Source organism: Chlorocebus sabaeus, chromosome 8 (genome assembly GCF_047675955.1).
Source record: "Chlorocebus sabaeus isolate Y175 chromosome 8, mChlSab1.0.hap1, whole genome shotgun sequence".
NCBI lineage: Eukaryota > Metazoa > Chordata > Mammalia > Primates > Cercopithecidae > Chlorocebus > Chlorocebus sabaeus.
The window spans coordinates 81679408-81967765 of record NC_132911.1 but is presented as its reverse complement, the minus strand read 5'-3'; the positions used below and the strand labels follow the sequence as shown (position 1 = coordinate 81967765).

The 288358-nt window shown below is 35.2% G+C and overlaps 1 long non-coding RNA gene across 1 annotated transcript; it reads right to left on the bottom strand.

The window, feature by feature from the left end:
* Window positions 1-69471: 69471 nt before the first annotated feature.
* Window positions 69472-282175, bottom strand: LOC140712318 (uncharacterized). The gene is made up of 4 exons (XR_012093849.1): window positions 282102-282175; window positions 260219-260265; window positions 79717-79802; window positions 69472-69758 (listed from the first exon to the last, which is right to left on the bottom strand). It is a non-coding gene; the product is annotated as an uncharacterized lncRNA (long non-coding RNA).
* Between the last annotated feature and the right edge of the window lie 6183 nt (window positions 282176-288358).

The following is a 288358-nucleotide window of genomic DNA, read 5'->3' as shown; positions in this document are numbered from 1 at the left end:
GTGAGATAAGACATGTTTAGCTGTATTTCTGATCTTAGCAGGAAAGTTTTAATAGTTTCTCCATTGTGATAATGTTAGCTGTAGTTTCATTGAAGATGAACTTTATCAAATTGAGAAGTTTCCCCTTTGTTCTTAGTTTTCTGAGAGTTTGTTATTTTCTGTCAATAATAAGTGTTAGATATTGTCAAATATGGTTTCTATATGTACTGTTATAATCATGTGATGTTTCTTTTACAGTCTGTTGATATGATGGGTTACATTAATTGATTTTTCAAATATTGAACCAGGTTTGCATACATAGGATACATCTACATTGTTATGGAATATAATTTTTTTATAAATTATTGAAATCTATTTGCCATTATTTTGCTGAGCAATTTTTTATCTATGTTCATGAAAGATATTTGTCGATAGCTTTTAAAATTTTTTTTCTCATTATATCCCTATCTGATTTGGTGCTATATTCTGGGACAGAATATAGAAAATTACAAAAATTTATCCCTCTGTTGTTTAGTACATATCTATTGTTAATCAATGAGATAGAATTAAGAATAAAGGTAATGTAAAAACAGTGTAGAAATTTAAAATACTATTTTTAATATTATAGTTTTGCAGTAGCAGAAATTAAGATTTATTTTCAGGTAAATCACAATGTAATATTTAAAAAGTGTCGTTTAGTTTTAGAACATAAATGTTGATTACCAAGTATAAGAAAGTTAATAATGTGTGTTGTGTTATATATACTGTCAGCAAAGTAAGGGAAATTCACTTCAATTTAGAGCAATATTCAAAGAAAGTTTGAATCTAAGCCCATATTGAAAAATCGTTTTACCTATCATTTTTTAAAAATTAAGTTTCTAGAGATATACTTACTTTTGTTAAATAAATATGTTTTAATAACTGAAAATCATCAGAAGTTTGAATTTCTCCACTGTGAACAATAAAAAACTTTAAAAATTAGTCATTATGGTTGGGCGCAGTGGCTCACGCCTGTAGGAGGCCGAGGTGGGTGGATTGCCTGAGGCAGGAGTTTGAGACCAGTCTGGCCAACATGGTGAAACCCTGTGTCTACTAAAAATACATTAAAAAAAAAAAAAGAAAATTAGCCGGGCGTCGTGGCAGGTGCCTGTAATCCCAGTTACTGGGGATGCTGAGGCAGGGAAATTGTTTGAATCTGGGAGGTGGAGGTTGCAGTGAGCTGAGATTGTGCCACTACACTCCAGCCTGGGTGACAGAGTGAGACTCTGTCAAAAAAAAAAAAAAATTAGTCATCATTTCAAGCTTCCCAAGATTTCTGTTGGCCTTAGTTTTTGAGGCCTGGAGTCAGGTGTGGTCTCTCAGTACTTTTCTGAGTCATTCCAGCTTAGTTCTCAAAAATAGGTTTATTAATTTTCTATTCATTCATTTATCAAAAGCAACAGGTCAGGAATACCAAAATTGTTGAAAAAGTGGACAAACTTTTTTCTTCTTGAATAACTATACCTAGTTCTGTGTTGAAGAAAATGCCCATGGGCCAACTGTTTTGTCAACAGCAAATGTCAATGAGAAATGTGACCATTTATTTTCTAAGCAAATTATTAGAATATGTGGGTATATTGGAAAATTAGAAACCTAAAGATTTTAAGTTCTCAAAAGTTTAGCCTATCTCTGTTTATTTCTTCTCCAATGCCACTGTGAATCCTATAAGGCTACTTGGACTTGACCCTAGAATATGTTCATTATACTTAACCACAATGTATCATTAATAAATTAATTTTATATGTGTATGTGTTATATTCCAGATACTGTGTAAGAGAGTTGTAATTCAGTACTTGTGCACATGGTACTTTCATTTTGATAGGAGACTACAACACATAGATAAATAAAGAAATATATATATAATTTCCAACAGGGATTGTTTTATGGGAAAATAAAGTTTGGTAAGAACAGGAGTACTCTAAGCCATGGGAGTGTTTTTCTGCAACCAATATAAGAAAATTTAAGGGAGAGTTATCTGATAATGTGAAATTGGAGCAGAGACCAGACAAAGTAAGGTTTTGAGCCATAAGTTTTTCTAGGAGAAGAAATTTGTAGGCAAAAATAGGATAAGCCTTGAGCCAAAAGTTACATGGATGTTTCAGAAAGGGTGAGGAAGTCAGAAATGAAGGGATAAGAGAGTAGGTAATAAGTAGGGATAAGAGATAAGGTCATAGAAGTGGAAGGAGAATAGGCAGGGCAGGTAGAACCTTGTGGACTATTGTAAAGTGTTTGAATTGTGCTTTAAGGAAGTTTCAATAACAATTAACAGATCAGGAGCAAGGTGTGAAATGATGTAATTTACAATTCGAGAGGGTAGCTTTGACTGTTGGCTTTAGAATAAATTCCCAGGAAATAGAAGGAAAAAGATCAGTTAGAAGTTATTTCAATAACAAGTGTTAACTGAAATCAGCCTGACTAGTGTGGCAGGACCCAGCGGGCGAGAATTGGAAGATTCAAAAAACAATTGGACATTGGAGCTGACAGGATCTATTGGTGTCTGTGGATGCATTAGATGTGGTGTAGAAAAAAGTGAGATCAATGAATGATTGTGCCAAAATGTTTGACCTGACATATCAATAATTGAAATTTTTACTTACTTTGATGGAGAATACAAATAGGACTGGATGTAAAACCAAAAGTTTGGCTTCGCAGATGTTACATTTGAAATGTTGAGTAGGCAGTTTGGTATCTATGTGTGAAGCTCAGTAAATAGGTCCAGACTGGACACATAGATTTGAAAATCATCAGTGTTCAGATGACATCTAAAATCATGAGCCTGAATAGGATTACCCAATAAGTAAGAGAAAAAAAGGTTTTTGACCAGGATGAAAACCGGGTTTTACAGAGCTTGAAGCTTCAGAAATTTGGTGATTATTTTTTGATAAAATAATAGGCAATTAAAAGAATCAAGTACGAAGTTTTGAAGGGGTCCTATCCATATTGAGAACTTCAAAGCTTGAATTTTGTTAACACTATGGTAAATCTGCTTGTGGTTGGGAAGTTGGGGGATAAGCAGCAGAGTAGATTAAGCAGTTGCCAGCTTCTAAAAGGAAACCAAAAAGTGGTATTCCAGAAGCAAAGTAGTGAAAGTGTTTCAAGGAGGCAAGAGTAGTCCACTGGTTCAAATGATGACGACTCAACAGATAAGATGAACACAAATAATGGACCACCAGATTAGGTAACACTGTGGAACTTGACAAAGAGTAGTGTTGGCTGGTGTAGCAGGAGCAAAATCCTAGTTGGGGTAGATTTAGACACATAAGTGGAGAGTAAATAAGGAGCAGTGAGTTTTCTGCAAAGAAAGGAGATCTATGAAACAGTTCAAAGGGATGGATACATCAAGGGATAAATTTAAGGATCGCTCATATATATGTGGCTTGATTTACTATATAACTAACGTTTAGATTACCTGAAAACAACCTATATTAAATGCAAGAACATGAGGTTAAAAACAAGGACAGACCATTTCTTTTTAATAAGAATATAGCTCTAAATACAACATGACATTTTCCCCAAATTTCTCCTATTTCCTGAAATGCATAAAGCTACGTATGTGTAATGACAGAACAGATCTTTAGTACAAGCCAAATATCTTGTGAGAGAGACTTTCAGCTAAATGTTTTTGTTTTTGTGTTTATTTATTTATTTGTAGAGACAGGATTTTACTACGTTGCCAAGGGTGATCTCACACTTCTGGCCTCAAGCAATCCTCTCACCTCAGATTCCCAAAATACTGAGATTACAGGAATAAGCCACCATGACCAGCTATGCTTTTGTGGTTACTATAAGAAATATATAGTTCTTGTAAACGGTCAACTTTATCGAAGTATAATTTCCATTCAATATAAGTATATATTAATACTTCAATGAGTATTGACAAATATATACATCCATGTGAGCATCATTCTGATCAAGCTACACATTTTCATCACCTTCAAAAATTTCTGGTATCCCTATTCAATCAACTTTGCACAATACTCACTCCAGTCAACCACTCATGATTTCTGTCACCAAAAGATTAGATTTAAATGTTGTAGGACTCTATATAATTGAAATCCTACAGAATGTACTCATGTGTGTGGCTTCTTTGCCACTATGTTGATTTGGGTATTAGAGTTTCACTACTGGTATTGCTGAATAGTATTTTGTTGTATATGTATCCTACAATTTGCCTATTCATTTATCTTCTAATGGACATTTGGATTGAACCAAATTTTTGGAGTTTTCATGGAACTCCTATGAATACCATATAAATTTTCTTGTGAGTATAAATTTTTATTTCTTTGGGTAATTACCTGGAAGAATAATCTGTATGTCATACAATAAATATATGGTTAACTTTATTAACTAACTGCTCAATCGTTTTTGAAGGTAGTCATAATATTTTACCTTCCCATCAGCACTTTATGAGAATGACAGTGATTCCACATCTTCAGATTTGTTAAAGAGGTATCCCATAACAGTTAGCTAGAAATATTCCCAGTCTCTAAATTTGATAAACTGGCCTTTGTGAAATTATACATATTAAGTTGATTTTTTGAAAGGAATTGAGTCAAATGTAAAGGATACTTACCTAATGTTTTCTTGTCATAATCAACTTTGTCAATGAAAACTACCATACTAGAGAGCCTGTTACTGTTCTTGATCTAATTAAGAAGTAATGTACAATGGACTATTGTAAATGCTCTGTAAGATCTTCAAAAAACAAATGTTGTCTGACTATGGAACTTAGCAATGGGTGCTTCAGTGGATCCTCTCAAATGAAAATGTGGTGGTTACAAATACTGTCATGACACCATTAATCATGGATTAAGAAATTATTACTTAATTACATTCAGTAGTAAATACAGGTACAACTATGAGAACATATTTCTTTAGAAACAAAGACACTTTATTGGCAAAGTGTTTATTTGCCAGTAAACTGTGTTCTCATTTTTATAACTAAAATTATTTTCTTACAGAGGAAAGCTTATTTTTGTAACCATAAAAATATATTTTTTTCCATTGAAACTCATTTGTGCTTGGATGTATTTGTATAAATTGCTTCATTTATGAATTACTTTATTTTTTTTCAAGGAAAGTAAAGCAGATGCTGTTGAATACCATGTTACATATCACTCTGGCCCACCTTTGAGTTTATCTGCAGCTACAACTGACAGTTCCCATTCAAGCCAGTTGCTTTCATACTGAGGCCTGTTTGTTTCAATTTTGAGGGTGTTCTTGTTTATCTCTGCAACCACGGGTAATCTTCAATTAAGGAAGGATGTGGGTTGATGGATAACACCCAACTGGTACTGTTCTGAACCATCTTCTATTGATTACTCAGGGGATCCCAGCAGGACTAAGCCACACTTGCTTCCTGTTATGATCTGCTCCTTGACATTGACTTCCAATGTGTGGTTTTCCTCCTTTCCCTGTTCCACTTTTCTTGCTCCTTCACTTGTGCTTCCTGGAATCATCTCCGAAAAAACTGACTTGTCTCAGTGTCTATTTCTGTAAGAAGTCACACAAAGAACCAAAACTTATTAAGTGACAATAAAGGTCTCATTCATTCACTCATTCAGCAAAGACTTATTGCATCCTTACAATCTCCCAGGCATGTTGCTTGTCCTCAGATAGCTAACAATTTACTGGTGATGACTGACATTGAACAAGTGATTATAAGTGTATATAGACTAGTGCTGTAAAGACTAGAACGTCAACTCTGTGAGGGCAGAGCTTTTTTCTGTATAGTTCTACTCCCCCTTCTCCCAGGCATTACTATAATTCCAATGTCAAAAAAATTTCCTGACAAATAGTAGTTACAAAGAAGTGAATGAATGCTAAGGTTTAAACTAGAAACCTTTAGCAATTACAAAGTATCATTACAAGTAAAGGAGAGTGGGAAAGCCATAAAAAATGTAAGTTTAATTTTCTGACTTACTGGGTAGCTACAGGCAGAAAAACACTAGCAAAGAAAAGGAATTCAGTAGATCCTTTGGAGCATCAAGACAAAGGTTGTTGCTTGGACATCTTTTCCTTCTAAATTAAGGGACAACAGGCTACAGACCGTCACAAAGTATCACGTATAATATGCCCCTGCATTGGTTTGCCAGGGCTGCTGTTGCAAAGTATCACAATCTGAGTGGCTCAAACAACTTTTTGTCTCACAGTTTTAGGGAATAAAAGTCAAAGAGTAAGGCGTTGGCAGAGCTGAGTTCTATCTGAGGGCACTAGGGAAAGTTCTGTTCCATGCTCCTTTCCTGACTTCTGGTGTGTGGCTGGCCATATTTGGCATTCCTTGGCTTGTAGATGCATCACTCAGGTCTTCACCTTCATGTTCATATGAAGTTCTCTCTGCATGTATGTCTATCTACAAATGTCCTCTTTTTATAAGAACACAGGTGATATTGAATTTGAGACCCATCCTACTCCAGAATAACCTCATCCTACTTAATTACATCTGCAACAATTGTATTTTCAAACAGGGCCACATTTTATAGTACTGTGGGTTAGAACTTCAACCTATGAATTTATATGGGAATAATTCAACATATAACACAACCTTTTCCTTCAACCTTGGAGCTGAATGGAGAGAGGTCTCTAGAATATAGTATATAGCAGGTGAGACTCACCAATAAAGATGCTATTACTTTAGGTTTTCATGATGACAGGTATGGCTTGAAGGTATCCTTTTCATATTATTACATGTAATAACAATAGATGGTAATTGCCTTTGGATAGGCAAATTCACCAGTAGCTATTGTTTAGTGTAAGACAATCCACATATTAAAGAGAACTACATCAATTTTTTTCTAACTAATCCACTACTCAAAAATCCAGATGTTTGAGTAATATTGAATTTATTAGGCAAGGTTTTTTAATAATTTGCTCAATCTTAGTATTTTTTCTGTTATTATAAATCTAAAATAATTTTATCTTATCTCATGACTATTAAAGTCCACATTTTTTAAACCAAATTATTAGTTTCTCCCTATGTCCTCTGTAATATCTAAATAAAATAAGGTTTTCATTTTAATATATTTTGATCTGTCTTTATTTTATTGCTTCCATAGAATTTTGGAAATACTGTTTATTGAATTGCTTTTCAGTAAAACCTAAGTGGATGCTGGGAAAGAAGTAGAAGGGTCATCAATTATAAACTAAAAATACTGTAATCAATTTTTTGAGATAGTTAAATATTTAATAAATAATAAATTCATATAAAAACAGAGGTAAAATACTATAATATAAATGGGCATAAATAACTGAAATATTTTTGGTAATGATTACAAAATATCTTAGCATATTTAATAATGCCAATCAAAACCAAAATAAGCTCTTTAACATAAATGTTATTATTTAAAGTCAAATGTAAGTATGAAAACTGAATTATAAATTTAATCTCAGATAAGAAGCTAAGTATGCTTATTGTAATATTCTTTTTAAAACAATCTCCTTTTTTTTAGCTGAATAAGCCATACCTCAAAACAGAGATAAAGTAATTAATAAACAAAGATTTTTGGCAGCTGATTACTAGATATATACGCAGTTTGTTTTTGCCTCTGGAGTTTCAGAATATTGTTAAATTATGCTTATCAAAAGAATAAAACAGCTTATCCAACGATGCCTGACAAAACAACAATCCATCATACAGAATTTACTTCAGAAATTACCATGTCTCAGAGCATGATTTCTCTGTGACCTAGAATTAATTGAAGAATTGATGCAAGAATCATCATAAATACAAAAAAGTGACAGAAACTGATCTCTTTGAGGTCAACAGAGTTTTGATGAAGAAGCCTGTGATGTCTTCCAAAGGGCAATAGCCAGACTAAAGGTCTCCCAGTTTTGTTCTCTGTTTGATCTTTTGATCTCTACTCAATGTTTCAATGTCATTACCCAAGAGTAAGAAAGAAAGGTCATTTTTTCCTTTAAATTCTAAGCTCTTTAATTTCAGTATGTTTTTGTTTCTCTTTCTTTTTGTAGTATCAATTTGTCTCACCTGATCCTCAGTAGTCCAAAATCCTTAGACTGGCAATAATGTATAGACAAAGAATTTGCTCTAAAAGAACGAAGTCCAACAGTGTGGTATAGTCATTAAAACATTCATGGACTTTGCAGCCAGGTGAAACTTGCCTCTGTTCCCAATTCTATTTCTATTTCACTAGGTGACTAAATCAATTGCTTAACTTTTCTTCGGTTTTGATCAAAGTAACATGAAATAATACTCGTTCCTTTTTTAACATTTTTTTCTGTGCAATAGTAATCCTCATCAATGTCAGATGTGTGCTTTAGGCTTACCAGGGAAAAGTTCATGATTCTGGTAATTGAAAAAAGAAAAATATTAATATTATTCCTCATATTAGCTTATACATAGGTTTTTTTTATAGTATCCATAGTACTGTTGTTTCATGTTTCATTTGCAAGTAAATATTGCTAAATGAGCATACTGTATGAAGTGAAATGTTGCAAGTTATGTTAACTATGCATCCGTAATGTATTACTTTAACTCCTGTGGTATAGTCAGAAAAGACCATGGACCTCATCTGTTGTCTAATTTCCAATTATGTCACTGCAGGACTGGAATAGATTGATGGCAAAAGGCAAAAATGAGGAAACACTAATGTTAAATGAAAGATTATATTGGTGGGAAACAATAAGTGATTCTCTGCTGAATGATGACAGCTGGAAAGTAGCTCTGAATTGCACCCTTCTCTAAATTGCAAAGGTCAAATACTGTTCATCCCAAACACAGACCACATCTAACACATCCCTGTAACTCTATGATCTTACGATGTAATAATTGTTTGTAGGTTTATTCCCAGTAGAAATTATGCATGTGCAGGCAGACCTATCCCAATAAAATACCTATTTTACCTATTTTATTGTGACAATACAATATTAACTTAGTCTCCTATAGTTTTAAAAAGTCAGCTCTGACTTTATACACACACACACATACACACATACACACACACACACGTTGAGTAGCACGCTTGCATCAATTATATATATTACCTTTTTCATAGATGAATTGTATGGTCAGACATCTTGATAAATGATAAAATGTTTGAATATATATATTTTTCTGTTTCAAGAAGTTTAATTTATAGACCGAGCAGAGTGCCTGATAAAGTGATGAAAAATGATGAAGAAACTAGGGAAACAGATGCCAAAGTAGGACTGGGAACACGTTTTGAAATAGCATGAAATCAATATTTATATAGAATATTTTGAGACATGCTGAAAATGATCAATAAATGTGACTAGGGTCTTCTACCTCACAATCTAAATTGAAAAAAATGTCTGAATTCTTCTAGTAGCCACAGATATCTACCTAAATATTACTTAATATAAAAATCAAAAATACATTGTAGTGCCTTGCACTGAAACATTCAAGAAATGTCTTTTGACTGACCTATGGCATGGATATATGACAAGAAATAATTCTGCCATGGTTTAAGTATGTCCCCCAAAGTGCATGTATTGGAAACTTAATCCCCAATACTACAAGTGTTGGGAGATAGGACTTTAGGAGATGATGTTATTCTTAGAGTGGGTTAGTTATTGCAGAAATGGGTTCCTGATGAGTTCAGCCATCATTCACCCTTCCAACATGCTTTCTTGGCCTTCTGCCTTCCACCATGGAATAACGCAAGAAGGACTTTGCCAAGATGTTAACCCCTTGACTTTGTACTTGCGAGCCTCCAGAGCTATGAACCAAATACATATTTGTTTATCATAAATTACTGAGTCTTATTTTGTTATAGCCATACAAAACGAACTAAGTCAATTCATTGTTCCATAGGCAAAACAAATAACTTTTATAATTGCTTTAGTTATATGTTCAAATTATAATGCCTGAAGTCACATAGCTGCTAAAAGTCATTTTTAAAACTCAATCCTGTTTATTTAGAATACTCTAATTTTTTTAGATAATAGTTTTAACATTATTGATTTGGGATGAGAAAAATAACATTTTCTGTGTGATGGTCTTTTCATGAATTTTTATAGAATCTCCTACCTGAAATTTCTCTTAATATTCTTTTCTCTTTCTCTCTGGGGAACCATTCTTCTATGGACCTACTTCTTCAAGAGAAACAATTACATTTAACAAAAGACAAGGACTAATGCTGTTACTATGTATATCCTTGTGCATTGAAAACTAGAAAATCATAGTAGGTGGATTTATAAACATTATTGCTGTTTTGCACTGTAGGAAACTTGCAATTTGGTCAAGATCCACATTTAATTCCTATCTTTATATTCATATCTCAGTAATATTTTCTCCTTGGCATCTTTAAAAGCTATTGTATACAAAAGAATTCTTTTAATAATCAGTTTGCCTTTAAGCCTTACTATAACTCCCAAATTGCTTTAGATAGATAAAGAGGTAGGTAGTACTATAGATAAATAATAGAAATAATAGCATTGTGCCACATGATTTGTTACTCCACTGCAGATTATATCTTGTAACTTATGAGAAGAAAGTTTCAAATGAGTTTCCAGGGTCATAACCCTATTGTGATGAAAACTATACACACAATTCACAGTGTTCTTACTTTATTTTTGTAACAAAATATTCCATTTTGTGCAATAAAATATTAAGTTATATATCCTATAGTTTTAAAAAGTCAATACTGATTATTGTATATGTATGTTGAGGAGCAGTGTTGCATCAGTAATATATATTACTTTTTTCACAGCTGAATTTTATATTCAGACATCTTGATAAATGATTAAACCTTTGAATATATGTATTTTTCTGTTTCAAGAAGTTCAAAAACACGACCAATAAAATGAAACCTAATAAAAATACTATTATTTAAGCAATATACAACTTTCTGTCGTTCTAAATATAACCGTATATAGTACATATAAAATTATCTATGGTAGTTCCACAAAGTAAGTGAGAGCTACTATTGTGAAAACATCAGTCTCAATTAGTACACAAAATACTTTATAAAAAGTCTAAAATTAATTTGTTCACTGGAAATTATATATATATGTGTGTGTGTATATATATCTATATCTATACATATATAGATATAGTATACAATTTCTTAGCTTATCAAATAATGCCAAAGGAGATATACAGATATATCTCCTTTGTGTGGTAGGCATAAATTCTACAGGTGACTAGAGGGGAAAAGTACAGATTATTTTCTTGATATTTCTTAATGTTTTTAATGTGGTCATATCCTCAAAATCAAGGCTCCTTTCTGTTTTAAAATAGACATTTAAAATTATTCTGTCTCACAACTGGGTAAAATAAGACAAAGAAACTATGTCCAGGTCTTGTTATTTGTTTAAACTGAAATATATTAACATATGGCCACAATATGATTTTTCCCAAAAATGTTCAAAATGGTGTTTAATAATTAGTCACTCTTCATTTATCTGTTTTGTCCTGAATTTGATGATTATTTTAGTGCTAAATGTCTCCTATTATTCTGTGTTCAACGTCTAGGACAAAAATGTGTAGCAACAGTTTGTTTGCCCTCTCAATGATCAAAGTAAAATCATCAGGGGAAGGAGGAATGTAGGATTTCTGAATGGCTAAGAGAGGAAAAATTAATTCTAAATAGAAGTGAATATGTGCTTTTAATGATGACAGAAATAAGGCTAACACCCTCAAAGAAATGGCACTGTGTGTGCATAACAGGTTCTCACTAATTAGAGCTCCACCCATCTCATTTCAATTCAGTCCCTATGGCCAGTTAGTCCGAAACGTCTAAGAATAAGTCTTAAAATAGTGATCAAGAAGTTGCATATAACAAGGTGTAGCAAGTCAGAAGAAATGTGTTTGCACTGTGAGTATCTCAGGGTGGGAGATAGGTGGAGAATTACTGGTTAATCACTGTGTGGGTCCTCGGAACTTTCCTGATTAACCAAATTTGCTGGTATAAGAGGCATGCTTCAGTTTTTTAACTGTGACAGCAGCTGGCAGCATGCTACAAAAGACCTAGGCAGTAATCACCCACTCACTCTGTGAAAGCCAAAAGGAAAACCTCTTCAGATGAAGCCCTGAAGGGTTTCATGCCTCAGAACTGCTAAGATTTTGCAGTTGGAATGATTTTAGAGAAATTTACAAGGAAAACTTCATTATGAATCTCTCATACACCGTCTCCCCTGAGAAGCTTATCACTGTTTGTCAACTGCAACAGAAAGCATAATGCTTTTTTATTAATAGGGTTCTTTTTTTTTCCAAAGGGATTGTTGTAAAATACCATGATTAATTGAAGATTTCTTTTTACTTCTGATTTGCCTGATTGACACAAGTAACCCTTATTAATTTCCCCAGATGCTGAAAGCAGTGGTAGCAAAGAAACACAAGACAATGCATTATTTATTCTGATATTCAGTGGTCATTTTCATCCTTGTCACAAATATTAATTTAATGAGGCCACATTACCATGCTTTTCACGAACTCTGACATGGCCGGGGGTAGGAGTGTTGATAAAACTGATTAAACACTCTAGATGATGCACATTTACTCAAATTCACATTTGGATACTTAACATACTTGCTATTCATTGTGCCATATATAATGTATCTCTTCTTATCAGTTGCATTTAAAAAATGATAAAACAAAATAATTATGCCCAAAAAGTTAGAAAACCTCACCAAATGCATGATATCTTCAACTGCTTGCTATTTAAAGTAATTTGACCATGGCAGATTTAAACTTTTATGGATTTGGTAGGTTTTTGCTTTACTCATTTGTTTAGAGAGCATAATTTTTTAAATCAACATTTCATTTGTAGCATAGTAAGACTCATATCCAAGAATACTGTGTGACACCTTATCAGTTATATTTTGTTAAGTATTGTAGGTTCTACTAAAATATGTTAATTAATCTTTAATAAAATATGATTTATGTCTTTATACATGGCATAAATTCTAGAACTCTTCCCTCTATGAACTCTTATTTTCAGTTAATATATAAGTATATGCACATTCAAAATATTTTAAAAATAAATCTAACTTTACGTATTTCATTAAAGATGATCAGGCTATGGTGAATTTTTGAAGAAAAAATTTATGTGAGTACTGTTTTTTCTTTTCCTCAAATACAAGGTCAAAACATTCACTTCAAACTGCTGAAATCATCAGTGATAAATAATAGTCTTAGAAAATCTGGTATTGTGCTGATTTTAAGGACCTTATGTTTTCAGAAAACTGGAAATATGTCATCCAATATTTTTAATTATCTAACCTCCATGTGACTCTCAGAATTATTTCTCTAAAATACAAACCTAATCATAAGACTCCACTTTTATAATGTATTAATTAAATTATTTAAAAATATTCTTACCAAGATGTGATATTCTAAAAATCTCTTGACATTATATATACAGTTGCCATTTACTATCCTGGCAGATCCCTTTTTGTTTACTTTCTCTGAATCAGTCTGAAAAGGCCACTTCTTACATAACCTCCTCTGTGACTCCTTATCGGACATCCTATGACCTCATCTGTCTGGCTTCAGTGCCCAAAAGAACCCTGAGTGCTACACAGCACTATATGACATCACTGCAATGCAATTACTTGCTGGCAAGTTAACACTGACCCTGAGTTCCTCCAGAACAGGGAGAACTTTGCATCTACACTGTCCATCATAGTGTGTGACACAGAGGGATGTATGGATAACTGAAATGATGACAGCATTATCAACTTATTTATCAATGCCAATAAGAATTGCCTATAAAGGTCACTTCTGTAGGCAGGCCATAAGAAATTGAGTGAAATTTGTCACAGGATCATCTATAACAAACAAATAAAGAGGAGTATTATCAATAGGAAAGCTAGCAGCTGGCTGCTGCTTCATCTAGAAAGCTGCAGTCTGCCATGTCACAGGAAACATGGCTCCAAGCTGCCTTGTGTATTCCAGGTAAGAGACAATCTAGACTGCCAATCAGTGAGGACAGATTGGAGGGAGGGATATTGGGCCAGGGGTCTGGAACTATGAGCTGCACTGGAAAATCCACAGAGCCCTAATGGCTCAGAAGCAGAGGAGAAGTACATGGCCTTCTGCTCCACAGCAGAGTGCTCAGCTCTCTCTTCGGGAATTAAATTAAATCTTACCCTATCTTCAGCTTTACATGTCTGCCTGCCTCACCAGACTTCGTGCACCAAAGAGCCTAGAGCCATCCTTCTTCCTTGTCACTATTTCTATCCTTCCAAGCAGAACCCTTAAGTATAATAAGGGTGCATGTGCTGGTTGAAAAACCCTTAAGTATAACAAGGGTGCATGTGCATGTGCTGGTTGAAGAGTTAACACATGTTGAATGACCTCTAGATGCCAGACACTATTAAGGTGCTTTCTAATTTTGATCCTCACAACCACCATTTGAAGTGGGTACTGCCTTTTCCTTTTTATGTGAAAAGACTGAATATACATGAATTATTTGTGTAAGTTAAATCAGGTGATATTTTTATTTCATGTGTACGTATTTAACTATCTTATGAGACTCCCAGCCATGCTACTTCATGTATGAGCAGGGTTTCAGCTTCCCATCTATGTGCCCTGGTTATTCACAAGTGAGAATAGAAGAATAAGGCTGAAGGTGAAGGCAGCTTCCCATCTATGTTCCCCCATTATTCACAAGTGCCTCCAAGGAAAACCTCCCATTGCGTTCAAACCAGTCTGTGTGCCATGGTCTGCTACAGTGCTTGCTTCTCTTCCTTCCCTGTTACTCATCCATGTACTCCATTGCTGCTACTGCTCATCACAAAATCTGTTGTCTCCAGATGTTTATCAAACTTTCAATTCTTGGGTTAACAGAAGGGTGCTGGGTCCTGCACCTCAAGAGGGAAGGAGAGATGTACTGATTCCTGTAAGATTGAGGACCATGTCTTTCCACCTCCTTTACTTTCACTGGCTAGCTGTGTTTTCTCACTCTGTTGGGGTGGAAATTGAAGGATGGATGGCAGGGAGCATACACAGAAAGGCTTAGAAAGTCAATAAAAGCTTATTCACTCAATAAATACATACCATCTGAAACCCCTACTCAGTTCTAGGCATTTTTCTAAACATTTTGGTGTGTGGGCTTTTAGGAGCTGGCCTCTGCCTTCACTTCCAGCCTTATTCTCTGACTTCAGCCTCATCTATCTCTATGCCTTTGTGCCTCCCATCCCTCCATTCGTCTTCTCACACCTGTCTAATTCTTTCTCTTTTCAAATTCAGCTCAATTTGTTTTTTACTTCTGGAAAGTAAAAACAAAGTTTGTACTTCTGGAACTTTCATAATTCCCTCTCTGTCTAGCTCAAGACTTAAGAAAGATGTTTGGATGACTATCTCTATAAATGGCCCTGTAACCTTGACGGTTTATTTTCCTGACATTATATTAGATAAAAATGAAGTTTTCTATAAGTTTAAGAAATTTACTTAATAATTGACAGGATTTTTGTAATACTGACCCTTACTTATAAGTAAATTGCTGTTCACTTTTTCTTTATACCACATTAGCTTCATATTAAGTTCTAAATGACTATAATTTATTTTCATTTTTTTCCTTCATTAGGAGCAATTCTAATGAAGTCTAAGAAGCCTCCTATCTCATTATCTTACATTTACTCTATAATAACTAGCAACATTAAAAAAAAAAAACTACCTAGAAAACTACAGTCTGTAAATATATCTACTAATGTTCTATATACGGCAATACACGTTTATATGTAACTGACTCTTTTTGTTGGTTTGTTTGTTTGAGACAGGCTTTCACTCTGTTGCTCAGGTTGGAGTGCAGTATCACCAACATGGCTCACTACAACTTTGAACTCCTGGATTAAGTGATTCTCTGCCTTCAGCTTCTGGAGTACCTGGGACTACAGGCATATGGACCACACCTAGTTAATTGTTTAAATTTTTTTTTTTTTTTTTTTTTTTTTTTTTTTTTGTAGAGATGGAGCCTCGCTGTGTTGCCCAGGCTGAACTCAAATTCATGACCTCAAGCAGTCCTCCCTCCTCAGCTCCCCAAATCACTGGGATCACAGGTATGAGCCACTGTGTTTGGCTTTTGACATTTTAATAATGTTATGTAAATGTCCTTGATTTATATGCATTATTTAGGTTTAGTTTTAGTATAAATATTTACTGAGGAATCAATTAAAGGGTTATCTATGGATAGTTCTCATGTGGAAAAATAATGAGAGCAAACATTATATAGAGAGTAGTTACTATGTTCCAGAAACTGCCTTAAATAATTTACATTTATTATTTTTAGTCCACACTCAAACATCCTATAATGTAGGAACTATTGATAGTCCCATTATATAGGAAATACAGTAAAAAGCATGAAGTTTAAGTGACTCGTCCAAAATCACAAGACAAGCAAATGGCCTGGTGAGGAATTGAAAGTAGGCACTATTGGTAGAAAGACAATACTGGTAGAAAGACAATGGTATGTGTGTTGAATTAGATGGAAATTTAACTTGCATTTCTTTAACACTAAAATCAACATTTCTGTGAAATGTTTCATGTGCTCAGTGCTAAAAGGAAATATCATACCTTCAGCTATTCAGAATAAGAGCAGACAAAAATTTTTATAACATGTACTACAGTGTATTTATACTTGCTTTTTGAGGCTTCAAGTGGATTGAATCATCATTAAGTTGTTAAGGGTTATGGAGGCTGACTTAATTTTAGTATCTCCGTATTATTTACCCTATACATTGCTCCTTCTTAATCTCAGAAAATGAAAGAATATAAGGATTTCCATTTTGCCAGGGGCGGTGGGGGGTGGGGGGGGGCCTTCCAAGATGGCCAAATAGGAACAGCTCTGATCTGTAGCTCCCAGCATGATTGACAGAAAAGATGGGTGATTTCTGCATTTCCAACTGAGGTACCTGGTTCGTCTCACTGGGACTGGTTGGACAGTAGGTGTAGCCTGTGGAGGGTGAGCCGAAGCAGGGTGGGGCGTTGCCTTACCTGGGAAGTGCAAGGGGTTGGGGGATTTCCCTTTCCTAGCCGAGAGAAGCTGTAACAGACTGTACCTGGAAAAATGGGACACTCCCACCCAAATACTGTGCTTTTCCCAAGATCTTAGCAACCGGCAGACAAGGTAATTCTTTCCTGCGTCTGGCTAGGCAGCTGCCACGCCCACAGAGCTGTACTCACTGTTAGCACAGCAGTCTGAGATTGATCTGCGAGACAGCAGCCTGTCTGGGGAGGAGAGTCTGCCATTACTGAGGCCTGAGTAGGTAAACAAAGCCACCAGGAAGCTCACACTGGGTGGAGCCCACCACAGCTCAACAAAGCCTACTGCCTCTAGACTCCACCTCTATCAGGGCATAGCTGAACAAAAGGGAGCAGACAACCTCTGCAGACTTAAATGTCCCTGTCTGACAGCTCTGAAGAGAGCAATAGTTTTCCCAGCACAGTGTTTGAGCTCTGAGAACAGACAGACTGCCTCCTCAAGTGGGTCCCTGACCCCTGTGTAGCATAACTAGGTGATACCTCCAAGTAGAGGCCGACTGGCACCTTATACAAGAAGCTGCCCCTCTGGGATGAAGCTTCCAGAGGAAGGATCAGGCAGCAATATTTGCTGTTCTGCAATATTTGCTGTTCTGCAGTCTCCACTGGTGATATGCAGGTAAACAGGGTTTGGGGTGGAACTCCAGCAAACTCCAACAGACCTGCATCTAAGGGACCTGACTTTTAGAAGGAAATGTAACAAACAGAAAAGAATGGCATCAACATCAACAAAAAGTCATCTACACCAAAACCCCATCTGTTGGTCACCCACATCAAAGACCAAAGGTAGATAAAACCACAAAGATGGGGAGAAACCAGAGCAGAAAAGCTGAAAATTCTAAAAATCAGAGCACCTCTTCTCCTCCAAAAGATCACAGCTCTTTGCCAGCAATGGAACAAAGCTGGACGGAGAATGACTTTGCCAAGTTGACAGAAGTAGATTTCAGAAGGTCGGTAATAATAAACTTCTCCGAGCTAAAGGAGGATATTTGATCCCATCACAAGGAAGCTAAAAATCTTGAAAAAAGATTAGGCAAATGGCTAACTAGAATAAACAGTGTAGAGAAGACCTTAAATGACCTGATGGAGCTGAAAACCATGGCACGAGAACTTCATGAAGCATGCACAAACTTCAGTAGCCAATTTGGTCAAGTGGACGAAAGGGTATCAGTGATTGAAGATCAAATTAATGAAATAAAGTGGGAAGACAAGGTTAGAGATAAAAGTATAAAAAGAAGTGAACAAAGCCTCCAAGAAATATGAGACTTTGTGAAAAGACCAAATCTACATTTGGTTGGTGTACCTGAAACTGATAGGGAGAATGGAACCAAGTTGGAAAACACTCTTCAGGATATTATCCAGGAGAATGTCCCCAACATAGCAAGGTAGGCCAACATTCAAATTCAGGAAATGCAGAGAACACTTCTAAGATACTCCTCGAGAAGAGCAACCCCAAGACACATAATTGTCAGATGCCCCAGGGTTGAAATGAAGGGAAAAGTGTTAAGGGCAGTCAGAGAGAAAGATCAGGTTACTCACTAAAGGAAGCCCATTAGACTAACAGCAGGTATCTCAGCAGAAACCCTACAAACCAGAAGAGAGTGGGGGCCAATAATCAATTATTCTTAAAGAAAAGAAATTCCAACCCAAAATTTCATATCCAGCCACACTAAGCTTCATAAGTGAAGGAGAAATAAAATCCTTCACAGACAAACAAATGCTGAGAGATTTTGTCACCACCAGGCCTGCCTTAGAAGAGCTCCTGAAGGAGCACTAAACATGGAAAGAAACAACTGATACCAACCACTGCAGAAACAATCCAAACTGTAAAGACCATCGATGCTAGGAAGAAACTGCATCAATTAACAGGCAAAATAACCAGTGAACATCATAATGACAGGATCAAATTCACATATAACAATATTGACATTAAATGTAAATGTGCTAAATGCCCCAATTAAAAGACACAGACTGGCAAATTGGATAAACAGTCAACACCCATCAGTGTGCTGTATTCGGGAGACCCATCTCAACTGCAAAGACGCACATGGGTTCAAAATAAAGGGATGGAGGAAGATCTAACAAGCAAATGGAGAACAAAAAAAGAACAGGGGTTGCAATCTTAGTCTCTGATAAAACAGACTTTAAACCAACAAAGATAAAAAAAGACAAAGAAGGCCATTACATAATAGTAAAGGGATCAATTCCACAAGAAGACCTAACTATCCTAAATATACATGCACCCAATACAGGAGCACCCAGATTCATAAAGCAAGTCCTTAGAGACGTACAAAGAGACATAGACTCCCACACAATAATAATGGGAGACTTTAACACCCCACTGTCAATATTAGATAGATCTACATGACAGAAGGTTAACAAGGATAGCCAGGACCTGAACTCATCTCTGCAACATGCAGACCTCATAAACATCTACAGAACTCTCCACCCCAAATCAACAGACTATACATTCTTCTTAGCATTGCATTGCACTTATTCTAAAATTGACCACATAATTGGAAGTAAAGCACTCCTCAGCAAATGTAAAAGAACAGAAATCACAACAAACTGTCTCTCAGACCACAGTGCAATCAAATTAGAACTCAGGATTAAGAAACTCACTCAAAACCACACAACTACATGGAAACTGAACACCTTGCTCCTGAATGACTACTGGATAAATAAAGAAATGAAGGCAGACATAAAGATTTTCTTTGAAACCAATGAGAACAAAGAAACAACATATCAGAATCTCTGGGACACATTTAAAGCAATGTGTAGAGGGAAATCTATAGCACTAAATGCCCACAAGAGAAAGCAGGAAAGATCTAAAATTCACATCCTAATATCACAATTAAAAGAATTACAGAAGCAAGAGCAAACAAATTCAAAAGCTAGCAGAAGGCAAGAAATAACTAAGATGAGAGGAGAACTGCAACAGAGACACAAAAAACCCTTCAAAAAATCAATGAATCCAGGAGCTGGTTTTTTGAAAAGATCAACAAAATTAATAGACTGCTAGCAAGACTAATAAAGAAGAAAAGAGAGAAGAATCAAATACACACAATAAAAAAATGATAAAGGGGATATCACCACCAATCTCCAGAAATAAAAACTACCACCAGAGAATACTATAAACACCTCTATGCAAATAAACTTGAAAATCTAGAAGAAATGGATAAATTCCTGGACACATACACCCTTCCAAGACTAAACCAGGAAGAAGTTCAATCTCTGAATAGACCAATAACAGGCTCTGAAATTGAGGCAATAATTAATAGACTACTGACGAATAAAAGCCCAGAACCAGATGGATTCACAGCCAAATTCTACCAGAGGTACAAAGAGGAGCTGGAACTATTCCTTCTGAAACTATTCCACTCAATAGAAAAAGAAGAATCCTCCCTAACTCATTTTATGAGGCCAACATCATTCTGATACCAAAGCCTGACAGAGACACAACAACAACAAAAAGAGAGAATTTTAGATCAATATCCCTGATGAACATCGATGTGAAAATCCTCAGTAAAATACTGGCAAACCAAATCCAGCACATCAAAAAGCTTATCCACCACAATCAAGTTGGCTTCATCCCTGGGATGCAAGGCTGGTTCAACATACACAAATCAATAAATGTAATCCATCACATAAACAGAACCAATGACAAAAACCACATGACTATCTCAATAGATGCACAAAAGGCCTTTGACAAAATTCGACAGCCTTTCATGCTAAAAACTCTCAATAAACTAGGTATTAATGGAACGTATTTCAAAATAATAAGAGCTATTTATGACAAACACACAGTCAATATCATACTGAATGGGCAAAAACTGGAAGCATTCCCTTTGAAAACTGGTGCAAGACAGGGATGCCTTCTCTCACCACTCCTATTCAACATAGTGTTGGAAGTTCTGGCCAGGGCAATCATGCAAAAGAAAACAAAAAAGGATATTCAATTAGGAAATGAGGAAGTCAAATTGTCCCTGTTTGCAGATGACGTGACCGTGTATTTAGAAAACCCTGTCATCTCAGCCCCAAATCTCCTTAAGCTGATAGGCAACTTCAGCAAAGTCTCAGGATACAAAATCAATGTGCAAAAATCACAAGCATTCCCATACGCCATTAACAGACAGTTAGAGAACCAAATCATGCGTGAACTCCCATTCACAATTGTTACAAAGAGAATAAAATACCTAAGAATCCAACTTACAAGGGATGCGAAGGACCTCTTCAATGAGAAATACAAATCACTGCTCAATGAAATAAAAGAGGACACAAACAAATGGAAGAATATTCATTGCTCCTGGATAGGAAGAATCAGTATCATGAAAATGGCCATACTGCCCAAAGTAATTTATAGATTCAATGCCATCCTCATCAAGCTATCAATGACTTTCTTCATAGAATTGGAAAAAATTACTTTAAAGTTCATGTGGAACCAAAAAAGAGCCCACATTGCCAAGACAATCCTAAGCCAAAAGAACAAAGTTGGAGGCATCACTCTACCTGACTCCAAACTATACCACAAGGCTACAGTAACCAAAACAGCATGGTACTGATACCAAAACAGACATATAGACCAATGGAACAAAACTGAGATCTCAGAAATGACACCACACATCTACAACCAACTGATCTTTTACAAACCCAACAACAACAATAAATGGGGAAACGATTCCCTATTTAATAAATGGTGCTGGGAAAACTGGCTAGCCATGTGGAGAAAGCTGAAACTGTATCCCTTCGTTACACCTTATACAAAAATTAATTCAAGATGTATTAAAGACTTATATGTTAGGCCTAAAACCATAAAAACCCTAGGAGTAAACCAACGCAATACCATTCGGGACATAGGCACAGGCAAGGACTTCATGACTAAAACACCAAAAGCAGTGGCAACAAAAGCCAAAATAGACAAATGGGACCTAATTAAACTAAAGAGCTTTTGCACAACAAAAGAAACTACCATCAGAGTGAACAGGCAACCTACAGAATGGGGGAACATTTTTGCAATCTACCCATCTGACAAAGGGCTAATATCCAGAATCTATGAAGAACCCAAACAAATTTACAAGAAAAAAACAACCCCATCAAAAAGTGGGCAAAGGATATGAACAGACACTTCTCAAAAGAAGACATCCATACAGCCAACAGACACATGAAAAAATGCTCATCATCACTGGTCATCAGAGAAATGCAAATCAAAACCACAATGAGATACCATCTCACTCCAGTTAGAATAGCAATCATTAAAAAGTCAGGAAACAACAGATGTTGGAGAGGATGTGGAGAAATAGGAACACTTTTACACTGTTGATGTGAGTATAAATTTGTTCAACCATTATGAAAGACAGTGTGGTGATTCCTTAAGGATCTAGAATGAGAATTCCCATTTGACCCAGCAATCCCATTACTGGGTATATACCCAAAGGATCATGCTACTATAAAGACACATGCAGAACCCAAATGTCCATCAAGGACATCAAGGTCCAAATGTCCATCAAGGATAGACTAGATTAAGAAAATGTGGCACATACACACCATGGAATACTATGCAGTCATAAAAAAGGGTGAGTTCATGTCCTTTGCAGGGACATGGATGAAGCTGGAAACCATCATTCTCAGCAAACTACCCCAAGGACAGAAAACCAAACACCACATGTTCTCACTCAAAGGTGGGAATTGAACAATGAGATCACTTGGACACAGGGCGGGGAACATCACACACCGGGGACTGTTGATGGGTGCAGCAAACCAACATGGCATATGTATACCTATGTATCAAACCTGCACATTGTGCACATGTACCCTAGAACTTAAAGTATAATAATAAAAAAAAGGATTTCTATTTCTAAGCAAGCAGTGCATTTAATGACTTTGAAGTAATTCTTAAGTCTTTCACTATCTTTGAAAATGTGTTGGGTTTCAAGCTTAACAGAAGCTGAAATCCACATATGGCTGAAAAAGTACTATGGCAAATGCACCAGTAAACTATTATTGAATTTCAGTAATTCTATAAGCATATGTTTTTTGATCATTGGTCAAAAAACATTGGTCATACTTTGATCATTGATCAGTGCCCAAACTACTTTTATTTAATTTATTATTATGATTATTGTACTCTAAGTTCTGGGATACATGTGCAGAATGTGCAGGTTTGTTACATAGGTATACAAGTGCCATGGTGGTTTGCTGCACCCCACGTACCCATTATCTACATTAGGTATTTCTCCTAATACTATCCTTCCCCTGTAATCTACATTAGGTATTTCTCCTAATGCTATCCCTCCCTTAGCCCTCAACCCCCAACGGACCCTGGTGTGTGATGTTCCTCTCCCTCTGTCCATGTGTTCTCATTGTTCAGTTCCCACTTATGAGTGAGAACACGAGGTGTTTGGTTTTCTGTTCCTGTGTTAGTTTGCTGAGAATGATGGTTTCCAGCTTTATCCATGTCCCTGCAAAGGACATGAATTCATCATTTTTATAGACCAATGGAACAGAACAGAGGCCTCAGAAATAACACCACACATCTACAACCATCTGATCTTTGACAAACCTGACAAAAACAATGGGGAAAGGATTCCCTATTTAATAAATGGCATTGGGAAAACTGGCTAGCTATATGCAGAAAACTGAAACTGGACCCTTTCCTTACACCTTATACAAAAATTAACTCAAGATGAATTAAAGAATTAAACATAAGACATAAAACCATAAAAATGCTGGGAGAAAACCTAGGCAATACCATAAACATACATTTTAAGGGAAAGATTATATCAACATCAGAGCTGGCTGAAGATTTGAAAGTGTACTGGATGTTAATCATTGGACACTCTTAAAACTGATATTCTTTAAGTGCTTCTTCTACACGTGCCTAGGGACTGAACACAGCTTAGTGTTGGGTAGAGGCTGAGGAATACGCTGCCTGCAGACCCTACTCACAAAACTAAAGGTTTTTAGTTAATGGATTCATCCTTACCAAATGTAGTTTAGCTAATATGCTAATATCTGTTGCTTCTTAAATGTCCCCATGGGTGCTTCACCGCCCACCTAAGTGGCAAATCAAAACTACCCTCTAATTATCAACTATCTAGGTCATTGGATCAATAGATGGATTGATATCTATCTATCTATCTATCTATCTATCTATCTATCTATCTAGAGAGAGAGAGAGGTTTATCTCTATTTATCCATCACCCATAAAATTTCAGTGATGTTTCCTGAAACCTGGCTGACTTTCTGCTTATTCACGGTATGCCTTTGGATTGCTTAAAACCCCACACACAGCTACCCACTGCTACAAAAGCAAAGTTATACTATTTTATCAACACAGTCTCCAAAGCTCTGGATGATCAGACCTTGGCTTACCTCACAGGATTCTTCTCAGACTGCTGTCTCTCTGGTCACCAGACTCCAAAACCTTAAGCTTCTTTCCCGTTTCTTAGATACTGCCAGTACTTTCTCATCTCCTAGCCCTCGAACATGTTCTTACATCTTGTGAAAACTCTTTTCACTACTGTTTAATGTATCAGGTCCCTTCCCATTCCATAGGTAGCAATTCAAATACTACAACTTCAGAGAAACCTCTCCTGTCCATCACACAACAGTTGCTATCACATTATTGGTCTATTTCTTAAGTTATAACTCTGATGTATTTGTTTATTTATTTTCTTGTTGGTTTATTTTCTAACTCTCTTAAGTAGAATCTAAGCTTCATGAGAGAAAGATCTTCTATACCTTATTCATCACTGGCTTTTCAGTACCTAGCACAATGTTTAGCACATAGTAGCTGTTCAGTAAATAGTTGCCGAATAAATGAATGTTGTTCCTGAATTTGCTCCCATTTTGAGAGAGACCATGGCTTCAAGAGAAGAGAAGATTCATACTATGTGACCTATTCTCTTAATAGGTTATTTATTATGGTCACTTATGCTCACAAATACTCAGTTTCTTTGTCTGTAAAACAGAGAAAATAATATCATTTTATTTATATTTATTTCATTGTATTATTCAATAAAGGATTTGGAGTGGCTTTAAAAATTCATGGTATTATTCATTATGTTATAAATACACAAGTAAAAAAGCAAGTTAAAACAAATTAAGAAAGAGGTAATGTGAAAATAAAATGGGAAGATCCCAAATTAAATAGCTACTTAAATAAACACTATTTTCTGTCTAATTTCATTTTAATTTTGACCTTTAAAATAACTCATAAATATAATAAAGTAAATAAAAACTACTTATACCATGATACTTAGAATTTTTTTGTGAGAAGGTAAGAAATATTGAATGAAATAATTTATGTGCAATGACTTTGCAAGCAGTAATCATACATTTACTATTAGTAGTGTTTATGTAAAGTTTAACAACCTTTCTCATAGATTTTATTTTCTCACTTTACATTTCTTATTACACACTATTATATATTGTTTATTCATATTCTATTTTTCATGTACAACTATGTTGTCTCCCTAAAAAGACTGTAAACTTCTTGAGAAAAAGTTCTTTTTTGCCTCCTTGTATACCTTTGCTATGATATTTTTGTTCTTCCTAGCACAATCCTCATGCTGAGCATGTGTAGTTGACACTTGAGCGCTGGCTATCAGCACATTTAAAACTCAAAATGACTAAAAATTACAGAAGGGGCTTTGCAAATTTTAAGATATCAGAGGCAGAATTTCTGGCATAAAAAGGAGAATCCTCCACTTTTCAGAGTTGTCTTCTTTCTCTGGTTTAACGGTATAAACTGACTTCTCTCTCCAGCTTCCTGAGTTATTTAGATAGCACAGCGATGAGCCCTAGCCCCCACACTTGTCCATAGGAGTACTGTCCTGCTGCAAAAAGATATTTTCTGCACTGTCTTCCCCTCTACTTTTGATGATTTCTTGACTCAGAGAAGGATATCATTAACAAAATGAGAATTAAAAATAGAAATACATGTTTATAATATGTTTTACATATAAACGCTGCATATTTTGTCTAACTTATCTAATTTGTATGAAATGAAGGAAAAGCAGTCATGAAGTTTCTCAATATAACATGGTTTTATGAAATATACATATCATGGAGTATATGTGAGTGTATGGAGAGCAATGGCCAAAGACTTAGTTTTGAAGTAATGCTTTCTTAGGTTGTAAATTAATAAATCTTCCATCTTCCTCAGTAAGAGAAGTAGCGTTCTTCTCAATCCAAAAATGAAAAAGGAAATTATGTAAACATAATCAACAAAGCCAGTTCTGTTACATAAAATGTGACTAGAACGTTACATTATTCACCATACAAAATCGTGTGTTTTTCTTTTTTTGCCAATGGCAAACAATTTTCATGCACAAATTTAAATATCTCTATAGAATTTCCATCAATATTTCCCAGAAGAAAATCCTTCTCTATGGATATATTGTGAAGCTGTTAATTAAATATTTATTGAAATGCTTAATATCGTATGCCTGGAAAAAATAAAAAACGTGAACACATTAACATATTATAACAACATAAACAGAACCTTACCAACACTAGCATACATTTTTTATATAAATATTAAAATAGTAAAAAACAGCTTATTTAGAATAATTATGGAAATGTATCTTTAAAGCTAACAACATTAAAATCAACCACTAACCCATATAACATTTATAGCTACATTTAACATGATGTACTTTTTAATACCTTAAAACTTCCTGTTCCTTTACTGGATTACTTTTGGAACAATCTGTTAGTAAAAAAAAAAAAATAAATAAAAATTCAAATTAAACTTTGTATTGAAGACAAATGTACCAACTATGTTGTTACTGTTTTTATTATGAATAACAGAGAGTTTTGATGAGCTTTGAAAGGACACTGTGAAGATTGTTGTTAGGAAATTCTGGCCACTATGAACAAGACATTTAGGCTGAACTGCTTCTTTTTTTTAAAGAAAAAATCCCATCAAATTCTTTCTTTGAAATAATAAGAATTACTTTGTGGTGTGTAGCTATAATTCTTCTGTGAGAGGTCAGAGTAAACATCGGAAAGCAAAATTCATAAAATAATCATTTTTGGTCCATTTCCTTTGGCCTCACACACTGTTTATATAGCGGTGTGAGGGTTTCTGTTACTAGTCTGTCTGCGAAGTTTAGCCCTGCTTACGCAGAGTAGATTTGGGGAATAATAGAATGAGTATTCAACATCTAAGGACTAAAGCAAAATAAACAAAATTTATTTGTAACTATGATAGGGCAAAATATATATCTATCCTCAATAGTACTCCTTTCTATAAAGTAGCAACATTTAACCTTCAAGTGACCTAAAAATTTAGTGTCCAACTGGAGTACTTTTGAAAGTGAAAGAGGTTAGGACAAGAGGATTGAGTCAGAATCTTCTCAGGCCAACTGGAACACATGTTCACCTTATTCAGTAAAGATCTTTGGACTGGTTCATTTCTTTCTCTTTTTTTCTTTCTGGCAGTATCAACACTTTCATGTTCAAACTTTGTTTATATGGCTTATCTTCCTATCCAGCTGTCAATATCAGCCTATTATTTGCATTATACTTACAGAATTCAAGGGTAGATATGTCAATAAATTTATTTTTATGGGTATGTTCAGATAAAGTTCATTTATAGTCAGCAATTATACTGAATGGAGAGCACAGTGATCTTTCTCGAGGTAATTATCATGCTAAGATTATTGCTTGCACAAAAAGGGTCATAAGAGACTTTATGGCAGTAACCTATAAGATCTGAACCTTCTGATCTTTTTATCTCTGGAGAACATAATGTATTTTTTTTTACATTAAGTACTGAAATTACAGTCCATTAAAAATTAAGCATTTAGAATAATTATTCTCAGACGTTTTTAAAGGGTATAAACACTTAGATATATTTCAAGGCTACCTGAATTGTGTATGCAGAAAGTGTGCATGTTTAGTATGGGTACTAGAACTGTAACTAAAACTAATGAAAAAATTTTTACATGGCAGAAGTGATCACATTATCTAACAGTTTCAAAAGTATATATTTCTTTTTGAATTGAATCTCTCAAGCTTCATGCAATTTTATCTTTTGATAATCCTGGTCAGTTCACTATGTTTACAGATAACACATGCAATGCTAGTTATAATAATATATTATTTTATTTAATTTTTATGAATTACCAATTTACTTCACTTAAAATCCATATATATATGTATGTGTGTATATATATGTGTGCGTGTGTGTGTGTAAATACACATACATATAGAGTATTTTGTATAGCAGTTTCAGGTTTGCAGAAAAACTGAGGAGAAAGTACAGTTCTTCTATGCTTTCTTCCCTGTTTCTCTCATTATTCACATCTTGCGTTAGGAGGGTACATTTCTTAGAATTCATGATCTAATATTGATTTATTAGTAACCAGAGTCTATAGTTTACATTAGAGCTCACTTTTTGTGCTGTACATTCTATGGGTTTGACAAGTATCATGACATATATTTACCATTAAACTATCATACAGAATAGTTTCAGTGTCCTCTGTTCCTTTGCCCACACTACTCAGTAAGATCATCAATAACATTTCTCATAAGTTAAACCAGTAGTCCTTCCCTAGCTTGATCTTTCAGCAACATTTGACAATGGATTCCTCACACACTCTGAGGCCACATATTTTCCCTATTTTTTTCTTACTTTTTAATTCTTTATTTCTTAGCTTTTGCAGGTTTCTCTTCTTCTCTGCAATCTCTTAATAGTGGATTGTTCCAAGCCTCATCCTTTGTTCCTATTTACTTCTGTATCTATACTCACCATCTTGGGGATCTCATCCAATCTCATGATTTTAATAGCATGTATATGGATTAACATTCATTAATTCACTAACTTATGACTCTATTCCAGTTTTCTCTCTCATGATCTAGATGTATATATTCAACTGTTCATTTGCTCTTACCTTAGATGTCCAAAAGACATTTTAAATTAAAACAACTAATAATTTTTAAACTTCACTTTGACTCTCCACAAGTTTACCAATTCAGTTGATGGCAAATCGATTCTGCCAATTACTCTGTTCAAAAAGCTGGTCATCATCCTTGACTCCTTAATTTCCATCATATCTTACTTCTAATTCATTGGGAAATCTTATCAGTTCTAACTTTAAGGTATAATCAGAATCCAATCGATTTCTACTTCCTTCATTCCTGTCAGTCTGGTCTGAGTCATCGTGACATGTAAATTATTACAATAACCCCTAAAATGCCCTCCTCCCACCCCTTTTCCATGGTTGTTGCACAACTGTCTGTTATAGGAGTAATAAGAATAATTATTTTCAAACATAAGTCAAATAATGCCACTTTTTCTTCAAAACCCCACTTTTGCTCTCCATTGCCCTCGGAGTAAAAGCTAGAGTCTTTACAATGGCTGTCATTTGCCCTTAATTATCCAGCATCATCACTTCTTCTTCTCCTAAATACTTCCCTCTTGCTCTACTCAAGTCACATTTGCTCCTTGCATTGCCACACCATGCACACACACACCAGCACAACCTTTATATTTGTAGCATTCTCTTCCTGAAATATTCTCACCTCACTTAAGTCTTTGTACAAATTTTGTTTTTCATTCATGTTTCTCCTTTCCTTGGTTTACCTTTTGTGTTATTATTTAATAGCATTCATCAATTGCTGGCATATGATTGTATACTTTTTAAAAATTTTTAACATTTGTGGGTATGTAGTAAAAGTATATTTATAGCATACATGAGATATTTTGATATTTTGCAATGCATAATAATCACATCATGGAAAATCGGGTATCTATCCCCTCAAGCATTTATCTTTTGTGTTACAAACAATCCATTTATACTCTTTTAGTTATTTCAAAATATATAATTAAATTATTTTGATTATATTCACATTATTGTACTACCAAATATGACATATTATATTATCATATGATTTGCTTATGTTTATTGCTAATTGTTTAGAGGTAAGCTTCTTAGATATGAAACTTTGTTTTGATTTGTTCACTGATATATTCAAGCACATTGAACTGTGTCTAGCACATAGTGAACACTTGATAAATATTGGTTAAGTGTATCCTTTGTTGCATCTTTGTTGTTCCTATTTTGTTTTTTCCATGCTTTTGACATTGTTAATGCTGGAGAAGCACCAGAATGTGTTCTATGTAGAGTCCAAGCATGTCATTAGTAAAGGACAGAACCAGTCATTATTGCAATATCATGTGATATATCATCATGCATATTTCACCATAAGACAAATTAAGGTCAATGTTATAAAATGTGGACTATTAACATAAGACAGATATTCAGGGAAAAGAGTGAAAATAAACTGAATTTCTTCTATGTTTTTAAAGTACATTGGAATTATAATGATTTAGTCTTCATTACAAAATAACAGCTCTCATAATATCCTCCATCCCTTCCTGCTTCTCTCTCTTTTTCTCTATTTCTTTCTATGGTTTTTTGTTTCCTTAGGATTTGTAAATGTAACCAATCTCCCAGTGAATACTACATTAGCAGTTGTAAGTAAGAAGAGTATTTATTGGGAAAGGAAGTACTTATTATTTTCCTAAAAATAAATGTATAGGCCTTGTTTTAATTTTAATTTTTATTGTAATACAGAATTTCAACCCCATTACATATTTGGAAAAACATGAAAGATTTTATCCCTTAAAAAATATTTTATACACTGAGAAATAAGTAATTTTCAGGTAGAAAATTTAATTATAATATATATTAAAATGGTATTCTAAGTATCAAAATGCTTGATTTTCAGTCATCTAAGAGATACAGGAAGAAAGTTTTATCTCCACAGGGATATCTGGGGAGCCAGTTGTTTTCATCTTTTAAAAAAAATTAAACCCAATAGATACCTGCCTTCTTATGTGTAGACCTTGGAGGGACCTGTCACTGCCTGTGTCACTGTGACACTGCGCAATACACAGAGCATTTTGAAAATCACTAAATCTAGAATTTCTGATTAAAGTTAATGAAGTTAAAAGCAAGTACTTGTGTTCATGTGTATTGGATACGAAAACGAAACTCTCAGTTTTTGTAATCGCAAACTTTAATTCAATCCCAACATTAATTATAAATTTGGGTTAACAGACAACATACAAATATGTGACTAATAGATGATTTAAGAATTACAATATTACAATAAAAGTGGGGAAGAGATAAAGTGTATTCTTTACCATAAAAATATTTTTAGACAGAAATTTTAGTAATTTTATTACTGACCCCTAGAGGTATTAATTGGCTAAATCTTATTTATTGGTCTTTGCATTGAACATTTCTACTGACACTTCTATGTCTAGATTTCAGCCATTTTGGAATAGTTTTCCTTCTCTCTTCTTTCTTTCAGTAAATGTTAGTTTACCTGTGATACAGAAGTCTGCAAAACAATGAGTTAGACAAGCTTAACAGACTATGCACATGATAAGACAATCTGGCCACTGTGACTGTAAATTAAACAAGCTCACTATCAAATTAAATTGACTGAGAAGACTTTCTGAAAGCAGTAGCATTGAAGCAGAATCTTGAAGGACAAGTTAGATAAAGAAGGGGTGGGCCCTCCTTAGCAGAGGGAAGTAACTTTTGCAAAATTCTGAGAATCATGGCACACTCAAGGAGTTCATTTTGTCAGTTTTGTACTGTGAAGGCACAAGGTGGAGCTGACTGGAAAAGAGTAGTCAATATATGAATTTGAACAGAGAAAAAAGGGCCAGATTAGGAAGTGGCTTTTGTTTCTTTGGTTTTGTTGTTGTGTGTACTCTAACAGAGGTAGTTAGACGTTCAGGGGAACTTGAAATGAGCAGACCCTGGACAGTCACGGAAAAGGCTCCGTGATTCGAATGTCAGCCTCTGTCTTTGTTATCTATTGTTACATAAGATATTACTCCAAAATTTAACAGCTTATGACAATGAGTATGTATTATCTCATACAATTTCTGAGTATTAAGAATCCAAGAGCAGCTTAGTTAGGTATTTCTGGCTCAGTGCCTCTCATGAGTCAGAGCTCAGAAACTTCATCATCCTCTGACAGTCGGATGAAGGCAGGAGGATCCACTTCCAAGAACAGTCACATATGTGGCTTCTGGCTGTAGACTTCCGTTTTTTGAGGACCTCAGTTATTTATCACATGGCTTCTCTCTGCAAAGTTTCTCATGATATGTCAGCTGCTTAGAGCAAACGATTCAAGGGAGAGGGAGAATAATAAAGATGGAAATCATGTCTTTGTAACCTAATCTGGGAAGTGCCCATCATTTCTTCTGTATTTTCTTTGCTCACTCAGTTCAACCCTGTATAATATAGAACACAACTATACAAAATTGTGAATACCAAATGCAGGGGATTGGTGTTGGGGAGCATCTTGGAGACAGGCTACCATGACGCAGAGGGAGAAAATAAAAGCCCACTGAAACACAGATTCAACATTTTGAAAGGTGCTGTGGACTGAATTGCATCCCCCCAAAAGTTCACATTTTGTCACCCTAATTCCTAAAATGACTGTATTTAGAGACAGGCCCTGTGAGGAAGTAATAAAGATTACATAAAGTCATAAGGTTAGGAACCTAATTCAATTGGGATGATGGCCTCATAGAAGAAGGGACGCACCAGGGCTCACTCTCTCCAACATGTGAGGCCACAGTGAGAAGGCAGCCATCTGCAAACCAGGAAGAGAGTCCTCAGCAGACACTGACCATGCTACTGCCTTCATCTTGGACTTCTAGTCCCCATAACTTTGATAAATAAATATCCGTCATTTAAACTACCTTGCCTGTGGTATTTGGTTATAGCAGCCCGAACAGATAAGAGGAAACCAAGAGAGGAGTATAACAGAAGCTAAATAAAAACTACATTTTGAAAAGGAAAAGGTAAACTGATAGAGTCAATTGAGCATTATTTATTGTTGTTTGGGAATTTACTAAGAGTAGGTGAAGAATCCACTTTATTTGGGAAAAAAATAAAATGTTTTTAGATGATATTTAGGTTCTGCTTACTTGAAGTTATGTGTTTTGTCATATGGTGTACTCAATGTTTGATTCCTTAACAAAAATTTGAAATTATTTTAAATTTCTCTTCCCAGCTATTTGGCTTTTTTTTCATTGTGACTTTATGATCTACTAAATTTTTATTTGCTTGTGCATATATACATATATTCTTTTTTTTCTCTGAAACTCTACAGTCATTAAAATAGCTAATTCTTGTCTCATTTATTCTGAGAGAAAAAGGTCTAAACCATAGATCAGTTTAATGAAACATTCTCTTCAGGTGTTAAATTCAATGAATATATTAGTCAGATTTTAATTATAAACAACAGGATACTTTTCAAAAATGAGGTATTGTTAAGCCCATAGACCATTCCAACAACATTTGATTATTTTTAAACTGATATTTTAAAGTAGCCAATTTTAAACATTATAAAGTCTTCAAACAGCCTGGTTGAATATTTTAAAGACTTTGATTTTAATTAGATATTGAGCTGCTTCAGCTTACTGAAAAAAGGTAAAAAGCTTCAAACCATGCCACTCTCCTAAACAGCAGGTGTCAGCTCTAACTGCCTCTGAAAATATTTAATGTATTCAGTTAATCGAATTCCTTAGAGAATGTTATAGTCCTGCTCATTTATCTTATGCAGGCTTTGTATTAGGTTTCTTTCTTATTTACTGTACTTCTTTACATGTTATGAAAAAATTATGTCTTAGGTTTACTGGTTTCCCAGCAAAATCAATTTTAGATTTTCTCAGTCTTGCAATCACAATAAATTAAATATGACTGGCGCCATTCCTTGACATTTAGAATCACAGATCTTCATTTTCAGTATTCTGAGATTACCTTGACAATTTTGGAATATTTGCTTATCTGAATTTTGCATATAGTCTGCCAAATAGCCTAAAGCTCAATAGATGAGTATAAATCAAAACATGGATGTAACTTTTTTTCTAGTGAGTTTATGATGTAGCTTAAGTCAAATCGAAGAAAATGTTAAAAACTACAAAGTTTGTTAGTATACACCTGAATAGTGCAGCAAGTGACAAACTTTTGTATGTTTGCAAATCCAATGAAGTAGATATATTATGAGGTAATTTATTTAAGGAGTGTATTGTACTTATTATCCAAAAAGTATATTGTACTTATTATTATAGCACAATCTCGGATTTGTCTACAAAAATATCTTGTTGTTCAACAGTCATAATACATGAACCGGCTCCAGTCCTTCGATAGAAGGTGACATGATTTTGAGGGGAACATTTGAAATAGTGATGTTTACTTCCCTGTGTGGTGCTTGCCTCTGTGGCTGAAATTGCAGAAATGTAATAAGATCTATTATCTATTATCACTTTATAAAAAGAAATAATCTTTAAATTAGAGTTAAGTGGGGGATACTGAGGAAATTATCATGTTATTATAACTTTAGAAATTTCAGATTAACACCTACGTATGCCAAACACAGAGTGTTATTTTGTTTTAAAAGTTGTCTTCATGTCTATATCTGGTACACTGATGTGTCTGTGTGTGGTTGTGTGTGTGTGTATTGTCCTCGCAGATAAATTACACTTTTGTCTTCATAGAGTATAATTAAAAGTAATGACCACCTGAAGTCATGTAAGTGGGGACTGTTGGTGTATTGAAGGAAGTTGAAACTGAACCTATAGGAAGCTTTTAGGCAGATTAAGTTAACTTCTGAATAAGTAGAGACGATGATCCTCAAAGTGAGGAGTTTTAAAATCCTGTCTGTCCTAATTCTTCTCCACAGAGGGGTACACACAATAATCTGCAATGAAAAAAAAAAATTTTTGAAACTCCAGTCATAATTTTGAGAAAACTTGTTTTCCTTGACCCCACTCCCACTAGGTGTCAGAAAAATTATCCTAAATGGTGAGGATAATATCAGGAAGGCAGGTTACCTTTTCTAAACACCTCCACTGTTTGCCGTCGCTGTTCAAAGTTGCACCAAAATAACTCATTTGAAACCTGTAGGCTTTTGGAATCATGTTCAGAGTAAAACTCTTCCTTTGGTACCCTAAGACTAGTAGCAGCTTCTACCAAGTAACTGCTTTCAGAAGTAGCCCTAGGAAAGGAAAATTTTAGATAAGGGAATGTATACCCTTTTTCTCCATAACGCTTCCTAAAGATAAAACTCTTAGTATCCATAGGATTAGTGTTAGTGTGGTATGTCAGCTTGAATATGTTTTAGTGACAGATTTTTTTTCTGCCTTTCTCCCAACTCCCAGAGTGATTTAAATGCCTCCCAAATCCTCAATATGATCTTCTGAATTAAATCGATTGATATTTGTTTGAATTGTCAGGCATTTATAAAAATCAATTCAGTCAAATTCTGATTGATTTTGGCAGATGTATGGGTGACATCTTTTCTGAATGCAAATATGTGTTTTTAATTATTGTTTTCTGGATGTCCTATCTTATGGTGGAGCCACAGGATTCAAAAAACACTGCTTTTTTGAATTTTTGATATACAAAATATTATTTTATTTCTAAAAATTGAAATAACATATTAATTTAGATAATTCACTTATTTTCACAGTAGCACAAATCTAAGTGGTTATTAAAATTCTTAATTTTTTAAGAAAACTTTTGTTTTTATTATATTTTTACTTTGATCAAATATTTTACATTTTCTATGGAAATTTTATTATTTTTAAATACAGTGGTCAGTGAATATTTATTACACAAAGATAACAGAAAGATATGGAACAGCAGTTTGAATGGTTTCATACATTTTTTTTTATCTTCCCTTTGCTATCCATTTCTACTTCTAACACATTACATTATCACCTCTTCAAAGGACTATTTAATAGTTTAATTGGCCTTCCTCTTTCTCTTCCCTTTTTAAGGCTCTGCGTTTCTTTGGCAACTCCTCTATGCTACTCAGAAATCTCCACTGTTTGCCTAACATCCATAGAATAAAATCTATGCTTCTTTTTCTGTCGATAAATTTTCCAAAAGCTTATCACAATTCATTTTGTAGGTTAAAGTGTTATATTTTTTACATGCTTTTCTTCAATCAAGTACAAGTATCTACGTGTATGTGTGTATGTCAGGGGTGTTTTAATCATCACTGGAAAATATTTTCGCATTTTCCAACCCCACACATAATTTGTATGATTTCAAATGACTGGAATATATTCTTCTCTCTCTTTACCTAATTAAATTCTACTCATTACTTGTGTTAGAGTAATTCCTGCTAGTTGCTGGAATGGGTAAACACTGAATCTCAATGGCTTATGATAAGTAAGATTTCTCTCTCCTGCGGGATCAGGTAGTGCAGGTCGTTCTCTTCCATTCTGTAGCCATACAATATTAAGAAATATATGACTTCCAAAACCACAAAGGCAGGAAAAGGAAATGATGGGGGCAGTCTATTGATACTTACCTGCCTTGACCTCAAAAAGGCACAGATCACTTCCTTGCAGAGTCCTTTGGCATGGTTCAATGGTTTGAACCTAACTGAGAAGGAACGAAGGAAAAGTAGGTGAACAAATGGCATATTTGGTGCACATAGTCTTAGTCAATTTTATAAACACAGATACAATCATGTCTACTGTAAAAGCTTAACCCATTCGGCCAATGTAAAGCAATCTTTTTCTCCTCTGAAATTATATACCATTTCCTATAAAATTGTCCTGCTGGTATTAATAAATAGCCTCACAGCATCTTTTCTGCCATCTTTTTTATCATCGTAATTTTTCCAAAATTTATTTTCTGTTTTTAATTAAATTGTAAGCTCTATGAGGATAGCATCTATATCTATAGTAAATTATCTCCTGAGAGTGTTTAGCAAGATTATATATAGTGAGAGCACAGACTGTAGCTGCTACTTAATTTAGCATTCCAAACCATTTCAGTTAATAGAAAGACATCTAGGAAAACAAGACTTCAGTTGCACCGCAGGCATCTCATGTATAATATAAATTATTAAAACTGATTAATGTTCTGCTGATAATGTTTCTTCAAAAAGAAAAAAAAAAAGGAAACCTTGGCTGAAGGACAAATTCAACTGAATGAGATAAAAATGGGGAGGGGACAGGTCACACAATTTATCATCATTCTTCTGAATCCCTCTGCATTCTCAAGATACCTTTGTGTCCTTCTTAGGTTACTAATACCTGCTGTGACTGATGATAAGAACAATAATTTACAATGATAATTTATGGTTTTCAGAAAAAAATTAATAATTTAACTACTCTGATTATTAAAACCAATGTCAAGAAGGGAAAGATGCTATTGCAAAGCATACTGCTTAAATGAGAAAATGGAGGTTTGAAGTAATTACAGAACATGAAATTATGTAAGTCTAGAATTGGAAAGACCTTAAAGATGTTACAATGTAACGGTTTCATGTACAGTTGAGAAAACTGCAGCCCAAATAGGTTAACTGACTTGTGTGAGGTACTGCAGAGAATGAATGGATATAGCAGAATTAAAGCTCCTCAAGTCCAGTGATATTTAGACTGTGCTATTCTGTCTTTTATTTAATTAAGTGTAACAGAAAATATGCATTGTTTAAGAAAGCTATTTAAAATAGCACCTACCTGAAATGGAGTAAATGTCAAAAGGACTTTATAAGTCATGAGTTTTTAATATGTTTTACTTCTTCCTCATTAAAAGGAGAAATCTTTGGAAAAAAGAGAGCGAGATCTCTCTTGGGCAAGAGTGTTCAGTCTAAGCCTTGAAACGTAATTGTATTTGATTTTAATTGGGTATGCTGCATGTATATGAAGTTACTAACAGACTTAAATTTTACTCAATACACTAACAAAACCAGGAAATACAAAAACTAGAGAATATAAGATCTTAGAGATCTTTTTGAATATAGAATTGATGCAGCCACATTTGGTTTCCAAAATGTTTGGTAGCATTCATTTTAAAACTAGTAAGTGTGCTTTGACTATGAATTATTTTCACCATTATTTTAAAGCTAGAATACTGTTGATAGTATTTAATATTAGCACTCCCTACATCCTAGATTCTGTAAAAAACAAATAAAATGTGCAGTCTATTTTCAAGACACTTTCATTTGCATTTCATTACACTTTTAACCCTCAATTTTTATTCTTTTAGAGGCTATTATAGGGGCTGGTAATCGTACCTTATATATTATAAACAACTCTTAGGTCATCAAAAAGATCATCTGGTCTATTCCTCTGAGTCTAAGCATGACAACCTTAGATCATTCAAAACTATGTTTCCCTCTCTAATTTTTCAAGACACCAGGTGTGAAGATTAAATCAATCAATTTTTTAAAGTATGTTTCCTTGGAGACTGATATGTAAAAGAAATTGAGCTATATCTTATGAAGAGTAAAATAATCAACATTTGGTCTTAAGCTCACAATCAAAGGAAAAACTAAACACACGATACAAGATATAAAATAACATTTTAATAAGGCATTACAGAAGTCATAAAGTGATATCCGATTTATTCTCAAATGCTTGGTTCAGGTAATACATGCTGTTAGAGTTCAGAGAAGAGAGAAATATGCCTTGACATTCAGTAGAAATTCTCTATATAACTAAAGGTAGTTTTATTTGGTTTAGCATTTTGTAGATCAGTAGAACTGGCAAGTTTCAAGTATCTTTTTTCTTTTTCCTCAATTTTTTCAATTTTAGATATTACCTACAACTTCTAAACTTTCGTTCAAACTTTTCATCGAGGTTTCAGTGATTATATATCAAATAATCTGTATTTCTTTACAATTATGCTTTATGTAAATTTCTTTTGACATATCAAACTTTAAAATAATGAAAGATTACTTCTCATGTTTAAACAGCATAGTTGAATCCACGGTGTTACCTTCCTTGTGACTTCCGAATCTTTTTTTTTTTTTTTTTTTTTTTTTTCCACGGAGTCTTGCTCGGTTGCCCAGGCTGGAGTGCAGTGGTGCAATCTTGGCTTACTGCCACCTCTGCCTCCCGGGTTCAAGCGATTCTCCTGCCTCAGCCTCCCAAGTAGCTGGGACTACAGGTGTATGCCATCACGCCCAGCTAATTTTTTGTATTTTTAGTAGAGAGAGGGTTTCATCATGTTAGCCGGGATAGTCTCGATCTCCTAACCTCATGATCTGCCCACCTCAGCCTCCCAAAGTGCTGGGATTACAGGCATGAGCCACCGTGCCCAGCCCCAAATCAGTTTTAACCTTATTTGAACCAAGGTAGGCCTTCCTCATCTCAAATATATGCAATACTTTTTTGAAGTAATATGTGCTCTGACCCCAGAACTATAGCTTCTTTTTTTTTTTTTTGAAAGCGCCGTGATTCAATTCAGCTCAAAAATATTAATATTGTCATTGCAAATAACTCACTTGGCAGGGACAAAAAAGTTCACATGTCAGTGTGATTAGAAAAGAGGGTGAGGCACCAGAGTAAGTGAAAGAGGCATCTGGGAATTAATCAAGATAAGAGTACCGGCACCTCATATTTTACCCAAACAACAGCATAGGGTATATGCAATTTGTATTTTTCCTTGGCCTTGTTACCATTTCACCCTGCCTTATAATTGATAGATCATTCATTTAATCAATCGATTCTATTACTAGACTATAAAATATTAGGGAGAATCCTCTTTTTGGTTCACTTTCTCTTGCAGCTTAGATTTCTGAATATACATATTGCTGAAGCAGAAATAGAAATAAACATATTTGGGTAGGAGGTCAGTAGTAAAGACTACCTTGTCAGAGAAAAGACCATTTTACCTGTAAATTCTTTTCAAGATAAAGCATATACATGTGAAAGAAATTATTTGAGGGAATTTTCTTTCCTGGGGATGAAATGCCTATGTGAGTATTATGCCATTGTGTTACCATGACTGGTGGATGTAAATTGTCTATTCTCTTTCTACTTCTTCAATTCACTGTTAAAATATACAATGATCACTATGTAGTAACATAATCAAACCTTCTCTAGCTGTGTTTCCTAGCTAAATATATTGTTGGTGGGTTTTTGCCATGGCATGAATACATACGGGTGAAAGAGTGAAAAATACCCCTCCCTACCAAAACTTTCCTTCATGCTTATTGCACCTCTCAAAGCGGGATTAGGTATGAAACAGAGAACAAGTGAAATAAAGTCATATAGAGCTGTGAATCACGTGTTTAATACTCACAGATACTGACGTACTTTCTCCCCAGAGAAAATACTACCTATCTTGCAGGTGCTGTGAAGTATATAGACCAACATTTTATAGAAGAGACAACATAAACAAGCAAATATGACAGCAATCTTTAGACAAGATTTTATTCCAACTAAATCATCCTGAATTTTAAAAAAATATGGAACAGGTAAGAGTGTAGACAAATTGGAAGAAATCTAAATCTAGACTACAGTTGATAATATTTAATATGAAACATTCTGAAGCCCGTGCTCTATTATAGGAATACATACCAACGATCATGTGTTTTGCCCTAGCTTTTCAAGTCATTTCATTGAAAATTTTTGTAGAAACCAAACAGGTTATAACAAATCCTTTCCCAGGAACTCAATGGGTAGTTGCTGCTAAGAAACCACGGTAAGAGATGTTGAAGAGAAATTGGAACCTGACTCTTCCATCCCCACCTAAATTGATATTGAACTTTATTCATATCTTCTGTGTATTTCCAACGTGTTATGGATCCACCTATAATAACAGATCATCTATTCATTCAACCAACAGTTAAATAACATTTGTTTAATACCAATCACTGTGCCAAACAGTAAGCTTTCAAAACAAACAAACAAACAAACAAACAAAAAACTGCAGGCCATTGCAAATGTCACCTCTTCTCTTTGTACTTGCATAAAAACAGACTGCAGCTCAGATTCATTTGATCTATAAGTTATGTCTAGGTTACTACCACACGAAGAAGCAATGGTTAAGATGAGAAGTCATGCTATATTTATCACAAAAGTACATAATTACTTAGATAAATACTACATTAAAAATGTAAAAAGAATCATTCCACTTTACTATTAAATGTTCTCATGAAGATTCCTTGGAGTCAGGAGAATGTATGGAAATACCTATGACTTTTGGGAGATTAACAGTTAATAATGGTAACTGGACCAGAGTCTTTTGACATATTATATTTGTCATCAGTCATCAACATCACTCAGCTAAATAGTTGAGCATTGAGGGTATGGATTATATGTGTGTTACATGTGCACAAATGCTATAGAAATATATTTCACATATAATAAGTATGTGTGTGTGTATTCAGACATGGATTTACACATATAATTATTAAGAAAACTATGGGGATATAAGAGTCAAATATCTGCTTTACAAAGTGTAAACATTTTATAATGAATTCCCATATTGCCGAATTTCACATGTGAAGAATATATTTCAAAAGCTTATTGTCAGAACCATAAGCCTTACTGACGTTTCTCTTGGATCAATGAGCTTATGAGTCTTTTCCTTGGGTTTCATTTTAAGAAAGTTTCAATTCTCAGAGAGAAAGTATATGACAATTGGAGTATGGAAGTGTTTTTGTTTTTTGTTTTTTGTTTTTTTGTCACCATGACCACCTTCTTCCAAGAAGATCTAAAGAAAGTTGAGCAAGTATTTTTATTGTCTAGAAATAAATGTCAATGAGCCTTTCAACTTCTTATTCTCACAGAGGATTGCCTTCAGTTACCTAAATAATTCTCAATAATTCCAAGAAAATATTTAATAAGGTAGGAAAAATAAGAAGCCAATTTGCAATCACATTATTTCCTATTAATTTTATTTTGGGGGTTTATTTCCTTTGTTACTTTTACTTGACCCACTCAATAATATGACTCTGTTATAGTGAATGACATAGTTGGATACAGACAAAATTAATCATTTTCAAACTGGATTATCTTCTAAGAAAATGTTTGAAGTTGGAGACATAGACTTAATTACGAATCATCATAATACATACTTTCACACACACACACTGACACTCACATATACAAACACACTAACCTAGTTGTCCATATGCTTCTCTGAGTGATTGTTCCCGACCAAATACACTGAATGACTGTGCTGATTAAATTCTGTGATCTTTTCTCCACATTTAATTCATCTTGTCAGGTATGGAAGACCAATGACTTCATTTCAAAGGAAAAAAAAATTCAAACAAAAACGGGGCTTTGTTCCTTGACCTATAGTTCTGAGAAAAAATAGTACAACACCCAAACACACCCAAGTGGCAAACATTTATAGCTAATTTCTGTGTTACGACAGAGAGTGAGGGATGTTTAAGCTTTAAAATGAGGCTGAGTTTTGGAGTGAAGGCAGTTTTTTCTCCTTTGCCTTGGACAACTGCTGGAAAAAAAAAGGCCTTCCATGTCTCTGTCAGATTCCCACACAGCCTGTGAAGTTTCTCTGAGTCCAGGCGGGTTATCTCACAAACCTGTGCAAAGCTCCAGTGAATAATTTATATCAGACATGAGGCGACAAGTTAAACACGCCCATTTTGTCTAAAATGCTGTGCAGGTATCAAGATGGAGCCAAGCTACAGGGCGAGGGGAGCCTGGCTGATGGGAACCCGAGTATGTCTAGAAGAGAGGATGCTGCTGTAAAGAAAATGAAATGTAATGAGATACTCTTTCATGCATAATTCATAGGTGAAAACATGACTGCATAAAAAGCCATGGATTTTAACAAGGCAAGCCTGCAATCATGCACATTATCTTCCCAGAGGAACTTTATATAATATTGGTCAAAAGGAGAAGATTCTGAATACCAGTACAAAATAAAGCTGACAGGTTTTCAAATGCAGCGGAATTTACGTTAATGCACAATGTCTATAAAAGAAACAATTTCTATTTACACCTGAAAATACTGCATAACCAAAAATTTACTTTAAAATATTTGCTATCTCCTCTTTAAATAGGAAAAAAAAGAAAAGGAGAAGAGATGATTCATATTGATAAACATCGATAAAATGTAAAAGCTGTATTTACTGAATGTCATGGGGTTAAGCTAAACTGGACTTGGCAGACATTTTCACTCTTCTGGCAACAAAAGTTTAGATAGAAATGTAGGCATAGAGGAGGCTTTAAAAATGATAAAATGTTAGCTATTGTCCGTGCAAAATTTAATTTGGTTGTGTTGTAAGAGCAAATATTGTAATTCAGCTTTCAACACCAGTTAAGCGACTAACACATGCCTGATTTCAAATGGTGTTTAATATGTGGAGCTCTTAGTTGAGGGATTAAAGAAGAATGTTGATTAAAGCTTGGCATGTCTTAAGTTTATCACCATCAAACCCTAAAGCCGCCTTAGCTTCTTAGAAAGAATTGGCACGGTGGGGGTGGGGTGATGGTGTTTTTTTGACTGTCCACACTATGGAAATACATAAGACAGCAATGCAAAAGAAAGGGTCAAAGGCATCTGCAAAACGTACGTGCCAGAGAGCTGAGCTTGGCTTGTTGGCTTGACTTACCCTGTGCACTATCAGTATCTGAAAGCAAAGACAAGTATTAATAGTTACATTACATGCAGCTATAGCATTGTGGCTTTGATGCTTGGCTGAAGAAAGCAGTAAGGGGTGAAAATGGTACACATAACTGCCTCAAAGTCACCATCTACCACAGGATTTTTTTAAGATCCAAGTTGAAGAAACAAAGAGAATTGTTATAAAGAACAGCAGTTGGAAGAGGACTAGATGCCAACTAATCTAATCCATTTAAACAAAATTGTGTTATTAATCTCTGTTTGCTCTAACTCAGCTATGTTTTGTATTTTGAAAAAAAAAATAAAAGTAGATTTAGGAAGTTAAGGATTTAATTTCTGAATATGGAATCTCAGTTTTTGCAACAAGATGGTGGAACAAAGCAAAATCATGCTGACAGCTGGTCATAAAGAAAGTTCTTTAGTATCATAAGACTTCCATCTAGGTTTCAGTGATAAGTTCAGAACCTGAGTTTGACCATTTGCATTATGTTTAACTATACATGCTAATTCTATTAGGATATATTCCTGATATTGTTTTGCTTTTAAAATATATGTATAACCCACTGCCCCATACAACCTCTGTGGCATGAGGTTCTGTCTCCGGGACACCCAGAGTTAACCAGCTGGTTAACCCTAACATATTTTAATACTCCACTGCTTTCTTGTTTGCTCTGCAATGTGACTGAAAAAAGACAGTTTGAGGTGACAGTATCTATTCCCTTCTGTGCTAGAAGGTAAGAAGAGGTGATCCCCATTTGTTCACTCTCCCTGACAGATGTGCTTTTCCACCTTTTCTTGCCAGCTTAGCACACTGCTGAGAAGTTTGCTACATTGAAGGATCCATTTCCAAGCACAGAAAGGGTTTGTTTGCTTGTACACCTGTGCTCTAAAGGAAGTTTTCCTATTGCTTATGCCAGTTGGATGACTTGCTGAATTCTTTAGCATATATAAAAATGCAAAGTGCCTGAAATGGGAATCAAATGATAACATTATTAGAATTCCCTCTTGGGGTCAGATGAGACAGATGGTTGCATGAAGAGGGTATGCCTAGATACAACTTCTGTAGTCTGAATTTGTTTCTTATTTGTTTCCCTTTCTGTGAAAGCAATACACATATTAAATATTATACATAACACAAAGCACATTTGAAAGAAAGAGAGGAGCAGAATGAAACATGAATTGTTAAATTTCCGTTGACTGAGATTCATACACAAGCATTGGGAAGCATCATCTTAGGCCTCTGGATTCTATACTCTGAAACTTTTTCCCACCAGAAAACCCCATAAAAACAAGTCATGTGAATAGGAAGATGCAATTCTTGGATCATGTAGATTTTCTTTTCCTATTCAATAAAGTGAAATCAGACATATCATTACCTGTTTACATTCCTTAAAAATCCTTTTATGACACTTAGAACACAGTACCTTTGTGAGATTTGGCATTTCTACCCATCTCTTCTCTTACTTTACTTCAGCCACTCTGCCTTCTAGTGCAGTAGAAAGATAATAGGACCTGGAAGTAAGAGGGAAGTGTTTGGTTTGTTTGTTTGTTTTTAAGGTAAAAATTACACTTCTTCCAAGGAAGTAAAAGATGTAGAGAGACAGTGGGAAAATTAGGGGATTCTTTGTAATGTTGTCTTTGTTATAAGTGACACATGAGGCTCCATGCTTATAAATTTGATAAATTAGAAGACCATGATTTTTCCCAAAGTTGCTGACCATAAGAAACCTACAAAGAGATGTCCAATTGTGAGTCACAGGGCTTCGTCCTCCTGTCTTCTATTCATAATGTATGAGTAACTGGGATGAAAAAAAGTGGAAGGCCCTTTGATCAAATTTGTAGATGACTTGAAGCTAGGAAAGAGAATGAATAGTTGCATGCAGAGTGAGTACTAAAAAACAGAAGGACAAAAGGAAGCATGTGCTTAATTCTTAAGTTCATAATACGTCTGTATTTCTTTCTTTTTTTTTTTTTTGAAGAGCTTCAAAATAGAAATGACTTATTCATGAATTTAATAAATCTAGATTTGAAATGTAGCTGGAAAAGAGTTTGAAATAAGTGCAAGAGAGCACAGGGTGAGAGAATCTTTTATGACCCATTCACAGAAATATTTGAAGGTGTGAAAAGGCAATCACTCTCAGTTTACTTCTATCTAAGGAACTAGGTTTAATAGTCCCATCCCTTTCTACCATGATTCTTTTCAGACTCATATTTTCAATCATTTCCTTATTCTCTCCTTTGATTTAGTTCCAGCCTTGAAGCCAGGAGTATCTAAAATACAAACCACACTGTTTCTACTTTTGGTATTTTTTTTTTCTCCTAGTAAGATCTAACTACTTGCTAGAAAGGAATTAGATGTGTTTGCTCTAAACATGGAAAAGCTGAACTCCTTTGCTACAAATAGAGTCCTGTAGTGAAGTAATATAGAACTATGTGTTTTAAACACTATTCGATTTAAAATGTAAGTTTTCATCAATAAGCTTCTTTTTGTGAAGTTTTCACATCATGTTCACTACATAAGTCTGAAGCTTCTTTTTTTTTTTTTTTTTTTAAACTGTTCCTTCAATCATTATCAATTTATGGGATATTTGAATTAAGATGAACTGGAGAATTGGCATTCGGTTTATTTTAATATTTCAGATGACTAGTTCTTGGAAACCAACTGATATTTATTTAGCTGCTTCCTCAGATCAAGGGCTTTTTACTTTCTTACTCATGTAACAAGAGGCTTAAACATGCTGAATTGTAATTTGTGAGGAAAAGAACAAAGTCATTGTTGATTGTTCAAGGAAGGGTAAGAATTCAAATTTCAAATACACTAAATTAATGGAAATGAGAGACTGCATTCATTTACCATTGCTGTATGGTCCTGCACTCAATGGAAGCCCTCATTTGTAAAAACTGTAGAATTGTTTATTGGATATAAAGTAAGAATATGAGTAGAAATGTATAGCTTATTATGAATATAAATCTCAATCCTCTTTTCCCTTTCCTCTCTAAATTATGTTAATACAATGCAATAAAAAATCAGAATATTTTTCAAAATTCACTTGATAAGATTGTTGTGGATTTAAAAGTGTGTTTCCCATGGTATATGGGTTTGCACAACTTTTCATATACCATACTAAATTTTAGAAGAGGTGCAAAGTTTATATATCCCAAAATTGAAAATATCCTCAACAGTGAATAAAAAATGTGGCTTATCTTTGTAACAAAATAATACTTTTCAATGAAAAGAAACACACCACTTTTAAAAGCAACAACATGGATGAATCTCCAAAAGAAGCTGAGTGAAAGAGGCCAGAAATAAAAGCATATATACTATATGATTTCATTTACATGAATTTCCAGAATATGGCAATATTCATCCATAGACTGAGAAAGCAGATCTGTGTTTGTCTTAGGCCAGGGATAAGAGATGAACAGTGTAGTGAGAAAACTTTTGTAGGTAATGTAAATGTTCTTATCTTGACTATTGTGTCAAGATATGTTGGCAGTTACACAGGTGTGTAAATGTGTCACAAAATGTGCAACTGTATACTCAAAATTGGTGCAATTTATTCTGTGTAAATTATTCTTCAATAAAGTTGGCTTTAAAAAAGAAAGCCAAACAAAACAGCCTCTATACATGGATTTCTGCTCTTATAGTACACCAGAAAAATATTTGGACACTCTTTCTTTAAAAAAACACAAATATATTGCGTGAACTTGCTGATCTCTTTTTCCCAAGTACTGAAGTATCTACAGCTCACAGTTCAACAAGAGCTGAAAACAGGTTGTATTGAAGAAAAGTGAAGTGACTTATATTGAGCTCTGCATAAGGTGCTTTCAATACATGTATATATGGAGTGTTGTGTTTGAGAAATTCTCGTAGAAAACAGATCTGTTGTTGAAAACCTTCAAGATAAGCCATGTGGTGAGAGCATGTCATATGCAAGATGAATATGACAAGATCATTCTACATGAGACAAAGGAAGGAACTTGTTGTTTCCCATGGGAAGCCAATTGGAAGACTGAATGAGAGTGATTGGAGTAAGTAGCTGTGGAAAGTCTGCGTGGTATACGATGGGACTCTTTCACATCGCTAAGTCTACAGCAGAGCCTTTACGTGTCTGGCAGAATTGGTACCTTAGTACAGAGTGACCCAAAATAGAAGACGTGCTAGGAAAGGTACAAGAGTCAGACTAGAAGAGTCCACTCAGTGTAAACCAGCAGATATCCTAGTAGGCCCAGAGGTTTGTCTGTAAAACAGTTCTTTCTACATAAATCTGTAGAACTCATTTCACTTTCTGGGTCACAGCTCTATTCAATTTTTTTAAACAACATGTTTGTGACAAATAAGAAAACAATTTCGATGCAACAAATGAGAAAAAGAAGGCTCTATGAGGTCAGAGTTGAGAAAGGAAAAAGAAGGAAGCACAGAGACTGGTTTTCAGCCTGTTGCAATCCATGCACTCAAAATGTGACTTTATGTTTTTACTGTGGAGTGTGGGTAAGTCCCATAACATCCAATATTTGTATAAATATATATTCCAAAGCCAAAGTTTGTTTGTATAAGACCTTGCTTTAGAAAAAATACATTATGTGAAGCTCCTACTCAAGGTGGTCAGAAATTTGGCACTAAATTTACGTAGAAATTTAAAGAATTACTGTGAAAAGTTTATTTTGTAGATATTAGATTCATTGTGATAAAGTTTTTTAAATTATAGCATTTTTCTCTGTTACTATAATTTTATTAAATTCTTAAATTATCTCTTTCTTCATCTAGGGGAAAATTAAAGCCAATAAGTGGGACCTAGAGTGATCACAAAAAAAATAAGTTATTCTTATAAATAAGAAATTCTTTCTATTACCTCATTAAATATTAGTATTATCTTCCTAGCAAACACAGAGCTACCATGCTACAAATGAAGTTATGCATGCAAATAAAAGGTTAATTCTGACTTTTTCTTCAACTCAAAATATTAAAAAGCTCTATTATTTTTTTCTCGAAGGAACAAAAGCTTTAATTAGTCTACAGTAATTTGTGTAGTGTTTTTTGTTTCTTTTTATATATATATATTTTTATATATATATATATGGATTAGAGTATGCAGTTTGCTAAATGACTTTTAGAAAAAGGTTTCCAATCCCTAGGCTGTGAAACATTGGTGGGTTGTTAAATCAGTTTAGTACCTTGTGATTATCATTTATAGAAAATGAATTAATATAGAAAATACCAGAATTAATCTCACACAAAAACCATAAGTATTGATTTTTGAGGCATATTTTTCAGATATATGTATAAATGCCTGTGTGTACATGTGTACATGTGTGTGTGTCTGTGTGTGTGTGTATATGTGTAAGTTTGAGTACTGGGTTGCAAGATAAAAAGCTTTCCTTTCTATGGGCTGGAAACAGCAAAAAAGTTTCAAACTTTTTTATGACAACGAAGTAGTTTCTCAATAAATATTTGTCAACTGGTTGGCTGATTTAATTTGAGAAATAATGACAAAACTTTGCTCATTGTTTTAGAAAAATTTTCTTAAAGTGCAAATCAGAATGTCTACAAAGAAATAATACTTAAGATGATTTATTTTCAGCCCAGCTTTGTCCTCATTAGGCCTTATGTATTTATTTTTTATTTACTCTGATTAGGAGTGTTCAGATTCTAAGTCTTGAACGGCTTAGAAAATCACCAGAGGGAAAAAAAGGAGCTTATTATGAACCCTGGCCAGCAGTGACATTTAAAAATGGAATCAACAAGAACTATCATGAATGCAATTAAAATACTGGGAGTTTGTGACTAAGGGGGATGCTTTAGTATATCACCATGTGTCATCTGCTGTTTTAAGGGTCAATAGGAGCCCTTGGTGCACTAAAATCTATTAAACCTACTACTGTGAGATTGTTTTTTTCAGTAAGCAAATTAATAGGAGTGGATGATTACCATCTTTATTATAGGTTGGGAAGCTAATATATCTGCTTAAGTGCACTTATTTGAATGGAAAACAGGTATACATAAAGTATGCTGAAAAAAAAAATGACAAAGCCTTTGAACTAAAAAGAAGCTGACCCTATGTTAAAGGTTACATACTTCAAAAACAATATGAAAATGGTTGTGATTCTAATTATTTTGGGAAAATCTGCCTCTATGAGTCATTAATTTTTGTCTTTAAAAATTCGGAAGATATGACATTTAATATGCGAGATGAGTTTTTAGTAAAATATACTATATTGGCTATGTGCCTTTCCTCCCTTAGATATTATAGTGATTATGGAGCCATTATTAAAATTTGTTGTAGTTATTTGACAAAAAGATTCCATAGTATATATAAGTATTAAGATTCCTTAATACTAAGGCACAATTAATATCTTTCAAGTAGAAATTCAGTTTATTTACATACATCCTCCTCCAGCTTCTCATCAAGTGCTTCTCTTGTTTGTTATGTCATAACAGATGCATGAAACACGAAAAAGCAAATGTCAAAACAGATTGTTTGTTATTTGATCAGAAAGATGATTCAGAGAATCAAATGTCCAATGCTTAAACTATGAGGCCTACAAATAAGTATTTCAAAAAAGCTCTCATCTTTTGTTGATTGCCAGACATACCACGGAATCTCTCTTTCTCACCATTCAATCCGCTATTAAGAAATAAAGAATTTCTTGAAAAGAATGCTTTGTCTGACAAAGATGGAAGGTGTACCAAAATAGGCACTTTAACAATAGATTGATTATGCCATAAAAGCATCAAATTGAAAGGTAATAGTCATGACCAAAATCATAATACAACAAAATAATGTTAGTTGATTATATTGAATACTGAGTTGGAGTCAGGTTTTTACAACAACTCCAGCAACTAGTTACAATAGTCATACCTCTTCCTAATTTACAGACATAGAAACTATGACACTTTCTTAATTAAATCACATAAACACACATACTACAAGTGCACTGATATCAGCTAACAACCTTATTTCAAATAAATAACTGGTGAATAAAACAAGTATTTAAGACATAATATGCCTATGCTATCACTGGCAGAAAAATATTAGTTTGGTGAAAAAAGAGATTGACTAATTTGTTGGTTGATTGATTAACCAGTTCTGACAAGCCTATTTACCTTCACATTTAAATCTATTATTAAGAATGATCGAGCTGCTAATAGTTTCAAAATATTGGAAATTAATAAATAATGTTCCTGATAGATACAGTATCTTACTCTGTCAAACCTTTAAACATGACAAACCTTTAAAAAGTGACTATTATCAAACTACATGATATAGTTTGGCTGTGTCCCCACTCACATCTCATTTGTATTCCCACGTGTTGTGGGCGGTACCTGGTGGGAGGTTACTGAATCATGGGGGCAGATCTTTCCCATGCTGTTCTCATGATAGTGTATAAGTCTCACAAGATCTAATGGTTTTTCTTAAAAAGGGTGGTTTCCCTACACAATCTCTCTCTTTGCCTACTGCCATCCATGTAAGACTTGATTTACTCTTCCTTGCATTCCACCATGATTGTGAGACTTCCCCAGCCATCTGGAACTGTAAGTCCATTAAACTTCTTTCTTTTGTAAATTGACCAGTCTCAGGTGTGTCTTTCTCAGAGGCATGAGAACAGACTAATACAGTAAATGGGTAATAGTAGGGTGGTGCGCTACTGAAAAGAGACCTGAAAATATGGAATTGACTTTGGAACTGGGTAACAGGCAGAGATTAGAACACTTTGAAGGACTCAGAAGAAGACAGGAAAATATGGGAAATTTTGGAACTCCCTAGAGACTTATTGAATGGCTTTGACCAAAATGCTGATAATGATATGGACAATGAAATCCAGGCTGAGGGAGTCTCAGATGGAGATGAGGAACTTGTTGGGAACTGGAGTAAAGGTGACTCTTGCTATGTTTTAGCAAAGATACTGGTGGCATTTTATCCCTGCCCTAGAGATATGTACAACTTTGAGCTCGAGAGAGATGATATAAGGTATCTGGCAGAAGACATTTCTAAGCAGCAAAGCATTCAAGATGTGACTTGGGTGCTATTAAAGGCATTCAAGTTTGTTTGTTTGTGTTTTTTTTTTTTTTTTTTTTTTCTGAGACAGAGTCCCTCTCTGTCACCCAGGCTGGAGTGCAGTGATGCAATCTCGGCTCAGTGCAACCTCTGCCTCCCGGGTTCAAGTGATTCTCCTGTCTCAGCCTCCTGAGTAGCTGGGATTACAAGTGCACACTGCCATGCCCAGCTGTTTTTTGTTGTTGTTGTTGTTGTTGTTGTTGTTGTTTTCTTTTTTGTATTTTAGTAGAGACGGGATTTCACTGTGTTGCCCAGGCTGGTCTTGAACTCCTGAGCTCAGGCAATCCACCTTCCTTGGCCTCCCAAAGTGCTAGGATTACAGCCATGAGCTACCATGCCCAGCCACGTTCTGTTTTAAAAGGGAAACAAAGCATAAAACTTTGGAAAATTTGCAGCCTGACAATGCGATAGAAAAGAAAATCCCATTTTCTGAGATGAAATTCTTGCTGGCTGCAGGAATTTGCATAAGTAACAAGGAGGTGAATGTTAATCCCCAAGACAATGGGAAAATATATCTCCAGGGGATGTCAGAGGTCTTCACAGCACCCCCTCATATCACAGGCCTGGAGGCCTAGGATGAAAAAGTGGTTTTGTGGCCCAGGTCCAGAGTCCCCATGCTAAGTGGAGCATAGGGACTTGGTGTCCTGCATCCCAGCTGCTCCAGCCAAAGCTGAAAGGGGACAACATAGAACACAAGCCATGGCTTCAAAGGGTGCAAGCCTGAAGCCTTGGCAGCTTCTACGTGGTGTTGAGCCTTCCAGTGTACAAGAGTCAAGAATTGGCGCGGTGGCTCAAGCCTGTAATCCCAGCACTTTGGGAGGCCGAGGCGGGCGGATCATGAGGTCAGAAGATCGAGACCATCCTGGCTAACACAGTGAAACCCCGTCTCTACTAAAACTACAAAAAAACTAGCCGGGCGAGGTGGCGGGCGCCTGTAGTCCCAGCTACTCAGGAGGCTGAGGCAGGAGAATGGCATGAACCCGGGAGGCGGAGCTTGCAGTGAGCTGAGATCCGGCCACTGCACTCCAGCCTGGGCGACAGAGCGAGACTCCGTCTCAAAAAAAAAAAAAAAAAAAGAATTGGGGTTTGGGAACCACTGTCTGGATTTCAGAGGATGTATGGAAATACCTGGATGCCCATGCAGAAGTTTGCTTCAGGGGCAAAGTCATCATGGAAAACCTCTGTTAGGACAGTGCAAAAGAGAAATGTGGGGTCAGAACCCCCACACAAAGTCCCTACTGGGGCAGTGCCTGGTGAAGCTGTGAGAAGAGGGCCACCATCCTCCAGACCCAAGAATGGTAGATCCACTGAGAGCTTGCACCTGGAAAAGCCACAGACCCTCAACACCAGCCCATGAAAGCAGCCAGGTGGGAGGCTGTACCCTACAAAACCACAGGGGTGGAGCTGCTCAAGATTATGGGATCCCACCTCTTGCATCAGCGTGACCTGGATGTGAGACATGGAATCCAAGGGGAGTATTTTGGAGCTTTAAGATTTGATGGCCCTATTGGATTTCAGACTTGCATGGGGCCTGTAGCCCTTTGTTTTGGCCAGTGTCTCCCATTTGGAACAGCTGTATTTACCCAATGCTTGTACCCCCATTTTATCTAGGAAGTAACTAATTTGCTTTTGATTTTACAGGCTCATAGACTGAAGGGACTTCCCTTGTCTCAGATGAGACTTTGGACTGTGGACTTGAGTTAACACTGAAAGAGTTAAGACTTTGGGGGAATTGTTGGGAAGGCATGATTGGTCTTGAAATATGAAGACATGAGATTTGGGAGGAGCCACGGACAAAATGATATGGCTTGGCTATATCCACACCCAAATCTCATCTTTAATTTCCACATGTTGTAGGAAGGACCTGGTGGGAGGTGATTGAATCATGGGGGCAGGTCTTTCTCCTGATGTTCTCATGATAATGAGTGGGTCTCATGAGATCTGATGGTTTTATAAGGGGAAGTTTCTCTGCACAATTTGTGTCTCTTTGCCTGTTGTTATCCGTGTAAGATGTGACTTCTTCCTCCTTGCCTTCCACCATGATTGTGAGGCTTCCCCAGTCGTGTGAAACTGTAAGTCCATTAAACCTCTTTCTTTAAATATTGCCCAGTCTCAGGTATGTCTTTATCAGTGGCATGAAAACAGACCAATACAGTACAATTTGCTGAAAAGTTTTAAGGGAGTGGTCCTTTTTAACTCCATTATGCCCCTTTTAATTTCCTTCACGTAGCAGAGAATGAGGGCTTCAAAGGGATTCTTGTGAGGATGTCTATGGTAAAATGTCATTTCCAGAAGAGATTCAACAGCTGATGTTGGCAGCCTATTCTGATAAGACTAAATGTTGCAAATCTGAAGTTGATTGGCCATTGTCATATTACCATTGACTTGCACCCCATTCTTACAGTGAACTTAACAGTGAGTGCAAGGAAGGGGAGATTTCCATTTTACAATCAGATAAAAAGATTCACAGATAAATTTGGTTATATAGAACTTGAGGTAGACTAGTGTGTATATATACACACACACATAATCTTTCAGTGAAAGCAACAAGAACAAATACGAGTTTTGACACTCACCAGGTTTGATATTGCTTTATGAAACTCTTACATATTTACTAGAATATGGTACTTTCCTGATGGCAATCTTTGGTGAAATCAGAGTGAAGCATAAACCTTCATTTATTTGTTGTAGGAAGCAGCCTCTTCCTGTAGTGAAAAAAAAAAAAAAAAAATTATGTACTCCAAGTTGCAGCAAGCATTCTAGACCACCATGAGGGAACCTAGTTTGCAGATGAAGTTGCAATACACATGAGGGCAGAAAAAATTCCTAAAAAGTTAGTTTGGATCACCAGTCAATTGCTATGCTTCGACACAGATTAGTTTGAGACTTTGCAGTTGTGTTCAACTAACCTGTTTAATTTGCTCTGGGTTTTCTATTACTTGGAACTAGAAATAGTCTAGCTAATAGTTATTTGTGTATATTTATAAATAGAGTGACTTTATAGACTCTTTCTCAGTGTTGAGATGAAGTTTATTACTCTATCTTATTATTGGCATTCAATATATTATTTCTATAAATGTTCATTAAGATATGAATGGGCTCCAGAAAGAGACCAAGGGTTTACTGCAAGAAACTGTTTGATTTTTCTTTTTCTATCCATAGGGATATTGTGGCTCCCGTATCTGAGTCAAAGGAGGCAAGTGTAATATGCTGATTTAATATAACCAGATGCCACCCTCGAAACAAAACAAAAAAAACAAAAACAAACCAACAAAGGAAAAAAACCCTAAACTAATGTTATAGCAAATAGCAACATTTTTCAGCTAGTCCACAAAACCCCCAAACACAACGACTGCCTTTCTATGCACTTAGAAATATTTTTATTGAAATTAAACTAGTGGAAGCTCAAATAGCCTTTGAGAACTACCTAAATACTGAATATACAATCTGCTAATAGAAAATCCGATGGATCTAGGATCTTGAAGGTTAAAGGGTAAGGATATAGAATTAAAATTTTATAGGTTAATATTTCTTTCATAGGTATCACGGTCTCTCATGTTAATCTGTAGATGGTCATGAATATTTGGTCATTCATAAAATTCAACTTTGTATATATAAAGTGGTTAAAAGAAAAAACTCTGGAGTCTGTCTACCAAGGTTTGAATCCTCGGGCTGCCACTTACTGACCAGGTGACCACAGAAACATTCTAATTTCTCAGTGCCTCCCTTCACTTATTTGTAAAATATGAACTCTATCGCTCCTACCTCTTAGGTTTGCAGTGAGAGGTAATGATAAAACTCATGTAAAACACTGAGGGTGTTTCTTGATACAGAGTAAATGTTAATTTAAAAAACTATTATTATAATACTTGGCTTTCCAGAGAAAAGACATGAACATTATATGCATGCATTGTTTGTTTATTTTGTAATCTACCTAGATTATATATTTAAGATACCAAACCATACATTAAATTCATGTCAATCCTTAAGTATAAAATAGCATATAGTTTATAAGTACACATACATACACACACGTATGTGTAGGGAAACTGTAAAACACATACGCCAATTCTAAAACTTTGGTTACTTTAAAGAAAAAAGCTTGGAGAATATTATAGGTAAGGAGACTTAGCTATTTCTTCTAAAGATCAATAGGAAAAAGCAAGCGAATGAAGCAAGATGTTTATGGGTGAATAATCACACTACATTATATCCTATATGTTTGAACTATTTTTAATAAAATATCAAATATGGACAGAATGCATATATCCTAAAAATTGTTATGAATCTAGACAACATTAGTAACATTTTTTTAGAAAAGTTACTGGCTCAGAACTACAAGTTATGAAATTTTTCCAGAGGACATTTGCATTAAGTACTATTCCTACTGCCTCTAAAATAGATACTAAATATATTGTTCAAAGATATTTTAATCCCTTTAATTCACAGTTTATGAAAACTATATTGGAAAATAACAAAATCAGATAAACTTTCTCAGTGAAATAGAATACTTAAAAGTGCGAGTATGTGTTTTCGTGGTTATGTTTTTACTTTATTAATAATTTCCTTATTAATGCATATAAAGATACATTATCTTACACTGATTATCAATTATTTAGTTTAGATCAGTTTTAATAACCCCTGTGACATTTAATTGCTTGCAGGTGCTGCTTTCTGAGTGGGTTTTAATAATAGTTAGAATAGATATGGAGCACATATGCATATACATGCATTTTTAATGCACTTATACAGACACTCGCATAGTGCTATTAGGTAATGTCTATGATGCGTAAGATATTTAGACAATCATTTCATACCTAGTATGTGCCAAGTGCCAAGAGCTGGGATAGAACCTGAGAAGATAAATAAGATCCTTTGAGAATGATTTATTATCAAATAATCAAAGTATCATGAATTACAAATAATGTGTTATCGCATCTGTGTAAAAAGGGCTGTAGAAGGCAAGAGAAAGGTATGAAATCTCTTGGACCATGATTTATGTGAATACTTTTCTCAAAGCAAGGCTACTACATTCCCTTATTCCCTCTTGGATACCATTCAAACTACCGTCTATGCTATTTACACACACACCAAAGAGAGAGAGAGAGATTCTCTTGGAAAAGAGGTATGTGGTAGGTCTTTGCAGATAGATATTTGTCTAAAGGAAAAGTGTTGCCTCCATTAATATAATAAAAAATAAAGAAGTTTGTGAGATTAGATTCTCTGTTAGAAGGGCAAAATTTGATAGAATAAGAAAGCTTTTAAAATAAAAACACCTTTTATTTTTAGCTGAGACTTTGAGTCTTATTTGCTGTCGCTAAAATAGAGTGAAATTGGTTAGATATTTTCCTTTCTCTTTTCCTTCACATTTGCTAGCCACACCCCCTTCAACCCACAAGAGGATATGTGACTGAAAATGAAAGATGGCCCACAAACTGCAATGGGAACATTGTGGTAATACATATGAAATGGTGAGTAAAAATCTAATCTAGTGACATATGCTATGGGGAAAAGTTCTTCTTTATAGATAAGAAAGTAAATATAGAAATATTTGCTCTAAGACTCAGACTATATACTCTAGTATACAATAGTTTATGAAAATTATATATAAAAGAAGAAATTAATGATATAAAGCAAATAATGATTAATCAAAAAATGTAACTGAGATAAAAGAGTATACGTTAGTTTACCCAGTACTTTTGCTGCTGTATTTACAGGGTAGTGTGTTTTCAATTGATTAATGAGTATTGAAGTGGATATGAAGGATTCTTACAATAATTTTAGGTGAAGGAGACATACAGGCCTTTTTTTCATTCATTCATTCATTCAGTAATTTATTCACTTAGTCAGTTAGCATGTCAGAAAAATTTTGAGAATCTGAAATGAGCATCTTAGTAGCCACATGTGCTTGTTCCTAGATAGGCAGGTAAGAACTAATTATAAATTGTTCCTGACCATATGGAACCAAAAGTTCCACATAAATGCTGCAAAATATGTGTGCTCTAGTAAAAAAAGGTGACTTTTAATTTAGATTTCAGACAAATAACATAGAAAGTCTCCTTGAAAAACAAGTATTTAAAGCTAAGACTAGAAAAATGAATGGGAGTACGAACAGACCAATATATTCACTGAAAATCAACCTTAGGAGCTCCTCCAGGATTGTCTGGCAGTGGTAAATTCCATGTTTCCCAGAAAGGTCTTGCTTGTGGTTGTGGCTTCACCTTCCCACTCTCACAAAATATCGACAGCTTGGTCACCCCAAAAACACAAGGTAAGGGTGATGTGGACTTGTCTGTCCAGTGAAACCTTGGTCTCTTGGGTCATAGAACAACACTGATTTAGCTGAGCAGTGTCACAGATTATTTTGCAGGTGCAAACTCCTCTTTTCATTTGGTCCATATGGGCCTTTATTCCAAAATATAAAGCAAATACCACCCTGCTTTTCTACTTGTGTTGCATTCTCACAACTTCTCAGATACATTATTAGCCAAAATGGTGTACATGCATGCACACGTGCACACACACACAGACACATACATAGTATATACAAAACAATCAATATATTTAATATAAAAAAATTTCCTCCTATTTTAAACCTCATGCAAGAGGTGCCATATATATGTCCCTGTATATAGTTGTTTTTAAATAGGAAAATGTGCTAAAAATCTTGTAAATAATATCAGAAATTTATAGTAATATTTTGATAAAATCTGTTGGAAAAAATGTACAAATATCTAAGGTATCCAGGATTATAAAAGCTGATGCAATGCATGCTATATCATTCAGTACGGAGCTTTCAGACATTAAGTATGACATGCATTTTCAAATAATATGGGCCTTTGTCCAGTCAAGTGTGACAACTTTTCTGAGTAATCCAGTTAGGAATTCTCTGAGCTAAGAATTTTCTTAATTATATTATCAGTGTCAGCAATCATAAAATTACATTGGTTTTTCCACACGCTACAAGTTTTCCAAATCTAGAAAAAGAGAGACAATGTGCACTAAATTAAAATTTGTTTCCACTGATACAAAAAATACACAACTAAAGGCAGTAATAAGTGTTGAAAGGTGACACCAATATGGTATAAATCCAGAGATGGAGAGTTTGCATTAACATTATTTAAGCTACCTCCAAGAACTTTGATTTAATTAAAGACTTTTTAGAATATGTACTTGTAAGAATTTGTAGAATAGAATTATATGTCTCAGAATCCTTTTAATTATACATTCTATTCCGAGATATTTGTATTAACGAAATGTTGGTTCCACGACTTTCTCTATAATGCTCTCAATTTAGTGTCTGATATTTTAAGAATAGAAATCTTTAGATTTTTATAAATTCCTAAAATATAAGACATTACCCTCAATACAACCAATTGTCACAAAATATTACATGGCATCTCCTCCTGAGACATTTAACTCCTCAGGGAAAAACAAATGTCACAAAAATTTTGCCAGTCTCATAATAGTGACAATCCAGTAGGGCTAACTCTCAGCTCCAAATGATTTCTCGCTTCTACTAACATAAAGATTTTCTAATGCCTGTATTTAATAATGTACCTACTATACATTAATATAAAGTTTTAATCTTAAAGCAAATATTAAAAATCAGGTGTACGGCAAATAAAAATGGATCTAGTAAGTGTTTCTGTGGTAGGAGTTGTTGATGTGTAATGAAGCTAACTCTGGCCTAAGCATTATTATTATTATGATGATGTTTTAGTATCTCTAGACTTTAAATTACCTGACAGGGTGTATGCCAATGTACTATTAAAATAAATCCTACTTTTCATTCTATTGTTTCTGTTATACTTACAATTGTCATCTTTTTCAGAATACTTTAATTTAATGGTAACCATAGAGAGCTTCTAACCTTTATGTCTCTGAATATAGATGTTAATGAAAACGAGTTCAGCAGATTTGATTCTGTTTTTTTTTTTTGTTGTTGTTTAGAGCTTACTGAAAGCTATGAATATTTAGTATAACTGACCATTTCAAAAGGAATCCAGCAGAGACTGAATTAGAGACAATCTTCTACTTCTTATTGTGCAGGTGGTCGTTATCACAGCTTTGATTTTCAGTCAGTTTTGATGAGCTGGTATTTTCACAACAATAGAGGGCTCACTTTCAAGTATTTACATTAATTTCTTATGAAACAGAAATGATGACCATCTAAATGACTTAGCTTATCTGATAATGACAACAGAGAAAGGTGAGAAAATTAACTAAGCATACTTTCTAATTATTAAAAAAATGTTCTGTTTTACCTTTGACTTAAAAAACTTCAGAATAAAAATTTATTTTCTAAATCAGAACTACTTGTTAGGGGGGATCCAAGAAAGAGGTATTTCAGTCATTGAGAAAATCTGGATAAAATATATAAATCTCTAAAATGTGAATGAAAGCAGAAATGCTGAAACATTCTGTTTCATGAGTTGTTTTCATTTCCCTTAAATTTACTAAAGGTTGCATTATCTATACATGCAGATTTGCATTCCATATATAAGTTATCTGGCTTTTGCCCCAGAAGGCATGACATTCTGTCCTCCAAATCACTAAGTGGATAAGTCCAATCAAGGGTAATATTTCAGAAAAGCAAGAGGAGAGGAGAAGGTGGAGGAAGACTTCCGTAACATATCCTTTCATAGCTTGTACAAGTCTTTATACTTTTATATTATATATAGGGGATATGCAATCAATAGATTTCATTTAATTTTACCAGTTTCAGTAAAATGACTTAACTTCAACCAATAAAAAAATATATAGTCTTCTGACCTTAGAGCCTATACTTTGAGGACAATTAGAGTTAATATTAATTTCAGAGAAATAGGGCCTCCAAAATACACCATGACCTGAAGTATAGGTCTTTAATGTGTTGCCAAAATAGTAAATAAATTATAAAAAGCAAAACATTCTGCATTTTTCTTATTCTATGAATTATCACAGTATAATAGTTGCAAACATCACCTCAAGTACCAAACAGTTGAAATGCAAATTATGCTTTTAGCAGTTAGTGAATGCATGAATCAGGTGAGTTACTTCATTTCTCTGAGGCTCAGACTGTGAAGTGAAGGATTAAAGCAGTCATGCTCCATAACGAGTCATATTACATAAGGTTTAGTGCATACAAGGACCTATTTTGTGGCAATCGCCAGGGATCTATATCTACAACATCCACAGATTCTAGGAGTGTTGATCGTAAGCAATGCACAACTAAGAAAATACTAAAAAACACATAAAAACCAAGATTCTCTTCCGAGCATATATTAGTGCATTTACCTGAAGATGTAGTGATATCATTAGGTTTTGTGTCCTCACCCATATCTCATCTTGAATTATAATACCATAATTTCCACGTATCAAGGGAGAGACAAGGTAGAGATAGTTGGATCTTAGGTGCAGTTTCCACCATGCTGTTCTCATGATAGTGAGTGAGTTCTCACGAGAACTGATGGTTTTATAAGTGTTTAGTAGTTCCTCCTACATTCATTCTCCTTCCTGGTGCCTTGTGAAGAAGGTGCCTTCTTTCTTCCCCTTCTTCGCTTATGATTGTAAGTTTCCTGAGGCCTCCTGAGCCATGTGGAAATGTGAGCCAATTAAACATTTTTCCTTTATAAATCATCCAGTCTTGGGCAGTTCTTTATAGCAGTATGAAAACTGACTAATACATGTAGTTACCATGTTGGAGATTAAACTTTATAACCTTCTTTTCCTTCTGATATGAACATTCCACATCCACCTGCATCCCTATGACCATGGAAGAAATAACTCACAGGCCATTGGTATTAACTTTTTTCTTTCCCCTAGATTAAATTACTTTGGAAGCAGATAAAGTCTGAGAAGCAAGTACTGAAATCATATCTAAACCATATCATATCTGAATCATTTCCCTCTTCAGTCAAAAACTTATCTCCATTATTCACCTGCAAAAAATAAGCTGTGCAACCAAAAATGAGCCCTATTTACTCTCAAAAACAAAGGTGTCTGCATAGCGAAAGAAATTATCAACAGAGTGAAGAGACAACCTGAAGAATGGAAGAAAACATTTACAAGCTATGCGTCTGACAGGGGACTAATAACCAGAATATACATGGGATTCAAATAACAACAACAAGAACAACAAGAAATAATTCCATTAAAAAGCACACAAAATACACAAATAGGTATTTTTCAAAAGGAGACACACAAATGACTGGCAGATGTGTGAACAAAAGTCTCAGCATCACTAATTATCGGAGAAATACAAAGTAAAACCACAATGTGGTATCATCCTACTACAGTCAAAATGGCTATTACCAAAAAGTTAAAGCACAATAGATGTTGGTGAGGATGTGGAAAAAAAGGGAATACTCATACACTGTTGGTGGGAGTGTAATTAGTACAACCTTTATGGAAAACAGCATAGCAAATTTTCAACAAACTAAAAGTAGATCTACCATTTGATCCAGCAATCCCTGTACTGGGTATCTACCCAAAGGAAAAAAAAAATCAACATATCAGAAAGATAATTGCACACATGTGTTTATTGCAGCAGTATTTGCAATAACAAAGATATGGAATCAACCTAAGTGTCTATCAACGAATGACTGAATAAAGAAAATGTGACATCTATACACCATTGAATACTACTCAGTCATAAAAGATATCATGTCTTTTATAGAAACATGGATGGAACTAGAGGTCATTACCTCAAGTGAAATAAGTCAGACACAGGAAGACAAATATTGCATGCTTTTCTCATAAGTGAGAGCTAAAAATTGGGCATACGTGGATGTAGGGGGTGTAATGATAGACTTGTAAGGTGAGGAGGTTGGAGGAGAATGGATAATGAGAAATTACATATTGAGTACCATGTACATTGTTCAGGTGATGGGTATTGTAAAAGCTCTAACTTGACAACTGTGTAACAAAATTGCATTTATACCCCATACATTTATAAAAATATTTTCAAAAGACAATTGAAAAATATTAAGGCACAACAAAAAACCAGGATATAATCTGCATTTGTGCAGTCCTCAGTTTTCTGAAAATCTAGAATTTTTATTTCACTTTTATTGTAGTTTCAAGTGTACTTGTACAGGTTTGTTATATAGGTAAACTTCATTTTTTGAAGGTTTGATGTGCAGATTATTTCATCATCTTGGTAATCAGCATAGTACCTGATAGGTATTTTCTCAATTCTTACCCTTCTCTCTTCCTCCATCCTTAAGGAGGCTTCTGCATCTGTTGATCCCTTCTTGGTGCCCACAAGTATTCAGTATTTAGTTTCTACTCAGTTAGAACATGTGGTATTTGATTTTCTGTTCCTGTATCAGTTTGCTTAGGATAATGGCCTCTAGCTCCATCCATGTTGCTACAAGTGACATGATCTCGTTCTTTTTCATGGCTGCATAGTATTCCACAGTGTATATGTACCACATTTGTCTTAATCTAGTCTATTGATATTGGGCATTTAGGTTGATTCCATGTTTTTGTTATTGTGAATTGTACTGTGATGAACATCCATGTGTATGTTTCTTTATAGTAGAGCAATTTATATTCCTTTATGTATATAGCCAATCATGGAATTGCTGGGTTGAATGGTAATTCTGTTTTAAGTTCTTTGAGAAATCTTCAAACTGCTTTCCACATGGCTGTATTAATTTACATTCCTACCAGTAGTGTATACTCTTTTTCTTTTTTCCACAACCTTGCAGCATCTGTTATTTTTTGACTTTTTGATAATAGCCATTCTGACTGGTGTGAGATGGTATTCCATTGTGTTTCTGATATGAATTTCTCTAATGATTAGTGATGTTGAGCATTTTCTAATATACTTGTTGTATACTTGTGTATGTCATCTTTTGAAAAGTTTTTGTTCATCTCCTTCACCCACTTTTTAATGGAGTTGTTAGTATTTTTGCTTGTAAATTTAAGATCTTTATAGGTGTTGGATATTAAGTCTGACAGAAGCAGTTTGCAAATATATTCTCCCAATCTGTATATTGTCTGTTTACTCTGTTGATAGTTTCTTTTGCTGTGCAGGAGCTCTTTAATTTAATTATGTCCCACTTGTCAATTTTTGTTTTTATTGCAATTGCTTTTGTCATCTTTGTCATGAAATTTTTGCCGGGTCCTGTGTCCAGAACGGTATTTCCTAGGTTATCTTTCAGGGTTTTTATAGTTTTAGGTTTTACATTTAAGTCTCTAACCTATTTGGGGTTGATTTTTTGTATATGGTTTAAGGAAAGGGTCCAGTTTCAATCTTCTGCTTATGGCTAGCCACTTACCCTGGCACCATTTATTGAATAGGGAGTCTTTTTCCCATTGCTTGTTTTTCATTGACTTTTTCAAAGATTAGATGGTTGTAGTTGTGTGGCTTTATTTCTGAACTCTCAGTTCTATTCAATTTGTCTATGTGTCTGTTTTTGTAGAGTACCATGTTGTTTTAGTTACAGTAACCTTGTAGTATAGTTAGAAGTCAGGCAGTGTAATGCCTCCAGTTTTATTATTTATGCTTAGGTTTGCTTTGACAATTCTGGATCTTTTATGGCTCCATACAAATTTTAAAATAGTTTTTTTTTTTTGTTTTTTGTTTTGTTTTATTTTTGATTCTATGAAGAATGTCATTAGTCATTTGAGACGAATAGCATTCAATCTGTAAACTGCTTTGAACAGTATGGTCATTTTAACAATATTGATTTTTTCCTATCCATGAGCATGGAATGTTTTTTCATTTGTTTGTGTCATCTCTTATTGCTTTGAGAAGTGTTTTGCTATTCTACTTGTAGAGCTTTCACCTCCTTGGTTAGCATATTCCTAGGTATTTTATTCTTTTCGCAATTACCATGAATGGGATTGCATTTTTGATTTGATCTCAGCTTGGATGTTCTTGATGTATAAGAATGCTAGTGATTTTTATACATTGATTTTGTATCCAGAAACTTTTCCGAGGTTATGTGTCAGATAAAGGAGCACTTGGGTAGAGACAATGGGGTTTTCTTGATATAGAATCATGTTATCTGCCAACAGGGATAGTTTGACATTCTCTTGTTCTATTTGATGACTTTTATTTCTTTCTTTTGTCTGATTGCTCTGGCTAGGACTTGTAGAGCTATATTTAATAGGAGTGATGATAAGGTCATCTTTGTCTCACTCTTCAAGTGGATGCTTCCAGCTTTTGCCCGTTCAGTATGATGTTGCCTGGGGCTTTTTTTAAAGATGGCTCTTATTATTTTGAAATATATTTCTTCAATGTCTAGTGCATTAAGGGTTTTAACATGAAGGGATGTTTAATTCAATTGAAAGCCGTTTTTGCCTCTATCGAAATGGTTGTGTGATTTTTGTTTTGAGTTCTTTTTAAGTGATGAATCATATTTAGTGATTTGCTTTTTTATTTTCTTTTATTTATTTACTTATTTTTGAGACGGAATATGACTCTTGCACTGAGGCTGGAGTGTGATGGCATGATCTTGGCTCACTGCAACCTCCTCCTCACAGGTTCAGGTGATTCTGCTGCCTCAGACTCCTGAGTAGCTGGGACTATAGACATGTACCACCATTACCGGGTAATTTTGTATTTTTAGTAGAGACGGGGTTTGCCATCTTGGCCAGGCTGGTCTTGAACTCCTGACCTTAGGTGATCTGCCTGCCTTCCAGTGCTGGGATTACAGGCTTGACCCACCACGCCTGGCCTGATTTGCATATTTTGAAGCAACCTTGCATCCCAGCAATAAAGCCTAGTTACTATGGTAGATTAGCTTTTTCATGTGCTGCTAGATTTGGTTTCCTAGTATTTTGTTGAGTACTTTTTCATCTATGTTCATCAAGGATATTGACCTGAAGGACCTGAAATTTTCCTTTATTATTATTATTATTATTATTATTATTATTTTTTGGTTTTATCTCTGCCAAGTTTTGGTATCAGGATGATACTGGCCTCACAGAATGAGTTAGGGAGGAATCCCTCCTCCTCAATTTTTTGAAATAGTTTCAGTAAAAATGGTAACAGCTCTTCTTTATACAGTTCATAGAACTGGACTGTGAATCTGTTTGATCCTTGGCTTTTTTTAGTTGATAGGCTTTTATTACTAATTTAATTTCAGAACTCATTATTTGTCTGTTCAGGGATTCAATTTCTTCCTCATTCAATCTTGGAGGTTGTATGTTTTGAGGAATGTATTAATTTCTTCTAGGTTTTCTAGCTTGTGTGCATAAAAGTGTTTGTAGTAGTCTCTGAGGTGTTTTTTTTGTTTTTGTTTTTGTTTTTTAAATATTTCTGTGGGGCCAGTGATAAGGTCGCCTTTCTGTTTTCAGACTGTTTTCATTTGGACCTTCTCTCTTTTTTTGTTTATGAGTCTAGCTAGTGATCGATCTATCAATCATATTAACTCTTTCAAATAACCAACTCCTGGATTCACTGAGCTTTTGAATGGATTTTTGCATCTCACTTTCCTTCAGTTCAGCTCTGATTTTTATTATTTCTTATCTTCTGTAATCTTTGGGGGTTGGTTTGCTCTTCTTTTTCTGGTTCTTCTAGTTATGATGTTAAGTTGTTAGTTTGAAATCCTTCTAACTTTTTGATGTGGGTGTAAGATTTTCTTAATTTCTGCCTTAATTTCATTATTTACCCACAAGTCACCCAGGAACAGGTTGTTTAATTTTGGTGTAATTGTATGGTTTTGAGCAATTTTCCCAACATTGATACTGTTTTTATTGTGTTGTGGTCCGAGAGTGCGGTTGGTGTAATATATATATTTTTTTAATCTGCTGAGAATTGTCTTATACCTGATTGTGTGGTTGATTTTAGAGTAGTGCCATGTGCAGATGAGAAGAATATATATTCTATTGTTTCTGGGTGGAGAGTTCTGTGGATGTCTGTTAGGTCTATTTAGTCAAGTCTCAAGTTGAGATTCTTAATATCTTTGTTAGTTTTCTGCCCCGATAATCTGTCTAATACTTTCAGAAAAGCATTGATGTTTCCCAGTGTTATTGTGTGGTTATCTAAGTCTCTTCACAGGTCTCTAAGAACTTGCTTTATGAATCTTGAGTGCTTCTGTGTTGGGTGAATATATATTTAGGATAGTTAGGTATTCTTGTTTAATTGAACCCTTTACCACTTTCTTCTTTGTCTTTTTTGACCTTTGTTGGTAAAAGGTCTGTATTTTTTCTAAAATTCAAATAGCAACCCATGATTTTAAAATCCATAATTTTATATAGAAACTAGGGAGAATTTTTTCCACCTTTACTTATTCCAGATAAGAACCATATACAATTTAAGCTAATTCAATGAATACATTTCATTTTCCTATCTCTTAGATTGGTGTGAGACTTAAGTCCTCCTACTCTCAGAAATTTAGAATCGGTAAGTTCTCTTATTATGGGACCTAAGTGAAGGAGATTGTTGTCCTCACTGCTGATTTTGATTATAAAGAGAGAGCATTTAAGATGAAACTCCATGAGGATCCAGATAATGAATAATGACAATTAGAAAAAAACCTGAACCTTTAGTGATGCCTAAGCCCAGTCCAGTGTTTCATATTTTAAGTTAATTGAACATTATATCCTCTCTCTCTCTCTTTAAAAGACAGATCAAATTTAGGTTTTTGCTAATTGTGACCAAAGTATGCTGACTTATACACAAGACAAAAAGAAGAGGTTGCTTGCTTGGAAATGAAGTATAAGAATGCTCTTATTTTTTAAGTAGTTAAGTATGTTATGAAGTGCATAATAGAAATTAATAATTTTAATTTAAATATAATTGTGCAGACTGCTATAGGTGTGTCAATCTGAAATGTTCTCAATCTGAACTCATGTGAACTAAAGAGACATGCATTCTCCCCTCATAAACCCAATATACAGTAATAGAACAAACATGATGTAATCACTACAGATTGTCCTGTTAAATGCTGGGATAAATGAGTCACACGGAAGCTACTGGTCCACATTAGTTCTAAAATCCAACAGGGAGTATATTAATGTTCTTTCAGTAAGACTCAAAGGCCCAGGAACATGTCTCCGTGACTTGTTGCTCTGCCCACAGGCTCTTGTTACACTCTCTGATTCATGGTTACTTTTTCAAGAGATATATCTCTTGAAATACACGCACCTCAGAGTAATTATAAACAAGGTTTCATCTTTTGGAAACTTTGGTTTCCAAAATATTATTTTCATTTTCTAGTCTCTTTTCCCCATTTAGTTCAAGTTGATGGTGTGTTTGTGCATACACTTTTCTTAAGAAGTCTGTGGTCATCTATGAATCTTATTGGGGTTTACTTCATTAATCAAATGCCACACTCATACATATATTCAAATGAACACTCCCTCTTGTGGGCTTCTACCAAGGCTGCTGAATGACAAAACCTTTAAACCTTTTAGAAGCCATATCTCTGAGTTCTTTGTTCAGGCATGGTCTTGGATCCTTCTGAGATCTTAACAAATATTTTACAGCCACAGTCTTAGCTGTATCTTTACTATACATTCCAAAGAGTACCCTGGATTTGTTTTTTTGTCCCAAAATTATTTCTTAATTTTAGTATATTTGACCATCTTGAAAAATTGGTAAGTTTCAAAGTCAGCAAATTCCAGCTCCTTTATGTATGATAGTTCTACCTTTATCTTTCCACTCGCATCTGATATTTTATTCGAAGCAGTAAGTAGTATTCAGGCAACATACTTAAAACTCTGGCTGGAAACATTTCCTGTGTCAATCAGTTCATTAGGTACATTATCTACTTTTTGCATTACCAGAGGCAGTAGTACTGCTAAGTTTCTGCCACTACATTAAAAGGATTATATTTCTTACAGTTTCCAATAACATTTTATTCACTTCCCCATAAGTCTTCACTGGAAGACTCTTTGATGACCTTGAGGAGAAGCTATTAGTCTCTTCAATGTGCTTTAGGCTTTTTCTATCATCCTCCTAAAATCTCTTGTGATTCCTGCCTTGCCCCTTTCCCAAAGTCTCCAAAGTTTTAAGTGCTGTTTGACAGTAAACACTCTAATGTCAGGTATTAAATTCTGTATTAGTTATCCATTTCAAAACAACAAATTACTCATAAATGTAGTGGCTTAAACAATAAGAAATCTTTATTGTCTCTCACATATATATGTTAGAAATTTGAAAGTAGATAATTGGGGTGATTCTGTCTCAGGGCCTTTCATGAGACTTCAAGATGTTGGCTGGAGTTGCAGTCATCTGAAGGTGTGTTGAGGCTAGAGCATTTGCCTTCAAGATGGCTCTCTCAGATGGCTGGCAAGTTGGTACTGGTATTGGCAGGAAAACTCAGTGTTTTCCTCAGTGAGTCACTCCACAGGATTTTTGAAGTCTGAAATCTGACTACTCCCAGAGAAAAAGGTGTCGGCTGCAAAATTTGTTATGATATAGCCTCAAAAGTCAGACACCATCATTTCAACGAGGTCCTTTTAGGCACAGACATCAGCCCCTTTCTCTGTGGAAGGCACTAGCCAAAAGCACAAATACCTGGAGGTATAGATCGTTGAGGGACTTTGTAGAATCTGGTTCTCAAAGAATGCGTGATAGAAGAACAGGTATTTAACATGCATTTGAGCTGTTATGAGGAATGAAAAGGTCCTGCTACCCCAACAAGAAAGGGAGAAAAAGTATCAAATACCTGTTGTTCACTTTCAGCATTACAATTGATTCATAATGGTGAAAAATATTTGATTTATTATTATCTGTACCAAATTTTCTGGCATTTCAGTTTTTTCATTAAACCTAATTATTCAACTCATTTATAATGTATTTCATTCTTGTTTAAGCTCTCCTATTTTATTTCTTTTCAATTTGTAATCACAAGTGTTTAAGTGAGTAAGTGTTAGCTACACTGAATCCAAGAGAAGAAAGCTAAAGGGTCTCTCTATAAATTCATTATGATATCTTTGAAATCTTATTTAACTCTAAAATTGTATGTTATTTTGATAACAGACATTAAAAAGTTTTTAAGAATTAAGATATAATTTGGAAAATTCTCAGGACTTTTAGACATTTGTTGTAATGTTGTTAAAATAAAAATATGTAACTAAATTATAAAACATGGGTGAAGAAATGAAAGCAATGGTTGGGATTAAAACAGTAGAGAATTTTGAGTAAAAGTTTTTGAAAAAATTACAAAAGAGATCAAGGAAAAATTAAATGTATGGACTAATGGTCACAAACTCAAATACCTACAGGACAGGGCAGGTAACATTTAAAATGAAAAAAAAAAAAAAAAAAGGAAAAATATTCTGAGAATGGAGTTTTGTGGAAGGTTCCTTATCTCTTCTTCTTCTGTGGGTGCTGCCAGGCTGGTCTTCACATCAACAGTGGCTCAGGGCTTCTAGTTCTCAAGGATCCTATGGAGTTGGGGAGAAAAAGGGTGGTATAGGGCAGGTTAAAAACATCACAATGTTCACTCTTCCTACAGAAATTTACTTTTTATTGAATAAACATTCTTTATACTGTTGCCAGCCTTTGGTTAATTTCCAAAGTTTTAAAAAGTTAATGTTGACAATTTTTGCCAGTGTTCTTGCTTGTTTGACGGATGGAAGGGTAGATTTTTTTGGAGGTTCTTATTCTGACATTGCAGAAGTGCTTCCCAAATATCTAATTTTAAAATATATATAATATATGCAGCATAAAGCCACAGAAAAGGCAACAGTTTGTGCCTTCTTATGTAGACAGGTGTAGCTCAGGGCTAGAACATTAAATACAACCTGATAAAAACTACCAATGTGGATAGTCCCTTGCGCAGCCAATCCATACAGATCTGCAGCAACCTCAATTCTTGCCTCCTCAGAAGAAATAATTTGACCGAGGGTACATAAGGCAGAGTGAGAAACTGAGGCAAATTTTAGAGTAGGAGTGAAAGTTTCTTAAAACAGTTTAGGGCAGGAATGAAAGTAAATAAAGCATACTTGGAATAGGCCCAAGCAGGCAAGTTGAGAGAGTCAAGTCTGTGGCTTGACTTTCGACTTGGTGTTTTATAAGTTGGAATGCGTACAGTCTTCTTTCCCCTGATTTTTCCCTTGGGATAGGTTGTCCACATGTGCCCTGGCCTGCCAGTACTTGGGAGAGGCTGCATGCGCAATGTGTTCGCTGGAACTGTGCACATGCTCACTCAAGCTGTTCTTCCCTTACCAGTCAAGTGTTCCTAGAAGGTCATATACCAGTTAAACTTTGCCATTTTGCCCCAGAGTGTACATGCTTGAGCCCACCCTCCAGACTCCTGAGATGTGATCTGGAAGCTGGTAACCACAGATTTCAGATGTTTTCTATGAGGAGGCTACCTTTCCCTGGTGCTGACTGTGACCAATTATTATTTTAGAGACACAGTTTATCAACTGCCTGACCATCACCTGACAGTCACCTGACATTGCTGGTGGGAGAGGGTGGCCCTCTCCTCCCCTACTCGTGTCTTCCTGACTACCTACTCTAACAGTATCACTTTATTATAATAATAAAAATGATATAATATATTTCAGAAGCAGCCAAAAATTGTATTTATTTTATTTTGTATAAGAAGTCAGAACAGGTTGGGTGCAGTGGCTAACACCTGTAATACCAGCACTTTGAGAGGCCAAGGCAGGGGGATCACCTGAGGTCAGGAGTTCGAGACCAGCCTGACCAACATAGAGAAACCCCATCTCTACTGAAAATACAAAATTAGCTGGGTGTGGTGGCTCATGCCTGTAATGCCAGCTACTCAGGAGGGTGAGGCAAGAGAATCACTTGAACTCTGAAGGCAGAGATTGCGGTAAGTCGAGATCGCACCATTGGACTCCAGCCTGGGCAACAAGAGTGAAACTCTGTCTTAAAAAAAAAAAGTCAGAACAATGAATAATTTCAAAAATATTGTCAATTTAAGCAGAAAGTAAAGACTTTGGACTTTCTTATAGGAAAGCTGAATGGTGGGTGCAGAGTAGTGGGTCTCGCATACCCTGAAAATTCACTTTTATAAATCACATAATTTTTTACAAAATACATATTTATGTCCTTAAATCAAAATACATGTTTATAATCTTAAATCATAATTAAAACCAATCCGTTAATTAGTACAGGCTATACCATCTCCTGCTTTCAAACAAGTGCAGAATTTGTTTCTGTATATTTATATATGCATGGGGCACTTGTTTGTCAGCTAATCGAAAAGAGATTATGTTATTTCATGTTAGCTGTGAGGCATTGGGTTAAAAAGAAAGGAAATGAGAAGTATAGACTAAAATGGAAAGGCTTCTGATGTATACTAGGTGTCTTGGAGTGGTAATAAGCACACCATAGAGATGGGAAGTTAGATACAGAAGCTGATGAAACTAGTCAAGAGGATTCAGAAGTCAAAAACATTATTTTTCCACACCTTAGTACTGTCTTATTTGCCCACACATTAGAGGCTCTGTTGAAATCATAATATGACTAGGCTTTTGACGTTGATGATCCCGAGATGGATGACGGCAGCTCCTGGGGCTCCCCAAGTGGCCTTGCTCAGGGATCATGAAGACAAGTAGGAGACAGAGCAGGAGTGGAAGAGCAGAGCAACCAACACATGATAACAGAAAAGAGATTTGCGGAACTCACAGACATTAATAAGCAGAAATTTTTGGGTGGAAACTGTGGCCCTGCTTTAAATGGATGGACATTGTTAAGACCATAAACTGGTGGCCTACATTTAAATTGCATTTTCCTTTTATCCTTTTGACCTTCTTTTAGGTGGTGCACTCCTCCGTCCAACCTTCTGGTTTCCTTAGCACATACTTGGTGATCTGCCTTCATGAGAATGATAAACTAACTCCTCAGTGAATAGATTACATTGGATTGACTTCAGGACACATTGGGGCATGTACTGCAAGTAGACAACTCTTACAAATCTAGATACCTGAATTGCTTCTGCCCAAGTACTCTTGAAGTTCAATTTGTCTGTCAGAAGGGATTTACTATTTATATTTCCAAATATATATGTGTTTCTGAAAGGTCTGTTTACTGTTCTGTCAGGGAAGCATACTGTTAAATGAGTGAATTGTTGATCTAAGCCACTGACCCAGAGGATTCCTTGAAATGTTCTGGCCATTACCCGGCCAGCATCTACTGATTTAGTCAAACATTTTATTCCTTCACAAAAAGCTAGGTTACTATATTCATCTTCTATCCTTAAAAATTTCTGCATGGAATAGGACAACTTAAAGCTTTTCCCTGGGACAATAGTTATCTGTTACATTCAGACACACAAAGAACCCTATGTGGTCTATTTTATTCTATGTTAACTCTAAACTCTTATGTCGAGCTTGTTCATATCCTGCCTTGATTAACTGATGATACCAATGATTTCTGCTACAAGTGCCCTTATAGGGAAGCTGATAACCCTTCATGCTCTCAATGTCAATTTACTCTTCTTAACTCATATGAACAGAGTGTCTGTATATTATAATGTCTGATGTGACATTTTTGAAAAAGAAAGAGGCCATTAACTGATGGAACACTAGAAAAATTGGCACAAAAATCACAGAAACATATTATGCATATTAATTAACACTTTAAGAACTATATGTGCTCATTATTATATGTATGCTTGTATTCAAAATTATGTATACATATGCATATACATATATACAAATACACACATATACGCATATACACACTATATATACACATATTTATAGTATTTCCCAGTTTTCTTGTATTGTATAGACTCTTCTGAAATAATACCTTATGTGTATAACTTTACCATGAAGCTCCACTAATTTGATAGAGGGCAATAAGTAGCAGAATTTTGAGGCTTCTTATATTTCCTTGGTATTACATATCAGCTATATTACATTCTTCCACTGGAAACTTTTGCTGTGACCACTGCTTCTCCTCCTTTTCTATAACATGTTTTTACTCATAATAATCCAGAGACATTAGAAAAAGAATTTAAACTGGATGATACACAGGTATTTCCCATATCCCTTTCAAGCCATAGATTTTACTAGTTACTAAATGAGAAGGAACTGGAAGTTAAGGTTGTAAATCATTTGGTGCTGGTTAAAACTTCTTCATGTTTAAGTTAACTAAGACAGGTTTATATGATGTTCTTCAGATAAAGCACTTTCAATAAATCTTTGTTGCTTTTAAACAAATCTAAAGTTACACAACTCCTTTGGGTATTCCTGAAGAAAAACATTTTAATTAGTTGAGTCTCAAAAGACTTTGGCGTTGCAGGTTCTGGTGCTCACTCAATATGGGGATGAATAGGGATTACCATACAGAGAAATACTTTAAATTATTCTCTTTCCTATGATTATTTTAAAGATATTTTTCCCATAGTTCTATACAAAATTTTTTATACTGGAGCATTTTGAATATTATGTCTGATTAAGAACCATTTTGTTTAAGTCCGCTTTCCATAGACTCCACTATATCCCCTTGAAAGTGGCAACAGTTCATATGTTTTCCAAGAAGTTTTTACATATGATGGCAGGTGATGAAGTACGGTCAAATATTCAGGTAGTGGGGTGAAAAAATTGGGATTTGCACTTGGATTCACTTAAGCGTTTTGACAATCAATACCTTCATCTTCAAAATAATGATGTTGGTTTATTTCAGAGGAAGAAAAGAGATAATGTCTAAGAAAAAAAATCTTCTAACACTGTACAGTTCTCCACAAATTCTAGTTTTTATTATTCATGACTATTGCAGATGATTGGCAAATTTAGGTAAAATGCCCTTGTCCCTAAAACATCGATACCAGAGAGGTTATTGTGGAGCAAAAGGAAGTTGTAGTGTTGTCTCTACTATTTCTGTGTCCAATCTAGTACTGCCATCTGCTCTCAGTGGCCAGAACCTTTCCAAGGTGGATATGCTGATGCTTACTTCTTAGGGCAACAATCAGGGTTGAATGGCTTATCCTCATCCTTTTGTTACAATGTCTCTAGCTCATTTTCCCTTTTTCCATGGATGAGTAACAAGAAATAAAGGTCAGAAATTAGAAAACTCTGAAAGCTAGCCACTTGCAATGGCACATAATTGTGTCATTGACCGCATGTGGATTTCATAGGTTATGATCAAAAATGAAGTTCATTTATTTGAACTAGCTGTTTATTTCTTCTTTGCAGGAAGCATTGAGAAGCTTTCTAGGATATGCCAGTTTGTGTGTGTGTGTGTGTGTGTGTGTATCTGTGTGTGTGTGTGCAGAACGATAAATTATTTTTGGAAAAAAAGGTGAATTATGAGAAAAATGCCTTCATTAGCTTTTCTTATTGCTTTATTTGTTTTGAGAAATACAATGGTCTGAAAACAAGCTTTTTGTAATAGCATTGGCATTAAAAACAATTTCCAAGACTCTATGATCATGTGCAGATTTACATAATAACAAACTCTACTAAAAGTGTTGTAAATTAAATCGATGTTCAAATTAACAATTGAGACGCCCATGGGCTAACTTAAACAAACAAATATCTCTTAATATCTAGTTGAGAAGCCAGAATAGGACATTAGAGAAATTGTCACAATGCTGGGATTTTATCCTGACTGTGCAATATTTTAGTTCCTTCACCTGAAGACTTTGTGGGGAAAGGGCATATTAAAATCCTTAAATCAGGTAACATAGTCTGACAGACCGTGTCACACACTATCACAGGTGCTGATATGTAATAAATATTTGGCTTTTGATCTTCCTTATACCATACTTCTTTTATTTGACTACTTTCCTCCTCTTTTCTCTCAATTGCTTCACTTGATTTCCCATGATAACTTACCTTCCCAGAAAGAAGGGAAAAAAAGAAGTTTACAGACACCAAGTGAGTACATTTTTCAAATATTTAAATAAGTTTTGCTATAGGTGATTCAATATGATTGCTCATTAGAAAAAGCGAATCTTCTAAACTTTAATATTTTAAAAATTGGAAACTAGATTGTATCACGGGATGAAATAAAATGATTGGCTACGATTAGAAATCCATTGTCAGATTGACTTGAAAAGCATTTTTATGTCAACATTTATCATTTTTATTATGGTGAACAAGTGATTTAACCTCATGAAGTCTCAATGTTCTCATCTGGAAAATGAGTACAGTATCAGGCACCTCACATGATTATTATGAAGATAACATGATATTATAAATTGAAAGGTGCTTAAATGGGTTCTTGGCTCACAGATCACAATATATGTACATAGGCGTTTTAGTTATTGTTGTACTTCAAAACCATAGTATCTGAAGTCAGAGAATATGCATTTTTATTATTTCACTAAATTTGGTGACTAGATATTCTTGTAAAATCTTTCTGTTTTATCTAGATCTTTAATTTCTCTAATTTGAAAACACAAATAATAATTACACTAATAACATCAGAAATATATCAGTCAGCATATAATTAAACTATGGTAATGAAATACTCCCAAATTTCAATGGCTTAAGACAATAAAATATTATTTCCTACTCATGTAACATGTCCGTTACCGGCCAGCAGCAAACTCTGCTTCAAGTCACTGCCAACTTTCTTTTGGGACCCAAGATGATAGAGAGGTCACTACCAGAGATACTACTGTTCACCAAGGTGAAAAGATGGAAAAACATGGGAAGGCACACGCTAACTCATAAAATACCTACCTGAAAGTGATTCACATCATTTTATTATTACATTTCATAGAACAAAGTAAGGCATATGGCTGTACTTAACTTTAAATGGGCAGGAATGAACAGTTTATCATGTACCTGGACAGAAGAAGCCCAAACACCAGTATCTGGCTCCAAAATCTACAAAAGTATGTATTTGAATTTAAAAAATCATTTATAGAAAAAGTGTTTTATAAATTGAAAAATATACATAGTGCATATTATTATTACAGTTTGGAAAAAATAAATTTCCTATTTTATGTTTATTTTGTATGTATTTTTAAACCAACATTCTGTAACACTACTTGAGATATATTAATTGAGATTTACTTGAAATAATAATATTTTACTTTGTAAGAAGGTAAATATTTTAGCATTAATTAAGCAATTGGATGGAAACAGAACTCATGGTTGAATTCAAAGGAGCCTCCTCAGATAAAGTCCTCTACAGTACTTTGGTTCCTGTATAGGAATAAGAAAACCCTTCTGAATACTGTGCAAGAGCTTGATGCACTTTTAGTTCCTTCTTGATTAGAATCTGTGAATCTCTGATAATTGCCTTAGAAAACGAGTACCAAATAAAATGTATGTATGCTAACATTATATGTTGCAGAAATATTATGAAGTTGAAAGAAGGTAATATTAGTGTAAGTGAATATGATGTTCCATACTGATTGGGAAGTTATTTTATGGTGAGCTTAGTTCTCCTGACACTCCTCATTCTCTGCTGCCTCTTTTCATACCCTCTGTTTTCCACTAACCTATCAGCTTTTCCCTAATTTTCATACAAGTAGACTAATCTGTGCTCTCTTTATTGGTTGGTGCTCCAGGCCTCATATATTTATGCAATAATACTTGTTATGACTTTTTTTGTGTGAGAAGTGATTAACATACATGGCTATCCTCAGGTAACAAGTACTTAATAAACTCACCATTTAATGATTTTTTTTTTCAATAAACTAGTCATTTTACTAAAAATCAGATGCGAGTCTTTTATGCCTATGCAGTTTTACATGCTCTGTATATTTTAATGTTTATAAATGATGCATTTAAAAAAAATATTTCCAAAACCACAGACTCAAATAGCATTTTAGTAAATATGCGTTAGCACACATATAGCAAATATGTTTTAATATAAAAGACCCTAACATATTAGTTAATGATAGTTAGCAAAGCAAGCATAAGTAAAGCTGTGTATAATCTTGACTTTCTACCTGAACAGATTGAATCTACCACTTGTCTCTCTGACACCCTAAAAAAAATGTTCAGTTTTTTAACTTTGATTTTAAATGGACAGCAACTGTTCTCCCTAGGGAAATATTCTCAGCAGAAAATCCAAGAGTCCTATAGTCAATAATAAAGAAAAAAAAATGTGAAAAATGGGAAAAAGATCTTCTGAATAAATACATAGGTCACGAACAAAATGATATACTTAGAAGCATTTTTATGGTATCTGTACATCCTCTTTTCAAGACTGAATTTATCAGAGAAATATCCAGCAATGTGCGACTTTGTGTGATACTATGGCATTCAAAAGCATACAAATTTTTTGAGTGAGGTTGTAAATGATATAAAATATCTCCTTTTAAATCTGAGCTTATATAGTTATATCAACTCCAGAGTTGTAGCACACATTGAAGTAACTATAAACAATAATGCTTTCAACTAATAATATCTGGAATTGTTGTTTTTTTTTTATCTTGTAATAGGTAAGTTCAGATCACCCCATAACCAGAGTGTAATGAAATTGTCAACATTTTCTTCATTTCTTCTTTTCCTGACAAATGGTGTGAACATATCACCTTTTTCTCTTAATGGAAAACCTAACTGGAATACATCAAAATGCTATTAGGTTTTTCATTTTCTTCTACAATGCAATGCTGGGGAATGCGTGCAGCCTTCATCTGGGCACCACTGTGGAATATTCCTTGTCCCTGATAAAATGACTGCACAGGAAAATCAAGCAGAATTGTTCTCTGACTTGTATTGCTGCTCCTTTGTTACAGTCTCTCCAAGAATGTGTGCAGGGGGATTATCTGTGCTGTAGGAATACACATGGGTTATGTTAACCAAATGTGTTTAAAATTTTACCCAGGTAATTTTAATGTGCAAACAAGTTTAATGAAAAAGTCTTCATGTCCAACACTACTTATGCATATGCTGTATTTTGGAATGAAAGGAAGTGCAGCAACACAGACAGCTTGCCATGCGTTTCAAAAGACGCTTATTGCAATATTATGTAGGAAGAGGGAAAAATAAAATCAAGTGCCCTTACCCCATGGGAAATATCTGTAGACTATTCATTGTTTAATTTATTTGGTCTTGAACTAAACCAATAATAGGATATAAAATAAATCCAAGTGAGTATACATGAGGCATAGGCATAGAAGTCAATATAGAAAAAGAATATTCCTTCCATCCATAAAATGTTACCTATGGATTATAACTATTAAAATAGAAAGTGTCATTTATTCTGTAATGACAATTTAAGAAGAAGAAAACATTAAGTGGCGTTTTTGTTGATCTCATTAGCAATTTGATTTCCTTGCTATAAAATAAAAACAAGAATACTTAAAATGAAGTGTATGTATATTTTCTCTATGACATAAAATTTCTAAAGAAGTAGTTATTTGCCAGAAACATGGGTTTTTTATTAAGTCACACAAATTACAAACGGTCATTTTTTTAGAAAGGAAGTCCAGTATGACGTAAGTAATGTGACAATTGAAGAAACCATATAATTATAGCAAAAAATAGTTTAAAGCTATTTTGAACAGCCTTTGGATTCAGAAAAATAAAAATTTCTCCTTGCTTGCTTGTATCAGTCAGCTTTACATTGTTAATGAATTAAGAAACAATTGAATATTTTTTTCCAGGTGTGTTATTCCTAACAATCTTTCAGCGATACTTCTAGCAATGTCTGAACGGTGGTATCTTGATTCGCTCTGAATGACAGGTCCAGAGAAGCATTTCTCCTAATGCTTGGAAAGAGCAATAAATATTTTCTTGGAGCTCTTGTTATGATTTATTTTTAAAATCTTAACTAGAGTTATGGGAAAGACTTCATAGTGAAACATTTTTGTTTTATTTCACCTCAACTGAAACATATCAGCTATGGAGTGAAACTCATTTCAGGTACAAAAATGATGCTACAATATTCAATAACTGAACTTCCTAGAACAAATGGCTATTAAGGACACAGAATATGGTCCATTCCATCCCCAAATAATTTACTGCTGAATGTGGGATGGACACTGTAAGGCCAGGAAAAACATATTTATGCCTCCCCCCTTCCTCTTTTATGTGTCTGAATAATTTAAAGGCCAAAATCAAATGTTATGCATCACATTTTCCTAAGGGAAGAAACTTACCCTAAACTGAAAATCAGAATTTAATATTTTCCTGATAAATATATACCACCTCCATTAGAGAAATTTGGGGACTACTCAGCTACTGTCTTCAAATTTGCTTTGTTTAAGGTATAATAGTGACTGTAGAGAGATTTGCACTTTTTATTTAGGCTCATCAGTGTAGTGTAGCTGTGATCTCAGATAGAATATTTTCAAACAAAGAAAGACTAAAATGCACCTAGAAAATCAAATGTTGAGGTCATTAGCTATCACCATTTGGTTTTGCTGTAATAACATTCCAGTTGCATACATGGCAATTTACATAGCATTACCCATTATGCCCTGTGCTGCAATTTGGCTTTTGGAGGTTACTGTACCTTGATTTACTCTGTTAGAAGAGAGCATTTTCTAAGCATTGAAGCCATGCTGTTTCAGGGCCCACTGTACTCTGTACTCGCAGATTCTGTGAAAATAACGTGCAATGACATATTGAACTGGAAATCTTGAAATTTTTACCATAAAAAATCTTTAGAAAAAATCTCACAATCTTTTATTTAAAGCAAATCAAAGAAAGGTAAATTGGAAACTGACAACTATAAGTTTCATCTTTTCATGCGTTTTGCAGCTATGACAGATTTCTCTGGCTTCCATTATTTGTGTGGCATGTATTTGTTTTATTTTTAATTATAGATGTGAAGTAGCTGCCTCACTGATTCATTTACTTCAACATTAGCTGCTCACGGTAGATGCTCAATCCACTAGATATCTGTCACAATTTTGGATTGGATACCCATTATCGAGATTGATAGCAGTTATCAAACCTCAAAATACGTGTGTGTTCTCTTTTAAATATTAGCTGTCAGAGTGTGATAAGTTGTGTTGGGTTGTATAGAGCAGGGTTGAACATATGACACAGGGAGGCTTAGTTTTAAAGACGAACACACTTTATAGCTGAAATCCATGACAAAAGAGAAAGGCAGGCAGAATGTCAACATGTGCAGAAGACAAACACCAGGGTTCAGTAACCATTCCAGATAAAGGAAAACAATTTGACCTTCCTACTTTTGTCTTACAAAATGATTTGTTTAACTTTTAACTTTAGAAGTATAACAGGGAGAACGCGCATAAAATAGCTCTTGTTCTGCAATGGAGAATATGGTCTTTATTGTAAGTTCTCGGGGAGGTGGCTCTGCCAAAGAATTATGAAATTCTTGAAATATGTATTACGTGTAATATCATATTTTATGAAAATATGAAAAATCTTTCCATTTTAAAGAGTTAATTGAAATCAGTATGGATCACTTTGGGCACTCATTTTTAAAAGGGCCTTAGTCTGAATATTCTGTTTTGTCCATTTGTAATATCTTAATATTAAACACTATCTATCGGCTTAGAGGAAGTACATGTTGGCATACCAAACTATAGCATATTGATTTTGTCTTGACAACTTTATTTTCTTCTATCTGAAAATGGTCCCTAAAAATTTTGCTTACATAGTTTTCTGGAGAAATTTGCACATTAATGCTCTCTAATTGGCTACTATATAGTCTTTATGCTATCCTGGCAGAAGAGACTGCTCTAATAAGGAAACTCTCGTACAATGTTGCCTCTTTAATGGGTACTTTTAAAGTATGTAATTCTCCCTTTGTCCACTATTTTTTGTAAATACTCTCTTCTTCTGACAGAAGGCTATTGATAATTTTATTACCATTATGTTTTATATCTTTAAAACTTCTTAGTAAAGAGCTCACTTTTAACCAAGTAAATGTAGTCTTTTAATTAAGTGAAAAACTTGAAAAGGAAGCCTATTGCAGAGAGACTCAATTGCTTCCTGCAACCTTTATGAAAAGGGCAGGGTGTTAAAACAAACCTCCCACTTTTATTTTCAAAGGAGAAAAAAAAATCAGTGCTAAAGATAATCTCTCCATTAGTATTGTTAATAGTGTTCAGCTTTCTTGATATGCTTTAGAAGCAGACGGACTTGTCATGAGCATCACATTTGCAAGCACTGTCACAGCTTCTGAAGGCTCTGGAGAAAGGACGGAAGTGTGATAACAGTAACTGCAAGTGGCCTTTGGGGAACAATAGGCTTACCTTAGACTGTGCCTAGCTTTTCAAAAAACAAGTTGCTATATTATACTCCATACTCACGTTAGTGCTCATATAATGCTTGACCCAGCCTCATTTTTTGAAGTACCGTTTCCATTTCTAAACTCCTTTCTCATCCCCTTTGGATCATCTAATTTGATTGTTATAGCATCTACCCTCAGAACAGTGATTGCAGCACGCGTGTCCAATGGTTTCTTGTACAAGGGCTTAGCTACTCAGATTGGTAGATATATGTTTTCCATTTTCTCCAAAATATTTGACATTTTAATTCTGATAAGCCTCCTAGCACTCAGGTGTCATAAATAATTATCTAAGAAAACCCATGGTATTAAGCTAATAGATTTAGATGATCCCAAGATTTTTGGAACAATTGTGCCCTGAAACTCTTGAAGCATTTTGAAAGCACTCGACAAGAACAATGTCAAGCTCATACAGAATCTTGTCTAAACTGAACTTAATTTTTGTTTCTTTTTTCTGTTTTATCACTAATCTGCTCTATGTTGCTGGTGTCATTAAATAAAGCACCTTGTCACGGTAGTTTCTTTATGCAAGCTGGCCAAGGGAATGGGCGAAGTTTGCATGGCTGTATTTTGTTCCAGTAGAGCAGTGGCTGCAGCACAATCAGTCTGAATAAGTAATCAGCTAGGATATTGTTTCAAGATTTATATTTTCCTTAGGTCAAGTAAGTCCCTAACTGACATACTTTTATAGAATTAGGCAAAGCCTAACTGAGTTTGGCATCTAATCTGTTTTAGCCAGTAGTTCATTTTATCCATTGTCTATATCTATTGGGAGTCCAAGCTGCCCATCATATAAACAATGTGTGCTCTGTTTCTTTGTAGAAATGGTACAGATTTTGTTTCAAAGATGAAATACAAAATAAAATATATCATATATTCACATGAGATAAATATACCATGAGAAATGTTCATATAAAATAAATAAACTGCAGAAAAATCTCTAAGAAAGAAAAGTATTCAAAAGCAAGATACACACACACACACACACAATGCTACACATATCACATATATCACCAATTGCAAAAAAAATCAATTGTATTTTTAGGGTGTGTTGGAAAGCACTTTTTAAATTTTTTCTTTTTTTTATTTGCAGAAATATACAATAATCACGAGGAACATGATTTGCCCTATAAGATTTTTAAACTCATAGGATAAAAAAGGTCATTTTATAATGGGGCTTCACTGAGCATGTGTCTATTTAGATCCCCAGGTAGAGCTCCCACAGCAATGTATGCCAGCCAATCGACTGTGAATACTTAACTCAAAAATGGGATTAGGGCATTGCAGTCATGAAATATTATAGAAGACATTACAGGATATAGAAATATAAAAAGTGTCAATCCAATATACTAATTGTTAAAATGTGCTACATATAAAACTCATAATAGAAACTTCTAAAGACAATGTGTATAGATTGTTATTATTTTTTATGTTTGAATGCGTCAAGTAAATTCTCAAAAAGTTTTGTAATTATTTTAAACTTTGAAGAAAACATACTCAAATTATTAGAACTTGTATTTACAATACTATATATCCACCCATGCATATATATACACAAACATGTATATGTGTATGTGTATGTTATGGGCGTGTATATATGTACACTGATATGTACATTCACATACAAATCACTTTAAGGAGTTTTTCCTTCTCTTATTTATTCAAAGATATTTAAAATAAAAGTAATAAGAAATGACAACAAAGTCATTTCTAGCTATGAATAAAAGGAGCATAAAATAAATATAATGGCACTGGGGGCATTAGAAAGTACTGTGACTTTTTAGCCTCAAAGAAATCCAGAGTTGTAATAAGGTTTCATCTGTTGTTATTTTTCTCCCACTGAGCAGACCTCTCCAACGCTCAGCTCTGATGCTCGGGGAAAGTAAAGCACAGCAGTTGAATTTCACCCACTCACACTCTACCTGACTTGTGGATAAAGATAACAGTTGTGGTCCCTGTTGCTTTCAGTTCTTTCCTTGAGATGACTTAATTCATCACAAACAGGATAAGCAATAAAAAATAAGGGTGAAGCCTGTGCTTTAGTATGAACATAAACTGTGTCTTATATATATTCAAATTCATGTCTAGTTGGAAGAAATATTCATGACTAATATTAAACTAAGCCCAGAATTAAGCAAAATGCAACAGACATATATTGAAGTGAGCATTTTATTATGTGACATGTCAGTCAGATTAAAGAAAAGGGTGCATGACACCGACAGGATATTGCATGTATATCAAGCAATCTATTTATATGTGACAGGGAAGGTTTGATTTCTGGAAAGAATGACAACCCAATGAAATAACAGCTCGCCTTCAAAATTACTACAGTATAAATGTACATCTTTTAAAATGGAATTTTAAATTGCAATTAACAAAATGTAGATAAATATGCTTGGGAATGAATAGTGACATAGAGGAAAAAAGAGGTTGGAGAAATCTGTGTAAATGCAAAGGTTTTCAAACCACTATTGCCAGCATCCAGAGGAGGATGCTGGTGGATGATTACACGCCTCTTAACAATGTAACAGCAAAAAATTTTAAACAAGTTATTATTATTTGTTACCCAAGCAGAAGGGTATGGGTGTGGGCAGGAGTTAGATTGCCACTTGGGAAAAACTAGAATATAAAATACAAACTCTGCTATGAGTAATAGCTATTAGGGAAATGATTTTGCTTATGAAAATCAGTGCTATAATCTTTATATCGGCACTTTTTAGAACAAACCTGTAGATTTTGCTCTATAAGAAGTCTGCTTCTGTTCCTCTCATTCCTTTCCTCCCTTCCCTCATTTACCAAAGGATAAGGAATGAAAGAAGATCAACCATAGCACTAATACCTCATAATTACTATGTGTCTTTGATGGAAGTGCCCTGTGCTAGAGGGATAGGTATGGAGTTGGGGCGAAGGAGAAAGAGAGAGAGAGAGAGAGAGAGAGAGAGAGAGACTAAAGCTGAAACCACTGACTTTATTACTAGCAAAGATAAATTGCAGTGAAACAGAAGTTATTTGAGTTCACAATCATTACACTTGGATGCTCTTACCAGGTACTGGGATAAGAAGAAAGAACAATCAGTGGTCAATTGACTCTACTTTTCTTAAATTATAATTTGTATGACTTTTACATGTTCCTAGGATTAGCTGAGCAAACCACTGAGAGACCACCTGACGAGCAGCCTATAAAGTATGTTAAATGAGAAAAGCAGAGGTTGGGTGCAATGCTTGTCAAGATGGGTTCTCTTAGCAGCAGCAGCGGGAAGAGCTATGGCTGAAGCTCCTCTCTTGTATTTCCAGAGGCTTAGGCAATATCCAAGTGGTGCATGTGGGGGAGCTACAGGACTGATGCAATCAGAGCTGGTTTGTTCATCAATAAAGGCAAACTGTATTTTCTCATAACCTTTCCTTCTTTGTTCAAAAGGGACTTCCATTTTAAACTGTAATCTGTGACTTTTGAAACGGACATTAAGGAATCTTGCCGACAAATACTTCAGGCTGATTTTCTTTTTCTCTCCTTCTTGCTGTTTTTAAAAAAGTCGTCATGACAGGATTATGAGCAGGTGAAAGATATCAGATATCTAGTAGACAATGAAGCTCCCACTACCCCAAGGTTTCTGATGGGGTTAAGGTTTTTAGGAAATGTTATACAGAGTTGCACACTAACATTACCGGTCAGTGGACACTGGCCACACAGATTCTAAGATAATGCCGTTTCCATAATACATAGACTAAAATTTGTTTTGAATCTTTTCTACTTTCTATTTTAATTTAGATTTTACTTGATTACCTATAACCACTGAATGTATCACTAATGCCATCTTATTATTGAGTGGACTTTTAACAGTGTAAAAACAATAACAAAAAATTATGACCTAGAAATGATAAAACTCTAATACAAAGTATGGCAAAATAAATTATTTTTATACCTAAGCAGTCATTGTACCATAGTCTTGACAATACCAAGGCAGAAAAATTGAACAATGTTTGATTGGCGATATGCAACTTAGTCTCTCTCTCTCTCTCTTTCTCTCTCTCTCTCTCTCTCTCCCCCCTCATCTTTTCTCCCAAGTCCCTTCCTTGAGAGTGACATTTTTTGGCTGCATTATTGGTGATATTCAGCACATTGGCTAAATATTAGAGAAAAGTCTCATTTCCCAGGAGAGACAGCAAATTTTGACCCCTTTTGATACACTTTCACATTTAAAAATATATCTTTTGTGGACACCTCTTATTTAAGAGACTCAAATAATCTTAACATCTTTGGGAAATGACTGAAAACCTTGATCTTTAAATTATTTATGGAAAATATTGAGGTAAGGGAGAAAGAATAAACAACAGTATTCTTTAGGGCTTAATTATGAATTGGGTCTTGACATTTTCTTTTGGGTTTGCTTACAATTTTCAGTGCCATGTGCCATGGACAAAGTTTCACCACATCTGGCATGTATACCTTCCAAATGGAAAGCAGGAGGTGGTTAGTCATCTGGCAAAGCAATTTTAGTGTACTGCACCTACTATTAATCTCAGGGTAAAGCTTCCCTGAGTAACAGAAAGTGGTTGCTTTTTCTTTGTTTCTTTCTATCACATTAAAAGGTACAGAATACTTGGAGATGAAAGATTATTCTGATTGCCTATTTTACAATGTGTATGTGTGTGTGTGTGTAATATATATGCCTTACATTATACCCCATAAATATATATAAGTATTATTCATCATTTTACAAGTGAAAGCTAAATATATATCCAAAAATACTGATTACAAAAAGTATCAGGTTAGTTTATGTTTTAATAACTTAGTAGTTTGGGAAAGCAAGCAGATGCTTATGAGCACTGTGAGATCATATTTTTAATATGTTTTTTTTGTTGTTTATGGTGATGATATTTTTATCAATTTCATTATATGTACTATTGAGGTAGGAAAATTTAAGCTTTTCCTGAGCTATGGTCCTTTGTCCTCTGGATATATTAAAGTCTGTCTTCTATAGAAGCTGTTATTGTTACAGTTCTGCTTCTATGCCTCTGCAGACGTAAAGAGGCTTTGCTTAGACACCATCTTCTATCTAATAAGAAATGAATGCACCGAGTAGGGTGGGAAATGGTAAATGATTGAATGTTTTGCTTCAGAAGCAACACCAAAAATTCTTACTTAACCAAAGTACATTCTGTTGGTTAAATAATGTGAGTACATAGAGTCATGAGAAAATATTGTTATTTAATAATTAACATAAAGAGAAGAAAGGTATTTTATTGACATGCTAATTTAGTCTCTCTCTCTCTTTCTCTCTGTCTCTGTCTCTCTCTCCTCTGATTCATAACTAGAAAGAAATATGAAAACTCAGCAAGATGTTTTTCTCACATGCTTTAATAAGGTTTGTTTAAAATTTATTTTCTTCACTGACTATACTATTTACCTCACGAGTTGTACTGCTATGAACTGTGTGGTATTTGCAATTATTTTGGAAACATGCAGACAATGAATGACTAGTCTAAGACTTACAGAGAATACTGGAAAAATGTTCATGTTCACCATTGAATAATTAACGCTTAGCTCAATTCTTGATTTATAGACAGTACTTCATAAACTGCTTAATAAATGAATAATTGAATGAGTAACTGAATAAATAGGTGAACAAGAAATTGGAAAAAATAAAAGTAAAAATTTGACATGAACTCATAATAAATGCTGAATGATATTGAAAATTACTACAGGCGTAATTCATTTTATTGTGCTTTGCTATATTGTGCTTTACAGATACTGAGTTTTTTACAAATTGAAGGTTTGTGGCAATCCTGCATTAAGCAGTATATTGGCACTATTTTTCTATGTGCTCAGTTTGTGTTTCTGTGTCACATTGTGGTAATTATAGCAGTACTTCACACTCTATTATTATTATTATATCTCTTATGGTGATTTGTGATCAGTGATTTAATGTCACTAATACGGAAGGGAAGTGCTGGGAAGGGAAGAGCATGGTCTCTTTAAATGATACGGAAAGGGAGAAGGAAAGTGCTGGGTGGAAGAGGGCATGGTCCCTGGCTAGGGCTCCATCCCCACAGACCTGGGCAAGGACAGGCATTTTCTGCTCAAATGTTGCATTTCCCAAGACCACCCTGGCCTTTTGCACCCTTAACCTATGCTTATAAAACCCCCAGAGACCCCAGCAGGCAGCCACAGGTGGCCAGATGTTGAGAGAATCCCATTGGCAGAAGAAGACTCGAGTGGTTGATTGTGGAAAGGACCTGGAGAGGGGCACACCAAGAGCACACTGATGGCACCAGCAGGCTGGCAGGCCATCGACCAGTAGAATGAGGTGGGGTTTTGGCCAGGGCAGTCAAAGGAGAGACTTGGCCACCGATTGGCCCAACTCCAAGGGAAGACCGTCTCCCTTCTGGCTCCATCGGTTGAGAGCTACTTGCACTCAATAAAACCTTTCATTCTTTCTCCAAACCCACGTGTGATCCAATTCTTCCAGTACACCAAAGCAAGAAACCCTGGGGTACAGAAATCCCTCTGTCCTTGTGATAAGAAAGGAGGTCTAATTGAGCTGGTTAACAGAAGCCACCTATAGACAGAAGATGTAGTTAAGATCACTGGTGAAGGTGGTGGCTACACTAAACAATAGAGTTTTAGTGTAGATGAAACAGTCTTATATTGGAAGAAGGTGTCATCCAGGACTTTCCTAGTTAGAGAAGAAAAGTCAAGGCCTGGCTTCAAGGGTACAAAAGAAAAGCTGACTCTCTTGTTAGCAATGAATGCAGCCAAAATCCTGGGTCAATTAAGAATTATGCTCAATCTCAAAGTTGAGAATGGTGGTGCCTGCCTATAATCCCAGCTATTCACAAGGCTGAGGCAGGAGGATTGCTTGAGCTCATGAGTTTAAGAACAGCCTGGGAAACATAGTGAGTAACTCTGTAAAAAGAAATAAATAAATAAATAGGAATTATGTTCCGTCTATGCTGCCTGTGCTGTATACATGGGACAACAAAGCCTGGATGACCAACATCTCTTACAGACTGGTTCAAATCTATTGTTGAGAATTACCTCTCAGGAAAAAAAGATTCCTTTTAAAACATCACTGGTCATTAACAATGCACCTGGCCACCCAAGAACTTTGATGGAGACGTACAAAGAGATAAATGCTGTTACCAGGCCAGCTAACACAACTTCCATTCTAAAGCCCAAGGAATAATTTTGAATTTCTAGTCTTATTATTTAAGAAGTATATTTTGTAAGTCCGCAGTTGCCATAGACAGTGATTCCTCTGATGGATCTGGGGAAGTCAAACAAAAACCCTCTGTAAAGCATTCACCTATCTACATGCCAGTAATAACATTTTTGATTCATGAGTCGAAGTCAAAATAACATTAACAGGAGCCTGGAAGAAGTTGATTTCCACCTCACGGATGACTTTGAAGTGTTCAAGACTCCAGTGGAGGAAGTAACTGCACGTGTGATAGAAAGAGAATCTAGAATTAGAAGTAGTGCCTGGAGATTGGACTACATTGCTAAAATCTCATGATAAAACTTTAATAGATGAGGATTTGCTTCTTATAGATAAGCAAAATAGTAATTTCTTGAGATAAAATCTCTTCCTGGTGAAAATGCTGCAAACATTGTTGAAATTACCACAAAGGATTTAGAATATTCCATAAACTTAATTGATAAAGCAGTGATAGAGTGAGGATTAACTTTAACTCTGAAAGAAGTTCTGCTCTTGGCAAAATGCTATCAAAACAGCATCCCAAGGTATGGAATAATCTTTCATGAAGTAAAGGATCAATTAATTTGGCAAACTTCATTGTTGTCTTACTTTAAGGAACTTCCACAGTCACCCCAGCTTTCAGCAACCACCACCATGATCGGTCATCAAGCATTAATATCAAGGCAAGACCCTCCACCAAAATACTTCTAACTCACTGTAAGCTCTGATGATCGTTAACATTCTTTACCTGTAAAGGATTTTTAAACTTAGGTGTATCCATTTTTAAACATAATTGTATTTAACACTTAATAGACTACAGTATACATATAACTTTTATATGCACTGAGAAAACAACAAACTTGTGTGACTTGCTTTATTTTGACATTCACTTTATTGAGGTGATCTACAACTGAGCCTGCAATATCTTTGAGGTATGCCTGTATTATTATTAGAAACATAAAGCTTATAATCTGACCGTATAAACAGCTTAACTGAAAGAAATTGTTAGGTGTCTACTTTATACTCCAAAGTATATAAGGTTGAGTACAAACAAGAGTGTTCCCCAAAAGTTTTCATCAAGTTTCATTCATTGATGCTCTCCCACAGGCACCCCATGCTTGAGTGTGGTAATGGTGTGTTGTTAACTAACATCCCTGCTTTTGAACATACATTTCTTTCTATGTCTAACTCCTTTTCCAAAGCTAAATGACTCCTTCTTGCTTTTTTTAACACTCAATTTATGCATTGTTTCTTTGTTGGCATTTTTCTTACTCTGCTGAGCCCATGAGAGCTGGTTCACAATTCTGTTAGATAATATCTTAAATCCCACAAGACTAGGTGTATACACTTCTGTTATCATATTTTTAGGGTGATGTTGCAATTGTGGATTCCATTCTGCATCTCTTGCATAAGCCTTTGTTTCACTCATTTATTTAAAGAAACCTGATAAAAATGTGCACTCACTACATGTTTGGTGAATAAATCTGTAAATTCAGACAGGAACATGTGGATAACAGATATAAAATAGTCCTAACCATATGATTATAAGTTTACTTATTTGGGATGAAAGATAACAAGTATGTTAGAAAATGAGCATTAAAAACAAATAAGAATAGGCACTAATAACTCTATTTGAGAAAGGCAGACACATAAAAACCAAAGTGTAGAATTTACCATGAAGATTTGACTTTGAGGCATTTAGCAAATTCATATAAGCAATGAATTTTTAAAACTTAAAACCTTTTGAGCTAGTATCCTAAATAAGTTGCATGTGTTAACATTTACTAATGGCATTCCCTTTCTAAAAACTCTTACAAAGTTAATAAATCCTATTGTTGTATTTGTTTTCAGAAATGATGACCCCTACAATTTATAACTGTTCAAATTAAGTTAAAAGTTGTCTATTATCTAATGTGTAATAGATTTCTAAATGTGTCTAAACACTTAGAAGCATGGCTTATTAGTTATAAAGTTTGATGTATATGTGTTACACCCTAAAAATTACATGATTCATATCTTTTTCTTGAATTAGATATTTTTCCAGGAGATCTAATGTAATGTAAGTATATGATGTTAATATTTCCCCAGAAAATTTGAACTTACCCTAATTTATCTTGCTATTTCTCTATTTTATAATGGTGATGCAGTGGCATATAGCACATATAATAATATCATATTTGAAATAAATTATTTGGTTTAAATGTTCAGTGTTCATTGCTAAAAAATAACTTTCTTTGCTTCCCTAATCCTTTTGACTTGACCTTTTATTATGCTATTAGTATTTCAACCTCATTTTCTTTCTGTTTGTATCTGTTTTATTATCACTTCCTACTGCTGTCTTCAGCCCTTGTAAGTCATTTTTTTTATTTTAGCTATTATTTAAAGCAGTATATGTTTATAGTTTGACTGATTATCATTATTGTTATAAATTATGCAATTACCTGCATTTCTGTCACCTTCTATGCTTTGGTTCTATTTCCATTTTAAGTGCTTCCTTGATGTTTCCTTTGTTTTCTGGATTCTATTTTTTAATGTTTGCCTTCTGTACTGTATTAGAATGTAAAGATCTAATTAGTAGCTTTACCAACTTGCAATTATTTTTAAATATACTCAAAGACATACTAAGATTCCAAAATATCTAAAAAGCAATAACAAACCAAAGCAAAAGGAAATGGCCTGGTTCCATCCCAATGTGTAATATTGCGAACTTTTATGGACTGTTCTCCTATCATCATATTTTGAGAAAGATTGCAGCTCTTTGGACTCTCCACATTAAACTTGTATCTGTTTAAATGTCCACTTGCCATATGGGCAGTTTGACTCTCTTTCCTGCACATTGTTCTGTCTTATTTTGTCCAAACAACCAGAGGCACAAATTCCAGCCAGAAGAACTGTCTGTGACTGGATAAGTCGGCTCTGGTTTATATCATTCTGCAGCTGCCATTCTTTTACGTCTCGTTTCTGTCATGAAGTGTTGCTGATGAGCGTTAAGATGGTTCTCTGTAATAATTGTAATGGTCTCTACAATCAAGACCACTGCTGCTGCTGCTTGTCTATGAGGTTGCAAATACCTGTCTGCAATGAAGTAAGCGCTTTTTGAAAGATGTCATCTATGGAGACTCTATGCTCTCAGTACAGTTGTCCCAGGGTACCATGTGAATAGAACAGGGTGAGTTACTTCATACTGAAAACGAACCTTTTCTTTCTCCTACTAAAGCATTAATTGCATGTTTGGTTATTGTTTCTCACACTTTTGTTCTAATTTATTTTTACGTATTGCTTAGTATTTATAGTTGAGTCTCTGTTCTCTCCATATCTACTAGATCATTTTTTTTTTAATCTGTGTCTTTTTGTGATACCAAATAGAAACTGTCTAAACTTTCCTTCTGCTATCCATAGTAAGGAAAATTCAGAGAAATGCACTTCCTCAGAGTCTCATAGAAAGAGATGTATTTGCTTTATGCTGCAGAATTTTTGCTTAGATATGTTCTTTTACTCCGGTATATTCATGCATAAAGAAGGGGGTTATTCAGAATTGTTGTAAACATCCTACATTGCTCGTAGTAACCATATAGCTATTGGCAGGTTTTTTTCTCAAAATGACACCATATGGTCAAGTAAATATGCATGGTCCTTAGCCAGTATTACCTACAACCTTTTCTCATCTGAGGTGGCATATTCTTTTTCTCAAGCAGTCTTGTATAGGTTAGCATATTTGGTAAAATATGTACCCCCTTTTTTTCAGATTATGTGATTTAAGATTGTTTTTATTCAAATACAATATTTTAAGGATTGTTTTTGCACTTTATTTTATCCATCACATACTTGCTGTATAAATTACACATCCTTCGACAATGTAGAATTTTGATAGATACATACTCTAAAACAATGTGTAAAGATAATATCTGATTGACAAGAAGAAAGGAAGAGAAAGGCATTACTCAAGCTGTTTCTGTAGTTAATTTTAATATGCATCTTTATGAATGTAGACAATTTTATACTAAAATATTCTACAATATGGATAAACCAATATTAGTGGGAACAATCTAAAACTACCCTATATATTAACTGTCACCCTTCGATCTTTCAGGTACATTTGGTTGTGTTTTTTCAAGCAGCTCTACTAATTTTTTTTATTCAAATTTAAGTTCTGGGATATATGTGTAGAACATACAGTTTCGTTACATAGGTATACACATGCCGTGGTGGTTTGCTGCACCTATTAACCCATCATCTACATTAGATATTTCTCCTAATGCTATCCATACCCTATACCCCCCACCCCCTGGCAGGCCCTGGTGTGTAATGTTCCCCTCCCTGTGTCCATATGTTCTCATTGTTCAACTCCCACTTATGAGTGAAAACATGTGGTGTTCGGTTTTCTGTTCCTGTGTGTGTTTGTTGAGGATGATGGTTTCCAGCTTCATCCATGTCCCTGCAAAGGACATGAACTCATTTTTTATGGCTACATGGTATTCCATGGTGTATATGGACCTTAGAGGAAGTCATCCCCCATTTGCTGTATCTTCAATGTGTAGTCTGATTGATTTTTTTTGCTTTTCTTAATATATTTTTAAGATTTTTGATAAGAAATTGGGATAGGAATATGAAATTTTGCTACACAAATATGAAATTGTGTAGTAAATTCAACATGAACTTGGAAGTTACCTAAAAACATTGTAAACATTATTATTAAAAATTTCAAACAAAAATAGAATAATAAATCCTACACCACTATTAACCAGATTCTAGTATTATTAAGATTTGCAACTCTTGCTTCATCTATTCTTGCTCTCTCTTTTTCTGAGCTATTTTAAACAAATTGTAGATTTCATGTTATTTTATTTTTGCAGACTAAGTGTGTATCTTTAAAAATACAATAAAAATATTTCTTATATCATACCAATGCTGCAATTTCCACTTAGCATAATTCAAAATAAATGTTATGAACTAATATCCAGTCCATATTAATATTTATGATATCTATATTTATAGTTGATTAGTTCAAATCATGTAACAATACCAATTTTAAAAAATAATTATAATTTTAAAATGTTTTATAAAAATCAAATCATGATTCAAACAAAGTTCATCCATAACATTGATGTTATGATTTTCTTAAAGTAAAACAGGTCCTGTTCCCCAAATGTTTTCCCTATAGCATTCTTTTCTGATTAATTTATGGCAATAACTGTGTTCCATACCTTGAAAAAACCATCCACATTATGTTTTAACTGTGGTTTCATCATGGTGTCATTTAGCTACTTTCCCTTACCACTTGTATTTCTTACAAAGTTAACTCTCAAGTCTTGACTAGGTTCAGGTTTACTTATCATTACCATTATCATTATTACTATTTGGCTGGGACCAAAAATGCTTTGTATGTGGTGCTATATATTTTGCATTTCTGTCCCTCAGGAGACACGTAATATCTGGTGTTTCTATCTGAGTGATGCTAAACCCAATCAGTTGGTGAATGTAGTAACAATCTGATGCCTCCATTGAAAATTTCTTATTTTTCCCATCATTAACTTATTGTTTCTCAACTTCAAACCCACTTCTCTCTACTCAGTTTTGTGATGCTGGGGCAGAAATTTTGGAAACCACACTTAACTTTTGTCATTTAGCTTTTTTTCAGGTTCTGTTAATAAGGGGGTCTAGAGCAAGAGAGAAAAGGGAAAATGCCTTGACTATTTCTTGTTTGCTTGTTGTTTCTTTTTGTTATCTTCCCTTGCCATGGAAACAGAAGTTGATTCCAGAAGCAACTAGCCCCTCTATCCAGCTTTATTTTTATTTATCTTTTATTTTGGAGACTCTGAGGTACAACTTTGTTGTGTCTGCTCTAAGACAGCAGTACCAGGTAGGCTGCGTCCTCTCTCCAGAAATTTGGGTTTTAATTTCCTAAGAGCCCTTCTCCAAACTTTCGAGTTATTAGTAACCATTTGGTAGTGCCTTCTCCATAGAGTCTGGGTACCACTTCCAAGCTCCCTGGTTCTAAAACCCCTAACCCTTTCTTTTCATTGCCCTTTTATCTGACACTTCCAGTTACTGTCTCTGTGCTACTTCAATGCCTCTTCTTCATCTCCTTTCTCCCATACCTTTTTAACCAATTTATCTTACTGTTTTATTGGATTCACCAACTAGAAACTTTCTGTTTACTAACTACAATCTGCCTGATACAGTTACTTGATAAAATAAATAGTCCTAGAAAACATCCTTAATGACAGAAGACTGATTTGCTTTTGTCGTTTTCATGTCCCTAGCTTTGAATCTGGTACTAAGCTCCTTTTCAGTGAAAAGAGTCATAATACTAATTGATGACCTTGTGAATAACCAACTTATAAGGTTTGGTTGATTGTGGTAAAGTGCTTAATGAAGCAGTCCCTTGCAGGAACAAGTAGTCTTTACACAGTAATTATAAGTACCAGGACTGTTAATGTGGCAGCTGCTTCTACCCGTATTAGAGAGCTTACACAAATGAAAGAACAAGCGTGAGCTTATCTTTAGCACAGTCATGGTCAGAAAACTAGAGAGTTAGCCAGGCATGGTGGCATGCACTTAGAGTCCTAACAACTTGAGAAGCTGAGACAAGAGGATCTCTTAAGCCCAGGACTTCAAGGCTGCAGTGAGCTGTGATCACGCCACTGCACTACAGCCTGGGCAACAGAACAAGAATTTGTCTTAAAAATGAAATGAAATAAAATAATGAATTTTAAAATACCTTTAAAAAAGACAATGACAGAGTTCATTCTGTGTCTTTAAGATAATTTACTAATTCTTTTAGCCACGGGGTTATAAAATTTAGTTGTATACTTTCCTAATTATAAATTGAAATCATGGCCTTCCTAAGTCTCTCAAGTGAGAATTAGGGCATTAGTTGGGAAGGAGCTGTAACCTGAGGGCCAGAATTGGGCTATCTGAATAAACTCAAATGAGGCTGAAGCCTTAACCCCTTGAGCCATTCTGAACATCTCTTGCTAGTGGAATGAGTACAACATTCTGTGTGTGCAGAGAACATTCATCTTTTGCCTGAAAATCCTTTAATGAACACACCTGGGTCAATGGTCTTGCAAGAGCATGTGTACTTGTGGCCACCTCAAACACCTCTCCTGGCCTCTAGAACTATAACTGTAGTCACACATCAGTATATTTCAGGGAGTCAATACCAAGTTTGGTGAAGGAGAAGTAGCTTCAGGAAGAAATGGACACCAAGAGAATTGTGTTGTCTCGCTAAATGATTATCAGCAGAAGACCAATTGATAAATGTATGAGTAAAATCTATGGCTTTTAGACTAAGAAGAAAAATACAATGGAACAAAATCATGAATATTAGGTTACTCACTAGGGGTGTACATTTGTGCATTAGTTTGTACAACTGGAAGTAACTATAATGCTTTGCTTGATTGACTGAAACTTGTATAAAAGTGGCCTATATTTAGTGAAGTTAAATGTCAGAATTACCCTGAAGTAATACAAAGAGAGAATTTTAAAGACTTTGAGAGATATTGATATGGGTATGTATTTATAGTATATCAACATCACGTTTTTTACACGTTACCTATCATATATCTCAAGAAGACACTCCCTTTGCTAAGGCTTTTGAGGGACACATTAATGAGGGGATCACTAGTATTCTTGAAAGTCTTTTGGTTTTACTTTTTGTTTTGTTTTTTTTTTAGATTGGGGATGGTAGTGGAAAATACCACCTGATTCTATTATGATAATGGAATTGCAAATAAACAGAGGGTAAGTGACAACACAACTACAAGAGAGACTTACCATATTGGGTACAAAAATAAATGCTCAGATATTTGCTTTGAATTGATTTTAGAATAATTGTGTTCTGTTAATTAAAATGAGAGGATAAGACAGTCAGTTAGAAAGTAGAATTTAGGAGCAAGTTCAACATATTATTGGCTCAGTAAAACTATGGACATAGTACTTGATTGTCCTCCACAGTCATTACGTATTTATAAATGAGTAAATATATTTGTAATAGACACACTTAGCAACTGGAAGGATGCTCATATTGACTCCCTGTTCTATGTTTGGAATGCAGGGAATATTTTGAGATACAACTTAGTATTTTAATATCTAAGAGTAGAAATTAGTAAGAAGTAATGAAAAAAATTAAGAAAGATCTATAACTATGTAGATATAGATATACTTATATTCCTGACCACTGATGATTAAGATACTTCATGAATTACTATGTAGTTTATCCTAAAAGTTAATAACCCTGATCAGTTAAGGTCCTAGCTTAAGGCAATAAAATATGGAATGGGTAGTGAAAGAAGGAAAATACAAATATCAATGACAGCATTATCAACAGTTATAGAAATGAAAACTATAGCAGTTGAGCACATTGTCTTCAATATTTAGTTCTGGCAGAAGCACTGCGGGCAAGGAAAGGAAATGCACATCCATATCAGACACAATTTTTCCCTGTAATACATACATATTTAACCAATTCCCTATATTAACTTATCTCTGTTGATATAACTAGTATGTTTTCTGTTTTATGGACAGAATTCTATTAACCTTTCACTTAATTTCAAACATTAATAATCCTTGCACTAATCAATATTTATCAGTGATTATTTAATAGTGATTTCCAAGTTAAGTCATGAAAAATTTTGCTCATTGAACTTTTATGACAGATGACTTTCTCATCAACAGCAGTTAATTTGTTCTGTTAATTGATTCTGAAACATAGTAGATAAAGAAAAATCAAGTATGTTTACTTTTTCAATAGCTTATTTTCAGAATAAATAGCTGGTATTCTAGTTAACCTCCAATGAGAAGTGATGATTTTCCCTTTCGTAGAGCATTATTATAAACTCATAGATTTTTTATCTAATCAGTGTGATTACTTAATTGGATTTCTTCCTTTTTTATCTTCAAATTTCCCTGTCATTTGCCAAATGGAAGCATCTTTATCGTGATGGTTAATACTGAGTGTCAATTTGATTTGATTGAGGGATATAAAGTATTAATCCTGGGTGTGTCTGTGTGGGTGTTGCCAAAAGAGATTAACATTTGAGTCAGTGGGCTCCGTAAGGAAGATCCACCCTTAATCTGGTGGGCAAAATTTCTTCAGCTTCCAGTGAATATAAAGCAGGCAGAAAATCACTAATAGGGGAGATGGACCTAGCCTTCCAGCCTACATCTTTCTCCTGTGCTGGATTCTTCCTGCTTTCAAACATGGGACTCCAAGTTCATCAGCTTTGGGACTCAGACTGGCTCCCCTTGCTCCTCAGCTTGCAAGCAGCCTATAGTGGGACTTTGTGGCCATGTAAGTTAATACTTAACATGCTGTTATATATGTGTGTGTGTGTGTGTGTGTGTGTGTATGTGTATACATATAGCTCCTATTAGTTCTCCATGTAAGTTAATACTTAACATGCTGTTATATATGTGTGTGTGTGTGTGTGTGTGTGTGTATGTGTATACATATAGCTCCTATTCTGTTCCTCTAAGAGAACTCTGACTCTAGTACATTCATACTGGTTTCTTTGTGTTTTTGGTATGACCCATTGTTTTTGATACCTCGCTTACTTTTTGAAACTAAATGTTATCAGGGTTCATCTCATATTTCCTTCCACAGATCCAGAAACAGTTATTTATTCAAAGAGCCTTGGTATCTAAATCTCTTAATAGTGAGATATACTGATTAGAAACAACAACCTGAGGCAAACTTATTGCTATTGTATTGTCATTGTTTCTAGGTCTTCTAAGTGGAGAGAATGATGGCATGTATTTTAAAGCATATTCTGTACTGATATTTTTTAGTGTTTAGTTTCTTTGGTTTTATTATTATACATTTTCCTCTGAATTTGCACTTTTTTTTACTTTTATTTTAGGTTTGGGGGTAAACTCATGTCTTGGGGGTTTGTTGTACAGATTATTTTGTCACTCAGGTACTAAGCCTCGTACTCAATAGTTATTTTTTCTGCTCCTTTCCCTCCTCTCTCACTCCATTGTCAAGGAGGCCCTAGTGTCCATTATTCCCTTCTTTGTGTTCATGAATTCTCATCATTTATCTCCCACTTATAAATGAGAACATGAGGCATTTGGTTTTATGTTCCTGTGTTAGTTTGCTAAGGATAATGGCCTCCAGTTCCCTCTATATCCTCACAAAAGACATGATCTCATTCTTGTTTATGGCTATGTAGTATTTTATGGTATATATGTACCACATTTTCTTTGTTAAATTTGTCATTGATCAGCATTTAGGTTGATTCCATGTCTCTGCTATTGTGCATAGTCTTGCAATGAACATTTGCTTGCATGTGTCTTTATGGTAGAATGATTTATATTCCTCTGGGTATATAGCCAGTAATGGGATTACTGGGTCAAGTAGTAGTTCTGTTTTTAGCTCTTTGAGGAACCACCATACTGCTTTTCATAATGGTTGAACTGATTTACACTCTCACCAACAATGTATAAATGCTCCCTTTTCTCTACAACCTCATCAGCCTCTGTTATTTTTTGACTTCTTAATAATAATAATTCTGACTGGTGAAAGATGGTATCTCCTTGTGGTTTTGATTTGCATTTGTCAAATGATCAGTGATATTGAGCATTTTTCACATGCCTGTATGTCTTCTTTTGAAATTGTCTGTTCATATCCTTTGTCTACTTTTTAATGGGGTTGCTTTTTTATTTTAAATTTGTTTATCATGGGTCCTAGATATTAGACCTTTTTTAGATGCATAGTTTGCAAATATTTGCAAATATTTTTCCCATTCTATAGATTGTCTGTTTATTCTGGTGATCTTTTGATGTGCAGAAGCTCTTACATTTAATTACATCCCCCATGGGTCAATTTTTGTTTTTGTTATGATTGCTTTTGGCATTTTTGTCATTAAACTTTTGCCTGTTCCTATGCTCAGGATGGTATTCTCTATATTGTCTTCGGAGATTTTTATAGTTTTGGGTTTTAAATTTAAGCCTTTAATCCATTTTAAGTTAATTTTTGTGTATGGTGTTGGGAAGTGGTCCAGTTTCAATCTTCTGTATATGGCTAGCCAATTATCCCAGCACCATTTGTTGAATGGGGAGTCCTTTCTCCATTGCTAGTTTGTGTCAGCTTTGTTGAAAATCAGATGGCTGTAGGTGGGCAGTCTTATTTCTGGACTCTCTAATCTGTTCCACTGGTCTATGTTTCTTTTTGTACCAGTACCATGCTGTTTTGTTTACTCTAGCCCTGTGGTATAATTTGAAGTTGGGTAGCATGATGCCTCAGCTTTGTTCTTTCTGTTTACTATTGCTTCCTTCAGCTAATAAACAACTTCACCACAGTTTCAGGATACAAAATTAATGTACAAAAAATACTAGCATTTCTACACATCAACAACAGCCAAGCCAAGAGCCAAATCAGGAATGAAACCACATTTACAGTTGCCACAAAAATAATAAAATTCATAGGATAACAGCTAATCACTGAGTTGAAAGATCTCTACAATCAGAATTACTAAACACTGCTCAAAAAAATCAGAGATGACACAAACAAATGGAAAAGCATCCCATGCTCATGAATAGGAAGAATCAATATCATTAAAATGGCCATGCTGCCCAAAGCTATTTATAGGTTCAATGTTATTCCTCTGAAACTACCAATAGCATTCTTCACAGAACTAGAAAAAACTGATTTAAAATTCATATGAAACTAAATCTTCTCAGTTACATTAAAAGCTACTGAAAGTGAACTACTTATTTGCTTTATATGTATTCATACATTCATAAATATGTCATAAATATATGTGTGTATACATGTATATATATATTTGTGTGTGTGTATATATATATACACACCTATGGATGTATGTCTGTGTGTGTATTGACACCAACAATTAGATATCTAAATAAACTTTAGTAATTTTTAGCTCTGTTTTTCCTTAGAATTTATTCCCCTATGGGTATAAATTCAAATGCTGTGTTTTAAAGTACCTTAAAGTAATTGGCATGTTAACAACTCTGTAGGGAATTATTTATTGAAGCTTGTTTTTAATTATTACAGCTGATATTTTAGCAAATTTTACTTTAGATAATATGTAGAATAGTTGAAGCTACATAGCAAGAGGTATATTCATAGAGGTGTTATTTCTACGTGAACACTTTCAATAATTTTTTCCTTTCTCCCTTTGGGAACATATTTTTGTTAGTTTTAATTTGATCTCTTTAGTGTGTCTTTTTGTATCATAAATGTATTTTTTCTGTTTTGTTACCTACAAGATAGCATACAAGATATATGGATATATGTCTTTTTTATATTTTAAACTTAATAACTCCTGGAGTTATTATAGATCACCTGGAGAATGATATAGAGATCATGCCACAACATTTATAACTGTATTGTATTTCAATATGTGGATATAATATGGTTTATTCAATCAGTTTCTTACTGATGGACTTTGTGCAATTTCCAGTCTTTTCTAATTACAAAACAATGCCACACTTAATAACTTTATAAGTAACTCATTTATTATCTTAAGGCACTTCTTAACTCATCATCATGACCCGTAATTGAAGGATACATTACCTGAAAAATTAATTATATTCACTAGGACAGTACTTGGATTGTGTTTTCATTTTCTATTATTATATAACAAGTTATCACAAACGTTGCAGTTTAAAAGAACATCTGTTTATTTTCTAATGGTTTTATAGATCATTAATATAAGCAAGGAGTGTCTGGGTTCCCTGCTTGGAGTGCAACAAGTCTGAGATTAATTTGTCCATGATGCATTCCTTTCTGAATGTCTAGGGCAGAATCTTCTTCCAACGCTATTCAGGTTAGGGGTACAATTCAGGGCACTGGAATTCTAATGTCCTTGTTGCCTATGATCAAGGAGCAACTCTCAGCCTCTAAAATTTGCCCACATTGCTAGGCAGGTCCTTTTATCCGTGTAAGTTAGCAAAGGAGATGTTCCCTTGCATCAAATCCTTGTCATGCTTCAAATATTCTCCAGTCTCGTTTAACAATTCATTTCAGTACCTCTACCACACAAAAGATAATCTCCGTATCTTAAGGTCATCTGATTTAGGAACTTAATTACATTTTCAAAATTCCTTCACAGAAGTACCTAGGTTATTGACTGATTAGATAGCTAGGAAGAGCATTTATATCCAGGGACAGGAATAATGGAGCTTATCGTAAAATTCTCCCTACCACAGACTACTTTAAAGAAGTTTGAGTTGCTAATAACAATTGGATTCATTTCCTGGAAGATATTTTCAAACAGTGTATGTTAGAGATACGGTCAGAAAGGCAAACTTAAAATATGTCAAGGAACGTGAATGAAGAATTTTGATAGAGTCATTGCAGATTGAAGGAGATTCCAGGTAATACTAAAGATGAGAGTTTGGGCTATGGAGTGAAGAAAGAGTAGATTTAAGAAGAAAAATTGTTAGCAATAACAAGAAGCCTAGAGAAGAATTGGTTTTGACCTTTACCAAAACCAAGTTTTGAAGGAGTGGTGGATAGTTCCCACTTTACCTTTTAAAAGATTGATAAAGGGAAACTGGCACTTCTAAATGAACCATTCCAAAAGAGTGACTGGTGTATCTTTCCTTCTGCTTATGTAGACCTCAGTTATATTTTATTATAGGCCTCATGCACCTTTTTGTCTTGAAATCTTATTTTGGTAATCCTGTTCTAGGATGTAATCTCAACTCTGAATTACAGTAACAATTCTACATAAATCTCATTTGTTTTATAAACTTTTGAGTTTTCAAAGGATGGTTAGTATGCAGTGTCAAAGAGAAACATTATATGTATTTTATTTATTTGGTCACGTGAATTTTGCTCCCATACTACAGAAAACATTCTTCTCTTTTTTTATATAAGCCATAGAACATATTAAAAGTTTGCACTCATAGTACATAGTTCGAAATATTTACTAAAAATAGTATTTTTCAAGCTATTGTAAATTTCTCATTTGTTAGTTTCACAATTCCAGTCTCATAGATTTTTTTTATTTTACATAGTGTTTTCAAACATATATTTTTATTTTATAATTACACGGTTTCCCTTATTTTTGTCTGTTGTATAAATTTAGTTATTAAAATAATTTCAGAATCTAAAAGAAATATAAACTAAACAAATTTAACTTATTGTAGTTTATTGTTGTAGAGAAATAAATTCTCTGTTTAGCTCTCATTTTTAGAACTCTGTTCCCGTCATCACAGCAACAGTCTCCAGGCTCAACCTCATCATTTTTTTGTAACCTTTGGGAAGAAGAGTTGCCAACCTAAATAATTAGATTCCTGTGTTTTTAGTGAACTAAGTCACTATAATTTGCAATGACAAGCACCCGTGTTTAATATTCTTCCTGACTTCTTGTTGCCTTTATCAGACAAGACTAGCCAACTAAGCCATGAACATCTCTAGGAAGAGTTATTTTGAAATCTCTGTTCATCACGAGATAAAGTTTGATTGCAAAATTCCTGAGGCCGCTTTCAACTCTAATATGCCGTTATTTTATAGTGACATAATTATCAATATCTCTTAGCACACAGTCCAGTATAAATATATGTTAACTTATGAATAGAGGCAGAGGCACTCATGCAATATATTTATTTTTATTTGCACTCTAATGCTGTGGTAGCATTTTTTTTTTCTGATATTTTCTTTGGTAATCCTCTGGCTACTCCAGTGATATAGAATGTACCTCCAGTTTCAAGAATCGCATCTATCTTGTTCACTATTGTTTATACATTACACAGAACATTCTCTAAATCTGGAAGGCATTTAATGAACATTTTCTTATAAAATTAAGAAGTGAACAAATAAATATCTTATAGAAAATTGGTTTTGCCTGTATTGCAAATGTCAAACACACACTATGGGACCAAAGAAAAATGTGGCTGCATACATGTTCCCAGGTATTGATGCCATTAGCATCAAGTGGCATTTAGAGAAAAACAGGCTACCAAATGTTATCCTACCCTGAAAGTATGAGATAACTTTTTACTCTAAAATATGTGATTGTTTGCAGAGAAACCACAATTAGGAAATCTTCCAAAGAGTTTTGAGATATTATTAAACTTGTTTCATAGTTCCCTTTAAAATGCTTATCTCCAACATATACTGGCATTTTCATTTTCCCATTCAATACATTAAAAGCACAAAAATATCAGCATTTCTTGGAAATTCAGAATCTCATGAAAACCTCAAATCCTGAAAGACAGAAGAGAATAGGTACACCATTCTCTAATTATTCATATCTTCAGGTTTGTAGATACAGCCTCATTTCTTTCAGACTATGAATAAAAGTGTACTTTATTTACAAGCATAACATTTCACAATAAACCGAGAAGACAATTTATACTATAAAGAACAGTGATATGGTTTGGCTGTGTGCCCCCATCCAAATCTCATCTCAAATTGTGATCCCCATGTGTCGAGGGAGGGACCTGGTGGGAGGTGATTGGATCATGGGGGTGGTTTTCCCCATGCTGTTCTCATGATAGTGAGGGAATTTTCATGAGAGCTGATGGCTTGAAAGTGGCAGTTTCCCCTGTACTCTCTCTCTCCTGCAGCCTTGTGAAGAAGGTGCCTGCTTCTCCTTCTGCCATGATTGTAAGTTTCCTAAGGGCTCCCCAGCCCTGTGGAACTGTGAGTCAATTAAACCTCTTTCCTTTATAAATTACCCGGTCTCAGTCATTTCTTTATAGCAGTATGAAAACAGACGAATACAGTCACAGAGTCATGCTTAAAAGGTGTATTTTTTGTTCTAGCTCCACTCTGATTATTACTGTATATTTTAATGCAGTTGATGAAATTGTGGGTAGAAAAATCCCTGGTATAAAATTTCTACCAGGCTCATCATCTGTGAAAGGAAAAGTTCCATTTCTACCTTCACACCAAAGGTAGCTGATGTGCCATTTTCTCTGATATATAATAATATTAATTAATTTTAAGGAAGTTTTGCATTATCAGAAATGAAAAGAGTAATGAGAAATAAAGACTTTTAGAATTACAAACACCTCCTTCCTACCAGGAGCCTGTTTACATATATTCAAGATCAATAGGAAGAACAAGTCAGTGGCATTTAATTATGACTTTATTTTTGTGAATAGAGGGTTAAGATGGAAATAGCAATGTTTAAAATTAGAGACTGTAGCTGAAGGCTATTAGCCAAAATATTTGTGCATGCTTAATGACCCATTTTACAATTTTTAAATGCTGCAGCTATTCACATTTGCCCAAGTTCTGGCATCAAGTCTAAGAGAACTGTTTTGTCTGTGGAAATCTTTCATTTGAACAATGAGCTAAAAAAAGAAAAAAAAATCCATAGGTAGAAAATTTAGCAACCTGCTGAAATTAATTTGGGTAATTTGGAGAAATGTTTATCCATCACAGCAGTTTCAGAGATGTATATTATTATCAATTGGCCTATTCCTATGGTGAACACGAATGAAGAAAAAGAGCTTTCTGAGAGTAAAGTACTTCGCCATGGGGATTAAATTAACTCTTTATGAGTAATAGGTCTTATGTATAAGCAACCTCTTCTATGGTGCTAAGTGGTTTCCTACAGACTAGATGAAAATTTATCAGCCTGCAGCCATAATAACAAAAATAATAATATAATTTCTATTTGCTTCAATTGATTTCTACAACTTACTTTGTCGTGTAATCACAAATCCTAAATATAATGCACACAAACATGCTTGCACATGAAGAACAAGTAATCTTCTAAAATTATAAAAATGTGAATTAAATATTTTACTGGAATTAACATATTTTTCCCATTGCCTATTTATTATCTGATTGCAAGACCAGCATCTTTGCTTTCTTTTTTCAGTTATGGGATAGCTCCGTTTTTAACTCAATCTGTTTTGATGTTATTAAGGAAAAAAATGCTTTCATGTAAAAAGGTTTAGTATTTCTTATTTAAAATTAAAATATTAAGACATAGCAACATAAGTGTATTCAGTTGAGTACATTGTCTATACTAAAGGATAACAATATTTGCATAATTTATTTTGCTTTTTGAAAATTCTTTTTGAGATTTCCGAATTTTAATCTTTTTTTAATTAAATTATTTTTGGTATGTCAGAATTGAGTAGGCTTAATTTACTCGAAGCAGCCCACTTTTTTGTCAAGTTTTGATAATCATAAATCTTTGTCATCTGAAAAGTGTTTCATAGGTTTGAAAATGTGAACAGTTTATATAAATAACATATGGTCCTTCCAATTGGCCTCATCCTTTGCATTCTGAATCTGCCTATTACTTCTGATACCTGTGTACATATTTATATATGTAATATATATATTACAGATGTGTAATACATACATATCTATGTGTGTATACATTGATATACACACATCTATACATATGCACAGATGCATATGTACAAATATTTCTATATGTTTCTTTTGTATGTGTAGATATATCGATAGGATCAATTCATATTGTACTATTATATAATGTTTATGAGATTAAAAATTTATAATGGATATTTTCCTTCATTGCTAAATGCCTGTAGCATAGAATAGACATAGTCAGTATCCTTGAGACAGGGTTTACATTTCACTAAGTCATAAACTACTAAGGCAACCTTGTCATTGCAATAAGACACACCCTTTTGTGTTCTGTATCTCACTGACGCCTCATCACTCCAGTTTAGTGTGTAGGTTGCTAGGGTGGAACAAATTTTTTGAAATTTGGTAGAAAGAGCTGAAGCAATAGCATAGAAAACTAGCAAAAGCTGAAACTATTGTGACTTTGATTGCATAGATATATGTAGCTAGATAGATATATACAAATAGATAAAGATAGATATTATATGCATGTGTATGAATTGTATTGTGAAATTAAGTGCAGCCTGAAAAAATTGCTTTAATTATATAATATGTAAAAAATTTATCATGATTAAAAGCTTCCCCTGCTTTTTAATTTTTACAAAGAAACCCAAAATGCGCTTAATTCTTTGTTGTAATCCCTTGTTGGTCTACTAATTTTTCCCATAAATATCAACATTCAAATGATAAAAAGGAAACTGTCAAACCAGAGAATTTTGGAAATTTGGGGAAAAAATGAGAGTCAAAATCCTTATACTATATTTTTCAATGCTTTCTTTATTGTCAATAGTAACTTAAAAATAGTAGCATTTTGTTATTCATACTAGATTATAAATTATATGAAACATATGTATTTGTTCCACTCTCTTATTCTCTATTGTCACGTCCCAAAAGGAGTGAAAGATGCAGTGTAGCTTTTCCCCATGATTTCCATCCATTTCTCCTGTACATATATCCTTAGTGAGGTGAGAGGAAGAGAAGTTAGAAGAAAGATAATTATATTTGGGAAATTTTTTAAGTATGCAATGGCACACCTTAGTGCAGGGCTAAAAACCAGGGTGAGCAAAAGTTGGGGAAAAGTCAAAAAGGAATTTCAATGAAATTCAATAACAATGAAAAAAAACAAAGTAAATACAAAATGTAGCTCAGGTTAACCGAAATGATTAAAAGTTCTTACAGAAAATTGAATGTTGATTGTATCATTAAATGCTGGTGAAATAAAGCCACTGACAGAATAATCTTGCCATCTCCATTTCAGTTTGAATAAAATATTTCTTTATATTCTTTATAAGTTGACTTTGGCTTTTTTATTCTTTTTTTTTTTTTTTTTTTTTTTTTTTTTGAGACTGAGTCTTGCAGTGTTGCCCAGGCTGGAGTGCAGTGGTACAATCTCGGTTCACTGCAATCTTTGTCTCCCGGGTTCAAGTGATTCTCCTGCCTCATTTTAATGTCATGTTTCTTTAGCCTAAAAAGCTCCTGGAATTTTAAACTCGTCGTCACTCTGGATTAATTCAGGAAAACTCTTGGTAAGCATAAACGTCTACTATGGGGCATGTGCCATAATAGTATGGTGGTAATAATAGTATGGTGATAATATAGGTATATTTGACTTTGCTATTACAATACTTTTAAGATTATTTCCCTGGAGTATTAAACAATGAAATCAAATGTTTGGAGATATGCTATGACAGCAGTGCTCACTGCAAATCTAAAGAAATGAAAATCATTTTTGTAACATCTCAAAAATTCATCTATATCTTTATCTCCTGCTTGTTAGCACCAATGTAATCATTTCTAAATGGTCATAAATTGTCCCCAGGGTATCAAATATAAAAGGTACATAATAAACATGAAATAGTAAAATCTAACAAGCTCTAAATAAACAGCACCACCTCAGGCCAGGGAAGACCCTGCCTTGATCAATTGCTTTAGAGAAACCCTCCATTGTGTCTTGAAGCATCACCTCTCCCTACTAGGACAAAAGTTTAGCAAGCTAATGGGACATGCCTACTTAGTGGCCAGAACCCTCTTCTAGACTACCTGGAATGCTAAAATTCTTTGCAACTTCCAGTAGATAACTAATTTTCCAAGGTTGCAAAGACAAATAGCAGTCTGGACTCTAAATATGGGTCTTGTTTCACAAATTGTGTTCTTAGCTACTTTCTGTACAGAATTAGCAATTAGTGCAATAACATTATTTAGAAAAGTTACATTGCACTGAGATATGCCCTAAATCTAAGAAACTGAAAAAAATGAAGATGTCTTTCTAAATTTCTCAATATTTTAAGTATGTCCATCTTTAAGTACTATTTTCTAGACTCGTATTATACCATGACTCTGAAGCCAAAAAGTTCTGTCAAAATTTAACTGGTAATATAATTCTGACTGATTTGATTTGATGATGGAAAAATTACAAAAGCAATAATTCAGTTTTGTTTTAGCAGGTATCAGGCATTATGCATCAAGCCTTTAAATCTACATTATCTAATGGGAAAAAAATTACACCAGGTTTTTTTTTTTTTTTTTTTTCGTCTAGTGTTTTCAAACATGCCATTTTAAAAAGTCTTTTTATTTTTATCCACGTGATGATGTTTTAATTGGAATATTTTATCCATTTATTCTTTACAATAGTGTAGTCTATTACTGTTTCACATCATTATTCTTGAAAGTCAGTTACTTGGCTGGAAGCTGTGGCTCATGTCTGTAATCCCAGCACTTTGGGAGGCTGAAGTGGATGGATCCCTTCAGTGCAGGAGTTTGAAAAATAGCTGGAAAACGTGGCAAAATCCCATCTCTACAAAAAAGACAGAAATTAGCTGGGCATTGTGGTGTGCACCTGTAGTACCAGCTAACTGGGAGGCTGAGGTGGGAGGATTAGGTGAGACCAGGAGGTAGAGGCTGCAGTGAGCTGTGATCAAGTCAGCTACATGTCTTATTGTTGCTGCTTTAAAAGATGATGCATTTTTATCCCTCTACCTGCTTTTAAAATGTATTCATCCCCCTATTTACTTTCTAAATATATTATTTGGTTTTGTTTTTCAGGTTTACACAAGTTATTGAATATATAGCTTCATATTTTTCATAATGCTTTAAAATTCTTAGCTAATATTTATTTATTTATTTCTGCCTTATTTTCTCCCTGCTTTTCTTCTAAGACTCCAATTACACATGTTTCATATTCTTTCTTATGTATATGTTTTCTTTTTGAGCATCATCCTGGATACTTTAACTCAACTATTTCACAGTTGTCTAATTCTCTTCTCCACTGTGCTACATCTTCTACTAAATCTATCTCAATTTAACAATTTAATTTTATTATTTTAGATAATCCATTGGATTATTTTATATACATTTTAGTTTTTGGTGAAAGTTTTGATCTGTCTACTATTTTATTTTTTGGAGCATATTTATCATAGCTATTTCAAATTTCATAAGTTCTGAATTTTAGCCTGTTTCTATTATCTTGTTTTTGTTGTTGTTTGTATTTGTTTTGTGTATGTATGTGCTAAGTAGTGTGTGTGTGTGTCTGTGTGTGTGTATGTAGGTAGGTGTGTGTGTTTATTCCAGTTTCTTGCTATACCTAGTAATTTTTCATTGAATGCTGCACTTTCTGTATGATAAATAATGGATGTTTTTGATGATGTGATCTTCCTCCATAGGGGATTTATCCTGTCCTCTGATTGGCTGATAGATGTGGGGGAAATTATGTTAATTCATTGGGTAATTAACTGATCAAGGCTGGATTAGAACTTTTATAGTTTCCACTTATCTCTGTTTTACCACAGCTATCAGTATATAGCTCCCCGGGGATTCCAAATGAAAGGTTATGATGCTTACATGTTACCTTCTTTTTTAGCAGGTCCTGAACTACATTTCTATTTCTCTCTTTGAGAGTATGGGATTATATAATATTCAACACTACCCTTTCTGAAGGTTTTATGTAGTTTCTAAAGCTTTTCTTCTCTGCAGTTTGTATATTCATCTAATGCTTAAAAGCAAAATTATCGAATGTCAGATTCACTTATTTGAACATCATTTCTTAACTATTGGTTCATAGGTCTTGATTGCTTTGATAGCCCTAATTCTGTTTTCTTCTTCTCCAGCCCCATATAATTTCCAAACTTTCTGCTTCCTTGACCTTATTTGTGTGTCTCTGTCTCACTTCTTGGCATCCATCATTATACTTATAATTGGAAACTATCTCAAGAGAAAATTGGCATCTGAACTACAGGATCACCTCTTCTCAGATTTGTTACTTTACAAAATATTAACCATCAGGTCCTGATTGCATTGACAGCTCATCAAAATCTTCAAACATATATATATTTTTTTTCTTAAAATACTATGCCTAGATTTTCAAAATAGTCAAGACTGGAGCATTGGTCTATTACAGTGTAATGCAACATATATCAAAGCAAGGGTCCAGAAAAGAGTTTATTAAAGAGAACTATTATTTTCTAATGTTTTAAATATATAGAAGTAACAACAAACTTTTAAAAAACCCTCTGTTTATGTGAACCGTTTACTTAGTTTTATTATAAACATCTCATTACCAACTTCTAAATTACAAAATTCTAACATCTCCCAAACATACAACTATGTTTCTGCTTTCTTCTATCACATTTGATCTCCAGGTCATGGAACAAATGCTCATTTTTTTTTTTTTTTTGAATAAACATGAAAAGGTGACTTTTTTTTTTTTTTTAACTCTATGATTCTATTCTAAGGTTAACTGAGTTATGCCTAAAAACAAAATTACTGTGCACTTCTTGCCTACCTTTTAAAATGTTTCTCCTCTTAAACTTCTGCTGAAATCTTGAAGTCAGAAGTTAGATATTTTGAAGTCAGTCCATTCACTTTAATTCCATCACTGGTTCCTCTATATATTGGCATTGGAACTATGCACATAAAACGTATTTGCCTTTAAAATTTAGATTTTTTTCTGACAAAGATCTTTGACATAGCTATGTATATTTGCTGTATCCCCCCTAATTTAGATAGTAATTTATATGCAGGATTAATAGATTTTTCAATGCAAGACTATTAATAATTTTAAGTACTTTGTAAGTGTCATGTGGAAAAGATTGTACTTTGATGGGATATAAAGAGGAATACAACATATCTTCAAGGGGACACAATCTCATGGCATGACTATATATAAAATACGAAAGAGGGATAATGTGTTAAAATTGTGCTACAATGATTATTTTGTTGACTTCAGAATCATCAGATTTTAATAATACTTTAACACATTATACAGAAACCAGTCTACTGATAAAAAGGAAATCTATTTAAATAGGTATTAATGTTGTTTAATATCAATCAGATCTCAAAACACCAAGTGAATTATAGTTAAAAGCTTCCAATTTTGAGATAAGTTCTTATAGTCAATTTTTATGTTATGTAAGCTTATTTTTCACAAATCAAGTTATAATACACTGCCTGATGAAATTTTCATTGAAACTTTTTTATGAAGCCAACTTAAACTGCTCATTTATTGTTTGATAGCATCACAAATAATAACTTTGTGAACATAAAGGAAAGACAAAATAAAGCATGAGATCAACTCAAAATTACCAACCTGCATCTTTGCTCATTCCAGAGAAAATTATGCTACCTTTATCAATAAGGTCATGCATTCCTTAATGATGAGGATATATTCTGAGAAATGTATCCTCAGGAGATTTCATCCTTGTGCAAATATAGAGTGTACATCAAAAATCTAGATGGTATAGCCTAATGCACACCTAAACTATATGGTATAACTGAGTGCTCCTAGGCTGCAAACCTGTACAGTGTGTTACTGTGCTGAATATTGTAGGCAATTGTAACACAATGGTAAGTGTTTGTGTGTCTTAACATTTCTAAACAGAAAATTTACAGGAAAAAATATTGTATTATAATCTTACAGGACCACTGTCATCTATGTGGTCCATTCTTGAGCAAAAGATGATGCTGCACATGGCTGAACTTGTAAATAGCAACAGAGGTGAAAGTCTCGTGTTTAGGGCCCGAGTTGGGACTGGAATGCTGGGAATCCTGAGCAAACTGAGTCTTCAGGTTTGCAAATGGTAATTCATATTTGTTAATAATAAAATGCCAAGTGGGGGTTAAGTGGTAGATTTTTTGTATATTATGTGCTAGGATAAGGATTTCCATCTTTGCATCCTTCTAATGTTGATATTGGAGCCTATTCAGTCCCCATCTCAGACTTAGCTGAGTTTTAGAGAGGAATCATAGTCTTTTACAAAGGGGTTTGAGAAAACTCTGGGCAGTGACTTCTGAAATCAGCACCAATTTAGGTTTGAGGTTTTTGCTGATCTGACCTTAGTACCGATGCTGATTTCTTTTGTTGACTTTCCGCTCCATTTCTGCATTACAAGAGGCTGGAAGCTTGTGCACTACCTTTTAAAAATGTTTTATTTTATTTTATTTTAAGTTCTGGGACACATGTGCAGGATGTGCAGGTTTGTTACATAGGTAAACGTGTGCCATGGTGGTTTGCTAATGCATGCAGGGCTTAATATCTAGGTGATGGGTTGAAAAGTTTTAAAGCATGTATTATTGTTTTTTACTAATGTGTTCTATATCAGATGCCATTTTTTGATAATTAACTTTCTATGAAAATTCTTTATTTTAATTATTTTCTTCCCACATATAAAAAAAGTTAACTTGAATAAAACAAAGAGACATATACTTAAAAAAACAGGGAACACATTTCTATGTCAAAAGTATCCACAAAATTTGGCTGGATTTATTTTTGTAATTTCACATTGATCAGATTTTAATAATAACATTCTAACACATTATACAGAACTCAGTATACTGATACCATTTCACAAAAAGAAATCTATTTAAATATGTATTAATATTATTTATTATCAATCAGAGCTCAAAATAATAAGTGAAATATTAGTTCATATTGGAACTTACTTCCAATTTTGAGGTAAGTTCTTTTTTTTCAAATTTGTTCTAAAAAAATGGGAGGCATGTGCAGAACATGCAGGTTTGTTACATAGGTATATGTGTGCCTTGGTGGTTTGCTGCACCTATTGACCTGTCCTCTAAGTTCCTTCCCCTCACCCCCCACCCCCAACAGGCCCTGGTGTGTGAAGTTCTCTTCTCTGTGTCATTGTGTTCTCGTTGGTCAACTTCCACGTATGAGTGAGAACATGTGGTATTTGGTTTTCTGTTCCTGTGTTAGTTTGCTGAGAATAATGGCTTCCAGCTTCATCCATGTCCCTGCAAAGAATATAATCTCATTCCTTTTTATGGCTGCATAGTATTTCATGGTTATATGTGCCACATTTTCTTGATCTAGTCTATCATTGATGGGCATTTGTGTTGGTTCTACACCTTTGCTATTGTAAATAGTGCTGCAATAAACATATGTGTGCATGTGTCTTTATAGTAGAATGATTTATATATCCAAACAATATTTCTGGCTCTAGATACTTGAGAAATAGCCACACTTCTTTCACAATGCTTGAATTAATTTATATTACTACCAACAGTATAAAAGTGTTCCTATTTTTCCACAGTCTCACCAGCATGTATTGTTTCCTAACTTTTTAATAATCGCCATTCTAGATGGTGTGAGATGGTATCTCATTGTGGTTTTCATTTGTATTCCTCTGATGATCAGTGATGTTGAGCTTTTTTTCATATGTTTGTTGGCCACATAAATGTCTTTTTTTGAGAAGCATTTGTTCATATACTTTGACCACTTTTCAATGGAGTTGTTTGTTTTTTGCTTGTACATTTTTTTAAGTTCTTTGTAAATTATGGATATTAGGTCTTTGCCAGACTAATATATTGCAAAAATTTTCTCCCACTCTGTAGGTTGTCTGTTCACTCTGATGATAGTTTCTTTAGCTGTGCAGAAGCTCTTAAGTTTGATTAGATCCCATTTTTCGATTTTGGCTTTCGTTGAAATTGCTTTTGGTATTTTTGTCATGAAGTCTTTGCCCATGCCTGTATCCTGAATGGTATTTGCTGAGGTTTTCTTCTAGGGTTTTTATGGTTTGGGTTTTGCATATAAGTCTTTTAATCCATCTTAATCTTCATATAATTTGTAAGAAAGGTTCAGTTTCTGTTTTCTGCATATGGCTAGCCAGTTTTCCTAGCATCATTTACTGAATAGGAGATCCTTTCCCCATTGCTTGTTTTTGTCAGGTTTGGAAAGATCAGAGGGTTGCATATGTGTGGTGTTACTTCTGAGGTTTCTGTCCTACTCCATTGGGCTATATGTCTGTTTTGGTACCAGTATCATGTGGTTTGGTTACTGTAGCCTTGTAGTATAGTTTGAAGTTAGGTAGTGATGCCTCCAGCTTTGTTCTTTTTGGTTAGGATTGTCTTGGCTATACTGGGTCTTCTTTGATTCCATATGAAAGTTAAAATAGTTTTTATAATTCTGTGATGAATCTCAGTGGTAGTTGATGGGAATAGCATTGAATCTATAAATTGTTTTAGGCAGTATGGTCATTTTCACAATATTGATTCTTCCTATACATGAGGATGGAGTGTTTTTCTATTTATTTGCATCCTCTCTTATTTCCTTGAACAGTGGTTTGTACTTCTTCTTGTAGAGGTCCTTAACATCCCTTGTTAGCTGTATTCCTAGGTATTTTATTCTCTTTGTAGCAATTGTGAATGGGAGTTTGTTCATGATTTGGCTCTCTGCTTGTCTATTCTTGGTGTAAAGGAATGCTTCTGATTTTTGCACACTGATTTTTTTATCCTGAGACTTTGCTGAATTTGCTTATCAGTTTAGGAGTTTTGGGGCTGAGATGGTGGGGTTTTCTAAATATAAAATCCTGTCATCTGCAGACAGAGACAATTCGACTTCCTGTTTTCCTGTTTCAATACCCTTTATTTCTTTCTTTTGCATGATTGCCCTGGCTAGAACTTCCAATACAATGTTGAATAGGAGTGGTGAGAGAGAGTATCCTTGTCTTGCACCTGTTTTCAAAGGGAATGCTTTAAGCTTTTGCCCATTCAATATAATTTGGCTATGGGTTTGTCATAAATAGCTCTTATTATTTTAAGATATGTTCCATCCATAACTAGTTTGTTGAGAATTTTTAAGATGAAGGGTTTTTAACATGATTTTGAATTTTATCAAAGGCCTTTTCTTCATCTGTTGAGATAATCATGTGGTTTTTGTTTTGGTTTCGTTTATGTGATAGATTATGTTAATTGATTTGCATATGCTGAACCAGCCTTGCATCCCAGGGATTAAGCCGACTTGATTGTGGTGGCTAAGTTTTTGATGTGCTGCTGGATTTGGTTTGCCAGTATTTTACTGAGGATTTTTGCATCAATGTTCATCAGATATATTGGCCTGAAGTTTTCTTTTTTTGTTGCTGTGTCTCTTCCTGATTTTGTTATCAGGATGATTCTGGCTTCATAAAATGAGTTAGGGAGAAGTCTTTCCTTTTCAATTGTTTGGAATAGTTTCAGAAAGAATGGTACCAGCTCCTCTTTGTATTTCTGGTAGAATTCTGCTGTGAATTCCTCTGGTCCTGGGCTTTTTTTTTTTTTTTTTTTTTTTTTGGTTGGTAGGCTATTAATTGCTGCCTCAATTTCAGAACTTATTATTGGTCTATTCAGAGATTCAACTTCTTCCTGGTTTGGTCTTGGGAGGGTGTATGTGTCCAGGAATTTATTCATTTATTCTAGATTTTTTAGCTTATTTGCATAGAGGTGTTTATAGTATTTTCTGATGATAATTTGTATTTCTAATAAGTTCTTATAGTCAATGTTTACCTTATGTAAGCTCCATTTAGACAAATCACAGTTACAATAAACTACATAATAAAAATGTACATTTTATATATATTATATATAATTTATATATACTTATATAAATTTAGAACTAGTTATCTTCTATAATAATAAACACATCTAAAAATTATGGCATATACCCATAAACAAAAGCAAGTAAAAACTAATCAACTCAATTCTCTGAAGATAATATGTAATGTCATATTATTGTGACAAAAAGTACTGTACAAGGCTTAAATATTTCCCATAGAGTCTATACTCAGAAAATAGTATATAATGTAATAAAGGATAAACACCTTTTGTGTGCCACCAGACACAGGTCACTTGTAAATCCAAGTTTTGAATAGTTTTCAAAAATGAGGGAACAAATGTTCTATTTTCTGATGAAGCATCCCATTTTCTCTACCATGTGTTTGTGTATATGTTGATTGCCATTTAGAAGCAAGTAAAAAATAACATTGCAGGCAATTGAGCACAATTGTGAAGACACATTACTTTCCACTGAACATATTTTAAGTTGTGTGAATTCAAATTTCTTTATACAGAAATTATATTAACTATATAAAGCCATGTCTTGAATACCACCCTAACAGTCTGCATTTTATTAACATGTGAGTAAGTAAATGTTGACTAAGTTAGGGCTCAGGCTTGGAGATTCTCAGTGAAATAAGGACACCAAATGTGTTTTATGTAACAGAACTTCAACCAAACTCCTTGTGTTTTTCGGAGTATTTTAAGGGAGAGAGTCACATAGAGAATAAGCTTTACTTTTTGGTTTTATTATAGATTGAAATTACCCAAGATAGATTCAGTATTCAAAGAATTTCCTGTAACATGAACTTGACTGGAAAAATAATTTTCAATATCCAATTTGGTGAACTGCTGAACTTTGTTAATATTTTTTGCAGTGTTCAATTTAATTTTAATAAATTGCATAGCTCTGGCAACAAAGTGAAGTCTAAAGATTGAAAGCCTGAATAGGTCAAAGGAAAAGTTAGCTTGCCAATGCAAGCCTGTTTAAACACTAACTAAAAAATTAGGCAAGAAAAACAGTTTAAAAAAATATTGAGAGTATCTTTGATCATCAGGTGGTTGAAAAGAAGTAATATGACAAACAGGAAATTACAAAGAATAACTATTTTGACTATAGTGGAAATAGCGACTTAGGCAGTAGCCACATTTCAAACTAAATGCAGAGTATTTTCTTAGAACTTAAAGAAAAAGTATCCAGATGTCTAAACATTCTAGTCAATGCAGCTTTTATTTGGAGTTTGGCAAGACTTCAGAAAACTAGTAGTCAAGTTTAGCTGGACTACTTTTTTCAACATATTTACATAATTTTATACACATTTTAGGCTTTTGCATTACAATTTTTAACAGTGGCCATATTTAATTTTTAGTTTTATGAAAATGTTACATTTGTTTGTATGAATTATTGTATTGTTTCCTATCAAAATGCTTTAAGTATAAACTCCATACTTAACTTGTGAACAATTTCAATGTTGAAGAAAACTTACATAATTATATAATTAAATCTTCTAATAAGTATCTCCATATATTTGCACCATTCTGCTCTCAAATAGGAAAAGCTTCACCCTAACAAAGGAAATTAAAATATTCTGTTATTTACATATTTCACACAAGTGTACGTTTATTTTTAGGATTTCAAAACTGTATAAAGGAAATTTGCTTTTTTCCTTTATTATAGCACAATGGCCATTGTAGTTTAGCATAATTATATGATAAAACTTCCCTTAGAAAGGTTTCATTATGAATATTTTCTAGCAGGTGTTCAATAAGTGAATGTAGGAATAACAACTAAAATAGCAAATAAGTCCTTTATTTGTGTTGTCTAATTAAAATGTAATAGCTTGTTACCTTTTGTGTTAGGTAATTATACCAATTTTTAATTAAAAAAAATAGGCATAGGGAGTTTCAGTACTGTGTCTAAGGTCACAAAGTTATTAAAATTTGAAAGCACTATTCAAACTCACATTAGCCTAATTTTATTTTATTATTATTTTTATGTTTTCACTTCGATATTTTCAGTTTTTAATTTTCTTGGGAGCATAGCAGGTGTATACTTTATGGGGTATGTGAAATATTTTGATAAGGTCTATAATGTGTAATAATCATAGCACGGTAAATGGAGTATCCATTCCCTCCAGCATTTATCCTGTGTTAGAAAGAGTCCATTTATACTATTTTAGTCATTTTTAAATGTACAATTAAATTATTCTTGACTATATTCACTTTGTTGTGCTATCAATTACTATATTTTATTCATTCTTCCTATTTTTTGTAGACATTAACCCTCCTCAATTGCCCTCCACTCCCGCCCATTACCCTTCCCACTCCCGCCCACCACCCTTCCCAGACTCTGATAACTATCATTTTACTCTCTTATCTTCTTGAGTTCAATTGATTTAACTTTTAGCTCCCACAAATAAGTGGGAACATGCAAAGTTTGTCTTTCTGTGCCTGGATTATTTCACTTAATATGATGACCTCTAGTTCCATCCATGTTGTTGCAAATGCAGGATGTGCTTATTTTTTTATAACTGAATAGTACTCCATTGTGTATAGGTACAATATTTTCTTTATCCATTCGTCCATAGATGGACATTTAGGTTGCTTTCAAATCTTAGCTATTGTGAATAGTGCTGCAATAAACCTGGGAGTGCAGATATCTCTTCGATTTGCTGATTTTCTTTCTTTCGGAGATATATGTAGCAGTGGAATTGCTGGATTATATGGTAGCTCTATTTTTAGTTTTTTGAGAAACCTCCAAACTGTTCTCCATAGTGTTTGTACTAATTTACTTTCCCATCAACAGTGTACAAGGGTTCCTTTCTCTACACATTCTCGCCAGCATTTGTTATTGCCTGTTGTTTGGATAAAAGCCATTTTAACTAGGTTAAGACGATATCTCATTATAGTTTCAATTTGCATTTCTCTGATAATCAATGATGGTAGTACCTTTTCATATACCTGTTTGTGATTTGTATGCCATCTTTTGTGAAATGTCTAGTCGTATCTTTTGCCCATTTTTAGTCAAATTCTTAGATATTTTTCTATAGAGTTGTTTGAGATTCTTATATATTCTAGTAATTAATCTCTTGTCAGATGGAGAGAGTGCAAATATTTTCTCCCCTTCTATGGATTGTTTCTTCACATTGCAAATTGTTTCCTTTGCTGTGCAGAAGCTTTTTAACTTGATGTGATCCCATTTGTCCGTTGTGCTTTGTTTGCCCGTGGTTGTGGATTATTACTCAAGAAATCTTTGACCAGTCTAATGGCCTGGAAAGTTTCTCCAATGTTTTATTTTAGTTGTTTTATATTTTGAGGCCTTAGATTAAAGTTTTCAATACATTTTGATTTGGTTTTTGTATATGGCAGGTGATAGGAGTCGAATTTTTATTTTTCTGCATATGGATATACAGTTTTCCCAGAACCCTTTGTTGAGGAGACTCCTTTCCCCAATAGATGTTCTTAGCACCTTTGTTGAAAATGAGCTCGCTGTAGATGTATGGTTTGGTTTCTGGACTCTCTATTCTGTCATATCAGCCTATGTGTCCACTTTTATTCAGTGCCATGCTATTTTTGTTACTGTAACTCTGTAGCAAAATTTGAAGTCAGGTAGCTCTGTAGAAACATTTGAAGTCAGGTAATGTTATTCCACCAGTTTGTGATTTTTGCTCAGGGTAGCTTTGGCTATTCTGGGTCTTTTGTGGTTCTATCTAAATTTTAAAATTGTTTTTTCTACTTCTGTCAAAAAATATCATTGGCATTTTGATAGATTGCATTTAATCTGTAAAATGTTTTGGATACTATGAACATTTTGACAAATGTTGGCTCTTCCAATCCATGAACATGGACAAGCTTTTCATTCTTTTGTATCCTCTTCAATTTCTTTTATCAATATTTTATAGTTTGCATTGTAGAGATATTTTACTTCTTTGGTTAATTTGTAGATATGTAATTTTATTTGTAACTATTGTAAATGGATTTACTTTCTTGACTTTATTTTCAGACTGTTTGCTGTTGACATATAGAAATGCTATTAATTTTTGTACGCTAATGCTGTATCCTGCAACTTTACTGAATTTGTTTATTCAGTTCTAATAGCTTTTTAGTGGAGTCTTTAGGATTTTCCAAATGTAAGATCACATCACTGGCAACCAAAGATAGTTTAACCTCTTACTTTCTTATCTGGATGCCTTTTATTTCTTTCTGTTTCATTGTTCTAGCTAGGACATCCAGTACTATGCTGAATAATAGTGGTGAAAGTAGCCATCCTTGTTGTGTTCCAGGTCTCAAAGGAAAGGCTTTCGGCTTTTCCCCCTTCAGTATGACACTATCTGTGGATTGGCCATACATGGCTTTGTTATGTTTAGGTATGTTCCTTCAATACCCACGTTTTTTGATGGCCTTATTATGAAGGATTGTTGAATTATATCAATTTGTTTTTTACCCTCAGTTGAAGTAATCCTATGGTTTTTGTCCTTCATTCTGTTGATATGATGGATCACATTGATTGATTTCCATATGTCGCACCATCCTAGCATCCCCAGAATAAATCTCAATTGGTCATGATAAATGATCTTTTTAACGTGTTGTTGAATTAGTTTTGCTAGTATATGGTTGAGGATTCTTATGTCAATGTTCATCAAGGGCGTTTGTCCATTTGTTTTTTATCTTTTTTTTTTCTTTCTTATTCTTCGTATGTCTTTATCTTGTTTTGGTGTCAGAGTAATACTGGCCTCATAGAATGAGAAATATTTGGAAGTATGCCCCCCTCCTCTATTTCCTGGAATACCTTGACCCAGACCTGCACTAACAACCCCCAAGCCAACACAATCTTCAGTGTAACCATGCACGATTTCTCCACTGGGGTCCCCATCCTCTACTGCAGCTGTATTGTCTATGCCACTGTGGTGAATATCCACAGGGAGGCAGGCACTCTTGCAACTGCTAGCACTCTAGTTCTTTAAGTGCTTGGTAAAATTCAGCAGTGAAATCATTGGGTCCTGGGCTTATTTTGGGGAGGTTTTATATTACGGCTTTAATCTCATCATAACTTATTGGTCTCTTTAAGTTTTGGATTTCTTTATGGTTCGATAATTGTAGGTTTTATGTGTTGTGAACCCCCAAAATCTGAAACAGTTCTCAGTTAATTTAGAAAGTTTATTTTGACGACTTTGAGGACACACGCCAGTGATACAGCCTGAGGAGGTCCTGATGACATGCACCCAAGGTGGTCAGAGCATAGTTTGGTTTTGTACATTTTAGGGAGACAGGAGACATTAATCAACATATGTAAGATGAACATTGGTTTGGTGTGGAAAGACACGGGGCAACTGGAAGCAGGGAGGGGACTTCCAGGACATAGGTAGATAAGAGACAAATGGTTGCTTTCTTTTGAGTTTCTGATTAGCCTCTCCAAAGGAGGCAGTCAGATATGCATTTATCTCAGTGAGCAGAGGGGTGACTTTGAATAAAATGGGAGACAGGTTTGCCCTAAGCGGTTCCCAACTTGCCTTTTCCCTTTAGCTTAGTGATTTTGGGGGCCTATTTTCCTTTCACAGTTTCTAGAAATTTATCCCTCTCTTCTAGGTTTTTAAATTTATTGGTATATAGCTTCTCATAGTAGCCTTTAATGAGCTTTTGAATGTCTGTGGTACCAGCTGTAATGTTTCCTTTATCATTTCTGATTTCCTTTATTTTGTTATCTTTTTCTTAATTAGTCTAGTATAGGTCTGTCAATTTTGTTTATCTTTAAAAAACAACTTTCCATTTCTTAGATCTTGTGTATTATTTTGTTCATCTCAATTTCATTTATTTCTGCTCATCTTCATTATTTCTTTTCTTGTACTAATTTTGCGTTTGGTTTGCTCTTGTTTTTTTAGTTTTATAAGTTGCATTTTTGGTTTGTTCATTTGAAGTTTTTGTATTTTTTTGATGTAAGCATTTATAGCTTTAATCTTCCCCTTAGTACTGCTTTCACTGTATCCCATAGATTTTGGTATGTTGTGTTTTCATTAACATTTGTTTCAAGAAATTCTTCAAATTCCTTTTTAATTTCTTTATTCACTCACTTGTCATTCAGGAGGATATTGCTTAATTTCCGTGTGTTTGTATTGTTTCCAAAATTCTGCTTGTTATTGATTCTAGTGTTATTCCATTGTGGTCAGAGAAAATTCTTAATATAACTTCATTTTTTAAAATATTTTATGAGCTGTTCTGTAGCTTAACATATGGTCCCTCCTTGAGAATAATCTATATGCTAACAGAAAAACGTGTATTCTGTAGCCATTAGATGAAATGTTCTGTAAATGTCTCTTAGGTCCATATGGTCTATAGTACTGATTAATATTGTTTATTGCTTTTCTCTCTGGATAATATGTCCAATGCTGAAAGTGGGGTGATGAAGTCTCCAGCTATTATTGCACTGGGGCCTATCTCTCTCTTCAGCTCTAACAATAGTTGCTTTATATACCTGTGTACATATATATTTGCTGTAATGTTGTGTACATATATATTTATAATTGTTATACCCTCTTGCTGAATTGACCCATGTATTACTATATCATATTCTTCTTTGTCTCTTTTGATAGTTTTTGTCTTGACATCTATTTTGTCTAAGTATAGATACTAGTGCTCTGTTTTTGGTTTCCATTAGAGTCTTTACATTTAACCACTCTGCTAAACAAATAGGAAAGGATAACAAAATAAAATAAGCAAACAATAGCTACAATGAAACAAAAAGGACCAGAAAACAATTAGATCCTATTTGTTAGCAATAGAATAACAACTGCAAGAAACATTTCTTGGCTAACACTAGAAAAGGACAGGAAATAAGTGGAATAAATATTTCCTGATTGCGGGTAGCTGAGGTTGAATCTAGATGGCAAGTAATCAGGGTTCTTAGTTGTAAGCGACACAAATGGATGACCTATTTAATCAGAGAATAAATGGGTTCAAAGTATATTGTGTGGTTCACAGATGCTTTGGGAATAGTGAAGTACTGGGGAAGAAAATGATTGGGAACAAAGAAGGCTATGAAGACATAATTACATTTCTAGAACTATTTTACTGAGAAATACTCCATTGTCACTACTAGACTCTTGAAGCTGCAGCGTATACAATCAATTACAAAGCCACTGGATGCTAGAATCATGCTCTGGCACTACTTAAACTGGATGTTGCTAGTGCTTTCCTTGCCAGAAAAGAATCTTTACTGTGTTTTGTTTCTTTGCTTCACTGCTCTAATGGAGATGCATTGGATGACACATCTTTCCTGTCATAGCCATGTGGAGTATTTGCAAAGAAGCCTGAAAAAAAAATGTATGTTTGACATATCAGTCAGGGTTCAACCAAAGGAGCAATACAAATAGAAGATATGCGTATATGCGTATGTGTGTGGTTGTGTGTGTGTATGTTTGTGAGAGTGTGTATGTGAGTGAATTGGCTTTCATAATTGTGTTGTGAGTTAAATAAACCCAAAGTTTACAGGCAAGCACCCAGGAAGAGAAGATGCATGGGGGAAAAGAAAGAAATTACAGATCCAGCTATGCCTTGGAGTCTCTTATTTTCACATAGGGAGTATTTCTGTCTTTAAGAGATTTCCCTTTGATTTATTCAGCCCCTAACAAGAATAATCTCCATTTTTATTAGCTCAAAATCGACTGATTTGGAATTTTAATTACATCTAAAATATTCCTTTACATTTCAACTGAAATTTGATGAAAATAGATGTTGTAAATGAGTGCCTTTTCTCTGACATTCTTCAGTTCTCACTAAATAAACTCTTATTTTCTACTCTAGCTAGAAATATACTAGAAAGGGAATTCTTCGGTATGTAATTCAGCCTGCCACATCGATACATCACTAAACCATTATAGTTTAGCTTTTGTATGGCACATACATACTCTTAAACCATACTTAATCTTCAAATGAAGACAATAGCAAAATAATCATTTTGTTTAAGGCAACTACCCTACCTACAACTGAAAACATGTTTATCTTTTCTGAAGAAAAGATACAGTCTTTGAACAAAACATATTCACTCACTTTTCATAGTTTATTTAGACTCTCTGTTTGATATCCTGTAACTTATACTAAAAATATATGTTATATCATTAAAATATGTTATGTTGATTTGTAAGCGGAAGAAGAGGTAGATTTCTTAAAGTTTCCTAATATATATGCAGAGCAAATCAAAACTAAAAAGAATTATAACTATTACATAAACCTTTACTTATGCAACTGGTCACATAACCATAGCCAATATTTACCTTTTTCATTACCCATTTCATATTTCCTTTGGCCTCAGTAAGTACTGCACCTGATCATGGGTCTTTGCCTAGTGAGATGAGTTAAACCTTCATTCTTTGAAGGGTATAAGCCATAGGCCTGACTGAATTGAGTTTCAGTTTTTTTATTTACAAGACAGACTATCACCTATATTCCATATATATTCCTCTTTACACTTCTTGTTTAATAGCAATTCGATTTCCCCTTGATAGTCAGAATCAATCACTACAGATAGTATAATAACTCCTCTTTTTTGCCTATTAATTCAGAGGTGTGAGAAGAGGATGAAGCAAGTGGTAATTTCAACTTCCACTTCAATAGAATTATTGTTTCTCCTGATGAAAATAGTTCTTCCATTTGGACTAAGACCTCTAGATCTGCAGAACATAAAATCAGGGGCACAGAAGTAAATGTTTTTCTATGAGATTATTAGGGATGATGGAGAAGCCACTTTATTTTTACTTCTTCATTACAGGACTAACATGCTGGCTACGAGATAAATAGCACAATATATTGAACACAGATTTAGAGCATATTTCACATCCCAAAGGATATTGCTCCAGTCCTACAAGGTATTATAATCTATATGGCATTATAATTGGGTTTTCTAAAAGCTATTCCACCTTTCTATCTAGCCAGCTGCTTCAGGATTATGGAGAATATGGTAAGAGCACTGAATTCCATGACCATAGGCTTATTTTTAAATTCATTTGCTGTGAAGTGAATTCCTTGGGCATAACCAATACTGCATGGAGTACTGTGATAGTGAATATTGTGTCCTGTTAGCTTTTGGATGAAAGTTTTGGCAGAATCATTAAGAGCAGCAATCACAACACTGTATCCAGAGTAAATGTCTCTTCCATTAAAAAAAAAAAAAAAAAAATGCTTCACCTTCTATCATGAAGGTGTTCCAATGTAATTAACCTTCCACAAAATAGCCGACTGATCATGCTGAGGAATAGTGTTCAATGTTGTTCTATAATGCAAACAAATTAGGTACTCTGCAAGTGACTTCTTCCAGCTCAGCCTTGGTGAGTAAAAGACCATGTTGCTGATCCTATGCCTAACCTTTATTTTTACTACTATGGCTTCTTTGTTCATAAGTCCAATGGACAATAATGGAAGAGGCTTGAGAAAGAGGCTATTTGGTATGTACAAACTAAGTCATCCTATTTCCCTGATTATTTAAATTGTCTTCACTCCTTAGGTCATCTTTTGGTGAGCATTCACATGGTATGCAAATATCTTCACAATCTATACCCATTCAGAGACATCTCTCAACATACATTTTCTCAGGACCTCCTTGTATCAATTTTCCAATTGTGTTCCTACTAATGTCATAACCATCTAGCCAAACCATTGGCCACGACATACAGATTGGCATAGATTTGTACTTGTTTATCTTTATTTTCAAGAAAAAATGAATAACTGGAGAGACTGCTTGAAACTTTGTTCTTTTTGATAATTTTCTTTTATTATTATTTTTCAGAACTGTTTCACAGTGGCATGAAGTATCACTACAACTGCCTACACTCAGGTGGTACATGCACATCATGAAGAATGATCAATTAATCCAATTTAAATTTTTCTTTCTTCAGTATTAGGGAATAGGGAACTACAGTTATTGATGAGAGAGACAAAAGACAGTATTTCAGAAATAGGGGTCACTTCCTCATGCAACTTCCTTATATATTCATGGTTGGAGCCCAATCCTATATATACTGCTTCGTTAGATGATAAAGTTCTTCTATGCCTGCTCAGCCTTATGACATGGTGTGTCAGACAACACCCAGTTCATGATGAGCAGTTCAAATTCCATGGTAACCCTGTTGTCCATGGTCAAGCAATCAGTCTCTCCTAAGACCCTAGTCACAAGCCAAAATCTTGTGACTTTCAAAAGGAGAATAACTATCTACATAGTGTTTATAGTTTTGCTCCAATATTCTAAGGGTCTATGCTGTGATATACCTTTACAGTCCTGCCATAGGTTCCAAAAGTATCTCTACAAGCCCCACAGGAAATCAGGCAATGCCTTCAACACTTCTCTTGAAGTTCTCCTTTATTATGTACCAACTTTGTCACTTACATCTTCTGTTTTCCATATGACTGCAGGAAGCAATTTTCTAAGTTTTCTGTTACTATATAACAATAATATTTCTCCTTCCAATAGTATAGTTTTCAAAATTTTTCTCACTTTCTTTTAAGCCATCATCAGCAGAGTCCTTGAAGTCTAGATTTTTTTACTAGCAGTCAATTTGAAACAATTTACGTTTTTTATCATGCCCCTCAACATTTTTTTAGCCTTTACTCTTAGTTTCTGGTCTGGCATATAAGGAGCTTAGAAGTCACCACTCTGTGCTAAAATCAAGTACAAAGCTAAACAAACTGAAAAATCAATAACTCTTCTTAGATTCATAATAGAAAAGAGGTCATTGGGAAAATTACAGTCTCAAAAATTGGAAAGAAGTAGGTAGAGCCAGAGAATCAAAACTTACTAGAGCAGAAAAACTAATGAACAAAAATCTTTATGAGAAGTATTGCTGGGGTAAGAAAACCTAACTATAATTGACAAATTTCTGGAGGTTTAGTGTAAACAAATCTGAGAGTTAAAAATACCAAGGACTCAGTCACAGGGTAGACATCTACAATTTTATAAAGTTTACTTTTAGGAACTCCATCAGGTCTTCACAGTGAATATTGGAGAAAAATCTCCTTATGTTTCTGGCAGGGGGAGGAAAAAAAGGAACCATTTTAATATACTCCAGAGAATTCTGTTCTTAACAGGATCTGCTTTCAGGAGAAACAATTTTACCAGAGCTTGATCTGCTGAGGTTTCATCAGAGCCTAACGTACCTGAGGGAAGGGAAACATCCAAATACTGACCCATCTAGACATGTTCTCTGATCTCAGAGGGTGATAGGAAATGTGAATCACTGCTGAAGTTCACAGTTCAGGGGTATGTTCTCACCAAGAGATTGATACCTAGTCACAACACTGTAGAACAATTTCTCTCCCCATAAACTTTACTACCACATTACTAAAGGCCTACTTACTACTATTCCTTGTAGACCCACATCATGCCTCCCATTTAACAAAGAATTGAAAGGCATTTTAGTATTTAGTACTAAAAGGCAAAACCAAAACCAAACCAAAACCAAACCAAACTAGCCACAGTTTAAAGAGACTGAGCATCTGAACCAGAGTCATATACGAAAAGAAAGCTAAAATTATCGGATCAGAAATTTGAAAAAGAAAACAAGCAAGCAAACTATGAATAATATGCTAGTGATTTAAAGTAATTGGTTGAGAACAGATGAATAATGTAGGGAGAGAGATGGAAATTCTAAGAAATAATAAAAAAGAAATGCTAGAGATCGTAAATAATACGAAGTGAAGAATTCCTTTGATGAGATTATTAGTAGACTGAACATGGCTGATGATAGAATCTATGAGCTTAAGGATATGACAGTAGAAACTCACAAAACTGAAAAGCAAAGAGAAAATAAAACTGAAAAATAACCCTGACAAAATAGCCCAGAACTGTGGGACAATTGAAAAAGGCACAATATATGTATAAGGGAACACCAAAAGGAGGATAAATAGAGAATAAAGGACACGGGAATGCCAAACAAATAAAATACAAACAAACAAAAAACCCTATACTTAGGTATATCATAGTTGAAAACCAAAACATCCAAGATAAGGAAAAAACTTGAAAGAAGTCAGTGGGGAAGGACCACCTTACATATAGTGGAGCAATAATAGGAATTATACCTGACTTCTCCACAGAAACACGCAATAAAGAAAAGAAAGAAATGAACTATTTAAAATGGTGAGGAAAATAAACAAAACAAAACACCAACGCCGAATTATGTACCCTGCAAAATTTTTCTTCAAAAGTAGAGAAAAAATAAATACTTTCTTGGACAAACAAAAATTGAGGAAGATTGTTGCCAGTAGGCTTACCTTGCAAGGAATGTTAGGAGAATTTTTTTTTAAATATTCCTTTCTATCTCTCTAAAGAACTTCTTCTAACATCCCTTGCAAATTACATCTGCTGACAACAAATGTCCTCAATTTTTGTTCGTTTAAGAGAGTATGCTTCGTTTACTTTTGAAGAGTAATTTTACAGGGTGCAGAATTTGGGGTTGGTGGGTTTTTAAAAGATATTTCTCAACTTCGGCAAAGTGTCAGGATACAAAATCAATGTGCAAAACTCACAAGCATTTCTATACACAAATAAAAGACAAGTAGAGAGCCAAATCATGAGTGAACTCCCATTCACAATTGCTACAAAGAAAATAAAATACCTAGGAATACAACTTACGAGGAATGTGAAGTGCCTCTTCAAGGATAACTACAAACCACTGCTCAAGGAAATAAGAAAGGACACAAATGGAAAAACATTCCATGCTTATGGATAGGAAGAATCAATATTGTGAAAATGGCCACAAGCAAAAAAACAAAGCTAGAGGTAACATGCTACCCGACTTCAAACTATACTACAAAGCTACAGTAACGAAAACAGCATGGTACTGGTACCAAAACAGATACACAGACCAATGGAACACAACAGAGACCTCAGAAATAACACCACACATCTACAACCATCTGATCTTCAAACCTGACAAAAATAAGCAATGGGGAAAGGATGCCATATTTAATAAATGGTGCTGGGAAAACTGACTAGCTATATGCAGAAAACAGAAACTGGACCCCTTCCTTACACTTTATACAAAAATTAAGTCAAGATAGATTAAAGACTTTAATATAAAACCTAAAACTATAAAAAAGCTATAATAAAACCTAGGCAATACCATTCAGAACATAGACATGGGCAAAGACTTCATGACTAAAACACCAAAAGCAATGGTGACTAAAGCGAAAACTGACAGCTTGGGTCTAATTAAAGTTAAGAGCTTCTGCTCTGCAAAATAAACTATCATCGGGGTGAACAAGCAACCTACAGAATGGGAGAAAAATTTTGTAGTCAATCCATCTGACAAATGGCTAATATTCAGAATCTACAAGGAACTTAAATAAATTTACAATTAAAAAAACCATCAAAAAGTAGGCAAAATATATGAACAGACACTTCTCAAAAGAAGACATTTATGCAGGCAACAAACATATGAAAAAAAGCTCATCATCACTGGTCATTAGAGAAATGCAAATCAAAACCACAGTGAGATACTATCTCACACCAGTTAGAATGGTGATCATTAAAAAGTCTGGAAACAACAGATGCTTGTGAGGATGCAGAGAAATAGGAACACTTTTACACTGTTTGTGTGAGTGTAAATTAGTTCAACCATTGTGGAAGACAATGTGGCAATTCCTCAAGAATATAGAACCAGAGATACCCATTTGACCCAGCAGTCCCATTACTGGATATATACCCAAAGGAATATAAATCATTCTACTATAAAGATGCATGCACATGTATGTTTATTGCAGCACTATTTACAATAGCAAAGACTAGGAACCAACCCAAATGCCCATCAATGATAGACTGGATAAAGAAAATGTGGCACATATACACCATGGAATACTATGTAGCCATAAAAAAGAATGAGTTCATGCCCTTTGCAGGGACAAGGATGAAGCTGAAAACCATCATCCTCAGCAAACTAACACAAGAACAGAAAAACAAACACTACACGTTCTCTCTCACTCATAAGTGGGAGCTGAACAATGAGAACACATGGACACAGGGAGGGGAACATTATACACCAGTGTCTGTCAGGTGGTGTGGAAAAGGGGAGGGAGGGAATTACGACAAATACCTAATGCATGTGGACTTTAAAACCTTGATAATGGGCTGATAGGTGCAGCCAACTACCATGGCACGTGTAAACCTATGTAACAAACCTGCACGTTCAACACATATATCCCAGAATTTAAAGTAAAATTTAAAAAGTAATAGTAACCCCGTCTCTACTAAAAATACAAAAAGTTAGCCGGGCGAAGTGGTGGGCGCCTGTAGTCCCAGCTACTCGGAGGCTGAGGCAGGAGAATGGCTTGAACCCGGGAGGCGGAACTTGCAGTGAGCCGAAATCGTGCCACTGCACTCCAGCCTAGGCGACAGAGCGAGACTCCGTCTCAAAAAAATAAAATAAAAAAAAATAATAATAATAATATAATAAAATAAAAAAGAAAATGATGTAAGTCAGAAACGTGGAAGTAGATTAAGAAAGAACATCAGAGAATATGTTAGGGTAAAATAAAAATTTTATTTTATTTATTGTTAATTGAGCTAACAAATAATTTTGTTCAAAATATTAATAGCAACAATATACTTGATTATGTGTTGTCATGTAGGTATTTATATAGTGTGTTATGTGTTTGTATGTTTATGTTTATATATGTTATGTTTATATATGTTTACATGTAAGTGAAATGAATGACAGCACTGGTACAAGGCATAGGTAGGGAAGAATTAAGATTATTGCATTATGATAAGGTATTGTACTACAAATGAAACAGTAGAGTGTAATATGAAAGTCAATTTTGATTAGTTTAAATGCATACTGCAAATGTTAAGGCAACCACTATATACATTACAAAGAAACAAGTATAATTAATATGCTGAGAAAGGAGAGAAAATTGATTCATACAAAATGGTCAATTAAAACCACAAAAGGCAGAAAATATGTGGAAGACAAAAATAGAAACAAATAAGGGCAGCAAATAGAAAACTAAAAAATTTGATAGATATTTTAATATAACTATACCAATAATCACCTTACGTGAAAATAGTCAAAATTCATGAATTAAAATACAGATATTATCAGAGTGGATCAAAAAACAAAACTCACTTGTATGTTGTCTACAAGAAACTTAGTTTAAATTTAAAGGTACATATACATTTAAAGTAAAGAATGGAGAAAGATATACTATGTTAACACTAATCAAAATAAAACAAAATAAGCTATATTAATTTCAGACAGATCAAATTTCAAAGCAAGGAAAGTTATCAGTGATCAAAAGTGGTATTGCATGTTGATAAAGGTACCAATACTTTAAGGAGATATAACAATCCTTGATGTGTATGTGCTTAACAACAGAGTGTCAAACTACTTGAGGAAAATACTGATAAAACAACAAGGAGAAATAGACAAATCCTATTACAGTTGGATACATCAACTCCCCTCTATCAGAAATGGAGATAGCCAGTAGACAGGAGACAAGTAAGGACGTAATTGAACTCAATAGCACCATCAAACCACTGCATGTAATTGACATGTAAATGCTACTTTTTTCAATCACTACAGCCTATACATTCTTTTCAAGCTCACACGCTGCAATAACAAAGATAGATCATATTCAGGATTATAAAACGCACCTTAGCGAACATAAAGAATACAAATTATATAGTGTCTTCTTTCAGACCACAATAAAATTAAACTAGAAATCAATAACAGAAAAAGATTGGGAACATCCTCAAATACTTGGAGATTAATTATATAATTCTAAATAACAAAGGAGTAAAAAAAGAAATCCCAAGAGAAATTTAAAAATAATTTGAACTAAATGAAAATAACAAATACAACTTACAGAATCTGTGAGATAGAGCATAATCAGTGCTTAGAGGAAAATGTAAAAGCATTGAAAACATTTATTAAGGAAAAAAATACTAAAGTCAATCATTTAAGCTTCCACATTGAAAAACTAGTAAAAGAAAATCAAATAAAATCTAAGTGGAAGAAAATACATAATAAAAATTGTAACTGAAATAAATGAAATTGAAAACAGAAAATCAATAGAGAGAAACAATAAAAACCAAAGCTTGTTCTTTGAAAAGAGCAATGAAATTGATAAACTTCTAGCAAGACTAATGAAGTAAAACATACAAAAGACACAAATTGCTAATATAAGAAAAGAAACAGGACACAAGTACAAATTCTATGAATATTACATAATAAAGGAATATTATTAGTAACTATGACAAAAATGTGATAACATAGATGAAATCGATGCATTTCTTGAAAGACACAACCAGCCAAAACTCACACAAGACAAAACAGACAACCTCAACAGACCCATTAAAGAAATTGAGCCAATAATTAAAAACCTTCCAAAACAGAAAGCACCAGGCCCAGATGGGTTCACTGGTAAATTCCACCATTTAAGGAAAAAATTATACCAAATATCTACAATATCCTCCAGAAGATAAAAACAGCGGGAATACTTTCTAATTCATTCTATTAGGCCAGCATTACTCTAATATCAAAACTAGACAAAGGCATTAAAATAAAGGTACAGACCAATATCTCTTAAGAACATAGATGAAAAATCCTCAACAAAATGTTAGCAAATTGAATCTAACAACGTATAAAAATAATTTACACTTTGACCAAGTGGGAATTATCCCAGGTATACTAGGCTGGTTCAACATTTGAAAATTCATTAGTGTAATCAATTATAACAGGCTAAAGAAGGAACCTTACATGAGCGTATTAATAGATGCAGAAAAACCATTTGACAAAATGAACACTGACTTATGATAAAAAAAATTATAAGCAAAGTAGTTATAAAGGCAAATTTTCTTCTTAAAGAACATTTACAAAAATCCTACAGCTAACATTATTCTTAATGGTGAGAAACTCAAAGTTTTGACACTAAGTTCAGGAATAAGACAAGCATATCCTCTCTTACCTGATTTCATGCCAAAGACTTTTATACCAAGGTGAACTTCATCAAAATTAAAACTTCTACTTGGTGGAAAAAAAATGTCAAGAGAATGAGAATACTGGGAGAAAAGATTTGAAAGAGACATAACAGAAAAGGGATTGATATCCAAAATGTACAAATAAGTTTTAAAACTCAAAAGTAAGAAAATGGACAACCTGATTATAAAATAGGCAAAAGACCTCAACAGAAAACTCAACAAAGGATATATACACAAATGGCAAGTAAGCACATAACACAATATTTAATATCATATGTCATTAGGAAATTACAAATTAAATAAACAAAGAGATACCATACACACCTACTAGAATGATGGCAATCCAAATACTGACAACACCAAATGATGGCAAGGGTGTAGACCAAGAGAAATTCTCATTCATTGCTGGTGGACATGCAAAATGGTACAACCAGTTTGGTGGTTTCTTTGGTGGTTCATATATATGAACACTACTATCATACAGGAGTGTATATATAAATGTGTGTGTGTATATACACATATACATTCCTATATGATCCAGCAATTATACCCCTTTAATTCATTACCCAAATAAATTAGAAACTTACATACACATAAAGACCTTTGCACAGATATTTATAGCAGTTATATTCCTAATTGTCTAAACTTGGAAACGGCTAAATGTCCCTTAGTAACAGAATAGATAAAGAAACTGTGGTACATCCAGACAATGAAAGATTATTTAGTGCTAAAATGAGTGAGCTGTCAAGCCATGAAAAGACATGGTATAAAAGCATATTTTTAAATGAAATAAGCCAATCTGCAAAATCCACATGATAAATATTTCCAACTACATTACATTCCGGAAAAGCCAACTATGAGAACAATAATTAAAAAAAAGGTCAGTGGTTGTCAGGGGTTGAAGAGAGAAAAGAGGGATGAATAGGCAGAGCACAGGGATTGTTAGGCCAGTAGAACTATTCTGGATGATACTATTAAAAATAATTCATGTGTGTCATTATACATTTGTCAAAATCCATAGAATGCACAATACCAAGAATGAACCACACGGTAAACTATGGACATTGGGTGACAGTCATATCTCAGTGTAGGTTCACTGATTGTAAAAAAAAAATACTATTGCGATACAGGATATTGAGGTTAATATTAGATCACTTTTGCCATACTTAGGAATAACATTCCATAATCTTTACTGTATTCTATTATGAAGGAATAAATTATAGGTTGAGTTCACATTCAAAGGAGATGATACAAGGGTTGTGAATACCAGAATGTGGGAAGCATAAAGGCCACCTTAAAATCTGGCTGTTGAATGTAGTATTGTCAGTTTTTATTCTGGAAGAGAAGCCCTTTCCTGCAAAATTCTGGAAATTGAAGAATATCTAAAACATAGAATAAAATTAGCTTATATTCCATATAGATTCCTCTAAAAAAAAAAAAAAAGGTCAAATAAAGGGATATCATGCACAGTACAACAAACCTTGCAATGTTAGGCAATGTAGAAATACCTACAGAACTGCTCATGTATTGTCTATGAGTAGCCTGAAGGAAAACACAGCAAAGTGTATTATGATAGTCATGAGATTAGTCAGAGGAGTTTTGAAAAGATACTCTTTAACCTGGGCCTCGATTTAAAAATGACATTAAAATAATGATTTCTGTCTGTGAATGGGTGAATTCAGAATGTTAAGCATGAAAAGCCAAGCTTTTCGTGGTAGGAAAGTCCCTTATGAATTACGCACAACCGTTGAGTGGAAAATTCAAAACTGCCTCTAGCTTGTTAGCAAGTCAGTAAAATTACTTATTTTGTTCTAATTTGAATCATATTATTTTGAATATGTAGCATAGTATATTAATCCATCAGGAGTAAAGTTTATAAAATATTGAATGAGTTAACAATAACTTTGATAGAATGTCAATCTGTGAATTAATCAAATTTGTGTTCAATAAACGTTTGCTAAGTTAAAGAAAGCATTCCCTAAATGGTAAGTGAGGTTTTTTCCAATAATTTTGTAAACTTTGTAGTCACAATAATGGTAAAATTTGTATTAATATTTATTGAATGATGTAATAAAATAACTAATGGAAAAAGTATACAAAATTGAATGTTAGGATTAGAGAAAATAGATTAATATTTCCGACTATTGCCTCCCTATTACTGGTAATTGAAAAGAGTTACTATTTTACTTTCACTTAATTAGAAGTTAAAGATAGGCCCATGCTGTTTTGCATGTCATCAGAGCACTTTTAAATATAATTTTTAAAATCATTATAATTTACATTACAATTTGTAACTGTTGGAGAAATGCTTGTGTGATTGAAGGAAAAACAGATGATTCAAACTCGTTAAGATAGTACCTCATGGCCTGAATGCTATTCCCTACTTTTATTTCTAATGAAAAAAAAATAAGTAAGTATCTTCTTCAATACATAAAAAGAGTACAGGACCCAGCTGAATAATTGTAAAGTAAGTATTATATTGCTTTAATATCAATTGAATAAGAATACTTTCTTAAAGCAAAAGAAATTATGCCAGTTTTATGCCAAAAGCTTTAAAAAGCAAAACTATGCTTCCTAAGAAGTGGTGAGACTTTATTATATTGTCTCGTCTCTGAAGAATATTTGTCTTTTACACGCATTATTTTCTCCTTTAGTTGTTTGCTGGCAGTTATTTGACTTTTCTTTGTTTCAACCTTCTTTGTAGTTCGTAAGGTAATCTGTTATATAAAACCAAAGGGAAACTAAAGGACAACCTGCCATCTTGGGTACAGAAGTGACCTTTTTAGTTAAATCAGGATATCTTGTGTCTTTCAACAACCTTATCTATAGAAGGAGAACATTCAATTTGGAGGATGTGTTAAGGTTTATGTAACACCTAATAACTGATATATAATTAAGAGAAAACACTTTAAAAGTTGTCAGATTCTTGCCATGAACCCCATGCCTGCCATTTTTTTGCAAGCTATTTCTGATGCTTTATGGTTTTCAACTTCGAGCTTTTGTTCTCCCCATTCCTTCATAGTGGACCAAAATATAGTCAGTATCATGATGTTTGGTAAGGTATTCCAATGTTAAGTTCCAGAAATGTTTGCTGTGTCTCACTTAAATCTCTGAAGACTCTATGTGAAGATAAAATTCTATTCCGATAAATTGTACACTTTGTTTTCCATATATATTCACATCACCTCTACCACCACCACTTTCTCCACCAATGTCATCTACTATGAACAGCTTTTGGGTTGTTAAAGAAATACTTATATTTTTGTGGATCTACTTGGGAAGCTATTACTGCATGCTACTTTTCATTATGCTTAAATGTTTGCTAGTCTAATGACATAACTCGGCATAAGTGTAAGTGAGATCATATTTTTCCCCTCTCTTTACTCATGGACCTTTTGGATTTTGTATATCATAGAGAAGAATTCTACCTAAAAAAAAGATAAATTTAAAATAATAGCTAACTTTTCTTGAATGTGCTGCAGTCTGTGAATACAATAATTATTTATTTATTTTTACTATGAACTTATGAGATGGCACTGTAATTATCCCTAGCATAGAACTACAGAAACTGAGGCTTCAAAAAGCCACAAAATTTGTCCAAGATACCCTGGCAAACATTCTATTATATTGAATTCAAGCCAAGGTCTACTAATATTAATCAACCCTAACCACAATACTGTCCTGTTCTGAATTGTTTTCATTTAGAATCTGATGAGATTTAGCATGGGATAAGTGGAGTGTCAGGAGAGAAACACCGCTCTTTTGCTTCCAGGAGTCTCAATGTGAAGTATACTTCTTGCAGAGTAATTCATAGTAGGTCACCAAAAAGTCTACATTGTATGTAAAGGAAAACATAAGCATAGGCCACAGGGACTTAACGTTCTCATGGGATATTTGGGTAATTTTATCAATTCTCCATATTATGAATGCTGTAAAAGTATATTATTTGTTTTAAAAGATTAAATAAAGAATAATAAGAAAGTGTTACATGCCTGCTTCAAATATCTAATGACGATTATGCCTTTAAGATGATAAGTGGAGAAAAACAAAGGTGTGTTGAAATGTGGATGGTGGTCTGTTATCCAATTTTCTGTATTAGTGAGGAGGCTTAGTCTTATTCCCCAGGTTTGGGAGAATATTGTTAAAAATGTGTGCTTCACCTACACCCTCAAACAGCTGAAATCACTACCGTCAAATCAGAACTGCCAAGAATTTGTTGAATGACCTTCAGGCACCCGTAAAGCCCAGCAGACCAACTAAAGTTTCTTGTCAATACATGCAGTCTAAATGAATCATAAAAATAGTTTGTGTGATGGAATACATAGGGTGGTATATGAGGTGCATCATGGGTTACGCATTGCTGAAAATCTCAACCACCGCATCAACTTTTTTCAGTAAGCTACTGTTAAGTAGCTTTTGTTTGGTTAAGAACATGAGTAGAAATGTCTGTTCATATCCTTTGCCCACTTTTTGATGGGGTTGTTTGTTTTTTTCTTGTAAATATGTTTGAGTTCTTTGTAGGTTCTGGATATTAGCCCTTTGTCAGATGAGTAGATTGCAAAAATGTTCTCCCATTCTGTAGGTTGCCTGTTCACTCTGATGGTAGTTTCTTTTGCTGTGCAGAAGCTCTTTACTTTAATGAGATCCCATTTGTCAATTTTGGCTTTTGCTGCCGTTGCTTTGGTGTTTTAGACATGAAGTCTTTGCCCATGCCTATGTCCTGAATGGTACTACCTAGGTTTTCCTCTAGGATTTTTATGGTATTAGGTCTAACATTTAAGTCTCTAATCCATCTTGAATTAATTTTCGTATAAGGAGTAAGAAAAGGATCCAGTTTCAGCTTTCTACTTATGGCTAGCCAATTTTCCCAGCACCATTTATTAAATAGGGAATCCTTTCCCCATTTCTTGTTTCTCTCAGGTTTGTCAAAGATCAGATGGCTGTAGAAATGCTCATCATCACTGGCCATCAGAGAAATGCAAATCAAAACCACAATGAGATACCATCTCACACCAGTTAGAATGGGGATCATTAAAAAGTCAGGAAACAACAGGTGCTGGAGAGGATGTGGAGAAATAGGAACACTTTTACACTGTTGGTGGGATTGTAAACTAGTTCAACCATTATGGAAAACAGTATGGCGATTCCTCAAGGATCTAGAACTAGATGTACCATATGACCCAGCCATCCCATTACTGGGTATATACCCAAAGGATTATAAATCATGCTGCTGTAAAGACACATGCACACGTATATTTATTGCGGCACTATTCACAATAGCAAAGACTTGGAATCAACCCAAATGTCCATCAGTGACAGACTGGATTAAGAAAATGTGGCACATATACACCATGGAATACTATGCAGCCATAAAAAAGGATGAGTTTGTGTCCTTTGTAGGGACATGGATGCAGCTGGAAACCATCATTCTTAGCAAACTATCACAAGAACAGAAAACCAAACACCGCATGTTCTCACTCACAGGTGGGAACTGAACAATGAGATCACTTGGACTCGGGAAGGGGAACATCACACACCGGGGCCTATCATGGGGAGGGGGGAGGGGGGAGGGATTGCACTGGGAGTTATACCTGATGTAAATGACGAGTTGATGGGTGCTGACGAGTTGATGGCTGCAGCACACCAACATGGCACAAGTATACATATGTAACAAACCTGCACGTTATGCACATGTACCCTAGAACTCAAAGTTTAATAAAAAATAAATTTAAAAAAAAAGAATGATAAAAAAAAAAGAACATGAGTAGATTATTTGACAGGTACTGACATCGATAAACTATTTTAACCTGAAGATAGTTAAATTCAAAGTTACTTACTTGATTTGAATTATTCTTAACAATTTCTGTGTGAATTTCATGAGCTTGTAGTCAGTGTTTTTATAATATTTCAGACATCACTTAAAATTTGTTAACTTTATGCTTCAAGGAAAAAAATCAAAAGCCATTTCAGGGTGAAATACATTGAGGTAAACCACATATTGTTAGTGCTTTTTAATCTTGTAAATCCATTCTCTCATTTGATAAACAGGCATTTTTCATACCTACGTTCATATTAATTTGAAACTTTATAATAAAATATACCACAAAACAAGTACAAAGTAAACCAAAGCAATAATTATTTTAGAACATGTTTTTCTAAATTACCTAAACTTCTGGAAATATATATATAATATATATGTATACATATATATAATATATGTTTTATTAATTATGCATATATAATATACATATTATAATTAATAAAACATACACATATATACACACATACATATATACGTATATATATAACTTCTTATGGGACAATCTTTGAGTTTCATGTCTAGTATTGGTTTATCTCTTTCTCCATTTAAGCATTTAGAAGTATTAAAATTTATAAACATTTAAAATCAATTACCTTAACCCTACAGAGAAGTTGAAGGTAGAATGAGGAAAGAGATATGTCACAGGCAGGATGAGAAACTTTAAATATTCCTAAAGTCAGGTGTGGTTGAGATAACTACATTTGAGAAATAGGACAGATAAGTAGCAGCAAGAGGGCACTAGGTTACAGTGAGCAGGAAGCATGTCAACAGTGATGTAGGATGTGTAAAGGAAAGAAACACAAAAATACAGGCCGGGCGCGGTGGCTCACACCTGTAATCTTAGGACTTTGGGAGGCTGAGGTGGGTGGATTGCATGAGCTAAGTTCAAAACCAGCCTGGGGAACACGGTGAAAACCAGTGTCTACTAAAATAGAAAAGAAATTAGCTGAGAATGGCAGCGTGCGCGTGTAGTCCCAGCTACTCAGGAGGCTGAGCCAGCAGAATTGCTTGAACCCAGGAGGCGGAGGTTGCAGTGAGCCGAGATCACGCCACTGCACTCCAGCCTGGGCAACAGAGTGAGACCCTGTCTCTACAAATAAGTAAATAAATAAATAAATAAACACATACACATTCAAAACAACGTGGAACTTGGTGGCTGAAAAGTTGTTTTCAATCACTATAGAGGCAAAATAATAGTATTTGAACATGCATTAAAGCTTGACTAGACAATGTGATAGCAGTATATCCTGGGTTTAATCAATACGCAACTCCCAATTCATGCCCACTGAATGGAGTCATATTTGGAAATAAGGTCTTTGCAGACGTAATCAAATTTTGATGAGATCATACTGCATTATGGTGAGCCCTAAATTCAACATGACTTGTATCTTTATAAGAAGAGGGAAATGTGGACACGGAGACACAGACACAGAGAGAATCATGTCATTTGAAAAGAGAGAGAGACATATATTGACAACAATCACGACAACCTAGGAAAAGAAGGGAAGAAATTTTTCCTAGGGACTTGAAAGAAAGCACATAACCCTTCCAACAGTGATTTTAAACTTCTAGCCCTGAGAACTGTGAGAAAATAAATCTCTGTTACTTTAAGTTATCAAGTTTGTGACCATTTATTACAGCAGCCCTACCAAACTCATACAGCATATGTGAAGATACAGAAAAAAAACCATTAACTTGCCATCTAAAGATGATACAACTTTGACTACTAAAGGCAGAAATTAATTAGTATTTGTTGAGCACTGACCAAGTGGGAACCTAATTCAAATTTCAAAAATTTTATTCCCTTGAAAAGATTTTCACTGTAATAAAACAAAGATTCTCTGGTAAGTTTAGCCTAAATACTTTCTTTTTCTCTTATCTTTAAAAAAATTATTTTAAGTTCAAGGGACATTTGTAGCTTTGTTATATAGTCAAATTTGTGTCATTGGGGGTTTGCTGTGAAGATTATTTTGTCATCCAGTATTAAGCCTAATACCCGTAAGTTATTTTTCCTGATCCTCTTCCTCCTCCCACCCTCTACCCTTAGTACCCAGTGTCTGTTGTTCCCCAATCTGTGCCCCTGTGTTCTCATCATTTAGCTCCCACTTACAAATGAGAAATTGCAGTATTTGTTTTCCTGTTCCTACATTAGTTTGCTAAGGATAATGGTCTCCGGCTCTGTCCATGTCCCTTCATAGGACATGATCTCATTGTTTTTATGGCTGCCTAGTATTCCATGTTGTATATGTACTATATTTTCTTTATTCAGTCTGCCATTAATGGACATTTAGGTTAATTCCATGTCTTTGCTATTGTGAACAGTGCTGCAATGAACTCTGATAAAGGTCTAATATCCAGCACCTATAAGGAACTTAAACAAATTTAAGAGAGTTTTGGTTAGAGCATTTGTATTTCTTTTGCTCTAACTCTGCATTCTCTATAGTAGTACATTTTCAGATTATAATTTGGCTCCTTGTTCATCTCTGTTATAGGAAAGAGATTTCTTTAATCACTTAAATTTTACAGTTTCCATGCAATCATGCCTCACCAAAACCCAGTAATTTGAGAGTCATGATTGTCCAAGATTTGCATAATCACCCCTGAACATTTTAAAAGCAATAAACCTGAAGAGACCTATAGCATGATTGTATGACCTTGATCACCTCCTCTAAATGCCTATAGTCTTGTTTCTAGAACTTGTCCATCACCATATAGGACCCTATGTACAAAAATAATAATGTAAAATTATATCTGTGTTGAAAAATTGTTATAAGTCACTCAGTTACATTTCCACATTAGTGGAACTCAAATGGTTCAAAGGAGCTCTAGAGGTGGTTCTCCAGAAGTGCCTCAGGTGGCTTCACTCCTGCTCCCATTTCAGGTCCAGCTTTTATGATCAACCTGTAGACTAGACTAGATATTCTTCCAATCCAACTTTCTTCAGTGGAATTACTGAAAATGGGAACTACCCTGTTCCTAAAGCCCTACAAGATGAAATTATATACGTTTTAAGGGACAAATTTCATGTCTGGCATATGGGTCACACAGACAGTTTATCAAACTACTCAATGTCATAACCAGAGGCATTCAAACGGTAAATGAGGATGAAAAGTTGGTGACTTTATGCTATATTCAGCTTTCCCCAAGACATCGAAACAAGATTTGATAGCATAATGAGACTCGTACCTCCCTTAATGCTGCTGTTTTCATTTGGCAGGATAATGGTATAATCAAAATTTTACAACCGGCCACTTCTGCTGGTAACTTGACAGAACCTGGCCTAGGAGATCCTTTAGTCCACCTAGAAGGTGACTTTGACAACATCTCTAGTATAACTGTTGCTCACACTCTGCTTTAATTTAATCCAGTCATAGAACTCTAGATAACAAAATTGCTCCATATTATCTATTGGTTAAATAAGGAAATGGCTATGCTATTATTAATAATACATGCTATACCTGGATAAATGTCTCTGAGAAAGTTGAAACCCATATACACAAAAGAAATCAAGTCACATGTTTACAAGTTTTACCCAATTTTCCATGTTCATTTGAATCATTCAGTTGGTTGTCTTCAAGCTTAGGTTTGTGGCTTAAAACTACTGTATGAATTGTCATATTGCTCTTAACTTTAATTTGTAATTTTTTTGTAAATTTTTTACTGGTTACTTGCTAAAATTTCACAGAAATACAACTCTTAACAAAATAATGCTGGCCCACTGCTTTGAGATGATAGCCAACAGTTTATTAAATAGATAAAAACAACAATGAACTCCAGGTCAACTTATTATGAAAGTCACTTTCTCCAAACCTCCCTTGTTGCTTAAATTTGGCTAAAGGGTTTTGATGTTGACTACAAAGTTGCAAATCATTTCCCTCTCCTGTGAAGCTAGACCGAAATGAGACAGACCCATCTCAACATCAAGAAACAATCAACAGCTAACGACAAGATGATTGATCAATGATACTTTTGGGTAAATATCTTGATCAGAAGGAGAAAATGTTAAATTGTCAGAATCAAAATGAAGTCACCTGTGTTAAGCACCCTGACAAATAGAACCAAGGATGGCCGTAATGGGTGGATTCTCATGGGTGAATGCCTAATAACAAGAGCCATCACAAAAGACTGAAAAACTTACAACTTTGCACAAAGCTAGGACAACTTTCCATGCAAAAAAATAATTTTGTGAAAGCCTCTGCCCAGCAACAGTTATCCAGCTTTAGACTCTTGTTATTGATCTTGCATCCAAAGATAATTATCTCAAAACAATCATGTAGTCCTCATTTTTCCTTTAAAATCTTCTGTCTTCTTTTATCTCACTGAATACAACGATAGCTTACTATGACGTATTCCCATTGCAGTGCCTATTCACAAACAAACATCATTTTCTTTTAGACAGTGTTCTCTGTTTGTTATTTAGGTTGACAGATAAAAACCATAACTTTTAAAGAAAAACATAGACTACTCTCATGACTTAAGTGTAAAAAATGTTTTATTGGGCATATCATGTAAATAATCACAAAAAATTGATAATGAATATCATCAAAATTTAAATTTTCTGTTTATCTGATAATTCATTATAGAAATAAATAAGCAGAAAATAGATGTTTTAAAAAATCACAAAGTATATATCTGACAAAAAACATGTATCCAGGATATATAAGGTAGTCTTACAATGTAATAAATAAAACCTATACAATTAGGTAAATAATTGAGTAATTATCTTAAAAAGAAGATATATCAAGAACCAATAAACACATAGAAAAAATGCTCAACAATGTTGGTCATACAATAACATTTAAATTAAAACATGATAATACTACACAGGCAGTAGAATGTCTAAAATTAAAAAGTCTGGCAACTACAAGTATTGGCAAGCATGTGGAAAAAATGGAATTCTCAAATATTTTCAGAACATAAATTGTTACAATTACTTTGGAAAAATGCCAAAATAAATAAATAAATAAATAAATAGACAAACCTCCCTTCTAGCCCTGCAAATGTACTTATAGGCATTAATCCAAGAGAAATGAAAATATGTTCACAAAAAAAACGTGTTCATGAAAGTTCTTAGCAGCTTTATTCAGAAAGCTGAAGACTGGTTTTATCAATAGGAAAATCATTCATCAACTTGATCTAACCCTAAAACATGACGGTAGTCTGCACCACGAAAGTAACAGACTACTAATAATCACACAACACCAATGCAACTCAAAAACATTATACTGAAGGGAAAATAGCCTTACACTATATGGTAGTAAGATATAATTTATAGGAATTCTAGAATACAAACATTTTTAGTTTTATGGGAAAGCTAAGGCAGTGGTTTCTTGTCGGTAGGTGCAGGAATTAACTGGGAAGAAAACCAAAGGAAATTTCATGATTAGAGTAATTCTATGCATTCTGCTAGAGGTTTGGGTTTATTTGTGTATATGCATTCATCAAAACTCTGCAAAACACATACAGGACTTGGATATTTCATTTTATGTAAATTGTACATGAACCCCCCCAAAATATAATATAGCCAATAATATGTATGCAAAATGTTTTGGTGGAAGCATACTGATAATAGAGATGGGAAAATAGTTACACATATAATAAAACAGTGTAATACAATTTAAATGATAAAATTTGTGTGGTCAGTATATGAATACTTACCAAATCTTTCAATTTTGCTATGTTTACATTTTTTTCTTAAAAATGATTAGGATAAAACACATTAGTCAGATAATAAATATTTTATTGTTACAGTAGACTTAATGATGCACCATTTACAGCTCCTCTTCAATGACGGGCTTGTTTTCCACCTTGGCTGGAGGACACTTGCTTGGAGTTGCAACAGCCTTCAGCTCTTCACCGCTTAGGAACTGCCCCAGCTGCTCCTCATTCAAGCGAATAGGAATTGCCCCAGCTGTTCCTCATTCAAGCTAACCCTTCTGTGGTCAATCTCGTGACTGATGGAGGAATATGAAAGCCAAACCGCTTGACAGGTATTTCAAAACCAGTACTTTCTCTCTTTTTCACAGGTATTGTTCTCAAAGATACATCTGTACATTCAAATCTATCTAGAGTCTTTCTCAGAGTCAGATTAATCTTAGAGAACTCAACCGGTGACAGGTAATTAATTGAGTTGATTCTAAATGTTTTATACTTTAAAAATTTACATACGTGTGCATGTGTCCTTATAGCAGCATAATTTATAATCCTTTGGGTATATACCCAGTAATGGGATGGCTGGGTCATATGGTACATCTAGTTCTAGATCCTTGAGGAATCGCCATACTGTTTTCCATAATGGTTGAACTAGTTTACAATCCCACCAACAGTGTAAAAGTGTTCCTATTTCTCCACATCCTCTCCAGCACCTGTTGTTTCCTGACTTTTGAATGATCGCCATTCTAACTGGTGTGAGATGGTATCTCATTGTGGTTTTGATTTGCATTTCTCTGATGGCCAGTGATGATGAGCATTTTTTCATGTGTCTGTTGGCTGTAAAAATTTATTTGCTAGAAAGCGTTCCAAGTTAAAGTTAAGCCAGTCATAGAATGCCACTTCATTTTCTTAGCTCTTTGCAATTCAGGGTTATCTTCCATGTGTACATAATTTTCTTTCAATTCTTTTAAAACTCTTTTTTTAAACTTTATTTTTATTTCCTTAGTAATTTTCATTTCTCAATCCCTCATTAGGTTTTCAGAAAAATTTATTGTCTTGTGTGCATATTATGTTGTCTTTGTTTGGTAATAATTTTGTAACTTTATTTTCTCAAGTTCCTTTTTCTCTAGTGCATTTCCATTGTGATTTTTCTTGAATTTATAATAGGACCTTATTTTTACATCAAGTGTTACTATGCAATGTTCTTTTGATTCGTGGTTGTTTATTGGTGAGTGTCTATCAGTTGTTTTAACTATCTCTATTGCTATTAATTTACATTTTGTTTAATTTTCATAGAAACTTTGTATCAATATCATCTTCCTTTTACACATGTATTAATCTTTAGGACCAGCAACATCAACAGTTATATTTTTAGTTCAAAACATCTCTATTGCCATGCATAGTGTGTTAAGAACTGTTTAAAACCTGATATTTTACCACACTTGCAAATTAGCCATCAAGTCAGCCAAAATTTTAAAGATGTTAGCAGAATACTTTAATAACAAATTTTACTACTCAAAACAAAGCCAGGCAACAAATTCCTCATGGCCACGTCAGTTTCACTGCCTCCCCAAGTCCCTTGGGGGTAACACTGAAGAGTACAGGTGGGTGTTGAGCATCCTGTGGGTTTGTACAACACCTGTGGAACCATACCTTAGGAAAGCCACGTCTTTGAAAACAGGCTTCAAACAAGCCTACCCAACCAGCCCTTAGAGGATGACATTTTTCTCCATCTTCCAAGGTTGCTTGCTATGCAACCTTCTTTAAAACGTCGCGGGGGGGGGGGGGGGGGAGCTATCAGTTGCTTATTTCCAAAAACATAAACAGAAAAATAATAAAAAAAAAAAACTTGGAAAATTGCTTTCCATATAGTGAATTACAGTTTCTTTAATAAATTGTGCTTTTTTGTGGGAGGTGGCTTATTTTCTGATTTTATTATTTTATTTTGTTTCTGTTAGAGCATTAACTTCTGTCACTTCTTTCTAATTTTTTACTTCTAAGTATCTAAAAGGTGCCTCTCTGTTGTAAGTCAGCACTCCCCTCTTAGAAACAACACCATGCAAGACTGGCATATCTGTTTCTATGAACATTCAAGCTTTATCTTTGTTTCTCCATTAAACTATTTTCTGATAGAATCAGTCTCTGATTTATTTCAAGCATTTCCTCACACAGGGCAGAATTCTTGCCTTTGCTAAATATGATTTTACCTCTCTTCAGCTATTGGTAGCACGTCACTGCCCTCTTTCATTTTCTTTGCCTGATTTCTCATGTGGATTCCAGCACTGGCTATAATAGATTCAGAATTTCTATTTCCCTACATACATGGTATTGACATTTTTAGTATTCTTGTTCCATTAAGTTATGAGTGGTTTTATATGCTCTCCATGTTGGATTTAATGGCTTTTGCAGAATGTGTAAAAAGATTAATATTTAGAAGGATTTAATTATCCAATGTGTGAACAGTAGAATTTTGATTGAAACTGGATTAATTTTACAGATTACCTAGAAGAGATTGAATATCTTTACAATATTGGATTTTTGCATCCAGAAACATATTATGGATTTTTCATTTATTCAGTTTTTTTCTACTCTCCTATGAATTTTTGTCTTTTCAAAAGAAAAATATTAAGCCTTATTTAATTTTTTTTGTTAAGGTGTTTTATTATTGTTATTTTTATTATAAATTGTACCCTTTACACTGCTTTAGCACAATTTTTGTAAATATTCTGCAATGTAATTTAATTCTGTGTGTTATTTTTTATTTTTATTTTACTTAAAGTTCTGGGATGCATGTGCAGAATGTGCACGTTTGTTTGTTACATAGGTCTATGTGCGCCACGGTGGTTTGCTGCACCTATCAACCTACCATCTAGGTTCGCTCCCCTCACTCACACCCCCAGCAGTCCCCAGTGTGTGTCATTCCCCTCCCTGTGTCCATGTGTTCTCATTGTTCAACTCCCATGTATGAGTGAGAACATGCAGTGTTTGATTTTCTATTCCTGTGTTAGTTTGCTGAGGGTGATGGCTTCTGGTTTCATCCATCTCCCTGACAAGGACATAATCTCATTCCTTTCTATGCCTGCATAGTATTCCATGTTGTATATGTACCACATTTTCTTTATCCATTCTATCATTGATGGGCATTTGGGTTGGTTCCATGTCTTTGGTATTGTAAATAGTGCTGCAATAAACATACGTGTGCATGTGTCTTTATAGTAGAATGATTTATGTTCCTTTGAGTATATACCCAGTAATGGAATTCCTGGATCAAATGGTATTTCTGCCTCTAGATCCTTGAGAAATCACCACACTGTCTTCCATAAAGGTTGAACTAATTTACATTCCCGCAAACAGTGTAAAAGTGTTCCTATTTCTCCACAGCCTCGCCAATATCTATGTTTCTTGGCTTTTTAATAATCTCCATTCTGCCTGGCGTGAGACAGCATCTCACTGTGGTTTTGATTTTCATTTCTCTAATGATCAGTGATGTTGAGCTTTTTTCATGTTTGTTGGTCACCTAAACATCTTCTTTTGAGACGTGTCTGTTCATATCCTTTGCCCACTTTTTGATGGGGTGAGTTGTTTTCTTCTTGTAAATTTGTCTAAGTTCCTTGTAGATTCTGGATATTAGAACTTTGACAGATGGATAGATTGCAAAAATTTTCTCCCATTCTCTAGGTTGCCTGTTCACTCTGATGATAGTTTCCTTTGCTGTGCAGAAGCTCTTTAGTTTCATTACATCCCATTTGTCAATTTTGGCTTTTGTTGCAATCACTTTTGATGTTTTTCTCATGCAATCTTTGTCCATGCCTGTGTCCTGAATGGTATTGCCTAGGTTTTCTTCTTGGGTTTTTATGGTTTTCGGTTTAACATTTAAGTCTTTAATCTACTTTGGATTAATTTTTGTATAATATGTAAGGAAGGGGTCCAATTTCAGTTTTCTGCATATGGCTAGCCAATTTTCCCAGCACCAGTTATTAAATATGGTATTCTTTTCCCATTGCTTGTTTTTATCAGGTTTGTTGAAGATCAGATGGTTGTGCATGTGTGGTGTAAATACTGAGGTCTCTGTTCTGTTCCATTGGTCTATATGTCTGTTTTGGTACCAGTACCATGCTGTTTTGGTTACTGTAGCCTCGTAATATTGTTTGAAGTCAGGTAGCATGAAGCCTCCAGCTCTGTTCTTTTTGCTTAGGATTGTCTTGGTTATATGGACTCTTTGTTTGGTTCCATATCAAAATAAAGTAGTTTTTTTTTTTTTAATTCTGTGAACAATGTCCATGATATTTTGATGGGAATAACACTGAATCTGTAAATTACTTTGGGCAGTATGGCAAATTTCATGATACTGATTCTTTCCATTCATGAGGATGGAATGTTTTGCTGTATTGCTAGGTATTTTATTCTCTTTGTAGCAATTGTGAATGGGGGTTCATTCATGATTTGACTCTCTGCTTGTCAATTGTTAGTGTATAGAAATGCTTGTGATTTTTGCACATTGATTTTTTATCCTGAGACTTTGCTGAATTTGCTTATCAGCGTCAGGACTTTTGTGACTGAGATGGTGGGGTTTTCTAAATATAGAATTGTATCACCAGCAAACAGACAATTTGACTTGCTCTCTTCCTATTTGAATACCCTTTATTTATTTTTCTTGCCTGATTGCCCTGGCCAGAACTTCCAGTACTATTGGATAGGAGTGGTGAGAGGTGGCCTCCTTGTTTGCTGGTTTTCAAAGGGAATGCTTCCAGTTTTGCCCATTTGATAGGATATTGGCTGTGGGTTTGTCATAAATGGCTCTTACTATTTTGAGATATGTTCCATCAATACCTAGTTTATTGAAAGTTTTTAACACAAAGAGATGTTGAATTTTAAGGAAAGTCCTTTCTGCATCTACTGAGATAATCATGTGGTTTTTGTCATTGGTTCTATTTATGTGATGGATTGCATTTATTGATTTGCTTATGTTGAACCAGCCTTGCATCCCAGGGATGAAGCCAACTTGACTGTGGTAAATAAGCTTTTTTATGTGCTGCTGGATTCAGTTTGCCAGCATTTTATTGAGGATTTTTGCATCAATGTTCATCAGGGATATTGGCCTGAAATTTTCTTTTTTTGTTGTTTCTCTGTCAGGTTTTGGTATCAGGATGATGCTGACCTCATAAAATGAGTTAGAGGGGAGTCCTTCTTTCCAATTGTTTGAATGGTTTCACAAGGAATAGAACCAGCTCCTCCCTGTACTTCTGGTAGTATTTGGCTGTGAATCTGTCTGGTCCTGGGCTTTTTTTTCTTTTTTCTTTTTTTTTTTTTTGATTGGTAGGCTATTAATTACTGCCTCAATTTCAGAACCTGTTATTGGTCTATTCAGGGATTTAATTTCTTCCTGGTTTAGTCTTAGGAGTGTGTATTTGTCCAGGAATTAACCATATTTTCTTGATTTTCTAGTTTATTTGCATAGAGGGTTTTCATGTCTCTATCTCCTTCAGTTCTGCTTTGATCTTGGTTATTTCTTGTCTTCTGCTAGCTTTTTGATTTATTACTCTTGCTTTTCTAGTTATTTTAGTTGTAATGATAGGGTGTCAATTTGAGATCTTTCTAGTTTTCTGATGTGGTCATTTAGTGCTATAAATTTTTCTCTTAATACTCATTTAGCTGTGTCCCAGAGATTCCAGTATGTTGTCTCTTTGTTCTCATTGGTTTCAAAGAACTTCTTGATTTCTACTTTAATTTTATTATTTACCCAGGAGTCATTCAGGAGCAGGTTGTTTAATTTCCATGTAATTGTATGGTGTTGAGTGAGTTTCTTAACCCTGAATTCTTATTTGATTGCATTGTGGTCTAAGAGACTGTTTGCTATGATTTCATTTCTTTTGCATTTGCTGAGGAGTATTTTACTTCCACTTACGTGGTCGATTTTAGAATAAGTGCCATATGGCACTGAGAAGAATGTATACTCTGTTGATTTGGGGTGGAGAGTTCTGTAGATGTCTATTAGGTACACTTGATCCAGAGCTGAGTTTAAGTCCTGAATATCCTTGTTAATTTTAAGTCTCATTGATCTGTCTAATACTGATAGTGGGATATTCAAGTCTCCCACTATTATTGTGTGGGAGTGTAAGTCTCTTTGTAGGTCTCTAATAACTTGTTATATAAATCTGGGTATATCTATATTGGATTCATACATATTTAGGTTAGTTAACTTTTCTTGTTGAATTGATGCCTTTACCATTATGTAATGCCCTTCTTTGTCTTTCTTGATCTTTGTTGGTTTTAAGTCTGTTTTGTCCAAGACTAGAATTGTAATCCCTGCCTTTTTTTTTTTTTTTTTTTTTTTTTGCTTTCTATTTGCTTGGTAAATTTTCTTCCATACCGTTATTTTGAGCCTGTGTGGTTTTGCATGTGAGATGGGTCTCCTGATTACATCTCACCAATGAGACTTGACTCTTTATCCAATTTGCCAATCAGTGTCTTTTAATTGGGGCACTTAGCCCATTTACATTTAAGGTTCATGTTGTTATGTGTGAATTTGATCCTGTCATGATGATACTATCTGGTTATTTTACACACTAGTTGATGCAGTTTCTTCATAGTGTCATTGGTCTTTATATTTTGGTGTGTTTTTGCAGTGACTGGTACTGTTTTTTCCTTTTCATATTTAGTGTTTCCTTCAGGAACTCTTGCAAGGCAGGTCTGGTAGTGGCAAAAATCCATCAGCATTTACTTGTCTTAAAAAGATTTTCTTTCTCCTTTGCTTATGAAGCTTAGTTTGGCTAAATATGAAAATTTGGGTTGAAAATTCTTTTACTTAAGAATGTTGAATATTGGCCCTTACTCTCTTCTGACTTGTAGGGTTCCTGATGGGGATCTGCTGTTAGTCTGATAGGCTTCCCTTTGTAAGTGACCTAACCTTTATTTCTGGATGCCCTTACCATTTTTTTTTCCTTCATTTCATCCTTAAAAAATCTAATAACTATGTGCCTGGCGGTTGATCTTTTCATGGGGTATTTTAGTGGTGTTCTCTGTATTTCCTGAATTTGAATGTTGGCCTGTCTTGCGAGATTGGGGAAGTTCTCTGGGATAATATCCCGAAGTGTGTTTTCCAACTTGATACCATTCTCCCCATTTCTTTCAGGTATTCCAATCAATTGTAGGTTCGGTCTTTTTACATAGTCTCTTATTTCTTGGAGGTTTTGTTCATTCATTTTCATTCTTTTTTTCTCTAATCTTGTCTGCAATCCTTATTTCAGCAAGATGGTCTTCGAAATCCAATATCCTTTCTTCTGCTTGATACATTCGGCTATTGATATTTGTATATGCTTCACGAAGTTCTCATGCGCTGCTTTTCAGCTCCATCATGTCACTTATGTTCCTCTCTAAACTGGTTATCTAGTTAGCAGCTCCTGTAACATTTTATAAAGGTTCTTAGCTTCTTTACATTGGGTTAGAACATGCTCCTTTAGCTCAGTGGAGTTTGTTGTTACCCACCCTCTGAAGGCTACTTCTGTCAGTTCGTCCACCTCATCCTCCATCCAGTTCTGCGTCCTTGCTGGAGAGGTGCTGCTATCATTTGGAGGAGAAGAGGCACTTTGGCCTTTTGGGTTTTCGGCATTTTTTCATTGATTTTTTTTCTCATCTTTATGAGTTTGTTTAGTTTTGATCTTTGAGGCTGCTGACCCTTGGATGACTCTTTTTGTTGCTGCTGCTGTTGTTGCTTTCTGTTTGTTTTTCTTTCAATGGGCCGGTCCCTCTTCTGTAAGGCTGTTGTGGTTTGCCGAAGGTTTACTCCATGCCCTATTCATCTGCTTCGCTCCCACACTTGGAGAGGTCATTTGAGGAGACTGGGGAACAGCAAAGTTGGGTGCCTGTTTCTTCCTTTGGGATCTTTGACCTTGAGTGGCACCGAACTGATGCCAGTATGAACATTCCTGTATAGGGTGTCTGACAACCCCTGTTGGAGGGTCTCACCCAGTTGGATAGTATGGAGCAGGACCCATTTACCAAAGCACTTTGACTGTCCCTTGATGGAGGGGGTGTGCTTTGCTGGGGGAAACCCACTCATTGGGGCTGCCTCGATTCCTCAGAAGTAGCAGGAGGAAAGAATATCTGCTGGTCCATGGAAACTGTGGCCACTTCTCCCCCTAGGGACTCAGGCCCAGGGAGATCAGAGTTCTGTCATGGAGCCTCTGGCTGGAGTTGTTGGAGTTCCTTCAGGGAGGTCCCACCCTGTGAGGAGGGATGGGTCAGGGTCAGGCCTGAAGAGGCACTCTGGCCACAGTCGGCCGCAGCCGGTGTATTGGGCTGTGGGGAATACCTCTTGGGACCAAGCTCTCCAGCCTCCCTGGCTTCCTCAGGGGAAAAGCACAGCCTGGGGCTATAGAGATGGCTGTCACCCTTCCCGGACCCTGGGAGTTTAGTGTGTTTAGGCAGCTAGCAGTCCCAGTGTTGGTTGCTGCCCCTCCCCCAAGGAGCTCAAAAGGCTTAGGCTTAGACAGCAGGCAGTTGCAGCTGTGGTGCTTGCCACCCCTCTCCCTGGGGACTCAGCAGGCTTAAGCAGATTCTAGCTGAGTGGATTCTAGTTGAGAATCTGCACAGTTCCGTGGTTAGGACCCTAGGCCCCAGGGGTGTGGGCTCATAAGTGGGATCTTCCAGTCATGGATTGTACAGTTCTCTGGAGAAAGCAGTTTCACGGTCTGGATAACATGCTCACTTACTGCCTTTTTTGGCTGGGAGGTGGGGGTTCTCCTGCCCCATGTGACTCTCAGGTGGGCAGTCACATCACACTGCTCTTCCTTCCTCTCCATGGGTCATGCCAGCTGCCTAGTCAGTTCTGATGACAGAACCAAGATACCTCAGCATATTGTTATGGTTGTATTTGATGAGAGTCTCTGATTGCCACTACTTCTAGTTGGTCATCTTAAGTCCTCACTCTTGTATATTTATTTAATCAAAGAAAAGTATACTAAATTCTGAGGAGAGTTTTACTAGTTTTAAGTTGCTTTTTTGTTCTTTCTCCCAAGAAAACATGCAACTAATAAAAATGTATTTTCCTCCTTTCTAATTTTTGTAACTCATGTTTTATCTTCTGATTCCTTTAGATAAACCTTTCAAATTCAAAACAGGAATAAATTATAGTTGGGAGATTAGACATCTTTGTTTTAAAATTCATTATAATGGCAATTACTCTCACAACTGTTGTACATGTTTACTAAAGTACATATATGCTTTATAGTGATAGAAAATTATCCTACTTTTGTTTCTATAGTTGCTTCATAAGTGAAGCCTTAATTCAATCAAATAACCTTTTAGCACATATAAAATATTACTATATAGGTAATCATCTACAATTTTGGGACAGAAGAGAAATGGAAATCTTTTCTGAAGCCAATATCGCAGACTAGAAAGGATTCTTAGAGATGTTTATAAATAACTGTATGATAAAAAAATTGAAAAAAACCTAGATAAAACATAAATTTCTTAACACATGGAACCTACCCAGATTGAACCAGGATAAATAGAAATCCTGAACAGACCCATAATCAAGATTGAATCAGTAATAAAAAACCTTTCAACAAAAAAAAAGCCCAGAACAATATGACTATACTGCTGAATTCTACAAAACTTATAAAGAATAATGAACAAAATACTCAACATGTTTCTAAAAATTAAAAAGGAGGGAATATTTTCTAACTAATTCTGTGAAGTCAGCGTTACCTTGCTACCCAAACCAGAGAAGGATACAACAGAAAATAAAAACTATAGGCCAATAACCCTGATCAATATAGACACAAAAATCTTCAACAAAAGACTGTAAACTGAATCCCACAACACATCAAAATGGTAATACACCATGATCAAGTGGGATTTATCTCAGGGATGTAAGAATGTTTTGACAAATGCAAATCAATAAATGTAATACATCACATCAATAGAATAAAGCACAAAAATATGATCTCAATAGACACAGAGAAAACATTTGATAAAATTCAGCATCACTTTATAATAAAAACTCTCAACAAATTAGAAATAGAAGAAATATGTTCAACATAATAAAGTTTGTAATGACAGATTCACAGCTACGTCATACTTCATGAGGAAAAGCCTTTGCTCTAAGAACTCTAACAAGACACAGATGCTCATTTTCACCACTCCTATTCAACATAGTACTGAATTAGTCAGAATAATTAAGCAAGAGAAAGAAAGCCATCCAAATTGGATGAGAGAAGTCAAATTATTCCTCTTTGCATATGACATTATCTTACATATAGTAAAATTCAACAATCTCTTAAAACTGATGAATAATTTAGTGAAGTTGCAGGAGAGAAAATCAACAGATAAAAACCATAATGTTTCTGTTTCCCAATAATAAACTAGATGACAAGTAAGTCAACGTGGCTATCCTTTTTTCAATAGTTATAAAATATATAATAAAATACCTAGTTTTTAAAATCTAACCAAAGTGATAAAATACTGCTACAATGAAAATAATAAAACACTGATGACAAATATTGAGGAGGATACAAATAAATGAAAAGACATCCCATGCTCATGGATCAGAAAAATTAATATTGTTAAAATGACCACACTACCCAAGACAACCTACATATTAAATGCAATCCCTATCATAATATAATGACATTCTTCAAATAAGTAAAAAAAAAAAAAAAAATCTTAACATTTTTATGAACCCACAGAAGATCCCAAATAGCAAAAGCAATACTGGGTAAGAAAGAACAAAGTTGTAGGCATCACACTGCCTGACTTCAAAATATGCTACAAAGCTATCATACCTAACACAGCATAGTACTGGCATAAAGAAACAGTCACTTAGACCAATGGAACTGAATAGAAATTTCAGAAATAAATTCGCATATTTAAGTCAACTGATTTTTGACAAAGGTGCCAAAAGCATCCATTGGGGAAAGGACAGCCTCTTTAATAAGTGGTGCTAGGTAAATTGAATATCCATATGCCAAATAATAAAAACAGATACCTATCTCTTCCCATGTACAAATTTCAACTCAAAATGGATTACATATCTAAACCTAATACTTCAAATTATAAACTTCTAGAAGAAACAATAGGGGAAGTGCTTTGGGACATTGATCTGGGCAAAGGTTTTATAGCTGAGACTTCAAAAGCATAGGCAACAAAAACAAAAATAGACAAATGGGTCTATGTTAGACTACAAAGCTCTGCACAGCAAATGAAGCAATTGTTAGAGTAAAAAGACACCCTGTAAAATGAAAGAAAATATGTGCAAACTTAGTCACCTGACAAGAGAATATTCACAATATACCCAAGAATATTCAGAAGGAATTCAAGCAACTCAATAGCAAATCATATTATTATTAAAAACAGACAAAGGATATTAATAGACATATCTTTAAAAAGCCTACAAATGGACAACAGGTATATGAAAAAAATGAAAACCACAATGAGATATCATTGTACCCCAGCTAGAATGACTATTATCAAAAATAAGACATCCTGTATGGAGATATGGAGAAAAAAAAACCTCTTATACACTATTGATGGAAATGTAAATCAGTATAGGTACTATTGAAAACAGCATGGAGGATTCTCAAAACTAAAAATAGAACTATTATCTGATCTAACATTCTCACTACTGGCTGTTTATCCAAAGGAAAGGAAATCAGTATGTCAAAAGAATAGCTACAATCTCATGTTTGTCACAACAGTGTTCACTATAGCCTAGATATGGAATTAATGTAAGTGTCCATCGACAGATATATGCATAAGGAAAATGTGGTGTATATACAAAATGGAATACGATTCAGTCATAAAAAATAAAATTATGTCATTTGCAGGAACATGGACGGAACTAGATGTCATTATGCTAAGTGCAAGAAGCCAGGCAAAGAAAATGATCCTATGTTCTCACTCATATGTGGGAGCTAAAAAAGTTCATCTCTTGGAGGTAGAAAGTAGAATGATGGTTACCAAATTCTGGGAAAGGTGATGGTCATGGGGTGGTGATGAAGTCAGTTTGATTAAAGGTTAAAAACATACAGTTAGATAGAATAAATACATTTTAATTTTTGATGGTGCAGTAGGGTGACTATATTTAACCGTAGTTTATTGCACATTTTTAAAAAGCCAGATAACTAGAAATGTTGCCCATATATATAAGTGATAAATGTATGAGGTGATGAATATCTTAAACACCCTGATTTGATCATTGCTCATTGTATGCATGTATCAAAATATCACACATACTTCATAAATAGGTACAGTTAGTATGTATTAATTAAGAAACTATAGGGGGGGCCCAGTCTCAGAAAGGCCCTCTAGTTTTTGTTAGTTGTTTTCCTTCATGAGCCCTATTAACTTCTCACAATAAAGATACAAGAAAAATGTTGATAGTTCTGTAAACCAAATACTTATCTGAGATAAGTCTCAATAAATTTAGAGATTTATTTTGCCAAGGTTGAGGATATTGACCCAGGACACAGCCTCAAGAGGTCCTGAGACCATATGCTCAAGGTAATTGGTTTTGTGTGTTTTAGGGCAACATAAGACATCAATCAATATATGTAAGGTTTACACTGGTTCAGTCTGGAAAGGGAGGATGACTCGAAGCAAGAGCTTACACCTTTTATGTGGATTCAAAGATTTCTGATTGTCAATTAGTTGAAAGAGTTAAGTTATATAAATGTCTGGAATAAATAGAAATAAATTTCTGGGTTAAGATAAGGGGTTGTGAAGGCCAAGGCTCTTGTTATGTAGATGAAGTCTGATAAGTGGCCATCCCTAGAGGCAATAGGTAGCAAATGTTTCCTTTTCAGACCTTTAAAAGGTGATAGACTCTAAGCTAATCCCTTCAATCAGAAAAAGTTCTGGAAAGGAAAGAGGATTCTCTATAAAATGTAAATTTACCCCATAGGAGAGAGCTTTCCAAGGACATTTCAAAATATGTAGAAGAAATATATTTGTTAGCCTGAAAGCCCAGCACTTTGGGAGACTGAGGTGGGCAGATTGCTTGAGTTCAGGAGTTCACAACTAGCCTGGGCAACTTGTTGAAACCCCATCTCTACAAAAAAAATGACAAAAAAAAAAAAAAATTAGTCAGGCGTGGTGGTACACACCTGTAGTCCCAGCTACTTGGCGGGGCTGAGGTGGGAGAATTGCCTGAGCCCAGGAGGTCAAGGCTTCAGTGAGCTGTGTTCACACCACTTCACTCCAGCCTGGGTGGAACAGCTCCAGTCTGCAGCTCCCAATGTGAACAATGCAGAAGGTGGGTGATTTCTGCATTTCCAACTAAAGTATTGGGTTCATCTCACTGGAGCTTGCCAGACAAGTAGGTGCAGCCCACAGAGCAGGGTGAGGCATCCCTTCACCAGGGAAGCGCAAGGAGTTGGTGAATTCCCTTTCCTAGCAAAGGGAAGCCGTGACAGATGGCACCTGGAAAATCAGGACACTCCCACCCTAATACTGCACTTTTCCAATGGCCTTAGCAAATGGCACACCAGGAGATTATATCCCGTGCCTGGCTTGGAGGGTTCCATGCCCACGGATCCTCCCTCACAGAAATCTGAGATCAAACTGCAAGGTGGCAGCAAGGCTGCAGGAGGGGTGTCCTCCATTGCTGAGGCTTGAGTAGGTAAACAAAGAGGCTGGGAAGCCCAAACTGGGTGTAGCCCACCACAGCTCAGGGAGGCCTGCCTGCTCTGTAGACTCCACATCTAGGGGCAGGGCATATCTGAACAAAAGGCAGCAGAAAGTTCAACAGACTTAAACGTCCCTGTCTGACAGCTTTGAGGAGAGTAGTGGTTCTCCTGGGATGAAGTGTGAGATCTGAGAACGGACAGACTGCCTTCTCAAATGGGTCACTAACCCCCAAGTAGCCTAACAGCGAGGCACTTCCCAGTAGGGGGGCAACTGACACATCATAAGGCCAGGTGGCCCTCTGAGATGAATCGTCCAGAGGAAGGAGTAAGCAGCAACATTTGCTGTTCTGCAGCCTCTGCTGGTGATACCCAGGCAAACAGGGTCTGGAGTGAACCTCCAGCAAACTCCAACAGACCTGTAGCTGAGGGTACTGACTGTTAGAAGGAAACCTAACAAACAGAAAGGACATTCACACCAAAACCCCATCTGTACATCACCATCATCAAAGACCAAAGGTAGATAAAACCACGAAGATAGGAAGAAACTGGAGCAAAAAAAGCTGAAAAATCTAAAAATCAGAGCACCTCTTCTCCAAAGGAATGCAGCTCATCACCAGCAACAGAACAAAGCTGGACAGAGAATGACTTTGACGAGTCGAGAGAAGAAGGCTTCAGATGATTGGTGATAAAAAACTTCTCCAAGCTAAAGGAGGATGTTTGAACGCATCACAAAGAAGCTAAAAACCTTGAAAAAAGAGTAGACAAATGGCTAACTAGAATAAAAGGTATAGAGAAGTCCTTAAATGACCTGATGGAGCTGAAAACCATGGCACAAGAACTACATGGCACACGCACAAGCTTCAGTAGCAGATTTGATCAAATGCAAGAAAGGGTATCAGTGATTGAAGATCAAATGAATGAAATGAAGTGAGAAGAGAAGTTTAGAGGAAAAAGAGTAAAAAGAAACGAACAAAGCCTCCAAGAAATATGGGACTACATGAAAAGACTAAATCTACATCTGATTGGTGTACCTGAAAGTGACAGGGAGAATGGAACCAAGTTGGAAAACACTCTTCAGGATATCATCCGGGAGAACTTCCCCAATATAGCAAGGCAGGCCAGCGTTCAAATTCAGAAAATACAGAGAATGCCACAAAGATACTCCTCAAGAAGAGCAACTCCAAGACACATAATTGTCAGATTCACTAAGTTGAAACAAAGGAAAAAAAAAAAATGCTAAGGGCAGCCAGAGAGAAAGATCAGGTTACCCACAAAGGGAAGGCCATCAGACTAACAGCAGATCACTTGGCAGAAACTCTACAAGCCAGAAGAGAGTGAGGACCTATATTCAACATCTTTAAAGAAAAGAATTTTCAACCCAGAATTTCATATCCAGTCAAACTAAGCTTCCTAACTGTTGGAGAAATAAAATACTTTACAGACCAACAGATACTGAGAGATTTTGTCACCAACAAGAGCTCCTGAAGCAGACACTTAACATGGAAAGGAACAACAAGTAACAGTCACTGCAAAAACATGCCAAATAAGACCATCAGTACTAGGAAGAAACTGCATCAACTAATGAGCAAAATAACCAGCTAATATCATAAAGATAGGATCAAATTCACACATAACAATATTAACCTCAAATGTAAATGGGCTAAATGCTCCAATTAAAAGACACAGACTGGCAAATTGAATAAAGAGTCAAGATCCATCAGTGTGCTGTATTCAGGAGACCCATCTCACATGCAGAGACACACATATGCTCAAAGTAAAGGGATGGAAGAAGATCTATCAAGCAAATGGAAAACAAAAAAAAAGCAGGGGTTGCAATCCTGGTCTCTGATAAAACAGACTTTAAACCAACAAAGATCAAAGAGACACAGAAGGACATTACATAATGGGAAAGGGATCGATTCAATAAGAAGAGCTAACTATCCTAAATATATATGCACCCAATATAGGAACACCCAGATTCATAAAGCAAGTCCTGAGAGACCTAAAAAGAGACTTAGACTCCCACACAATAATAATGGGAGACTTTAACACCCCACTGTCAACATTAGACAGATCGACAAGACAGAAACTTAACAAAGATATCCAGGAATTGAACTCAACTCTGCACCAAGTCGACATAATAGACATCTACAGAACTCAACACCCCTAAACAACAGAATATGCATTCTTCTCAGCACCACATCACACTTATTCCAAAACTGACCACATAGTTGGAGGTAAAGCACTCCTCAGCAAATGTAAAAGAACAGAAAATATAACAAACTGTCTCACAGACCACATGGCAATCAAACTAGAACTCAGGATTAAGAAACTCACTCAAAACTGCTCAACTACATGGAAACTGAACAACCTGCCCCGAATGACTGCTGGGTAAATAAATAAATGAAGGAAGAAATAAAGATGCTCTTTGAAACCAATAAGAACAAAGATATAACATACCAGAATCTCTGGGACACATTTAAAGCAGTGTGTAAAGGGAAATTTATAGCACTAAAGGCCCACAAGAGAAAGTGGGAGAGACCTATAATTGACACCCTAACACCACAATTAAAAGAACTAGGGAAGCAAGAGCAAACACATTAAAAAGCTAGCAGAAGGCAAGAAATAACTAAGATCAGAGCAGAACTGAAGGAGATAGAGACACAAAAAACCTTTCAAAAAATCAATGAATCCAGGAGCTGTTTTTTTAAAAAGATCAACAAAATTGATAGACCACTAGCAAGACTAATAAAAAAGAAAACAGAGAAGAATGAATTAGATGCAATAAAAAATGATAAAGGGGATGTCACCACTGATCCCACAGAAACAAAAACTACCATCAGAGAATACTATAAACACCTCTATGCAAATAAACTCGAAAATCTACAAGAAATGGATAAATTCCTGTACACAAACATCCTCCCAAGACTAAAACCAGGAAGAAGTTTAATCCCTGAATAGAACAATAACAGGTTCTGAAACTGAAGCAATAATTAGTAGCCTACCAACCAAAAAAAGTCCAGGACCAGACGGATTCACAGCCGAATTATACCAGAAGTACAAAGAGGAGCTGATTACATATCTTCTGAAACTATTCTAATCAATAGAAAAAGAGGTAATCCCCCTAATTCATTTTATGAGGTCAACATCATCCTAATACCAAAGCCTGGCAGAGACACTGCAAAAAAGAAAATTCTAGACCAATATCCCTAATGGACATCGATGCAAAAGTCCTCAATAAAATACTGGCAAATCAACTCCAGCAGCACATCAAAAAGCTTATCCACCATGATCAAGTTGGCTTCATCCGTGGAATGCAAGGCTGGTTCAACATATGCAAATCAATAAACGTAATCCATCATATAAACAGAACCAAAGATAAAAACCACATGATTATTTCAGTAGATACAGAAAAGGCCTTTGACAAAATTCAACAGCCCTTCATGCTAAAAGCTCTCAATAAACGAGGTATTGATGGAGTGTATCTCAAAATAGTAAGAGCTGTTTATGACAAACCCGCAGCCAATATCATACTGAATGGGAAAAACCTGGAAGCATTCCCTTTGAAAACTGGCACAAGACAGGGATGCCCTCTCTCACCACTCCTATTCAACATAGTGTTGGAAGTTCTGGCTATGGCCATCAGGCAAGAGAAAGAAATCAAGGGGATTCAGTTAGGAAAAGAAGAAGTCAAATTGTCCCTGCTTGCAGATGACATGATTGTATATTTAGAAAACCCCATCATCTCAGCCCAAAATCTCCTTAAACTGATAAGCAACTTCAGCAAAGTCTCAGGATACAAAATCAATGTGCAAAAATCACAAGCATTCCTATACACCAATAACAGACAGCCAAATCATGAGTGAACTCCCATTCACAATTGCTACAAAGAGAATAAAATACCTAGGAATCCAACTTACAAGGGATGTGAAGGACCTCTTCAAGGAGAACTACAAACCATTGCTCGATGAAATAAAAAGGGACACAGACAAATAGAAGAACATTGCATGCTCATGGATGGGAAAAATCAGTATCATGAAAATGGGCATACTGCCCAAAGTAATTTAGAGATTCAATGCCATCCTCATCAAGATACCAATGACTTTCTTCACAGAATTGGAAAAAACAACTTTAAAGTTCATATGAAACCAAAAAAGAGCCCGCATTGCCAAGACAATCCTAAGCCAAAAGAACAAAGCTGGAGGCATCACGCTACTTGACTTCAAACTATACTACAAGGCTACAGTAATCAAACAGCATGGAACTGGTACCAAAACAGAGATATAGACCAATGGAACAGAATACAGCCCTTGGAAATAATACCACACATCTACAACCATCTGATCTTTGCAAACCTGACAAAAACAAGAAATGGGGAAAGAATTCCCTATTTAATAAACGTTGCTGGGAAAACTGGCTAGCCATATGTAGAAAGCTGAAACTGGATCCTTTCATTACACATTATACAAAATCAATTCAAGATGGACTAGCTACTTAAATGTTAGACCAAAAACCATAAAAACCCTAGAAGAAAACCTAGGCAATACCATTCAGGCCATAGGCATGGGCATGGACTTCATGAATAAAACACCAAAAGCAATGGCAACAAAAAGCAAAATTGACAAATGGGATCTAATTAAACTAAAGAGCTTCTGCACAGCAAAAGAAACTACCATCAGAGTGAACAGGTAACCTACAGAATGGGAAAAATGTTTTACAATCTACCCATCTGATGAAGGGCTAATATCCAGAATCTATAAGGAACTTAAACAAATTTACAAGAAAAAATCAAATAACCCCATCAAAAAGTGGGCGAAGGATATGAACAGTCACTTCTCAAAACAAGACATTTATGCAGCCAACAGACATGTGAAAAAATGCTCATCATCACTGACCATCAGAGAAATGCAAATTAAAACCACAATGAGATACCATCTCACACCAGTTAGAATGGCGATCATTAAAAAGTCGGGAAACAACAGGTGCTAGAGAGGACGTGGAGAAATAGGAACAGTTTTACACTGTTGGTGGGACTGTAAACTAGTTCAGCCTTTGTGGAAGACAGTGTGGTGATTCCTCAAGGATCTAGAACTAGAAATACCATTTGATCCAATCATCCCATTACTGGGCATATACCCAAAGGATTATAAATCATGCTGCTATAAAGACACATGCACACATATGTTTATTGTGGCACTATTCACAATAGCAAAGACTTGGAACTAACCTAAATTTCCATCAATGACAGACTGGATTAAGAAAATGTGGCACATATACACCATGGAATTCTATGCAACCATAAAAGAGGATGAGTTCTTGTCCTTTATAGGGACATGGATGAAGCTGGAAACCATTATTCTGAGCAAACTATTGCAAGGAGAGAAAACAAAACACCGCATGTTCTCATTCATAGGTGGGAGCTGAACAATAAGAACATATGGACACAGGGTGGGGGCTGCTGGGGGATGGGTGGGGGGAAGGGATAGCATTAGGTGATATACCTAATGTAAATGATGAGTTAATAGGTGCAGCACACCAACATGGCATATGTATACATATGTAACAAACCTGCACATTGTACACGTGTACCCTAGAACTTAAAGTAAAAACAAAACAAAACAAAAAAAGAACAAAAAGAAAATGTAATATGATTAGGCATAATGCGAAAGTGACCAGATGAGTCCCCTGCCTAGGATCATGAGAGAACTCCATAATGAAAAAGTGACATTTGAGATGGCATTTACATGAATAGAAATGTCAGGAATGTGAATATTTGAGAGACTTTCCAATCGGAAAACAAATAAACAAACACCATAAATTTTTTAAAAAGTTGCAAATGTCCTGGAAGACATTCGTATTGTTTGTATTTTTATGAGATACAGGAAATTGTATGTTGGGCAAGGAATATATGTACATATATTTGGTCATGTAAAATTCAGAAGCCAAATATTTTGATACCTGCATTGTAGAAGATTATGAGAAATTTGGGATTGTTTTAATTGCCATCTGTTTTTTTTGAGAGGATGGAATTAATTTACTATTTTATGCTTTAAAAATCTTACTACAATTGCTCTATGTAAAGAGAACTGGAAAACAAGAGTGCAGGTAGAGATATTATTTTGGAGACTACAGTTAGAGTGATCATAGATTACAAAAGGATTACAGTCCCAGACAGTATGAGAACTACCAAAAAAAAAAAAAAAACAGAGAAGAATTCAGGCCTGAGCATATATCAGAAATAATGTGGTCTATGATCCAGTAGTTTCACTTCTGTGCGTATACCCAAAAGAATTGAAAGCAGGATCTTGAAGAGATATTTGTACAACCAATGTTCACAGCAGTCTTACTTACAGTAGCTAAAATGTGGAAGCAGTTCGTGTCTGTTGACAGATGATTGCATAACAAAGTATGAACTATAAATACAATGAAATAGTTTTCAATCTAAAAAGGGAAGCAATTCTAACATATGCAACAACAAGGATAAACATTGAGATCATTATGCTAAGTGGTATAAGCCAGTCACAAGAAGACAAATACTATATAATTCCACTTGCGTGAAATAGAGTAGTCAAAATCATGGAGACAGAAATTAGAATGACGGTTGCCAAAGGCAAAGGTAGAAGAGGAGAGGGGCATGAGAAGTTATTGCTTAATGAAGACAGAGTTTTAGTTTTACAAGATGAAAAGTTACAGAGACGGATAGTGGTGATGGTTGGACAACATTATGGATGTCTTTGATACCACTGAACTGAACACTTGAAACTGTTAAAATGGTAAATATTATGTTGTATGTATATACCCACGGTAAAAAAGTAATTTACAAATGTGTTCAAGGTGTGAATGGTGTAATAATTTACATAAATAGGGAAGACTTTTAAAAAGGAAAATAATTGTTGTGGATAAGAGCAGGAGTAATAAAAAACTTTGTTTTGGCTTAGCCTTGTTAATTTTGAGTGATGACTGTCATACTATCTTGAGGTAGGCGCTCAACAGCTCTTCTTGATTAAATAAATAAATAAATAAAGTGCCTATTAAAATAACAATAATAATAATTTTAAGAAGAAATATATATCAGAGTAACATACTTCGATTTCCTTTAGAGCCTGTTATCTGTCATGTGATAACATACTAGAGTCATGTTGGAATTTTGTATCTTATATCTATAGAGAATCTGTTTTGTCAGTCCTAAGATCTCTGTTTTAATGTTAATGCTGGTCAGTTGTGCCTAAACTTCAAAAGGGTGAGTGTATAATGAGGCATGCCCACATCCTCCTTCTCATCATGGCCTAAATTAATTTTTCAGATTTCTTTGGAATCCCTTTGACCAAGAGTGGAGGTATATTCAATCTTTTGTGGGAGTTTAGAATTTTTTTTCTGGTTTATACTTCAAACATTGGGATTAGGAAGTAACCACGTAAAAACACATACAGAAGATTCTGTTCTTCACAATACCTGGCTTCAAGAGAAACTATTTTCCTAGCATCTATCCAACATGTTTTTTACCAGAGTCTAAGTGACCTGAAGGAAGGGAAATACACAGCTGTACTATACTATGTTTCATGAAGCATTTCAGACACATTCAATAAGTTGAAGGCCTGACTAGATCAAATAGACAAGCCTTCCCCAGAAAGAAGAAATTCTCCAGTGGATTACTTAAGAACCAAATCTGCGCTATCAGCTCTCTTGGGTCTCTGCCTGCCTGCCTGCCTTAAGAATAGAACTGCACCATCAACTCTCCTAAGTCCCCAGCCTACTGGAGCACACTGCAGATTTTCGACTCACCAGTATCCATAATCATGTGAACTGATTCATTATAATATATCTATATATGTACATATACACACGTACATAGAAACATACCTGTTTCTCTAGAGAACCCTAACACAAACTTTTGGTACCAAGAATGTTTCTAGGGGGAAATAAAATTAAGGATGAATTTTCTGGATTGATTCTGAGGTTTCTGGAATTAACTCACTAATGTAAGTTTTGTTTTGTTTTGTTTTGTTTTGAGATGGAGTTTCACTCTTGTCACCCAGGCTGAAGTGCAGTGGCATGATCTCAGCTCACTGCAACCTCAACCTCCTGGATTCAAGTGGTTCTTCTGCCTTAGCCTCCCGAGTAGCTGGGATTACAGGCACGGTTAATGTTTTACATTTTTAGAAGAGATGGGGTTTCACCATGTTGAGCAGGCTGGTCTTGAAATCCTGACCTCAGCTGATCCATTTGTCTTGGCCTCCCAAAGTGCTAGAATTAAAGGCATGAGTTACCACTCCTGGCCTAATCTGATAAGTTTTAAAGATACTACTAATGCTCTATTTCCAGTAGTAAAGAGAACACTTATAGTACATGGCATGGTCTGGCAACAGAGTTATGCAAAACATTGCTATTAGATCCTCCTAATCAAATACTTATGAGAAGCAAAGATCTGAGTGACCACGTATGTGATACTTTCAAACATTTCTGTCAAACTAATGAGTATGATAAGACTGACTGGCTGATTCTAACATCGCTGGACAAAGTGGGGAATAAAATAATGAGCTTAAGGATTTGAATTTCTAGCTCAGCACCATGTAAATGACCTGAAGGCATCTATGTCTACCCTAAATGAGACCCTTATCTCTGATAATGGCAGGGAAGAGACTGCTAAAAACCAAACCCAGAATGTCATTCTGCAGATGATTGACTTATAAAACATACTGAGTTCCCATACTGATAAGGTGTCTACTGTTAAAGTGGGTCATTGATAATGTCATCCTGAAAGATTGAATTGGGAACTATCAAAAGACTCTAATGAAGCTGGGACACTGAGCCTCAAAATTCTAGTGAGTTTTCTTTGCCAGTAGAAGCAGCTTCTCCACCCACATTTGAAAGGATTAATCCTGGACTGCTTGAGGAAACTGTAATGGCCTCTCCTGAGGCAATTGCATTTCAAAAAATTGCTGAATCTTCCTCACACTCACCGCCCACCACCTCATTTTGCTTTTATCCTTGTGACTGAACTCAAGTTCCAGTAGACCCTTAAAAGTGGGGTACAAATTGTAATTTAAAAAAAAAAATACACTACAAAAGAATTACTTGTGTTTTCTTATTTATGCATATAAAAAGTCAGACAATATATGTGGGGATGGATATTATGAGTGTGGAATAATGGTGGAAGGCAAAAAAAGTTGGATCAGGCTGGATTAATTCATCTAGACCCACTAAGCACAGATTCTACATTAAATGTTGTTGCTCAGAGAGTTAAAAAAGACTCCAACAGTTTTTGTGGTTTGTTGGCTAAAACATGGACCAAAAGATGGAACACAGTATGTGAACATGAAATTCCAGACTTGCCTTAGTTTACTATAAAGGAATAGTTCAAAGGTGTTGGAATGTGAGAGTGGATTTTTCATCTAAGATTTACTCACTGAACCTGGGAGGGTCCAGAAGACTCAACTTTTGCCATGACTGTGAGAAATAAATATGGGTGGGAAGCCCCAGAATTTTTGAAGAGCTCTGGGACCAGTCTTTTACAGAGGCCAGACCTTAATGAAAACTGTGGTCACTAAGCTAAATTCAATTAGGTTGTAATTGGGAGTAATTAGATCCTGAGGTGGCAAGGACCAAATGATGGAACCCAACCACCAATAGTGAGCTGGGTGTGATTATAGTAATTAATAGCAGAATCAAAGCAAAAATCAGAGTAGTCTGACTCATGCAGACCTACAGCATTGGCTATTTGATCACAGTATTTCTATAAGTAAAATAGGAAGACTACAAAATTTTTAGTTGATTTGTATAAGCAGAAAAGTTTTAGGTAAAATGAATGAAAGTCTAGCCTAAATCATAAAAACATAAAAAATTACAGCCTCATAGTCAATTCCCAGATTTTAACTAGTTTATAGACCCAGAACCACTTGAATGAAGGGGAAGTTAGGTCCCCTTGAGGAAGGACCCTAACCCACTGACAAAAACTTATACTGTTAATCTTTCTCTTAGCCTTCCCTAAAGGGACCTAGAGCCTTTTACTAGAGTAACTGCTTTGAAGAAAAGGAAATAATCAAACATGTCAGGGAATATTAGACACTAGCTCTGAACTGACACATTTCAGGGGACCCTAAGCATCACTGCAGTCTACCAGTCAACATAGAAGCTCATGGGCATGACATGTTCCATGGAGTTGTAGCTCAGATTTATCTCACAGTGGGTAAAATGGGTCCCTGAGCCTACCCTGTGGTTATTTCCCCAGTGCTGGAATGCATAATTGAAATAGATATACTCAGCAACTGGCAGAATTCCCACACTGGTTCCCTGTCCTGTAGAATGAGGACTATTATGGTGGAAAAGCCATACGGAAGTTATTAGAACTGCCTCTACCTAGAAAAATAGAAGCCCAAAAGCTCTACCACTTTCCTGAAGACACTGCAGAGCTTAGTGCCACCATCAAGGATTTGAAAGACGTTAAATATGCAGGGTGGTTGTTCTCATCACATTCCCATTCAACTCTTCTCTTTGGCCTGAGCAGAGACAGATGGATCTTAAAGAATTACAATGGATTATTGTAAGCTTAACCAGATGGTCACTTCAATTGCAGCTGTCATACTAGATATGGTTTCATTGCTTCAGCAAATTAACACATCCCCTGATACCTAGTATGCAACTATTAATCTGGAAAATATATTTTTTCCTCCATGCCTGTTAAAAAAGATCTCCAGAAGCATTTTTCCTACAGCTGGCAAGTCCAGCAATAGATCTTCAGTGTCCTACTTCAGGGGTATATCAACTCTCTAACCCTATGGCACTGTTTAGTTCACAGTTACCATGATCACTTTTCCCACACCTGAGATACCACACCCTTCCATTACATTGATGACACTATGCTGATTGCATGTAGTGAGCCAGTAGCAGCAACCACTCTAGTCTTATTGATAAGACATTTGTGTCAAGGGGAAGGAAAAAATCTGACAAAAATTGACAGGTCTTCTGCCTCAGTGAAATTACTAGAGACTTGTGATGTGAGACATGTCAAGATATTTCTTCTAAGGTGAAAGATAAGTTGCTGCATGTGACCTCTCCTACAACCAAAAAAGAAACACAATGCCCAGTGGGCCTTTTGGATTTGGGAAGCAACATATTTTTATTAGCTTGTGTTATTTTGGCTTTTTTACCAAGTGATCTAAAGAGGAAATAGTTTTGAGTAGGATCCCACAATAAAAGAAGGCTCTGCAATAGGTCAAGGCTGCTGTGCAAGCTGCTCTGCCACTTGGGTCATATGATCCAGAAGATCCAAGGGAACTTGAGGTGTCAATTGCAGATAGACATGTTGTCTGAACACTTTGGCAAACCCCTATAGGTGAATTACAGTAACAGTACAGGCCTTCAGGATTTTGGAGCAAGGCCCTGCCATCACCTGCAGACAAGTTCTCTCCTTTTAAGAAACAGCTCTTGGCCTGCTGGGTCTCAGTAAAGACTGAATGTTTAACTATGGGTCACCAGGTTATTATACAACCTGAGCTACCCATCACAAATGAAAGTCATCCTACCCATCAAACCATAAAGTTGGACATGCACAGCAGAGCACCCATTACCTAATGCAAGTGGTATATATGAGATCAGTTGATGGAGGCTCTGAAGGCAGAAATACGTTACATGAGGAAGTGGTCCAAATGCCCATGGCCTCCGCTCCCACTGCACTGCCTTCTTTTTACTAGCCTTAACCTATACTCTCATGAGGAGGAACTTCTCACCATCAATTGACAGGGGAACAGAAAAATTGGGCCTGGTTTACATGATTCTGCATGATATACATGCATCATCTGAAAGTGGACAGCTTTAGCACTACAGCTCCTTTATGAGATATCCCTGAGGACGGTGGTGAAGAAAAATTCCACCAGTTGTCAGAACTGTCAGCAATGCACCTGGTCACTCATTTTGCTTGGAAGGAGAAATGTTCAGATGTGTGATTTTGTACTGCTTCATGGTCTGTGGCAAATGGTTTGGCTGGATGGTTAGGAAGTTGGGACAAATATGATTGAAAAATTGATGAGAATAAAGTCTGGGAGTTATGTGGATACATTTCTCCATATGGACAAAAATAGCAAACATATTTGTTTCCCATATGAAAGCTCATGAAAGGACAAACTCTGCCAAGAAGAATTTTGAAAGGTGTCTGGGATTATTGATCCTGACTACCAGTGAGGAAATTGGAGTGCTACTTCATCATGGTAATATGAAAGAGTATGTCTGGAATACAGGAGATCTCCTAGGATACATCTAAGATTTACCATTTCCTGTGAAAACAACTACAGCAACCCAACCCAGACAGAGCTACCGATGGCCCAGACCCTTCATGAATGAAGATTCAGGTCACTTTGCCAGGTAAGAAACCACAACAAGCTGAGGTGTTTGCTAAAGGCAGAGGTAACAAATAATGGTTAAAAAAGGTAGTTATGGATCCCAGCTATGACTAAATGACTACATGACCAGTTATAGAAATGAGGACTGTAATTGTCCTGAGTATATTGTGCAAATATATTTGTTCTTTCTTACATACTTATTATGTAACAGAAGATCTATTGACTTTATATTACAGAATTTAAGTATTGTTAGTTTTACATCATAGTATCTGAATTATAGAATATCAAAAAGTATAAACATAATATAAGGATTTTACATCTTTTTCTGGGAAAGTATTAGTGTATTTTTAGTAGTGCATAGGCTAGCCCTGTCATATTACTTTGTTATTGTCTTTATTTGGAATTAACTGTGGATTTAAGATGTGCATAGGTGCCAATTTGAAAAAAAGGTAGAATTCTAATGGTTAATATTATATGTCAACTTGGAGTGTGATATTGGATGAGATTAATATTTAAATCAATTAACTTTGAATAAGCAGATGTCCTCCATTACTTAGATGGGCCTTATTCAATCAGAGAACAAAAGGAACAGATTCCTCAGGCAAGAGGGCATTCTCTAGCAAATTGCCTGTGTGTGTGTGTGTGTGTGTGTGTGTGTGTACACACACACATCCTATGTGTTTGGTTTTGCTGAAGAACCCTGAATAATAGAGGAACCAAGACCTCTAATCTTGCAGAGTTTTATAGATGGGAAGCACAAAAGGCTCTAGTTGGTCACTGAAAATGATGATAAGTGAGACCTTTTCAATTTTGATGACTTATTTTCCATACCTATATATTCTTCCTAATGGGAATATAGTGACATATAAAGGAACTTAATTTAATTTGTATCCTCATCTTAAAAGATAAAAATCTAATCTCTTACCACTTCTAACCTAATGCTTTAACTGACCTTCGGCAGACCATTTCAACCCTCCATTCAGTACAGCAGGTTCTATATGGTCTGGTATGGAATATGACCACTAGATTCATGGCTGTGAGTCTACAATCATACCTTGCTTGCTGTTAAGTTGTCCATTTCATTTAATGCAAAATGTTCTGATTCTTTTTTATGACTAAATTATAAAAAATATATTTACCAAATCAATAGGTGCATTTCATGTAGCTGAGTTCATTTTAATCTGCTCTACCAAAGATACGACATGTGTTACAGTGGTTAAAATTGAAACTACTACAATGTCAGTTTGTGGTCATTTTCCAGAATTTACCTGGTTTCTGGGATACCAGATTGGTAAATTAAATAGACATCATGGGGACTACTATCCTTGCATCTTTTAGGTCTTTAAGGCTGGCACTAATTTTGCTTACTCCTAGAATGAAACATTGTTTTATATTCCCTCTCTTGTCTGGATGAGGAACAGTTCCAGAGGATTCCACTGCACTTCACAATAATGGTTAATTTTATGTGTCAATTTATCTGGCTTATGGATTTCCAGACATTTGTAAAACAGTATTTGAGTGTGTCTGCGAGAGTGCTGCTGGGTGAGATTAACATTCGTTTCAGCAGTCTGAGTAAAGCAGATTACCCTCTCCAATGTAGGTGGGCCTTGTCCAATCAGTTGAATGCCTAAATAGAACAAAATGGCTGACCCTCTTGCAAGTACAAGAAACTCCTTCAACCTTGACTGTCACTCTGGTCTTGCAGCTTATTGTGATCATTGCCCATCCTCATAGCTTCTAGTGTTTAAGTGTAGCAGCCTGGCTTCCATTGTTTAGGGTGCTATCATTGTTACTGCTATTAGTGAGTCTGTACTACTATCAAGCCCCCTTACAGAGGAGAATTTAGCAAATTTTTCAGTACTACTGGTGGCCCTCTCAATAATGTGTTTCAATGGCTTTGGTAATGGGATATCCTTTGTGCTCTCCATGGTGGGCATTCCTGCCCTACATAGTTCATTCACTTCAGCATGCTTGTATTTCTGAGCCTTTTAATCTTATTTTCTGCAGTCTGACATGCAATTCTGGCATTTTAACTTCAATCAGCTCACCCATTCATTTGTTCACGCTTCAAGGTACTAGTCTAGTGACTTCCCTACATTACATGAATAAATGAAAATTCCAAATGAATAAAGGCTTTCTGATCCAATTTTATCTTCTAGTCCCTTGAATCATGTACTCTTAGAATCTAGTCTCATGTATTTTTCCCCGGCTCTTGCTAGTATGTGTTGGCTAGGTCTAGTCACTTTGAGGGAGTAATTTCTTTTCCTTATTAGACTCAGTATACCCCAACTAAGTTATGCCATGACTTAATCATAGTTGTAAAAATGGAAGGAGAAGAAATCGAGGCAGATTTTGTCTTGCTTAGAGGGGTCTCTTAAGAGTAAGGGATGTACCATATTTTAGACTCAAAGTATTTGTAAAAACCTTTAGCTTCAAAATTTACATTGATATCCAGTTGTCATGTTCATGTCATCTGTCAGGGTCATGTCAGGGTCATGTTTGTTCCCAATCAGGACATTGTTGTAGGCATTACAGACAAGCTGTGGTTGGGAATTGAACTTTCTCTGAAGCTGGAATAGCTTTTGGCCTAATCATCCCCTGCCTTCTCCATTTTTGAAGCATAAGATGACAGTGTCTTTGTAAACTTCTAGGGAGGTCATCTGGCTTTTACACTGGGTTCTCAATTATTTGTTAATAACTGGGAATTTATATTTATCCTTCAATAGGATTTTAGTAATAGTATTCTAATCCTTTTTTTTTTTTTTTTTTTTTGAGACAGAGTCTCACTCTGTCACTCAGGTTGGAGTGCAGTGGTGCAATCTCCACTCACTGCAAGTTCACCTCCCATGTTCACGCCATTCTCCTGCCTCAGCCTCCTGAGTAGCTGGGAGTACAGGTGCACGCCACTCTGCCTGGCTAATTTTTTGTATTTTTAGTAGAGACGGGGTTTCACCATGTTAGCCAGGATGGTCTCAATCTCTTGACTTCATGATCCGCTGGCCTTGGCCTCCCAAAGTGCTGGGATTACAGGCGTGAGCCACCGTGCTTGGCCTAGTCATGTAATCTTTATTATCCTTAGAGTTACTCTTTTCTTCAAACTTTTCCACTGGCTGCTAAATCACAATAGTTAATACATTTGCTTCTTTTTTTCTGTTTCTAGATTTAGGGGATACGAGTGCAGTTTTGTTACGTGGATATATTACTTAGTGGTGAAGTCTGGGCTTTTAGTATCACCATCACCCAAATACTGTATGTTGTACCAAATATGAAATATCTCATCCCTTATCCTCCTCCCACTCTCCCACCATTTTGAGTCTCCGGTGACTATTTTTCCACATTCTATGTCCATGTGTACACATTATTTAGCTTTCACTACAAGTGAAAATGTGATATCTGACTTTCTGTTTCTGAGTTATTTCATTTAAGATAATGGCCTTAGATTCCATCCACGTAGCTAAAAAGACATGATTTTATTCTTTCTTATGGCTAAGTAGTATATATCACATATACAATATATATCACATTTTCTCTATCCAATCATTCACTGATGGGCACTTAGGTTGATTCCATAACTTTGCTGTTGTAAATAGTGCTGCAATAAACATATGAATCCAGGTATCTTTTTAATATAATGATTTCTTTTCTTTTAGGTAGACACCCAGTAGCAGGACTACTGGATGGAATGGCAGTTCTATTTTTAATTCTTTGAGAAATCTCCAAACTGTTTTCCATAGAGCTTGTGCTAATTTACATTCCTGCCAACGGTGTATAAGCATTCACTTTTCTCCACATCCTTACCAACAACTGTTGTGTTTTTGTCTTTTTAACCGTAGTCATTCTGACTGATGTAAGATGATATCTCATTGTGGTTTTAATTTGCATTTCTCTGATGGTTGCGGATGTTGGACATTTTTTATATGCTTGCTGGTCATTTTTGTCTTCTTTAAAAAAATGCCTATGTCCATTGCCCATGTTTTAATGAGTTTTTTTTTTTTTTTGAGTTGTTTGAGTTCTTTGTAAATTCTGTATATTAGTCCTCTGTGAGATGGATAGTTGGCAAATATTTTCTTCCATTCTGCAGGTTGTCTGCTCACTCTGTTGATTATTTCTTTGGCTATGTAGAAGTATTTTGGTTTAAGTCCCATTTGTCTGTATTTATTATTGCAATTTGTGCTTTTGAGGTGTCAGTCATAAATTGTTTGCCTAGATCAAGGTCCAGAAGAGTTTTACCTAGGTTTTCTTTCAGTTTTTTTATAGTTTTAAGTCTTACATTTAACTTTTTAATTCATCTTGAGTTGATTTTTATTTGATTTGAGAGGTACATTTTTATTCTTCTGAATATGGGAATCCAATTTTTCCAGCCGCATTTATTGAAAAGGGTGTTATTTCCCCAATGTATCATCTTGTCAGTTGTGTCAAGGATCAGTTGGCTGTACATATGTGGCTTTCCTTCTGGATTCTTTATTTCTTAGTTATATTCTATTCCATTGACCCAGGTGTCTATTTTCATACCAATACCATGCTGTTTTGTTTGCTATAGCCTTGCTGTGTAATTTGAAGTCAGTTATTGTGATCCCTCCAGGTTTGTCTTTTTTGCTTCAGATTGTTTTGGTAGTTTAAGCTTTTTTTGGTCCCATACAAATTTTAGATTTCGTTTTCTTATTCTATGGTATCTCGGTAGCAATCTATAGATTGCTTCGGGCAATATCGTCATTTTAACAACATTAATTCTTCTGATCCATTAGCATGGTATGTTTTCCCATTTGTTTGTGACATTTACTTTCAATTGTTACTAGTGAGATCTTAAAATATTGGATCAACATCTTGTATCAGAAACTGTCTGTACTACATCTACTGCAAGTTTTTGTGATCCTCATCACCAACTAGGCAGTGTGGGATACAGCTCCAAAATCTCACTATGTCACCTGCTTTCTAGGATCAGTCTTGCTACCAAATATCAGAGGTTGATTTATTCAGAAGCAGACCAGCCGTGGAGGTGAAATTTTATGTGAGGGGTGTTTGTTAGGAGTTGACAACTGTATAAGAAAGAGGTGGGGAGATAAAGAATTAGGTGCAGGGAGGACTCACACCACAACCCCAAACCAGCAAATCTTTACCCCATAGAGAGTTACAAAGCACATATGAAATTGTCCCTCAACTACTGCAGAGGCCGAGCTCTCTTATTCCTACCTAAGTAGACATGGATCGTTCCAGGAATGGAATGCTTTTGTGTAACCTGGCTTTCCATAACTGCAGCAAACAATAAAAATACTGACAAAAGGAAGTTGGGGGTTTTATTGATGACTTGGGTAACAAGTTCTTGCTTGGAAAAAAAAGGTATTTGGTCAGTGCATCTCTGTGTCTACCACAGCGTTCAACTTATATGCCAATGTACATGGTTAGTTAATTTTTGTGTACAAATGTCTTAACCCTCTAATTATATGCTTTCTGGAGATAGGATGTGTATATTCTTTGTGTTACAAGAGTAAATAAAAAAGTACCTGTGGGCCAGGCGCGGTGGCTCAAGCCTGTAATCCCAGCACTTTGGGAGGCCAAGACGGGCAGATCACGAGGTCAGGAGATCGAGACCATCCTGGCTAACACGGTGAAACCCCGTCTCTACTAAAAAAAAATACAAAAAACTAGCTGGATGAGGTGGCGGGCGCCTGCAGTCTCAGCTACTCGGGAGGCTGAGGAAGGAGAATGGCGTGAACCCGGGAGGCGGAGCTTGCAGTGAGCTGAGATCCGGCCACTGAGCTCCAGCCTGGGCGACAGAGTGAGACTCCATCCCCCCCCCCGCCAAAAAAAAAAAATACCTGTGGAATTATTTATGTAGAGTCTGTGTAGATCAAAAATTTGATAAGAGTAAGAATCATTCTCTTCTTTTGTCTATAGGTCAATGTTGAAACTTCACTAAGATGATGCTTGCTAAATAATAAGTAAGCAATAAATTATTGAAATATATAAATGCACAATTAAGTACATAGTAGATATTCATGAAATATTTTAATGAGTTGTTGAATGAATGATTTATTAATGATTCAAAAGCTCACAGCCATTATTTAATTTTCAACAAACAGAATTTAAAAATAAAATAGAATTTAGCACCTAATAAAACTGAAGTCCTTACAAAGTTAAAATTAGTCTATTTTGTTTATCTCTGTTGTTACCCACTGACACAATATTACAGCAGTAAAGGAAGTTATAGTAATGAGCATTAGTGCCCAAATTAATAAAATTCACTTTTTAATTTATGTACTTATATATTTTGGGTTCTAATGAGTCTTTTGAGGTATCATAATGATGATTTATAATACAATTAAAATTGTGTTTGACTAGCAGTTATTATTACCACTTCTCACTACATCTCAATGAAAAACCAAAATGGTTCATAATAACACAAGCTATACTGGAAATCACCCTAACTTTAGAAATGGAAAGAAATCCACACTGATTCTAAAGCAATGCGTGGGAACAAAATGGAAAGAAAATTATACTTTTCTTTGTCTTACAGCATTCTCAGGCTTTCTATAACTCAAGAAATAGATACGATCTAACAAAAAAATAAAGAATTATAATATTTTTTATCTTCCTCTATTGCTTGTACACTGAAAACAATTTTTCTTCAATGTGTTTTAAAGTTTGGGGTCCTCTTACACAAAGACTGCTCTTTTCAGTTGGAATGCAGACATGTAAGCTTCTGTACTTAGTTTGTTTCCTACTATTATTATTTTTCATACATTTTTAGTTGCTTCATACTTGACCTACACTAATCTCAAAGGTGGTTTTATATAAGGATTTTTCTGTTGCCTAATGTTCTGTTTCATGTGAGCAAAGTCTATGTAGGGATTGACAGGAACTCTTAGTTCTTTCCTGGGCTGGGAAAGACAGGATATGTATAAACATTCTTGGTGGGCCATAGGACCTGTAAGTATGCAGTGACCCAATATTCTTATGCAAAGAAGGAAAAGTGGTAAGGGATAAGATAAATAACACACTTTAATTTTTAAAATAATATGGTAATCTCGGTCACATAGCACTGCATTAAAATATTTCTTCATTTCTTTCTTTCAACACTACTTTAGGATTTACATATTACACTTATTTTAGCCTGCCTACTTGGCTTTACAGAGTCTGAAATTAATCACTTTTTGTTCCTTCTTTGAAAAAAATACATATACCTTAGAATATGTCAATTTAACAGGGCTAAAGAATGCATGAACAGCTGGTAATTATTTCTAGTTGTGTCATTGAGGCTATTTCTGGAAGAGATTAGCATTTGAATTGGTAGACTGAGTAAAGAAGACTGCCCTCACCAATTCTGGTGGGCATCATTAATCCAATCCATTGAAGACGTATATATAAGAAAAAGGCAATGGAAGGCAAATTTGCTTCTCATTTGAGCAGGGACGTTTTTCTTCTCTTTCTTCTAGATATCAGAGCTCTTGTTTCTTGGGCTTTGGACTTGGATTGAATTACACCACCCTCTGGATTTCCTGGTTCTCTAACTTGCAGATGACAGATTATGGGACTTCTCAGCCTCCAAAGTCACATGAGCCAAGTCCCATAATAAATTTTCTCATATCTATGTATCTCCTGTCAGTTCTGTTTCACTGGATAACTGTGACTAATACAATACTAGTCAATTTCCTCTCTCTTTCTCTATTCCCTTTTTAAAAATTGTTTAGCTGACACATAATAATTGTACATTTTGGAGAGTACATAGTTATGTTTCAATACATATAATACACAGTTATCAGATCAGGTTAATTAGCATATCCATCATCTCAAACATTTATCATTTCTTTGTGTTGGGAACATTCAATATCTTCCTTCTAGTTATTTGAAACTACATAACATATTATTGTTAACTGTAATCATCCTACAGCACTATAGAAAACTAGAACTTGTTCCTCCTAACTAGATGTAATTTTGTGTCATTTAACACATTTCCTTAATTTCCCCTTTCCCCCTATGGTTCCCAGCTTTCAATATCTTCTGCTTTACTTTTTACTTCAGTTAAATCCATATTTTTTAACTTCTACCTATGAGTGAGAACATGGGATGTTTAGCTTTCTGTTCCTGGCTTATTTCACTTAATATAAAGTACTCTAGTTCTATCTATGCTGCTGTGAATGACAGAATTTCATTCTTTCATATGACTTTATAATATTCAACTGTGTACAACCACATTTTCTTTATCCAATCATCTGCTGTTGGGCATCTAGTTTGATTCCATATCTTGGCTATTGTGAATAGTGCTGCAGTCAACATAGAGGTGTAGATTTCTCTTCGATATACTTTTTCCTTTCCTTTGGATAAATGCCAAGTGGAGGAATTGCTGGATCATATGATAGTTCCATTTGTAGTTTTTTGAGAAACTTTCATACTGTTCTCTAAGCAACTGTTCTAGTTTACATTCACATCAACAGCATACAAAAGTCCTCTTTACGCCACATACTTAACTGTATTTCTTATTATATTTTTGTTAATATCCATACTAACTGTGGAGAGATATTATTTCTTTGTGGTTTTGATTTGCATTTTCCCAATGATTAGTAATATTGAGCAATTTTTCATATATTTGCTGGTCATTTGTATGTCTTCTTTGAAAAATATCTGTTCAAGTTATTTGCACATTTTTTAAATCTTTCCTTTTTTTTCAATGAAGATGTTTGAGTTTCTTCCATATTCTGGACATTAATCTTCGATCGGTTGCCTTTTTACATTGTTGATTGCTTTCTGGGCAGAAACTTTTTAATTTGATAGAAATCCACTTATTTATTATTACTTTTGTTGTCAATCTTTAAGAAAAAACTTCAACTTTTATTTTAGACACAGGGTGTAGATGTGCAGATTGGTCATATGGAAATTGCAATACAGATCCCATCGCCTAGGTTGTGAGCACAGTACCTGATAGGTATTTTTTTTTTAATTTAAATTTATTTATTTTTTTTTTACCATCACCCACCCCTACCTCCACTCTTTTAGTCCACGGTGTCTATTGTTTCCATATTTATGTCCATGGATGCTCAATATTTAGTTCTCTACCCCAGTAATTGAGAATATGTAGTATTTAATTTCCTGTACCTTCATTACTTTGCTTAGGATTACAGCCTCCAGCTCCATCTGTATTTCTGCAATGGCCATACTTTTATTACGTTTTTATGTCTGTGTAGTATTTCATGGTGTACGAACCACATTTTTTATCCAATCTACTCTTGGGCACCTGGGTTGATTCCATGTCTTTGCCATTATGAAGAGCATAACAATGAACATACCTGTGCATGTGTCATTTTGGTAGAATAATTTATTTTCTTTTGAGTATATACATAGTAATCAATCGCTTGGTCAAATGGTAGCTCTGTATTAAGTCCTTTGAGAAATCTCTGGACTGCTTTCCACAGTGACTGTACTAATTTACATTCCTTCCAACAGTGTATAGAGCATTCCCTTTTCTCCACAGCCTCACCAGCATCTGTTGTTTTTTGAATGTTTAATAATAGCCATCTGACTGGTGTGAGATGGTGTCTCATTGTGGCTTTGATTTGTGTTTCTTTGATGATCAGTGATACTGAGCATTTTTTCATGTTTGTTGGCCACTTATATATCTTTTTTTGAAAAGTGTCTGTTCATGTTCTTTGCTAACTTTTTAGGGTGTTGTTTTTTCCTTGTTGATTTGTCTAATGTCTCTATAGGTTCTGGATATTAGGCCTTTGTCAGATACATAGTTTGTGAACATCTTCTCCCATTCTCTGGGTTGTCAGTTTGCTCTGTCGATAGTTTCTTTTGTTGTGTAGAAGTTCTTTAGTTTAATTAGCTCCCACTTGTCTATTTTTGTTATTGTTGCAACTGCTTTTGGGGACTTAACTAAAATTGTTTTTGCCAAGGCCAATGTCTAGAAAAGTATTTTCTAGATTGTCTTACAGGATTTTTGTAGTTTGAGGTCTTACATTTAAATATTTAATCCATCTTGAGCTTATTTTTGAATATGGCGAAATGTAGGGGTCCAGCTTCAATCTTCTGCATATAACTAGCCAGCTGTCCTATCACCATTTATTGAACAGGAACTCCTTTTTCTGTTGCTTTTGTCAGCCTTGTTGAAGATTAGATGGCTGTAGGTATGCATCTTTATTTCTGAGATTTCAATTCCATTCCATTGGTCAATATGCGTGTGTTTGTAACAGTATCAAACTCTTTTGGTGACTATGACTTGTACTATAGTTTGAAGTTGGGTGGTGGTGTTTTTTGCTTAGGATTGCTTTGTTCATTTGGGTTCTTTTGTGGTTCCATATGAATTTTAGAATAGTTTTTATTTTCTCAAATTCTGTGAATAATGACATTGGTGGTTTATAAGAAAAGCATTGAATCTGTAAATGGCTTTGGGAATTATGGCCATTTATTTGATATTGATTCTTCCAATCCATGAGCATGGAATGATTTTCCATTTATTTGTGTCAGCTCTGATTGTCTTCAGTAGTGTTTTGCACTTCTCCTTGTGGAGATAGTTCACCTTCTTGGTTACCTGTATTCCCAGTTATTTCAGTTTCTTTGTGGCTATTGGATCCCAGATATCTGCAGTGAGAGTGACCAGACCTCCGTCCATTCATATACCCCTTCTGCAGGCACCATTCGAGGCAGGGAACAAGTTGTAGCATTTAGGCAACCCCATTCAGGATTCCCACCTTCCTCCTCCTTTTACCTCAATGACTACATCTTTTCTCTATCCATTCCAATGTTTTCTCTCAGAAAATCTGTTCAAATCATAATGTAGTCAAAATCGCAGTCCGTTTCTGTGGGAGTGGTACTTTCCAGCTGTATTTCGTGGCCATCTTGGAAAAAGTCCATGTTGCCAGTATTTTTGAGGTCTTATTCATAAAATCTTTTCCCAGATCAATGCCCTAAAGTATTTTCCTCACGTCTTAGTCTAATAATTTTGTAGCTTCCATTATTACATATAGGCCTTTGATCAATTTTGAGTTGATTTTTATGTACAGGAAAGATATGGGTTTAGATTTATTCGTTTGCATGCTGATATCCACTTTTCTCAGCACCATTTACTAAAGAGACTCTGTTTTCCCCAGTGAGTGTTCTTGGCACCTTTGTCAAAAATCAATGGGATATAGATGCATAGATTGATTTCTGGATCCTCTGTTCTGTTGGTCTGTGTGTTTATTTTTATGTCAGTACCATGCCATTTGTATTACTGTAGCTCTGTAGTAAATTCTGAAGTCAGATGGTGTGATGCCTCCAGCTTTGTTTATTTTCCTCAGTATTGCTTTGGCTATTCAGGGTCTTTTGTGGTTTCATTAAAAATTTAAGTTTTTTCTCTATTACTATGAAGAGTGTCATCAATATTTCAATATTGCACTTAATCAAAAGATTGCCTTGAATAGAATGATCATTTAACACTATTAATTATTCCAATCACTGAGCAGGTCTTTCCCTTTTTTTGTGTGTCCTCTTCAATTTCATACCATGTATTGTAGTTTTCTCTGTAGAGAACTGTCAACTCCTTGGTTAAACTAATTCCTAGGCATTTCATTTATTTTTTTGTAGCTGTTTTAAATGGGGTTGCCTTTTTAATTTCTTTTTCAGTTAGTCTATTGTTTGTGCACAGAAACACTCTTGATATTTGTCTTTCGATTTTTTTATTCTGCACCTTCCTAAATTTGTTTATCAGGTCTAAACAAAGAGTTTTTTGGTAGAGTCTTCAGATTTTTCTATATATATGATGATGTTGTCTGAAACAGGAGAAATGTAACTTTCTATTTTCCAATGTAGATGCCTTTATTTATTTATCTTGCCTAATTGCTCTGGCTAGGACTTCTAGTACTATGTTGAATAAGAGATGAGAATGGACATCTTTGTCTTCTTTCAGTTCTTAGGGTAAAATATTTCAGCTTTTGCCATTTAATATCATGTTAACTGTGGATTTGCCATATATGGCCTGTGTTACATTTTTTCTATACCTAATTTGTTGAGAGTCCTCATCATGAAGGTATATTTAATTTTATCAAATGATTTTTCTGCCTTTCTTGAGATGATCACATGATTTTTGTTATTCATTCTGTTGATAAAGCATATTATGTTTATTGATTTTGTATGTTGAATCATCCTTTCATTCCTGAGATAAATCTCTCTTAATCATGGTGTTTCATCTTTTTGATATATTGTTGGATTTAGTTTGCTAGTATTTTGTTGACAAACTTTGTGTTTACATTTATCAGGAATATTGGCCTGTAGTTTTCATTTTTTGTTGTGTCATTGTCTGATTTTGATATCAGGGTTATGTTGGCCTTTTAGAATAATTTAGAAAGAGCTCCCTTCACTTCCATCTTTGGGAATAGTTTGTGAAGAATTATTATTAAGTGTTCTTTAAATGTTTGGTAGAGTTCAATGGTGAAGCCATCTGGTCCTGGACTTTTTTTAGGTTTTGTTTTGTTTCAGATTCAATATCCTTACTTGTTATTGGTTTTTCAGAAATGTGATTTCTTTGTAGAGCAATCTTGGTAGGTTGTATGTATCCAGGAATTTATTCATTTCCTCTAGTTTTTCAAATTTATTGGTATATAGTTTTTAATAATAATTTCTAATGATTCTTTGTATTTCTGTGGTATTTGTTATTTCAGTTTCTTTGGGTAGATATACGAAGGAGCATGATTACCTGATCATAGGGTAAGAGTATGCTTACTTTTATAAGAAACTTTCAAACTGTCTTCCAATGTGACTGTACCGTTTTGCAATTTCAACAGCAAACAATGAGAGGTTTTGTTGCTTTATATCTTTGCTAGAATTTGACATTATCAGTGTTTTGGATTCTTATCACCCTAGTAGGTGTGTAGTGGTATAGCATTGTTTAATTTGCAATTCTCTAATAGCATATAATATCGAGCAGCATTTTATATGCATATTTATCATGAGTATATGTTCTTTGGTGAGATATTCATTTTTTATCCAATTTTTAATCAGATTGTTTATTTTCTTACTGTTGAATTTTAACAGTTCTTTATGCATTTTGAATAACAATCCTTAATCAGATACAAGTTCTGTAAAGATTTTCTTAGTGTCTGTGGCTTTTCTTCTCATTTCCTTTACAGTGTCTTTCACAGAGCAGAAGTTTTTCATTTTAATGAAGTCCATCTCATCAATTGTTTCATGGATCATGCCTTTGTTGTTGTAGCTAAAATTTACCACCAATCCCAAGATCATTTAGAATGTTTGCTACGTTTTCTTCTAGGAGTCTTGAATGTTTTTCACTTTACATTTAAGTGTATGATTCATTTACAATTAATTTTTGTTGACATGTAAGGTCTCTGTTTAGATTCATTGTTTTGTATGTGGATGACTATTTTTTCCAATACCATTAGTTAAAATAAAAATCTTTACTCCATTGCGTTGGCATTTGCTGTCTTGTCAAAAATAAGTTGACTGTTTTTGTGTTGGTATATTTCCGGACTCTGGATTCTGTCTCATTGCGTATTTGTCTGTTCTTCGGCCCATACCACACTGTCTTGATTACTTTAGCTTTACAGAAATGCCTAAATGTGTATAGTGTCAGTTTTCTGCCTTCATTTTTCTCATTCAATATTGTAAATTAGGATCCTGCCACTTATGTGAAGATTCCACTTCCTATCAGATCAGCAGTGGCATTAGATTCTCTTAGGAACATGTGAACTGTACATGCAAGGTATGTAGGTTGCATGGCCCTTAGGAGTATCGAATGCCTTATGATCTGAGGTAGAGCTGAGGTGATGATTCTAGCACTAGGGAGCAGCTAGAAGTACAGATTTACATTAGCAGAGAGGTTTTGATGGCACAGAGACCATAATAAATTAATTGCTTACAGACTAATATCAAAACCCTATCAGTGATTGGCAAGTGATAGTTAAGCTGTATCTGGTGGCAGGCTTTATAATGCCCAGTGAGTTGATGTACTTCAATTGTACAGATGTATTGGTGGCAGGCTTTAAGTCAGAATTCAACACTTATTTTAGTCTGTGCATGGCCTGCCCATTCTTTAATTTACCACTTCCATCTGTGCCTCTTTATCACACTTTGCACTTATCTCAGTCAATTTTGATAAGCCCACAAGCTAACCCTAGCCAAAATGAGTAAAAAACAAACGTCACTGGAGAGTTCTTTGAAAAGGGAGACAGGCCCAATGATAAGGCAGCAGGATACTCGAAGACTGCAAACAAAAAGAAAACTGCATTTAAAAGAAAATACCGAGAGTTCTACTTAAATTATGAGTTCATTGCAATAGGTTACTCACATTCTCTAAGCCCACTTTGTATACTGTGTGATGACCAGCTATGCAACTAAGCCATGAAAACTTCCAAATTGTTTAGCCATGTGGAAACCAAGCACCCTGCATTAAAAGACAAGCCTTTGAGCAGGGCACGAGGGTTCACACCTGTAATCCCAGCATTTTGGGAATCCAAAGTGGGTGGATCACTTGAGGTCAGGAGTTCAAGATCAGCCTGACCAAAATGGTGAAACTCCATCTCTACTAAAAATACAAATATATATATATATATATGTATGTATGTATGTATGTATATCTGGGTGTGGTGGTACATGCCTATAACCCCAGCTACTGGAGAGGCCGAGGCAGGAGAATAACTTGAATCTGGGAGTTGGGGTTGCAGTGAGCCGAGATCACACCGTTGCACTCCAGCCTGGGTGACAGTGAGACTCCATCTCAAAAAAAAAAAAAAAAAATCTGGAGTGTTTTGAAAGAAAAACATGAATGCAAAGAACAGAAGTAATTAGTGAAGGTCATCATTTCATCCAATGTGTCTGCACTGACAGCATGATTTTTTGTGGCTAACCACATTGCTAAAGCTAAGAATCCCTTTACTATTGGTGAAGAGTTGATCCTGCCTGCTTCTGAGGACATTTGTCATAAACTTTTAGGAGAGGCTGCAGTTCAAAAGGTGGCACATGTCCCTCTTTTGTCTAGCAGCATGACTAGATGATTTGATGAAACAGCAGAGGATATTGAGACACAATTGTTAGAAAGGATTAATGAGTCACCTTGGTGTACAATCCAGGCTGATGAGTCTACTGATGTTGGCAACAAAGCAACAATGCTTGTCTGTGTGTGATATGATGTTTTAGGAGGATGGGCATGAGACTATGTTATGTGTACTTTTGTTGCCAAACGACACCACAGCTGTAGAACTATTCAAGTCTTTGAATGATTACATATCAGGAAAACTAATTTGGTCATTTTGTGTTGGTATATCATGAATGGAGTGGCTGCCATGACTGAATGGCTTTTTGGTTTCAATACTTGGGTCAAAAGGTCACTTCTGAATGTGAGTCTACTCACTGTGGTATCCATATGGAATACTGGCTACCTGGAAAATGCCACATGGGCTTAATGCTGTTCTGCACGATGTGATTAAAATTACCAGCCACATTAAAGTACATGCCCTTAACTCAGGTCTGTTCGTGCAGCTCTGTGAAGAAATGGACACAAGGCACACACATCCTCTTTAGAGACAGAAATAAGGTGGTTTTTAAAGGTAGATCACTGGCTAGAGCTTTTGAGTTACAAGGGCCATTTCAGAGATTTCTTTTAGAAAAACAGTTACCACTGGCAGCCAATTTCAGTGACACAGAATGGGTCACGAAACTGTTTACTTGTGTGACATATTTAACCTGCTCAACAAACTCAATCTGTCACTTCAGAGAACAACTGTGTTCAAGTTGGCAGATAAAGTGGCTGCATTCATTTCCAAACTGGAATCATGGAGGTGACAAGTGAACATTGGGATTTTTGTCATATTTCAAACCTTAGCAGAAATTTTCAAAAAGACTGAGCCAGGGCTTTCTTTCTCCCAGCCAGTGCATGATCATCTATCTTAGCTTTCAAAAGAGTTTCAGCATTATTCCCCAACCACGAAAGACCCCAGAACTAAGAAGGAAAGGATCCATGCTCCATCTGTGAATAAGCCAGGTGAATCGACTTTGTCTGTGCTAGAAAAGAATCAACTGTTTGAGATAGCACATGATAGTGGCCTTAAAAGTATGTTTGCACAAATTCAAGTCTCCATAGGTTCTGAATTAAAATCAAGGCATAAAAGCACCAAAAAGCCTACTTCTACTTGCAACATCCTATCTTTCTGAAGCAGGGTTTCCTGCAGTGACCACAACCAAAATGAGATTACGGAGTACACTGGACGTAAGCAACACACTTCGGGTGTCACTGTCTCCCATCAACCCCATATGGGACTGTCTAGTTGCAGGAAAACAAGCTCAGGGCTCCCAGTGGTTCTACATTATGGTGATTTGTATAATTATTTGACTATGTATTACAATTTAATAATAATAGACATAAGGTGCACAAGAAATATAATCCTCTTGAATCATCCTGAAACCATCCCCCACCAACTCTGGTCTGTGCAAAAATTCTCTTCTACCAAGTGGGTACCTGCTATCAAAAAGGTCAGGGACCACGGTTCTATGCAGTCATTTATCTGCTTTTATACATCCATACATAACTTCAGGCAAAATTTGCTATTTTTTCCCCTGCAGTTTTCAAAGTCGCTTTCACTCTTAAATGGTGCACACCATTCAGAAATGGGGATTGAAGGTGCTTGAGCAACAGTGAAGCACTCATTCCTACGGGGTACAGACACAGTAGAAACTTTCTCAGGTTACTTATGTTAAAAAAAAGAAAAAGAAAAGAAAAGAGACTCGAACAATTACTGTATTTTATGACATATTTAAACTTAAGGCCTTTTTGCTGCATTTTAGCACGTGTGCTCAAGTCTTGGCTTAGGAGAAAATTACAAACATCTGGTTTCAGAGTAACAAGATTTGATAGTTGTTAAGGGTTGTTAGTAAAAAAGAGAAATTCTTCAGCTAGGCATCAATGTATTTTCAAAGACAGTATTGAATGTATTGTTGTAACTTGTCTTAAAGGCTTAACTGGAAAATTAAAAACATAATAGTTCTCTATTATGGATTGTGTAACTAATTATTTAATTAATCTTTTAAGCAAATTTCAGAACAAAAAAAATTTCCTAAAGGAATAGCAATAAAAGAGAAGATCAAGTGGACAATAGAGGAAGAAAAGCAAAACATTGAGGAGTGGGACGAAACACTGGCGTCACAAACAGAAATAAATTGCAGAATCTCTACTGAATAAGCCTCTGGAGATGGCAATTTAATAATAACATGCATTTTTAAATATTTAACACATAAAAACAAACATCAAAAATATTTTTAATAATAAAAGTTAGTTTGTTTCAAGATCTATTATGGCTAATGTGTAATTCTCTTACATAAATTCCTGGTCCTTATATTTTAATTAAGTTTCATTTCTATAATGATAACCTAGCAAAAACACAAATCAACAGGAAATCACGGTATATAGTTCTTGCTTCTTTGGGTGGAGAATATGTATGTATTTTTTATATGGTGTGTGTGTGTGAGAGAGTGTGTGTGTGTTTACTGATAGAAATAGTTTCATAGACTCTAATCACATAAATGTAAGATCACAAATATAAATTCTGAGCTTTATATAATACGAAATGGCATGCATTTCATCTTTTCAGCAGGTGTAAAATTTTAAAGAAAATGTATATAAATATATTTTAAACTGTCTATTGATTTGAATTGTCTGGCCTGAGAGAAAGTTAGATAGATTCAGATTAAATCAAAGCACACAAAGGATACTTTAAAGTAATTCTTTTCACGTTGATATTTCTCGTAATATAAAATGTGGGGAAGAAAATTAGAAACGTAAAGTAAAATCTCATTAAAAATTTCTAAGAATTGTCCTTGCCAGCAAAATTGAAATTCATCTTGTGTATGAAAAACATGCCTTTAAGATCAAGAAACTGGCCGGGCGCGGTGGCTCAAGCCTGTAATCCCAGCACTTTGGGAGGCCAAGACGGGCGGATCACGAGGTCAGGAGATCGAGACCATCCTGGCTAACACAGTGAAACCCTGTCTCTACTAAAAAATACAAAAAAAAAATAGCCGGGCGAGGTGGCGGGCGCCTGTAGTCCCAGCTACTCGGGAGGCTGAGGCAGGAGAATGGCGAAAACCCAGGAGGCGGAGCTTGCAGTGAGCTGAGATCCGGCCACTGCATTCCAGCCTGGGCGACAGAGCAAGACTCCGTCTCAAAAAAAAAAAAAAAAGATCAAGAAACTAAGATGTGCATTATGACAAAAAAATTATATTCAGCAAGTATATTTATTTATAAAAAATACAAAATTATATTTAGTGGTATGTAAATTTCCTTAGAACCTATACCTATTGTCTCTAGTTGTATAATATACAGAGTGATACCAATCTACAGGGAAACAATATCACACTAAGCCAAATAAAAAAGAAAAACCGTGCATTACTGGTCGCTAAGTATTAAAGCTGATGAGATCACTTAGGAGCAGTGCACAACTCAGCTGTATCCTGACTTCCTCTTAAGTCTCAATATCTTGATATAAAAAGTATGTTCAGGCAGAGGGATCAAAATGGCTGACTAGATACAAGAAGTATGTGCCTGCTACCTGGAGAGAAATCATAGTAAAAGTAGATACATTTTGAACAGATCATCTAAAAGAAAATGCAAGGATTCACCAGAGAAAAGGCAGAAAGTACTAGAATCAAGTAAGGAGAGGGTTTGAGGCAGCTTGCCTGGCCAGAGACTGACTGAGAGTCAAGAGAGGCTGGATATGGGAAGCTGTAAGAGAGAAACTCCCAGGGCACCACACTATGAAAATGGCTTTTACAATCTTGGCTATAGGAGAAACCCTCCACCCACTAGGGCCTCAGGCCTTACAAATGGAGGTGCCTAAAGATTGCACAGTGATGTTGCTCCAGAAAGGAACCCATACCAGATCCCATAGGCATCTGACTCTGGATTAGCCTTAGCTGCTAGCCTTAGCTATACATTTTCAGACTGTACATACCAGGGATCCATAGACACAACTACTGCCACTGCACTGCTCCAAAGAGGGAGAGGGTCCCTGAGAGGGTCCTTACCACCCTGCTGTTGAGAATGAAACCTGAGCATTTCCCACAGCTTCCTGCCCAGGTTGCTTTCCTGGGAGGGGTCTAATATGGTTTGGCTCTGTAGACCCACCCAAATCTCATCTTAAATTGTAATCTCCATGTATTGAGGGAGAGACCTGGTAGGAGGTGACTGGATTATGGGAGCAGTTTCCCCCATGCTGTTCTTGTGATAGTGACTGAGTTCTCACAAGATCTGGTTGTTTTTATAAGTGTGTGGCTCTTCCCCTTCACTGTCTATCTCTCTCCTGCCACCTTGGGAAGAAGAAGCCTACTTCCCCTTCACCTTCCACCTCGATTTTAAGTTTCCTGAAGTCTCCCCAGCCATACAGAAATGTGAGTCAATTACACTTCTTTTGTTCATAAATTACTCAGTCTCAGATATTCTTTATAGCAGTGTGAGAACGAATGAATACAGGATCCTGCCCTCTCTGGTCCCAGGCCCAAGGTGCCATTTTGAGAGTTTAACACTGGGCTGCACCTCACCTTTGGGCTGATCTTGGGCTAAAGTAGTTGCAGCCACTGCCTAGCCAGTGAAGGGCAGATAGTTATTCTCTACTTATTTTACTATATTTTATTTTAATTTATTATTATTTTTTCTATTCAACTTTTATTTTAGGTTTAGGGGTACATATGCAGGTTTGTAACATGTGTAAATTGTGTGTTGCAGCCATTTAGTGTAGAGATAATTTTGTCACCCAGGTGGTGAGCATAGTATCTTATAGGTTTTCAAACTTCACCCTCCTGCCACCCTCCACCCTCAAGTAGGTCACAATGTCTATTGTTCCCTTCTTTTGTGCCATGTGAACTCCAAGTGAAACAGACTTGAGAAAAAAATTAAAAAAAAAAAAAATCATTGTATAATGATAAAGGTATTAATTTAGAAAGAGGATATAACAAACCTAAGTAGATATGCAGCCAACATTGAAGAATCTAAATTCATAAAACAAAAATTACTAGACCTAAAAAACAGAGACAAACAGAAACACAGTAATAGTATAGGAGTTAAATACTCAGCACTAGGCAGATCACTGAGGCAAAATTAAACAATAAATATTGGACTTAAATTGGATTTAGACCAAATAGACATAACCAACAATTACAGAACATTCTACCCAACAACTACAGAACATATATTCCAACAACTACAGAACATATATTGTTTCCATCAACACGTGGAACCTTCTCTGAAATAGGCTGAATGTTAGGCCACAAAGTAAATTTTAACAAGTTTTTACAAATCAAAAAATTATATTATGTATCTTCTCAGATTATAAAAGTTAGAAATCAGTACAAGGAAAAGCTTTGGAGGCTATACAAGTACATGTGAATTAAAAAGCATGCTCCTGAATGATCACTGGTTTAAGAACAAAATTCAGACAAAAACTATAAAACATTTTGAAATGAATGAAAATAAAGGATACAACATACTCAAATCTGTAGGATGCAGCAAAAGAGGGAAGTTTATAGCATTAGATATCTCCACCAAAGAATCAAACTGTAACAAATTAATAACATAACATTGGACCTCATGGAACTAGGAAAACAAAATCAAACTGAACCCACAGCAGAAGAAAAAAATAACAGAGATCAGAGCAGAACTAAATTATATAGAGGCCAAAACAAAAATGCAAGAGAGGAAGGACCCACAACTTGCTTCTTTCAAAGGATAAACAAAGTTAATAAACCACCAGTTAGACTAACCAACAAAAGAGAGAAGATTCAAATAAACACAATCAGAAATGAAAAAGGAGACATTTCAAATGATAACACACAAATACAAAAGATGATGAGAGACTATTATAAACAACTTTACACTCATAAACTAGAAATTAAGGAAATTGGTTAAATTCCCAGAAATGTACAACATCCCAAGATTTCACCAAGAAGAAATAAAACTCCTGAACATGCCATTAATGAGAAGTGGGAATTAATTCATAATAAAACTTCTCCTTCAGGACAAAACAGCCAAATCCTACTAAACATTCAAAGAAGAACGAATAGCGATTATTCTAAAACTATTCCAAAAATTAAGGTGGAAATAATTTTTTTTCTAGCTAATTATATGAGGCCAGTATCATCTGATACCAAAACCAGACAAAAAAGGATACAACAACAAAACAAGAAAACTACAGACCAACACCTTTTATGAACATAGATGCAAAGATCCTCAACAAAAATACTAACAGATGAAATCCAGCAGTGTGTTAAAAAGATGAAATACCATGATTAGGTGAGATGTACCCCAGGAATGCAAAGAGAGTTTAACATGCACAATCGATACATCACAACAAGAGACTTAAAAATATAAATAATATGATCCACCCAATAGATGCAGAAAAAACATTCAATGAAATTAAGGATTAAGAAAAGTATCCAAATTGGAAAAGAGGAAGTCAAATCACATTTGATCATGGATAATGTGATCTTATATCTCAAAAACCCAAAAGACTCCACCAAAAAGACTCTTAGATTTGATAAATGAATTAGTGAAGTTTCAGGATACAAAATTAACTTACAGCAATTATTAATGTTTCTATACATTAATAACAATCTAGCCAAAGATCCAAACAAGAAAGCAACCTCATTTACAATAGCTACTTAAAAAATGCCTGGGAATATATTCAACAAAGGAGATGAAAGACCTTTATAAAAATAACTACAAAACACTAATGAAACAAATGGTATATGAAATACAAAAATAGAAAACCTCCCACACTCATGGGTTGGAAGAATTAATATTGTTAAAATGACTATACTGCCCCAAGCATCCTACACATTCAATGCAATCTCTATCAAAATACTAACGCCATTTTTTTACATAATTTGGAAAAATAATCTTAACTTCATATGGAAACAGGAAAGATCCCAAATAGCCAAGGAAATCCTAAGCAAAAGTAATATAACTGGGGTCATCACATTACTTGAGTTTAAATTATATTACAAGTAACTACAAGTAAATTACTACAAATAATCAAAACAGTGTGGTACTAGTATAAAAATAGACACATAGATCAATGAAACAGAATAGAGAACCCACAAATAAAGCCACATATCTATAACCAACTGATCGTTGACAAAGTTGACCGAAGTACAGAATGGAAAAATGACACAACATTCAGTAAGTGATACTGGAAAAATTGGATAGCCAAATGCAGAAGAGTGAAACTAGACCAATATCTTTCACTTAAGTCATATTAATGACTTAAATATAAGACATGAAACTATAAAAATCCTAAAAAGAAAACCAAGGAAAATGTCTTCTAGACATTATGCTAGACAAATAATTTATGATCAAGTCCTCAAAAGCACATGCAACAAAACCAAAAATAGACAAATGGACTTAAACTAAAAAAGTTCTGCACAGAAAAACAGACCATCAACAGAGTAGAGACAATCTACAGAATGGGAAAAAATATTTGCAGGCTATGCATCTAGTATTTAGAATCTGCAAGGAACTCAAATAACTCAACAAAAAAAGAAGCCCATTAAAAAGTGGGCAAATGCCGGGCGCAGTGGCTCAAGTCTGTAATCCCAGCACTTTGGGAGGCTGAGACGGGCGGATCACGAGGTCAGGAGATCGAGACCATCCTGGCTAACACGGTGAAACCCTGTCTCTACTAAAAAATACAAAAAACTAGCCGGGCGAGGTGGCAGATGTCTGTAGTCCCAGCTACTCGGGAGGCTGAGGCAGGAGAATGGCCTGAACCCGGGAGGCAGAGCTTGCAGTGAGCTGAGATCCGGCCACTGCGCTCCAGCCTGGGTGACAGAGCGAGACTCTGTCTCAAAAAAAAAGAAAAAAAAGAAAAGAAAAAGTGGGCAAAATACATGAACATTTTTTAAAGGAAGACATATAAGCAGTTAAGAAACCTGAAAACATGTTCAACATCACGTCATCAAAGTATAAATAAAACCATAATAAGACAGCAATCAGAATGGCTATCATTAAAGTGTTTAACCACAATAGATGTTGGCAAGGATGTAAAGACAAGGGAATACTTATACACTGTTGGTAGGAATATAAATTAGTGCAACTTTTATGAAAAACAATAGGTAGAATTATCAAAGAATTAAAAATCGGACTACTTTTTTTTTTTCTTTTGAGATGGAGTTTTCCTCTTTGTTGCCCAGGCTGGAGTGCAGTGGCATGATCTCTGCTCACTGCAACCTCTGCTTCCTGGGTTCAAGTGATTCTCCTGTCTCAGCCTCCTGAGTAGCTGGGATTACAGGTGTGTGCCACCATGCCTGGCTAATTTATTTTTAGTAGAGATGGGGTTTCATCATGTTGGCCAGGCTGATCTCGAACTCACTACCATTTTAACTAGCAATTCCGCTACTGGCTATTTACCTAAAGAAAAAGAAATCATGTCAAAAAGATACCTGCACTTGCATGTTTACTGCAGCACTACTCACAATAGTAAAAGTATGGAATCAGTGTTAAGTTTCCATCAATAGAGGATTGGTTGAAGAAAATGTATATATACACTATGAAATACTACTCAGCCATAACAAAAAATGAAATCATGTTTTGTTTTTGTTTTTGTTTTTGTTTTGCAGCAACATGGATAGAACTACAAACCATTATTCTAAGTGAAATAACTCAGAAATATAAAGTCAAATACCATATGTTCTCACTTATAAGTGGGAGTTAAATAATGAGTACACATGGACATACAGAGTAGAATAATAGACATTGGAGTATACAAAGTGAGGAAGGTGGGAGGCAGGTGAGAGTTTAAACATAACCTATTGGGTACAAAGTTCACTATTCAGGTCATGAGTGCTAAAAGCCCAGATTTCACCACTACCCCAATATATGCACATAAGAAATCTACACTTGTGCCCTCTACATATGTTAATATTATTTTTTTCTAAATAAAAGTATGTTTACATATCCAAACTTAAAGTTATAATCTGTACATACACCTTAAAGTTTTGTTCTTGATATTTAAAGATAAAAAATTTAAATTTTGGCCAGATGCGTTGTCTCATGCCTGTAATCCTAGCACTTTGGAAGGCTGAGGTGGGCGGATCACTTGAGGTCAGGAGTTTGAGACAAGCCTGGCCGACATGGTGAAACGCCATCTCTACTAAAACCACAAAACATTAGCCAGGTGTAGAGCTGTATGCCTCTAATCCCAGCCAGCCACACGGGAGGTTGAGACAAGAGAATCACTTGAACCCGGGAGGTGGAGATTGCAGGGAGTGGAGATCACCCCACTGCACTCCAGTCTGGGTGACAGAGTGAGCCTCCATCTCAAAATAAATAAATAAATAAGTTTTGACAATTTAGATATTAGTCACATTTTGTACAATCCATGCATTTAAGTGATATAGTTCAATTTTTATTATATTCATAGGGTTGTGCTATTATAAAAGAAATGATTATTTCATGATGCTTGTTAAAGCACTGAGGAAGACTGTATTAAGGAACATAACAATAGATATAAAGACCACTACAATGAATTTCTCACTGTGGGACAGAATGACAGAGCTCAACTGTGACTACAGTGTGGGTAAATGAGGATTTATATAGCCAAGGAGAAAGGTAGGGAATGGTGAATGGAAATTTGCAATAGGATATCTCAGGAGTAAGGGTGATTCTGGCTAAATTCACCTAAAAAGATTCTTGGTGAAGACAGGCCAGGGCAATCAGATATTCCCTGGGGGAAGCTGGAGGATGAAGAGCCTGATCAAATATCTAGGATAATTAGATGTTGAGGATGAAGAGGTCTTTGTTGAATTGACTTAGCTGAGTTCTTTGCTAAAACTGAATTTTATAAGAAAGTAAATAAGTGGACCTAGGGGAAGTCTCAGGAGACTGACTAAGGCGTGCTCAAGCAGAGAATTTTTGTAACTATTATGATCACAGTCATTTGAGAACATTTTCATTAATCTACAAAAAAAAAAAAAAAAAAAACTATATAAGAATCAGCAATTACTCCCCAGATCCCTAACTCACAAGCCCCTTAAGCTACCACTAGTTTACTTTCTGTCTTCATAGATTTGCTAACTCTGGAAATATCGTGCAAATTAAATTATGCAATCTGTGATGTTTTCTGACTGGTTTATTTTATGTACCATCATGTTTTCAAGGCTCACCCATGTTGTAGCATGTATTCATAATTCATTTTTTATTTCAAAATAATATTCCAATGTATGAATATATCACATTTTATTTATTCATTCAGAGGTTGGTGAACATTTTGCTCACTTCCAATCTTTGGCTACTGTAAAAATGGCACCGTAAACTATCATGTGCAAATTTTTATATGGATATGTGTTTTTATTTATTGAGTATATACCTAGAAGTGAAATTTCTGGGTCACATGGTTGTCTCACGTTTAACATTTGATGAACTGCCAAACTGTTTTCTAAAGGAGCTGCACACCTTTACATCCCCACCAGCAATTTATAGGCTTCTATTTTCTCCACGTCTCACCAATGCTTGTTATATCTTCCTTTTTCTGTACCCAGTCAAATGAGGGGGAAATACTATTTCATTGTGTTTTGCATCTTCCTAATTGCTATTGAAATTAAGTGTCATTTCATCTCTTATTGGCTAGAGATGGAGTGGGGACAGTTTCTAACTTTTCTTTGAGGGGTAATGTTGCTGTATAAGTGAGTTACTAGTCAGGAAAGATGGCCTTAGGTCTTTTGGGTTTCCTTCTTCTTGTGTGGAACTTCCGCCTTATGAGTGAGCTGAGGTGAGAGGTACTGGGGCCTAGTATTCTCAGCAGAACTTCTGTCCTATGAGAGGAGGGTGAACTGAGGAAGGGAATCTAAGATTTTTCAGCCTCTCTTGCTTGGATAGCATTCCTGTGAGATAGAGGTGGGGTTTTGATATATGGTGGCAGCTTGTCCCTTCTGGGGAAGATTGTAGCCCTAAACTGGGAATTGGTAGAGAGGAAAACTGTTTTCCATATCACCGATTTGGGAAGAAGGGAAAAGAGTGAGGGGATTATGGCTCAAATGAAAGAAGTTGCTGTTCCTATGAAGATTTGGTAGGTTTCTCTTGAATAATCATCTCCATATTTGGGGTATGTCCTTAGGAACGTTTCAATAAATGTTTGTTTGTTCTTAAAACTATTTTAAACAGTTACAGTTATTTTACTAAAAAGAAGGTCACAGATCTCTTCACACTTCAAGTTATTCTAAACTTGCATTTCTCAGAATATCTTGAATTTTGAAAGTCCTCCTCTGCTTTGAAAAACATGAGATTTCAAATGATTCTTTGAAAATAAATGTATAACTTGAGAAGCAATTGAGTGCAATAAATCCTACAATTTAGTGCAATAAGTCCTTCTCTCAACTGTATCCATATTCTTCTTGAATAAATGAGGTAAAAATTATATAGTGGTAGGGGAAGCCAAGGGTTGACTGGAAATAAGTGATTTTAGAAGTGAAAATATTCCCCAGCATTACCCTGGATACATTTAACATTTGAGTCATAACTTTGATAAAGTTTTTTATTTTTCTCAGAATATATAATTGCTCTTGTAAATTTAATCTATTATGTGTGTTTATTTTACCCTGAAGTTTTCCCATTGTCCTCATTATACTATTTTATGGCATCTTTCTTTCCCAAATAATTCCCATTCTAGAGTCTTTCTTCCTCTTCTTTCAATCCTGACTATTTGATCTCTAAACCTACAATATAGCTGTTAACCAGAAGGTTTTCAGCTTGGTTCCACTGCTTCCTGGATCCAGTGTTTCTTTCTTGATGAATGTCTTCTCTTAGCCAGAAGGCATCCTCAAAATACTTAAGAAAAAAATGGTATCTTTCTATATCCTTGTACCATGGAACATGTCTTCATTTTACCCATATTTTGATTAACACAATAATCAGATTGAAAGTAAATTCCTCAGTAGGCTGATAAGCATATTTCCAGTCTAATTTGGGTATTTTGAACACGGTAATTTTTTTTCCATGTCTAGAATATTTGGAGTTTAAAAAAATCCTTTTTGCAGGATTTGAATTCACTCCTTGCTATAGCACAAGTCTTAGCAGAAGGCCTTCACTGTTGAAGTCATTTTCATTCTACCCATCCTGTTTATAAATTCCTAATTACATAAAATGTACTTCTCTAAACTCCTTCCACCGTCTTCTTAAAGCTTATAATTTCACAATGGTCATGCATTTTCAATTAGTTATTTTGTTTTCTGATATTATTTTTTAAACTTTTTGCTACTTATTGAGCACTGCTCTTGGAAGATTGTCCGATTTCATACAAACCTGCTGTTTCTGAAGTCTATCCCTATGCCTCCTTTACATTTTAGCCTGACTGGTTTCCTGTGTTCAATGTATGGTAGCTGCACAGGTCAACATTCAGACAATTCATGCATATTTAACTTGGCCTCAAATTCTGGGATCAATCACAATCCTCATACTTAACAGTCATTAACAGTACTCACATAAGTAGATTGGTGGCTTACAACCAGGTTGGTTTACTATGTGACCTCATTATGAGCTTGTAGCCAGATGTTAGTAAATAGAAACAGATTTTCATCTGTTATCAAGCTCTTGACTTTATATCTCAATTATTCTAACTCCTATTTTCCCATCTTTAGCACCCTAATCAAAGATCCATTTTATCCTTATGCATTTAGAATTCTCCCATTGCCTAAATGACTACCCTGAAACACTTATCATCTGACAGTCTTTAATATTTATTTCCAGAACACTCAACAGTGTTTTTTTTTTTATTTCCAGAAATACAAACGGTCCCTGACAGACAAACTTACATTTAAATTGGTAAGACCTATATAATTCACATGAGACAATTAAATAACAATTATCCTAAAGGATTGTATTACCTTGTCTATCAGTTCAAAGAAGTTCATTAAAAAAATAGAAGATTTGAACAGGGGCTGCCTCATTGTAGGAGTTAGAATTTGAGTTGGATCTAAATATCTACCATTTATTTTAAAACGTTGTGTCATTGTATTTAGTCATCTTATTTGTAATATTTGCAACTTTATTTCAATATATTAATTTTTGTTATTTTATAGAACAGACTATCAAGCTTTAGAAACAAGTTACCACTCAAATTCACTTGGCTATTATTCACATTGTTTAATTTGGATGCAAATTCAGATCTGTCTTACTGGGCGATCTTACTGGGCGACTCTAACTTTAAGGTTAAAAATAGGGCCAGGCGCGGTGGCTCACACCTGTAATCCTAGCACTTTGGGAGGCCGAGGTGGGCATATCACCTGAGGTCAGGAGTTCAAGACCAGCCTGGCCAATATGGTGAAACCCCATCTCTACTAAAAATTCAAAAGTCAGCCAGGTGTGATGGCACATGCCTGTAATTCCAGCACTCAGGAGGCTGAGGCAGGAGAATTGCTTGAACTCGGGAAGCAGAGGCTACGGTGAGCCAAGATTGCGCCACTGCACTCCAGCCTGGGAGACAGAGTTAGACTCTGTCTCTGGAAAATAAAAAAAAAAAAAAAAGAAAGAAAGAAAGAAAAAAGATAAAGAGTGGCTTTTAGACCATATGTTAAAGCTTCAGTGGAAGAAGCAAAAGAGCACAATGTAAAGGAGCATACATTAAAATATCACGCTGCAGGCAGGTTGTGCTAAGACTGGGCACATTTCAGGATTTGAGGTTAGAGTATTAAGGAAGTGGTAATACTAGGGGACATTCAAAGGCTCTTAGAAGCTCATAGGGCATGGTCGTCTGGCAATGGAATGATAGTAATAGTGGCAGCAGTAACAGCAGTAAAGTTGCAGTAATTTATGATTCTGCTGTGTCTACAAAGTATGCAACTGAGAAAGTACTATCCCTTCAGAACTCACCTCACTTTTAAGTGCCCTAAAACTACTGAGGTAAATGTAATTTTGGGGTTTCTATAACATTGCAGAAGCATTGTGTCAATAAACTCTATTCAATTTTATCACACATATTTTCCTGATTCATGCAATTCCTAAAGCAGAGCACAAAGGCTTTTGTTCTGTTATTTCAGACAAAAGTTTAAAATGCAAAAGCTAGTATGAGAGGTAATGATTGTGAAATCAATGACAGATGTCTTCTTGATGTGAAAAATGCATAAATAGGAACTTAAGTGGAGAGAAGAGATCATTAGTAAGAGGCTAGGGATGTGTACAAAAATGTCAGCCCTACCTTGCATTTGGCCTTATACCAAAGTCTCTTGATTTGTTCTGAGGTAACTTGGGAAATAACTACACACATTTGACCAGATACCTAATGCGGGTACCACTCTTTAAGGGTGAATGTTTTATCTTTTTTGCCCTCACTACACAATTAAATTTTACCATTAGAATTATCAATTTGGTCGCTCTAAAGGAATTATGTTAACTTTCTATTTTAATGATGATAGCGAAAGATTCATTTGACAAATGTTAAGCATGTATTAAAGAGCAAGGTTATTGTAATTACTTCCTTATACTAAATACCTACAAAGAAACAAACGTACTAAATTTGGCCGTTAATTTATAATCTTTTTTTTGTTTGTTTTTTGAAGGAATTAGTGAAGTACTGAACCAGGCATGGTTAAGGACAATATGAGTACTTTATTGTCTCCTATTGTGTCATCCAGTCTTCCATCTGGACACAACGGTGAGGTGATGTTTCTGGAGAAATATGATATCCCTTAATGCTCTGAGTATTTCTTTGCATCTAGTCTAATGTACTGATTGCAGGGAATCCTCAGTCTCTGTGTGCATTCATTATACTTGTCCAGGAGCGATGGCTCACACCTGCAGGCTTTTGCAGGCTGACGCAGGAAGATTGCTTGAGCCTGGGAGTTTGAGGCCTGCCTGGGCACATAGTGAGACCTATGTTTCTGAAGAAACAAACAAACAAAAAAAGAAATAAAAGAGGGATGACCAAGATGGCTGACTAGAAGCAGCTAGTGTGCATGGCTTACGTGGAAAGGAATGAAAGAAGGGAGTAAATACACCTTCAACTGAAACATCCAGGTACTCACACTGGGACTAATCAAGAGAACAACTTGAAGAAAACCCAGACAGGATGAAGGCCTGCCCAGAAGCAACATAGAGCTAGGGGAACCTATCCTGCTCAGAAAAGTGGTGAGTGAATGTGTGACCCTGGGAAACCATGTTTCTCCCATGAATCTTTGCAACTCTTGGGTCAGGAGATCTTTTTGTGAACCCACTCCAACAGGGCTTTCAGTCTGACAGAGCTACATGGAGTTTCTGCAGAGCAGCCGCTCAGGCACACACAGAAACCCTGAAGCCTTAGATACCGGGGCTATCTGGCAAAAGTAACTGTAGCTCCTGCAAAGTGGGAGGCTAGTTGCCTGCCTGTAAATACCCCTAGGAAAGAGGCTGAATTCAGCGGGCTGAGCAGAGACAACCTGCTGGCCCCACTTCCTTAGCACCAGACAGGATAAGATCCATTGGCTTAGAACTCCTGCCCGCCACCAATAGCAACATTGTACCTCCTTAAGAAGGTGCTCCTGGGGTGAGGGGCAGGCCAGGGGCGGGCCACCATCATTGCTGCTCCGGCAGCTTAGCTACTGCAGTCTTCAGGCTTTGGATTGTCTGAACCGACTAGCGATGAAAGGGATCCCCCAGCACACAGCTAGCTGCTCTATCAAAATGTGGCCGGATTGTTGCTTTAAGAGGGTGCTGGATCGCGTTCCTCCTCACTGGGCGGGACCTGCTAACTGGGGTCCGTAGCCACCCCTGCTGGTATTCTCCAGTCAGCAAACATTTGAATTCTCCATGGGATAGCACTCCCAGATGGAGGGGCAAGCCGTCATCTTTGCTCTTTGGGCAACGTAGCCATTTCAGCCTTCAGCCATTGGAGAGTCCAGGCCAACCAGGAGCAGATGGGATCCCTCAGCATAGCATAACAGCTCTACCAAAATATGGACAGGCTGATTCTTTTTTTTTTTCTTTCTTTTTTATTATACTTTAGGTTCTAGGGTACATGTGTACAATGTGCAGGTTTGTTACATATGTATACTTGTGCCATGTTGGTGTGCTGCACCCATCAACTTGTCAGCTCCTATCAACTCATCATTTACATCAGGTATAACTCCCAATGCCATCCCTCCCTCCTCCCCCCTCCCCATAATAGGCCCCAGTGTGTGATGTTCCGCTTTGAGAGTCCAAGTAATCTCATTGTTCAATTCCCACCTATGAGTGAGAACATGCAGTGATTGGTTTTCTGTTCTTGCAATAGTTTGCTGAGAATGATGGTTTCCAGCTGCATCCATGTCCCTACAAAGGACACAAACTCATCCTTTTTTATGGCTGCATAGTATTCCATGGTGTATATGTGCCACATTTTCCTAATCCAATCTGTTACTGATGGACATTTGGGTTGATTCCAAGTCTATGCTATTGTGAATAGTGCCACAATGAACATACATATGCATGTGTCTTTATAGCAGCATGATTTATAATCCTTTGGGTATATACCCAGTAATGGGATGGCTGGGTCATATGGTACTTCTAGTTCTAGATCCTTGAGGAATTGCCATACTGTTTTCCATAATGGTTGAACTAGTTTACAATCCCACCAACAGTGTAAAAGTGTTCCTATTTCTCCACATCCTCTCCAGCACCTGTTGTTTCCTGACTTTTAATGATTGCCATTCTAACTGGTGTGAGATGGTATCTCATTGTGGTTTTGATTTGCATTTCTCTGATAGCCAGTGATGATGAGCATTTTTCCATGTGTCTGTTGGCTGTATGAATGTCTTCTTTTGAGAAATGTCTGTTCATATCCTTTGCCCACTTTTTGATGGGGCTGTTTGTTTTTTTCTCATAAATTTGTTTGAGTTCTTTGTAGGTTCTGGATATTAGCCCTTTGTCAGATGAGTAGATTGCAAAAATGTTCTCCCATTCTGTAGGTTGCTTGTTCACTCTGATGGTAGTTTCTTTTGCTGTGCAGAAGTTCTTTAGTTTAATTAGATCCCATTTGTCAATTTTAGCTTTTGTTGTCATTGTTTTTGGTGTTTTAGACATGAAGTCCTTGCCCATGCCCATGTCTTGAATGGTATTATCTAGGTTTTCTTCTAGGGTTTTTATGGTTTTAGGTCTAACATTTAATTCTCTAATCCATCTTGAATTAATTTTCATATAAGGAGTAAGGAAAGGATCCAGTTTCAGCTTTCTGCTTATGGCTAGCCAATTTTCCCAGCACCATTTATTAAATAAGTAATCCTTTCCCCATTTCTTGTTTTTCTCAGGTCTGTCAAAGATCAGATGGCTGTAGATGTGTGGTATTATTTCTAAGGGCTCTGTTCTGTTCCATTGGTCTATATCTCTGTTTTAGTACCAGTACCATGCTGTTTTGGTTACTGTAGCTTTGTAGTCAGGTGGCGTGATGCCTCCAGCTTTGTTCTTTTGACTTAGGACTGTCTTGGCCATGTGGGCTCTTTTTTGGTTCCATATGAACTTTAAAGCAGGTTTTTCCAATTCTTTGAAGAAAGTCATTGGTAGCTTGATGGGAATGGCATTAAATCTATAAAGTACCTTGGGCAGTATGGCCATTTTCACGATATTGATTCTTCCTATCCATGAGCATGGTATGTTCTTCCATTTGTTTGTGTCCTCTTTTATTTCACTGAGCAGTGGTTTGTAGTTCTCCTTGAAGAGGTCCTTTACAACCCTTGTAAGTTGGATTCCTAGGTATTTTATTCTCTTTGAAGCAATTGTGAATGGAAGTTCATTCATGATTTGGCTCTCTGTTTGTCTATTACTGGTGTATAAGATTGCTTGTGATTTTTGCAAATTAATTTTGTATCCTGAGACTTTGCTGAAGTTGCTTATCAGCTTAAGGAGATTTTGGGCTGAGACAATGGGGTTTTCTAAATATACAATCATGTCGTCTGCAAACAGGGACAATTTGACTTCTTCTTTTCCTAACTGAATTCCCTTGATTTCTTTCTCTTGCCCGATTGCCCTAGCCAGAATTTCCAACACTATGTTGAATAGGAGTGGTGAGAGAGGGCATCCCTGTCTTGTGCCAGTTTTCAGAAGGAATGCTTCCAGTTTTTGCCCATTCAGTATAATATTGGCTGTGGGTTTGTCGTAAATAGTTCTTATTATTTTGAGATAAGTTCCATCAATACCGAATTTACTGAGAATTTTCAGTATGAAGGGCAGTTGAATTTTGTCAAAGGCCTTTTCTGCGTCTATTGAAATAATCATGTGTTTTTTGTCTTTAGTTCTGTTTATATGCTGGATTATGTTTATTGATTTGCATATGTTGAGCCAGCCGTGCATCCCAGGGATGAAGCCCACTTGATCATGGTGGATAAGCTTTTTGATGTGCTGCTGGATTCGGTTTGCCAGTATTTTATTGAGGATTTTTGCATCGATGTTCATCAGGGATATTGGTCTAAATTCTCTTTTTTGTTGTTGTGTCTCTGCCAGGCTTTGGTATCAGGATGATGCTGGCCTCATAAAATGAGTTAGGGAGGATTCCCTCTTTTTCTATTGATTGGAATAGTTTCAGAAGGAATGGTACCAGCTCCTCCTTGTACCTCTGGTAGAATTCAGCTGTGAATCCATCTGGTCCTGGACTTTTTTTCGTTGGTAGGCTATTAATTACTGCCTCAATTTCAGAGCCTGCTATTGGTCTATTCAGAGATTCAACTTCTTCCTGGTTTAGTCTTGGGAGAGTGTAAGTGTCCAGGAAATTATCCATTTCTTCTAGGTTTTCTAGTTTATTTGCATAGAAGTGTTTATAGTATTCTCTGATGGTAATTTGTATTTCTGTGGTGTCAGTGGTGATATCCCCTTTATCATTTTTTATTGCATCTATTTGATTCTTCTCTCTTTTCTTCTTTATTAGTCTTGCTAGCGGTCTATCAATTTTGTTGATCTTTTCAAAAAACCAACTCCTGGATTCATTGATTTTTTGGAGGGTTTTTTGTGTCTCTATCTCCTTCAGTTCTGCTCTGATCTTAGTTATTCCTTGCCTTCTGCTACCTTTTGAATGTGTTTACTCTTGCTTCTCTAGTTCTTTTAATTGTGATGTTAGGGTGTCAATTTTAGATCTTTCCAGCTTTCTCTTGTGGGCATTTAGTGCTATAAATTTCCCTCTACACACTGCTTTAAATGTGTCCCAGAGATTCTGGTATGTTGTATCTTTGTTCTCATTGGTTGCAAAGAGCATCTTTATTTCTGCCTTCATTTTGTTATGTACCCAGTAATCATTCAGGAGCAGGTTGTTCAGTTTCTATGTAGTTTAGCGGTTTTGATTGAGTTTCTTAATCCTGAGTTCTAGTTTGATTGCACTGTGGTCTGAGAGACAGTTTGTTATAATTTGTATTCTTTTACATTTGCTGAGGAGTGCTTTACTTCCAACTATGTGGTCAATTTTGGAATAAGTGCAATATGGTGCTGAGAAGAATGTATATTCTGTTGATTTGGGGTGCAGAGTTCTGTAGATGTCTCTAAGTTCTGCTTGGTGCAGAGTTGAGTTCAATACCTGGATATCCTTGTTAACTTTCTGTCTTGTTGATCTGTTTAATGTTGACAGTGGGGTGTTGAAGTCTCCTATTATTATTGTATGGGAGTCTAAGTCTCTTTGTAAGTCTCTAAGGACTTGCTTTATGAATCTGGGTGCTCCTGTATTGGGTGCATATATATTTAGGATAGTTGGCTCTTCCTGTTGAATTGATCCCTTTACCATTATGTAATGGCCTTCTTTGTCTCTTTTGATCTTTGATGGTTTAAAGTCTGTTTTATCGGAGACTAGGATTGCAATCCCTGCTTTTTTTTGTGCTCCATTTGCTTGGTAGATCTTCCTCCATCCCTTTATTTTGAGCCTGTGTGTGTCTCTGCGTGTGAGATGGGTCTCCTGAATGCAGCAAACTGATGGGTCTTGACTCTTTATCCAATTTACCAGTCTGTGTTTTAATTGGACCATTTAGTCCATTTACATTTAAGATTAATATTGTTATGTGTGAACTTGATCCTGTCATTGTGATATTAGCTAGTTATTTTGTTCATTAGTTGATGCAGTTTCTTTGTACCCTTGATGGTCTTTACATTTTGGCATGTTTTTGCAATGGCTGGTACTGGTTGTTCCTTTCCATGTTGAGTGCTTCCTTCAGGATCTCTTGTAGGGCAGGCCTGGTGGCCTAATCTCTAAGCATTTGCTTGTCTGTAAAGGATTTTATTTCTCCTTCACTGATGAATCTTAGTTTGGCTGGATATGAAATTCTGGGTTGAAAAGTCTTTTCTTTAAGAATGTTGAATATTGGCCCCCACTCTCTTCTGGCTTGGAGAGTTTCTGCCGAGAGATCTGCTGTTAGTCTGATGGACTTCCCTTTGTGAGTAACCCGACCTTTCTCTCTGGCTGCCCTTAACATTTTTTCTTTCATTTCAACTTTGGTGAATCTGACAATTATGTATCTTGGAGTTGCTCTTCTTGAGGAGTATCTTTGTGGCATTCTTTGTATTTCCTGAATTTGAATGTTGGCCTGCCTTACTAAGTTGGGGAATTTCTCCTGGATGATATCCTGAAGAGTGTTTTCCAACTTGGTTCCATTTTCCCCCTCACTTTCAGGCACACCAATCAGATATAGATTTGGTCTTTTCACATAATCCCATATTTCTTGGAGGCTTTGTTCATTTCTTTTTCCTTTTTTTTTCTCTAGACTTCTCTTCTCACTTCATTTCATTCATTTGATCTTAAATCATTGATACTCTTTCTTCCAGTTTATCGAGTCGGTTACTGAAGCTTGTGCATTTGTCACGTATTTCTCATGTCATGGTTTTTATCGCTGTCAGTTTATTTATGGTTTTCTCTGCATTGATTATTCTAGTTATCCATTCTTCCATTCTTTTTTCAAGATTTTTAGTTTCTTTGTGCCGGGTATGTAGTTCCTCCTTTAGCTCTAAGAAGTTTGATCGACTGAAGCCTTCTCCTCCCAACTTATCAAAGTCATTCTCCATCCAGCTTTGATTCATTGCTGGTGATGAGCTGCATTTCTTTGGAGGGGGAGATGTGCTCTGATTTTTTGAATTTCCAGCTTTTCTGCCCTACTTTTTCCCCATATTTGTGGTTTTATCTGCCTTTGGTCTTTGATACTGGTGACATACTGATGGGGTTTTGGTGTGGGTGTCCTTTCTGTTTGTTAGTTTTCCTTCTAACAGTCAGGACCCTCAGCTGTAGGTCTGTTGGAGATTGCTTAAGGTCCACTCCAGACACTGTTTGCCTAGGTATCAGCAGCAAAGGCTGCAGAAGATAGAATATTGCTGAACAGCGAGTGCTGCTGTCTGATTCTTGCTCTGGAAGCTTCATCTCAGGGGTGTACCCCACCGTGTGAGGTGTGAGGTGTTGGTCTGCACCTAGTGGGGGATGTCTCCCAGTTAGGCTGCTCAGGGGTCAGGGACCCACTTGAGCAGGCAGTCTATCTGTTCTCAGATCTCAACCTCCATGCTGGGCGATCCACTGCACTCTTCAAAGTTGTCAGACAGCTGTCAGACTCCACCCAGAGGTGGAGTCTACAGAGACAGGCAGGTCTCCTTGAGCTGCAGTGGGCTCCACCCAGTTTGAGCTTCACAGAGGCTTTGTTTACCTACTTAAGCCTCAGCAATGGCGGGCGCCCCTCCCCCAGCCTGGCTACTGCCTTGCAGTTAGATCTCAGACTCCTGTGCTAGCAATGAGGGAGGCTCCATGGGCGTGGGACCCTCTGGGCCAGGTGTGGGATATAATCTCCAGGTGTGCCGTTTGCTAAGACCCTTGGTAAAGCGCATTAGTAGGGTGTGAGTTACCTGATTTTCCAGGTGTTGTGTGTCTCAGTTTCCCTTGGCTAGGAAAAGGGATTCCCTTCCCCCTTGTGCTTCCCAGGTGAGGTGATGTCTCGCCCTGCTTCAGCTCTAGCTGGTCGGGCTGCACCAGCTGACCAGCACCAATTGTCCGGCACTCCCCAGTGAGATGAAGCCAGTACCTCAGTTGAAAATGCAGAAATTACCCATCCTCTATGTTGCTCGCACTGGGAGCTGGAGGCTGGAGTTGTTCCTATTCTGCCATCTTGCTTGCATCCCCGGCCAGGCTGATTCTTAAAGCAGGTTCCCAATCCTATTTCTCTTTCCTGGGTAGGGCTTCCTCCCCCTCCCTCTGAATGCCCACCCCTCCCTCTGAATTCCAAAAGCTGGATTGGCCAAATTGCCCAAACAGCAAAGATAGTGCCACCCCTGTACCAGTTGACAGAGATTTGAATTATTTCAGTGATGGAGTTCCAAGAGGGAGGGGTGGGCACTATCTTTGCTGTTTGGGCAATTTGGCCAATCTAGCTTTTGGAATTCAGAGTATCTGAGGTAGCCAGGGTCTGAAGTGAACCCCCAGTACAGCACAGCTGCTTTACCAAAATATGGCCCAATGGCTTTTTAAAGTAGGCCCCAAACCTGTTTCTCTTCACTGGGTTAGATCTCCCAACCAGAGTCTCCAGCCACCGCCTACAGGTGCCTTTGATCTGAACAGGCCCATATCTCCCTGGGACAAAGCTCCCAGAGGGAGGGTAAGGTCACCACTTTTTCTGTTTCTCAGCCTTCACTGGAGATACCTCCTGATACTAGAAAATATGAGATAGCCAGGGACTGCAGCAGGTCCCAGCATAATGTAGTAGCCCTACAGAAAAGGGGACAGAACTGTTACGTGGGTGCCCATTCCCATGTCTCCTCACCATGCAGGTCCCCCATGTCTGAGTCTTGAGCCATTCCCCAGTGCCAGAGATACCAAACCTGAAGCAACTTGGCAAGGCCCTGTTCAAAGCCTCCAGGGACAACTAAAAGCCTCTCTGCTATGGCCTCTGCAACAGAACTGCTCTTCCCACCCTCAGGCTAATGAAGGAGTTTTATCTGAAAAGAATCTTATTTCTGATTTACTTAGGAAGCTTAGTTTGACTGCACATGAAGTTCTTGGTTGAAAATTTTTTCTTTAAGATGCTATCCCTATTCACACCTCCAACAAGTTGTACATGACCCGAGGAAAGGAGGCCAGTCTACCTTCCATGGGTCCCACCCAATCTTCCCTGCAATACCACACTACTCATCACCAAACAAGGAACTCCTGTCTTGGGCACACAGCACAGACCCTCCGTCCTGGGCTGATTGCACTTAGTTATTACTGTCCTGTACCTCTCGGGGTTGGAGTCCCCAGGAGGAAAGCAAACAACACTTGACTACAACCACTACAAAGGTCTCTTCCTCTGCTGTCTCCAAGTTGGAGAAGGAACATAAACACTGAGTTTTCCCCAGAGCTGCAGTGGACAGCCCAGGAGTGCCAAGTTATGATCTATAGCCAGCACTCAAAGGGAGAAAAAACTACACTTTCAAAGCATTATGAGGGGAAATGACTACAACTGTGAGGAAACATAAAGGAGCCACACAAGTGAGCAAGAGTCAAACAACTGACCAATAATTCTAAGTGCCACCTACTGGATCACACACCAAAGCTTCAACACCAAAAAATACCTCACTAACATAACCCCCGCTGAAACCAGAGACAAAACATTAGCTTCAAATAAAGACCTCATACAAAGCCTCGAATTGGTAAAGACATCCAGAAAAGAAGTCTGTCAGCTGTACTCAATCTACATTGCAATTAAAGGTACGTGCTCACACAGAAATCAGAAAGAACCAATGTGAGAACTCTAGTAACTCAAATGGCCAGTGTCACATGTCCCCCGAATAATGGCAGCAGTTCTCCAACAAGAGTTCTTCACCAGGTTGAACTGGCTAGAATGACAGAAATAGAATTCAAAATATGAATAAGAGTGAAGATCATTGAGATTCAGGAGGATGGAAAAACACAATCCAAGCAAAATAAAAATCACAATATAGCAACATAGCAGCTAAGGATGAAAAAGCCAGTGTAAAAAAGGGTCTGACAGGGCTGAAAAACACAATACAAGAATTTCACAATGCAATCACAAGTATTGGCAGCAAGGTAGACCATGCCACGCATAGGAAAGCATCTCAGAAAGTGAAGACTGATATAAATGAAATAGAACAGTCAGACAAAAATAAAGAAAAAAAAAAAAAAAAAGGAATGAGCAAAACCTCCAAAAAGTATGTGGTTATATAAAAAGGCAATGTCTATGAATCTTTGGCATCCCTGGAAAGGAGGGAAAGAAAGTGAGCAACGTGGAAAACATATTTCAGGACATAATTCATAAAAATTTCCCCAACTTTGCTAGAGAGGCCAACATTGAAATTCAGGAAATACAGACAACTCTTACAAGATTCTACACAGGAAGATCATTTCCAAGACATGTAACTTTCAGATTTTCCAAGGTCAAAACGAAAGAAAGAATGCTAAGGCAGATAGAAAGGGCAAGTTAGCTACAAAGTTATCCCCATCAGACTAAGAGTGGACCTCTCAGCTAAAACCCTGCAAGCCAGAAGAGATTGGGGGCCTATATTCAACATTCTTAGAAGAAAACATTTTCAACCAAGAATTTCATGTGCAGCAAAACCAAGCTTCCTAAGTAAATCAGAAATAAGATTCTTTTCAGATAAAACAAATATTGATGAAATTCATTACCACCAGACCTGACGTACAAAAGATCCTGAAAGAAGCACTAAATATAGAAAGGAAAGCTAACACAAAATCACACTTAAACACACAAACCAGTGACACTATAAATACTATTCTTGAATGTAAATGGACTAAATGCCCCAGTTAAAAGTCACAGAGTGGCAAACTCAATACTAACATTTAGCCCCAGTTAAAAGGCACAGAGTGGCAAACTGTTTAAAAAACCTAGACCAAAGGAGTATGCTATCTTCAAAAGACCATTTCACATGTAATGACACTCATACACTGAAAATGAGGGGGTGGAGGAAAATCTACCAAGTGAATGGAGAACAGAAAAAAGCAGAGGTTGCAATCCTAATTTCAGGCAAAATAGACTTTAAGCCAACAAAGATAAAAAATGACAAAGAAGAACATTATATAGTGGTAAAGAGTTCAATTCAACAAGAAGACACAATTATCCTAAATATATATACACCCAACACTGGAGTACCCAGATTCATAAAGCAACTTCTTAGAGACTTACAATGAGATGTGAACTCCCACATAATAATAGTGGGAGACTTAAACACTCGACTGACAGTGTTTGACAGATCATCAAAGCAGAAAATTAACAAAGATACTCAAAACCTGAACTTAATATTGTATCAAATAGATCTGATAAACCTCTGCAGAACTCCTACCCCAAAACAAAAGAATACAAGTTTTTCTTATTGCCATGTGGCACATACTCTAAAATTAACCACATAATCAAACACAAAACAACCCTCAGACAATTCAAAACACCGAAGTCATAGGAAAAATACTACTGGATAATAGAACAATAAAAATAGAACTCAAGACTAAGAAAATTTCTCAAAACCACATAATTACATGGAAATTAAACAACATGCTCCTTAATGAGTTTTTGGTAAATAAGAACATTGAAGCAGAAATCCAGAAGTTCTTTAAAACTAATAAGAACAAAAATACAACATATTATAATCTCTGGCACACAGCTAAGCATGTTAAGATGGAAATTCATAGCACTAAGGGCCCACATCAAAAAGTTATAATGATCTCAAATTAACAACCTGATAAAGAATTAGAGAGTCAAGAACAAATCAACTCCAAAGCTAGCACAAGACAGGAAATAATCAAAATCAAAGCTGAACTAAAGGAAATTGAGACACAAAAAACCATTCAAAGCATTAACAAATTCAGGAACTTTATTTTTAGAAAAATTAATAAAATCAATAGGCCACTAGCTAGACAAATAAAGATAGAAGGAGAAAAGATACAAATGCACACAATTAGAAATGGTGAAAGGGATGTTACCAGTGACTCCACAGAAATAAATATAACCATCAGAAACTACTATGAACACCTTTATGTACATAAACTAGAAAACCTAGAAGAGGTGGATAAATTCCTAGACACATACATCCCCTAAAGACTGAGCCAGGAAGAAATTCATTTCCTGAACAGAACAAGGTTGAGCTATAAAATTGAATCAATAATAAAGAGCCTACCAACCAAAAAGAAAAACTATCCTGGAACTAGATGGATTCATCACTGAATTCTACTATATGTACAAAAAATAGCTGCTAACATTCCTACTGAAAATTTTCAAAAAATATGAGGAGGAAAACGTCTGCCCCAACTGATTCTATTAGACCACCCTCATAATGGTCATCTGGAAGTAACTAATTTACCAAAACCTGGCGTGCTTACAACACAAAAAGAGAAAACCTCAAGCCTATATCCTTAATGAATATTGATGCAAAATTCCTCAACATAATACTTCCAAACTGAATTCAGCAGCACATACAGGCAGAGGTTGGAACAGTTTGGAGGGCTCAGAAGAAGACAGAAAGATTTGAGACAGTTTGGAACTTCCTAGAGACTTGTTGAACGACCTTAACCAAAATACTGATAGTGATATGGACAATAAAGTCTAGGCTGAGGTGGTCTCAGATGGACATGAAGAACTTCTTGGCAACAGGCGCAAATATGACTCTTGTTATGCTTTAGAAAGAGATTGGTGGTATTTTGCCTCTGCCCTAGTGACCTGTGAAACTTTGAACTTGAGAAAAATGATTTAGGGTATCTGGTGGTAGAAATTTCTAAGTGACAAAGCATTCCACAATAAACAGAGCATAAAAGTTTGGAAAATTTGAAGCCTGATGATACGACAGGAAAAAAAAAAAAAAAAAAGAAAAGAAAAATTCTGGAGAGAAATTCAAGCCTGCTGCAGAAATTTGCATAAGTAACGAGGAGCTAAATGTTAGTCACCAAGACAATGAGGAAAATGTCTCCAGGGTATGTCAGAGACCTTCAAGACAGCTCCTCCCACCACAGGCCCAGAGGCCTAGGAGGAAAAAATGTTTTCATGGGCTGAGTCCAGGACCCTCCTGCTCTCATTGTCCTCCTGCTCTGGACAATGGTGCCCTGCATCCCAGTTGCTTCAGCTCCATCTGTGGCTAAAAGGGCCAAGTTACAGTTTAGGCCATTGCTTCAGAGGGTGCAAGCCCTAAGCCTTGGCAGCTACCATGTGGTGGTGAGCCTGTGGGTGCAAGTAAGTCAAGAATTGAGTTTTGGAAACCTCCACCAAGATTTCAGAAGATGTATGGTAATACCTGGATGTCCAGGCAGGAGTATGCTGAAGGGGAAGAGCTCTCATGCAGAACGTCTGCTAGGGCAGTGCATAAGGGAAATGTGGAGTTGGAGCCCCCACACAGAGTCCATACTGGGCAACTGCCTAGTGGAGCTGTGAGAACAGGGCCACTATCCTCCAGACCCCAGAATGGTAGATTCACCAACAGCTTGCACTATGTGCCTGGAAAAGGCACACACTCAATACCAGCTTGTGAAAGCAGTCAGGAGGAGAGCTATACCCCCTGCAAAGCCACAGGGGTGGAGCTGCTCAAGGCCTCTACCTCCTGTTGTATCAGCGTGAGCTGGATGTGAGACATAAAGTCAAAGGAGATCATTTTGGAACTTTAAGGTTTAATGACTGCCGTATTGGATTTTGAACTTGCATGGGGCCTGTATCCCCTTTGTTTTGGCTAATTTCTCCCATTTGGAATGGGCGTATTTACCCAATGCCTGTAGCCACAGTGTACCTAGGAAGTAACTAACTTGCTTTCAATTTTACAGTATCATAAGCAGAAGGGATTTGCCATGTCTCAGATGAGACTTTGGACTTGATATTTTGGGTTAATGCTGGAATGAGCTAACACTTTGGGGGACTGTTGGAAAGACATGATTGGTTTTGAAATGTGAGGATGTGCGATTTGGGAGGGGCCAGGGTGGAATGGAATGATGGTTTGGCTGTGTTCCCACCCAAATCTCATCTTGAATTGTACATGGGAACCATGATCCCGATGTGTCATGGGAGGGATATGGTGGGAGGTAATTGAATTATGGAGGCAGTTACCCCTATGCTGCTGTTCTTTTGATAGTGAGTGAGTTCTCACAAGATCTGATGGTTTTATAAGGAGCTTTTCTCCCTTTGCTTGTCATTTCTCTTTCCTGCTGTCATGTGAAAAAGGATGTGTTTGCTTCCTCTTCCACCAAGATTGTAAGTTTCCTGAGGCCTCACCAGCCCTGAAGAACTGTGTGCCAATTAAAACTCTATACTTAATAGATTACCCTATCTTGGGCAGTTCTTTATAGCAGCATGAGAATGAATTAATACAATGCAGAAAAGGCTTTCAGTAAAATTAAATATCTTTAATGTTAAGAAATCTCAATAAACTAGGTATTATAGGAACTTACCTCAAAATAATAAGAGCCATTTATGACAAATCCACAGTCAACAACATACTAAATGGGCAAAACTTGGAAACATTCTCCTTGAAAACCAGCACAAGACAAGGATGCACTCTATCATCACTTTTATTCAATAAAGTATCAAAAGTCTTAGCTGGAGCAATCAGGCAAGTGAAAGTAATAAGGGGAATCTAAATAGAAAGAGAAGAAGTCAAACTATCCCTGATTGCAGACATCATGATTCTATATTTAGAAAACCCGATAGTCGCAGCTCAAAAGCTCCTTCAACCAACAAGCAACTTCAGTTCAGTAAAGCTTCAGGATACAAAATCAATGTATCCTGAAAAATCACCAATGTATCCTGAAAAAATCGCAAGCATTCCTATACACCAAAAACAGCCAAACTGTGAGCCACATCAGGAACACAATCCCATCACAATTGCCACAAAAAGAATAAAATACCTAGAAATACATCTAACCAAGGCAGTGAAAAATCGCTACAAAGAGAATTACAAAACACTCTTCAAAAAAATCAGAAAAGACACACAAAAAGAAGAAAACACCCCATGTTAATGGATATGAAGAATCAGTATCATTAAAATACCCATACTTCCCAAAGTACTTTATGGATTCAAAGCTATTCTTATGAAATTACCAATGACATTCTTCATAGAACTAGAAAAAATATTTTAAAATTCATATGGGACCAAAAAAGAGCCTGCATACACAAGATAATCCTAAGGAAAAAGAACAAAGCTGGATGCATCACTTTAGCCCACTTCAAACTATACTACAGGGCTACAGTATCCAAAACAGCATGGTACTTGTACAAAAACAGGCACATAAACCAATAAAACAGAATAGAGACCCCAGAAATAAAACTGCACATCTATGACCATCTGATCTTTGACAAAGCTGACAAAAACAAGCAATGGGAAAAAATCCATAGTCAATAAATTCTGCTGTGATAACTGGCTAAGCATATGCAGAAGATTAAACCTGGATCTTTTTCTTATACCATATACAAAAATAAACTTGAGATGAATTACAGACTTAAACATAAAACTCAAAATGTAAAAACCCTGGAAGACAATCTAGGCAACACCATCATGGACATAAGAATGGGTAATGATTTCTTGACAAAGACACGAAAAGCAATCACAATAAAAGCAAAAGCTGACAACTGAAATCTAATCTTAAGAGTTTCTGCATAACAAAAGAAACTATCAACAGAGTAAACAGACAAACTACAGAATGGGAGAAAATATTTGCAAACTGTGCATCTGACAAATGTCCAATATATGACATTAACAAGGAACTGAATCAAATTTACAAGAGCAACACAAACAGTCCCATTAAAAAGTGAGGAAAGGACATAAGCAGACACTTCTCAAAAGAAGACATACATATGAAACATATGAAATGTATAAACAAGCATATGAAAGAAAGCTCAATATCACGGAACATTAGAAAAATGCAAATCAAAACCATAATAATATACCATCTCATACCTGTCAGAATGGCTATTGTTAAAAAGTAAAAAAATAACAGATGCTGGTGTGGTTGTGGAGAAAAGGGAACACTTATACACTGTTAGTGGGAGTGTAAGTTAGTTCAACAAGTATGGAAAGCGGTGTGGCAGTTTCTCAAAGAGCTAAAAGCAGAACTACCATCTGATCCAGCAATCCCATTACTGGGTATATACCCAGGAGAATATAAATTATTCTACCATAAAGTCACACGCATGTGAATGTTCATTGCAGCACTATTCACAATAGCAAAGACATGGAATTTACCTAAATGCCCATCAATGACAGATTAGATGAAGAAAATGTGATATATATATACCATGGAATATTATGCAGCCATAAAAAAGAACTAGATTATGTCTTTTGCAGGAACATAGATGGAGCTAGATGCTATTATCCTTAGCAAACTAATGCAGGAGGAGAAAACCAAATGCTACATGTTCTCACTTATAAGTGGGAGCCAAATGATAAGAACTTATTAACATAGGGAAATAACAGACACTGGGGACTCCTTGAGGATGGAGGTTGGAAAGAGGGAGAGGAGCAGAAAGGATAACTATTGGGTACTGGGACTAATACCTGGGTGATGAAATAATCTGTACAACAGACCCCCATGACACTTGTTTACATATATAACATAGCTTCACATATACCCCCGAACCTAAAATAAAAGTTTAAAATCATAGGTTGTAAGTAGAGGTTTTATCAATTTTCTTGCTTAAATATCTATGTTATAAGATGTATTATGTTAATTTCACTTGTTTGTTAATATATTTGTTTTCTTATTATATTGTTGTTGGTCTACTTTCTTCTGTGAAACTCTTCATATCTTGCTGGGTATACTAAGCAATGCCCTGAATGATGTTTACTTGAATTTCTCAGACGTGTGTTGCAGAGACAAAATCTGAAGGATGAGGTGACGTTTTGCTCTGAAACAATGGACAAGTTTAAATATCCTCCATAAAATCGTGATTACCTCAAGTTGTGTTCCTCTACTGTGATATAAACCCTCTGTGTGCATCTTCTCTATCTATCCACATCATCCTTGTGGATTTTCTGGGGCCGAAGAGCTGACACAAACATGAGTCCCTGGTGCTTTCTGTGCTGTGAATAGTAAAGTCTCTTTGTCCCTCTCTTCTTACAAATTCCAAGAAAACAAAAATAAGTAACTTTTTACTTCTAAAATAGGGTAAAATAAAATTCTACACTCTTATACCTATCAGTCCCCTATGGATGTGGGGGATTCTTTTTAATTTGTTTTTCTTTCTACAGTTACTTAAAAATTATCTGGCATGCGGCCGGGCACGGTGGCTCAAGCCTGTAATCCCAGCACTTTGGGAGGCCGAGACGGGTGGATCACGAGGTCAGGAGATCGAGACCATCCTGGCTAACACGGTGAAACCCCGTCTCTACTAAAAAATACAAAAAAAAAAAACTAGCCGGGCGATATGGCGGGCGCTTGTAGTCCCAGCTACTCGGGAGGCTGAGGCAGGAGAATGGCGTAAACCTGGGAGGTGGAGCTTGCAGTGAGCTGAGATTCGGCCACTGCACTCCAGTCTGGGTGACAGAGCAAGACTCCGTCTCAAAAAAAAAAAAAAAAAAAAAAAAAAAATTATCTGGCATGTAAAGATGTTTCAATACTTTTTAAATGATGAATGGGTTTTGTTATTGCAGCACTAACACACAAGTTCTCTAAATTGAAAAATTATTAATCCTTACAAGTTGGAAACTTAAGAAAGTTCATTATCTTCCAATACCATGTTGATAAATTGATATACTGCTGCTCAGCATAATGGTTCTCTCAGTGTCAGTGCAATGATAAAGGAAATTGTAATGACTATTCCAGCCTTTAGTGGAAGAAAGATAACTTACCTGTTTACTAATACCTGGAAAATTGCTAAAAATAAAAGCTCTCAAAATTTATTTCCTTGTTATTTCCTAAATCTCACTATCAATCATACCACCTCTACCATGATCTGTAGTGGAAGGGCAAGATATAACATAATTACTTCATTCTTATGCATGGCTTAATAAAGACAGTTATCTAAAGGAATTTTGCTATTTTGTGTCTTTGCCCATATATACCATAATAGACATTGTGCATTTAAGATGACTTTACTTTCCTAATCATGTCCAGGTAATAGATATGCTTCATATCTATCCTTGATTCTCTAATGATAAGTCATTCTAAGCAGCCAGATCCCCTTCAAGACTGAGGAATTTCAGCTGCATAAAATGTTGACTGTTGAGAGCCAACAGCTGTTTTTCTCCAGAAATTCCACTGACCAAAAGGAACCACCTCAGCCAAAGTAGTGTCCCTTTCCTGGGATAGTAGACCACCAAAACCAGATTAATGCTGGAGTAAGCAATCTGGCCTTGTTGTCTCAACTCAGAACATTTTCAAAGGGCCATCCCAACATCAAAGCTCCACAGAGACTTGGCATTGCAGTTCACATTCTCACTTTGCCTAATCCTATTTGCCTCTTAACTGCAGGTCTCCCTCAGAGTTTGTTTCCAGGAAAGCTAAATTATGACATTTGGTACCAGGACAGGTTGCAAGCAATAGGCACCTAAATAGATTTTTGAGGGAAAGATTGATAGCCCCTGGCAAACTACAGCAATGTTTTTATAAACATTTTCAGTACTTCAGTGGCAAACTGGATAGTATACCAGTGAAAAAGTATGCACTGAATGATTCAGTATTTATTTCCGGCATTTGAAAGTTTCATAAAATATAGACATTATAAGGACACTGGAATCAGATGTTATTGCTGGGTGTCTTCAAGGTACAAACAAAAGTCAGAGAAAGTCTGGTGGTGACTAATTCTATTTAAGGCAGAATGTAAAGGTCAGTGGGCCTCCTCTATAGCATATAAAGAAATTTTCAACTCCTTTAAGCTGAGGGCAGAAAAGCAAAGAAATAAGGGCAGACTTAGTTGGAAGAAATCAGAACTCTAGAAACTTTTGACTTCTTAACCCAGAAACTCTGCTTTAATAAGGTTGAGTATTTTATAACAAGGTCATGGTTGTAATTGGGAATGAGTGGAATTCTAGGATTGTGATGAAAATCTCTGTGATAATATGTTCAGAAATCCAAAACCCCCAATTCCCCTAAACTCTCTGGGACTGAAAAAGTACCCACAATTTTCTGTTAAAGTCTAGTGTCCCTTCCTTTCTCACAGGTAGTGCAAATACATGTGTCCCACAAGACAAAATGTGTCAATTTCAGGACCTACAACCATTTCCCACACTTGTGCAGATTAATAACTAAGGTAAATCACAGCATAAACTTTTTGGGGAAGTGTTGAACCTGCTAAAGGAGGAAAAGGATTATATCCTGAAGAAGTGTCAGGACCTATTTTACATATCCTGGTAGGAGCCAGCAAAGTATATATGATGTATGGGTATCAAATCCTGATGATGCCTAATTATGGGGATGGGATATAGACACAAGGTTTAAAAGGTTGAATTTGTCAATATGAAAACACGCTCACATGATCCAGGATTTAACATCTGTATGCAAGGGTATCAGGTGCCATTGCTTGTAGGATAGTCTCTGGAAGTTTGAAAAACTAGTGGTTCACACCAAATGAAGTAGATAAGCCAACATTGCCACAACAGATGGTGGAAGAAGAGATCAAAAGGCATTGTCATGCTGTGGTGTATAAACAATGCTAGACTGATAAACATACCAGCAACTATAACCTATAGAGGGTCCTGGATGAACTTACATTCACCAGAGGAGTAATGCATGCTCTGTCACAGAGCTTCAAGCATCAATGTAAACCTCAGCAATGACTGTCTTTTTTCAGGGCTAATAGTAAGGTCTAATAGTAAAGGCAGGGCTAATAGCAAGAGATGTCACAGACTAGATTTCTTGAGAGCAATGGAGTTGACAAATGATGAACACAATTAATCAGTGCTTAATTGTCAAAAACAAGGTGGAAAAATTGTGATATGCACAAAGGTTAGAGTGTCAGTTAAAAGATTTTGACTTTGATAGTGCTGTGAAGTGGTTATTAGGATATGGCATCCAAAAGGGCAAAATAAATAGGCAGTCATTGAGGGTATTGCTCAGTACATTCAATCAAATGAAAACAAGGATATAAAAGACTACAATAAAAAATCACAAACACTTGCCCAGTTTCAGAACCTGAGCCTCTTCCCAATTCAGAACCCATTCACTGAATGAGAAGCTGGATGAAAGACTGCCATTCTATAGCATGTATATCCAACAACGATTTCCTCAAGTCTCCCTCAAAGATCATGTACTCAAGTAGCCAAATGCTTGGAGTTTAGGGTAAGTCTCAGCAGGAAAATTACAGCATACACTATAGAACCCTTGAATTTTGGTACAAGGCCCCACCAGCTGCACCAGAAGACTGTATTTCATTTGAAAAATGATTTCTGAAGTGCTACTGGACCCTAGTAAGGATAGATTACCTGAGTGTAATCATGGGACCAGAGCTGCCCATCATGAGCTGGTTTTTGTCACAGCCAGCAAATCACAAGATCACACAGGTCTAGCAATAATAAATTCATCATATGATGAAAGTGATGTCTCTGGAATCAGAGAAGAGCAGGGCAAAGGTGCATTAATAGGCTGCATGAACAGGCAGCCTAGACCTTGATGCGATCCACCATTATTATTACACTGACACCTCTTCCTCAAATCACTCTTATGTTATCATGGGATGTGGTTGCTTATGATCAGATGACAGAAAAAGAAACAGACCAGTCTTTCTGCCTGGTACATTGGCTTAGTTCTCAAGTTGAAGCTAACAATGACTCCTGTTGAACTATGACTCAACTAAATGGTGTTTTGAAAGAGTGGTGAAGAGATAGCCTTCTGATGCACAAATCACATTGCAGGGACCTGGTGTTCCACATTGCATGGAAAGATACATGGCCAGAAATAAGAATGTATAAAAATTAATGGGCAGAAATAAATATCTTGGATAGGGCAAAGAAGTATATGTTTGATGCCCAGGTGATTCACTGGTTTATCACTTGGCATGCCCTTGCTCAATTAATGATAAATTAACAAGTGCAGCAGCTGTTTTCTGACAATGGTGTGATGATCAATGGCTTGTTTTTTCTACCAAATTTCTTATAATTTTCCCCCAAAGACTTACCACGGTGCTGGAAAGCTTTCCCAGATGGGTTAAATTTACACACAAAGCACATGGATCTAAGTGATACATGGGTCAGATGGCAGTGAGTGCTGTTATACACCACTAAGAACCCTCTTCAGGGCCAAGGCACTCATTCTCCCAACCACTGGTAGTGTTGATTGCTCAGAGCTCACAGCTGGGCTTCTCTCTGACTATTAGCCTCAGCTTAAGGAGCTACATCACCAAAGTCATTCATCTTCCTCAGGAGCAGCTTGCATCAAATGATGCAGCAATGCTAGGTAAAGCTCAAGACTTGGGTCTCAAGACTGAGATAGCTTTAAAGTTTCATCCCAAACTTCAGGGCATTTTGTGGCATTGCGTGAAATATCAGTTGCAACCGCATCAGAGTACAATTTCTCCCTTTGACCAATCCTCATTTTCTCATTACTTTAGTGGTGTGGTTGCTAATGGTATTCATCTTAATAAATTTGCATAAAAATCTCCATCTTGGAACCTATTTCTGGTAAACCAACTTCCTCCTGCTTCACTCATATTTTACTTATCCCCAAAGCAAATTCCCCACTTGCCATGAAAAAGTCATGGGTAACTAACTATGACATCACTCAGTACCACTCATAAATGTCTACTATTTGGATAGCTGTCCTCTCATCTATTTCTTGCCTGCACATAATTGTTTATAGCATTTCCTTTTCCTATAGGCTCTTCTTCTCTTTCCTGTCTCCTTATATACTAATTTCACTTTAAAGAATTATTTTAGTCTTAACTCATCATATTGTCCAAGTAATGTATGCTCTCTATATTCTTAAAAATACTTGTACCATGAATACAACCATTAACATATTCTATATTGAATTATTTTTGTTTTGTCTGTGTATTGAGCTATGGAAGAAGTGCTCTGTTGATAAAGAACTTGGGTAATATTTCCAAATTACAATTTACTACATAAATTAATGCAACCCATGAAAGTATAAGTTAAAAATGGCTTTTGGAGTCAGAATATTTGGATTTCAAATTGCAACTCTCTCATTGTAGTGAGCAACTTATTTAACCTCACCAAAACCCAATTTTCTCTCTCATCTGTAAACATAATATTTTTATTAATAAAAAATATATTTTTAAAAACCTTTGTATTCCTAAGCCTGATCTTTGAATAAGATAGGTGTCCATTGCATATTATTGACATAACTTAAATTAGAAGAATAACTTAAATTAGATGAATATTCTCTAATTTGTTTGTTTGTTTGTTTGTTTGAGACAGAATCTTGCTCTGTCACCAGGCTGGAGTGCAGTGGTGTGATCTTGTTTCACTGCCACCACTGCCTCCCATGTTCAAGTGAATCTCCTGCCTCAGCCTCCCAAGTAGCTGGTACTACAGGTGTGCATTGCCATGCCCAGCTAATTTTTGTATTTTTAGTACGTGGTTTCACCATGTTGGCCAGGATGGTCTCGATCTCTTAACCTTGTGATCTGCCCGCCTCGGCCTCTCAAAGTGCTGGGATTACAGGAGTGAGCCACTGTGGCCAGACTAATATTTGTCTAGAAAGACAACAGTCAGAATAGTAACAGCAGATTTCTAAAATGGGTTTGCCCCTGGTGTTTTTTGATAGCAACTGTGTTAGAAATGTAAAGGCTGGAAATACAGGGTTCTCTATACTCTAATCATGGAATTATACTTTCATTATTCGAAACTTATCCTGCTTAATGTTAGCAGGAGATTTTTAAACACAGATACAACCAAATGAGTTCCCTGAAAAAACTATTTGCTCTACTGTATTCCTTCAAAAACCCATCCCAAACATATATCATTTTCCTTAAAAAAATTAAAGTCCACATAGGAACACATCATCTTATTAATTATTAATATTAATGTAGTGCTTACAAAAATCCATGTTTAGTTCTGGGCAATGTTAATAAAATACAACATAAATACCTTGGAAATATTTCAAAAAGGGCATACAAATGATTTAATTTATATGGGAAATTTATATCTTAGGAAATTTATAAATCTGTGCTAATTTAGATAAAAGGTATGCTAATAAGAACTTTTAGGCATATGAAATTTTGAAGAAAATCATGTATTGCTTTTTAAACTCCAAATATAGACATTATAAAATTGTTTAAAACTACAGAAATATTTATACTAAATAATGAAAGTCTCCTTTCATTGTTTTAGTCCTCTCTCCAGAGGTAACCACTATTTACAGTTTGTATATATATTTTATATCTTTATATCTGTGTTTTTCACATATCCATGTTAAAGATATATGATTCATATTTACATGATATGATAAGCATCTTTATTTCCACTGAGAAACTGTTGAAGCAAACAAGTGAAAGCATGTGGAAAAATGTTCTCTAATTAATGAATTATTTCCTAGAATCTCAAATGTGGTTCAAATATGATTTCTAAGAACACTAAGAAGGAAGGCAGGAGTCTAGAAATGAGAACTGTCTTTTCACCTTGGCTTTCACATGCTATTATCATCACTACTCAAACCTGCCAGTTCCTTCTCTTCTTTAATCTTGCCAGTGTTTCATGGAGATAAAGTGTTAATACACATTTTTAAAAAGCTTGAAGATTTGTGTTTTTAAAACAGTTATGTGGTTGAAATCTGTATCATGGTTATGAAAGCACTCTTTACGAGGTCTCATGTTTAAAGTGTGGGTCTCTCAAAGTTCTTTGCATATTCAAATGTGGTATAATTCTGTAGTTCTTTAAAAATAGAAGAAAAGATAAGAAAACAACAACAAAAAACTGTTCTAGTTAGTCCCATTTCTTTTGTCATCCTATTTCTTTCTTGGCCACTGCTGTCAATCAAGTATAATTGTGAAATTGCCTAGTAGATGGATATAAATTGAGACTAGTTTGAAACTCATTTTCTCTTTTAGCCCAGTTGGACAATTTAGCTCCATGCCATTTTTTGGACATACAATGGATAACAACCCTTTATTTAAAGGACATCTGGTCATCAATATAATTTGATTCTCATCTACAGGAGGCTATGTGTGTGTGTCTATGGGTCTATGTGTTCAGATTAATATTGAAGACCTAAAATATGAATGATCATCAGCAGGCAGAGTAAAAGAAGTTTAATGAGAAGATTATAATCAGAAAATGCAGTAATGGGAAACTTGCTTAATGAGGACATTGGTGCCAAACTACATTATTCATAGGGCATTCTGATTAGAGACAAATGCAAAATTCCTTAGTGGAAATCTTCATTTACATTTCAAATAAATACTATTACTCTAACCTTTGGGTAAGAAAATGAGCTTTCATTCTGAATAACTAAAGACTCCCCCAAAGATAATGGTGTACCAAATATATTGTTAAAGAATAAATTGAGTATTGAGTTACATTTTCTTGATTTTAAGAGTCATGTTTCATTGTAGATCCAGTACAAGGCACATTTTTTTATCCCATTAATACATCTACTGAATTCAGGATCTTTGTTCATAAAATAATATATGGCTATAAATAGATTTACACATTTTTTCTCATTTCGTTATATTCTTAAAGCTCCCCCGTTCTCTTTTTAGGAGTAAATCAGCTTAACTGATTGAAGCAAAGTGATAATAAAATGTGGATTACAAATTATTCCTTTCTAAGTGGATTTCTTGACATAAAATGGAGCATTATTCCTAATGAGTGTGTTTATATATCGATAAGTAAGTTTATCATGATCACCTGTAGAAATTTTTTTCCATTATAGAGTCTTTTGGGAATGGGGAATATGAGTTGGGATCACTATCATAAATTGAGAGAGACTCTGAGCTGAGAACCACTGGTAGAGAAGAAATTATCAAAGTAAAACTCCAAGCATTGATTATACTTGTATACAATTGTGTACTGAATAGAAACCATAAACAAATAACACATATTTTAAATGAAGCATAAATTGATGGGTCTGATTTATCAGTCCAATCACTCTGATTGGACATTGATTACCTTACTCTGTGTGAAGAAAAGCTAAGGCCAGGAACTCATTTTTGGATAGAACACAGAGAAACTAACAGACAAAATATCCTTTAAACTTTAAGAACAACAAATAGACTTTGTGAGTTTAGATTTCTTGGTAATTGTTAGCTTGTCAGTAACTAGTGTAAAATTTTATCTAGAAAAAGAAACAAAAAGTCCCAGATACTCAGGAAGCTGAGGCAGTAGGACCGCTTGACCCCAGGAGTTCCAGGCTGCAGTGGGCCATGATTGCATCACTTCATTCCAGCCTGAGTGACAGAGCAAGACCCCGTTCCTTGAAAAAAAAATAATAGTAACAGCAAAAAACAGTAAAGAATTTATAAATAACTACCAATTGTCCGCGATTGGGGGGGAAAAAAAAGAATATGGACTAATAGTCTGGACCTAGGAGACTAAGTGGTTATAAAAGACAGGCATCTGAGGGCAGTTTGAGAAGCATGTCAATGCCACCCTAACCCTTTCAATTGACCCGTAGAGAGAGAAGTTCCAATGCAGGTGAGGTGATACATAGATTAATAGCCACACAAATGCTATATCTTACATAATATCACACTTCACTAAGGATGCACACAATCAAGAGGTACACATAGGCAGCAAGATGTTTGGACCACCCTATGTGACTCTGGATTTTTCTTTCCTGTAAGAGTCTTGTACTCTCTGACTGAGTGTACATTGTGTTGCTATGCAGGTTAGTTCATACCCCAGTTAGGATGAATTTAGGTTATGAAAATCCCTATTTCATACCTCAGAGCTTACATAACATTCTCTAGAGAACCATGCTTCATAAACCAATAGATCATATATTTGTTTATTGTAAGCAATTCTCAACCAAGATGATCTCACAAAAAGCATTCCATGTATTAGGACTCTCAATGCAAATATCATTAGTCTATATACCTGGAGGTCAGCTATCAGCATGGTTACAAGGATACTAGTCCTGTTATCTGCTTCTTTTCTTCCCACAGGAGCACCTCTTCAATTAAAAGAGGAATATTTCACAGGACAATTGTTGTAATTCCTTGTGCTGCAGAATTCAAAGTTCTAGTGAATCAATTTTTCAGTTGAATCATGAAGGGAAGGATATATTAGCATTTTCCACACTTACTGTGCCATTAAGCCTGTTTTACATTCTGTCATGTTACACTTTGTATTGTTACACTTTGAAGCTCAGAAGGACTGTCATATATGTAAGATATTGCAAAGCAGTTGAGATATTCCCCAAATGGTAAGTACTTGGTGCTCTTCTGAGTTTGAAGAGGATAGAATAGTACAAGTTATACAGTATTTTGATTTCTCATAGAAGCTATAGACAGCAGACTCATCTCTTCTGGTTACCTTTGAAGATTTTAATTCTGTGTCTTCTTTTTGGTTGTAAGACTAGATAAATTAAATATACCTTTGGATTGTTGGGTGAATGCCAAATATGTTTATTGCAATCTACATATTTGCATATACGTATTCTTTCTGCCCCACACTCAAAATATGACTGTTTTGTGTCTCGTGTTCTTAAGGTCAGGCTCTCCTTTAACAGCATAATTTGGTTTATTAATATGTTAATGACTGATGCCATTTAGTGTTTACATTTCTCAGATAACAATTTCCAGGACTATAGATAATACAGTAATTTAATAAGATTTTTGTTTCAGAGTGGATAGATCTATTTTATCTAATAGTCTATTTTTCAGTGAATTGTTTAACTACTGATTCTAAATGACTACAAATTGCATTTATCTCTTAGTATACAAATAGTAAATTCATTCTTGACAAAACAAGCTATAAAAATGTGACATTTGTCTTTATCTATGCAAATGTAGTTTTTCTTTTCATAATTATTTATTTTCTCAATCATCCAGCAGATGAGAAAGCTGCTTTCTTGGATTGCAGCTATGTTGAAAATGATGCTTGTATTTCATGCAAATTATATTTTAATACTTCAGAGCAAGATATAAGTGGAATTGAAATGAACATTTATTCTTCCAGTCATTTCCTAGAACACACAATACCCACAGCCATAACTTGATATGAATAATGGTAATATTAATTATCAATGCTGTTGTTTTAATTGAATAGAGAGTATGATGGCATTTATTCAAATGTTCATCAACTGCACATAATAAAATTGTTTGGCAACATGATATAATAAGTGACAGAATTACTATTACTTACTTTGGTACTCATTTTTAGAATACGAATAATACTAAATTGTTTTGGTATTCATGTGGATGTAAAATATTACTCCACAGGAGTCCTATTGTAATTTGCCAGAGCACTAATTAACACTACTGCATTAATATGAAAAGATAAGTTACATACAGAAATGAAACAAGGAAAGCCATAAATGGCTTTATACCATTTACCATCTTGATGGGTATTTGTTTTCATATATGAGAAAATACCTGCCAAGTACAAGTGGTGGCCCAATAAATCAATATATACCTGTGATACTCAATGAGTTATTGGAGAATCTTAAACCTAGTCACACCAGAATTAATGATAATTTCAGGAAGTTTATGTCATCAGAAGGTGCTTGCCTCATAAACATTTAGAGGTCTCTGTTTTATATACCTCAAGGAAATAGCTATCTTGCAACCTTCCATGTATAGGCAAGAGACATCCTCATGACATAAATCACTGTCCTCAAGTGACAACAATTAATTAGGTAAATATTGTCAAGTCACATAACTTATAATGAGATATGCAATTATAACTATATGAAGAAGACATTTTCTAGTTTAGGATATAGGCATTATTGAGCTCAGCATGGTGTTGCAGGGATGCAGAAGATGACTGTGCATTTGACTTCTCCATTTGCTGACTATATAAATTTTGGCAATTTGGTTAACCTCTCTATTATCATGGATATGCTCTGTAAAATACATACATATCACAGACACACACTACACAGAACACACATGGACACACAACATGCCACCTCTCCCCACACATGTATTCTTCTTTTGCAGCTATATTTTCTTGGCTTCTAACACCACCGTTTACTCTTATCTCTATTTTCTTCCTAAAGAGCATGTTTCCATTTTTGACTGTGCATAATTCTACACTGTATTTACTTATATAATGAATGATTTATTTATTTTTATTTCTTAATACAGGACAGATTGCCATAGGAGTGGAATCACTGGGGCAATGATATTTGTACATGTATTATTGTAATAGATGTACGATATGTAACAAACTACACTTTTACCAGCAATGTGTGAGGATACTGTTTTCTAAATTCCTGCTAACATATTATCACACTTTTCCTTTGCCTTCCTAATAGTTATAAAATAATATCTCCTTGTTATTTTAGTTTTTATTACCCTGTCTAACTAGTGAGTTTGAACAGCTCTTCATGTAGTTGTTAAATTTGGGGGTCATAATTGCTTATTCCTATCTTTGATATCTTTCCCTTGAGTTGTCTGGCTTTCTGTTACTATGCTTCTAGGTTCTTTCATACACTATAGAGAACTATACTGGTTTTTCAATTCATTCTAAACCTAGGAATTCATTAGATCCTACTCTGAATTATAATGCTTATAATCATGGAAAGTATTATTTATAATTAATCATTATTATATTATTTTTATACTCTGTAATTTTGTATAAAGTGGCAGCTGTTTGTTTTTTGACATTTAATGATTATTTTTTACTTTAGATTTTGACATGGTGAATTATAATATTAGATGCTTTAATATTTAAACATCATGGTTCAACATTATTTAATAGTCCAATATTATTATATTATTTATTACTCTGTAAACCAAATGGTCTTATATATCATTACTACTGATATAATGTAGAATTATTGCTAATATATTCTATTAATACATATACAAATTGCGTTTTGTAATATTCAAGAAAGAGGTTTAGTTTTAGCACCAGTAATCAAAATTAAGAGTAGTTTATTGTTTATTTTGGAGCTCTTTTTAGCTTGCATTAACTGAACTCTATACTCATCAAACAATGCTGACTTTTCACTCCACTCAGCCTCGGACAACCATTTTGCTCTCTATCTCTATGAATTTCAATGTACTAGTTAACTCACATAAATGAAATTTTACAGTATGTGTCTTTTTTAAAGTGTCTGTTTTATTTAGCATGATGTTCTCAAGGGTCATGTTACAGCATGTCATAGAATGTTCCTCTATATTAAGGATAAATAATGTCCCATTCTATGTTATACTCCATTTTGTTTATTCATTCGCCTGTAGATAGACACTTGTGTTCTGTCTTTTGGCTAATTTGAAAAATGCTGCTCTGAACATGAGTATGCAAATATCTCTTCAAGATCATACTTTCAGTTATTTTTTGCTACATATTCAGAAGCGGAATTGCTGGATATTATGATAAATCTTTTTACTATTTTGAGGTAACACTATACTGTTTATCATAGCAGCTACATGATTTTACATTCCCACCTGTAGTGCACGATAGTTCCGATTTCTCCACATCCTCACCAACACTTGTTATTTTCTGTTTGTTTGTTTTTGGTAAAAGCCATTCTAATGAGTGTGAATTTGTAGTATTTCATTGTGATTTTGATTTGCATAGCCCTAATGACTAGTAAGGTTAAGCTTACAGGTCATTTGAGCATTTGTTTTGGAGAAATGTCTATTCAAATTCTTTGCTCAGTTTTTAAATGGGTTGTTTGCTTTGTTGTTGTTGTTGGGTTGTAGAAGTTCTTTATTTATTCTGCATCTTAACCCCTTGTTAGATATATGATTTTCAATTGTTTTTTCAGTTTTTGGTTGCTTTTTTACTCTGTTGATTTTGTCTTTTGATGCATAGAAGTATTTAATGTTGGTGTTGCCTGATTTATCTATTTTCTTTCTTTTGTTTCTTTTACTCTGTTGTAAAATGCACAAAAATCACTGCCAAATCCAGTGTCATAAAGTATTTCCTCTGTGCTTATTCTAAGTGTTTTACAGATTTACCTCCTACTTTTAGGTCTTTGATCCATTTTGACTTAATTTTTGTAGATTATGTTAGGTAACATTCCAACTTTATTCTTTTGCATGTGGATATCCTGTTTTCCCCCCAAAAATGTTCTTTCCTTGTGAACGATCTTGGGCACTCTTGTTGAAATTCATTTGACCACATATGTGAGAATGTATTTTTAGGCTGACTATTCTATTGCATTGGTATGTATATCTGTCTGTATGACATTATCATACTTTTTATTACTGTAGCATTGTAATTAGATTTGAAATCAGAAAGTCAGTATCCCAGCTTCTTTCTTTCTTTCTTTTTCCTTTTTAAGATTGTTTTGGTTCTTTAATATCCCTTTGGATTCCAAATTAATTTTAGTATGAATTTTTCTATTTTGGAAAAAAATAATGCCATTGAGATTTCAATAGAAATTGCATTGAATCTGTAGCATAGTTTGAATAGTATTGACATCTTAACAATATTAAGTTTTTTAATCCAGGTACATGAGATGTCTTCTTTAATATTTTTTAGCAACGTTTTGTAGTTTTCACTGCATAAGTCTTTCACCTCTGTGGTTAATTTTATTCCTAGGTATTTTATTTTTTTTTATTTTTTTAATTTATTTATTATTATTAAACTTTAAGTTGTAGGGTACATGTGCACAACGTGCAGGCTTGCTACATATGTATACTTGTGCCATGTTGGTGTGCTGCACCCATCAACTCGTCATTTACATCAGGTATAACTCCCAATGCAATCCCTCCCCCTCCCCCCCTCCCCATGATAGGCCCCGGTGTGTGAAGTTCCCCTTCCCGAGTCCAGGTGATCTCATTGTTCAGTTCCCGCCTATGAGTGAGAACATGCAGTGTTTGGTTTTCTGTTCTTGTGATAGTTTGCTAAGAATGATGGTTTCCAGCTGCATCCATGTCCCTACAAAGGACACAAACTCATCCTTTTTTATGGCTGCATAGTATTCCATGGTGTATATGTGCCACATTTTCTTAATCCAATCTGTCACTGATGGACATTTGGGTTGATTCCAAGTCTTTGCTATTGTGAATAGTGCTGCAATAAACATACGTGTGCATGTGTCTTTATAACAGCATAATTTATAATCCTTTGGGTATATACCCAGTAATGGGATGTCTGGGTCATATGGTACATCTAGTTCTAGATCCTTGAGGAATCGCCATACTGTTTTCCATAATGGTTGAATTAGTTTACAATCCCACCAACAGTGTAAAAGTGTTCCTATTTCTCCACATCCTCTCCAGCACCTGTTGTTTCCTGACTTTTTAATGATTGCCATTCTAACTGGTGTGAGATGGTATCTCATTGTGGTTTTGATTTGCATTTCTCTGATGGCCAGTGATGATGAGCATTTTTTCATGTGTCTGTTGGCTGTATGAATGTCTTCTTTTGAGAAATGTCTGTTCATATCCTTTGCCCACTTTTTGATGGGGTTGTTTGTTTTTTTCTTATAAATTTGTTTGAGTTCTTTGTAGGTTCTGGATATTAGCCCTTTGTCAGATGAGTAGATTGCAAAAATTTTCTCCCATTCTGTAGGTTGCCTCTTCACTCTGATGGTAGTTTCTTTTGCTGTGCAGAAGCTCTTTAGTTTGATTAGATCCCATTTGTCAATTTTGGCTTTTGCTGCCGTTGCTTTTGGTGTTTTAGACATGAAGTCTTTGCCCATGCCTATGTCCTGAATGGTACTACCTAGGTTTTCCTCTAGGATTTTTATGGTATTAGGTCTAACATTTAAGTCTCTAATCCATCTTGAATTAATTTTCGTATAAGGAGTAAGGAAAGGATCCAGTTTCAGCTTTCTACTTATGGCTAGCCAATTTTCCCAGCACCATTTATTAAATAGGGAATCCTTTCCCCATTTCTTGTTTCTCTCAGGTTTGTCAAAGATCAGATGGCTGTAGATGTGTGGTATTATTTCTGAGGACTCTGTTCTGTTCCATTGGTCTCAATCTCTGTTTTGGTACCAGTACCATGCTGTTTTGGTTACTGTAGCCTTGTAGTATAGTTTGAAGTCAGGTAGCGTGATGCCTCCAGCTTTGTTCTTTTGACTTAGGATTGTCTTGGAGATGCGGGCTCTTTTTTGGTTCCATATAAACTTTAAAGCAGTTTTTTCCAATTCTGTGAAGAAGCTCATTGGTAGCTTGATGGGGATGGCATTGAATCTATAAATTACCTTGGGCAGTATGGCCATTTTCACGATATTGATTCTTCCTATCCTTGAGCATGGTATGTTCTTCCATTTGTTTGTGTCCGCTTTTATTTCACTGAGCAGTGGTTTGTAGTTCTCCTTGAAGAGGTCCTTTACATCCCTTGTAAGTTGGATTCCTAGGTATTTTATTCTCTTTGAAGCAATTGTAAATGGAAGTTCATTCCTGATTTGGCTGTCTGTTTGACTGTTACTGGTGTATAAGACTGCTTGTGATTTTTGCACATTAATTTTGTATCCTGAGACTTTGCTGAAGTTGCTTATCAGCTTAAGGAGATTTTGGGCTAAGACAATGGGGTTTTCTAAATATACAATCATGTCATCTGCAAACAGGGACAATTTGACTTCTTCTTTTCCTAACTGAATCCCCTTGATTTCTTTCTCTTGCCTGATTGCCCTAGCCAGAACTTCCAACACTATGTTGAATAGGAGTGGTGAGAGAGGGCATCCCTGTCTTGTGCCAGTTTTCAAAGGGAATTTTTCCAGTTTTTGCCCATTCAGTATGATATTGGCTGTGGGTTTGTCATAAATAGCTCTTACTATTTTGAGGTACGTTCCATCAATACCGAATTTCTTGAGCGTTTTTAGCATGAAGGGCTGTTGAATTTTGTCAAAAGCCTTTTCTGCATCTATTGAGATAATGATGTGGTTCTTGCCTTTGGTTCTGTTTATATGCTGGATTATGTTTATTGATTTGTGAATGTTGAACCAGCCTTGCATCCCAGGGATGAAGCCCACTTGATCATGGTGGATAAGCTTTTTGATGTGTTGCTGAATCCGGTTTGCCAGTATTTTATTGAGGATTTTTGCATCGATGTTCATCAGGGATATTGGTCTAAAATTCTCTTTTTTTGTTGTGTCTCTGCCAGGCTTTGGTATCAGGATGATGTTGGCCTCATAAAATGAGTTAGAGAGGATTCCCTCTTTTTCTATTGATTGGAATAGTTTCAGAAGGAATGGTACCAGCTCCTCCTTGTACCTCTGGTAGAATTCAGCTGTGAATCCATCTGGTCCTGGACTTTTTTTGGTTGGTAGGCTATTAATTATTGCCTCAATTTCAGAGCCTGCTATTGGTCTATTCAGGGATTCAACTTCTTCCTGGTTTAGTCTTGGAAGAGTGTAAGTGTCCAGGAAATTATCCATTTCTTCTAGATTTTCTAGTTTATTTGTGTAGAGGTGTTTATAGTATTCTCTGATGGTAGTTTGTATTTCTGTGGGGTCGGTGGTGATATCCCCTTTATCATTTTTAATTGCGTCGATTTGATTCTTCTCTCTTTTCTTCTTTATTAATCTTGCTAGTGGTCTGTCAATTTTGTTGATCTTTTCAAAAAACCAACTCCTGGATTCATTGATTTTTTGGAGGGTTTTTTGTGTCTCTATCTCCTTCAGTTCTGCTCTGATCTTAGTTATTTCTTGCCTTCTGCTAGCTTTCGAATGTGTTTGCTCTTGCTTCTCTAGTTCTTTTAATTGCGATGTTAGAGTGTCAATTTTAGATCTTTCCTGCTTTCTCTTGTGGGCATTTAGTGCTATAAATTTCCCTCTACACACTGCTTTAAATGTGTCCCAGAGATTCTGGTATGTTGTATCTTTGTTCTCATTGGTTTCAAAGAACATCTTTATTTCTGCCTTCATTTCGTTATGTACCCAGTAGTCATTCAGGAGCAGGTTGTTCAGTTTCCATGTAGTTGAGAGGTTTTGATTGAGTTTCTTAGTCCTGAGTTCTAGTTTGATTGCACTGTGGTCTGAAAGACAGTTTGTTATAATTTCTGTTCTTGTACATTTGCTGAGGAGTGCTTTACTTCCAATTACGTGGTCAATTTTGGAGTAAGTACGATGTGGTGCTGAGAAGAATGTATATTCTGTTGATTTGGGGTGGAGAGTTCTATAGATGTCTATTAGGTCTGCTTGCTGCAGAGATGAGTTCAATTCCTGGATATCCTTGTTAACTTTCTGTCTCGTTGATCTGTCTAATGTTGACAGTGGAGTGTTGAAGTCTCCCATTATTATTGTATGGGAGTCTAAGTCTCTTTGTAAGTCTCTAAGGACTTGCTTTATGAATCTGGGTGCTCCTGTATTGGGTGCATATATATTTAGGATAGTTAGCTCTTCCTGTTGAATTGATCCCTTTACCATTATGTAATGGCCTTCTTTGTCTCTTTTGATCTTTGATGGTTTAAAGTCTGTTTTATCAGAGACTAGTATTGCAACCCCCGCTTTTTTGTGTTCTCCATTTGCTTGGTAAATCTTCCTCCATCCCTTTATTTTGAGCCTATGTATGTCTCTGCGTGTGAAATGGGTCTCCTGAATACAGCAGACTGATGGGTCTTGACTCTTTATCCAGTTTGCCAGTCTGTGTCTTTTAATTGGAGCATTTAGTCCATTTACATTTAAGGTTAAGATTGTTATCTGTGAACTTGATCCTGCCATTATGATATTAACTGGTTATTTTGCTCGTTAGTTGATGCAGTTTCTTCCTAGCTTTGATGGTCTTTACATTTTGGCATGTTTTTGCAATGGCTGGTACTGGTTGTTCCTTTCCATGTTTAGTGCTTCCTTCAGGGTCTCTTGTAAGGCAGGCCTAGTGGTGACAAAATCTCTAAGCATTTGCTTATCTGTAAAGGATTTTATTTCTCCTTCACTTATGAAACTTAGTTTGCCTGGATATAAAATTCTGGGTTTAAAATTCTTTTCTTTAAGAATGTTGAATATTGGCCCCCACTCTCTTCTGGCTTGAAGAGTTTCTGCCGAGAGATCTGCTGTTAGTCTGATGGGCTTCCCTTTGTGGGTAACCCGCCCTTTCTCTCTGGCTGCCCTTAAGATTTTTTCCTTCATTTCAACTTTGGTGAATCTGGCAATTATGTGTCTTGGAGTTGCTCTTCTCGAGGAGTATCTTTGTGGCGTTCTCTGTATTTCCTGGATTTGAATGTTGGCCTGCCCTACTAGGTTGGGGAAGTTCTCCTGGATGATATCCTGAGGAGTGTTTTCCAACTTGGTTCCATTTTCCCCCTCACTTTCAGGCACCCCAATCAGATGTAGATTTGGTCTTTTTACATAATCCCATACTTCTTGCAGGCTTTGTTCATTTCTTTTTCTTCTTTTTTCTTTTGGTTTCTCTTCTCGCTTCATTTCATTCATTTGATCCTCAATCGCTGACATTCTTTCTTCCAGTTGATCGAGTCGGTTATTGAAGCTTGTGCATTTGTCACGTATTTCTCGTGTCATGGTTTTCGTCTCTTTCATTTCGTTTATGAGCTTCTCTGCATTAATTACTCTAGCCATCAATTCTTCCACTTTTTTTTCAAGATTTTTAGTTTCTTTGCGCTGGGTACGTAATTCCTCCTTTAGCTCTGAGAAATTTGATGGACTGAAGCCTTCTCCTCTCATCTCGTCGAAGTCATTCTCCGTCCAGCTTTGATCCGTTGCTGGCGATGAGCTGCGCTCCTTTGTCGGGGAAGATGCGCTCTTATTTTTTGAATTTCCAGCTTTTCTGCCCTGCTTTTTCCCCATCTTTGTGGTTTTATCTGCCTCTGGTCTTTGATGATGGTGATGTACTGATGGGGTTTTGGTGTAGGTGTCCTTCCTGTTTGATAGTTTCTTTTTAACAGTCAGGACCCTCAGCTGTAGGTCTGTTGGAGATTGCTTGAGGTCCACTCCAGACCCTGTTTGCCTGGGTATCAGCAGCAGAGGCTGCAGAAGATAGAATATTTCTGAACAGCGAGTGTACCTGTCTGATTCTTGCTTTGGAATCTTCCTCTCAGGGGTGTACTCCACCCTGTGAGGTGTGGGGTGTCAGACTGCCCCTAGTGGGGGATGTCTCCCAGTTAGGCTACTCAGGGGTCAAGGACCCACTTGAGCAGGGAGTCTGTCCCTTCTCAGATCTCAACCTCCGTGTTGGGAGATCCACTGCTCTCTTCAAAGCTGTCAGACAGAGTCGTTTGCATCTGCAGAGCTGCTGCGTTTGTTATTGTTTACTGTGCCCTGTCCCCAGAGGTGGAGTCTACAGAGACAGGCAGGTTTCCTTGAGCTGCTGTGAGCTCCACCCAGTTCGAGCTTCCCAGCAGCTTTGTTTACCTACTTAAGCCTCAGCAATGGCGGGCGCCCCTCCCCCAGCCTCGCTGCTGCCTTGCCGGTAGATCACAGACTGCTGTGCTAGCAATGAGGGAGGCTCCGTGGGTGTGGGACCCTCCCGGCCAGGTGTGGGATATGATCTCCTGTTGTGCCTGTTTGCTTAAAGCGCAGTATTGGGGTGGGAGTTACCCGATTTTCCAGGTGTTGTGTGTCTCAGTTCCCCTGGCTAGGCAAAGGGATTCCCTTCCCCCTTGCACTTCCCAGGTGAGGCAATGCCTAGCCCTGCTTCAGCTCTCGCTGGTCGGGCTGCAGCAGCTGACCAGCACCGATAGTCTGGCACTCCCCAGTGAGATGAACCCAGTACCTCAGTTGAAAATGCAGAAATCACTGGTCTTCTGTGTCGCTCGCGCTGGCAGTTGGAGACTGGAGCTGTTCCTATTCGGCCATCTTGCTCCGCCCCCTCTATTTTATTTTTTTTTATGTAATTATAAATTGATAGTCCTTTTGAATCTCTCATTGTTAATGTATAGAAACATAATAGAATTTTGTGTTGATTTTGTATCCTGTGACTTTGCCGAATTCATTTGTTTATTCTAATATTTTTTGTGTATTTGTGTGTGTGTGTGGGATCATTAGGGTTTTCTACATATAAGATCTGTCATCTGCAAACACAAATAATTTTATTTCTACCTTCCCAATTTAGATACCTTTTATTTATTTCTCTTGTCTAATTGCTCTGATTAGGACTTCTAGTACCATGTTAAATAGAGGTAGAGAAAGCAAAATTCTTTGTCTTGCCCCTGATCTTAGAGGAAAAGATTTTAATCTTTCAACATTGAATATAATGTTTGGAGTTGGTTATAAAGTTATGTTGAATTCAGAAAAATTAGTTTAGAGCTCCCTATATTTCAACAACTTGGAATGGATTCTTTAGAAATGAGGCAAAATTCAACTGCAAAATTTTATAGTTCTGTTTACTTTTTCATTGGTAGGTACTTTATCATATTTTCTTTCTTATGATAATTGGTTTTTTAACATTTTTCACTTCATTTTGGGTAAATTTTGGTATTTATATTGAAGAGGTACTTGGCTGTACCCTCTAGAATTGTAATTATTTTCTATAGAATTGCCTACATTTTCTTAAAAATAATTTGATATTTTATGTATTTTTCACCTAATTCTTAATAGTATGAATTTTAATATTTTATTTTTCTGTTATGAGACTCATATTATGTTTATATGTCTAGATATTTTGCAATGTATTTTTAAAAATTTATATATTAATTTCAGCTTAAAATTAATAAATTTCCACTTTTTATTTTTGGTTTAATATCTTAAGATAAGTTTAAAATTTTGTTCCCATTATTGTTCCTCTTCATAGTGATATATTTCATGGATACAAATCTCTACTGAAGATTGCTTACATAAGCTATATTGTCATATAGGTTTGTTTTAAAATGTTCTACTTTGCATTGATTTTCATATAGTTGATAATATCAGTATTGATTTTTAATATGGTCTAAGATGTATGTAGAAGTGGTAATTTCTTGGTAGTTAAGGCTTGGTGGAGATAAATCACCTTGTTGTTACCAATATCTAAATATACTGGTTTAAGATTAAATATTGATTAAACCATAGATGTTGAATTTGTTGATGTTTTTCTTTGAGCCGATATATGATCAGTACATATATATATATATATATATATATTTTTTTATTTTTTTTTTATTTTTTATTTGTACAAATTTGTGGGGTGTAAGTGACATTTTGTTATTGTGTGTATATAGTGCATAGTGATCCAGTCAGGGCATTTAGGGTATCTATCACCTGAATACAGTACATTTTTGTTAACTATAGTCACCCTACTCTGCTATCAAACATTGAATTTATTCCTTCTTACTGTATGCTTGTACCCTTTAACCCACTTTTGTTCATCCTCCCTGCTCCCACACACACCCTTCCCAGTCTCTGTTATCTGTTTTTCCCATTTTTCCACTCTCTTCCTCCATGTGATCAAATTTTTAGCTCCCACAAATAAGTGAGAACATGTGATATTTGTCTTTTTGTGCTTATTACACTTAAGATAATGATCTCTGGTTCCATCCATGCTGTTGCAAATGAAAGCAGAATTTTGTTTTTTTTTTTTTTTCCTAGGTTGACAGTCTTTTATTTCAGAATTTTTTTTTAAATTAATTTATTATTATTATACTTTAAGTTGTAGGGTACATGTACATAACGTGCAGGTTTGTTACATATGTATACTTGTGCCATGTTGCTGTGCTGCACCCATCAACTCGTCATTTACATCAGGTATAACTCCCAGTGCAATCCCTCCCCCCTCCCCCCTCCCCATGATAGGCCCCGGTGTGTGATGTTCCCCTTCCCGAGTCCAAGTGATCTCATTGTTCAGTTCCCACCTATGAGTGAGAACATGCGGTGTTTGGTTTTCTGTTCTTGTGATAGTTTGCTAAGAATGATGGTTTCCAGCTGCATCCATGTCCCTACAAAGGACACAAACTCATCCTTTTTTATGGCTGCATAGTATTCCATGGTGTATATGTGCCACATTTTCTTAATCCAATCTGTCACTGATGGACATTTGGGTTGATTCCAAGTCTTTGCTATTGTGAATAGTGCTGCAATAAACATACATGTGCATGTGTCTTTATAGCAGCATAATTTATAATCCTTTGGGTATATACCCAGTAATGGGATGGCTGGGTCATATGGTACATCTAGTTCTAGATCCTTGAGGAATCGCCATACTGTTTTCCATAATGGTTGAACTAGTTTACAATCCCACCAACAGTGTAAAAGTGTTCCTATTTCTCCACATCCTCTCCAGCACCTGTTGTTTCCTGACTTTTTAATGATCGCCATTCTAACTGGTGTGAAATGGTATCTCATTGTGGTTTTGATTTGCATTTCTCTGATGGCCAGTGATGATGAGCATTTTTTCATGTGTCTGTTGGCTGTATGAATGTCTTCTTTTGAGAAATGTCTGTTCATATCCTTTGCCCACTTTTTGATGGGGCTGTTTGTTTTTTTCTTATAAATTTGTTTGAGTTCTTTGTAGGTTCTAGATATTAGCCCTTTGTCAGATGAGTAGATTGCAAAAATTTTCTCCCATTCTGTAGGTTGCCTGTTCACTCTGATGGTAGTTTCTTTTGCTGTGCAGAAGCTCTTTAGTTTAATGAGATCCCATTTGTCAATTTTGGCTTTTGCTGCCGTTGCTTTTGGTGTTTTAGACATGAAGTCTTTGCCCATGCCTATGTCCTGAATGGTACTACCTAGGTTTTCCTCTAGGATTTTTATGGTATTAGGTCTAACATTTAAGTCTCTAATCCATCTTGAATTAATTTTCGTATAAGGAGTAAGGAAAGGATCCAGTTTCAGCTTTCTACTTATGGCTAGCCAATTTTCCCAGCACCATTTATTAAATAGGGAATCCTTTCCCCATTTCTTGTTTCTCTCAGGTTTGTCAAAGATCAGATGGCTGTAGATGTGTGGCATTATTTCTGAGGACTCTGTTCTGTTCCATTGGTCTATATCTCTGTTTTGGTACCAGTACCATGCTGTTTTGGTTACTGTAGCCTTGTAGTATAGTTTGAAGTCAGGTAGCGTGATGCCTCCAGCTTTGTTCTTTTGACTTAGGATTGTCTTGGAGATGCGGGCTCTTTTTTGGTTCCATATGAACTTTAAAGCAGTTTTTTCCAATTCTGTGAAGAAGCTCATTGGTAGCCTGATGGGGATGGCATTGAATCTATAAATTACCTTGGGCAGTATGGCCATTTTCACGATATTGATTCTTCCTATCCATGAGCATGGTATGTTCTTCCATTTGTTTGTGTCCTATTTTATTTCACTGAGCAGTGGTTTGTAGTTCTCCTTGAAGAGGTCCTTTACATCCCTTGTAAGTTGGATTCCTAGGTATTTTATTCTCTTTGAAGCAATTGTGAATGGAAGTTCATTCCTGATTTGGCTCTCTGTTTGACTGTCACTGGTGTATAAGAATGCTTGTGATTTTTGCACATTAATTTTGTATCCTGAGACTTTGCTGAAGTTGCTTATCAGCTTAAGGAGATTTTGGGCTGAGACAATGGGGTTTTCTAAATATACAATCATGTCGTCTGCAAACAGGGACAATTTGACTTCTTCTTTTCCTAACTGAATCCCCTTGATTTCTTTCTCTTGCCTGATTGCCCTAGCCAGAACTTCCAACACTATGTTGAATAGGAGTGGTGAGAGAGGGCATCCCTGTCTTGTGCCAGTTTTCAAAGGGAATTTTTCCAGTTTTTGCCCATTCAGTATGATATTGGCTGTGGGTTTGTCATAAATAGCTCTTATTATTTTGAGGTACGTTCCATCAATACCGAATTTCTTGAGCGTTTTTAGCATGAAGGGCTGTTGAATTTTGTCAAAAGCCTTTTCTGCATCTATTGAGATAATGATGTGGTTCTTGTCTTTGGTTCTGTTTATATGCTGGATTATGTTTATTGATTTGCGAATGTTGAACCAGCCTTGCATCCCAGGGATGAAGCCCACTTGATCATGGTGGATAAACTTTTTGATGTGTTGCTGAATCCGGTTTGCCAGTATTTTATTGAGGATTTTTGCATCGATGTTCATCAGGGATATTGGTCTAAAATTCTCTTTTTTTGTTGTGTCTCTGCCAGGCTTTGGTATCAGGATGATGTTGGCCTCATAAAATGAGTTAGGGAGGATTCCCTCTTTTTCTATTGATTGGAATAGTTTCAGAAGGAATGGTACCAGCTCCTCCTTGTACCTCTGGTAGAATTCAGCTGTGAATCCATCTGGTCCTGGACTTTTTTTGGTTGGTAGGCTATTAATTATTGCCTCAATTTCAGAGCCTGCTATTGGTCTATTCAGGGATTCAACTTCTTCCTGGTTTAGTCTTGGAAGAGTGTAAGTGTCCAGGAAATTATCCATTTCTTCTAGATTTTCCAGTTTATTTGCGTAGAGGTGTTTATAGTATTCTCTGATGGTAGTTTGTATTTCTGTGGGGTCGGTGGTGATATCCCCTTTATCATTTTTAATTGCGTCAATTTGATTCTTCTCTCTTTTCTTCTTTATTAGTCTTGCTAGTGGTCTGTCAATTTTGTTGATCTTTTCAAAAAACCAACTCCTGGATTCATTGATTTTTTGGAGGGTTTTTTGTGTCTCTATCTCCTTCAGTTCTGCTCTGATCTTAGTTATTTCTTGCCTTCTGCTAGCTTTCGAATGTGTTTGCTCTTGCTTCTCTAGTTCTTTTAATTGCGATGTTAGAGTGTCAATTTTAGATCTTTCCTGCTTTCTCTTGTGGGCATTTAGTGCTATAAATTTCCCTCTACACACTGCTTTAAATGTGTCCCAGAGATTCTGGTATGTTGTATCTTTGTTCTCATTGGTTTCAAAGAACATCTTTATTTCTGCCTTCATTTCGTTATGTACCCAGTAGTCATTCAGGAGTAGGTTGTTCAGTTTCCATGTAGTTGAGCAGTTTTGATTGAGTTTCTTAGTCCTGAGTTCTAATTTGATTGCACTGTGGTCTGAGAGACAGTTTGTTATAATTTCTGTTCTTGTACATTTGCTGAGGAGTGCTTTACTTCCAATTACGTGGTCAATTTTGGAGTAAGTACGATGTGGTGCTGAGAAGAATGTATATTCTGTAATTTCTCAGAGCTAAAGGAGGAATTATGTACCCAGCGCAAAGAAACTAAAAATCTTGAAAAAAAAGTGGAAGAATTGATGGCTAGAGTAATTAATGCAGAGAAGCTCACAAACGAAATGAAAGAGATGAAAACCATGGCACGAGAAATACGTGACAAATGCACAAGCTTCAGTAACCGACTCGATCAACTGGAAGAAAGAATGTCAGCGATTGAGGATCAAATGAATGAAATGAAGCGAGAAGAGAAACCAAAAGAAAAAAGAAGAAAAAGAAATGAACAAAGCCTGCAAGAAGTATGGGATTATGTAAAAAGACCAAATCTACATCTGATTGGGGTGCCTGAAAGTGAGGGGGAAAATGGAACCAAGTTGGAAGACACTCTTCAGGATATCATCCAGGAGAACTTCCCCAACCTAGTAGGGCAGGCCAACATTCAAATCCAGGAAATACAGAGAACGCCACAAAGATACTCCTCGAGAAGAGCAACTCCAAGACACATAATTGCCAGATTCACCAAAGTTGAAATGAAGGAAAAAATCTTAAGGGCAGCCAGAGAGAAAGGGCGGGTTACCCACAAAGGGAAGCCCATCAGACTAACAGCAGATCTCTCGGCAGAAACTCTTCAAGCCAGAAGAGAGTGGGGGCCAATATTCAACATTCTTAAAGAAAAGAATTTTAAACCCAGAAATTTATATCCAGGCAAACTAAGTTTCATAAGTGAAGGAGAAATAAAATCCTTTACAGATAAGCAAATGCTTAGAGATTTTGTCACCACTAGGCCTGCCTTACAAGAGACCCTGAAGGAAGCACTAAACATGGAAAGGAACAACCGGTACCAGCCATTGCAAAAACATGCCAAAATGTAAAGACCATCAAAGCTAGGAAGAAACTGCATCAACTAACGAGCAAAATAACCAGTTAATATCATAATGGCAGGATCAAGTTCACAGATAACAATCTTAACCTTAAATGTAAATGGACTAAATGCTCCAATTAAAAGACACAGACTGGCAAACTGGATAAAGAGTCAAGACCCATCAGTCTGCTGTATTCAGGAGACCCATCTCACACGCAGAGACATACATAGGCTCAAAATAAAGGGATGGAGGAAGATTACCAAGCAAATGGAGAACAAAAAAAAGCGGGGGTTGCAATACTAGTCTCTGATAAAACAGACTTTAAACCATCAAAGATCAAAAGAGACAAAGAAGGCCATTACATAATGGTAAAGGGATCAATTCAACAGGAAGAGCTAACTATCCTAAATATATATGCACCCAATACAGGAGCACCCAGATTCATAAAGCAAGTCCTTAGAGACTTACAAAGAGACTTAGACTCCCATACAATAATAATGGGAGACTTCAACACTCCACTGTCAACATTAGACAGATCAACGAGACAGAAAGTTAACAAGGATATCCAGGAATTGAACTCATCTCTGCAGCAAGCAGACCTAATAGACATCTATAGAACTCTCCACTATATTTTCTTTTTGGTTGCATTTGCTTCATTTTTTCCTACCCAAGTCTTTATTTCTAACTTACTTTGTGTTATATATTTAGTATCTTTGTTATATGCTTCTTTCTACTTTCTATTGTCACAATAATGTGCCACAAAGAACCACAAAACCCCAGTGTTTTGCAATAGTAATCATTTATTTAAAGCAAACTAATTTTGTGGCAGAATTCAGCTGTACTGACCTATGGCTGGCTGATTTTTAGCTATATTTATTTATCTGTCTGCAGTGAACTGCATATGAATGGGAGTTCTTCAGATTTTCATCAGGTTTCTCTCATTTACATGAAAGTCTGCTATCTGTTAGCTGATCTAGGATGGTCTCTACTGGGACAACTTGTCAACTTAGTTTGCGTCATGTGTCTCATTCTGGAGCTGACTATCCCAAGCATGTTGCTTTAGCCAGGACAGTGGACCAATAGCAATGCAACATGCACCCCTTTCAAGACTTAGCTTCTTACCTCGGTACACTGGTACTTCTAAATCAAATGACAGATCCAAGCAATGAAATGACTCTGCTTCCTTTGTAAAAAGGACTGCATTTATATTAGAAAAGGTGTGGATTCAAGAAGTAGCAAAGAACTTGAATCATTTCTCCAATCTAAAACAAACATAAAAGTTTACTTCTTCTTAACTCAATTTGACAAGCTGTTTCTTTTAATGGAAGAATTAAGCTCATTTTATTTCTTCCAGTTTTTTAGTTTATAACATTTGTTTTTCTCTTTCATATTTTTATTATATTTTCTGATGTGAACACAGCAATATTTGTCCTTTATTTTTCTTTTTATAATGTATAAACTATGCTATATTGTACTATTGTTTTAGTTTTACTCTCCCTGTAATGGTGTTCATAATCAAACACTTGTCTTCAGTTTTATGTGAAAATAAAATACTAATTTCCCCACCAAAACATTCTGATTTTCAAAGCTTAGCCATTCTATCCCTCTATCTTTCTACCCAAATTTTTCTCCTTTTTTTATATTAATTAATTTGGTTTGACACTTTCACTTTTTTCCTCAGTAATTTAAATATATTTTAAATTATTATGGATACATAATTAAATTACTATGAATACATACTAGATATATATTTATGGGGGTACAAGCGATATACATATTTTGAGGGTACATGTGATGTTTTCATATAGGCATATCATGTGTAATAAGGATATCAAAGTAAATGAGGTATCCATCACCTCCAATATTTATCATTTCTTTGTGTGAGAAACATTCCAGTTTCATTTTAGTTATTTTAAAATATACAATAAATTATTGTTGCCTGTAGTTACCCTCTTGTACTGTCAATTAGTAAGATCAAACACTAGATCTTCTTCATTCTATTTCACTGTATTTTTGCACCCAATAACTACCCTCACTTCCCACACATATTACCCTTCCCAGCCTCTGGTAGCCATCATTCTGCTCTCTATCACCATGAGTTTAATTGTTTTAATTTTTAGTTCCCACATAAGAGTTAGAATATGTGAAATTTGTCTTTCTGTTCCTGTCCTAATTCACTTAAAAAAATCCTCCAGTTCCATCCATGTTTCTGGAAATGACAGAATTTAATTCTTTTTTGTGGTTGAATAATATTGCATTGTGTATATGTACCACATTTTCTTTATCCATTCACCCACTGATGGACACTTAGATTGATTGCAGATTTTGACTACTGTTAATAATGCTTCAATAAACATGGGAGTGCAGGTATCTTTACAATATACTGATTTATTTTCTTGTGGGTATATATATAGTAGTAGGATTGCTAGATTATATGATAGTTCTATTTTTAGATTTTTGAGAACCGTACATACTATTCTTAACAGTGGCTGTACTAATTTATAGTCCTACCAACAGTGTACAAGGGTTCTCTTTTCTCCACATGCTCACCAATATTTGCATAGCTTGTCTTTTGGATAAAAACCATTTTAACGTGGGTGATATGATATCTAATTGTAGTTTTGATTTGCATTTCTCTAATGATTAATGATGTTGAGAATTTTTCATGCATCTGTTGGTCATTTATATTTGTTCCTTTGTGAATTGTCTACTCAAATCTTTTGCTCATTTTAAATCAGATTATTGAATTTTTTCCTGTGGAGTTGTTTGAGCATGTAATATATTCCAATTGTCTAGTCTTAAATTTGTTTTCCTATCCTCTGTATTGTCTTTTCACTTTGTTGATTGTTTACTTTGCTGTGCAGAAGTGTTTTTTAAAAAAATTTATGTGATTTCATTTGTCCATTTTTTTCCTTTGGTTGCCTGTGATTTTGAGGTATTACTCAAGGAATCTTTACTGAGATCAAGGTTCTGGAGAGTTATCCTAATATTTCCTCTGGTAGTGTCATAGTTTGAGGTCTTAGATATGTCTCTAATCCATTTTGATTTGATTTTTGTATACAGCGAGAGATAGGGGTCTAGTTTCATTTTTCTGCATATGGATATCCAGTATCTCCAGCACCATCTATTGAACAGACTGTTGTTGTTGTTGTTGTTGTTGTTTTCCTAATGTATGCTCTTGGCATTTTGGTGAAAAATTAGTTCACTTTACATGTGCGGATCTTTTTTTCTGGGATCTCTATTCTGTTCCATTGGTCTACATGTTTGTTTTTATTCCAGTATAATGCTATTTTGGTAACTATAGCTACATAGTATAATTTGAAGTCACATAATATGATTCCTCCAGTTTTGCTATTTTTGTTCAGGATGGCTTTGGCTATCTATCACAGGTATTTTTTGCTTCGAAATAAAATTCAGGATTTTTTAAATTTCTGTAAAAATGTCATTGCTGTTTTAATAGGGACTGCATTAAATCTGTTGATTGTTTTGTGTAGTAGACTACAGAGTGACTGTAAGCCAATAAATTGAAACTCTACGATAAATGGATAGATTTCTAAACAAGTACAACCTACCGAGATTGAACAACAAAGAAATTCTCAACCTGAATAAACCAATAACAAGTAGCCAGATCAATGCCATAATAAAATATCTCCTTTCAAAGAAAACCCCAGGACCTGTGGCTTCACTGCTGAATTTTGCCAAACATTTGAAGAAGAACTAACACTATTTATACTTAAACTATTCCAAAAGAATAGAGGAGGAAGAAATGCTTCCAAACTCATTCTACAAAGCCAGTGTTACCCTAATACCAAGTCCAAAGACACAACAAAAAAGACAACTGCAGGCCCTCTGAACATTGATGCAAAAATCCTCAGCCAATACTAGCAAAACCAATTTAACAGCACATTAAAAAGATCATTTATCATGACCAAGTGGGATATATCTCAGGGATATAAAAACGGTTTAACATACACAAATCAACCAATGCGATACCTCATACGACTACTGAAGGACAAAAACCATATGATCATTTCAATTGATGCTGAAACAGCATTCAGTAAAGTTTAACATACCTTTATGATTAAAAGCTCTTTAAAGAACCAGGTATGAAAGGAACATATCTCAATACAATAAAAGCTATATACAACAGATTCACAGCCAGTATCATAATAAATGAGAAAAAAATGCAAGTCTTTTCTCTAAGTCTGGAACACAACAGGGATGCTCATTTTGACTGCCTTTATTTCACACAGTACTCAGGATGCTAGGTAGGGCAGAACAAGAGAAAGAAATAAAAGACACTCACATTGGAATGGAAACAGTAAAATTATCCTGGTTTGCAGATGATATTTGGAGGAACCTAAAAATTCCACCCAAAGCTATTAGAACTGATAAACAAATTCTGTAAATTTGCAGTATACAAAATTAACATACAAAAATCAGTAGCACTTCTATATGCCAATAGTGAACAATCTAAAAAGTAAATCAAGACAAGTAACCCCATTTACAATAGTTACAAATAAAATAAAATGATTAATAACATACTTAACCAAGGAAGCAAAACACCTCTACAATACAAACTATAAAACTTTGATGAAAGAAATTGAAGAGGTCATTAAAAAATGGAAAGAATTCTATGTTCATGGATTAGAAGAATCAATATTGTTAAAGTGTCCATACTTTCACTTCTGACCCTTAAATTTTTCTTTGCATCTTTGCCTTTCAATTTCAAGAAGTGAATGTAATAACTATTATCTATCTTTTATATTCTATCTTGCTTATTATTATGTTTGGTAGAATAGATAGTTAGTTAGAAAAGCTTAAAAGCAAAAAACAGGCAAACAGCAATGCAAGAACGTATCAAAGTTTTTGTTGCATCCCTCTTTTCCTTCCTTTTCTTATTTATCTTCTGAAATGTTTTTATTTGCTGTCTGTGTAGTCTACTTTAGGGATTATATTTTTCTTAATTTTCTTAATTTTCAATATATTCTCTTATTTAATGTTTATCTCCTTATAGTTGAATGATATAATTTTTGACTTGGTGTCTTCTCTCCTAATAGCCTATAGATATTATCCCACCATCTTCAAGCCTAAAATGTTGCAGATGTAAGGCCAGGCGTGGTGACTCACACCTGTAATCCCAGCACTTTGGGAGCCTGAGGCGGGAGGATCACCTGAGGTCAGGAGTTCGAGATCAATCTGGCCAACATGGTGAAACCCCATCTCTACTAAAAATACAAAAATTAGCCAGGCACAGTGGCTGTAATCCTAGCTACTCGGGAGGCTGAGGCAGAAAAATTGCTTGAACCCGGGAGGCTGATGTTGTAGTGAGCTGAGATGGCACCACTGCACTCCAGCCTGGAGGACAAGAGCAAGACTTTGTCTCAAAAAAAGAAAAAAAAAGTTACAGATGTAACATCTACATAGATCTACTTCTTTTTCTTGAATAAGTCATTTTTATTTTAATTTGAAAGCTTGTGATATTTTATTTCCTTGATTTTGGAATTCAAGAATTTGAGCACTAAATGCCTGAGTGTGTGAAACTTGTGAAACTTGCTAAGAAAATTCAGTCTGAGATTACATTTTTTCTTTAGTTTAGGATAATTTTTTCATTCTTTGCCTCTTTAAACTGAATAAGTCAGATCTCATTATCTTCTTTTCTTTCAATTTTCTACCAAAAATGTTTACTTGAAAATCCCTTTTTTCCAATCCACAGAGTTTTTCTTTCTTTCTTGTGTGTTCTCTACATGAATCTCCTTAAATACTAGAATTATCATTGTTATTTAAGTCTACAGTTGCTCCCTCTATCAGACCAGGTCTACTTTTTGAGAAACTGTCCGTGTGTGTGTGTGTGTGTGTGTGTATGTGTGTGTGTGTGTGTGTGTGTGTATGTGTGTATTTTGTTATTACTCTCTCTGCCTTCTGGACCCCATCCTTTGTTATTTCTTTCGATTAGTTCAGTGAGTCCAGATCAAGCTACTAGAGAACATTAAATAAAGTTTTTATCAAGAATGGGGGAGTCAGGCTGGTAGTATAACAGCAGGTAGTCATTATTCCCCTATATGGATAGTAGAAAGAGGCTTCTGGGTTTCTCTCAGACTGAAGTATAGACAAGACTCAGATCATATATTCAGACCATCTTCAATTCTCTGAGAAGTAATAAGTAACGGGAAGTCTTATTAAGATGATCTATATCAGCCTTTCCTTGGAGGGTCCTATCCTGTCCATTGACCAAAGTCTAACCATAATTTATTCCAGATAGGTCTTTGTTTTAGTGTTCCCTTGCACTGGTGTCCAGAGACTCAGGTGTTTCAGAGTAGATATACTGCAATAATTGTCTTGATTGTTCCCTTTATTTCCTAGCTATTTACCTGTCCCAGTGTCTGCTTGGCTTACAAGAGGAGACTTGCTTGTAGCTGAAATAGGGGAAGGAGAAGCAAGATACTTTTAGGTACCTCCTGGGAATCTCCTTCACTTAAGCTGATCTCCTGCCATACTAATTCCAAAACTTCATGTCCTACAATATAAATAGAACCTAATCAGTATGGCATTCAAATTCTTCCAATTCCTTATTTGCCCCTAACTTTTTTTGGATGTGTCTGTCTATTCTCTCTTCTCTGAGGCTCAATTCTACTGGACAAATCTACATGGTACATTCAAGCTTAGTAAAGTATCTCTTTAACTCTTAAAATATTTAATATATAACATTAGAATAAACAGATGAATGAGGTAATACATAAATACTTAACTCTGTGCTCTTCCTTGCCTGTTTGTGACAGCAAAAAATAATGTATTGCCCTGTTGGAGAGTATAAATCTAAGGCATTCACTTTTACTTCATTTCACCAATTAGAATAGATGTTTATATATGTCAATCATTATGCTTTTATTCTTTTGGTAAATCTGCTTCACAACAATAACAACATATTGGTAATTACTAAATGCTTGTCCACTGATTTACCTTATGAAATAAAGCATAAGAGAATATTTGTGTTACCTATTAGCAAGTAGCATTTAAGAAAAACCCTGAGAATTAACTTATCTTGTTGGCTATGCCTGCCTGCTTTCAAATTCTGGTTCTACTCATTTTGGGTTTCATTATCCCTAAGCATAATCCAATAACATTAATTAATCATGCAGGCAAAATTATCACAAAAGTGCCTAACATAAAACATTTACTCAAAAATATTATTATTATTATTCTATTAGCCAAAAATATAAGCATATTTATTACTCCCCAAAAAGTCATTAAATAAACACAAATATTGAACACCGTTCTTCCCATGCGTTCTATATAAAACATGTATATGAATAAGCAAAAATTACTTAAAGTGCACATATGCATAGATTCAGGAGAAGACTATACCCCATATCCAAGTAATTATCACAATTACTTGACTTTAAAGCCATATTCATACTCATCTTAACTGAAAGAAAATGGCTATTGTGTGATTTGCCTCTAGAGAATAATATACTCTAAAGTGTAATAACAGCTAAAAGCTGTAAAGAGCCATTGATTATTCGAGAGAAGACACAAGTAAGCATGGGTGAATATCATTGTTGGATCATACATAAACACACACATGCAGAAACACATATACATGCACACTCCACCACTAACTGTCATACATCAAAGATGGGTAGTAAAACCATTTTGTGAGTACCATGGCAGCATTAGCAGTGAAATCTTGATTTGAATTTTTTTCAGTACAGCTTTAAAATTCTATTAACTTTCATTTCTAATATCAAATTTTTAAGGAAGAAGAGAAAAGAGCAGCTAAGTATAAAAAAGGTCAAATTGAAGAATTATCTTAAAATGACATTTTTATGATTATAGCCATGTTTAATAACTTCAAATGAAGAATTATCCCCCATTTGATGTTTTTAAGACCAAGACCATATAAAAACGTCATTTTAAAATGATGTTTTTACAATCAAAGCAATCTGTAAAAATGTCAGGTGAACAACTCAATGAATTAAATGTTTCTAAGGATATAAAATAGGTTAAAATGTTCAGTGGAGCATTTCATTGACATTTAATTTTTTAAAAAGAAATATTAATCATAAAAATGTGGGACTTAGTATGTTACTATCTTTAATTTTTCAGTTGTCTGATCTGTGGAAATAACTAATAAGTAAATGTTCTTCTGATCTAACATTAAAATGGTAGATGAAAATGAACCAGCATCAAAATATTGAAATATATGGAGTGTCTTAAAATTAACTTTTCAAGACAGAATTAACTGTTAAAAACAAATTATGTACAAATATGTCATTTTTACTATTTAAAATATTTTGTAATTTGTATATGCTATTTTATACTTAAGAATAAAATATAAAGTTGATATCATCAGATATTTCTCACAGAAAATCAAAGTTCACAAATTCTCAGTATAGCTAAAAATTATATACAGAACATCCTCCTTTTGTGAAATATGGAGATTTGATGAAGATATGCAAATGGGATAAAACTTTCTGGGTATTGGTCCAATATTATTTCAAGTAGCTCTCTATAGCAATTTTCTCTAGTAAAACTTTTGACAGTGTTGGAAATTTCTATATCTGCACCTTCCAGTGTGGTAATCACTAACTGTGGCTACTGAGCATGTGAAGTATGCCTTATATGATAGAGAAATTAAAGTTTAATTTAATTTAATTCTAAGTTGCATTTAAAAATTCACATGCACAGGTATCTGGGACCTAATTTTTAGTATGTTACGTGATTTGCATTGGGATATGGTTCAATTCTAAACTTTCTGATTGTGACTAAACTTTCTGACTAGGTCAGAACAAACTTTTACTACATAAAAATATAGTAAGTGTTGTTTTGTAAGTCACATATAGTTTGATTTAAATGTAGGGCCATTAAAATAAATTGAATGCCTAAACATAGACTGTCAGATTAAGCCTGTACAATACAATGTTTTCAAAGGTAATTCTAATAACATATTCATTTATTTTTAATAAATAAAAAAGAGTATATGGATTTATTTGCAGTGCCATAAACAATAAAAAATCTTAAGCTTATCATAAATAGGCCTAACCAGATATGTTTATAGGCAATTATTTGTGTGCGCATTCACACACACACACACACACGCACACACAAATAATCATGTGGGTATATATACTTATAACAAAGGTTACAATTTAAGCTTTCTCTGAAGCTTTAAAAGTTTGAATTTCAACTTATTAGAAATAATTTGTCATTCAAAATAGTTCTTTATTAGTCCAATATCCATGACATATTTCCATTAAGAATTTCGAAGTAACTAACAATGCTCACTTACGTAAAATGTTTTAGATTTTAGAAAACATTTCTCCTTGCTTTATTGCTTTTAAAACTTATGATAATGCAAAGGGCAGATCTTGCAACTATGTCCTTTTTCTTCACATGAAGATCTCAAGGCCTGAAGAAATTAAGGTATAGATAGATACCACAGAGAAAAAAATCACCACGATCGTGATGATAATGGTAATGCCTGACACTTACAGGACCTTCCAATCTGTAATCACCTCTAATGACCATGCTGTTCCATGAGATTGAGCTATCTTGATTACCACTCCTATTTCATAGGTAAGAGGCATACATACTCTCATCCAAGTCACTTAGTTGAAGCTAAAATCCACGTCTCATGACTCCCTGCCTAGTGGTGCTTCTAATAACTGGATGGACATCATGTGGAGATATACAGTGCTAGAAAATAAAAAAAAAAAAACAGGTTTGGCTGATTGATTGCAAATGAGTTGCAAAGGATTTCTATAAATCAAATATGACTGCAAGATCAATGCTTTGATAAGTGGAAGAGATGAGAGGAGTGTCAGTGATAATGGAAAATTTAGCACAGGGGAGTACTTAGGGAGCATATAAGAATTCTGCCTATGTCATCTTGAATTGTAGTTATGCCAAGTCATCGAGTATTTTATGCCCTGTAAATGCATTGTGATCCTTATTCTGTCCACCTTGCAAAGGCTGGACAATCTTAAAGAACATTGTTTGTGCCATCTTTTGCATGGTTTTGACATTTTCTGCTTTCTCCTCTATCCCATCTGTTCTCTCTTACATTTCTCTTTTATTATGCTTCTCTGATATTGTAGGCCAGCTACATTTCTTTAAGTTTTTACCACCCACCAATAATTGTGTCTGAAGCACTTTACATTCACTATTTAATGTATCCCCTCCAACAACTCTATGAATAAGATTTTATTATATACATTATACAGATCAATAAACTAAGGAATATAAATGACCCTTCCCAGAGACAACTAACTAGTGACTTTTGAAACCAGAATACAAACATAGATATGTCTATCTACAAAGTCCCTCCATGTCCATAAGAATTACGCTCTAAGTAGCATGGTGTTAAGCTGGGAGTAACTCCTTGATTAACCCATATTCTTCCTAGTTTTACACATCCCTAGGATAAACTCAGTAGAAATCTATCAGAATTTAAAAAATGATACCGTTTGATAACAGAGTAGGATGACTATAGCTAACAACATAGTGTATTTCAGCATGGCTAGAAGAAATAATTTGAAATGTTCCCAAAACAAAGAAATGATAAAACACTGGAGGTAATGCACACCCCAAATATACCAACTTGATTATTAGTCAATGTATATAACAAAATATTGCATGTACCCCACATATATGCACAGATATCATATGTTAATAAACATAAAATAGATAATATTGAGGAGTAAATAATGAACAAAATCTCTGCCAGAGACCTGAGGATAGCAGTCAAGTCAGGGTTTTTCAAAGGCATTATATCCACTGCAGAAACTTTACTGAAAATTAGACAAATATTAGATGATCCGTAACTTACAGAGAAGAATGTTTCCTTTCCCTCTCTGACATTTGTACGAGTGCCAATTAAAACTTATACTACTGCCTATGTGTTTCCCACCGTGCACTGCCTAACACACGCAAGGGCATATAACGGGGTAAGATTTGCAGAAAAATGCTCTTTAAGTTTATATATGATGGAAAAAAATTATATTACCTCTTAGTTATGTTGAAGCAGGACTTCTTTTTTGACCTTTAGGATACAAGGAGCCACAATTTCATGGCTAGTTAAGTTGGAATGAACTAAGTGCTGGATGCAAAGCAGCATTTTATAGATAATGTGAAGATTTTCAATTTGTGGAATGTTTATGGAAACAAATGAGTTTGGAGTTTGAGGTAAAAATCAGTAGTGCTACCAAATCTACACATTTATTTTACAAGATGAATATGAATAAGCTTGGGATGTTTTCAATTTCCAATAATTATCAAAATATTCTAAAACAGCTGACATTTACTGAGCAATTAGTGGGCCAGTTAGAGTGCTGTTAATCCACGTATAATATCTCATTTACTGCTCGAATTCTTATTAGGTAATTTCTATTTTTTTCCTCTTTAGTAGATGTGAAAACTGAAGTTTAGCAACTTGAATATTTTCCCAAGTCAAAGAGTTTCTATGTGGTAAAGGAATAAGTAAAGCCGAGATCTACATTGCTCCAAAGCAGCATTTTTTTATGACTGGAAGTTTAGTTTTCTGAATCAGAAGCTACAATGCTTACTCTAACGGATTTCATGGGCAGAATATGTGAGTGTACTAATTTCTACAAGGATAGAAGAAATAACATTCAGTAACAGGGATATGTTTCACTCTATTCTTAGATTTTCCCTATTTGCTTAATGAAAATTAGCATTGTCTACTCATATGTCACAAGCGTATTAGGAAATATAAAGAATTCCTTTTCATTTATCCATTGAACTTCATCAAAATAATTCAAACTGTCAATATATTGAGTTAAAATTGATATGTTTAGAATGACCTAAGCACAGAGACTTATGGTACCAATTTTAATTAGCCTAAACAATATAGAAGAAACACAGTATCTTAAAGAAGTCAACTTTTTTGGAAACTGCACTTTTGGGTCAAGACCAGAGTTCAGGATATGAAATAGTCTAGTCAGATTGTGTTTCAAATTTTCTGTCTGAATTAACACCGAGTATTTATAGATATAGAAAGCTTTATGAAAATAAAGTTTACAGCAACATAATAAAAGTCAGAAAAATTAATATGGTTTAGGTAGTTCTTGACTTGGAAATAACTTCTCAGCAAGATAGAAGAGGATTATTAATAGAGTGTTGTGAAAAATACATTGTGAGCAAATTTTGAGTGGTATTTGCATGACATAGTGAATTATAAAACTATAAATGCAAGGTAAGTGTGTACTAATAGGCTCATTCTTGTTATATTAATACTACTTACCCTAAACACCTTTAAATCATCTAGAAATTTTGAAACTAAAAAAAAAATTTAAGATAATCTGTACTAACATCATAATTTTAAAGATTAAATTATTGAAGCATGAGAGATTAAATAAGAAAGCTGTAGCATATGCTCTCATGGTGAGATTTAAGATGAGAACCTATATCTTCTAGCTCCTGGCCCATCATGCCTTCTTCATGTTATTTTTAAAATTCAGCTAAAATATAATTATGTAAATCTAAAATCAAAATCAGCTATTTGTTAGGAAAAGATATCTTAATTAGAAAGAAAAGTAGAGATTAATCAACAAAACTCTCTATTCTGTCCAATTTTCTTCATAATGACAAGAAATACTACAATTGTAAAGATCTTCAATTGGTTTGGAAAATAAAAAGCATTGCTTTAATTTCAAAATAGCTTGTTTGTGTTTAATTTAAAAAATCTTTGTTGGCTGGATCCATAATTTGTAAAAACTTACTTTGTACATTAATGGGTAAACTGAATAACACAAAAATGTTGGCAATCTTTTTATTAGTGAATCTTGAAGTTTAGGTAATTCCTCGCTGAAATCTACGTGAGAAATCAAATAAATTCTTTGAATTTTAGCAATTAAATGAATGGGTAAATAAGATATGATGGTCCTTCTTTCATTTTCTCTTTGTTTCCTATTCTATAATTCCTTCCACCATTCACTAACTGCCCCCAACCCCAGAAAAGGACATTAAAAGTAGACACAACGGTTCTCTGCTTCCATCCAAGATGGAAGGCAATGAACAGATTTACTCTCCCACCTAAAAAAATTGTAAAGGTATATTATATATACATATATACACATATATATGTATATATACCTTTGCAATTGTTTGTATATATTGATTGTATATTATATACCTTTGCAATATAAATATATAAAATGTGTATTTTATATGTATTTACATTATATATTTAAAAAAATATATATATATATATAGCCATTCCCACAAGTCAGATTGGAAAAAAATAAAATACATATATATACAACCCCAAGACAGTGAATAGCAGCAAGAAAGAACAGTATGTGCTAGAGACAGAAAACAAGTGAAGGAAGTCCTGTGATTTCCTGAGCTTATTGACTTGAGAGAATTTCCAATCTCATCACAGAGGATGGTCCCAAATAGAGCCCAGAAGACAATCACTTAATATCATAGCTGACTGAGAGAGTAATGCCAATTGAGGCCCAAAAGATGACCAGAAAATGTATATAAAAAATCATCTTTGGTGTGATATTTCCATAGGAGGAATTAAGGACATATGACAGATTTCTGGATATACAGAAGATTGATTACATTTGAAAGGCTGTGGACAAACCCAAAGAAAGATCTGACAAGGCTCTAATTGCTCACCTCTGGATGATGTTGAATATATGCCTCCACATGTGCAAAGAATCTCTTGACAAAAGGTGAAAGGATTATTGGCTAAGGAATCTGAACAAATTTCTCTCTATTTACTAAAGTAACTTTCTTCAGTGGCTACACACAACAAAGAATAAAAAATTAACAGAATTAGTCCTAAAAAGTCTAAATAGTTTAGGAACATTTAAACAAAACAAGCAAAACAAAAAATAAAAGGCAGCAGCAATCATGAAAACAGAAAGAACAAACAACAAGAAACAGTTGGGGTGAGGAGTGAATTGTATTCCCAGAATGGAAACACCAAATTATATTAATGCCAATTTATACAAATAATGACAAAATCTTCAAATAAATATAAAGGTATGATTCATACACATTTTTACAAAACAGTCAATTAAAAAAAAATGCATCCCTAAGGAAGCACACATGTTAAACCTACTAAAAAGCTGTATTTTTTAATTCCTGAAACTTGATGTAAAACATTAATATATACATCCAAATAGCTCAATGAATTACAAGTAGAATAAGCATAGAGCTTTACACTTAGGCACATCATAATCAAAATATCAAAAGGTAGAGGCAAATTATCTATCCAGAATTAAACTAGAAAAAAATGACACATCACATGGAAATAATCTTTAATATAAGTAACAGATGACATTGCATTAGTACTGAAAACCAGAAGGCATAGGATTAACTATTCAGTGTTCAAAGAAAAACAAAATCAACCGAAAATTTTACATCCAGAAAACTATTTTTCGAAAAACAAAAAAGACATTTTTAGATTGTTAAAAATTTTCAAAAGTGAGATAATTAATTCTTATAAAGTTCTTCAAAAAATACCAAAAGGAATCCTTCATACTAAAAATAAAGGACACTACACAATAACTCAAATCCACAGAAAGAAATAAAAAGCTTCAGTAGCCTGTAGTCCCAGCACTTTGGGATGCCAAGGCTAGTGGATCACCTGAGGTCAAGAGTTCAAGACCAGCCTGGCCAATATGGTGAAGCTCCGTTTCTACTAAAAAATACAAAAATCAGCTGGGCGTGGTGGCGGGCGCCTGTAATCCCAGCTACTCAGGTAAATACAAAGAGAGTATAAAATATTTATGTTGTAAAAATTTTTTAATTGATTTAAATTATTATAAAAAGGTATGGATAGTCTTATGATGTATAAAGATTTAATCTATTTGCCAAAAGAAAAAAAAATGAGAAGAGATAATCCAATATTACAGTATATTGCAGCAAAGATTTTATATTCTGATGAACTGAAATTTATAGTAATTCAAATTAGGATATTTCAAGCTAAGATGTTAATTGCATTTCCCAAGTAAATGATTATAAAAACAGCTTTAAAATTAGTAAAAAACAAAAACCAAGCAAATGAAAAAATGAATTTAAAATGGAAGATTATAAAAAATATTTTCACACAATAAATCAATAATTAAGGTATAGGAGAAAGTAAAAATGGCATAAATATATAGAAAAATAGCAATATGGCAGGTATACATCATGCATTGTCCACAAGACATTAAATATAAATGGATTAAACACTTCAATCAAAAAGCAGAGATTGAGAGAATGGATTAAAAACAGCATGATAAAATTACATTATCTCTACAAGATACATAGTTTAGATGCAAAGAAACAACCAGATAGAAAGTAAAAGTGGGCAAAACACATACCATGCAAATATTAACCAAAAAAAAAAAAAAAAAAAAAAACAGCTGGACTGGGTATACTGATATCAGAGCCAAAATAGCCTTTAACTGAAACACAAAATTTAGTACATTTTACAATAATAAAAGGGGGAAATAATAAGACACATAAAAAATTATAAATATCCATCTAACTAAAGAACTTCAAAATAAAGAATAATAGACATAATTGACGAACATAACAGTAATAGTTGGAGATTCTAATACTTCACCTTTAATATTAAATAGAACAATAAGCAGGAGATCAACAATTTAATAGACGACTTAAACATTATAAGTCAACCAAATGAACATCTCTGGAACACTTTACTCAAAGTACACATTTTTCTCAAGTACACATGAAAAATTCTCTGGGATAGGCCACATGCTATACATGCTAGGCCAAAAACATTAAAAGAGAGACACAAAGAATTTAAGGTTGAAATCATAAAAAGTATATTCCTGACTGCAATGAAATTAAATTAGAAAGCAGTAATAGAAGAAAATTTGGGAAAATCATAAATACGTATAAGATAAACAATAAATTGCTTTTGATCAATAGGCTAAAGAAGAAATCATAAGTGAAATTAGAAAATAGTTTTTAATGAATGAAAACAAAACACAATGTACCAAAATATATATGCAACGAAAGAAATGCTCAGATGAAAATCCATAAATGTAAGTGCCTAAATTTCAATGAAATAAACATCTCAATTTTGTAATTTAATCTTCAACCTCAAGAAACTATGAAAAAAGTAGACACTAAACACAAAGAAACCAGAAGGCAATAAATAATAAATATGAATTGAAATAATAAAAAAGAGTAGAAATCATAGAGAACACATTTAAAAACTACAAAATTGATTTTTGGATGGAATTAAAATTTTTAAAATTTTCAGCTAGACTGAACCAAAATATGAGAGAATATTCAAATTATTTAAATCAAAAATGAAAGGGAAATAATCACGACTGCTTTTAAAGAAACAAAAAGATAATAAGAGAAGACTGTGAGAAACTCTATGTCATCAAATTTGATAACCTAGATGAAATGGATGTTTCTACAAACCACAGAACTCAACTAGAAACATTAACTGGGAACAGAATCTAAAGAGACCTGTAACACTAGAGATCTTGCATTACTAATCAACACATTTAAAACATTGAAAAGCCCAGCACTCAATGATTTCCACAGAACACTTAAAGAATAATTAATGTGAAATGTTAATAAACTTTTAAAAACTTAAAGAGGATGCAACAAACTCAATTCACTCTAAAAAGCCAGTTTAAAAACACACATTGGAAAAGGTCATCCAAGAATACGTAGATAAACTAAGTGGCTTTACATCTTTTAAATATACTGAATTTGTAAGAAAAAAATAAATCTGCCCACAAAAAGTATCCAGGCCCAGATGACTTAACTGGAGATATCTACAAATAGTATCAATACTACACAAAGTTTTTCAGAAAATAAAGACCAGGGAACACTTCCTAATTAATTCTATGAAACCGCTATAATAATGATACCAAAAGCAGATGAAGACATTGAGAAAAACAAAACAAGAAAGAATTGCAGAGCAATATCCTTCATAAAAATACAACACTTTAACAACACTTACTAAATTAAATCCAACTATATCAACTATATACAAAAGGGATAATATATTATGAACAGAGTTTATCCCAGGATTGCTAGGTTGGTTTAACATTCAAAAACCAATTTGTGTAATTCATCATATTAATAAATAAGAAAGAAAAAAACTATGATTATCATTCTAAATATATGAAAAAAGCCTGTCAAAATTCAACGTTCATTTCTTACAAATACTATGAGTCGATAATACTTCCTCAACCTAATAATTGGCATGTTTCAAAAACCTACATTTAATATTAAAGCCAGATGGAGTACACTATTTTACCACTTCATTTATATTTAACTTTATAGAAAATGCAAATTAATCTATACCATCAGAAAGCAGAGCAGTGGTAGTCAGGAGATGGAATGGAGAGTTTCAGGGATGGGCAAGAGATGAAGGTTACAAAGAGACCCATGGAAACTTTAGAAATAAATCTATATTAGTTGACGTCATTGTGGTTATGGTACAGTGACATAAATATTTCAAAACTTATCAAATTGTACATTTTTTCTTAGTATAGTATATTGTATATTAATTACACCTCAAGAAAAGCATTAACATAGTATGTGCTTTGATTTCATCAGAAATAACTCTCGTAAAGGCAATTTTGCCAAATCTTTGCATAGAAGAAATTCAATCTGATTCAATAGGATCACAAACATTTTCTCTTGGGGAAACAAGAGCTTGAAATATGAACAATTTTTGGAAAGGAGTAAAGTTCAGTGAGGCTTAATTACCTAAATATAAGTTAAAGTTTAAAAAAATGGAATTATATTTTTTTCTTTACTAACAAAAAAAAAGTTTCATCATGAAAATTACTGGTGAATATCTTTATTGTATTTGACAAGTGAATAAAAGTATGTGGCATATACATTCTGTCCATAAAATAATTTAAAATTTTTAAAAATATATTTAGTTTTTTTTAAACTAAATATTTTGCCATCTGTGGCTATGCATACAAAAGTTGCAAGTATATCTTATTTTCTTCCTGAATTCTGTATCATCATATCTTTGCTTCCTTTCTCTTTGAAGGCCAGAAGATGTTGCACATTTCAGACAAGTCAAGCTATAGAAGATTGTTTCTTGAAGGACTGGACCAAATAAAGAATATCTAAAGTTGCACGCCTCATTGTAAAGGAAGTATATTAAACATACACTCTGACAAGATGAACACAGCAAAATTGCACTTACATTGTATAATCACTACACAAAAAGCCAATAATCACTTTGTTCAAAAGAGATAATGCCGCATAATATAAGTAGTAGTTTAAGCAATTATCCAGTAGAACAGTTAATCATCACCCTCAGTTTACAGCCTTTTGTTTCTCACGAATACACATGTCAGATTGTAATTAAATGCACTCACACTGTTCAGGGCAGAATGAGAGTCCTGGGTTGAAATGTGGGAACCAACTGAAAAGCACAAAGAAGACAAGTTTAGACAGTTTTTTAAGTGTATCTGCCTGGCATGGGGTCTTGGTTGACAAATTGGCTATGTAAGGGTGAAACCACAGTGGGTACCTTATTTATAGAAAAAAATAATTTATGCCTATAGAAAAATTATGTTATTCCGTTTATAAATTTTCTAAGCATTGAGTTTCTGAGTGAATTATTTGCCAGATATGTTTTTTTGAAATTAGATTTATAAGAAAAGAAAGATTTTAGTTGCACTGGTTTGTTCAAACTGTTTTATAATAAATGTTTTAGAAATCTAAACAACACATTCAGATCTCCATATCTTCTCTTTCACTTCTAATAAATAATAATATAGGGATCCATTTCGCAGTTACAGTAGCAAAGTATGCTACAGTATAATTTTGCTATTTGATTATTGTGTTTCTATCCCCTGAAACACAATAATCAAATAGCAAAATTATATTCACTTCTGTTGAAATTTGCTTTTTACAACTTCATAATTTGTAGTAGAAAAATCATGATTTATAAATATAGAAAATAAAAATATTCAGAATCAAATGCAATCTATTACCGTAATGAAATGGATGGTGAAGTTTTCATTCTTTCAATATAATCACAGTTTGATGATTACTATGGCTTTGTTCAATAATGTGACATTGACTTCCATGTCCTTAACTCTGACTCAACTTTCCTACTGAGCTCTGGACCCATGTATCTATCAATCTACTAAAACAGTACCCTCAAACTTTAATGTGCATACAAATAACCTGGAGCTCTTTCTAAAAATGCAGATTCTGACTCAGTTGTACAGGTATGGGGGCTGCAAATTTACATTTCTAACAAGCCCATAGGTGATCCTAATACTGTTGGATCACACTTTTGTCCAAGTTCCTAGGTAAACCCCATGTAGGTTTCTGGTAGGCATTTGAAACTCAAAGGATACAAAAAGGTACTCAGCCTTGCTCTTTAAACTCCAAACTTGGTCCTCTTTAGTGTTCTTCATCAAGTTTATTTGGTTCACTATATATTTGGTGATAAGGCTGAAGCGTATCAGGCAGGTCAGATTTCTTCCTATTTTTCAGATGTTGCATCCAACTTGTAAACTGAGTCTCTGATATGACCTCACACACATTTTGTGGTTTCTTTTTTGAAAAAATTTTGAAAATTTATAATAGGCATATATGTTTATGAGGTGCATGAAAGATTTTGATACAGGCATACAATGTGTAATAATCACATCAGGGTAAATGAAGTATCCATCATCTCAAACATTTATTCTTTCTTTGTATTAGAAAAATCTAATTATATTCTCTTAGGGTTTTAAAAATACACAATAAATTATTATTGACTGTAGTTGCCATATTATGCTATCAAAAACTAGATCTTATTTATTTCATTTAACTACACACACACACACACACACACACACACACACACAAACACATTACCCTTCTCAGCCTCTGGTAACCATTGTTCTACTCTCTATCTTCATGAGTTTTAATTTTTAGTTCCCACAAATAAATGAGAACATGCAAAGTTGTCTTTCTGTTCCTAACTTATTTCATTTACAATAATGGCCTCCAGATTCATCCATATTGTTGCAAATGACAGGATTTCATTCTTTTTTTTTTTTTTTTTTTTTTTTTTTTACTGTTGAAGAATGTTCTGCTTTTTATATGTACCACAATTTCTTTATCCATTCCCTGTTGATAGTCACTGAGGTTGATTCCAAATCTTGGCTATTGTGAATACTGCTGCAATAAATATGGAGTGCAGCCATCTCTTTGATATGCTGATTTCTTTTTTTGAATACATGCCTAGTAGTGGCATTGCTGTATCATATGATAACTCTATTTTTAACTTTTTTTAAGGAACCTCTACACTGTTCTCCATAGTGGTTGTACTAATTTACATTCCCACTGACAGTATAGGAGGGTTCCTTTTCTCCACGTCCTTCCTAGCATTTGTTGTCACCTATCCTTTGGATAAAATCCATTTTAAATTTACTATAGTTTTGATGTGCATTTTTCTGGTAATCAATGATACTGAGCACATTTACATATACCTGTTTGACATATGTCTTCTTTTGAAAAATGTCTTTTCAGATTTTTGCCCATTTTTGAATCAGATTATAAGAGTTTTCCCTAAAGAGTTGTTTTAGCTTCTTATATATTCTGGTTGTTAATCCCTTGTCCAATGTACACTTTGCAAACATTTTCTCCCGTTCTTTGGGTTTTCTCCCCACAGAGGAAACTTAAAAATTTCCTCTGTGTGCAAAACTTGTTAACTCGATGTGATCCCATTTGTCCATTTTTGCTTTGTTTGCCTGTGCTTATGGAGTATTACTCAAGAAAAGTTTGTTCACTCCAATACCCTGGAGAGTTTTCTTTCAGAAGTTTCATAGTTTCAAATAATAGATTTAAGTTTTTAATCCATTTTGATTGGATTTTTGTATATGGTGAGGATTAGTGCTTAGTTTTATGCTTCTGCATATAGATATCTATTTTTCCCTAGCACCATTTGTGGAAGAGACTTTTTCCTCAGTGTATGTTCCTGTCACCTTTGTTGAAAATGAGTTCACTGTAGATTATAGCTTTGTTTCTGTTTTCTGTACTCTGTAATATTGGTGTGTGTTTCTGTTTTTACTCCAGTACCGTGCTGTTTTGGTTACTATAGCTCTATGGTAAAAATTGAAGTTAATGTGACTCTTCGAGTTTTGTTATTCTTGCTCAGAATGACTTTGGCTACTACGGGTCTTTTGTGGTTCCATACAAATTTTAAGACTGTTTTTCTATTTCTGTGAAGAATGTCATTGATATTTTGATAGGGACTGCATTCAACCTGTAGAATACTCTAGATAATATAGACACTTTAACCATATTGATTCTTGCAATCCACAAACATGAAAAATCTTACCATTTTTTAGTAGCCTCCTCAATTTCTTTCATCAATATTCTGTAGTACTCATTGTGGAGATCTTTCACTTTTTTGGTAAGTTAATTCCTAAGTATTTAATTTAATTGTAGATGTTGTAAATGAAATTACTTTCTTGATTTCTTTTTCAGATTGTTTGCTGTTGGCATATATAAATGCTACTGATTTTCATATGTTGAATTTGTATCCTACAACTTCAATGAACTTCCTTGTCAGTTCTAAATTTTTCTGGAATATTTGTTTATTCAAATATAATATCGTGTCTCCTGCAAACAAGAATAGCTAGACTCCTTCCTTTCTCTTTGCATTTACTTCATTGTCTTGTCTGATTGCTCTATCTATGACTTCCAGTACTAAATTGAGGAACAGTGGCGAAAGTGGACATCTGGTCATGTTCCACATCTTAGAGGAAAGTTCTTAGAGGAAATGCTTTTTCCCTGTTTAGTATGATGCCAGATGTGGGTATGTTTTATATGGCTTTTCTTATATTGAGGTATATTCCTTCTATGCCAAGTTTTTTAAAGAGATTTATTTTTTAATCAGGAAAGAATGTTGAATTTTACTGAAAGCATTTTAAGCATCAATTGAAATGATATATGATATATGATTCTGTCCTTCGTTCTGTTGGTATGATGTGTGTGATGGTTAATATTAGGTGTCTACTTGTTGGATTGAAGGATGCCTAGATGGATACTAGTGTTGTTTCCAGGAGTGTCTGTGAGGGTGTTGCCGGAGGAGCTTGACATTTGAATCAGTGGACTGGGAGAGGAAGATCCATCCTCATTGTGGTTGGGCACCATCCAATCAGCTGCCAGCACAGCAAAAACAAAGTGGGCAGAAGAAGGTGGGGTAACTTTGCGTGCTGGATCTTCTGACCTCATACAATAAATTTAGAAATATTTCATCTTCCTCTATTTTTGGAATAGTTTTAGTAGGATTGGTATTTGATCTTCTATACATGTTTGGTAACATTCAATATTAAAACTATTGGGTCCCATGTTTTCCTTTGCTGGGAGAGTTTTTCTTATAGCTTTGATCTCATTAGTTGTTATTGGTCTTCTGGCTTTCTGCTTTTTCTTATGCTGAATTCTTCCTCCTAATCCTCCTGCCCTTGGACATCAGACTCAAAGATGTTTGGCCTTTGAACTCTTGTACTTACACCCGTGATTTTGGGGGGTTCTTGGGCTTAGGGGAAGGCTACACTGTCAGGTTCCCCGGTTTTGAGGCTTTTGAGCTTGGACTGAGCCACTACTGGCTTCTTCCTCAGCTTTCAGACAGCCTATCGTGGGACTTCACCTTGTGATCATGTGAGCCAATTCTCTCTAATAATTGCCTTTTCATAGACACATATATCTTATTAATTCTCTCCCTCTGGAGATACCTAACTAATACAATGTATTACACTGATCGATTTGAATATGTTGTATCACCCTGGCGTCCCTGTGATAAATCTCACTTGGTCATGATGAATAATCTCGTTAATGTGTTGAATTCAGTTTGCTAATATTTTGTTGAGGATTTTTGCATCAATGCTTATCAGGGATATTGGCCTATAGTTTTCTTTTTTGTTGTGTCTTTTTCTGGTTTTGGTATGAGAGAAATACTGGCCTTGTACAATACATTTGGCTCTCCTCTTTTATTTTTGGAAAGTTTTAGTAGGATTGGTATTAGTTCTTCTTTAAATGTTTGGTGTAATTCAACGGTGAAGCTTTTGGGTGCTAAGTTTTTCTTTGCTGAGAGAGTATTTATTATTGCTTTGGTATTATTACTTGTTTTTGGTCTGTTCACATTTTGGATTTTTTAACGCTTCAGTCTTGGAAAGGTAAATTTCTGCATGTATTCTAGGCTTCTCAATTTATTGGCATTTATTTGCTCAATGGTAGCCTCTAAGGATTCTTGAATATCTGTGGTATTGGTTTTAATGTCTCTTTTTCCATTTCTGATTTTATTTGGTCTTCTCTCTTTTTTATTTTTCTTAGCTTTGCTAATAGTTTGTCAATTTTATTTATCTTTTCAAAATACCAAATTTTTGTTTCATTGATCTTTTGTATTGATTTCTAGTTTTATTTCATTGTGGTCAGTGAAGATACTAGATATATTTCAATTATTTTTTCAATTTTTTAAGACTTCTTTTATGGCCCAACATATGACTTACCCTTGAGAATAATCCATCTGCTGAGAAGAATGTGTATTCTGTAGCTACTGGATGAAATGTTCTTTAAATATCTATTAGGTCTTTTTGTTCTATAGTGTAGATTAAGTTTAGTGTTTCTTTGTTGATTTTTCTATCTGGATTATCTTTCCAATGCTGTAAGTGGATTGTTGAAGTTCTCAGCTATTATTGATTTGGGTTTTTCTGTCTCTTCAGCTTTATTATATGCTTTATATATCTGGTTGCTCCAGTGTTGGGTGCCTATATGTTTACCATTTTTATATCCTCTGGCTAAATTGATCTCTTTTTCATGATATAATGAACTTGTTTGTCTCTTTTTATAGTGTGTCTTAAAGTCTATTCTACTGATATAAGTATAGCTATTCATTTTTTGTTTTCATTTGTATGAAATATCTTTTTCCAAGCCTTTATTTTAATTAATTTTTTTCTTTTTCTTTTCTTTCTTTCTGTCATTTTTTTTTTTTTTTTTTTTTTTTTTTTTTTTAAGATAGATTCTCTCTCTGTTGCCCAGGCTGGAGTGCAGTAGTGCAATCTCGGCTCACTGCAACCTCCGCCTCCCGGGCTCTAGTGATTCTACTGCCTCAGCCTCCCGAGTAGCTTGGATTAAAGGTGCCTGCCACCATGGCCAGCTAATTTTTTTTGTATTTTTAGTAGTGAGGTGTTTCGCCATGTTTGCCAGGCTGGTCTCAAACTCCTGGCCTCAAGTGATCTGCCCACCTTGGTCTCACAGAGTGCTGGAGTTACAGACGTGAGCCACTGCTCCTGCCTAAACCTTTATTTTCATGCTATATGTGTCTTTTTACATGTGAATTTTTTTTGTACTCAACAGATCACTGTTTTGGTTTTTTGGTTTCTTTTCCATCCAGCCACTATATGCTTTTTGATTGGAGGGTTTCTTCTATTCTATTTATATTCAATATTATTATTGACAAGTAAGGACTTCCTCTTGCCATTTTGTTACTTGTTTTCTGATTGTTTTGTGTGTGTGTGTGTGTGTGTGTGTGTGTGTTTTCCTTCTTTGTTCCTGGCTTCCCTTTAGTAAAGGCAATTTTCACAGGTGATATGTTCTAATTTCTTGCTTTTTTTTTTTTAATTTTTTGTATCTATTCTATGTTTCCAATTTGAGATTACCATGAGGCTTTCAAACACTATCTTATAACCCATTATTTTAAATGATGACAATTTAACCCATTGCATAAATAAACTAACAAACAAGTGTTGAGAAAGCTAATAAAAGCTATACTCTTTAACTCAGTTTTCCCACTTTTCAACATTTTGTTCTACTTGTTTATTATTTTACTGCGTCTTGAAAAGTTATTGTATTTATTATTTTGATTGGCTCATCTTTTAATCTTTTTATCCACAATTTGAGAAGTTTACACAGCACAGTTATAGTGGTATAATTTTTGGTGTTTGTCTGTGTACATGCTAGAACTAGTGAGTTTTGCACGATGATTTCTTATTGCTCATTAACATTCTTTTCTTTCAGATTGAAAACCTCCTTTTACCATTTTTGTATGACATGCCTGTTGTTGATGAAATCCCTCAGCTTGTGTTTTATTTTATCTTATTATATTTTTAACTCATATTTTAGATTAGGTGTTTGTTATATATGTAAACTTGTGTCATGGGAGTTCGTTGTACAGAGTACTTCATTACCCAGGTATTAAGCCCAGTACTCAGTTGTAATTTTTTATCCTCCTCTCCCTTGTCTCACCCTCCACCTTCAAGTAGACACCAGCGTGTGTTGTTTTCTTCTTTGTTTTCATGAGTTCTCATTATTTAGGTCTAACTTATAAGTAACAACATGCAGTATTTGACTTTCTGTTCCTGTATTAATGTGATAAGAATCATAGCCTCCAGCTTCATCCATGTTCCCACAAAAGACATTATCTTGTTCTTTATTATGGCTGCATAGTATTGCATGGTATATATGTACCACATTTTCTTTATCCGATCTGTCATTGATGGACATCTAGGTGGATTCCATGTCTCTGCTATTGTGAACAGTGCTACAGTGAACATTCACATGCATGTCTCTCAGTGGTAGAATAATTTATATTTCTTTGGGTATATATCCAGTAATGGGATTGCTGGGTCTAGTGGTAGTTCTGTTTTTAGCTTTTTAAGAAATTGCCAAACTTCTTTCCACAATGGTTGAATTAACTTTTACTCCCACCAACAGTGTATAAGTATTCTCTTTTCTTCACAAACTTGACAGCATCTGTTATTTTTTGACTTTTTAATAGCCATTCTAACTAGTGTGAAATGGTATCTCATTGTAGTTTTGATTTACATTTTTCAAAAGTTCAATGATGTTGATCTTTATTCAAAAACTTGGTGTTGGGTGCATGTATGTATGTCTTCTTTTGAAAGGTGTCTGTTCATGTCCTTTGCCCACTTTTAATTTTTTTCTTTTCTTTTAAATTAATGTAAGCTGTTTATAAATGCTGGACCTTCAAGATGTTAGACCTTTGTCAGATGCATAGTTTGCAAATATTCTCTCCCATTTTTTTTTCTTTTCATACCGTTGATGGTTTTCTTGTTTTTTTGTTTTGTTTTGTTTTTTGTTGTTGTTGTTGTTTTTGCTATGCAGAGCTCTTAAGTTTAATTAGATCTCATTTGTCAATTTTTGCTTTTGTTGCAATTGCTTCATGTGTCTTTGTCATAAAATCTTTGACCATTCCTATGTTAAGAATGGTATTGCATAGGTTATACTCCAGAATTTTTATAGTTTTGGGTTTTACATTTAGGTCTTTAATCCTGAGTCGATTTTTGTATATGGTATAAAGAAGAGATCCAGTTTCAGTCTTCTCCACAGGGGTAGCCTGTTACCCTAGCACATTTATTGAATATGGATTATTTTCTCCATTGCCCATTTTTGTCAGCTTTATAAAAGATCACACAGTTTTAGGTGCGTGGCCTTATTGCTGGGCTCTTGATTCTGTTCCATTGGTCTATGTGTCTGTTTTTGTACCAGTACCATGTTGTTTTGGTTACAGTAGCCCTGTAGTATAGTTTGAAGTCAGGTAGCATGATGCCTCCACCTTTGTTACTTTGCTTAAGATTGTGGTTTTAATATGCATTTCTCTAATAATCAGTAATACCGAGGGGTTTTTTTTATATACTTGAAGATAGAGTTGGATATAGTTATCCAGTCTCTTTTTTGGTTCCACATGAATTTTAAAATAGTTTTCTCTAGTTCTGTGAATAATGATGTTGGTAGTTTCATAAGAATAGCATTGAATCTGTAAAGCATTTTGGGCATTATATTGATTCTTTCTATCCAAGAACACGGGGTGTTTTTATCAGTTGTTTGTGTCTTTTTTTATTTTTTTGAACACTGTCTTGTAATTACCTTTCTAGAGATATTTCACCTCCCTGGTTAGCTGTATTCCCATGCATTTTTTATTCTTTTTTTGGCAATTGTAAATGGGATTGTGTTCCTGATTTGGCTCCTGGTTTGGTTGTCGTAGGTGTGTAAGAATGCTAGCAATTTTTGTACATTGAATTTGTATCCCGAAGCTGTACTGAAGTTGTTTGTGAGCTGAAGAAACTTTTGGGCTGAGATTACTGAATTTTCTAGATATAGAATCACGATGTCTGCAATCAGGAAAGTTTGACTTTTTCTCTTCTTATTTAGGTGTGCTTTATTCCTTTTTCTTGCCTGATTGCTCTAGATAGGACTCTTAATGCTATATTGAAAAGGAGTGGGGAGAGGGCATCCTTGTCTTGTGCTGGTTTTCAAGAGGAATAGTTCCAGATTTTGCCAATTCAGTATGTTGTTGGCTGTGGGATTATCATTGATAGCTCTTATTATTTTGAGGTATGTTCCTTCAATATGTATTTCATTGAGTTTTTAACATAAACCCTTGAATTTTACAGAAGATTTTTCTGTATTTATTGAGATAATCATGTGATTTTTTATTTTAGTCTCATTTGTGTGATAAATCACATTTATTGATTTGCATATGTTGAACCAACCTTGCATCCTGGGGATGAAGGCTACTTGATTGTGGTGGTTTAGCTTTTTGATGTGCTGCTGGATTCAGTTTGCAAGTGTTTTGTTGAGGATTTTTGCAACAATGTTCATCAAGTGTATTTGCCTGAAGCTTTCTTTTTTATTGTATCTCTGCCGGGTTTTGGTATCAGGATGATGCTGGCCTCATAGAAAGAGTTGGAGTGGAGTCCCTTCTCCTCAAATTTTGGAAAAGATTCAGTAGCAATGGTACCAGCTCTTCCTTGTAGATCTGACAAAATTCAGCTGTGAGTCCATCTGGTTCTTGGCTGTGTTTTGGCTGGTGGTCTCTTTATTACTGATTCAATTTCAAAGCTCATAACTAATCTGTTTAGGGAATGAATTTCTTCCTGGTTTAGCCTTTGGAGGGTATATGTGTCCAGGCATTTATTCACTTCTTATTGGTTTTCTAGTTTGTGTGGATAGAGTGTATGTAGTAGATTCTGATGATTATTTTTATTTCTTGGGGTCAGTAGTAACATCCCCTTTGTCATTTCTAACTGTGTGTATTTGAATCTTCTATCTTTTCTTCTTTATTCACTTAGCTAGCAACCCATCTATCTTACTATTTAAAAATAAAAGCTCCTGGATTTGTTAATGTTGTGAATCGTTTTTTGGTGTCTCAGTTTCCTTCAGTTCGGCTCTAATTTTGGTCATTTCCTGTCTTCTGCTAGCTATGCAGTTGATTTGTTCTTGACTCGGTAATTCTTTCAGTCTTGATGCTAGGTTAGTAATTTGAGGTCTTTATAACTTTATGATGTGGACATTGAGTGGTATGAATTTTTATCTTAACACTGCCTTAGCTTTGTCCCAGAGATTATGGCATGTTGTAACTTTGTTCTCATTAGTTTTAAAGAACTTCTTCATTTCTACCTTAATGTTATTATTTACCCAAAATTCATTCAGGAGCGTATTTTTAAATTTCCATACGTTTCATGGTTTTGAGCAATTCCTTAGTCTTGAATTCTATTTTTTTTTGGGGGGGGAGCTGCAATCCAACAGTATGTTTGGTATGATTTCAGTTATTTGGATTTGCTGAAAATCATTTTATGTCTGATTATGTGGTCAGCCTTAGAGTACGTGCCATGTGGCAAAGAGAAAAATGTATATTCTGTTGTTTTGTGTAGAGAGTTTTTAGAAGTTTATCAGAACCATTTAGTCCAATGTTGAGTTCAGTTCCTGAATATCTTTGTTAATTTTCTGCCTCCATGATCTGTCTAATACTATCAGTGGAGTGCTTAAGTCTCCCACTATTATTGTGTGGGAGAATGTATCTCTTTGTAGGTCTCTAAGAAGTTGCTTTATGAATTTGGGTGTTCCTGTGTTGGGTGCATATGTATTTAAGATAGCTATGTCTTCTTGTTGAATTGAATTCTTTACCATTATGTAAAGCCCATTTTTGTCTTTTTTTGATCTTTTTTAGTTTAAAATCTATTTTATCTGACATTAGGATTGCAATGCCTGCTTTTTTCTGTTTTCCATTTGCTTGATAGATTTTCCTCCATCCCTTTATTTTTCCAATGAGTGATTACATGTGTGATGACTCTCTTGAAGACAGCATATCACTTTTTCTCTCTCTCTCTTTTTTTTTTCCAGCTTGCCACTCTGATTCTTTTAATTGGATCAGATAGTCCATTTACATGTAAGGTTAGTATTGATATGTGTGAATCTGATTATGTCATTGTGTTGTTAGCTAGTTATTATGCTGGCTTGTTTGTGTGGTTGCTTTACAGTGCCACTGGTCTGTGCATATAAGTGTGTTTCTGTATTAGCTTGTAGCAGTCTTTTCTTTCTATACTAGTACACCTTTCAAGATCTCTTGTAAGCAGGTCTGGTATTAATGAACTCCCTCAACATTTGCTTATCTGTAAAGTATCTTATTTCTCTTTTGTTTAGGAAGCTGAGTTTGGCTGGATATAAAGTTCTTGGTTCAAATTTTTTTTTTTATTTAAGAATGTTAAATATAGCCCCCCCGCCCCCCAATCTTTTCTGGCTTTTAGGCTTTCGTCTGAGAGGTCTGCTGTTAGTCTGATGGGGTTCCCTTTGTAGTTGACCTGCCATTTTTCTCTGTCCACCATTAACTTTTTTCTTTCATTTTAACTTTGGGAAATCTAATGACTGTGTGTCTTGGGTATAATCTACTTGTAAAGAATCTTGTAGGAGTTCTCCATACTTCCTGAATTTGACTATTGGTCTGTCTAGTAAGTTCAAGACAGTTTTTATGGACAGTATCTTGAAATATGTTTTCTAAGTTGTTTGCTTTCTGCCCCTGTTTTTCAGAGATGCCAATGATTTGCAGATTTGAGCTCTTTACATAATCTCATACTTTTTGAATTTCTTCTATATTCTTTTTCATTCTGCTTTTATTTATTTATTTATTTATTCATTCATTCATTCATTCATTCATTCATTCATTTTGGTCTGACTGTCTTATTTCAGATTCCATTCTTCAAGTTCTGTGAATTTTTTTTCTCAGCCTGATCTATGCTGCCATTAATACTTGTGATTACATTGTAAAATTCTTGTATTGTGTCTTTTAGCTCTGTAAGACCCATTAGGTTATTTTCTACACCAGTCATTTCATCCTTCAGCTCCTGGATCATTTTATTGTGATTCTTAGTTTCCTTGCGTTGGGTTTTGCTGTTCTTACGTATCTTGATGACCTTCATTTTAATCCATATTCTGAATTGTATTTCTTTCACTTCAGCTAAGAACTCATGTTGGAGAACTTGTGTTGTCATTTGAAGGATATACAACACTAGCTATACATAAAAGTTCTCCAAGTCCCCACCAGATTAGCTAGATACAGAGTGCTGATTGGTGCACATACAATCCTCCAGCTAGATATAAAAGTTCTCCAAGTCCCCATCTGCTCAGGAGCCCAGCTGGCTTCACCTATTGGATCCTGCTCAGGGGCTGCAGGTGGAGCTGCCCGCCAGTCCAGAGCCGCGCCTGCACTCCTCAGCCCTTGGGCTGTGATGCGATCAGGCGTCAGGGAGCAGGGCGTGACACCCTTCCGGGAGGCTTGGGTGGCGCAGGAGCCCACCTCGGCGGGGAGCTCAGACATGGAGCTGCCTGGAGGTAGCTAAGGTCCAGCAAGAATTTGAGCACAGCACCGCGGGCTGGCACTGCTGGGGGACCCGGAGCAACCTCCGCAGCTGCCGGCCCTGGAGCTAAGCCTTTCACTGCCCTGGGCCTGCTACGCCTGCTGGCCCGCTCAGTGTGCGGGCCCTCCTAGTCCATGCCCACGCCCACTGGAACTCGCACTGGCCAGGGAGCACGGCACGCAGTCCCAGGTCCCGCCGGTGCCTCTCCCTCCACACCCCCGGGCAAGCAGAGGGAGGCAGCTGCGGCCTCAACCAGCCCAGAGAGGGGCTCCCATGGTGCCCTTACGGGCTGAAGGGCTCCTCAAGTGCCGCCAGAGTGGAGGCCAAGGCCGAGGAGGCGCTGAGAGTAAGGGCTGCTAGCACATTTGTCACCTCTCACCAGCACATTTGTGAGTCTCACCCAAGGCCCATAGTGAGTACTGCTGGGTATCACTGGTGATTATTCAGAGCCCAAAAGGTCTTTATTAGGATAGGCCCCAAGGATTCTTTAGTTTCCTGCCCAAACTGGGTTGTTTCCTTCAAGGCTTCAGGTTGTTTTCTGGCTAAAAGTGTGTCTAGAGGTTTCATTCAGGAGCTAGCCTGGAATAGGGACTAAGGACTCTGCCAACTGCCCTATCCTACTGTGATTGAGCTGGTATCCAAGTTACAAGACAAAGTCCTCTTTACTCTTCCCTCACCTTTTCTCAAGCAAAGAAAAGTAGTTTCCTCTGGAGCTGTGGGCTGCACAACCTGAGATTTGGGGAGGGGGTGGCACAAGCAGTCCTTGGTTGCCCCAGCTGGTATTTCATTGAGTCATGGAACCACCAAATCCACTGGCTCCAAGCCCAGCACAGCATGAGGACTTGCCCAATAATTGCAATCCTTAACGGCTAGCATGTCTTTCAAGTTTGTTTACTAACCCAGAGTACTTTTGCCCATGGTGGCAAGGCTTGCTGAAACTCAAGTTCTGAGTACTGGGATGGACAATTGCTCTAGTTAGAGCTAAGGCCCCTTTTCTCTGCTTGAAGAGAGGAGAGGAAATAGTAAAGAAGACTTTGTCTTGCAACTTAGATACCAACTCAGTCACAGTAGGATAGGGCAGTGGGCAGAGTTCTGAGGTCCCCATTCCAGACCACTAAATGCTCCCTCTGTGAGTTCCAGATAAATTCTGCCTAGTACTGTTTTCCACTGTGATAGAACTGCATGGAGCTTCAATGCAAAGTCCTCCAATTTCCGTACTCTACTTTTTCTAAGCCCAGAGATTCTCTCTGTGTGCCATGCAGCCGTTGCTTGAGGATTGGGGAGGGGTGGCACTGGCAATTCAAGACACTTTTCTACCCTTTTCAGTGCCTTTTCCTGTGACATGAAGTTAAAATCAAGGACTGTGATTTCTCACCTGATTTGGGTCTTTATAAAGATACCTTTTGTGTGTGTGTGTGTGGATAGTTGTTCAATTTGGTATTCCTGTGGGGAGGAAGAACTTCTAGTGAAGTTTTATTCTCTAGAAGGCTTCTATCTAGACATTTTCCTCCACATTTTTTAAAACTATTATTCTCTTCATCTCCTCTGTCCTATTTTAGTTCATAACACTGCCATCTCTCAAGTCTTGTTATAGCAGCCTTTTAATTGATCTACCTTAATTTTCATAACCTAGCCCATCTTTCACTTGCAGCCAAAATAATATTCATCACTGTAATTCTGATTACATCAACCTCTTTCTTAAAATTCATCACAACCTTTAACATTGTCTACGAGACCATTTCATTGTCATGTCTACAAGACCATTTCATTGTCATAACGAACCACTCACTTTCTACTGTCCATGCTCAAGCTACACCACATGTCTTTATGTTGCTTGACCCCCTCCGTTATTTATTTCTTCCAGGAACTTCCACATTCGATTTCCTTTTTTAAAACTCTCTTATTTTTCCATCAATTCAATATATCCGAAGTAAATCATGTAATAACTCTCCTCCCAACTTATTCTCCTGAATTTTCCATCCTAGTTATGAGAATGTCTATTTACTGGGAGCAATCCTAGATTTTTCTCATTACCACATTTCTCAATTTTTTGGAAAATGTGTCCCTTTAAGTTCTACACTCAAAATATTTATGCATGTTATTTTCTCTCTTTCTCACTGATTTTTAGATCAGTTTTATTCATATATAATTAACATAACATACAAGTCCACATTTAAAGTATACATTTTAAATTATTTTAGCATATTCACAGAACTGTACAATCATCACTACAATCAAAAGAGTGTGTTCTTTGAAACAATATTTTCTTAACACCAAAAAGAAATTCTGCACATAACAGTAATTGCTCCCCATTTCTTCCCAACGTCACCTGTCCTAAAAATATTTCTTATGATTTGGTATAACATCTAAGATATCTGTTGCCTAAATCAAGTTAGCAAAGCTTTAGATCCATATTTTCTTATACAAGTTTTAGCTATTGCGTTACATTTTAGTAAATGTAATGTCTTCGAGAAATCACCACACTGATTTCTACAATGGCTGAACTAATTTACACTCTCACCAGCAGTATATAAATGTTTCTGTTTTCTTCTCTACAGCCTCACCAGTGCCAGCATCTGTTACTTTTTGACTTTTTAGTAATAGCTATTCTGACTGGTGTGGTATCTCATTGTGGTTTAATGTTTTAATTTAATTTTTATAAATGGCATAAGTTAGGGTCCAATTATTATTTTTTGCATGTGGATATCCAGTTGTTCCAGCATCAATTTTTTAAGACATTATTTTTCCCCATTGAATGGTTTTGATGCTCTTTACAAAACTCAGTTGACAATAAATGTGAGAACTTATTTCTGGACTTTAAATTCTCTACTATAGGTTTTGTTGATCTTTATGTCACTAACACACTCTCCTGATTATTGAAGTTTTTAATATTATAGTAGCCTTTGAAATTGGAAAATGTGTCTTCCAAATTTATTCTTCATATTCAATATTTATTTGGCTACTCTGGGCCCTTTGATTTGTGCATGTGAATTTCATAATCTAACTATCAATTTCTGTAAAGAAACCAGTTGATATTTTGATAAAGCTAGCACTGAGTTTGAAGATAAATTTACAGAATATTTCCATCTTAACAATATTAAGTCATCTGCTTCTTAAAATGGATATCTTTCTATTTATTTGGAGCTGCTCACATTTCTTATGATATATTGAAGTCTTCAGATAATAAGATTTGCATTTATTTTGTTAAATGTATTGTTCGTTTTTGTGCTGTAATAAATTGTATTGTTTTCTTTTTCCTTCCTTCTTTCCTTCCTTCCTTCCTTCCTTCCTTCCTTCCTTCCTTCCTTCCTTCCTTCCTTCCTTCCTTCCTTCCTTCCCTCTTTCTTCTCATCTCGTCTCGTCTCTTCTCTTCTCTTCTCTTCTCTTTCCTTTCTTTTTCTTGGAGACAGATTCTCCTCCTTTGTCACCTAGGCTAGAGTGATGTGGCACGATTTCAGCTCACTGCAACCTCCACCTCCCAGGTTCAAGTGATTCTCATGCCTCAGCCTCCCAAGTAGCTGAGACTACAGGCATGCACCATCATGTACAGGTAAATTTTTGTGTGTGTGTATTTTTAGTAGAGACAGGGTTTCACCATGTTGCCGAGGCTGGTCTTGAACTCCTGAGCTGAGGCAATCCACACTCCTTGGCTCCCCAAAGTGCTAGGACTATAGGCGTGAGCCACCACACCTGACTGGTATTGTTTTCTTAATTGCACTTTCAGATTGTACATGGCGATTATAGAAACTGTTTCTGTATAATTTTACAAGTTTTTAAAATATTGTATATTACACAAAAACACAATCTTTTTTATACATTTTTCTTGGATCCTGCAAACTAGCTGAACTCATTCATTAGGTCTAATAGTTTTTCACAAAATCCTCAGGATTTTCTATGTACCAGATGAGGTCATTTGTGAATAGTTTTATTTTTTTTTTATTTTCCAATTTGAATACTTTTTAACAGTTGCTAATTACCTTGGTTAGAACCCCTAGTGTAACATTTACTAGAAATGTAGCAAATTGACACATTTATCTTGTTCCTAACCTTAGGAGGAAAGCTTCCGGTCTTTCACCATCAAGTGTGATTTTATCTGTGAGTTTTCAAGGTACACTATTATATTCAGGATGTTTTCTCTTATTCCTAATGGGTTCAGTGATTTTTTTAAATGATAAAATGTGTTGAATTTTGTCAAATTCTTACTCTGTGCCTATTGAGATAGTCATGCAGTTTTTGTCTTCTATTTATTGATATGGTGCATTTCAATAATTCATTTAAGTTAAGCTGATGTTGCATTGCTGAAATACATTCCACTTGGTCATATTGTATAATCCTTTTCATATTCTTCTAGATTCTATGTAGTAATATTTTTTTGAGGATTTTTGCATCACTGTTCATAAAATACTAATCTATAACTTTCTTCTCAGGATAACAGTGGCCTCATAAAAATAGCAGTTTTTTTTTTTTTGTTTTTGTTTTTGTTTTTGTTTTTTTATTTTTGGAAGGGTTTGCAAAGAAGTTATACTGATTCTTAATAAAATATTTGGTAGAATTTACAATGAAACTATCTGGGCAATGAGCTTTCCAGTGGAATGTTGTAAAATTGCTAATTCAATTGAATTTTTGTTACAGATCTATTTCTATTTTACATCATTTATTGAGTCAAATTCTGTATTTTGTGTCTATGAATTTATTGATTTAATCTAAGTTTTCTAAATTTTGGCATAGTTTTTCTCTGAGTATCTTCTTAGTATCCCTTTTCACCCTTGTAAGGTTGGTAATAACATATGATCTTTCATTTCTGATTTTAGAAATTTGAATTTTCACTTTTTTTATAAGTCTAGTTTAAATTTGCCAAATTTATTCATATTTTTATAGACTTGAGTTTTTGTTTTGTTGATTTTCTGTATTGTTTATAGTTATATATATATAAACTTGTATATAGTTATATATAAACTTATATATATAGTTATATATATAAACAGTCATCCATTTCATTAATTTTCACTCTGATCTTCATTTTCTTGTACCATCTGCTTTCTAATAATTTAGCTTGTCTTATATTTCCAGTTCATTAAGATTATGTTTTAAAACCTTTTTTATTTTTTAAAATAACCTTTTTACCATTTTCAATTTTCCTCTAACCTCTATTTTAACTACATCTTATATCTTGATCTGTTTTGTTTTCGTTGTCATTCATCCCAGGTATTTTATAATTTACCTTATGTGTTTTCCTTTTGTAACTTAGGAATATGATTTTTTTTTTTATTGCAAACGTATTTGTGGATTTTGGAAATTTCTTTCAGTTAATTATCTCTGATTTTATTCCACTGTGATCAGGGTAACACTTTTGTATGATACCAACTTTTAAAATTTTATTGAGACTTATTGTTTGGCCAGTGTATTGCATATTTCTGTAGAACAACATTGCATGTACATTTGAGAAGAGGTATATTCTGCGATTGTTAGGTGGTGTTCCATAGATATTAGTGAGTTCTAGTTGGTTTGTAGTGTTGTTGAAGTCATCTGTTATTTTGTTGATCATCTGCCTAGTTGTTTTATTAATGAAGGTAGGGTTTTGAAGTCTTCAACTACTATTGTACTCTTCCTTCAATTCTGTTAGTTTTTGCATCCTATATTTTGGAGTTTTCCTTTGTTGTTTGGTGCATATATTTTTTTACACCTTTCTGATGGATTGACTATTTCATCATTATAGAATGTACTTCTTTTGCTCTAGTTAAAATGTTTGACTTAAAGTCTATCTTATCTGCCACTAGTATAAGCTCTGCAGCTTTCTTATGGTTGCTGTTGGCATAATATCTATTTTTCTATCCTTTTGCATTCCACTTCTGGTGTTTTTATTCTAAAGGATGTCTCTTGTAAAGAGCATATAATTGAATTCTCTTTTTATAATCCTATTTGGCAATGTTAGTCTTTTGATTATTTTTTTTATCCTTTGACTGTAATGTTATTATTGATACAGTTGGATTTACTTTTTGTTGTTTTGCATTTATTTTCTCTATACCTGATACCATCTTTTTTTCTGTTCTTTTTATTACTTTCTTTGGCATAGCAAATATTTTATAGTGTAACATTTTACTTCTTTATATATGTGTTGTTATTTTCTTAGTTCTCTCAGACTTACCATATATATCTAGATTTTCAGAATCTACAAATCTCTGCTATTGTAACTGCAGTAAAATACAGAAATGTAACTCCTATGAACCTCTTCTTCATCTTCCCTGTTTTTCTGCTATTACATCATAAAGAGTGCATCTATGCATGCTGTGTTTCAAATAAAGGCATTTTCTTTAGGAAACACTTCAGAACTCTTTGGTCTTATAACTTGCATATACACTTGGGGGAAAAAAATCTCTGGGCTACTTTTCCATAGCTGGGATTAGGTAAAGTGACCCACGACTATTGATGTGATGCCAACGCTTCGTGAGTAGCATTTTAGAGGGATGGTAATCCCTGGTCTTCTTGGCTTTCATCTAGTGTGAAACCTCTGCCCTATGAGCAATTTGGGATATGACCAATCAGTGTCACAATATTCTCAATCTACCATTGTGAGGGCTAGAACCTCTGCTCTAGAAGTGGGTATTTGGTGGAGAAATGAAGTCCAGCCTCTTAGCAGCACTCACCTAAAATTCAGCCTCTGAAACACTGTAGCTGCAAGAGAACAAATGAAAAATTCTGGGGGCCTGCCCTTCCTAGCGAGATAACACAACCCTTGACTGAGAAATGGTGAGAAAGGGAGCTTCGTCATTTTGTCCACCCTGCTTGTTCTGCAGTTTCCATAAATGCTCAGCATAAGCATAAGCTGAAAGGCTTTGAACAGGTTGTGTTGTATCCAATATTCCACTGACTCTCATTGTTATTACTATTTATACTAATTAGAACTCTAATTGGACTAATTCTGTTATTTTTTCTCACCTTAGATTCCTATTATCTTCCCCATACTGTAATATCATTTTCTAAATGTAGATTTGTTATTATCCCATTCATTAATCTTTTGCTTTATCCTGAAATATTATTTCCTTTGCATCTATACTCCTTCAGAAGTAATGTAATTTCACCATTTTTGATGATTATTTATACAAGCAGAAATTGTTTTCTTCACTATGGGCTCCCCCAAAAATATTATTTTAGTATTAAACTTATCAGGATGTCTATGAATAATTTATAAAAATGTCTGTCTTCCATCTTAACTATAAATTCTTATAGTTTGTTATATAATAACTTGAATTTATAAATATTAAAAATAGTATGAAGTAATCATACTCCATAGCTATTTATTTTTCTTTCCCATATATTCACCAAAAAGCACAGTGTATGCATTCAATAAATGTTTACCGAAAAAATAATTGAAAGTCAGTCAAGAGACAAGGTAGTGAAGAAAATATTTATGTATTTAAAATAATATATTTTTATCTCATTTTTCAGAATCATAAAATTTAAAGAATATAAGAGGCTTCAAATATCAAGCAGGCTCCAATCAGCTTACTAACATTTCTTACTTTGTGAACTTCTTAATTTTACACAATGAGAAATGTATTTCCACTTATGAAGGGCATTCCAGATTTTGGAATCCTAATCACTCAGAAGTTTTGTTGTTAAACAATAATCTGTCTTCATATAGCTACAGTTCATTGATATTTGTTTCACAAGACACTATAATATGCTAGATTTTAAATTTATGTAATTTATTGTAGCAAGATCCCTGTTGAAGCTGTATTTTTACAATTTTTGTACATCTATTTAGTGACTTAGAAACAACACCAAAGCCATTATTTATGAAAAAAATATTTGAAAACTTGGATCTCATTATCTGTTCTGTAAAATTTCAGAGAAAAGAAACTGTTCTGTATAATACTATAATGATGGTAACATGTCATTATGAATTCATCATACCTACAAAATTTACAGTGCTGAGAGCAACTCTTAAGTAAATTATGGACTGAATGGTAATAACGGATAAGTGTTGGTTAATCTGTGGTAAAAATATCTCCTCTGTTGCGTGATATGGTCATTGAAGAGGCTGTGGAAGTGTGTATAATACAGTTTTTTAAAAATGAAACTAACTTTGAGGTAAGAAAACCAACATGTATATATGATAGTGCTTTTCAGGATTATATGTTATTGACTGAAGTAGAAATTTAGATTTGGATAAAGAGTAAATAACATTTTATTTTAAGCTTCTTGAGTTTCTCAACACATTGTTCTATTTTATGTTGGTATAATTGTCTACTCTAATCTTAAAATACTACTACTCCAACATTTGCACTCCTCTTGAAATTTTACATACTTAATGAAGATTCTTTCCAAAAAAGAAAAGTACAATTATAATTATTATTCTTAAATTATTGGGTACAGTTTGTGAAACATGACTTTTTATTTTTATTTTTCTATTCAAAAATGCATAGTAATCTAACCTTGAAAAATTTACGTGTATACCACAGTGTACCTAATATTCAGTTTTGCCTTTTTATTATGTTAACTAATTATAATTTTATATTATTTTCCCGGAGTTTCAAAAAAGAAACTCTTTGATTGTTACTTTATCAAGTCAATGTTCTTTCTGCAGGATTACATTACAATACAATATAAGGGCATGAGATAGCCTTTCATTCCTGCTCAGAAACTGAAATTAAAATCTAGGCAAACTATTAGTCACCTTGTTATCATATTTGTTTTCCAACATTCCCTCATGAAAGGTATTGGGCACTGTCACAAATTATAAATGTTTAACCGTTACTAATAATTTTAATTCACATTTCAGTTTTGAGAAGGAGTCTTAGATTAGGTCATGGCCAAATTTAAGTGTATTCTATGTCAGTTTTAGAGAAGTTCACAGCGTCTGCTAGAGCAATCTGGAAGAAAGGAAATTTAAAAATAATACTGGTAACAACAAGAACATTCAAAAATATACAGATAGAAACTAAAAGTCTAATAAGACTTTCTCTCTATGTAGTTGTCTACAATCATACATAAAACTTTCACTGATAATAATTTAGTAATTCATTAATCTACCAGAAAAACAGAGTCTCCTAAAGACAGCACCAAAGGCAGGCCAGTCTTTGTGAGGATTTTTCTTTCCTCTGAAGTGGACTTCATATGAAGTTAATTCTGAGACACTAGGACTAGATAGAAAACATATACCTGTACATTATATATATGTATTATATGTATTTCTCTATATAAGATATTGTGTATGTATGTATTATATATGCGTATACACATATATGTTAAATATAAAGTCTATGAGAAAATAATTGTACACCTCTTTCATAATATTTGACATTTTTTGTGTCTACAGTTACTGTATGTCAAAGGCACACATACAAATCAAACTAGTGCTCTGACATCCTTCCAATTAAAGAGAAACACTAATTAGAAATTCAGCACTCTATTATAGAATAGGTTGAAAATGAAAAGTAATTTTAACCTGAAAAATTAATTTGGATCTCCTGTATATTTTAATGAATATACGATGCAATATATTTGAGCACCTTTTTTCTTAATTATTGTATTAGTCTGGGTTCTCCAGAGAAATAGAATCATTAGAGAGAGAGACAGAGATTATAAGAACTTGACTCACATAATATTCAAACTTGGGAAGTCCGTTATCTACAGGCTGTGCCAGCAGGCTACTGATGGGCACTTTTCTCTTGCTTAGGGAGCCGGTGTTTTGCTCCATTCATGCCTTCCACTGATTGGATGAAGCTCACCCACATCATGAAGGGACTCTGCTTTGCCCAAAGGTCACAATTTAACTATTAATCTCATCCAAAAATACCTTTTCAATTGACACATACATTTAATCATCATAATTATATACATAAAAGACAAACTTTATAAAAGGTCACTATTGGTATTTATTTTTCACCACTATTAAATTAAGTAACAACTCCTGCTTAAGGTAAATCTTACGGGAGAAGAGCAAACATTTAACAGTGATTCACAGATAGCAAGATATCATGTGGATTTTTTTTAAAATCTGCTTTGTACTAAAAATATGATCAAGGTCCTAAGCTGGGGAAAACAGGCATCAAAGAAAGCAATCATTAGATGGGGCAAACAACTTCTCCAAAGGATTTGCAGAAAGCTATGAGTATAAATGTGGATGTTGAAATAAGACTGGCACAAGAGTTGTGAGAGTTGTCACTCTTTTGCAGAGTAATTTAATTGGGAAGATAAATATTCTCTCCCCAAATCCAAGGAGTAGAGTTCCGAGAATCAATCCTAGAAATTATGGGTGTTCGTAAGATAGAAACACTCACATTTCAGTACCTCCAGCATAATAAAGTATGTGAGAAGAGAGTTCTCTGGTAATTATTCTGGGAGCCTAACGAATTGAAGTGTTTATTGTTAGTCCTACTCCTCGAATATGGTGAAGAAGGGAGACATATTCTTTTCCTCTGAAACTTGACGGCATTCTTGAATATAGAAAGGAGCCTGCCTCTGGCCTTTGGGTAGTTGAAAAAAAATGGTATCTGAAAGAGTAGCTCATCCCAGCAGGCCCTGAAGGGACTATGTTGTAATGGATTTGGGAACATGATGCACAAAACTCCCTTTGCAGCCCCGTAAAGTGGCAGAGGAGGATCCCAGTGCTTCTCATGATACCACAGGAATAAACGTGTAGGATAGAAAAGAAGCAGGCTCTGCCATACTCTGCTGAAGGCTTCTGTACCAAATGAGGGTAAGGAATCCTAAAAAGGGTCAGGGTGATCTATTCCTGGTAGGGTCAGGGCAAAGTATGGTGTCTTTTTGAAAAAGTTTTCTTAGGAGCGGAGAGGGCTGAAGGGTGCTTAATTCAGCCTAGCAAAACACCACAACACAATTTACCTGAAACCACCAAATTAACAGAGATTCACAGCATCAAGAAAAAAAAAAAAAAAAATAGGCAGAACCATAACAAGACCAACAGTCTATTCCCCAGTGACAAGGAGGCAGTAAGATAAGGAGACCTCCATCTGTTTTACTCTTCCTTTGTATCCCTAACCCCTGAGAATAACCCACCTACAAAAAAAAAAGAGTGGATGGTCTTAGAGAGAGAACATGCCACCCTCTCCTCTAATCCAAGCAATGGTTGTTCAAGGTCTAACAACTTTGGATCGAGTTTGAGGTCAAAACTTTAACGCAAACTAGGATTAGCTTCAATTCATGTCATCAGATTGCATTAGTCATTTAAGATTTATGAAATTTTTGTAATTGCAGTCAGCCCCAGAGGAAAAATGAGATCCAATAGAGTTGAAGGTAGAGATTGAAGCCAAATGGTGAAACAAACAAACAAACAAAACCAAAAACTGTCTGCTGTGTTAGAGCACGTGCAAGTTAGTTGCCAAGACCGATATTACACAAAGCATTTACGTATAACTTAGAAGTTACTGCTGAAAAGAAATAGGCAGAATAATAACGAATATAAATAGAACTTAACACAAGGTTTTCCATGGGTTGTAACACATAGAGCCTAATCAAGAACTCTAGAGACGTACCAAATTCAAGCCACATAATTTTAGGATTTATTTTTGGCCTTTTAAACAGTAATACTAGGTCCTTAACCTATTTCGTAAAATTACAGCAGTGGTTCTCAGTGGCTGTGTCAGGGTTGGTGAAAATTGTGTCCCCTAAGGGATATTTGGAAGTGTCCGGAGATATACGTGTTTCACACAATAGGCCCAGGGTGGTTAAGATAGTGCTACTGGCACCAAATAGGTAGATACTCGCAGTGTCGCTAGGTATCCTGTGATGGGAAGGGTAGCTGCCTACAGTTAAGAATGATCTGAAAAAAATATCAACAGTGCCAAGGTAGAGAGATTCATATAAATGATGCACAATAAATATGGGAGCAGGTGAGCCATACGAGTTGGGTGGGTTTAGGGAGATGATTCAGTTGCCATCTCAAAGTCTGACTAGACTTTCTGATCAGAAGAAAATTTTTGATACATTGTATTGTGAACCTTAAAAACCAATATAAATCATTACATTTCTTTCCTATAGATGCTGATAAACATCCTTGATAAATTAATCTAATTCAGCTGGGTTTATGGTAACCCTGAAGAACCACTAACAACACACGCAAACTAGTCGGACCACTGGGACACAGGTTTTTGCTTAATTCTTTGCAAAGCTATTGGTTTAAGTTGGTATTAATTATAAATATTTATTCAAACATATTTTTGAAAATCATTTATGTGCTAAACATTAAGTAAGACATTAGGTAGACAAAAATAAACCAAAAAATGGTCCCCACTTTCAAGAAGTTTAGAGATCAGCAGAACTGAAAACTAAGGATTATTTTTAAAAAGAAACAGCAAAAAACAAGATTAATCACCTTTCACTTTTAACTTTTTGCTTTCCTGAATAAAGAATGTATGCCTTAGGTTAAACCAGAATGTTGTGATAAGTACCAGAAACAATGTATCTTAATTTGATTGAGAATATTGAAGAATTTTGTAGAAAAGCAAGAACAGGGCTGGGAGCAGTGGCTCACACCCGTAATCGCAGCACTTTGGGAGGCCGAGGCGGGTGCAAGGTCGGGAGATTGAGACCATCCTGGACAATATGGTGAAACCCTGTCTCTACTAAATACAAAAATTAGCTGGGCGTGGTGGCACGTGCCTGTAATCTCAAGTACTCGGGACCCTGAGGCAGGAGAATCTCTTGAACCAGGGAGTTGAAGGTTGCGATGAGCCAAGATTGCGCCACTGCACTCCAGCCTGGCAACAGAGTGAGACTCTGTCAAAAAAAAATGGAAAAGCAAGAACAAATTTAAAAGTCCACATGTTTACATTAGTAATTCTATAGCTTCCATGGAAATATAATTGATACAGCAAAGTTTAGAATAAGAATTGATTAAATTGTAAATATTTTGCATGCTTTTATCTCATTTTAATGTGAAATATATTACTGTATAATTAAAACCAGTGATAAAATGATATTAAACTTCATTTTTTCCTGAAGAAAATTTTATCATAATGTACATTGTAATTTGAAGGAGTTATCTTCAGAGACAATATCTAAAGGAAACCTGGATTATTTTGGAAATGAGGTATTAAAAAGCAAACAAATATTCTACAAAAAATTAAGTCATTTACTCCCATATATAAGCATATTAAACTTGGCCACGAGAATAATTTGTTATTCTTCTTTTTAAGAAAAATTAAAATGTTAAAAATATCAAGAGCAGAAAAATTATCAATGTTTTAATTTTGCAATGATCTCTCTTTTGGTATGTGTGTGCATCTAGAGTATATATTATTATTTTTAAATTCTTAAAGTGTTTAGTGGCTTACTTGCTGTTTTATGCTATGATTATACATTACAATTTCCTCCATGTTGAAAAGAAAATTGGTCCTCAGTCATTAGCAAGACTAAAGTATCATTTAAAAATAGCAAGAAAAAAATTAGAAACAATATGTTTTATATTACATATGCTGAATTTAAAAGCCCGCCAGCATATATATCTGATTTCATTCTTGTATTTAAAACTATTTCCTGTATATAAACCATGCAATACATGGAAGACAAATATAAAACCTATAAATTATATAGCCTAAGAAGGAAGTGGCGATACATTTTTCACAGATGAAATTATTCAGAAAATTAATATTTCAAAATATTTTATTTATCCAAGTATGCAGCATTCATCTTAATCATTTTCAACTTAGATATTAAGGATCATTATGAAAAATTTTTATGACTTTCTGATTTTTATTATGTGTTTTAGATTTCTGTAGTAAATCAGGATAAATTTCTTAATTATATAATTATACACAGAATTGACGGAGCTAGAGATGCCCTCATTGGAAATGTTGCATCTGCTATAAAGACAAGTGAGGACTAATGGGGAAATTTAAAATGAAGGTCTGGCAACTTCTCCCACATATCAAATCTTTATGGATTCTTTATATAAGTTTTTTTTCCAAGCTAAATAAAATGTTTTCTTCATCTTTTTCTTAAATGTTTTTGGATTGATTCAAATTCTGTATTTGTTCATTAAGTGTTCTGTACAATTTATTTTCACAGACATTTTAATTCTGTCTACATGCATGTGTTTGTCTGGTTAGACTGTCTCTATGTATATGCCTATCGTTTTATGTATTATATATTTATATTTATATTTATTTATATATATATTCTGGTGACTGTATCTCCAAATGGGTAGCATAAGGCATTCAGGAAATACAGACCTGCAATATATGTTGACGTAAGACATATGCTTTTTCTTTTATGTAAAAGGCTATAATACTACAGATGACAACCTTTCTAAGAATTCAGTGTTTCAAATCTGTGGTGAAAATAGAAATGGAGCATAGGCATCTCTATTGCATCTAAGGGTAAAAACAATCAGGGAAAAGCAGTAAAGGCAGTGCAGTTTACAGTGGTCTTTTTAGTAGCTGCATACAAGCAATTAATTTGATCTACAGTCTATGAAGCATTTTATAATTAATTTCTCAGCATTTACTACATACAAGCCATCACTTTAAAGTGCTATGTCATTAACAAAATCCCATTTTTTTTTTTCCATAAAGAAGAGGCATACTGATCTACATTTTTCCATGCTGCCAAGGCAGAATGGACTCGAGGGATATTATCTTATTCAGAAAGAACCTTTCAAGGTTGAATAAAAGAAATGGTGCAGAGTCCCTGGGAGAGGGAAGTGATCATCATTTTCACCTTCAACTCCTCTTTGATGTGGCAGAGTCAATTTTTAATCAGCAGCCATCAGACTGGGCTTCATTTCGCCTTACAAAGTCCTATTACTCTGCCACTTTCTGGAAGGAGGTGATAAGGACAATGCTCTTCTTTTTCTCTTCATAGAACCCTGCATATGATGAGTCCCTTTGGAGAGGTCTGATAAAAAAAATAATAAAATAAAATAAAAACAGAGTGAGTATGTAGGGATAAAGGTCACCTCTCTGTCAGAATTAACTCTTCAAGACAACAAACTTTGATTTTCCTGTGTTTGTTTTTAGGAACTCTCCTATTGTCTTTGGAGGCAATGGCGCTAATAAGCTGATGTGAGGCAAATAGCTAAAATGCACACAGCTTTTGATGAAAATGATATTAAGGCTTATTAGTCTTACCCAGATAAACAGCATAGTGGATGTAATGCTAATGAACATTATGGATATTAGTGACATGTAGGGAAAGCACACAATTAAAGTCTACTTCTTTTAGTACACCTCAAAGAAATCATTTATTATTAGACTGCACTTAAGTGCTGCACAGACACAGTAAGAGAAAATCGCTTCTATGGATTCAGCTAAATTGAAAAATGAAAAGAAAAAAGAACCTACATTTTTCCCCTCTGGAAGTGTTTTTCTATGTTAAGTAAATCTAAATTATTTTTTAAACTATGCACTCATGCAGAAAAACCTCTATAATCTCTTAGTATCGTTTATTGTAGTCAGCAGTCTTAATTGCCTCACTGAAATGGATCAGAGTTCTGGGAATTACCTAGTAAAATGATGTTACTACTCTCCAGCCTTCACATCCTTTGATATAATCTCATTAAAAATATCAGGCCTCTAGGTGAGGGAATACATATGGATAGTAAATGCATGTTAAGCAGGAGCACCCAAACTGATGACCTAGTTATTACAGAACAGAGCAGCAGACGATGAATTTTAATTTTGAAGTACAGCAGTTTCTTTCTTGGTTAATACCATAATTATTAACATATTTTTGGAATGAATCTGCTTGTTACCCTTGAAAAAGATAATAATATTGAACCAACCAAAATACTGAAATGACATTTTTTGGAATAAAATAAACTCTTATTTTCCAGAAGACCACACAAGTGAAAAAACACACGTAGTTTCATTAACTATAATTACTGAGAGGAGATGG